General features: G+C 43.2%; 4 protein-coding genes, 1 non-coding gene and 1 pseudogene across 11 annotated transcripts; 1 reads left to right on the top strand and 5 right to left on the bottom strand.

Annotated features, from left to right (window-relative positions):
* Positions 1–43710: 43710 nt before the first annotated feature.
* Positions 43711–85746, bottom strand: DESI2 (desumoylating isopeptidase 2). 4 transcript variants are annotated; one of them, XR_004961436.1, is made up of 7 exons: positions 85471–85746; positions 53658–53730; positions 50256–50349; positions 48784–48925; positions 46736–47036; positions 45010–45162; positions 43711–43998 (listed from the first exon to the last, which is right to left on the bottom strand). XR_004961436.1 is itself a non-coding variant. In XM_036277656.1 (5 exons), exons 1-5 carry the CDS (start codon positions 85510–85512, stop codon positions 46803–46805), a joined length of 585 nt encoding a protein of 194 aa, XP_036133549.1. In that variant the 5' UTR covers positions 85513–85746; the 3' UTR covers positions 46650–46802. The 4 variants fall into 4 exon arrangements, 1 of the variants encoding a protein (XP_036133549.1); XR_004961435.1 differs by having other exon boundaries at positions 43711–45162; XR_004961437.1 differs by lacking the exon at positions 45010–45162.
* A 7501-nt stretch (positions 85747–93247) lies between these two features.
* On the bottom strand, positions 93248–169436 carry CATSPERE (catsper channel auxiliary subunit epsilon). The gene is given in 21 exon segments (XM_036277762.1): positions 93248–93401; positions 94248–94301; positions 98842–98999; positions 100169–100255; positions 106183–106282; positions 115758–115837; positions 115906–115939; positions 116338–116388; positions 120179–120231; positions 124583–124658; positions 125879–125937; positions 132011–132453; positions 135537–136002; positions 145107–145599; positions 150620–150726; positions 158714–158812; positions 165400–165474; positions 166605–166674; positions 166966–167039; positions 167601–167649; positions 169372–169436. Coding segments are annotated over 21 exon segments (2847 nt in total).
* Positions 95885–96316, bottom strand: LOC118640644 (annotated as a pseudogene).
* Positions 169437–170942: 1506 nt separating the features above from the next.
* LOC118640799 lies at positions 170943–171076 on the bottom strand. The gene has a single exon (XR_004961454.1). It is a non-coding gene; the product is annotated as a small nucleolar RNA SNORA42/SNORA80 family (small nucleolar RNA).
* A 470-nt stretch (positions 171077–171546) lies between these two features.
* ADSS2 (adenylosuccinate synthase 2) lies at positions 171547–207454 on the top strand. Of its 4 annotated transcripts, XR_004961404.1 has the most exons (14): positions 171615–171825; positions 184406–184508; positions 185324–185392; positions 187667–187717; positions 192935–193001; positions 193254–193361; positions 194626–194707; positions 197521–197647; positions 199081–199235; positions 200638–200762; positions 201215–201312; positions 204886–205035; positions 206335–206544; positions 207193–207413. XR_004961404.1 is itself a non-coding variant. In XM_036277378.1 (13 exons), the coding sequence occupies exons 1-13, from the start codon at positions 171643–171645 to the stop codon at positions 206385–206387; spliced, it is 1371 nt and encodes a 456-aa protein (XP_036133271.1). In that variant the 5' UTR covers positions 171547–171642; the 3' UTR covers positions 206388–207454. The 4 variants fall into 4 exon arrangements, 3 of the variants coding, with proteins under 3 accessions (XP_036133271.1, XP_036133272.1, XP_036133273.1); XM_036277378.1 differs by having other exon boundaries at positions 171547–171825; positions 206335–207454; XM_036277379.1 differs by lacking the exons at positions 171615–171825; positions 207193–207413 and adding an exon at positions 178318–178358 and having other exon boundaries at positions 206335–207110.
* Positions 207455–210876: 3422 nt separating this feature from the next.
* CUNH1orf100 (chromosome unknown C1orf100 homolog) lies at positions 210877–227771 on the bottom strand. Its single transcript, XM_036277761.1, has 4 exons — positions 227713–227771; positions 220663–220758; positions 217752–217924; positions 210877–210968 (listed from the first exon to the last, which is right to left on the bottom strand). Exons 1-4 carry the CDS (start codon positions 227769–227771, stop codon positions 210877–210879), a joined length of 420 nt encoding a protein of 139 aa, XP_036133654.1.
* Positions 227772–285330: the final 57559 nt, after the last annotated feature.

The raw sequence follows: 285330 nt of genomic DNA, 5'->3' as shown, positions 1-285330 counted from the left end.
GGCAGTTATTTTTTTTAAATGACTAATGTGTGGGGAAATTGGACAGCTGCAGACGGATTACATACTGCTCTAATACTGGGAAATAGAAATAAAAGTCACCCCACCCGTGGTATCTTGCCAGTTTGGGGTTCTCAGCTGAAATTCCTGAGCTAACTGTTTTGAACTCTTGGTCTGGAAGGTAATATTTAAGGTAGTGATATTCCATAAAGGAGTAAGGAATTCTTTTGAAGTAATTCCTAATTATGCTGTAAATGAAGGAGAACGGGAAAACTACCAGGTAAAACACCGTAAAGCCACCCTATTTTATTTTTTATTGTGACTTTGAAAATTGCTAGGGTAAACTTAGTTGAGGTCCATTTCATTTGTCTTTGAAAATATTCTCATGTAATTTTTTTTATATTAATTTTAATTTCACAAAAATTGCAAAATATTTGCATGGTTGGTTTCTTCCCATTTTTACAGTTTATAGAGTGAAACATAGAAATCTCTTTCAGTTACAATCTTTCCCCCCTTTAAAGTAAACACAACTAACAGTTTGATGTGTCTCTTTCTAAATGGTTTTTTTCTTTTTCTTAATTAAAACACTGGAATATAGGGTAAAAGTGAAAATCTCTATGCCATGCCTGCCCCCATATATATGTACACATGTATCTGTATATGATACACACATATCAAAATGGCTGCACTATGTAATTTACATTCAGTAATTTACTTTTTCTCATGTAACACTATATCTTGGAAATTTTTTCATGTAAGTACTTAAAGATTTGCTCCTTCATTTAAAGCTGCTCAGCAATCCTTTAATCATTTTTCTTTCTGACTGACAAAGTTTCAGTGTTTTCATTAATGTGCCCCCCCCAAAGCTTCAGTGAGCATCTTGATGCATATATCTTTGTGTGCATGTGCAAGTATTTCTTCTGTAAGATTTCTGGAAGTGACCTGATTCAAAGGAGTATGAAATTTAAAATTTTATTCTATATTGCTAAATTGTCCTGCAAAAATACTACCAATTTACCTTCCATTAATAATGGATGAGAGTGCCTGTTTCCTCACAACCCTTTATTAATATTATTATTATTATTTCAATCCTCACTGAAGCATGTTTTTATGTTTATCTTCAGATAGAGTGGGAGGGAGGGAGAGAGACATCAATGTGAGAGGGACACATCGACTGGTTGCCTCCTGCACAACCTCAACCAGGGCCAGGGATGAACCACAACCGAGGTATGTGCCCTTGACCAGAATCAAACCTGAAACTCATTAGTCCGTGGGCCGTTGCTCTAACCGCTGAGCCAAACCTGCCAGGATGCCTCACAACCCTTTAAACACTGCATATTATCATGTTTTAAAATTTTTTGCTTATCTGATGGGTGAAAAATAGTCTTACTGCTTTAAACTTTCCTGATTACTTACAGGGTTGAGCATTCATTCAGATGTCTATTAGTCATTTTTTTCTAAGAATTACCTTGTATAGCTTTTGTTCATTCAAAAATTTGTGTGATTTTTCTTATTAGTTTATAGCAGCTCTTTATAATGATGACTTTTTAAAAAATATGTTTTTATTGATTTTTTTAGAGGAAGGGAGAGAGAGAGAGAGAGAGAAACATTTATGTGAGAGAGAAACATTAATCAGCTGCCTCCTGCATGCTTCCAACCAGGGATCAAGACTGAAACCTGGGCCTGTACCCTGACCAGGAATTGAACTGGGACCTTTCAGTTCATGGGATACAATTAAGACATTTTTTAACAGTTTTTTTTTTATTATTAATTGATTTAGGAAGGGAGAAGTAGAAACCGATCAGCCGCCTCCTGCACGCCCCCAACTGGGAATTGAGCCTGCAACACGGGGATGTTCCCTGACCCAGAATCAAACCCAGAAATCTCAGTCCATGGCTTGATGCTCAGTCCACTGAGCCACACTGACCGGTTACAATTATGACTTTTAACTCTTATTTTTGTGACATATTGTCTTCTAGTTTGCTTATTTGTTAATTTTGTTCATGGAGTTGTTGACATTAAACAAAGAGCCAGATATTTCTCCAGCAAGATGATTTTTTTTCCCCCAGGAACAACAAAGAATTGCAATTCGAGGCATGCAGTCTAATGGCCAAGGAACCAGGCACTACTCCAGAGACACTAGGAGAAGGCTCTTTTATGGAATTGAGAAGGGCTGTTGTAAACAAGGAGCCCACTGGAGGAAGCTGAAAGAGCAAAGTATAGTGACTTTTCATTGGCTGTGTTATGGCATTCTGCCATTGGCTGAGCTACTACTGGACAAGGAGGAATCTTTTTTCTTCTGATGAGCAGAGGACCTGAACAGACACTTTCCCCAAGAAGACATACAAACGACCAACAGATATATGAAAGGTGCTCGACTTCACTAGCTATAAGGGAAATATAAATCAAAATGCAAAACAGATACCACCTCATACCTGTTAGAATGGCAACTATCAACAAGATAAGAAATAACAAGTGTTGCAGAGGTTGTGGTGAAAAAGGAACCCTCATGCAGTGTTGGTGGGGATGTAAATTGGTACAGCTACTATTGAAAACAGTATGGAGATTCCTCAAAAAATTAAGAATAGAGCTACATATGACCTAACAACCCTCATGTGTATCTACCTGAAAAACTTGAAAACATTTATTCACAAAGACATATATATATGTTCATTGCAGCATTATTTACAGTAGCTAAGACATGGAAACAATGTAAGTGTCCTTTGATGCATGATTGGATAAAGATGATGTGGTACAGATATACAATGGAATACTACTCAGCCATAGGAAAAGATGAAATGCTGCCATTTATGACAACATGGATGGATCTTGAGAGTATCATGCTAAATAAAATAAGTCAGATGGAAAAGGACACGGGCCATATGATTTCACTCACGTGGGATATAAAACCGAAAACGAACCTATAAAAACTCACAGACACAGACAACAGTATGGCAGTCATCACAGGGGAAGGGGTGGGGTGGGATGGGAGGAGGTTGAAGAGGGTAAAGGGAATCAAATATATGGTGATAGAAGGAGACTAGACTTTGGGGGGTGAGCACACAATGCAGTATGTAAATGATGTATTATAGAATTGTTCACGTGAAACTTGCACTGTTAACCTATGTCACCCAATAAATCTAATTTTAAAAAAATACTTCCTAGGCCCTGGCCGATTTGGCTCAGCAGTTAGAGTGTCAACCCACTGACCGATGAGTTGCAGGTTTGATTCTGGTCAACTGTACAAACCTCGGTTGCAGTTTGTCCCCAGCCCTGGTTGGGTCGTGCCAGAGGTGACCAGTCAGTGTGGTTCTATTACATTGATGTTTCCCTCTGTCTCTCTCTCTCTCCCTCCTTCTAACTCTATCTAATGACAAATGGAAAAATATCATTGGGTGAGGAATAAAAAAAAAAAAAAACGCTTCCTAGGACAGAAGCTCATTCGAATGGCTTTCTGTGGGTGCATGCATGGGCCCACCTGGTTTTAAGTATATCCTTCTAAAATACTCCATGAGTTCTGAGATGTTGTAGGATTTTACCAGTTTGGGAGTCTTTTCTCTCTTACAAAAAAAAGAATGCATAACTCTTTTAAAACTAGTCAATTAACCTTATACCATAGTCTCTTCTACAGTAAGTAATATAAGGATATCCCAGATCATAACTCTAATAATGTATTTGTTTAGTGCTTTGTATTATTTTTCAATCTTATTGTAAAATAGGACTAGAATCTCATTGTTGAAACAAGAAACTTATATTTTATTTAGAACACATTGCTTATCTACTACACAACCTTGAAGACTAAACATTGTGCATATTTTTTTTTTTTATCCTCACCCGAGGATATTTTTCCATTTTTCGTACGGATAGAGTGGGAGGGAGAGAGAGAGAGAAACATCGATGTGAAGGGACACATCGAGCGGCTGCCACCCGCACGACCAACCAGGGCCGGGGACAAACTGCAACCGAAGTACGTGCCCTTAGCGGGAACCGAACCCGGGTCTCTCCGGACCGCAGGCCGACGCTCTAACCGCTGAGCCAAACTGGCCAGGGCAACATTGTGCATATTTTAAAATACAGGTGAATGGAGCATATTTGAAAAACCAAGAAAATAGAATGGGGTAGTTGTTTTGAGCAACAGAAGGGACATATACTTTTTGCATATATCCATATTCCAATGGTTGAGCCTTATTGTTGGAGGTAATCCCAGCAATATAATAATTATAAGTCAGACATAATTATAAATCAGAATAAAGATAAACCTATGAGAAGATTATGCATTAGAAAGACTTACTACTGGAAACTGAATTTCCCCCACGTTGGATTTGGCTGATTGATTTCTGCTTTGTCATTTAACTTGTTCCTCTGCCCTTCTATCTTCTGTAGACTGGTAGGTAGCTCTAGAAGCTTGATTAGAATCAGATATTCTGGAAGAAATAACTCATAGTGGTGCCATGTACTTCCTATTTCTCACTTTCGAAGATTGGACAAGCTGCTGAGGTGGTGTCAGCCTGATCCCCCCAGTTTAAAGTTCCTAACAGTTTCTGTAACTATTGACAATTGTGGACTAGATCTGTTACTTCATTAGTGGCTACCATTCTTTCTGGTTTTATTCACTGGACTTCTGTAAAGAACTGTCCTTCACTGCCTGGCTTGGCCCTTGTGGCTCAGTGGTTGAGCATCGACTCATGCACCAAGAGGCCGCTGGTTCTATTCCCGGTCAGGGCACATGCCCAGGTTGTGGGCCAAATCCCCAGTGAGGGGCATGCAGGAGGCGGCCAATTGATGTTCTCTCTCATTGATGTTTCTAGCTCTCTCCCACTCCCTCTCCCTTCTCTCTCTCAAAATCAATAAAGAAAAAAATAAATAAAAAAGAACTTTCCTTCATCAATTATTTGGTTATCTTGAAATACTAGGAAGGCAGGATAAATGCTTGACCTTTTTCCTTCACTTGTTAATTTTCATAAAAATATGTTGGTATATAATAATCTCCAAAGATAAGCAATGAGGGTTCTGTATTGGGGGGGGGGGTGTAATTTGTGTCATTATGAACACTTGATTTTTATAATTTGTTGTTTTTTAAGCCATTGTAGCCCTATTCTTTAGGACACTCAAAATTGTTCTATTTTTGGCTTATCACGTTGGTTCCTGTATCTTTGATAAAATCCCAGGGGTCATTGATAGTTTCCTTACTTTCTGACACAAAAGATGTCCCTGGAACATGTGGTACATTTTCTGACATGGACCTGGACTCAACCATTGCCCCAAAGAGCCATTTTCTCTTTCCTTATCTCCTTTCTTCTTTCCTTCCTTTCTTTCTCTCTTCCTCCCTCCCTCCCTCCCTTCCTACCTCCCCTCATCCCTGTCTCTCTTTTCTTTGTGGGTGGAATATTTGGAAATCAAGAACTGGTCACCAGGGTGCCGCTGCTCCTATGTTCCTTCACTGGGCAGAGGTGTTAAGAAAATATTTGTTAAAACATGAATTTATGTTGATATTTAAATTAGAACATTTGCAGTCTGGGCACTAGTAATGCCCATTGCCATTAGGTGCCACTGCTTCTTGACCTTTTCAGTAAACAGTTGCTGCCTACTATACAATAGTATGTATTAACGGGTTACAGGATTTTTACTTTTCTGGATTTTATGCTAAAAATCTTGGTTCCTAAGATATTAATCTGATTTGCTCTATCTATCATCTATCTATCTATCTATCTATCTATCTATCTATCTATCTATCTATCATCTATCTATCATCCCTCTATCTGCTTTTTGTCCTAGAGCACACCTACCGGGAGCATGCAGTCAGGCTTGTGTTTCAGTCTTTCTGTGTGAACATCCCACCAGCTGGATATGCAGTTAGAAGAATTTGTTTCAGTTGGTTAGAGCATTTTGAAAATATAAAAATTTCTCTGCCCTTTGTTAAATTTGTAATACAAATATTTCCAGGAGATATGTTTAAATAATATGTTGAGCAAATGCACCTAGAAGAGAAAGGATCCCCCCCTTTAAACCTGCTCTCCTCCTGCCCCTGAAATGTGGTGAGGGATGTGCAAACTCACCTTTATGTGCCCTAGGCACCCTGCCAGGGCCTCTGCAGACACCGTCTCCAGTGACCGTCTCTACCGCCAAACGAGAGAGATATTTTTATTATGATTTTGCAGATGAAGAAATTGACTCTCAAATAGGTCAAGTAGCTGCCCAAGTCACACTATTAGGAGTGGAAAGTTCAGAATTCAATTATAAATGTGTCTTGATTATTTTCCATTCCGCCATGTCAGTAACAACTCTATGCCGTGTGTAATCTCTAAGTCTAGAACTTAGTATCTAAGTTCAGGATAGATTTAGCATGTTTATTTTTTATGCCTAATACGACATCCGGCATGTCCCTGACAGCTGTCTTGGTAACAGCCCTAATTGGAAGTGACCCGCGTGCTCAACCAGAGCGTGAGAACGAAAGGATCACTGCTGACCTGGCCACGGGGGTGGGTTTCAGAAATAGAAGGCTGAGCGGAGAAACCAGATGTGGAAGTATCTGCTGCATGTTACCATTTACATGGAGCTCAATACCATGAAAGGCAGCTATGATCTCCACGTCGGAGTGGGGTCAGTGAGTGGAGGCAGCGGCCTGCCGGGTGCCGGCTGTTCTACTTCTTTATTTAGGTGTTGGTTATGGGGGAGTGTTAGCTTTGTAACACTCACTATCGGGTTAGTATTATTGTCCTCACCATCCTCATTTAATAGAAAAGGAAACCGAGGCGTAGAGAGGCTGAATCACGTGTCCGAGGTCACGTAAAAGTGGCTGAACTGGGATTCTAACTCGCTTCTCTCCAAGGCCAGAGCCCATTTCTTAACCACTGCATTATACCTAAGAGCAGCGAGGAGGGGGTGTTCTGGGTGTGGGGGGCCAGCTAGGGCGTGAGCCTGGCAGGGGCGGGTGGGACACCCAAACCAGGGGCAAGCCCAGAATTGAGTGTGTTCCTGAGACACCTGGGAATGTCCTAGAACAGTGGTTCTCAACCCTCCTAATGCCACGACCCTTTAATACAGTTTCTCATGTTGTGGTGACTCCCAACCATAAAATTATTTTCGTTGCTACTTCAGAACTGTAATTTTGCTAATGTTATGAATCGCCATTGGAAATATGCGTTTTCCGATGGTCTTAGGCGACCCCTGTGAAAGGGTCATTTGAGAACCGCTGTCCTAGACTGCGAGAGGCTGGATTTTGGCTCTGGAGTGAGGCATGGGATCCTTACAAAGCACTAGGGATAAGGGCAAAGCCATGGTGTCCACCTAAGTGGGAACTCTTCAGCTGTCACTATCAATCAGCATCCCAGCTCTCTACCACCCAGATACTGTCATCACAGTGGGTAGGACATCTGACCCCAAGGTATCTCTAATGAACTAACATGAAATTCAAAAAGTAACCAGAATGAGTCATTCTTATTATACATGTATACATTATAAATGTATACACATATATACCCATGGACATTGTATCACACTGTTGAGATGGCTGGAAAGGCATGGCAAAATGACATAACAATTAGGGTCAAAGGTTACGGCATACTATCTATTGGAGCCTTGAAGAAAAACGCTAAAACTAACCCTCGCTGGTTTTGCTCAGTGGTTAGAGCATCAGCCCGCAGACCAGAGAGGCCCCGGTTTGGTTCCCACTAAGGGCGTGTACCTCAGTTGCAGTTTGTCCCCGGCCCTGGTTGGGGTTGTGTGGGCAGCCACTTGAGACACATCGATGTTTCTCTCTCTCTCTTCCTCTCTCCCTCCCTTCCTCTCTATCTGAGGATAAATGCAAAAATGTCTTAGGGTGAGGATTAAAAAAAAAACAACGCTAAAACTCAAAAGTATCCTTTTTGCTCAGCCTGTGAAAAATTCATAAACTTTTTTTTTTTTTAATCCTCCCTTGAGGAGGTTTATTGATTTTAGAGGGCGAGGAAGGGAGAGGGAGAGAGAAAGGGGGGGGGGGTGAGAGAGAGAGAGACATCAGTGCACAGGACTATGTTCCAACCAACCGAGCCACTGGCCAGGCCTCAGCCCGTGAACTATTCATAAGCTTTTTATTTCCTTAGCAACACAAAGCATCTGAGGCCCTGATTTATTCACAGAAGGAGGTTGTATCCCCTGTTCTTCCCGTGTGAGAGAAGATAAGGAGCTATTACAGGCCAGCCAGTCTCAAAGCTGAGCTGCGGGCCGTCAAGCTTAGCCTGAGCTCATGTGGACACAAGTTTGTGAACAGCAGCGTTTTTCATGTGGCATAAGGAAGGAGGCTCTGGGGTTAGAGTCACCCGGCCTCACCCTGCTCCAAAGCCTTGGCCCTTCCAGGACCACCTCTCCGGCCTCACTGGGCTGTAGGCTGTACCCTGTTGTTTCTGCGGAGGTGTGAGCAGCTCCCACGTGTTCCTCTCTCCAGTGGGCTAGCATCTCTTTCTAGAAAACTTTTCCCCTTTCATTGTCCACATTAACATGTGGTCTTAATGTTTTGTTATGATGGTTTATGAGGTTTTATCATCGTAACTTATTCAATAAATTAAGATTTTAAAGGAGGAGACAGCTAGGTACTGTCTGTATGTCTACTGTGTTTACGTGGGGGATCTAACTTTCCAAATAAAAACTGCCAGCACCGACAATCACTTATGTAGATTGTGATCAGAGGACAATGAACAATCGCTTGTTTTATCCTAATACTCATGTGACACTGCATAAACATTTAAAATCCCGCTTTTACCGGTGAAGCACAGATCCTGTGGCAACTAAGAGCGCACCCTAGTGGCCAGTTCGAGTAATTATCATTACATTACCAACTAGAAAAGTTAGTGTAAAACTGTTATACAAAAGCTCACTGTGCATTTGCGTTGCTGTGAAGATTCTACAAATCTCTGCCATCCATTTTATTTATATTATGTTAAACTTTTGGTTGGAAGGCAAAACGCAGATACAGAAATCACACCAAAACAAATAACAATGAATTATAAGGCATATATTAACAGCTGATATTAAATCACTGTTAAAATTTGATTTAATATTGATATAGTAGTATGTTAATTTATTAATATTTAATTATAAGGCATATGTTAATGAATCATTATAACACTCTTGTCACTACCACCCAGGTCAAGAAACAGAATTTTCCTGCCGCCGAGAGGAACCTCCATGTTTCATTTCAATCACATCCTTCCTGCCAATGACCATTAAGATAACCAGTTGCATGTGTTGCTTTGTAGTTTTTTCACCCAAGCAAATACCCTGGGACTCTGTAGGTGTCCATTTAAATTTTTTGAAATGCTTTTAAGTCTCTAAATCTTCAAGTTTCTCCCTGATCTCTTCCTCAGCCTTACAATTTCTCTTGAAAAACCTGAGTCCTTTGACTGGTGAAGTTTCCTGCCTTCTGGATGTCGCCGAGAACGTGCTCTTGCTGCAGATGAACACGTCTGCATTTCCTTCCCTTTGGCAGCCGGGTCAAGCTGAAGCTTGGGGAGGCAGGATCAATCCCTTTGGCAAGACCATAGGTGGTGATGTGATCTTGAATCAGGAGGCACAAACGCCTGGTTGACTCCCTTGTGTTATGTAAGAAACCACTGATGCTTAATACCTAAATCCATTAATTCATGGGGAGTTGCAAAATGGTACTATCTTAATTCTATCACTTCTTTTTCATTTACTAGTTGTAATATTTTCCTAAAGGGATGCCTCCCGTTATCAGCCGGTTTCCTCGTGGTACAGTTGATGTAGGAAAGGCGAGAAAAATGCTGATTCCTTCACTCTATGTTCCAGTTTCCCAAGTTGCTTCCTTACATCCTCCAAATGTGATGAGTTAAGTTTTAAAAAATATATAATTATGAACCTATGGATTTAAAGAATTTCAACCCCTTGGACTCACGCAGAAGTTGCCCCATCTTTGGCAAGAGGATATCTCTTGCAGTTGGCTCCTGCCTCCTTTTTACAGGACCTAGTGGTTTCCAGAGCTCCACTGCGATCTGATGTGACGAGATGCTATGCAAGGGTCAATGTGTATGTTTCCTCTCCCAAACCAGGAATCACCCAATTCTTCAAGAAGCCTTGGTTTCTTTCAGTGAGAAATGGTATTTCAAAATAATAATAATTTGTAGTTAAGATGCTGATTACTACTGTGGTGGTCATTGTTTCACTGACGGGCTTTTTCAGTTAATATAATATAATGTAATATGATATGATATATGATATAATATAATAAAGTATAGTATAAATACCCCGTGAGTTTATACTGATACTTCACATTAAAATTTAGGCCTACATGTTTTTACTTAACCTCTTCTACCTTATACTTGTATAATTACTTTTCCAAATAGAAAATATTATTTGCAAAAACAAAATGGGTAATAAATTTAATTTCTTTTAAAATTTTATTTGTTGACTTTAGAGAGGGAGGAAGGGGGAAGAGAGCAAGAGAGAGGAAGAGAGAAAGAAACATCAAACCCACAACTTTGGTGTATTGGGACAAGGCTCTAACCGACTGAGCTACCCAGCCAAGGATAAAAACAGTTTTTCAAAACCCCCTTTTTTTGTATGCTCCCTCCCCCTGGGACCCTACTGTTGTTGCATTTTAAAGAACAGCTATACTGTATCGACATTGTCAAAGCATATGGCCATTACAAACAATGTTCACAAGGACCTGTGCACGTAGGGAGTGCACCAGCCTGTCTCAGTGTCTCTCCACCAACAGCGTTATTCCCTTCCGGTTCACTTTCCCTATAAAAAGAAGAGAATGCCTACTTAATAAAATTCAACCTGCAAACTCTGTGAACTTACTTGCACATATGTGTTGGAGAATTTCTCACTTATAACCCTCCATCCAATCCTTGCATTGATGGCAGTGGCGATTAGGATAGTAGGAGGGGAAGAGTGGGCCAGACTTACTACCTTCCATTCCCCTGGACCAGGATTTCTCAGCCTCAGTACTATCAACATTTCGGGCCCGTAATTCTTTGTTGTGGGGGCGTCCCGTGCCTTGTAGGATGTTTAGCCGCATCCTGGCCTCTACCCAGCACATGCCAGTAACACCATCCCACCCCCAGCCCCAAGCATTGTGACAACCTAAAATGCCTCGAGACGTTGCCAAACGTGCCCTGGAGGACACACTCACTGGTTGAGAATCCCTGCCCTAGAATTGCTGTTTTGACCCTCATGAATTGGTACATTGTAATTTTAAGCAGTTAGCCCCTGAGTGAAATGGACTAATGCTCTCTCAACTTTAAGCAATATTAAAATCCCTTGAAAGGAAAATCTGTGGCTGAAAGCTAACTTTGTAATAATTACCTCTATTATAATAACAGCTAACATTTGTATATAGCATAATATTCATACAACATACAAAACAATTTTCACTTAGGGACACGGTTTACTGAGCTTAGAGGGATTATTAAATCTCCCAATTTTATGGATGAGAAGGCCAGGCCTAAAGTGGCTGAGTATCTCGTACTAGGTGAGAATCAAGAAGCAGCAGCATAAATGATACATTCCTGATCAAGCACCCATCTGACTGTGCTATGGATCATTTATGTCTTTGATGCACAAAAAGAAATGCACACACGCACACCTGTTCACACGTTAACCTCCTCTTGACCCTAACCCTATGGAATGGTTCTTAAAGTTTCTATTTTATTTAATTTTCTTCAGGAATACCAGGATTCCGCCATTAAAGAAGGCTCACAATGTTATTGCATATTTCACCACCAGGTGTCGCCATAGCACACCTACACTTGTTTTCTTTCATTGGTGAATTCATAATTTACTAATTCTCCAAGGATTGATATTTCAGCTCATTGCAAATAAGTATATCATGGAACTCGAAAGAGCCAAAGAAGAATAATGAGGATTTAAAAAGTGAATAGGAACCATGGTAAAAGGGATTTTATTCTACTTTGCAGTTAACTTTATATGCAATAGTAAGGCAGATATTTGACCTTCACTGTTATTCTTTTTAGAAAAAGAGTTGTGTGGACTGGATATTTGTGTCATCCCCCACCCTCCAACACACACACACACACACACACACACATTTATTTGCTGAATCCCTAATCCTCAATGATGGTATTTAGAGGTAGGGTCTTGGGAGGTAATTAAGATTAAATGAGTTCATAAGGGTGGGACCCTCACAATGGGGTTAATATCCTTATAAAATGAGGAAGACACACGAGATCTCTCTATTGTGAAGATACAGCAAGAAGTCAGCCATCTGTAAGAGAACTCTGCCAGGAACCTAATTGGCTTGCATCTTGACCTTGGACTTCCCAGAGTGTGAGAAATAAATGTCTCTTGTGTAAGCCACCCAGTCTCTGGTATTTTGTTATATCAGCCTGAGCAGACTAACACGAATGTCCTAGCTGATAGGGGCAGGCATGTAATGGTTTCCAAAGGAGCAGTGTTGCAACAGAGAGGGTCGACGTGTTCCCAGCCCAGGCACGCAGACTGCAGCAGGAATGGGGAGCAGGGGCGATGGGATGAACTGGGTAAGTGGAGGTTAGTTACCAGCGTGTCTATTACAGTTGCATAAAAATGTAAACTATGCATTTTAAAAATAATAGTTGAAAAATGTTTAACTATCTCAAAGCACTGTCCTTGATTCGGAAATAAATAAAAAAGACATTAATATTTAAAGAAATGGAAAACCTAAATTAAGTGCATCATCTTGGTTTTTTATCAATTACTAGCTCACTTTAGATTTCATTTCCTGAGTCTGAAGTCTTTTACTGCCTCTTAAACTTCAGTGTGCTTATGAATCACCTGGGATGTTTGAATATGCAGATTTATAGGTTGATTGGATTTAATAGGTCCGGGATGCCTGAGATGCTGCAGATCCAACCTCCACCCTTTTGTCCTAGTTGTTGCTGACAGTCATCCAACACACACAGGTGTGGCCTCACCAGATTTGTTTTGTTTTTTAACAGTTTTATTGAGATATAAGTGCAGACCATGCAATTCGTCCAATGAAAGTGCACAACTCAGTGGCATCAGTGTGTGCACAGAGCCGTGCAACCATCACCGTGGTCACCTGTAGAATACTTTCGTCACCCCAGAGAACTTGCTACATAAATTAGCAGCCACGTTCCTCCTTCACTCCCCAAACCTGCCACGCAAGGGTTCACACAGGACCCAGCCCCTTTTCTCTGATGGGTCAACACACATTCGAACAGCTTTAAAGTTGACGGTAGGGGAATGTGGGTGTATTCCCACGGTTAACCACAGGAAGCTGGATGCTGACACACCAAGGCTTCACAATGCGCACATGCACACGGAACCGGACCTTCTGTCCGTCCGACAGAGGGTGGGAACTCCGTGCGTGGGGTGGGAGGGGTAGGGAGCGTCATCTTCTCCCATTTTGCGTCTGTGTGGGCGGCAGGCCACCCAGGGAAAGGACTGGCCCCCTGGAAGCCCGCCCTCTGGGCCCCCCGAGAGCAGGCAGGCCCAGGGCTGTGCTGCCAACGTGAGGCCAACTAAGCGCAGACCCTGTGCGCGTGGGACGCTGCCGCAGCGGAGCAGTGAGGGGCGAAGAAGGGGTCCGCTCTTACTCGCACTTTCGCTGTTTGTGGTTTGTCACCTGCGGGCAACTGTGGTCTGAAACTATCACATGAAAAACTCCAGAAATAAACAATTCCTAGATTTAAATTGTGCGCCCTTTGAAAGTGATGAAATCTCGCGAGTCCTGCTCTGTCCCGCCCCACACGTGAACCCCCTTGTCCTCCACGCTGTAGTGCACCCCACCCCTTAGTCACTTAGTAGCGGTCTTGGAGATCTGATGGGCTGTTCAGGTACCACAGTGCCTGCGTTCAAGTCACCCTATTTTACTTACCAGTGGCCCCAAAGCACAAGCGGGGTGATGCTAGGAATTGGAATATGCCACAGAGAAACCAAAAAGTACTTTCAGCGAGAAGGTGAGTCCACTACAGTAAGATATTTTGAGAGGGAGAGAAATAGAACAATTTGTTATAATTGCTCTATTTTATTATTAGTTATTGTTGTTAATCTCTTTACTGTGCCCATTTTATAAATTTAACTCTATTACAGGTATGCCTGTATCAGAAAAACAAAAAACAAACAGTATGTAGAGAATTTGGTGCTATTTGTGGTTTCAGGAATGCACTGGGGCCTTGGACTGTATTCCCTGTGGATGAGGGGGCGTCTATGAAGTGCCCACGCGGCGCACAGAGGTCACGTTTCAGCTCGGCGCGTGCGCCACGCCAGGTCCTCCTTCGCTGGGACCAGCGACATTCACTTACTTACAGGGAGGAAGAGCGAGGGCTCAGCTGTGTGTGTTTCCCTCATCAGTCTCTGCCGCTGAATTGATCACGTTGCAATTTATAGTTTGACAGAGTGATAAGCTTTTCATCCAGTTTGCACATATACATGGTAATATTACTGGCACTTAGGAAGGACTTCATTTCCATCGGAGTCTCACTGACTCCTCAGGCCCCGAGAGGCTGGCTGTCTCCCAGCTGGTAACTGGAGAAGGCAGCTGGTGAACTAGGTCCTTCCTCCTGAAGGCCCAGGGACCTCACCGGCCCTTCCCTGTCTCTGCGGATCCTCCACAGGTAGGGATGGTGAGCCTCTGTTTTCCATTCAAGCCCAGGAGTAAGACCATACGTGGTTGTACAGATTAGGTCATGCTCCTGAATCCTGCCATGATGGGAATAGTCTCTGTCCACACAATTTAACTCTGCCTGTGGCCACCAGCCATGTGTGGCTACTGAGCATTAAAAAGGTGGCTAGTCCTACTGAGGAGCTGAATTTCAAATCGGAACGAATTTAAATTAATTTACATTTAAAGAGCCGCATGTGGCCATTGGCTACAGAATCACTGCAGCTCCGTGTAGAAAACATGCACAGACACCTCTGTTTCTGGGACAGAGATGCAATTTTAAAAAAGGTATCACCTTGAAAAGTTTGAGAAATCTGAAGTGAGTCATTTTGATAATGAGAAGAAAGAGGGTCAATTACCATTACCATGTTTCACCACCAGGCAAAGGGCTCATTGCAAAGAAAATCATTGGAGTGTTTAAGAGAGAAGTCCGGCCCTGGCCGGTGTGGCTCAGCGGTTAGCGCATCGGCCTGTGGACCAGAGAGTCCTGGGTTCGGTTCCTGCTAGAGGCACGTACCTCAGTTGCAGTTTGTCCCCGGCTCGGGGGCCGTGTGGGTGGTAACCATTCGATGTCTCTCTCATATCGATGTTTCTCTCTCTTCACCCCTCTCTCCCTCCCATTCTATCTGAAGATAAATGCAAAAAAAAAAAAAAATGTCCTCAGGTGAGGATAAAAAATATTAAAAAAACAAAAGAGAAGTTGGAAGTTTTGTCCCCCCCACCCAAAAAAAGGATTTTATTAAACCTAAAACATTAGAACAGTGTTATTGCCGCAGGTGTGGCCAGGTGGGACTCATAGTGTAAATGGCAAGAATCGGATTGACCTCAGTGTCCTTCCTGCTAATGGAGCCCTGGGAGTCGGGAAGACCCTGACACATGAGGTGCTGTAACTTCCAATAACTAGGATATGTGAGGTTGACGTACCAGTGGCTCTCAACCCTGGCGGCACTAGATCAGCTGGGTAGCATTTAGTACAACACAGGTGCCTGTGCCCCACCTCCAGAGATTCTGATTTAATTCTCACTGGCCCAGGCTGGGGCCAGACCAAACTTCCTGGGCGATTTACTCACTACTCACTACCCCAGCTAATCACGGTGTGAGTGCTTCTAACTGCAGGCAGGACTGAGCGCCACCTGCCTACAGGTGAAGCCGAGACCCTACAAGCTCACCTGGATCCGCTGATGCTGTTAATTCAGGTGAGATACTGGCTCTCAAACTCGTTGTTTAAATACAAATTCAAGGGAGTTTTGCGTTTTATTTGACCTCCCTGCATGTGGGAGGGGAGGGACTCTCATTCTCTTCTTGCTGAAAACAAGAAAACTCAGTGTTTAGGAAACAGATGTCCATTTTAATCCAGTTTCTACTACCAAGCAGCAAATCATTACTTTGAGATACTTTGATTGTAGATATTTGATTGTGAGATACTTTGGATTGTAGATATTTACAGGTTAAAGGTCACTTTCAAGCAGTCTGGAAACCCCCAGATCTTACCGTGACTTGCTCACAGGGATGTTTGCAAGGATGGGTCGTGGCGCAGGAGCACAGGTGTTCTCAGGAAGGAGCAGGCTTTTCTCATCTTGATTGGACGTCTCTCACCAGCCGTTAGCGAAGCCTGTGGTTTTCCAGGCTAAATGCTTTGATTCCATCAGTAAGCACCGAGAGAAGAAGAAATGCAAACTGGGAGGAGGAAAACGTAAAATACGAATCGAACGAAAGGGCGGAGCCGCCGAGTGACACGCGGAGCGAGGCGCTTGCGTGTTTCCGAAGGCGGTGCAGGCCCGGTGGCTGCGGGTCAGCTGGGGGTTCGCAGCATTTCTCAGGGATGGCTCTTCTCCGATCCCAGACTCCTCAGCAGGAAGGTCCAGGGAGGCTGACCAGATAAACGGAATAACTAGTCTTTTAAGGATCTATACCAATGAGATACCACAACTTCTCTAGACGAGCCTGTTCCCATGGTTACTTCCCCTTAAAACTGGGCGCATCTTCCATAGATTGACCTTGACCTTCCCTGTTGTAGCTAAAGCATATTTCTTCTGTGATGACAGTGATCTACCCCTCTGGGTCCTTTTGAGAATAGGACAAGCCCCTCCCCCTTTAAAATATGTTTTTATTGATTTTTTTAGAGAGAGAGGAAGAGAAAGAGAGAAACATCTATGTGCGAGAGAAACATGGATCGGCTGCCTCCTGCACGCCCCCTACTGGGGATCAAGCCCTCAACCTGGGCATGTGCCCTGACTGGGAATGGAACTGGGACCTCTCAGTCCAGGGGACGATGCTCAATCCACTGAGCCACACTGGCTGGGCTAGACGAGCCCCGTTTAAATCACCAGTGAAATTCTTCCAGGCCAAAGTACCTGCAACTCCTGTAACTTTTCTCACTAATAAAAGTAATTTCCACCCTCCAAGTAACTAGTTTGTATCAGGCGCTGTAGTGAGTACTTTACACAAACTTTCATTTACTCCTCCAATAGGCCTATGAAGTAGGAACCTTTATTCCCATTTTACTTATTAGAAAACTAAGGTTTAGAAAGGTAATGTGTTTTTTGTTTTTTTTTATCCTCACCGAGGACATTTTTTTTGCATTTATCTTCCGATAGAGTGGGAGGGAGAAAGGGGGGAAGAGAGAGAGAGAAACATCGATGTGAGAGGGACACATCGACTGATTGCCACCCACACGTCCCCATCTTGGGCTGGGGACAAACTGCAACCAAGGTACGTGCCCCTAGCGGGAACCGAACCCAGTACTCTCCGGTCCGCAGGCCGATGCTCTAACCGCTGAGCCAAACCGGCCAGGGCGGTAATGTGTTTTTTACAAGATCAAATGACTAAGTGTCAGGCTGAAATCAGCCCAGGCCCCCGGCTCCACAGACAATTATCTTAGCTGCCATGTGGGTCTCCAGGGGGTCCCTGGAAGGGAGGTCAGCCCAGGCCCCACTGCGTCATGTCTCTGCTGTCCTCAGGGGTGCAGGCTCAGGCCGTCCCATCTATGAGGGCACGGATCTGTGAGCCCCTGCCTGCAGCCGCCCGGGACGCCTCTGGCTTTGGCAGTGACTCGGGCAGAACCCCGCCCAGGCCATTTTGGAGGGCAGACCGTGAGCAGGGGCAGTCCGTATACACACAGAATGTCAGGCGGCGGTCAGTGCTAAGGAGGAAGAATGCCTGGCGGTGGTCAAGGGGGCTGTGTGGCTGGCGCAGAGCGAGGGGAGCAGGAGGGTCCGAGGGCCGAGAGAGAAGGGGCGAGGTCAGGGGGACCCAGGTCCGTGCTCAGGCCCCCCGTTTTCTCTGTATGAAGTGAAAGTACCGGAGTTTTGAACAGTGGGGTGATGGCATTTCACCGGATCATTCTGGAAGCTGTTGAGAATAGACTACAGGGGCGAGACAGGAGCAGTGAGATGTGTTCAGTCATCCAGGTGGGGGGTGGCACTGGTTTGACCAGGGTGCTGGCTGTGGGGCGGATGGAAAGTGGTTGGACTCTGGATGTGCTCGGAAGGTATAGCCAAGGGGACCTGCCAACAAACAGACTGTTGGGGGACAGGAAGGAAACAATCAAGAATTGCAGCAATGTCACCCTGACCAGGTGGCTCGTTTAGTTGGAGTGTCATCCCATACACCAAAAGGTTGCAGGTTCAATTCCCAGGCAGGGCACATACCTAGGTTGCAGGTTCAATCCCTGGTCAGGGAGCGTATGGGAGGTGTTTCTCTCTCACATTGATGTTTCTCTCTCTCTCTTTCTCTAAATAAAAAACATATCCTTGTGGTCCAGTGGGGGGGGGGGGTGTCTTTAGTCTGAGCAACCAGAGGAGTACAGTTGTCTTCGGGGAAGACTGCCCAAAGGGCTGGTGGGCGGAGAAGCAGGAACTCAGTGCGGGGCCTGTTAAGATGCCTCCAGAGCCCTGGCCGGTTTGGCTCAGCAGTTGGAGCGTCAGCCTGCGGACCAGAGAGTCTCAGGTTTGGTTCCCGCTAGGAGCATGTACCAAAAAAAAAAAAAAAAGAAAAGATGCCTGCAGAACATCCAAGTGAGTGTCAAGTTGCAGTCGGATGTGCAGGGTGGAGCTCACGTGGAAGGGTCTTGCTGAAGATAGAAATTTGAGAATCCTCATCACATAGATACATAATATTTAAAGTCATTAGACAAGACGAGATTTCCTTAGAATGGATTATAGGTACAAGAGCGATCATAGGTACAAGACGATAGTCCTGAGACTGAGCCCTGGAGCACACGGACCTTTAGGGACCACAGGTGTGGAGGAGGCCAGGAGAGGGCGGTGCCCTGGACACCGAGAGCGGACAGAGCTTCGAGAAGGGGAACAGCAGCTGTGGGAAGTGCCGGCGGTGGGCCCCGCAGGAGGAGGGCTGAGAGGTGACCAGCACTTTCCCTGGGGACCTGGGGGACTGCTCAGTGGAGTGGTGGGGTACAGGCCTGGATGCAGTGGATTCAGGGGAGAAACGAGGAGAGAATGAGGGTGGGAGAAGGACGGTGTACTCGATTCTTTCAGGGAGTTTGGTTGTAAAGGAAGAAAGAAATGGGTAGTAGCTGGAGGGGGTTGAGGGGAAGAGATTTTTCTTTTTAAGGTGGGAGAAATCGAGTGTGTTTCATGCTGATGGACTTGGCGGAGAAGACAGACGTGCTGAGGTCACATCCTTGAGTGGGTGAAAGGGTGGGATCCCCTGATGGCGGGCCGTGGCCAGGGCAGGGCCACTCACCCTCAGAGATGGGGAGAAGGTGGAGCACAGAGGCAGGTGCAGGCGCGGTGGGAATGGTGGGCGGGTGTGGCAGCCCTTTTCTGATGGCCTCGATTTTCTCGTGAAGCGGGGAGCAAGGTTGCTGAGAGGCAGGATGGGGAGGAGCGGGTGAAGGCTTGGAGAGAGAAGAGAAGGTAAGAAATGACCACCTGGTGAGTGGGAGAGGGGAGGGACTAGATAAATGTAATGTGTCTGTGTGTCATCACGCAGGTTCCACTTGACAACTGTCAGGAATTGAAAGGCTGAGGGGAGTGTGACTTTTCGTCCCCAGCCGCTGGGCCCGAGCACAGGGCCAGAGTCGGGGACAGTGAGGTTTAGCCAGGGTTATAGTTTCATCAGAGGGCCTCCAGTCGAGAGGGGCAGGGGAGGGAGAGCACAGGCCAGGGATGGGACGTTAGTGATTAGTTAGGGACAGGCGAGGGGGGCAGAGGAGGGTGTGAGACGGCAGTGAGGTCCTAGATCATGACCATAGGTCGCAGTGGAGTCAGAGAGTTGCTGGAGCTGGGGTACTGAGGGACTTAGCTGGACACTTGGAGGAGGTGGTCTGAGAGTGAGCTGCAGAGGGGCTGCAGGTGTTGGTAATGACAAGATGAGGGTGTGACTGGGGACGTGGGTGGCTGAGGCAGGAGGAGAGCTGATCAGGGCCAGGGAGGCTGGGGTTGCCCACGCCAAGCTGATCAGTGCTCCATAGGCCAGTCAGACCCCTTCGTCCCCACAGAGGGTCTCTAGCATGTAGTGGGGAAGAGGCTGACAGCTTTGCTTGTGGAAGGGACCCCAAAAGTGACCATCAGAGTAGGAGAGGAGAGCAGAACACAGTGACTGCTTTTGCACTGAGTACCTGTTAATGACTGAACAGCATAATGTCATCTCCCACTGTGTCCGTATAACATCATCTCCTGCTGTGTACACATAACGTCATCTCCCACTGTGTCCGCATAACATCATCTCCCACTGTGTCCGCATAACGTCGTCACCCACTGTGTACGCATAACTTCATCTCCCACTGTCCACGCCGATTTCATCTCCCACTGTCCACACATAACATCATCTCCCATTGTGTCCGCATAACATCATCTCCCACTGTGTACGCATAACTTCATCTCCCACTGTCCACGCAAATTTCATCTCCCACTGTCCACGCATAACGTCATCTCCCGCTGTGTCCGCATAACATCATCTCCCACTGTGTCCGCATAACGTCATCTCCCGCTGTGTATGCAAACTTCATCTCCCACTGTACACGCATAACATCATCTCCCATTGTGTCCGCATAACTTCATCTCCCACTGTCCACGCAAATTTCATCTCCCACTGTCCACGCATAACGTCATCTTCTGCTGTATACACATAACGTCATCTCCCGCTGTATACACATAACGTCATCTCCCGCTGTATACACATAACGTCATCTCCCGCTATGTCTGCATAGCTTCATCTCCCGCTGTGTACACATAACGTCATCTCCCGCTGTATACACATAACGTCATCTCCCGCTGTGTCCGTATAACTTCATCTCCCGCTGTACACGCATAACGTCATCTCCCACCGTGTACGCATAAGGTCATCTCCCACTGTACACACATAGACAGCAGATGAATGGTCCTTGACTGAATGGCTGATCAACTCAATATTATGTCTGAGTGCAGCCTCGAAGCCAGGCCTGCCGAAGGGCACTCTGCCTGGGAAACTGGCTTTCATTTTATCCGGCCTCGGAGGAGCTGGTTTTGCACTAGTAACTTACAGCTGGGGAGCGGTAGGGGGTACATGTACATGTGTGTTTTGGGGGGACATGATAGATAGGTAGAGCTCTCCCCACCCTGCCCAGTGAGCGCCTGTGTCCACTGGATCCTCACTTCGCGTGGGTGTCCATGGCTGCTGCCCCCCGGGGACCTTGGACCTGGGCAGCTCCCCGTCTGCCGGAGGGGGCGCTGCATTGCCTTCCGCACCAGGCAGCGCCCCTGGAACTGTCCCTGCGCTTTGCCATGTAAGGACCTCCCCGAGCGCTCACTGTGTCTGTTAGCATTTCATTGGTCATCGGCTCCAGCGTCCTGCGGTGACAATTATGCAGGCTGGTGCCCACCGAGCTGATGAGGGATTTGATCGACCCGACCTGGTTCAATGGGGCACTGCACCTTGGGAAGTCGCTTAGCCTCTCTCATGGCCAAGTTTCCTGGTCTGGAGAAATGGGTCACAGCTTACAGTTCCCTGTAAGGTTGTTAAGATGCTCAAATGAGATCATTATGAAAGTGCTTTGAAAACTGTAAAAATTGCCAGTTAGTGTTTCGTTATCTTTGTGGAAATAACAGCCAATGTGAAAGGGAGGGAGAGTAGGGAGTGAGGGAGAATTACATCCACATGGAAGAAAACCCTAACTCAGTTAGAGGAGCCAGCCACCCCTGACCAGATTCCCAGGAAAATCAAACTGAGAAGAAAGAAACGAAGTTCAAGTCCATTGCTGAAAACCCATGTTTTTCTTTTAGCCTCTGTGGGAGTGAAGGTTTTTCTTTTCGTGTGGGAACAGGAATATAATTCAGTTTTCCTCAAGCAAAGCCTTTTGGTGAGTTACCATGAGTCCCAGGCTGACCCACATACTCAAGTTCTCAGTAGTTATACTGACAGTTTGTAGTCCTTAAAAAGGAGGTGAGAGGAAGCAGGGGGATTATATAATTGCTTCCTCTTCAGTTTATACCTTGGATTTATCTGACCTGATAATTTCAGGAAGGAAAACGTTCTCTCCCCCAAGGGGAAAAAAAAAAAAAAATCTCCACATTGTCTTCGGTAATGACATTTGGAAATGCTTGTTACCATCCACTTCAGGGCTGTGACAGTCACACTTTGTAAACTACTGTGGAATCTTGGTTACGTGAGAATTGCCGGGAGGCCGCCCTCTTAGCCTGGAGGAGCTTGTCTCTTCCAAACACCTGCAGTGCTTTCCCAGGGAGATGGAACAAAATAAAAGTCTCCTCATCTTGTGACACCCTGACCAGTGACATGAGCTTCCTGTAGGCGCAGCATTAGTCTGGGCCCAGGGAGAAACAGAGGGGATTATGAGATAGGATTCCCTAGCCTCGTGGCATGTAGAGACCGGCTGGAGAGACAATGTACATGCAGTAGTCAGGCATCCATCACTGCCAAGTCCGATCAGTGCAACTCGGGGGGTGGAAAAGGATCGGGTGGGTCTTGTCTGGATGGGCAGGTTTCAGTGGGACTAAGTGGTGGGAGGAGAGGGGTCCGGAGAATGGACACGGCATCAACACAGCTGTGTGTGTGTGTGTGTGCCAGGGGGAGATTGGGCATTGTTGAATACTGATGAGCAATAAACGTGGCTGGGAGGATGGGGTGAAATTATGAAGGGCCTCGAAAGCCAGGAACAGATGTGGACCTTGGGACCGGGGATCACGGAGATGCCAGCGGACTTCCCTGGGCAGAGAGGAAACCACATGAAGATGTCTAGTGCGACAGCAGTGAACGGGGCACTCTGGAGGGGAGGGCGAGACCCTGCACCACCCGAGTGTTGAATGTTTGGGTCAGTGGGAAGGGAGGTGAAAAGGCAAATCTGGGCGTGAAGAAGCCTCATCAGACTTGCTCGCCAATGGACTGCGGGAATGAAGGATGGGGTGTGACCTTCCCTGAGTACCCTGCTTGGAATCGGGGTGAGGTGGGCCCTGGGGTGGTTATAGGCAGGACGGTTATCTCTCCCTCTGCAGCCCTGTCTTCCTGTCTCATTGTTTTCCCTCATCGGCTGTGTTAATTCTTGCTGTGACACCCCACACCCCGAAGCACCCTGACCGCCCACCACTGTTACGGCCTCCTGGGCTCTGCTTAGACAAGGCTCCCGATGGCCCAGGGACAAGCCATAAGTGAGGTGATCCCATGTCATGCAGGGAGAGAAACCCTCTCTACGTTATTGAGAACCTTGAATTGTTGGCTCTACGGAAGGGATTCTTAACCTGGGAACTATGAATAGATTTCGGAAGGTGCACGGACTTGGATGGGACGTGTACTAACATCTGACTGGAGCCCAGCGGTTTCTTCATTTATTCAAATCCAGTCAACAAAGCACGGTGGCCTTAGCAGTCCCTGTGACGCACCAGCAGAACTCACGCTGTTATGTCGCGTTACTGCTGTTTCAGATATCGGGAATTACTGTCTGCACGCATCACTTTCACGGTTCTGGTAGTGTATTACACCTGCTGCTCAATCTTGTCGCTCAGTATGCTTCTAATGAAACAAATAGATGATCGCAAAATTGTAAAATATTTGATTTGTTTCCTTTATAATCTTATGTGTTTTACGTTTACTACACATAGAAACCTTATTCTTAGGGGAGGTCCATAGACGTCACCAGACTGCCAAACGGGTCCATGGCACAAAAACAAGGTTAAGAAATCCCCCTAAATTCTCATCAGCTTGGGTCCTAGCTGAGTTCCCTTGCGTGGAGTTGCCGAAGTTCAGCTATAAGATGACTCACACGTCACAGAACTGCCACAAGGGACCCGATGGGACGTGTACTAAGACCCGATTAGATTTATACTTTTTTTTTTTAAGGAAAAATATATCCAGTGACTATAGAAGGCTGACATATGGGCCCCTTACTTCCGCGTATCTCAAAAGACAACCCCAGGAATCCCCAGCCGCCCCAGAGGTCAGAGGGCACCCTTCCCACCCCTGCCCTGCATGACTTTCATTTTCTTTCACTTGTGGTCTGCTGCAGGGAGGGGTGGGGGGTGGGGAGCAGCGTACTTGGAAATAATCATAATCCTCCTGTCCTCAAACATGTATTAAGTACTTTCTGTGTAAAGGACCGTGTGCTGGGTGCTCACATGACGGTGAGCCTCGTTTCTCACGGATTCAGGTTTTCCTGCACTTGATAGAGCACTTTCGTACCTTCCCACTCAGTTCTCACCTTTCAAAGGTGATGTTATGGTAATCTCCACCTTACAGCTTCAGAAGAGGGAGGAGCTTCCCCTGGGTAGGGGCAGGGCCAGGTGCGTTCGGTTGAAGAGTCCAACCCCCCCCCCCTAGGCCCTACCAGCCGGCAAATATCCTGCAGCCCCCGGTGTCGTGGCTCCTCCCTTAGCCTCCGAATGGCGGTTTCGTTTCCCTGAATCTTGACTCCTAAAGGGCTGGTTTCTGAAGATGGATTATCTCCAGCAATTCGGCGTTGATGTTGCTGGAGTAGAAGGAGACATGTAGCCTTGTTGAGTATAAGGAGACCCCAGATGACTTGCCGGCTTGTGAGATGGTCCTGTCACTTGGCATGGAGATGCCGACGAGGCGCTTCCTTGGAGAAATCAAACCACCAGCTCAGGCCCTGGCCAGTTTGGCTCAGCGGTTAGAGCGTCGGCCTGCGGTCCGGAGAGACCCGGGTTCGGTTCCCGCTAGGGGCACGTACTTCGGTTGCAGTTTGTCCCCGGCCCTGGTTGGTCGTGCGGGTGGCAGCCACTCGATGTGTCCCTTCACGTCGATGTTTCTCTCTCCTTCCTCTCTCTCCCTCCCACTCTATCTGTACAAAAAATGGAAAATATCCTCGGGTGAGGATAAAAAAGAAAAAAAAAAAAAAAAAAAAAAAAAAAAAAAACCACCAGCTCAGATTTTGTTGTGAATGCCCTTCTGACCAGTTTTATTTTATTTTATTTTATTTTATTTTATTTTATTTTATTTTATTTTATTTTATTTTATTTTATTTTATTTATTTTTATCCTTACCTGAGGACACTTTTTCATTTATGTTCAGATAGAGCAGGAGGGAGAAAGGGAGGGAGAGAGAGAAAGAAGCATCAATGCGAGAGAGACACATCAACTGGTTGCCACCCGCACGACCCAACCAGGGCCGGGGACCAACTGCAACCGAGGTACGTGCCCTTAGCGGGAACCGAACTCGGGTCTCTCTGGTCTGCAGGCCGATGCTCTAACCGCTGAGCCAAACCAGCCAGGGCTGGCCATAGTTTTTAAATGTGGCTATCCAGGAAAACCAAATCCTGGTTTTTCAGACTTCTCCACAACTTCATGCCTGAAAAAGACTCTGTTAATTATTTCATTGACAAAGTGTTAGGTATTCTACTAAGAAGAAGTAAAAACCTATTTGTATTACCTTCCACACACAAAAAAAGTACAACCTGAGAAATTGTAGTGTTTCTGCCTCAGAGATACTAGGTGAGCAGTTCACGCTTAACAGAGCCAGTCACAGGGATGTTTTCTGTCTTTACAAACGCGTTTACAGAATGGGAAGCTGAAAACAGAGCTGAAGATAACATTCATCGCAGCAATATACATAATTTGGAAGGTCCGCTGGGTACAGTGATTTCGGGGTCCGGCGATTTGCTGCTGGATGTAGCTGTTTTGATAATCCCCCTGGATTTTCAGCTTGACTGTCGGACATTTGAAATTCACATGAGCTGGGTCATCGGAACCGTGTGTGTAGCACTCTGAGGGAGATCACAGTTCTCGTTCATAGGGTAGAAGCTGACGTTGGATTTCAGAAATCCTGATTCTAGCCTGACTTTCTAGCGAGTCATTGAATGACCTTGAGACATTGCGTCATGTGTTCTGAAAAAAACCTTCGTCCGTCCTGTCCCACAGACTGAACATTTCCTGCTTGAGAGGTTTTGAGTGCAGGAAGGGCTGGACCCCCCTCACCCCTGAATCCACATGGCTTTCCAGGTCCTACACCCACACACCTACTCAGAAACCCTTTCTCAATTGCAGCTCCTGGGCGAGACATTTTCTCTGATGCGTTTGGGTGCTAGCCTGTGTGGCCTGGGAGGGTGAGGTCGGTTCATACGGGTGGGGGCTGGAGCTTTTAGAGAAGGGCGAGTGCGTGGGGCAGGCACCCATACCAGCCGCCCGGAGCCTGGCCCTGGGAGAGCATCCGGCCTGAGCGAGGCGCTCGGACAGGGGACAACATCGGAACCCGCTTCTCCCCGAGCTGGGAGCACACAGCTCCGCGTGCAAAGGAAACGACCCCTCTATCTCCCATCTCTCGGCACCTCCGCAGGGAGGGAGAGGGTCAAAAATACGTCTGGCCCGAGCATTTTAGTGGCCACCGTCTAAAGCACAGAAATCTCAGCCTATGATTCTTTTCAGAAACAACATAAACTACCCACCCAAACATTTTATTTTTGAGGCTGCATTGGCGATTGGTTGTTAAATACGGAATCTGTTCACCGAAACAAATGTTTCGAGTTTCCTTAAAAAAGAACAAAATTGCCAAAATAAATGCAACCCTAGGGCAGCTCTCGTGCACGGAGCAGAGACTGGACTGCAGCCGTCTGTCCCAGACTTTTGGTGCCCAGCCCAGCTGCGTGGAGTCGCCTGGCTGTCCCCCCCACCCCACCCCGCTTCAGGGGTTTCTGATGGTCATGCAGCAGAGCCCCACAGGCCTGCACCTGACATTGGCAGCAAAGGCTTTGGTGCCAGGGGCCAAGGCGGGAGGCACCTGGGGAGCTGGGGGCGTAGTGACTGTCCAGTCGGCCACTTTGTAGTGGCGGCTGCCTTGGAGAGCCCTTCAGCTGGCCTGGGAGGGAGCAAATGTGGTTGTTCCCATCTTAACTATTTCACATGTGGAATGTCCCCCCCAGATGTGGAAACGGACACCACGAGAAAGCAAGTTGACTTTATGATCGTCGTTTTGTTTGTGATTTAGAACCTCCAAGTGGGATGAGAAAGGTGTTCCCTGGGTTTCTGGGGTATTTACAATAGGCTGGCTTGGCCTCCATGGCTGGTGGCCCTTCTGCGGTGGAATGTGGGGGCACACCCCACCCCTGGGCTGCACACCATGCCAAATTAGGTGGAAATCTTGGCCAATTACTTAGGCCAGCAATTTTAAACCCTTTTTATCTCATGGTACACACAAACTAATTACTGAAATTCTGCAGCACACCAAAACAAATATTTTTGGCCTATCTAATTAAAAAAACAAAACAAAAACCGGGCCCAGCCGGTGTGGTTCAGTGGATTGGGCACCGACTCATGCACCAAGAGGTCGCTGGTTTGATTCCCAGTCAGGGCACATGCCCAGGTTGTGGGCCCGATCCCCAGTGGGGGGCATGCAGGAGGCGGCCAATTAATGTTCTCTCTCATTGATGTTTCTCTCCCTCTACCTCTCTAACATCAATAAAAAGAAGAAAAAAAGTTTTAGGGGGTGGTGTTGGGAGGAGAGTGTCAATGGGGAAAAAGGAAAAACATCTGTAACAAAAACAAAACAAAACAAAAAAATCCCCTCAAAACATATCATTTTGGTTCATTCACACCAGATGGCTATTGTTGTGGCTGTTGTGATTTTTTTTTTTTTAATTTGACAATCTAAGAGAAAAGAGGTCAGTGTCCCTAACGAAATAGTCAGGTATCACATGTTTTAAAAATTCTTGTGGCACGCTGGTTGAAAATCGCGGACCTAGGCAAATCGCACTTGCTCCTTGAAGTGGCTAAAACTGAGGTCAGTAGTTTCTAACTTCAGTTCAAACCACCTGGACAAGTGTATCTCTTTTCCCCTTCACACTGCACTTGGGGGCCACGGTGACAAACTCCTCACAGTTTTTCTTTGAAAATTCCTAAATATGCATAGCAATAGGGAATGTAACAGCCCCCCCACCCCCATCCAGTACCCCAGCTTTAACAAGCATCAGCATTTACCAGGCTTGTTTCATCTTTTCATCCGCTCTCATTCTTTCCTAGATATTTTCAAGTAAATTTCAGACATTACCATGTGTTCCTTGAATTCCTCAGTGTGTACCTCAAAGTTTCCTTATTTGGAAAATTGTAATGCCACTGTTACACCTAATAACATTAACCAGAATTCCTTAGTGTCATCCAATGCCAAGTCCGTGTCACATGTCCCCTTTCACAGCTGATTTAGTTAAATAGGAGTTTTTTTGTTTGTTTGTTTTTTTTAATCCTCACCCGAGGACATTTTTCCTTTTTTTGTTGTTGTTGTTCAGATAGAGTGGGAGGGAGAGAGAGAAACATCGATGTGAAGGGACACATCTAGTGGCTGCCACCCACACCACCAACAGGGCCAAGGACAAACTGCAACCGAAGTACGTGCCCTTAGTGGGAACCGAACCCGGGTCTCTCTGGACCACAGGCCGACGCTCCAACTGCTGAGCCAAACCGGCCAGGGCTAAATAGGAGTTTTGAGTGGGGAACTCAGGGCAGAGAGTGGAGCGTGGCTGTGTCCGTGGCTGTGTCCGTGTCCTGGACCCCTCCCTCTGCGTCTCACTTTTCCTTTGGAAACTCTCTCGGATTCCCTCAGCCATGACCTTACGTGGATATGAGTCGTACACAGTTCCCATCCTAAACTCTGTCTAGGGACTATTAAAATACTAACGTATCCTCCTTATCACAAATCAAGTACACTGGCATCGTGTAAAAAAAAAAATGACAAAGACAGCAAAAGGAAAATGGAAATTAAGAAGACATGGAAAGAACTCAAAGACTAAGCACAATTATATTTAGAAACTGGAGGTCACTGGCCTTGCACTAGCTCGTGTGAGTATCAGGCAAGCGGAGCTGTTCCTTCGCACACCCAGCTTTGAGATAACTGCAGTCCGTCCCAGAAGCCCTCGCAGCTTGTCTTGGTCCCTTTCCTTCCAGCTCCCTATCTCCACGGAGCCAGGCCCTTCCTATTTCCCAGCATGAGACATCCAACTGTGTGTCTTGTTCTTTCCCAAGAACAATGTAAAAGCTTCTTTTCTTATAAAATCCCATGTTTGCCTGGTCCAAACCTCCTGGTCCCCCTCTACCCTTCCCTGATTTTCCATCGGGGAGGGCAAGTCAAATTCCCAGTAGATTCACAAGGCAGGGGCGATGTCCGAGAGCCTTCCCTGGCTTAGCCTGTGGTCTCTGCTTGGCCATGAAGCCTTCAACAGCAATTCACACCAGTGTCCTCACCTGTGAAATGAAATGCTGTGTCTCTCAACGTCACAGGCCTGTTGTGAGGCAGAAATGAGATCATGAATAAAATGGAGCCAATGAATGAATGTGATGAAGGTGAAGATACTGACGATGTGGATTCAGGAGTATTTCCTCCTTCCTCACTCACCCCCGCCTCTCCGAGCTCACAGGGGAGTCACCCTGCAAGGTCTACATTATAGCAACAGAATCACACAGCGGTCTTCCCTCTTATCTGCAGTTTCAGTGTTTTAAATTGCACGCCAGTCTGAGCACCTCAGTTCATCTCAAGTAGGCACTGTGTCATCTCACGTCATCCCGGGAAGACTGAGCACGGGACAGGGAGGTGTTTTGAGAGACCACATTCACATAACTTTGAAGACAGTGTATTGTTATCATTGTCCTCTTTTATTATTGTTGTTGTTAATCTTTTACTGTGCCTAACTCAGAAGTTAAACTTTATCATGTGTACATATAGAAAGAGGAATTGGAACAAAGGATTTGCAGAAGTCCTGGGGAAACTGCTTGAGGTCTCCACAGGCCATGGTTTGGGGGGTTTCTGAGCGAGGCCCTGTCTGCAAGCAGGGTTGCACCAACATTTCAGTAGCCCTGACATGCTGCTAAGATCTTCCCGCTCGGCTAAAGGGGAGAGAATCTGTTTCCCTCCGAGTCTCCAGGACAGCATACAACCATTTGAGGGTGTAATTACCCAATGTCCTTGGTACAGAATTTACTTTGCTCATATGGGAACCAGGCCTTTCCCCTGATACATTTATTCAATCAAAATCTTATCTCAAAATGTCTGGAGAAAACATGTGGTTCTTACAATAAAGGATCCTTTTGGAACGGTTACCTTGCAAAGTTTATATGCTAGAATGAGGGCAGTCTGCACAAAGAGAAGAGACAAAATCTGTTTTATTTTATTCGAATTCCATACCCCACTTCTGGCCCAGTTAATCTGGGTAGTGGCAGGTGTGGCCCTGGGCGAGCTCACGCTCACACATATGTCCCCTCTCACATGTAGCGATGCTGTCACGGACTCAGCCTGGCTGGAACTGGCCTGATCTTCTATCCTAGGGCTTGGCTGGCACTGCTCCCCTTGTACCTGGTTGCAGGGCCAGCAGGTGTCTGGGGTGGGAGGCTTACACTGTAGAGGTGACAAGACTGTCTTGTGTGCAGGGTCCCTCTGGCACTGTGCTCTCTCCTACAGAGCTAACTGACCTTCACTGTTCCTACTACAAGAATCCAGCCATCTGTTTTCTCCTATGCCATATCTCTGCATCAAAAAAAGTGTCCTGGGAAAGTGTCCAGACGTTTGAGCTCACAGAGCTTGTCATTGGCGCTAGGACTTCAGAAACAAAGGTACTGCTGGGGCTCGTGTTAGGAGAACGCACATGCGCTGTGGAGTTTCTGGGGCAGGAGACGCGAGCAGGCAGAAATCAGAGGGTCCCACAGCAGCGGACGTGTTTCATTGAGCACTTCGTGTCAGGCCCTGCATCAAGGCCCTACGTGTCGCATTTGCTCCTCATGATGGCGCTCTAAGATGTGGGAGCAGCTCCCCTGTGCTGTGATAAGACAGTCCCTAACTTAGTCAAGGCCGTATTGCTAATTCTGAATCAGGTCTGTGTGACCCCCACCCAAGCAAAGGCTTGTCATTATGTTCCTTCTCTTTTCCTAGATATTGAGGGTACCAAGGGCTATGTCCTAATCTGCGGTCACTTCTTTAAAATCCTGGTGGGGAGAAACCGCGTCTCCACACCCCTACTATCTTATAATGTGAGTGCTTGTTAACTTTGGAGACTCCAAGTCTTTGGTGCTCTTCCTGGTACCTGGGTAAGGACAGGTGGGCCTGAGAAGTCTGCTTCTGCTGGGACTGGGGGTGTGGACAGCGCTCCAGCCTCTGGCCAGCTTTTGGCGCAAGAGATCTCGGGAGACCTGGAGGAGTGCTCTCCAAAGTTCTTGTGTTGTTTTTTTTTTTTAATCCTCACCCGAGGATATTTTTCCATTTTTTGTACAGATAGAGTGGGAGGGAGAGAGAGGAAGGGAGAGAGAGAGAGAAACATCGACGTGAAAGGGACACATCGAGTGGCTGCCACCCGCACGACCAACCAGGGCCGGGGACAAACTGCAACCGAGGTACGTGCCCTTAGCGGGAACTGAACCCGGGTCTCTCTGGACCGCAGGCCGACGCTCTAACCGCTGAGCCAAACTGGCCAGGGCTCTCCAAAGTTCTTTACGGAGGGTGCCCTGGACTCTCCCCATGACCCTGGTAGGGTAGCAAATAAAAATATAGGATACCCTTGCCCTGGCCAGTGTGGCTTAGTTGGTTGAGCATTGTCCCATGCATCGAAAGTTGCCAGTTTGATTCCTGGTCAGGGCATGTGCCCAGGTTGTGGGTTCGATCCCCGGTTAGGGTGTGGGAAGCAACCAATGGATGTTTCTCTTTCTCTCCTCCTCTCCCTTCCTCTCTCTCTAAAAAATAAATTAAAAAACACACACATATACACACATATATGATGTCCAGTTAAATTAGAATTTCTGGTAAACAAATAATTTTTCAGTATACCTATGCAATATTTGGGATATATTCACCCTAAAAAAATCATTTGCTATTTATCTGAAGTTCAGATTTAACTGGGTATCCTGTATTTTATCTGGCAACCCTAGATTCAGGGTCCTCTAGGACTGAACAGCTGTCTGGTGACAGGTATCTGAAAACTCCAGTCTCTCAGCCAGGCCTGAGGTGTGCCTGGGGTTGCCCAGACCTTCGCTGCTGGCCTGGGGGCGCGGTGGCCTGAGGGCAGTTACGCATTAAGGAAACCTTTGCACAGAGGAGTCTGAGCACCGGGAGGCCAAGGAGGTGCCTCCTGGCATCTTGAGACTGGAGTGACCTAGGAATAGAGAAGGGTTTGGGGGCAATGAGACGGAGGCAGAGCCAGTCGGCCACTGTGTTGGTTTTCTCGGGCTGCCATGATAAAATACCAGGCTGGGCGGCTCAGACACGAGAAATCCATTTTCTTACAGTTCTGGAGGCTGGAAGTCCAAGGTCAAGGTGTCGGCAGCTTTGGTTTCTTCCGAGGCTTCTCTTTGGCTTGTAGATGGAAGCTTCCTACCTGTATCTTTCTGTGACTTCTCTCTCTGTGTCCTAATCTCTTATCAGGACACCAGTCATATTGGATTAGGGCCCACCCTTGTGACCTCATTGTAACTTAATCACTTGTTTTTTTTAATTTTTATTTATTTATTTTTTATCCTCACCCGAGGACATTTTTCAATATTTTGTTCAGATAGAGTGGGAGGGGGAGAGAGAGAGAAAGAGAAACATCGACGTGAAAGGGATACATCGAGTGGCTGCCACCCGCATGACCCAACCAGGGCCGGGGACAAACTGCAACCGAGGTACATGCCCTTAGCGGGAACCGAACCCGGGTCTCTCTGGACCACAGGCCGACGGTCTAACCACTGATCCAAACCGGCCAGGGCTTAATTACTTGTTTGGACCCTATTTTCAAAAATAGTCCCATTCTGAGTTTCTAGGGGTTAGATCTTTACATTAGGAACTTTGGGGGTGTGGGGGGTGGGACACAATTCAGCTCTAAACAGCCAGAGAAAGATTCAGGCAGCATGTGAATTGGTTTGTGCAGGGAAATGGTTCTGTCAGGATGCCCTGGGGACCTTGTCCATATTCACACAGGCCGCGTGGGCCAGGACTGAACTGTAGCTGAATCTAAACCCTGGAAGAGCACCCTGTAATCCTCCCGGAACATGAGGCCCTAGGAGACTTGCAGGAAGCTCATGATCATTTCCATTGGCCTCCTCCTATCATCCTGGCAGCCTGTGGTGACATGGTTTCTCATCATCTGTCAGGTTCTGATGATGCAAGAGGCTTTCTGCTTTGTCCTCCCTCCCCGTGGAGGGCACAGGTGCAGGTGGTCACCTAGCTGCATTAGCTCCTCAGCAACGGGGTGTCCCACCACTCGGTGCAGTCACCTGGCCCCGTTTGTCTCGGTGTTGCCCAGAGCACAGGCTGCAGGGAGCTGGCATCTCTGGCTGCTCTTCCTTGCACGGTCCATGTGAATAACGTCCCATTCGGGGCTTGCTGCCCCTTTCCCAGCCGAATCTGTCAGTTGGGATTTACTGGGCTCTTTGGCTCAGGAAGCAGGAAGAGCAGCCTGAATCCAGGGAGGAGGCACCTGTGGAGAAATGGAAAAGGAGCAAATATAACAGAAAGCCTTGTTAAAGGGGATGGCTTGTGGGTTGGCTCCGTGAAGTCACGCCAAGGTGAGGGGCAAACAAAGGACACTTAGGGTGCGCTCAGCGGTGATGAAGACTGAGAGGCTCCGCCCAGATTATTAGAAATTTAAATATTGCCTGCTGACCCCTAACTATTGACTGTGGGCATTTTGGAGGCTAGGTCGACTAGAAGAAGGCTGAATAGTTGAAAGCTTAACATCAGCATAGTCATTTACTATCCTGGGGTTCAAAGATTTGGGTTCAAATCATGTCTCCTGAACCTACAAGCTATGCCATCTCAGGGAGATGCGTGTACCTTGTTAGGCTTCAGTTTTCTCAGTCTACAAAATGGGAAGTTTTCTTCATTTGCGTTGTGAGGCTTGTGTAATAATTTACTCACTGTATAGTACTATGTGCCCAGCATGTGCTAAATGTTTTATATGTATTATCTCATTTAATTCTTAAAACAAACCCCCACCCCAAGGTAGGATTGTTATATCTCAGTTTCACAGATGAATAAACAGAGGCCCCGAGAGGTAGAGTAACTTCCCACAGTTAAAGGGGGTAAGTGTTAGAGCCAGAATCCAAACGCAGGTGGACATACCCCAGAGCCTGCTTACTTGCCCGTGGGCTGGCTACGAATTAGCAAAATGTTAGGTCAAGTGTCGAATAAGCATGGTAGCTATTGTGATTTTTAACTTTTCCTTACTTGGATTTGAGAACATTGACAAGCGCCAAAAAGTATATAAAGCAGCAGGACAAAAGATGCTCGCTTGCTTTTTTGTATTAAAAAAGATGTTTCCACAAAAATCATGTTTGTGATCAGAAAAAAAATGATTGGGGTGGGAGGGTAGTCGATCATAATCCTACAAGGAAGAGTTTTTGGGGTGATGCTCAAGGAGGAGACTCATTGAGATCTTTCCTGAAACTCGGGTTCCCAGTCGGTAGAAAAATACGGAACAGCCGAAACCATGCACCGTTGAAGGCTCCGGGGCCCACAACCTGGACCTGACACCAGGCCTGGATCCCGTGCAGGGAGGTCCGTGGGTAGATGCTCAGTGTAAGAGTGAAGGAGAGTTGGACCTGCGGCACCTCCTAGGTACTTTGTCACCTGCTTGAGGTCATGTCCGAATTTGACTCAATAGGAACTTGGCTGATTTGTGGTCAGGAATTACTTGGGACTCTGGGTTGGGTGTCTCCCGAGTTGCTGAGGTTGGGTCTCAACACTCCGAACCCGAGGGGTGGACGCCCTGCTGGGCATTGTGAGGTCACAGTTCGTGTTCCTGGCAACCTAAACCTGCGGCTAGGGTGCGGGGCGCATCCCAGCTCCCGGGAGGTGGCAGAAAGGGACGCGCGGCGTGCAGGGAGCGACTTCGTGAGCTGTGCGCTGGAGGCCTTCGGGAATCGCCGGACCGTCAGACCCCGAGGCTCCGGAGAGCCTGGGCCGCCCATGGCGGACACGTGGCCCTGCGGTGCCCTGCGCGGCGGCCGCCAGCTCGAGCTGCTGCAGACGGTGGCGCGCCTGCAGCGGGGCGGCCCGAGGCGCGGGGAGCCCGAGGCGGCGGGGCTGCGCGCGCCCCCCAGCGACGGCCCGTGCCCTGGCTGCTGGTTCTGGTGGCGGCTGTTCCGGCGCGGCCCGGCCCGGCGCGCTCGCAGGAAGAAGGCCCAGCAGGCGCCCGAGGCGGCCCCGGGGCGCGGCCTGTCGGGCCCGCCGGGCCTGCAGAGGCTGCTGCGGAGACTGGCCGCGTGGCGGCGCTGCCTGCGGCGGTGCGGAGAGGCGCCCGAGCGGGAGGAGATCCCGCTGCTGGTGCTGGAGCGGGGCGCCGCCTAGGCCGAGGTCCCGGCCGGCCGACCTGCTCCCCAGCCCCGGTTTGCTTTTGTCTCACAAAGGCAAGAAATGGAAATAAACAAGCGCTGTATGAATGAAAGGACATGGCTTTGAACCCCTGGGCTCCGGGTTGTTTTTAGCGAACTAAACAGGCTCTGTCCTGTGCGCTTCTCTTGGGACTCATGCAACCTGCCCGGCCAGGCCCCGGGGCGTGGAGGGGCCGATCGTCTCTCCCTAAACACCCCAGGAAGAGCGTGGGGGCCGCAGCGGTTTTCAATCCCAATCTGCGCAATGACCTAGGGAATAAATTATATATTTATTTATTTATTTATTTAAGTGGGATGCTGAGCTGCTCACAGTGTGAGCAAATTCTACTGTTTTTTTTTTTTCCTATTTTTTAACTCATCTTTATTATTGAATATATTACAGATGTCCCCCCTTTTTTTTCCCCCTTGACCCCCTCCTCCTCAATCCTGCCCCGCTGCTGTCTTCCCCACACAACTGTGTCCATTGGTTATGCATATATGCATAGAAGTTCTTTGGTTTATCTAAACCTACCCTTCCTGCCCCCTTCCCTTTGAGGTTCATCAGTCTAACAACCAATTTGTACTTTTTAATTCCTTCATCTTTTTCACCTATCCCCCCCCCCCACCCCCCCACCTGGCAAGCAACAAAAAGTTCTCTGTGGTCTAGGAGTCTGTTTCTGTTCTGCTTGCTCATTTTGTTTGTAGATTCAATTGTTGATAGATATGTATTAATTGCCATTTTATTGTTCATATTTTTGTTGTTCTCCTTCAGGAAGACCCTTCAACATTTCATATAATACTGGTTTGGTGGTGATGAACTCCTTTAGCTTTTTCTTGTTTGGGAAACTCTTGGTATGTCCATCGATTCTAAATGACAGCTTTGCAGGATGGCCTGCAAAGTTTCTTTTGAGAAATCAGCTGACAGTCTTATGGGAGCGCCTTTGTAGGTAACTAACTGCTTTTCTCTTGCTACTTTTAAGATTCTCTCTTTGTATTTAACCTTTGGCATTTTGATGATGATGTGTCTTGGTGTGGACCTCTTTGGGTTTATCTTGTTTGGGACTCTCTGTGCTTCTTGGACTTGTGTGTCTGTTTCCTTCACCAAGTTAGGGAAGTTTTATGACATTATTGTTTCAAATAGGTTTTCAATTTCTTAGTCTCTCTCTTCTCCTTCTGGCACCCCTATGATGCCAATGTTGGCACGCTTGAAATTGTCCCAGAGGCTCCTTGCACTATCCTCATTTTTGTGGATTCTTTTTTCTTTTTGCTGTTCTGATTGGGTGTTTTTTGCTTCCTTATGTTCCAAATTGATGGTTTGCTTCTTGGCTTTACCTACTCTACTATTGATTCTCTGTAGATTATTCTTTATTTCAGTTAGTGTATCCTTCATTTCTGACTACTCCTTGTATCCTTCATTTCTTTTTATTTTTTTTTATTGATTAATTTTTGTTACAGATGATTCTCCTTTTTTCCCCCACTGATTCCCCCCTCCCCTCCCTGCCCCTTCCCCAGATTGTTGTCCATGTCCACTGTTCATGCATACATGTGTATAAGTTCTGTTATCCTTCATTTCTGACTAGTCCTTTTTTATGTTGTTGGTATTCTCACTAAGTTCCTTGGAGGTCTCCTTAAGTTCCTTGAAGATCTCACCAAGTTCCTTGAATGTCTCACCAAGTTCCTTGAGCAACCTTATAACCAGTGTTTTGAACTCTGCATCTGATTGATTGCTTATTTCCATTTTGTTTAAGTCTTTTCCTGGAGTTTTGTTCTTTTCTTTCATTTGGGACATGTTTCTTTGTCTCCTCATTTTGGCTGCTTCCCTGTGATTGTTTCTATGTATTAGGCAGAGTTGCTATGTCTCCTAGGCTTCGTAGGGTGGCCTGTTATTGTAGGTGTCCCATAGGCTCCAGTGGCACAGCCTCCCTGATCTCCCAGCTGGGCCCTCGAGGTGTAGCCCTTGTGTGAACTGTACACCCTTCTGTTGTAATTGAGTTTTGATTGCTGTTGGCACATCAATGGGAGGAATTTACTCAGGCTGATCAGCTGCAAGGACTGGCTGTGCCCACTGACCACTGACTTCTGACTACCTTGGAGGATCAGCTGTCTAGGGGCCCACCACACACATCAGGGCTCTGGTACCCACTGAGTCACTTGTGGAGGTAGTTGGTTGGGTTGGCGGTGTTTCAATGTGGCCTGAAGCTGTCCACTGGATGTGCTGGCTCTGGGGCAAGATCGGCCACTACCTGTGTTCTACCCGGGGCCACCAGCATAAGCTACAAAGCGATCTGCAGATGGCTGCTTCTTGTGCTGGGCTTGGAGGTGTCCAGGAAAAGCCAAGTTGTGAACGAAGGCTGGCTGCTTCTAATGCCAGGCTTGGGGCCACTTAGGAGAGGTATGGGGCTCACTGAGACCAGATGCTGCTTATTTGAGAGATTTCAGGAAACTCTGAAGCAGGATTCAAGACAGGCCAATCCTATAGTAAAGCCTTTGGAAACAGATTGGGTGGGCCCGAAAGTTGGGTTGGGCAGGGCCTCAGGGAGTCACTGGGGTGCAAACAGTGTGAGCCAGGTTGCTGGAGTCCCAGATGTGGCGGCCGTCTACTGCCCCAAAGGAACATCAGCCTCCGTCAGCACATCTAACCAGTAGAAAGCCGCCTCTCCAGCCCTCGTCCCGAGGCTAAACAGCTCAGTTCTCCCCTGTATGTCTCTGGCACCCCTCAAACTGCCTCCCTTCTGAGCTTAGAGGGAGTGAGTCTGAGTAAGTCTGTGCGCAGGCCCTTTAAGAGGAGCTGCCTGGGGCTCCAGCCACCTCAGCTTCCCTGAGCCTCAGTTCCCGCTGGTTTTTCCAGCCAGAAGTTATGGGGATTCTCTTCCTGGCACTGGAACCCTGAGCGTGGTGTCTGGTGTGGGACGGGGACCCCTCAGTCCTCAGGGAGGCCCTTCCCAGCCGAGGTGTCCTCCTGATTTTTATCCGCAACACGTGGATGTGGGACCAGCCCGTCCGCCTCCGCCCCTCCTACCAGTCTGGTTGTGGCTGCTGCTTTAATTTTCTAGTTGTAGGACTTCCATTCAGCCTGATGTCAGGCGGTTCTGAATGATGATTGTGTTGTAATTTAGTTGTAACTTTGATGTGGTTGTGGGAGGAGGTGATACCGCGTTTACCTACCCACCATCCTGTCTGGAAGTCCGCAACCTCTTTGTTTTTTTCTCACCCGAGGACCTTTTTGCATTTATCTTCAGATAGAGCAGGAGGGAGAGAGGGAGGAAGAGAGAGAGAGAAACATCGATGTGAGAGAGACACATTGAGTGGCTGCCACCCACACGACCCAACCAGGGCCGGGGACAAACTGCAACCGAGGTACATGCCCTTAGCGGGAACTGAACCCTCTGGTCCGCGGGCTGACGCTCTAACCGCTGAGCCAAACCGGCCAGGGCTCTACTGTTGTCTTCTGTGTAAAGCAACGTTAGGACCGAGGCTTGTGGGTGGGATACGGGAGCTGGAGAAAGTAGATCTATAGTCGTCCCGGCCACTGTCACTCTATGGCAGTGTTACTCTCTCGAGGTATATATAATATAGTATCGTATTTGAAAAACCGCCATCGTCCGGCCGGTGTGGCTCAGTGCTTGAGCATCGACCCTGCACTAAGAGGTCACCGGTTCGATTCCCGGTCAGGGCACATGCCCAGGTTGTGGGCCGATCCCCAGTGGGGGGCATGCAGGAGGCGGCCAATCGATGTTCTCTCTCATGGATGTTTCTATTTCTCTCTCCCTCTCACTTTCTCTCTCTCTAAAATCAATAAAAGAAAAAACCGCCCTAGAGTGAAGCCGGGAAAGTCGGAGCTCGGAGCGGCGAGGGACCACTGTGTACAAAGAGAATCCTACTTGGCAGAAACTCATTTATGGCTGCAGAGTCTGGAACTGATTAAGGGCGAGAAACCAGGGCCGACTGTGGAGGGAAAGAGTGAAGGGGGAGGATCCTGGAGACTCCTGGCTGGGTCCTCAGCTTCCTTTCCCTCGTCAGCGGTAGCCTGCTAATGACGCTCTCGCCTCTTCAGGCTTCCGAGGATGAAAGTAAAATATTAGACGTGCAAGTGCTCGAAGTAGCCGAAAGAGCTAGACTTGTCTGTCCTCCGGTTTGCTCAGACCCCTGTTCACACCTTCCTCCCTCTCCCGCCCCAGCTATCCAAACTTCTCTTTCAACTAGCAAGCCAGAGACACTGCGCAGCAGGCCTAGAAGTTCTCCAGCTGTGGCTGTTGCCCAAGGGGCTGGGGAGCTCCCCAAGCCTTGGGGGTCTCTCCTTGCCCTTGACCTGGAGTGTCACTCTCTTGGGAAGAGGGGTGTGGAAGATCGAAGCTGCTTAGTTAATTGCAGTAGGGCGGGAACCTCGGAAACAAAAAAGCAATAAACAGGGAGTAGGCCAGAAAGCTGGCACCAGGAAGGGAGGCCCCGCAGGGCAGAGTTCTCTGTGGCTGAAGTTAGATGTGTTTTGTACTTTTACTAACCTCTTTATTCCTGCCATTGCCCAAACAGCTTACATTATTCCATAAGGTTGTGATAGGGAATGCATTTCCCCCAGAAGGCACTAAGCCTCATAGCCAGCCCCTATTCTTATAAGGAAACCAGCCCCATCTGGCATATGGCTGGTTGGACCAGGGAACCCCAGACGCCTGAAGGAAAAGCTATTCTTTAGGAGCAGCCCCATGGAATCCTCTCTGCTTGGAGAGGTTGAAGCAAAGAAGCTGTAAAAAGGAAACACCACTAGAAGAATAGCAAATTGCTGAATTCTCCAATACCAGAACAGAGGTGTTATTGAATAATATGTAAGAAATTCCAACTATTTAATGTTTCCTGGGTTTATTTTCCTAAGAATGTAAAGAGCCAAACTAAAAGAGACTAAATTCTCTGTGACCCTTAATTTGAATGTAACTGGCTTTTAGTTTTCACTGCCGTCTGTGTTTCCAACTGTGAGGTTCTTGGGGTGCTGTGGAGAACATAATTTCTTGAGGCACCCCCCCATGAGAGGATGAGGTATCATTGGAAGCTTTACTGATGATGTAAAATTAAGGGGTTTCCTTCCAAGGTCCCATCTCCTTCCAAAATGGAAAAAATCCCATTTTGTCTTCAGCAGGACTAGGATTAAAGCCACTGCCCAGAGTCTCCACTCAATACTGAAGCATAGTCCAGTCCAGCATCTAGCTAGTTCAGCTTGTGTTCCCAGCTGCAGTCCTTTTCATGTGGAGTCCACATGGGCTGCTTAAGGCTACATGGCAGGCCAGCATGTGTGGGTGAGTGCAGGTCATGCAGCAAGAGAGTGCAAAGGAGCAGAAGCAAAGAAAGAGAGAGAGAACCCTTTGGGGATTCTAATTAGGAGCTTAACCAACTAACCCTTCAGGATTTTGCATGCCTGCAGTGGCTCTACCCCTCTAGCCAGGTATCTTTGTCCCAGGTTAGGCTGACAGGCAAGCACCTTCCCTACATCACCCCAACTTCACTGTGCATGTGCCTGTTTCCCCTTTGTTGGATCCCTTCCCCCAGTGATTTGCAGGGAAAGGACTGGTGGTTCCCTGTGGAGTATGAAGTTGCAGCTTCCTGGGAAAGCTGCCCAGATGAGTTTTAACGTCTGACCTCTTTGCTTTCTTCTTCTTATTAATATTAACAACTAATTATGAAAATGACACTTATGTTCTGTTTTTGTTTTTCTGTAGTAGCCATCCTAAAGGGTGTGAGGTGGTATCTTATTGTGGTTGTGATTTACATTTCCCTAGTGACTACTGAAGTTGAGTATATTTTCATGTACTTATTGGCCATTTGTATATCTTTTTTATTTATTGTTTTATCCTTACCTGAGGACATTTTTGCATTCGTCTTCAGATAGGGAGAGAGGGAGGAAGAGAGAGAGAGAAACATTGATGTGAGAGAGACACATTGACTGGCTGCCACCCACACGACCCCAACCGAGGCCGGGGACAAACTGCAAATGAGGTACATGCCCTTAGTGGAACTGAAGCTGGATCTCTCTGGACTGTGGGCTGACGCTCTAACTGCTGAGACATATTGGCCAGGGCTGTATATCTTTTTGGAGAAATATCTACTCAAGTCCTTTGCTCATTTTTTTCCTTGAGCTATAGAAGTTCTTTATATTCTGGAAATTAACTCCTTATCAGATATATGATTTGCAAATATTTTCTCCCATTCTGTAGATTCCTTTTTCACTCTGTCAATTGTGTCTTTTGATGGACAGTTTTAAATTTTGATGTAGTCCAGTTTATCCATTTTTTATCGTTTGTCGTCTGTGCTCTTTGTGTCATACCCAAGAAATCATAGCCAAATGCCAAGTCATGAGACTTTCCGCCTATGCTTTTTTTCCTAAGGATTTCATAATTTTAGCTCTTATGTTTAGGTCTTTGATGCATTGAGTTAATTTTTGTATAGGGTGAGAATTGCAATAACTCTGAGCACAAACACTCCATTCAAACCATTGCACAAGGGACCTGACTAAACTTTAACTTGGTTTCTAGCAGCTTAAGGCTTTTGCTATCCTGTCTGGAAAAGCTCAGGGCTGTCAAAGGAATTTTGTTTGTTTTAGCTAACACCTGAAGATAGGCCCCTGACTTCCCTCTCTTGGGGCTTCTACTAAAAAGGACTTAACATTGTAAATGGTTCCTTTGTCCCTTTGAGATGTATCTGTATCTGTATCTCCTACAACTCAGGAGTATCTTTCTCAAGGGCCTGAGAACTACTCCTTTGAAATGTAATCCGCAGGAAGGGTGGGGCTCTGTCTCCCAGTCTGTGGGAGGAAGGACTCCTGACTTTGATAAGCCGGCAAGCAGACACAGCTGGCCTAACACCGCCACACTGACCAACCCTTTGTAAATTGGCACTTTGAGCTCCCCCTGTCCCCGCACCTCTTTGAAACACTGGGTCACCTCTGTGTTAAGCCAAACGGAGCTCAGTTCTTTCCCTTACTGTCAGTAGGTATTGAATAAAATCTGATGTCTGGCTTTGTTTTTCTTTGACAAGGGTCCAACTTCGTGCTGGGCACATACTAGAGTCCAAACAGGGAGATATAAACAGGTCTGGGATTCTTCCTGTGTCTGCTGATGAAACCCTTCTCTCTACATCCCTCCTTAGGCCAGTGTGCCTTTTAGTAGGTTGACAGACGCCCCTGGCGTGTTTATTAGAAATGCATATCCCTGGGCTCCATCTAGGTCTGTTGACTGAACGGTTAGGAGGTGATGCCTGTGAGAATCAGGTGTCAGGGAGATGGCTCTGGTCCCCAGCATGAGTGGGACATTTTCAAGTGGGACCTTGAAGCCCTCCCAGCCAGGGCAGGGCTACAGAGCACGGGTGTGCCTGCCGACCGTGGGAAGTGAACAGGAGGCTCTGAACCTTTCCCTTTCCCCTTGGCCTTGACAAGGACACTATTCACACTGCCCAGTGGAGGCTCGAGGCACGATGATCTCTGGGAAGATGTTCCTTTTGGGAAAAGGATCAGGACGGGTTTGAGAGGGCTCCACAGGGCTCTGGGTTCAGAACCCATAGTATGTAGCTGCCTGCCACTAGTGTACCTCTTGAAAAGGAACGCATGAAGCCACTCATCTTTGTTAGCACAGACTTCTGCAAACTTCAAAGGCCAGTATCTGGACACGGTGAACTTCGGGGGCAGATAATAATAGGGGGTCGGGGGGAGACTACTGTCCCTCAGTATATTTGGGATGCTTTCTGCAAGACCAGTTGCTTTACCAGAGCTGAGCCTGTGACCTACTTATTAGAATCTATTAGGGACTATTTAGAATGGGGGGAAATTCCCCCTTTGATTCCCGTCCTTGAGGTGAGATCATTCCTACTTAGCAGAGAGTGGACAGGCACTGACAAACCACAAAAGACCACTATTTATTTAGCAATACTTAATTCAAGAGCAGCTTTTGAATTAGCAAAAAGGCCAGTGGGGGAGAAAGGGGAAGGGTCAGGTGGGAGGTGCTAAGCAGAACAGGTGTGTAAGAAACGAGGGGCCCAGTCCCCCAGGCTCCTGCGAGCTCGGCCCTTCGGTATGGGGGGGTGTGCGTGTGTGTGCGTGCGGTGGGGGCTGGGGGGTTATTCCTGTAGGTCTCTCCCCAGCATTGCCGGTGTAGACAAGGCATCTTCTCCCCCTCCAGCCCCGCTCTTCCCCAGAAGCCACCACCTGGGGTGTGGCGATGGTCTCCTTGGCAGCCAAGGAGTTGGCCCACAAACCCGAGCTCAGGAGGAATGCATGAGAAAACACGTGACTACAAAACCAACCTCCACCCCAACACGCACACATAACAGAGGTGAGGAAGCACTATAAACGTTTCTTATAAAAGTATTTTTTAATAAATTGATGTATTTCAATGTTGTTAACATGATAGCCCAATGCTATATCAAGGTAGCAAAAGTGAAGATTCCTGGTATTTTTATATAAACACTATGAATGACAGTACGTTTGCATTCAACTTCACGAGATTATCTTCGGTTCATGAGGAGTAACAGCTGTAACACCTTTCGAACAGCGCAGATGTGGTATGAGGACAGACAGGGACGCGCAGTCCAGGACGGAGCCGCCCTCTAACACCACACCGGAGGGTACAATGGCAGCATGCCAGCGTGCTGAACAAAACCCAAGTCTTTTGAACTTAACCACTGAAAGAAAACAGAGCATGTATCAGATCACAGTGTCTTACAGAGACGGAGCCGTAAGACACGGTCAGAACCCTGAAGCAGTGGATGTGCTTCTACCCGTTTCGCGGTGGAAAGCAGCCCTGGGTCTCCGCGCGGAGCCGCCGGCGCGACGCGGCCACTGGCTGGACCCAGCCGCCTGCTCTGTACAAGTGCTGGTGAAGGTGACGCGCTGCTGGGCCAGCGCGGGTCGGCGGGTTCAGGCACCTGGAGGCTACAACCGCCGCGCCCTCCAGGCTCCACAGGCCCCTCCCCAATGCTCGCGTCCCCTTCGTAGGGTTGAAAACACCAGGAGCATTTAAAACAGTAGAACCCAGCAGCTTCTAACCCTCTAACACTAAATTACTGTCCAACCCACCACGACAAATATGCTTCACTTGGTTACAACTACAAAGAAAATAATCTGACTCCATCGTATTGCATGTATCTCAATGTCTGGAGTTTTCCTAACAGAGATCAGGTTGACAGCAAGATTCTTTTCCTCCAAGGGCAAGGAAAGGCTGGTCAAGTGCTAATTAATTAAATCCATTCTAAATTCTGAGCTGTGGAGAAGAAACTGACTTGCACAAGATTTCCCAAAATAAAGATATTTATTTCTCAACCTTGAGTACGATTAGATTGTAATCAATCTCACGTCCAGAATTTTATCTGCTGATTGTTACTATAACTGGCCTTGGGCCATGATGTAGTTCTGAAACTAGGTCCCTTTACACTATTTAAAAACTCAGAGTGCTGCAGATGAGAGTAAATACAACAGAATAACGCTGAAGTCACGTGTGCGCAAGGTGCTGGGTTCTGGACGAGCAGGGACGGGATGACCCCGCTTTTCACCAAGCGGGCTCTAGTGCGTGGCCACTCCTCCACGGGTGTCACAGCGGATTCAAACCACGGATATCTCAGTGAATGAGAAAAACTGTAATCTAGCACATATTAAAAACAGTCCGAAGCAAACTGCATCACATACTCCTCCCTAACCTGGGTTCTGGTGGTAGGACCCGTCTGAGTGAACAAATCCACGGCTCAACTCTTAGTGTTTTCTTCTCGTCTCACATCAGACCTTTCTTCCTCCCGCCGCATCTCAGAACCAGTGCTCTGCCCCGCAGCACTGAGGGCACTCGCAAAGGCTTCCTCTCCGAAACACAACAGTCAAAAGCACAAATTAGGTTAAGTGGCTTCATTTTCCTCAGGTCAACACTTAAAACTCAAGGCTTATTTTCCCTATGAACAGGGTGTGCTTAAGTTGATAAAATGAATCAAAATCAGCTTATGAAAAAGTTAAAAAATGTCCTTTACTGAAAGATGTATCTTTACAGAGAGCAGCAGCACTGACAGTCTAGTCTAGAAGTTCGAGTGAAAGGAGATGACTTGGAAACTAACAACACATATAAAGCTGAAGTCACTGCCTCGGGTAGTTTACACACTGCACCAGTATTTTACGTCGGACATTCATACTTAAGGCAGAAAAATTGAATTTGACATGTAATGACTTGGCTCTTAGATCCAGGGGTCAAACTGGGAGTAGACTTGAGCAGACAGATTCCTTGCTAATGGACTCCTCTGTGGTGACAATTCCATCCTCAGAGCATGTTGTGTGAGAGACAGACATTTCAGAGAACAGAAAAAAATGAATGTTAAGATATACAAGTGTGATTCTTAAACAAGAGGTCAATGGGACGAAACTACTCCCATAACCAACTAACAAACTCAACATACTCTTTCTGATATGGAACATAAAATGTATGAAATATCAAAGAATTACTTTTTGGAGTGTGTTACTTTAGACCAGTTTTCAAGGTCTAGTATAAAAGGCAGCCTGAATAGTTAAAAGCAGTTGAATGTCAACTTATCCTGCTACTCAGAAGGCTACCATTTAGGATATTTCTACCCCATCAACAAAGTCCTGTGCAGGGAGGATGTCAATATGTATTAAAATAAAAATGAAGCCCCACCCCCACCCCCAACACATGTGCAAAACCACTTGTCAGTTACTAGGAAGAAGATCTTTAACAAGAAACATCTTAATTACAGAATCAGAGGCACCAAAACCAGACGGACACAGAAATGTACCACCTGCCGGGTGGATGGTTATTTGGGATGACAGCACCCGCTGGTGGGGCCTCGGGCTCTGCCGCTCAGAAGGGAGGGCGTGGAGGGCTAAGGGACAGGCCGGCCCGCCTCTCCCAGACCAAGGTCCTCCCAGACCAAGGTCCTCCCAGACCAAGGTCCCAAGCCCTCGGGGCTGTGTGTGCTCCTTCGGCCTCTGCAACCTGGTACCAAAATCTTGATGAAAACCCACACACACCTGAAAGACAATTCTTAAGCAGGTGACGAGGACTATAACCGCCTCAGTACCTTTCTGTGTGCCTATTATTATGCCATGGCTCTGGCAACTGTCGGAAGTGTGCAGAGATTACCTGCCTAATGTCTGAAGACACAAGACTTTCTTCTTTCACGGTGGCAGGAGTCCATGCGAGATTTGTAAACAGCGATACAAAATACTGTAAACATAACTTAACAGAGCTTGTATAAAACAGAAGGAGTAAATCTGAATTTACAAGTGGGTAAAAAAACCAGAGGGCAGCTTCACACAAAGTTCTCCCTCCTGCGCCAAGTGATTTGATTACAAATATAATCCTGAGCTGTGAAACTGGGATTTGGGGGAGAGCCATCTTTGCATACAAAATATCCAAAGGACGCTTACTCTTTTACTTTTCGCTAGTGATATTCAACTGCCACAGACAGTTCTGAATGTGTGACTTTGGAGACATTTATAGTTTAGTGTGGCGCCCAGGCCGGGAGCCTGCGGCGGTGCTGGCCATGGCAGCCGACGCGACCGCGTCCTCCGCCTCCTCCAGCTCCTCCTGGAGCTCCTGGCTCACGCTGGACTGCAGGGCTGCAGGGGTGAGCCACTCCTTCGGCAGGCAGCTCTGCAGGAAGGGGATGCAGGAGCTGAAGTAGGCAAGTCGATTGATCCAGCGAGGAATCTCTTTCCCACAAAGAATCTAGAGGAGGAAGAGTGTTGTATTAGGTGAGGGGTTGAAGTGATCCGGTCCACTGCCAAGGAGTGCGGTGGGGTGGGCGGGGGGCTGTTCAGAAGACCACTGCGCACCAGCCTTTGGTGGTGTGACTTCAGGCCTCTGAGAACAAGCAGCTCCCTAACCTGGGAGCCCGGGGTCCCTGCTGTCAGCGCCACCTCTTCCTTTCTGGAAAACCTGGTCCAGTTGTCACCTCTCACATCTGCACAAATGAGCTGACTCCACTGCACTGCTCTGAGGCAGACGTGGAAGGACCTGAACACGCGGAGGACAGGCCTATAACACGTGGTGGTACTGGAGTGACAGGCTCCAAGCAGTAGGAGCAGTCAGTCTCGGGTATTTTCCTCTGCGAACTCTCCTCTGTCAGATTCTTTCTGCTTCCCTCTGGTCCCCAGCGCTCCGCCCCTCCCGGCCTCACCACCCCAGTGCTTCTGCGCTTCCCCGGTTGCCCAGGGACCTCACCCTGGTCCACAGGCATCACCTCCCCGAGGAAGACCCGCTCTGACTCCGCCGAAGTCTCTACTAAGGACAAGAGACAGGCGGGTCAGGAGGAATCCCTCCCAGCTGATCCCTTTTCTTGTTTCCAACAGTGAGAACTGGGTCTTTTCTAGAACTAACTCCACTGTTTCCTGCCCTCTTGCCTTCTGCAGACAACAGTGGGCTTAACTGGTCTGTGTCCCACGGTCCCTTTGATGTTTGCCTCCAGTCATGTCAAAGATTATGATCATGTGATCTAGAAGTACCATCTACATCTTCTTTGTTGATGACTTAGGAAAGGGATTTCAAAATAGCTTATGTTTCAAAATGAGCAAATATGTAAATAAGCCAACACCTGTAATTGAGCAATGTAACTTTTCTCCTTAAAGATTTAGCCTTATGCTAAACAGTTACTGGCCTTATATGATAGCCCTGCCATCTGTCCACTCTAAAAACACAGAAAGGCAAGTATTACCTTACATGTTACACCCCGACATAGTGAGGGACACCTGCAGAGCGGACGGTTAACCACAGAGGTGGTGACTACGAATATGCAGGCTGATGTACCAGGCACCGCTGCCTACTGGCGGGCATTCCTTCTCTCTACCTCCTCAGTCCTGGCTTTAGTCAGGAATTTACCTTCCTCCGCACAGCGCCGTGCTTCCCGGGAAGCTGACTTCGTTTCAACTCCTGGGGCGGTAACTGGATTAGCCTGGAACAGTTGTGAAAACCAGAAGCCCTGTTCTTGCACCCTTATCAATGCACTGGCTAGGTTCCCGAAGGCTCGGAGCCACCTTCCTTCTTCTCTGAAAATCAACCAGTTACCTCTGTGGTGTCAATGCAGCTACAAGACCACAGGTGCTTCTCCAACTTCCCTGTTCCCGGGACACATTTGGGGACCTGTCACAGTGAGGACCTGACTGCACATGTCCGCATGGGGCAGGGATGATGCGCATCTCACAGGCCCCGCCTGGTGCTCAGGCCCTGGAAACACTTGGCAAGCACAGCACAGCCGCTCCAGGCCTCCAGGCCGTTGAAAGCTGCGCCTGAAGCCGTGGGCGGAGGACGGCCAGGTGGCTGAGCACCCTGCGGGGAGGTCAGTGGGGCAGCCGCTCCTTCCCTCCTTCCACCCCGTCATTTCTGTAGCATTTGCTGCCGCCACCGTGTTCAGTGGGACAGCAAGAACACTAGCAAATGTTGTTTATTTGAAGAACTTTCAGGATAACATTTAATTTACCTCTGATAATGCTGAAGAAAAGTGATTGCAGTTTTTGTGCATTAAATGATAGGCATTGCCTTTGTATTCTTTCCCCAGTTCTTCTATGATTTTTTCTACATCATCTTCTAGGAAGTCGGTGCTTCCTAAAACAACAGCTTCTCTTAAAGAAAAGAAAGAGAAAACAGCTGTGTGAGGTTTAGGTATTTATAAAAAGCATGTTTAAAGACTTGCTTATTTCCAGGAGTATCATGACTGACACTGTAGGGTTCTGTAATAAGACTGAAGTAAAACAAGACATTTAAAAAATGTCAATTATTTTAGTTTCTACTTTTCTGCAATAAACTCTTAAGCACTACTTCTGAATAATTCAAATACCAAGGAAGTCATTTTCTTTATAAAACAGTATGCCTTTACATTAAACATGCAACATCACAGTTATTTGTACAACTACTGCATCAGCAGTTACACGATCAGAGGACCACCTCCATGCTGCCAATACTCCTGCTGAATTACACCTGCCCTCAATGCTGGTCATAACCAACTCCCTCACCCAGCTACTACCCTTCAAATGTAATAGACATTATTCAGTAGCATGTAGAATTTTAGTCAGATCAAGTAAGGCATCCAAGAAAGCTGAAAATATTAGAAAACCTTTTATCTAGTAGTCTCACTTAAAGGGAGACCCAAGGAATAGATTCAGGATGGCCTCAAACAGCGCTCCTGGGGGTAAATGTCCCCATCAGTGATAGGCGAAGGGAACCATGGACACAGTAGTGAGACATGTGCAGCCCGATGATGAATCTCAATGCTATCACCTCATTTCACTATTTTTGGCAAGTTAACTATTATAGGCCTAAAAGTTTCTTTGAATCTCCTTGAAACTAAGGTTCTAAACATCTCTTTAAATGCAAACATTGGCATTCAGATTTTCAGTGCTGTTTACTACTCATAAGGCTCCAGAATACACTCATAGGCATACATTTTAGGGTTATCAATACACGTAATACATGTACCTTAAGAATAGTTTTCTAGCTAATCAACTGTTTAATTATTTGAAATTTATAAAGTGTCCCTTTCACTGGGGAAATGAAGAGATTTTTAATACTGTTAGGTATGTTACGATAAAACTTTCCTCCATCTGCTCCCAAACAGGAGATTGAGGGGAAACAGTAATTAGACAGGAACATTTTCTAAAGCAGAACCTGAGTTATACTAAGGTAGAAAAAAGCTTTCAAGTACACAGAACAGCTCATATTGGACCTGAATGAAAAGCGAGTGTCTAGGTTATTTCAGGTACTTAATTTGGCCAACTCCTATCTTTACACAACTACTAAGATACATTTGATTTTAAAATAAAATGTTAGCAACTAAAGCCACATTAAAGAAACATTTTAACGTCCTAGACTTTAACCTACAAAATGAGTTCTGTCTGCCTAAAAACAAGCTTTGGCACCTAAAACAGTGTAATAAAAATTAGCCTCCCTACTTACTTAAATTTAAATGTTTCTCCTAGTTCTGAAGCATTTCCTGGGGAAATCTCAAATATTCCAGAAAAAGGGTAAGGATGGCCACCATAAGCAAATTCTGAAAAGAGAAAACTCATGATGTTTAGTATGTATCACACAAAACATAACCAGAATGCTTAATTAGCCTGAATAAGTGACAAAGCTAATAACGATACCATCTAAATACAGTTTACTAACGCTTTCACAAACAGCTCATTTAGCTATTATTGTACAGAACAGTTTACGCAAAAGGCCTACAATCCCAGTGAAAGACACTCAAAGGCAATGCTGACTCTTTTTACTGGCAAGAGGAGAGTGACTAACACTCAGATGTAAAATAGTTTCTCTGCTGCCCTATCCTGCTAAACTAGGTGGTCAGTCCGGTGTTTGGCAATTTTCTAAACTGATCAAAATTCAAAATTGCACTTTACTGAAAAATCTGTCCAATAACAAAAAATTTTCATGGTTCCTGGGCTGAAGACTCTTGGTTTATCTTTGAAAACATTAACAAACCTGAATTCAAGTCCCCCATTCAAGAGAAAATAACTGCCAAATTAATATATACACCCACAGACACCTGCTCTGCACAGCACTGCCTTCAGCAGGAGGTCAGCCGCCTGTACTACAGCCGCCTGTCCATCTGGGCTCAGCAGATACCAAACTCCTCCAGACGGGAATGGAGAACGGTTTTGAATGAGGAAGGAACTCAGGTTTACGTCTACCATCCTGATGTGAGATACTTAGATAGGTGGCAAATCTTAGTGGGCTTATTTAAAGAATTTCAAACAAATGTTTAATCTCATCACTTAAAGTTTATTAAATACAACCTTAAAAGGTCATAGAACTAAGCATGGAAAGAACGAGCAGATACTACTAAGTTTACTTTTGATTCAGACCTTTTAAAAAAAAAGCAATGATGCTGATAACAAAAACGTGTTTAATATTCAATTTTGTAACATACATTAAAACATTTTTAATGATAGAATTTTATAAAATGTAGGTAATCAGATTGAACAAGAAAAGACTGTATCTAGATTTTTTATTATTTTTTTCTTCTACTGATTTTATTTTATTTTATTTTTTTTAATCCTCATCCGAGGACATTTTTTCCATTTTTTGTACAGACAGAGTGGGAGGGAGAGAGAGGAAGAGAGAGAGAGGGAAACATCGATGTGAAAGGGACACATCGAGTGGCTGCCACCCGCACCACCAACCAGGGCCGGGGACAAACTGCAACCGAGGTACATGCCCTTAGCAGGAACCGAACCCGGGCCTCTCCGGACCGCAGGCGGACGCTCTAACCGCTGAGCCAAACCGGCCAGGGCTCTTCTACTGATTTTAGAGAGAGAGGAAGTAAGAGGGAGAGAGAGAGAGACAGAAACATCGATGAGAGAGAACATCGATTGGCCACCTCCTGCATGCTCCCCACTGGGGATTTGGCCCACAACCTGGGCATGTGCCCTGACCGGGAACCATATTGGTGACCTCTTGGTGCATGGGTTGACACAACCACTGAGCCACACCGGCTGGGCTATATTTAGATTTTGAACTTTCTCAATAACCGTAAGAAAAGTCACAAAGCCATTTATTTTTCTATTTAAGAAGCATTCATTCAGCCCTGGCCAGTGTGGCTCAGTTGGCTGGAGCATTGTCCTGTGCACCAAAAAGTCACCAGTTCAATTCCTGGTCAGGGCACATACACAGGTTGCAGGTTCAATCCGCAGTCAGGGCACATTCAGGAGGCAACCCAATCGATTTTTGTTTTTCCCTCTCCCCCTGCCCCCTCAAATCAATAAAAAACAAAACAAACAAAAACTATTTTAAAAAAAGCATTCATTTTCAGGAATATACAGGGTGGGACAAAAGTAGGTTTACAGTTGTGAGTACGTGAAACACAGTTTATCCTTGTATTATTATTTACTAATTATTGTATTCTTCTCCATACAAACTGCAAACCTACTTTTGCCCACCCTGCATTTGCCCTGGCTTTGCTAAGCTTATACGGACATGTTTTGAATCATGTTTCTAATTATTCCTGTCATTTTATGGAAGGGAGCAATGGTGAGCAGATAAAAGAGCAATGAGTTAGTATGTAAGAACACTTGGGTTCAACTCCTAATTCTCTTCACTATTAGCAGGATGACATTCAGCAGGTATGAGCTTTGGTTTCTTCATCTGAAAAGTGTAGAAAATGCCACGTGCTCGTATTTACCTCCCAAGAGCACAATCATGTGGTTCAAAATGTGCTGGCATTTTACATCTTTAAGACACCGCACACATTCAGCTGAAAAGGAACACAACTTTGCCAAACCCAAGTCAAAGCAGGGAGCAAGCCCCACCCCACCACCCCACCCCTGCAATACGCCAACCTCTGACACTTTCAGCAGGGGCCTCCCTGCTGTTTGGGGAGTACTGGGTAGATGCAGCCTTTCCAGTAAATGGAGCTTCAACAGCAGATCTTTCCAGCCCACATTGAATACGCTGCTCCACACCTGGAAGCAGCTACCGATGTGCAATACAGAAGGAACGTTGCAAACACCACACTGACACTTGAAGTAAACAAGCCTTTTCTCTGTAAAGCTAAGGCTGGTGTGCAGTCTTCAGGGGTAACTGAGTACATGGCAGTAATGTATTCTAGGAGGTCATAAAGCCTGCTTAGCTGAAGCAAAGGCATTTCTGCTATAGGGTGAGTTTATGATTCAAACAAATATAGTATTACAACCCTGATGAAACTGGCAATGTGATATGTCTGACGGATAACATTACTGCTTACAACTTGATCAGGAGTAAATTCTCTTCAATGAGAGGGAATTAGCACAAAGGGAAAACTGCTGAAGGCAGCTGCTAGGTGTGGGTGCTCCCTCCTGCTCATCCTGACACAGGGCATCAAGCAGTACAAAGAGCTGGGTTAATCAATGACAGAGGCCACCGTTCTCCAGCAACAAAACTAGATGGAATCAAAGGAGGGTTTGCTCAGTGTTATTTTTAAGCTTTATAACTATACACTTGTAGGTCTACCAAAACAAACTACTGAAATTCTCTCAGGAAATTGGTATTTCAAGTTTGACACTCTCTAGACCCAACCCTTCTCCAACCAAAATGATTGTTTTTATCATACTGTTTTTCAAAGTGCAAGTTTCTTAGAAACTCCTATATATATATGTTAGAGCAAAATTGTAATGGTATAACAATCTCAAAAGAAAAATGTTTTTTCAGACACAGTATTTAGGATAAAAGCTAGCTCAACGAATGTACATTCCTGTACTTGGGCACATTCTCCCCCATAACATTCAACTTTGGGCATTTATTGAAAATAAGCTATAAGTACATATGGGGAAATGGCCTTCTACTTTTCAGAAAGTGTATTGAGACACTGTGTACACATACCTCTGCCATATACTTCAATTCCTGAATGAAACACTCCAATTCCGATGGATGAGGTGTACTCGTTCATCCAGTACTAAGGAAAAAAAAAAAGATTCAGAACTTCTGTTCACTTATGACTCAACTCCACATTGCGGGAAGCTACTGCTCTCCATGCTACTTCTACTGGCTGGTGTTTCTCCGTACAGCTCCGAAACTCCCCGGTAACAACCCTGCAGTCCTATCTCTGGGCCTTTGCTTGGGCCACATCCCATGCAGGATTCCTTCCTGGATCCAAGTGAATGTCTCCATTTGCATACAAGCACATTATCTAAGGCTTAAAGCATAAAATCTAACCCTGGCCAAGTTGGAAAAAAAAAATAGACATAAAAGTTCTGTTAGTGACTTAAAAAATTCACCTAACATGCTTTCATATCTATCTTTCTTCTATCTTAAGCTTTCCCTTTCATTCTCTGGTGAGCTCCCTGAAGACAGGGACATTATATTCTTTATAAAAAAATGTTTGAAAAAGACATAATGGCATCGATGTCCTGATTCAGCTCAAAGTTTGATAATACAGGAACAAATAATACAAGGCACAAAGGTTGGACCAATCTTCTTATCACCGGCATGAAAAAGAGAACTTCCCAGAAGAGGTAATATCTAAACAGGGTTTTTAAGGAACAAGATTTCCCCAGACAGAACATTTTGGGGGTGGTGTGGGGTGAGGGGAACGGGAAGCAACGCCAGAAGAGGGAAGAAGTACACAGGCATGTAGGTGAACTTATTGGATGACTGAAAGGGATCACACAGGCAGACTGCAAAGGGTGACACCTGGAAGAGTCGACTTAAAAGCTCATTAATCCAACACCTGGGGAACATTTAACAGTGTTACAAACCTATCAGATTTCTCCCAGGTCAGAAGATAATTTGTCTTTAATTTTTCTAGGCTTATTCAAGTTTTAACATTGGCTCCATACCCCTCGTCAGTTTTCTCCCAGACCTAGGAAAATGCACATTTTCATACATTGTTGGGAAAACATAAGTAGATAAAGTTGACCACCCCCCCCACCAATATATACCTAGAAGAAAAATTAAGCAATAATAGACAAAAAGTATTTGAAAAAGAACAAGGACTTTCTCATCTAGATATCAAAATATTCATTAAAACAGTATGGTACTGTCACAGGAACAGAGCCTTGTATATACAAGAATCTGGTTATAATAATGACAAAACTGATTATGCATAAAAATACACATATCTAAAAATTCTAGTGTGTCCAAAAATAATCACAGAAAAACTTAGACGGGAAGAGTCAATTTGAGTAAGGCAAAACCTAGAATTTTAGAGGAAAACAACAGATCTTCAACATAAATATTTACAACTTTTTGTGTAAAGCCATATAAAAAGATCAAAAGATAAACATGAAGAAAAAAATTGTAACACATATAGCAAAGATTAGTATGAGAATACTATCTCCTCCATCTCATTCTTTTTCTTCTTCTTTTTCTTTACTGATGTTAGAGAGGAAGGGAGAGAAAGAGAGATAGAAACATCGATGAGGGAGAACATCAACCGGCCGCTTCCTGCATGCCCTCCATTGGGGATTGGGCCCATAACCTAGACATGAGCCCTGACCAGGAATTGAACTGGCAGTCTCTTGGTATATGGGTCGATGTTCAACCACTGAGCCACACGGGCTAGGCTTTTAAAATGTTTATAAACTAATTTTTAGAGAGAGAGAATCACTGACAAAAGAGCTAAACATCAGCTGCCTCCTGCACGCCCCCCACCAGGGATCAAGCCCACAACCAGGGTATGTGCCTGGCCGGGAACCGAACCAGCAACCCTTCGATGCACAGGACGATGCCCAACCGAGCCACACTGGCCAGGGCTCCATCTCATTCTCTTTGGCTCCTGCATTTGAGCAGCCTGAATTTGGATGGCAAATTAAGAAAGTAAGGGATACTTTTTTATCTGAATCAATTTGTGCGTGGGGAGTAGTGAGGGTACATTATAGCAAGGGATTTCTCAAAACATTTATCTAAATCTATTAATTACAGACTTTGGGCAATAAACGTTCAGACAACAAGAAACATTATATCCTAAAGCTCCATTAAAAGCAAAACGAAACAGCCCTGGCCGGTTTGGCTCAGCGGTTAGAGTGTCGGCCTGTGGTCCTGAGAGACCAGGATTCAGTTCTTGGCATGTGCCTGGGTTGTAGTTTGTCCCCAGCCCTGGTTGGCGACCACTCAATGTGTCCCTTTCATGTCGATGTTTCTCTCTCTCTCTCTCTTTCTCTCTCTCCCCCCTTCTCTCCTTCCCTCCCTCCCTTCCACTCTATCTGAACAAAATATTGAGAGGAAAAAAAAAAGCAAAACGAAACAAAAAAAACCAACCCCACAGACAACTGAGCAATTATAGAAGGAAAGAGAAGCCAACAAACATGGACTAACAATCTCACTAGTGAACAGAAAAACAGTAATTGCAACAACAAGCTACGTTCTTTTTTTACACATCAGACAGCAAATACAAAATATATTGCTATTACTTGGTAAGAATGTGAAGGAGATACTGCAGAAGAACTAGCTTCTCAATGACAGCTAATCAACCACTCCATCTCTTGGAATCTATTCTACAGAAATACCTAAGCATACGCAAAGACATATTCCAGGTTATTAACTGCCATTGTCATAATAGTGAAAAAAATTATGGTGAATCTGTGTTATGAACTATCATACAACTACTACAAAGAATGAGGTAACTCAATACATATGGACATAAAAAAGTATCTAAGACACACAAAGTAGAAACCCCATTCATAATACATTATAGCATGATCATACTTTTATAAAATAAACATGTCACATGTATATGAAAAAATAAAGCAAAACCACCATTAACTATAACAAAAGAAAGTATGAAGCAGACAGAACAAACTGTTAACAGTTTGGGGAAGGGGAGCAGATATCGGGTGTGTGTGTGTGTGGGGGGGAGTATAAAGGGATACTTCCACTTTTAACTCCATATTTCCAGACTGTTTCTCTGAATTTTATGAAGAATGTGTATTACTATTTTTATTTTAAAAAATGTTATCTTAAAGTAAAATACTATACTCTTTTAGCTTGACAGGTTTTATTTGAATCTTTATACTATCATAAGGGAATAGGCTGTGTGTGTGTATATATATAAATACACACACACACACACACACACACACACACACACACACAAATTACAAGCAGCAGCATCACTTGTATCAGCAAAATACTGATAACAACTTCAATGTGACTTTCCAGGGTACTGGCTGAATAAACTATGACATATTCACAAAATATCTGGAATATGATGCAGCCATAAGAAGAAGGGGATGCTTTCAGGACGGACAGGAAGTCATTCCAGGACGTATTTGTTAGGGAGCAAGAGCAGAAGAAGGATGGAGACACAGCAAAATTACTGAGAAACTGGTTTGAAGGTGCTTCCATGGGAAAAACAGGACTTATGAAGAGAATACTGACAATAATGGACTACCACATACTGAAGAAAAAGCATCTGAGCCCATAGCAATACAAAAGAGAAAGGAGGGAAATCTCTCCTTTACAGAGTAACTGTAGATGTGAAAGCAGAATTAGGTAAGCGGCATTTTGCGGCCCCAGCCGATACAAGGATCATGAGTGCTAAAACCACTGGGAGAAGGCTGGTGAGGAACAATGTTCACATAGTCTGAAAGTACCAACCCTGCATTTTCCTAAATTGTAAGGAAAAAAGATACCTTTGCAATGGAAAAATATGGTGACTATCATCTTATCCAAGTGATTAAACTGAGTATTGTCAATAGTTGGACAGACTGATGTTAGGTGCATCCTGATGTGACAAGACAGAAAGGCCACAACATTTCCTGTCAATTTTCTTGCCAAATGTTAATGAGAACATAACCATAAGGAAAAATCAGCTAAGTCTGGACAGTGGGACATTCAATAAGAAAAATGGCCTGGTCTTTAAAAAAAAAAAAAAAAAAATGACATGAAAATTTAAAAAGGGCAGCTATTCTTTTTGTTGTTGTTAATCCTGCACATCCCCTACCTGGGCCCTGACCAGGAATCAAACCAGCAACCTTTCGGTGCACGAGACGATGCCCAGCCAATTGAGCCACACCGGCCAGAGCAGTCTGCCGTACCTTCCATGTGAGTGTGGAACTGGGGAGGGCAAGGGAAAGCAGACACGGTTTTTACTGGTGAATCTAGGGAAACGCATACAGATTGTACTCTTCTTACAACTTCTTTTTGAAGGTTTAAACTTTTCAAAATAAAAGTTAGGGGAACTAAGGAGAATGATCTAGTCCTTGCCTCCTTTCACCAGAAGTGATGCCTTTCCCAGTTTCTTGCTATCCTCCTCCTTTCTCCCTCTTTTCAGAGAACAGAAAAGACAAGGTGATCCTGTTGGTCCCCATAAACATTCTGCCGGTCTTTTCCCAGTAAGTGGTGTCCTTGGCAGTCAGATTCTAGGACTTAAATTGCCCTTTCCATGAGACATTCCATTGTTTGGAGTGTTTGCAACCAATAATTTGGCATGTACGCTGCCGATTTCCTGAACAGCGGCACCAGCAGGCTTCTGTTGTTGTTCTGGATGCTGACAGCTCTATTTTAGAGACCTTTTTTCTTTTTACACATGAGCTTCTCTTTAAAAAGACAGAATATTTTCCAAAAGGATATATACATAATAGTTTGTCTACAATAAAACACTGTCTACAATGTTTTAAATTATTAGTAAATTGAACATTTATTTCCATTTAATGTCTCATATCACTTAATTTTAACAATTCATCTTTTAGTTGAGTAGTAAATAGCCTTCCCACAGTGCTTTTATAATAAGTGTCTATAATGGAAATCTAAGTGTTTTATTAAGAGACAAAGGTTTTCATGAAAAAGAAAAATTATACACAAAGAATGACTTTTGGCCAAAGGGTACAAACAGTGTTAGGACAGGAAAGCACTTGTCAGAGTGGGGATCCTGAACTCAGAAATCTTTTATTCTCTGCACTTTCACAAATGAAAATAATCTCTTCCATGCTTAGAACTCCTCCTGCATGTTGCCTGGGTACATACTATACTATTTTAGTTTGAAACTTCCCTGAAGTCAAGACTACACTCTAAAAAATAAGAGGGTATGTTTTGACACATTTTATAAATTGGGAAATCTATAAAATGAGACAAACGTAAAAACGAGGGGAAAATGTACCATTCAAAAATTTGGCCAGCCCTTTGGAGTTCAGTATAATGGGATCTGACCTATATAATGTTTCTAAATAATTGCTGAGACACCACAATGAAAAATGAATACCTGCTAGTTTTGCGCATGGTAGTGTTATCCACTCTCAGAGGAAAGTTGGACAATTAGATCAAGTGTTTTTGTTCAAGATTATACAAGTCCACAAGTTGTGAGGAAAAGTATTTCTTAAAATGCAGAAATATTTCTTTGGACAGTATTAAATACCAGAAGGCTATTCATTCCTAACACCATTTTTTTTTCCAAGGCTTAAGTTTCTGTGCCAGGCAGAAACTAATGTTGATGTTGCTTACTCACCATTCGCAATAACAATAAGGGACTCAATAATTTTTTGCTTTTCTGTTTGTTTGCATTCTTATTCCCCAAAGTTAAGGGTTAGTTTCTTTGCGAGATTAAAGTAACTATATACTAGTTAGAAATCTATGAATAGATATCTCTACTATCTTATAGAAATAAAAGAACTTTAAGTAACACTATGGACAACTGTATACCAACAAGTTAGATTAACTGAGATGAAATGGACAAATTCTTCAAAAGACACAAACTACCAAAACTGACTCAAGAAGAAATGTAAAAATCTAAATAGATTTAAATTGAATGAGAATGAGAGAAGAGAGAATGAATTAGTAATTTAAAAACTACCCACAAAGAAAAAAGGCTATGACCAGAGGATTTTTTATTTTTTTATTTTTCTATTTTTTGTTCAGGTAGAGTGGGAGGGAGAGAGAGGAACAGAGAGAGAGAGAGAAACATCGACGTGAAAGGGACACATCGAGTGGCTGCCACCCGCACAACCGACCAGGGCTGGGGACAAACTACAGCCGAGGTACGCGCCCTTAGCGGGAACCGAACCTGGGTCTCTCAGGACCGCAGACCGACGCTCCAACCGCTGAGCCAAACCGGCCAGGGCTGACCAGAGGATTTTGGTGAATTCTAGCAAATATTTAAACAAGAATCAATACCAATTCTTTGCAAACTGTTCTAGAAGATAGAAGAAAAGGGAATACTTCCTAGCTCATTCTGTGGCCAGAATTAACTTGACATCAAAAACAAAGAAACCACAAGAAAACTACAGATTAATCTCTCTTACGAATATAGACCTAAAATCCTCAAAATACTAGCAAACTGAACACAGCAACATATAAAAAACATTACACACCGTGAACAAGTGGGCTTTATTCCAGGAATGAAAGGCAGGTTTAACATCTGAAAAATTAATATATCATATCAATAGAATAAAGGACAAAATCATTTCTTTTTTTTTTTTTTTAATCCTCATCCGAGGACATTTTTCCATTTTTTGTACAGACAGAGTAGGAGGGAGAGAGAGGAAGAGAGAGAGAGGGAAACATCGACGTGAAAGGGACACATCGAGTGGCTGCCAGCACGACCAACCAGGGCCGGGGACAAACTGCAACCGAGGTACATGCCCTTAGCGGGAATCGAACCCTGGTCTCTCCGGACCGCAGGCGGACGCTCTAACCGCTGAGCCAAACCGGCCAGGGCCAAAATCATTTCTTTAGATGTAGAAAAGCATCTGACAAAATCCAGCACTCTTTCATGATAAAATGACTTAACAAACGAGGAATATAAGGAAACTTCCCAATATAAGAAAAATTCCATAAAGGGCATCTATGAAAAACCCACAGCTAACATCATATTCATGGTGAAAGATTTAATGCTTTCCTTGTAAGATCAGGAACAAAACAAGGATGCCTGTTCCTACTACTTACATGAAACATTGCTGAAGAGTCTAGCCAGTGCAATTAGAGAAAAATAAAATAAAATAAAATACACCTAGAGTAGAAAAGAAGTAAAATTATCTCTCTGTAGATGACATGATCTTATATATAGAAAATGATGAGACTTCACCAAAAAAAACAAAACAAAACACTAAAACAATAAAATTTAGCAAGGTACAGGTAAAAGATTAATGTACAAACATCAATTGCATATATTTCTATATACTAACAATGAACAATACAAAAATGAAATTAAGAAAATTCCACTTACAGTTGCATCAAAAAATATTTAGGAGTAAATTTAACAAAAGAACTACATAACTTTGCCCTGGCCAGTTTTGCTCAGTGATTGGAGCATCGGCCTGTGGACCAGACAGTCCTGGGTTCGGTTCCCGCTAGGGGCATGCATGCATGCATACACACACATGGAACTACCTAACTTTGTATCTGAAAACCAGAAAACATTATTGAAAAAAATTAAAGACTAAAAATAAAATGAACGACATTCCATGCTAACAGATTAGAAGACTTAATATTGTTAGGATGACAATACTCCTGAAATTGACCTGCAGAGTCACTACTATAAGGACAGAAAAAAAATTTTTCACCCAAGGATACTCTTCCATTTATCATCAGATAGAGTAGGGAGTGGGGGGAAAGAGAGAGGCAGAGAGAAACATCAATGTGATAGAGCCACACCAACTCGTTGCCTCTCGCACGACCCGACCAGGGCCAGGGACACCACAACCGAGGTATGTGCCCGTGGCCGGAATTGAACCCGCAACTCATTGGTCCATGGGGCCGACACTCCAACTGCTGAGCCAAATTGGCCAGGGCGGTTTTTCTTCTTTTATGATTTTTTCCATAATTTATGAGAAGTACATAATTAACATAAAGCTGGCTAGTGTCTGCAACTTCAAACCGGCTTTCTACCCATCTAAAAGGGGCAGGAAAGAATATTAGAATTAATAGTAAATATCAGAAGAGTAAGAAAACTAATAATCACAGTGGGGCACTAGTCATTACAATGTTGTGACTGCTTTGTTCTCATTAAAGAAAAGCCCACTCTGTCCAGCTGGTGTAGCTCAGTGGTTGAGCGTTGACCCATGCACCAGGTGGTCACCAGTTCAATTCCCGGTCAGGACACATACCCAGGTTGTGGGCCCGATCCCCAGTGGGGGGCATGGAGGAGGCGACTAGTCGATGTTCTCTCAAGTCGATGTTTTTATTTCTCTCTCCCTCTCTTTTCCCCTCTCTAAAATCAGTAAAGAAAAAAAAACTAAAAAAAAAAGAAAAGCCCACTCTGACCTGGTCAAGAGGTGTTCGTCTCAGGAGTTTACCTCAGGAATACTGTCCATTCTCCTAATCTGGGGACAAGGGGGACTGACAACGTGACATCACGGAAAGATGAACAACCAGATTATCAGAATACTGGACTCATCACTGCACTCACTGGCGACCAGCCCCTGCAGCCCCTCGCCCACATTCCTCCCTCACTGCCTGCTAAAGAAGATATAAGACCCCCACCCCGCAACGCACGGCTGTACTGTCTCCTAAAGAACCAACGAACTGCAGCTCCTCAAGGCAACCCCCCCATCTGTTTGACTTCAAACACATCTCCCAGCCCCAACTGCCCTTTACTCCCAAAAGCCCCCAATAAAAGAGCAACTGGCTCTTTCTTCCCTACCCTTGTGTAGCCCATCAGTGCGCGGGGCCTTTCCCTGTCTATGGGACAGACAGACATTTCCTCCCCTTTCTCTCCTCTCTCTGTTGTGCATTCTTTCACAAGTCCAAGTCATGGCCCCAAAACAAAACCCTAACAACTATAATCTTCATCAAAACCCCAGCTGCCCTTTTTGCAGAAACTGACAGGTTAATGCTGGAAATTCAAGAGACTCGTAAATGCCAAAAAATCTTGAAAAAATTAAAAAAGTCACACTTCCTGATTTCAAAACTTAGTACAGAGCTACAGTTATCAAGACTGTATCTGGCTTTCAGACGTACAGGTGAATAGAACACAATTCAGTTCAGAATAAATCTTTATATGTATTGATCTTTGATAAGACAATTCAGTGGAGGAAAGAAACAGACTTTAAAAAAATTTTTTTTATCCTCATCCGAGGACATTTTTCCATTTTTTGTACAGACAGAGTGGGAGGGAGAGAGAGGAAGAGAGAGAGAGGGAAACATCGATGTGAAAGGGACACATCGAGTGGTTGCCACCCGCACGACCAACCAGGGCCGGGGACAAACTGCAACCGAGGTACATGCCCTTAGTGGGAACCGAACCCGGGTCTCTCCGGACCGCAGGCGGACGCTCTAACCGCAGAGCCAAACCGGCCAGGGCAAGAAACAGACTTTTTAAGAAATGGAACTGGGACAACAGAACATCCATGTGAATGAATGAAGTAAGACTCCTACTTCACATCACATATAAAAATCAACTCAAGCTGGGTCAAAGTCTTACATGTGAGATCCGAAACTATAAAATTCTTAGAAGAAAACAAAAGTACATCTTCATGATCTTATATTAGGCAGTGGTTTCTTAGTTGTGACACCAAAAGCACAACAAAAGAAAAACTAGATAAACTACACCCAGAGCAGGAAAAAAACAACCCACAAATTTAAAAAAAGAAAAAAAATATATATGTATATATATGCGTGTGTGTGTATGGATTTTATGGATTTTTTAGAGGGAGAGGAGCAGAGAGGGAAAGACACAAACACCGATTGGCTGCCTCCTGCACTCCCCCTACTGGGAATCGAGCCTGCAACCCCAGCATGCGCCCTGACCAAGAATTGAATCAGCGACTTCCTGGTCCATGGGTCAAAGGTGAACCACTGGGCCACACCGGCTGGGTCCCACAACTCTTAATATATGTATTCTGGTCAGCCATCTCTTCACACATGAGCAGCAGCACATTATTGATGACATTTTTAGAATTTATGTTATAAAGTGAATTAGATGTTTTTCTTTGGTGTGATTTTTTTTCTGAATGGATTCAGAAGAAAAGAGAGTAAGCTTTCCATGGAGAGCTGGTCAGAGAGAAGATGCCCTCCAAATGTTCCTGCTCCTATTAGGGCTTCCTAGCTCTATATTTAGCGAACACGCCTGGAAGGCTCAATCTTTAAAAACTGGGCAAGCTGCCTGTGGAAGACGCGTTTGATTCAAGGTCAGCATGCCTTATCCAGTCCTCTGCCTCAAAGCCTTGCCAAGGCTATGCAGACAATACAGATGATGCCTATTTTAAGTGGGGACTTAATGAGATACCTGAAAGCAAAACAAAACAAAAAAGAGTATGAGGACTAAGCCTTTTATGGAATGATTCCAGTTGTGAAACTCCTCTACAATGATCTGCTGTTGCTATTCATGCTGAAGTAACTGCTACCTTATCACAGTTTAAGATTTTAGAAATTAATAGTGTTTCTCAATGCTTCTCTATCATGTTTCCCATTCCTTGTCGTTACTTTAAAATATTACTGCTGTCAAAACCTTGTACATGGCATCTCTGGAGATAAAATCCTCTGCACAAAGCTCAAGAGAACTTCTCAAACTTGCTATGTGGAAATTCATGCTTTTGTAGAATACCATGAAACCGTTTCTAACGGAAAACGTATCATAAATATGCAACATGAAGTTACAGCCAAGAACATATAACCAAGAAAAACGAACAAACCAAGCTGTTAAACTGGACATGACTGGATGTTAGCATGATCTCTATTAACTTATGTTGGGTATGTCTTCATTGATTTTGTTGTCAGATGCCAAAAATTTAAAATTACATAACTGGGAAAATGGAAAATCCGGGACAAGTTTAACTGAAAGCTTAGCTTTTTATTTGAACTGGGAAAAGAGCACTTTTATTCCCAGAGCTTGGTCCGCACGTAAGAGTACCACTAGTATCAGGAGGCTAGCTTAAGGACTCCGCTCCGAGAGAATGCAGAAGCTGGGCTGAAGAGCTGTATGGAATGACCCTGGGGCCAGCCCTCTGTGCGCTGATCACACAAAGGCCATGCTGGGTGCACGACAATCAGGCAGGTCCACTAACGAAGGCTGTGTATCAAGGTTGTCCAGTGTTGACAACTAGATAGTCCTTCAGGGATTCTATGAGAAATCAGACGTTTTCATTTCATTTAGTTTATGGTTCTTAAACCACTCCTAACATACCCCCCCAAAAAGCAGTCAACCAGCCAGTTGATACCACAAAATAGCATCCCTCAAACCATGAAGCAACAGTAGAGTTACCACAGCATCTCCATGTCGACCACCTATGTAAACATCTGCACTGAGGACATCATTTGGTCAGTTTAAGGCTCTTTCCCTTAGGGCATGGGAAGGCCCACAATGTCCCTCTACTTCAGTTTAGATCGCAAGGACACTGCTTCTATTATATTTGAATTTGCTTCAGAGATTATTGCTTGGATTAAAAAAGGTTGAGCAAAGTATTACAACCAACACATGTGGAAGCATTTAAACAATAGTGAAAAGACACTGGGCTGTGTCAGGAATCTGAGGCTCTTTGCCTTGTTTCATAAATATTTGATAACTTTTTAAAATTTTTTATCCTTACCCAAGGACATTTCTCCATTTTTTGCTCACATAGAGTGGGAGGGAGAGAGAGGGGGAGAGAGAGAGAGAAACATCGACGTGAAAGGGACACACCGAGTGGCTGCCACCCGCACGACCAACCAGGGCCGGGGACAAACTGCAACTGAGGTACGTGCCCTTAGCGGGAACCGAACCCGGGTCTCTCTGGACCACAGGCTGACGCTCAAACTGCTGAGCCAAACTGGCCAGGGCAATATTTGATAACTTTTTAAGGTACCCAATCCATCTCAAAAGTTTGATTCCAATTCAGATCTTGGAGCCAGAACACCTTGGTTAAATTGTGGCTTCATTATTTACTAGTGTGTGACCCAGGGAAGAATACTTATCCTCTCAGCATTTATAAAATGGAGATACACAGTACCTACTGCAGAGGGCTATTGTGTGGATTAAATGAATTAATGATGTATAAACTAGTTGAAGAGTGCCTGACCCACAGTAAACATTAAGTGTTAGCAGTAGCAAACACACATATTTATTGACAATATGATCCTCCAATAATATTTTTGTTCTAGCAGATCAGTTCTGGCTTTCTGTTAATTCTCAGAATTTTCAAGAAACTTTGGGAGTGGATGTCAAACAACCAGGAGCAGTGACTCACTAAACTGAATAGTGAACAATGGCAGGGTTAATTTGACTACTTTTAAGACTCCTACAAGCAATTATTCCTATTTTTGAGAAGTTCAGATATTAATAAAAGGTCTCTGTAAGAAAGGCAGGTTTCATAAAATGCTCATACATTCATGAGGGACATGAGCAGAGGCCTGGAGAACCACATCGCACTTTGGTGCTGCGACCTTCTGGCCTTGCACTTCTAAGACCATGGAGACGGTCACCATACAGAAGAGGGCCAAGGAAGGACCACTAACACGCACTGTTTATGGAAGAGTATTATAGTCACATACTATTAAAATGTTAAATTATTCTTCTGACAGAGAACTTTCATTACACTTCATTTTAGTCAGTGATTTGCCTTATTAATAAAATTTTATGTTTCCTGTTTGCAAGCAACAAAACGATAAATGCTATCTCCCCAGCCTGGAACTTAAAACACTTAATATAACCCTTGGGGTCTGCGCCTGACTTCCTTAAAAGGTAATATTAAATGATCTGACTAAGTATAGAGTATAACTATTTCCTCTAAAGAACCAGAACCAGTGTTCATGTGGATTAAAGCAAGTGTTTTACTTAATTTCCATAAAAAGGTGCTTAGGGACTAGAGAAGGTGTTCTGATTATTGAGTTAAAAATCCAAAATAAACTATGACTAGTGGAGATTGTGGGATAAGATAATTACTATAGTTCCATCTTATATAAAACTGTCCTTGATGTTCACACTGTTAAACTACTCTGTCAGGTCTTCTTGGTACCACTGGGTTGGGTCCCAGATACTCCTTCAGCAAATGCTGTCAAATATTAAAATGCTATCTACGGTGCCTTAGCATAGGGCTAGTCATAAAGCAGAGTCAAAAAACCTCACTGAATCAACTGACTGATATTCTAGTACCTTTTTTACATGAAATCATGAATACTTAGGGCTGTCTGTTAACTTGTTTTACACTATAAAACAGATTCTATTCCATTATTATTATATCTAAGAAAATGTTTAATCTTTTCACTACTAGAGATTATTATCTAAAATAAGCACATCATTCATTTTCTAGATCTTAGAAAAAAATTTATAGGACAAAAACATTTTTATCACAATGTTATTTGTTAACTGTTGATTACTTTCAATCTAGTAATCTCTCCTGATTACAAAAAATCTGCCAGTAATTTTTCAGTTAATAGTGTTTCAAGTTTTGTAAATGTTCTATAAAGTTTCTTTTTTAAAAAAAATTTATCTTTACTGTTGAAAATATTACAGCCCCCCTCCCCCACTCCTGTCCCCTGTAAAGTTCCTTTTTATTTCTTTTTTGGACAGTGGCGCCAACATTAACATATGCACTAAAGCTAGGATAGTCATACTTGCTAGTTCACTGGGACAAGTCCCTATTTACATGTTTCAGCATAACTATTCAGCTTGCACCCTCTTTTCTGCTCAAGTCCCAGTTTTGATGATAAATGTTAAGGTAAGCCTAATGCTGGCTTAATTAAGGACTATAAGTCTTAAACGTGCCTAAGCACTGTCTTAAACTTGTGAGTGCTGAGTACACAAAACTAGGTTCTTTCAAGATAACCGAAAACCAAAGAAAATGCGGTGCTATGTATTTTGTATAAAGCTAAAGCTTCCTCTTCTCTATTGACCAGGCCAACTAATTTTCAAAAACAAATTAATATGCTTGCCGGAAGACCTAAATTTTAGGACGCACAACAAGCTACACACAGAATCACTGTGCTTTAACTTATTTAAGAGAACAGATTCTTAACAGAAAAATTGACAGTAAACCAAATGTCCCTTGCATATTTTATTTTAGAGAGAGAGAGATAGAAACATTGACATAAGAGAGAACATCAATCGGTTGCCTCCTGTACACCCCCTTTTAGGGATGGAGCCCACAACCCGGGCATGGTGCCCTGACCAGGAATTGACCCAGGACCTCTCAGTCCATGGGAGGATGCTCAATCCACTAAACCACACCGGCCAGGTTCCCTTGGATATTTTTAAGACTACATCTATTTTATATAATCCACACTTTGACTCTACTAGTGATGAGAAATAGATGAGGCAGGGTACTGTCACCAATTCTTGGTCCTATTACCACATCTATACTAGAAAATCTCTCCTATCAGCACACTTAACTTTAGTTGTGTCTACGGCTGGTGTCAAATATTTTGGTAAAATCTTTAAACTTCTTTTAACGCCTACTTGTATTTATTTGACTGTTCCCTTGCACTAGGCTCTAAACTTCATGAGATCTGAGACAGCCTGGGCCTTAATTCTGCATCCTCCATGATGCGTAGTGTACCATATTATTCCTAGTAGACCACTCAAATACTTGATGAGTTGAAATGCAGTAAGGAGTTTGTAATGCTTTTCCTTTGTATTGTTCATAAGTGTGACCTATGGAAAAAAGCCTCTCCATTCTTCCACTCGTTCCAAAAATATCTACTGAACACCTACTATGTGCTAAGTACTAGCAATACAGATGTGAACACGATGAAGTTCCTCTTCTCACGGAGCTTGCATTCTTGATAGGTGTCTTTTAAACTGCAAGTTGCAACCCCTTAGGAAATCCTTAAATTATTTCAGTGGGTTGAACTAGCATTATCTTAAATGAATGAAAAATAATGAAATTGAACTAATCAGAGGACATCACACAAAGCAAGGTGTTTCCCTAACATTTGGTTTCAGTACCATGTGTCTATAACAGGTATGATGTAAAAATGTATTTCTCGGTTGGTCCAAGATAAAACTGAGAAACACTGTTCTAGAAGGGTCCCCATGTTTCAGTTTAAATCTCATTTTATTTTTTTAATTAAAAAAAAAGTGTTTTTCAATTATAGTTTATATTCAATATCATTTTGAATTAGTTTCAGGTGTACAGCATACTGGTTAGACAATAAATCTCATTTTAAATGTTTACTTACCAGCAAAGCTATAAACAAGTCAGACAACTTTGGTTCAATACAATGTAAACATACCTCCTATATGTCAGGGACTCTGCTAGACACAAAGATGATTAATTCACAGTCCTTATGCATAGAAACTCATTAAGAATGTGAACAATCACAGTTTGATAGGTGTTAAAACAGAAACATGTACATATACAGTAAATTAATAACTAATTTTTTTGGATGCCACTCTAAAATAAAATGTACTTTCACTTATTTTGTTTTTCATAATGAGAACAGTCCACGTAAAATATGTAAGTCACACTAGGAATGTTCAGGCAAATAATGCCCAACATCACATAATAAGCAGCTAAGCTATAAATGGAACCCAGGTTTCTTAGCCTTCACCTACTCTGTTTTCTATCATACAACTCTGTTTTCTCATATGGACTCGATTTTCTTTACACAATCTCGAAGTATTCTGAACAACTTCAGAGTAAGATGATCATTACTATTAACTCAGCATTTTTTACGTAAGTGTGAAATTATTGCGACCCCTCACGTACCAAGACAAGTAAAAGGGAACAGCCATCATCTACCATTTGCCTAAATTCCATATAACATCCCCACCTGATCACTAATTACTACCTCCTAATAGGGAACCATAACTAACTCTCATATCTGAAGGAGAGAGAAAAATCCAGGGTATGTGTTCCTTTTGGAAACTAAAATTTCAACTGTACTTTCAACCAAACAATTCTTTTCAGACTATTCCGTATAAACTATTCAGTATACACTAGCATACACATAATAGAATATACTGAGAACTGCTGGAGACAACTATCATTTTAAATTCCTTATCTGGTGGTTCTTTTAACTTACTGTTGGACAATGGGCTAGAAATTACAATTACATTATAGTATGCAAACCAATCTCATGTTTATTTTCATGATTTCCACAAATGTTTAAAGGCTTATAAATTAGTTCCATTGAGTTCATCTGGCCGAAAGGCTAAAGACCAGCTGTCAACTCTAACACAAGGGGCAACAAAAGGTGACACAATTAAGCCCAATGCTATCCGTACACTACGGCCAAGACTTCAGAGCTCGTGTCAAACATACAGCAGCCTGCTTTTAGTGCTTCCATTTGGGCAGCACTTTGTTCTCTGTAGTAAACACTCCAGATAAAGTGAAGAGACTCCGAAGATCAATTGACTAAGTGTTGCAACTGCTAAAAGTATACAAATGGGAGCTCCTTAGCCTCTATAAACCTGCAAATAACAAAATTAGCAATAACAGCAGCTAACACTTTCTAGTGCTTACCATGTGCCAGGTACCAGCCTATGAATTTTACATAAATTCATTCATATGATCCTTACAATAACCCTATGAGTTTGATATATTACTATTCCCATTTTAGAAAGGGTCAGAGGCACAGAGAAGTAAAGTAATTCTCCCAAGGTCACATAGCTAAAATGCAGAAGGTAGAATACAAATCCATGAGATCTGATTCCAGGCTATCCCACATAGAGAAATAACTGCATTACATTACAGTTGACCCTTGAACAACACAGGTTTGAATTGCATGGGGTCCACATCCATGTAGATTTTTTTCAATGAACACACAGGAAAATTTTTTGGAGATTTGCGACAATTTAAAAAACTCAGACAAACCACATAGCCTAGAAATATTGAAAAAATTTAAGAAAAAGGTGTGCCATGAATGCATAAAATATATGTATGTTTTCCTTTACATTTTTTTATTTTTATTCTATCCTCACCCGAGGACATTTTTCCATTTTTTGTTCAGATAGAGTGGGAGAAAGAGAGAGAGAGAAACATCGACGTTAAGGGACACATCGAGTGGCTGCCACCTGCACGACCCACCCTGGGCCGGGGACAAACTGCAACTGAGGTACATGCCCTTAGCAGGAACTGAACCCGGGTCTCTCTGGACTGCAGGCTGATGTTCCAACCACTGAGCAAAACCACCCAGGGCTGCTTTCCTTTAATTTTTAAAAACTATTTTAAGTTGATTTTTTACAGAGAGTAAGGGAGAGGGGGAAACACAGAGAGAAACATGGATCGACTGTGTCCTGCATGCCTCCTACAGGGGACTGAGACAGAAATCGGGGCATGAGCCCTGACTGGGCATCAAACCCATGACATCTTGGTGCATGGGTCGAAGCTCAACCAGAGTCACACCAACCGGGCTGTTTTCCTTACAACTTTAACATTTCTTTTCTCTAGCTTACCTGATTGTAAGAATACAGTTTATTATACATATAAAATACAAAATGTGTTAATCAACTGTTTATATTATTGGTAAGGGTCCTGGTCAACAGTAGGCTACTAATAGTTAAGTTTTCGAGGAATCAAAGTTATATAGATTTTAAACTGCATAGGTGGGCAGTGCCCCTCACTCTTGTCCGAGGGCAGCTGTACTTACGACCGATTCCAGACAGCAGCCTCGACGAGGAGGAGGGCCAGGACAGCTTCTTGCTGCCTATGTCGCGGCCGTAATTCTTTCTCATCGCTCCTCCTGCTCTGAGGCAGTGCAGATGGCTGGGGGCTCTCACTGGCCACCTGACACGCCAGGGCGATCCCTCAGGATGGCAGAGAGAAGCAGGCTCGACAGGTAAGCAGGCAGCCAGAGGGAGGCTGAAACACCCCAGCCACTGCTGGTGCCAGCGGCATGCACGGCACCCTGCTGCCAACAGCAGCCGTGAGCAGGATGGCACAGGGAGAAAGGAACTGCTTCAGGGTGACAAGTGCTAGGGGACTTCAGCTGAGTCCAACAAACCTTTAGAAAGTAATTACTGCCCTGGCCGGTTTGGCCAGTGGTAGAGGGTCGGCCTGTGGACCAATGAGTTGCAGGTTCAATTCTGGTCATGAGCACGTACCTTGGTTGCGGTTTGTCCACGGCCCTGGTCGGGGTCATGTGGGAGGCAACCAGTCGATGTATCCCTCTCATGTTAATGTCTCTTCTCTCTCTCTCTCCCCCACTCTATCTGAAGATAAAAAAGAAAAATATCCTGAAGTGAGGATTAAAAAAAATAATAATAATAATAATAAAAAGTAGTTACTATGCCTGGCCGGTGTGGCTCAGTGGTTGAGTGTCAACCCATGCACCAAGAGGTCTGGGTTTGATTTCCGGTCAGACACATGCCCAGGTTGTGGTCCCGGTTCCTAGTGGGGGGCATGCAGGAGATGCCCAGTTGATGTTCTCTCTCATCGAAGTTTCTCTCTTCCTCTCCCTCTCTTTAAAATCAATTTAAAAAATTGTTTTAAAGTAATTACTATGTATCTTGCTTGCTTATTTGTTAGTCTTTTAAAAGTAATACAGTACATTTCTGAAAAAGTTGATTAAAAAGGACACAGACCTCTAGTTTGAGAGCATGCCACATTACGATGGATGGTACATCGAGTTCACATTGAAGTATCCCACTAACTTTCTTCAGTTCAAATGGATGAGGACTGGACATTCATACACTGACTGGGATGACAGCAGAGGGGGAAACTGACCAGGCAGAACAGAGCTGTGAGAATTCAGAGAGAAGTTCCTGCACAGGAGAGAGGGTGGGCTCCAGCACAGAGTGGGCGGCTTGACCTCAGCTGAGGACATGGTGACTCAGGCCATTCCACGTAAGACTACAGCGGGACAGTGGTGGTGGAAGAATGGGAAGATTCTCCTCAACTGCCCTCCCGCCCAAGGCCTTTAAGAAAATAAGCGGTGAGGGCATCAGCTGAGACTAAGGAACGGGGAAGAGTATGAAATAGGTAGTTGTCTCGGAGAGTGGGAAAGTCAGCTGACTGGAGAAATAAGGAAGCATGGCCAGAGAGCATTTTGGGTCCCCTTGGGGTTTGTAGTCACGATATTTTCAAGTGAGCTTAGTACGTCTTTTTCTCTGGCTGCATTTAGCTTCTGAGACGTAGAGTACAGGGAAATTCACTTTACTAGGGTTCCCAGACAAGTGCCACACGGGAATGATTCTAACGGCAGATCTGAGAGGAGGGGAAGTAAGGGAGTGTTTAAGGAAATCAGCTCACGTGACTGTGGGGACTGGCAGGCTGGAGACCCAGGGAAGAGTGGAAGTTGCACCTCATCTGGAGGCAGAATTCCTTCTTCCTTACGGGACCTCAGTCTTTTCTCATAAGGTGTTCAACTGATTGAATGAGGCCCACATTATGAAGGATAATTTGCTTTACTCAAAGTCTACTGATTTAAAAGTTAATTACATCGAAAAATACCTTGACAGCAACATCTGGACTAGTGTTTGACTAAAAGCTGGGTACTAGCTTAGTTTAGCCAAGTTGACACATTAAAATTAACCATCACAGAAATATACACGGCTGGCCAGGCTGGTGTGGCTCAGTGGACTGAGCATCCTCCCATGGACTGAGAGGTCCTGGTTTGATTTCCAGTCAGGGCACAGGCCCGAGTTGTAGGCTTGATCCCCTGTAGGGGGCGTGTAGCAGGCAGCCAATTGCATAATGTTTCTCTCTCACATTGATGTTTATCTCTCTCTCTCCCTTCCTCTCTCTCTAAAAAAAAATCAATAAAAACATACTAAAATACACACACACACACACACACACACACACACACACACACAGCTGTAGGGGATTGTTTTGGTCATGCCCATTCATGAGTTCCAGAGAGCACAGAGTGGAATTGAGTTGAGGGAGGGGTGTAAGATTAGGAAAGACAGAGAAACAGCACTTTCCAGGGAGGAGGAGGAGGAGAAATACGATGTGGTGGCACAGGTTTTAGTGTCGGAGCTCCACCACTATGGCATGATTCTCAGCATGTTCTTCAACTAAGCTTGTTTCATCACTTTAAAAAGGAACAATATAAAGTAATGGCTTAGCCCAATGGCTGGCATAAAGAAACATTCAAAAATGGTAGCTCTCATTATGATGGAAAGATTTGATATTGTAAATTTATCACTTCTCCCTCAAAATTATTCATAAATTTAATGTCATTACACTTAAAATTGCAGAGCTTTTTGACAAATTGATTCTATATTTGATTTGAAAAATGAATGTGAAAGAAAATTCTGAAAGAGAATTAAGAGAAACCTCCATCACCAGATAACAAAACACACTAGAATACTGTAATTAAACATCTGATAAAGGTGCAGGAAGAAGCAACTAAATAGACAAGTAGCAAAAAAAAGTCAAGAAATACATAGTCATGATAATTTGGTAAGGGATAAATGTGGCACGTACCTCCAATCAAGGGGAGCCATGATCATTCAATAAACAGTGTTGAGATAACTGGCTTCCCACTCGGGAACAAACATGTGGATTATTTCTATAATTTTAGACAAGGGAAAGCCTTTCTAGAGACAGCATGAAGTTGAAAGGTCATAAACAGCAGTTTTGACCACATGTAACTTAAAATTTCTGTAAGGCAGAGGACTATAAACATACTTAAGTTTAATAGGGGATTTTAATTTATTTACTGTCATTTGATAATTTATATGCTTAGTCCTATTTGTCTTCATTTTACACCTGTCTCTTTGTTTTCTCTCTTAACACCATATGGACTATGTTTTCTCTGCTGTTTCCCCTCTAGATCTGACTTTATCCCAACAATACTTACATTTACATGAAGAAAGTTGCACACACACTCCAATACCATTTTCCAACAAGAATCAATTGTATCTACTGGCTGATCTCTTATGTAGGGCTGCTGGATGCTCCTGCCTCCTCCCTCACCCAAGGTTTGGTCAATATAATCTGAGACTTAATTTTTTTTAACATCATGTTCATTGTCTTTGAGGAGTAATTCTGGATGCCGGCATTGTTCTTAACCACATATACATTAGAATTTATCTATGGTAAACAAGTATGGATGCTCATAGCTTTTTCTTTTATACTGTCACCACCTCCTTCCTAAGTTCTTGAATTATGTTACCTCCCTAAAGGTACCTGACACTGTGTTCTTTTGCACATGAATGACAACTTGAGAAGCTATGGCATTCACACGAAACAGTTTCAACATTCTGTCGATAATGCTGTTTTATTTAGGCTTTGGTGTCATGAATGAGAAGTCTGAAGCCAGGTTGATTTTGTTGCCTTCTTGTAATTTTTTTGCCTGGGTGTATTTGTGGATTTTTGCTTTATCCTTGAAATTTGAAAGTGAAACCAGGCTTTGGTGGAAGGTTCCTAACTTAAAAAAATTCTGCCCAGCACTTGATCCTTTTGGATACCGACAATGACCCTTCTACTTGAGGTTCGGAAAGACTTCCTAAATCTTGCTATATTTTCTTTAGTTTTCAACCTGTTGCTCAGTAACTACCTCCAGCTGTAGTTTTAAATTTGACAATGGTGCTTTTCGCCTTTGTGGGATGTATCCTAATCTCAGATTGTTCTTTTTTGGTACTGCCTGCTCTATTTTCAACAATCCTCATTAATCTACTTGAAAATATAATTGAGAAATTCCCGAGAACTTCGTTTCTTGCTGTAGCTTCGCCTGAGACGAGGCAAGTGGCCCGATTAATCCGTTGTACTTCTGAAACATTCTTTCCCTAGACATCCACGTGGCGTACCCCTTTCACCTTCAGGAATGCCCCTTCTCAGTGAGGCCTTTCTTGACCACTCTGCTTGAAACTGCAGTAGAAGCTGCAGCACACCATCCTGACCTACACGGCCCTCCCCTTTCCCTGCTCCATCTTCCTCTTTAGCCCCACTGTCACTCAATATATTTTACTTATTTATTAAGCTTATTCTGTTAATAGAAGGCTCAGGTATATGAGCTAGGCATTAACTTATTTAACTTCGCATGTATTTTCTGGATAAAAATTTCAAAAAGCAAAAAAAAATAAAAAATGAATAAAAAATAAATTTAAAAATCCCACTTTTATCACTGGGGGAAAAAGAATATTCTAGAAAAGATGCCAATTCTTTCCAAGTTAACTTATAGGTTTAGTGTAATTCCAATTTAAAAATAAGTTATGAAGTACAGGGTATATACCCAAAAGAACTGAAAGCAGGGACTTGAACAGATATGTAGTACATTTATGTTCATAGTAGTAGTCTTCATAATAGCCAAAAGGTGCAAGCAGCCCGGATGTACATCAATAAATAAATGGCTAAACAAAATGTGGCATATGCATATAATAGAATAAATATTATTCAGCCTTAAAAAGGAAAGAAAGTGACACATGCTACCACATGGATGAGCCTCGAGGATACTATGCAAAGTGAAGTAAGTTATAAAAGACAAGTACTATGTCATTCCACTTATATGAGACATCTCCTCAAATTCAGAGACAAAGCAGAATGGAGATAACAGGTTGATGAAGACGGGAAAGTGGAAGTTGTTTAACAGATACAGAGTTTCAATTTTGCAAGATGAAAGAGTTCTGGCAATGGTGGCACAACAATGTAAATGTACACTACTGAGCTATACAACTAAAAATGGTAGGATGGTAAATTTTACGTGGTTTTGAACACAATTTAAAAAACAAAAAGATAAAAATATGTATTTTTCGGAGACTCTTATAAAGTATTCATAGACAAGGAAGTGAAATAAGAGTGCAGAAAACTTGGGAATAATAATCAAAGGACTGGCTCAACCACATACTAAGATATGTTGGAAAATTATAACAATTAAAACAGTCTAGTGATGAGTAGACACAGCAATTCTGTATGGGCAAGAATTTAATATTATGATAAGGATGACATCACAATTTAGTGCAGAAAGACTTTTATTTCAAATAATGTGGGATCAATTAATTAATTTGTAAATTGATGTTTTGGGGTTAGGGGACCATCACAGTCATATACCAATATACAATCTAGATAAATTAAAACAAAATTATTTTCATGTATCTCATTTTCCTGTATTATTTTTATGCCTTTCTTATACTTCGGCAGTCTTCCCTATAAATTCTATTAACCAACTGGATGATAGACAATAATGATGCCTTAAAATTTAATCTTGTAGAAAATCTGACAGTCAACAAATGTATAGTATAAGTATATCCTGTCTTAAGAAAAATCCATTTAACAACAGAAATCACTTAAAATAGTAGGCTCTTCTTGGTATTTAAACGTGTTTAACTTACAAGTTTCATTAAGTTCTATTTTAACTTTCTCCATCATCTTAAGTGTGACCTTGGAACTGATATACACTATGCTACTGCAGTCTGAAGGGACTGTAGTCACCAACATGCTTAGACCCTTAACATCAGCATATTTGCCAATCATAAAAGGTTTTCATACTGTATTTTTTTGAATACTTTGTATTTTCTACTTTAAGTTAATATTTATTTCATGCCAAGTCAAGGGACTGCTAAAAGGGTACATTGAACATATCTGAGTTTACAAAATGCCTTTCATAGATGGTGTGGTAGGCAGAATGACTCCCTAAGATGTCTATATTCTAGTCTCCAGAACCTGTGAATATGTTACATGATGTGCAAAGGGACTTTGCAGATGTAATTAAAGTTAGAGACCTTAAGGTAGCGAGATTATCCTGGAATATCCTCATGGGTCCCATCTAATTACACGAGCCATTAAAAGAGAACTTGCTCTGGATGGAGGTAGAACAGATGCAGCAGAAGGGGAGGGCAGACATAGTTGAAGAGTGAGAAGGACTCAATGCACATTTGCTGGTTTGAAGATGAAGAACGCAGGCCCTGGCCTCTCATCCGCTGACCCCAGGCCACCCAGGTGGCCTCTGCCTACTCTCCTCCCATTAGGGCTGGATCTCCAGCCCCCACAGGCCCCGAGGAGACTCCAAAGCTGTTTCTGTTCTAGCAGCCAATGCAGCGTGGGAAAGGCAGACTCACGCCCACAACCCTGGAGGCCCATTGCCCTGGTGGGGCCCCATGGCTGAACTATAAATGGGAATGCAGAATGGGCTGGTGGCCCCAGCTGAGCCTGGCAGAAGGCAGGTGTCAGGAAATGCTCACCTCTCAAGCAAGGGGGGCTGAGGACCAGATCTCAGCCCCCAAAGCTGGACCTTGGACCTGCAGACATTGCATTGCCAGGCCCTCTACTTTGAAGTCCCTGCATGCACCCCAATTTCACTTCCCCCCACTGGGGCCAGCCTGACAATAACCGTCCCTGGAGGCCCCCAGCCGCAGGCAGTGACTGCTTCACCTACACCACTGTGGCCCTGGGAACTGGGAAGAGAAACAGGAGAATGAGGAAACTAAAGAAATGAAGCAGGACAGCCCTGGCCGGTTTGGCTCAGCGGTTAGAGCGTCGGCCTGTGGTCCGGAGAGACCCGGGTTCGGTTCCCGCTAAAGGCACGTACCTCGGTTGCAGTTTGTCCCCTGGCCCTGGTTGGGTCGTGTGGGTGGCGACCACTCGATGTGTCCCTTTCACATCGATGTTTCTCTCTCTCTCTCTCTCTCTCTCTCTCTCTCTCTCTCTCTCTCTCTCCCCCTCTCCCACTTTATCTGAACAAAAGTGGAAAAATGTCCTCGGGTGAGGATAAAAAAAAAAAAAAGAAGCAGGACAGGCAAATGCAGTTCCTCAAATGCAATCCCCATCCTTCCAAAAGGGCCGGCAGCCAAAGCGAGGATGGGGATTTCTTCACCAGGCCTCTGAAATACCCTCCCAGCTCTGCTGACCTATCAGTCCAATGTACCCCACCCCACCCCCCTTTTTTGGTGGATTTCTCTGGAGCCCCAGGTTTTTGTTTTTGTTTTTTTTAAAGATGAATGCAGATGAGAAATGCAAGAGACCTGAAGCAGCTGGGAGAGGCTTTCAGCTGACAGCCAGCAAAGGAATGAGACCTCCACCTTATAACCACAAGCGACAGAACAATCTGAATGGCCCTGGGGGCAAATCTGCCCCCTAGAGCCTAGGAGGGCTGACACTGTCATTTCAGCCAGTGAGACGGGGCAGAGTAAAAAGCCCAGCTCACCTGGGTTTCTGACTTATAGAACTGTGAGATAATAAATGGGCTAAGTTCCTGGCAATCTGTTATTGCAGGAATGAAAAACAAATACTCACAGAAACCGAATTCTTTTTTCATGAAAACTAAACAAAAAAATAAAAATAAAAACGATACTGTCATGGATAATGTAGGAGAGCAGATTTAGGACTGTCCTCTCTCTTTTACCTGGACTCCTGGGTCACTGTTTCTACATCAAGTGGTGTAAGTGGCACTGGCCCAAGATGCATACTTGGTACAAGAAGATTAAGACTAGTTCCTATTAACTAGTTAATCCAGGTTAAAATTCAGGAACTGACAATGTTTTTGGAAAGATCATGTTCCAAATAATGACTAAGATCCAACTTCAAAAAAATTAACAGATTAAAAACATTTCCCCAGCCTAGTCCCATGGTGCTTAAAAAGACAAAAACTATGACAAAGAAGAACATTTGATATTTTTCTATCTCATTCCCATGATCCCCTCCCCCTTTCATTTGGTCACCCTATTCCAGCAATGAAAGCTAAAATCCAGCAGTGCACTAAGTAAAAGTACGAAGAAGAAAAAATACAGAAATAGATATCTGGCACAAACAGAAGGGGATCAGAGGACCTTTTCATGCTATTTAAGTAGTGACAACATTCCTTATAAAACTGCCTGATTAAAATCCCATTCAATGGTGAATATTTACTTCCAGAACACCTTATAGGGACAGGCCCTGTTGTAGACACTGGTGACAGTATGAGCTATCAAGGAACTCAGTCTAGTGGGATGCACAGAATTATAATACATGCAGTGACTGAGGCACATAAAAATACAACTAGGGCACAGAAGGTCACCCAAGCTCGATGAAGAAAGGCTAAGCTATAGCCAGAAGGAACAGGAGGTTGCAGCTGATCAGTTTTGAAGTAGGGTATTTCAGACATAAGGACTAGCATGTGCAAAGATACTGAGGTGTGCACTAGTATAATAAAGCCTGCCTGGATAACTAAAAAATGTTAATGTGTGAGCATAAAGTGTGTGGGCAGTAGTGGGGGATTTGCAGGAGATGGGCCTTTAACAGTCAGGTAGGGGTTACATCATAAAGAGCATTAAACACGTATGTGCCACTAGGGTCATGTACCTCGGTGGCGGTTTGTCCCGGGCCCCGGTTGGGGTCGTGTGGGTGGCAGCCACTCGATGTGTCTCTCTCATGTCGATGTGTCTCTCTCCCTCTCTCCCTCCTGCTCTATCTGAGGATAAATGCAAAAATGTCCTTGGGTGAGGATTAAAAAAATAAAAAGAATGGCACAATCATGCCCTGGCTGGTTTGCTCAGTGGTTAGAGCATCGGCCCACAGACCAATGAGTCATGGGTTCGTGCCCTTAGTGGGAACCGAACCCAGGTCTCTTGTACCTCAGTTGCGGTTTGTCCCTGGCCCTGGTCGGGTGGTATGGGAGGTAACCAGTTGATGTGGCTCTATCACATCGATGTTTCTCTCTGTCTCTCTCTCTCCCCTTCCCTCCCACTCTATCTGATGATAAACAGAAAAATATCCTTGGGTAAGGAATAAAAAATACATACATACATACATACATACATACATACATAAAAGAATGGCACAATCATTTATGGTTCAGAAAGAGTCCTTTGGTAACAGAGGGGAGAATGGATTAAAATGAAGTAATACCAAAAAATGACACCAGTAAGAAGGCTATTATACAAACAGGGATAATGAGGACATGAACTTGAGAAGCAACAGTGGAAATGAGGGTCAAGTACTCACTTGAAAGAATACTCCGAAAATAAAATATGTGTGGACATCACAGGTCCCCAGCGGACTGCCATTCCGACTCCCTGCCTTCCTTACCCATCACTCACCAGAGAGCTCCCAGAGCCAGACACCCTTTCTCAGCTTCTCCCCAGTCACGCGTGAGACAGTTCTGGACCATCTCCTGGGAAAGGGGGTGGCTCTGGAAAAGCCTTTTCTACTGAAAGGAGAGGGGTGCTTGTAGAGCAGCGGTTCTCAACCTGTGGGTCACGACCACTTTGGGGGGGGGTCGAATGACCCTTTCACAGGGGTCACCTAAGACATAACAGTAGTAAAATTACAGTTATGAAGTAGCAACAAAAATAATTTTATGGTTGGGGGTCAGCACAACATGAGGAACTGTATTAAAGGGTCAGGGCATCAGGAAGGCTGAGAACCATGATGTAGAGGAAGGCCTGACTCACCTCTACCTTCCTTCACATCCCGCTGAATGAGGGCACTATATTTGGTGCTATGATAGTCACTTTACAGCTCTGAGGGGACAACCAAGAACAAAAACCAACATGCTGAGGACAGCAGAGTAGAGGATGGAAGTCTTGGTCCTTGATGACCCAGCTGAGTTGCTGACCTAACCCAAGGTCTGTTTATCTGTGGACTTAAGATAAGTCTCCTTCCGGTTTAAGCCATTGATTGTCAAGCTGTTACTTTCACACAGAATAAACCAAACCAAAACAAGAGACAGGGCCTGGAAACTTAACTGATTATGAAGGGTTTGCAATAAAGAGGAATTTAGTTTTACTCTCAGGGTTCTGGCTTGGACAACTGAATAGAAGGTGATAGTTATTAAAATTATAGCAGAGAGGTTTGGAGGGGATGTTGGATGGAGTAAAGGGGAAGGGTCTAAGGTGGGGATAAAGAGGGGAAAAGTTTGTTACTGGACATATTGCTTTAGAAATATTATGGAATCATTTAGGTGAACAGTATGCTCAGATGAGTTTGGAACACATTAAAAAAGTCTGACTTAAAAAAACAAATCAAATCGAAACAAAAAAGGGAAAAAGAAAGAAAAAGAACAAAAGACAAAAAGGAAAACAACAGCAAAAAAAGTCTGACAGATTTGCTGCCGTGTGGGAAGTCAGATCCTATCACACCTGCATGACCCTGCACTCTCGGAAGAGTTGAAGGGAGAGCAGAGCAATGTTTCCTTACTTGAAGAGTTCTGGAAAGTGTCTTTTCTCCTAAGGCTTGGAAGATGTACAGATACTATTTCAAAACAGGAAGAAAATTGTTTATAGAATGAATCTACACACATTATCACACTACTGCATATTTTTACCTTATAAAAATTCATTAGTAGCCAAAATAATCTGAAAAGCACATAATCTGGAATTATGACAAATGAAAATCTTGTGCCTGACTACATCGGAGATTGTCCCAGCAACTGAAATGAATCTGAATTACCTGCTTTACTATGCAGGCCAGTCAATTAGGAATACGTGAATAACCTCATTCCCAAGACTCAGAAAATACTCCAGGGCATGTTTTATTGGTGGCAGATTATCCCAAGGTACAAAGAGAAACATAATCACTGAGAAGGTGGCAAGCAATAATTTAGCAGCGCTGTATAAGATTAGGTAGCCTTATGAAGATTACATGATTCTCCCACGAGAAGGAAGTTAATACAGGTGACCCCGATACGATGATTTTGTACATATGGCAGTTACAGGAGAAAATAAATGATCACCAGCTCCCGATCTAGTGAATAGGAGCAGGTGACAGTCTCACAGACAAGAGGCGCAAGGATACATGGCAACAGGTCCCTATAAACAATGATTATTAGTGCATGTTTACAAAGTTTGGACTGGAGAGACAGCTGATACGCTAGGTGGTACAACGACAGCAATCCTCATCAAAGGCATCTATGTTGAACATGAAGTACTACCAAAGATAAAAGGAACATGCCCCTGCCCTGGCTGGTTTGGCTCGGCAGTCAGAGCATCAGCCCCGTAGACCGAAGGGTCTTGGGTTTGATTCCTGGTCAAGGGCATGTACCTGGGTTGCAGGTTTGACCCCTGCCCCAGCTCACACAGATGTTTCTCTCTTTCTCTCTCTCTCCCTCCCTCCCTCCCACTCTATCACTCTATCTAAAAGAATCAATGGAAAAATATCCTTGGGTAAGGATTATGTTTTTTTGGGTGAGAATTAACCAAAAATAGGAATATGCCCTTGATATCAAGCAAAAATATTTAAAAACCAATACTGACTTGAGCGAAATGAATATTAACAGATACAAATTTGTACCTCAACTGGTCTTAATTCCAAAATGCAATTCTGATCATGCTGCTCTGGATCACAAAACTTTTAAGTTGGTCCCCTGGCTCACAGACCCCCAAAGCCCTTCAGTCCAGCCCCAAACTAAGAAAAGTTCTAATCAAACTTTCAGTTTGACTCCTTTCATGTATCCTGCACTTTGGTTATTCTGGACCAGCTAGTATTTCCCACATTCAGCCTGTGCTTTCCCATTAGGCTGACAGTTATGTGTCTGTGGAGTTCCTGCCCGTCTTCCAAGCTTCCCTCTTTATCTTTCAATGTTTCCTGATCCTACAACCTCATGTAATCCCTCCCTAACATCTTGTTCTGCTCTTACGCAAACCATGCTATTACTGTTGTACCTTCCCTATGATATTCTAAACTCCTTAAAGAAGAAAGGATAATTAATTCATTTTTGTGACTTCTATAGGATCATAACTAAATAACTGTAGGTTGCTGAATTAGTGACATAAATCACAAACGGAAGCCCTCAAAAGAACATACAAAGGCAAGTTTATTATAAATCTAATGATTCAACTATTTACCATTCTGATAAACAGTTACATGCTGCTTCTCCTGTTGACAGGAAAAAGCAATGTATAAGTAATAAAAAATGGCCCTCGTCGGTTGGGCTCAGCAGTTAGAGTGTCGGCCTGCAGACCAATGAGTCTCAGGTTCGATTCTGGTCAAGGGCATGTACCTTGGTTGCAGTTTGTCCCCAGCCCTGGTCGGGGTCATGCAGGAGGCAGCTAGTGATGTGTCTCTGTCACATGGATATTTCTCTCTCTCTCCCTTCCACTCTATCTGAAGATAAATAGAAAAATATCCTCGGGTGAAGATTAAAAACAAAACAAAACAAATTAAAAAAAAGAAATAAAAAAATGAGAATTACTCAGTAAAGAAGATAATGAATCAGACTATGGTCTGGAAATTCCAGACCCTCCCTATTTTGAGTCATCTAGACAGGTTCAACTTATCCTTTCCTCTACCTACTTGCTCTGTAACTACCTCTTTACAAAAGTGATGTGAGGAACAAGATCTTTGTTAATTAGTGAATATTGTTAACATCTTTTGGAACACTCTTCCCTTTAAAATGTGGTTTCAGTGTCTCTAGTTTTTCCTACATTAACCACAATTAGCAATGATTTCTGTGATTCACAGAATAACTAAAGTGTAAAAAGTTTATGCCAAAAAATGTATTTTCAGTTTTATTGAAAAAGCAAAACGACTCTTCCTATTTTCACAGATTTCTTTTAGGCTAAGAAATTGTGGCCTCCTAGTCACTGCATAATACTAATTTAGAGAGGGGTTTAACAATCTAGAAGACGAGATATGCTCAAGAGCAGAATATATTTTGAGGGACGATTTATAATCGTTACGAATAAACAAGAAGCCAAGTTCAGATCACTGGAGTGGGTAAAAAAAAAAAACAGTAAAAGGGCAATTTAAAGTCTTGAAAAATAAAGGTAGCCATCTGACCACAAAAAGTTTAAATCTAGAGAATTATTTCTTAACCAATGACAAAGGCCAAAGACCTTACAAAGGACCATATTTTTCTAGGATCTCTATGATTATTCTTCATTGTAACTGTTTCATATTTCACTTCTCTCAGTATGTTAACCTCCAAGCTCTTATGGGAACTCAACTGAGAACTCACCTCAAACCCTAAGCAGTCTCTACACCCTCCTGATGTAATTCCCAGATTAAGGTAGGGACATTTTTTTCTCCCCTAGATGTTACACTGTGAATTTGGAAACGTATTAACAATGCAAGGGAAGAAAAAGTTTAGATCTGTGAATGAGAACCAAGACTTCTGACCTCCAGTATCTGTTCTTCTTCATCTTTAAGCCAACAAAAAACAATGAGGGATACTTTTTCATTTGCCCATCCACTTACAAGAAATTTTAGGAAAGATGAAGAAACCTACAAAACAAAAACTAATCACCAAAAGCAAACAGACCCGAGCACGCCTCGACAATGCTCCACCGGGTATTTCGAGTGCAATTACAAGGCAAGCCAATCCTTGGACTGGATACTCCAAAGTTAGGTGACATAACAAACAAGTTCTTCCCTTCCCTCTCCTGTGGTCACGTCAGATACCTGTTGCATCACCTGGAAAGTGGTCTTCAGGGTCTAGGAAAGGAGCACCACCATGATCTCCAAACAATTCAGTTGGGCTGTTTTCTTGATACATTTGAGCCTCACTGATTGTCCTGAGGTTGCCTTGGCGACAAGGGTGCGCTGGCTCCCGTGCACCTCTGTGGAGGGATTCTAGCACCGACATGGACAGCGGTGACTTTCTGGACTTTAAGAGGGGTGGAGAGTTTTGAAGACTTGGGCATGAAGAGAGATGTACGGTTCGGGAGGCGCGGGGGGGAGCCGGCCACCGCGCGGCGGGGAAGTGGGGCAGCCCCGGACTCCCTGTCGTGGGAGCGGGAGGTCAGACCTGCGACCGAAGCTTGGCGGAAAGGACACTGCTCGTCGGCCAAGGTGCCGGGCCCAGGGCCGGGGTCCGAGCCCAGCTGGGGTCACGGGAGACTCGGGCGGATCCGAGCCCTGGCCCAAGCCCAAGCCCTCGGGCACCGTGGGCAGCACGAACACGCTCAAGGACTAGAAAATCACAGTACTCCCCTCCCCCACCCCCGGAGAACTAGCTGGAGGCGGAGAAGCGAGGCAGGAAGCGATGGGGCCGGGGTCCGAGCCCAGCCGGCGAGAGGACGCCGGGCCGCGCCGCCAGGGGCCGCACTCACCATGTCGTACACGTTGAGCACCACTAACTGGTTAGCCCCCATCCTCCTCCCCGCGGCCGCCGCCTCGTCCTCCAGCCGCTCGGTCTCCGCGGGGCCGAGGCCGCTCCCGCCCCCGCGGACGCCTCACGGGGCCAGAGCCGGCTCTACGCGCACAGCCCGGCCCGCGGCAGCCGGCGCAGGAGCATCGGGAGGCCGGGCCGCTCCAGGGCGCCGCCGACAGGAGCCTCTGCGCCGCCGGGGCCGACTGCTGGCGGGCCCGCTCGGGCTCAGGAACCTCCCCTCGGCGGCAGACACGTGGGGAAAGGCGGGGCCTGAGCGAGGGGCGGGCGCCGGGAGTCCCGGGGGCGGAGCCAGCCCGGCGCCCCGCGGAGCCCGCCTGCGCTCTGGCTCTCCGCGGCCGCACCGCGGGACCTAAAATGGCGCCGCTCGCGTCACCCCACCTCGCAGGCGCGGGGTTCCAGGGGAACTGCAGTTCCCAGCGTGCAGTGGGGTCGGCCCGCGGGCCCCTGAAGCGCAGAGGCGGAGTCTCAGCAACCGAGGTCCTTCGTCGCGGCGGTGTTTCCAGCCCTTGACTACAACTCCCAGCATGCTGCGCGGCAAGGCTTGACGAGCGACTGTCAAGTGAAGAAATGGAGACTATGGCAGCTTGTGGCAATGATAGGGCAGAGCTGTGTGGTCCATGGAGGGCATTTTAAACATGGGAATATTACGGTATATTGTTTGTAAAGAGAGAAATTGGTGATGTAGGAGAGAGGGCGAGATTTCCAAGGGCAAGGTAAGGAGGGGAAGAGATCCATCCAGTGCACAAGTGCAGGGGTTGACCATTGGTAGTAGGAGAGATGCTTCATCCACAGTGACAGCATGTAAGGTAGATGCAGGTGCATAGTGACGGCATAGAAGATACAGGGACAAATGAAAGCAGGTTAGAAATTTGGGGGTGGGGAAATGAGGATTTATGATTTGCTTTGATTTTTCTTAATGAATAAGACACAAGATGATCATTGGAGAGTCAGGAGAGGTGGAATGGAAGGTATTTGAAGAGAGAAGAAGGTGTAAAATAGGGAGAATATGCTAGGAAAAGAGGGTTGAGCTGCCAGGCAGTGTTAAGAGACAGTAAGTGCGGTGTGCATGACTGTTAGTTTACTGTCCGCAGACAGGTTGTGGTCAAAGTTTTAAAATTTATTTTTGGTGTACCCAGCTGGCCTTCCTTTCCACTTAACCTCGTTGAACAAGCTACAGGTGTGAGGAAAGGCACCATCCATTGACACCATTTAGTTCTAGCTGCACTGCTAGGCCCAAACCACTGGTTCACTTCATCTCTTACTCCACACTCTCCCTTTGCCCTTTGTGAGCTCATCTACTCTCTCAGTGAAACTATCAGTGTATGCGGAAAAGTCTGATGCCCCCATCTCCAACCCCCTTCTTTCCTGTGCACTAGGCCACTATAATCTGCAGCCTATTGGATTTCTCTACCAGATGTATTAGTTTCCTACTGTTGCTGTAACAAATGACCACAAACTTAGTGGTTTAAAAACCACCCGCCACAAATTATCCTGCAATTCTGGAGGTCTGAAACTCAAAATGGGTCTCCTTGGGCTAAAATCAAGGACTGTGTTTCTTCTGGAGGCTCTAGGCTAGAATCTGCTCCCTTGTCTTTTCAGGTTCTAGAGGCTGCTCTCGTTCCTTGGCTCGTGGCCACATTGCCCAGACCTGTTTCCATCATAATATCTTCTCTGCTCTCTGTCTCCCTTTTATTTATAAGGACCCCTATGATTACATTGGGTCCACCTGGATAATCCAGGGTGATGTCATTTTAAAATCCTTAACTAATCACATCTGCACAGTCTTTTTTCCCCATGTAAGGTAAGATAAGGTAATACAGTATATTTACAGGTTCTGGGGCATTGGATGTGGACATCTCTGAGGAGCTGATGTTCTGCCCACCAGACAGGATGTCCTGTGGTCACTGCAAATTCATCAGGTACAAAACTAAATTCACTGTCTGACGATGCAATGAATTGTATTGCTTATATAATTTAGGTTATTGATCCAATAGCCGAAATTACTCATCATTCATTCATCGGACAAGTATTAAATGAGTACCTTTTATGTATCAGCCACTGTGTATTACTAGTACATCTCCTGCCCATATGAAGCCCAAAAACCAATGGGAGACAGGAAAAATGTGTATATTTATTCATTAAAATAAGGAGAGTTCTTTGTGGGTGGTTGCCAGGAGACAGAAAGCACACCAATAATGTCGACAATGAAAATGTCATATAAAATATTATAAATTGGGTATAAGAGGCCTAAAAAGACAAAAAGGGCATCAGAGAGGTAGTAAGCACCAGAAGCAGCTATCACCCCTAGGCCCCGGGGCAGGGGGAACAAAGAGGTTGGGATTTAAATATTTCTAAAGCTTGGAGGAGAACCCTATTGAGCTACAGTCCAAAACTCTGAAGAGAGACGTTTGGCAAGCTGGTGCTGCTGGTGTCTGAGAGGCACAATGACGCTGGTCCTGGGTAGTTTTTAAGACTTCAAGCTAGAAATCAAGCATCGCTTCTGATAAGTGCTGCCATTGCGGGGATGGAGGAGCATGACTAAGTTCATGCTGGTGGGAAAGGTGGGAAACAGGAAGCCATCACCCTCTCGCCTTTGTTTCCCAACAGCACCTAGCGTGAGAGACCCTGACCAGGGAGCCAGGTGCAGAGCAGAAGTGTGGTTTGCAGAGGCTGGGCCTCAGCAATTAGAAAGGCAGATTTGAAACTGAGAGAGAGTAGCCTTGATGCAACTTCCCACAAACAATTTCTCAGGCACCCTGGAGAGAGATGTAAGTTGTCCAAAGCATTCTAAAGGAAAAATATTTTAAAGCTTATTGCTGCCCAGCTGGTGTGGCTCAGTGGATTAAGCGTCATCCCATGGACTGAGAGGACCCGGTTTGATTCTGGGTTGGGGCATATACCCGGATTTCGGGCTCCTTTCCCGGTGGGGGGCATGCAGGAGGCAGCTGATTGATGTTTCTCTCTCTCACATCAATACTTCTATCTCTCTCTAAAAAATCAATAGAAACATTAAAAAAAATGTATTGCTACCTGAGCTGTGTTGGAGAGATGAACTGAGTCTGACTATGTCTTATTTATTGTTGTATACCAAATTACTTCAAAACACAGCAGTTCAAAACAAACATTTTACAGTTTCTAAAGTCAGGTATCTGAGAGCAGGTGATTCATGTTTGGGTGAATGTTTCTGGCTGAAGGTCTCTCATGGAGTTGGAGACATCTGAAGGCTTGACCAGGACTGGAGGATCTACTTCCAAGCTCACCCATGTTGATCACCACATGGGCCTCTCTGTAGGGTTGCTCATGACCTGGTGGCTACTTCTCCTAGAGACAGTGATCCAGAAGCGAGTAGGAGAGTGACAAAGAAGGAAACTTCAGTGTTTTATTACCTAATCTTGGAAGTAGTGTGGGAGGAGACTACCAGGGTGTGGATACCAGGAGGTGGATCACTGGGGGCTATCCTGAAGGATGGCTACCACATGGCTACATGAAACTGTCACCTCCATTGAGGTTGCTCTCAGAGTGAAGAATGGCTGTGTGTCCCAGAATCCCACGGGTCTTCTCTCTATTATATTATGAGAAATATTTGGGAGGTAATCCTCAGTTCCTTCCTGCACCCCTTGCCCCATCACCCTGCTAGATGAATTGTAATTGGTTGACTACACTGACTGCTTCAGTTGGATAAGTAGTCTGGTGTTAAAAGGTGGGCATGTGGATTCTACAGTAGATCTTGAAACAGTCCACTTCCCAAATCAAAATTGCCAGCTAGCGGAAGAAAAAACATAGCTGGGAAATTCAGAGCGATGGTGCTTTTTGTCTCAGATGTCTCTGGTCATGAAGTAACTTTTTAAGTCTTTGGTAATTGTACCAGGTTGTTGATATGGCAGTGGAATGTGGTTGATCTTTGGTCAATCTTTGATTGTAGTGGTTGCAGTAATTGCTCAGGTAGGCATTGCTACCCTATATCTGGAATGGTAACCATCTTAGGAGAGGCATATAATTTTCCCTGGTTAGGTGGTAGGAGTCCAACGTAGCTCACCTGTCAACCCTGTGCTTTCATGTCTGCAGGAGAATTATCACATATTGGTGCTAAGGTACAGATCATCTTTGTTGAAATTTGGGCAATCAGCTGCCCTATTGGCTTTTTTATTCTTAATTGGTACAGTGTGAGCTGGGGCCCAGGCATGATGACCAGACCAGACAGGAACTTTCTTTGCTGTTTTGTTATCTGTATGAGGATGTTTACTGAGGACTTCCTTAGGATGGGCAGGTAATTGCATGTGGTTGACCATGTGAATGTGAACTGTTTCTGATCTTTTCTGATGGGACAGTCTTGTTCATGATCATTGAACAAATGGTAGCAAATAAAACTCATCAATATATTAAAAAAATAATATATCTAATCCTGGTCAGTTTGGCTCAGCAGTTAGAGCGTTGGCCCAAGGACCAAAGAGTCACAGGTTCGATTCCGGTCAAGGGCACATACCTTGGTTGCAGTTCGGTCCCTGGTCCTGGTCCGGGTGCGAGAGGCAACCAGTCGATGTGTCTTTCTCACATCGATGTTTTTTTCTTGCTCTCTCTCTCTCCCCACCTACTTTCCACTCTGTCTGAAGATAAATGGAAAAAATTCTTCGAGTGAGAATTAAAAAAATATATATATAGACTAAGTTTTGAGGTAGTCCCTTTTTTTTTTTATCCTCACCCGAGGATATTTTTCCATTTTTTGTACAGATAGAGTGGGAGGGAGAGAGAGGAAGGGAGAGAGAGAGAGAAACATCGATGTGAAGGGACACATCGAGTGGCTGCCACCTGCACGACCAACCAGGGCCGGGAACAAACTGCAACCGAAGTACGTGCCCTTAGTGGGAACCGAACCCGGGTCTCTCCGGACTGCAGGCTGACGCTTTAACCGCTGAGCCAAACTGGCCAGGGCGAGGTAGTCCCTTTTTATTTATACCTGAGATAACTTAGCTCCAGAGAAACTAAGCAGCCTTGACTTTTTGCTCAGGGGCCATGCAAACAGGCCAAATTCCTTTGTGGCAACGACTTCCTGTGAAAAATATCTTCAGAGTCTACAATGACCCTCTTATATTGAGCAATGTTTGCTAATAAATTCTGTGTCAAGAAGGAAATACCAGTTGTTTATTTTTTATTTTGTTTTCCTTGCCTTTGGAATTCAAATGTATGAAAACATCTCTGAGATAAAGTTTAGTGCCTAAGTTTTCTTCTATGTATTTTATTGTTTCAGTCTTACATTCAGTCTTTAGTCCATTTTGAATTAATTTTTGTGTGTGGTGTAAGATAGTGGTCTGGGTTCATTCTTTTGCATATGGCTGTCCAGTTTTCCCAACACCATTTATTGAAGAAACTTTTTTCTCCCCTGTATTTCTTGGCTCTCGTGTTGTAAATTGGTTGTGCATATATGTATGGGTTTATTTTTGAGCTCTCAATCTATGCCATAGGTCTGTGTGTTTATTTTTCTGCCAATACCATATTATATTGATTGCTATAGCTTTGTTGTGTAGTTTGAAATCAGAGAGTGTGATACCAGTGGCTGTGTCTTTTTTCCTCAGAATTGCTTTGGCTATTCGAGTCTTTTGTACTATAAATTTTAGGATTTTTTGTTCTATTTCTGTGAAAAATACCATTGGAATTTTGACTGGAATTGTATTGAATCTATATCAATTTCTACCCAGCAAAGGAAACTATGGACAAAAAGTACAACCAACCGAATGGGAGAAAATATTTGCAAATGATATTTCCACTAGGGGTTAATATAAAAATATATAAAGGACGCATACAACTCAACAACAACAAAACCCAATTAAAGAGGGGGCAGAGGATCTAAGAGACTAGATCTTAGTTGTTCCCACCACAAAAGAATTATGTTATGTGATAGAGGTGTTAGTTAATGCCATGGTGGTAATCACATCGCAATATATAAATGTATCAAATCAACACGTGTACATCTTAAACTTATAGAGTGTTGTATGCCAGTTGTATTTCAGTTAAAAACATATATGTAAAGGCTTAGCAGTAACCAGCAAACTTCACTGCCTTTGTTAGCCCCATGTTTTCAAATGCCTGCACCTTTGCTTCTGCCATAACATTGCCCTCCACAAGTACATTTCCCCATGTCATTACGAGGGAAAACTTTGGCTACTAACTGCCACTTTGAGTCAGGAGCTATTGATGCCCCACATATCCTTCAGGTGCCCTCTTTGCCTGCTGGGTGCTGGGTGCGCCAGACCCGAATCCCCTCTGACTGCTTGTTTTCTCAGACCACTGCTATTACCACTTGGGTTAGTTCAGGTCCTCTGAGAAACAACTACCAACATAGGATTAAATGTGCAAGGATTTTGTTAGGGGAAGTTCTTCTATGAAAGGAAATAGGAAGTTAAGGAAGGTTGAGAGAGTCATCAGATGCAGAGAGAGATTGGGTGGAGGTGTCCTCAACTGCCATGTAATAAAAGAAAGGTTTGGCAAAGCCTTCAGGAGTCCTGGAGGCCAGCCACCAGGAATCCCATGTCTAGCTAGGATCCAGTCTGCCTAAATATTTCCATTGTACCAGGTCACAGGACACAGAGCAGCCTTGGGGGTGTGTGAGACCTTGGTGCAAATATGGCGGTGGGTTTAAGAGGGAAGCAGCTAATGCCCTGGTCAGTTACACAGAGCTTTGTTTTGATTATGTGATGGCATTGAACTGGAAATACTTCTCTGTAGCTTGCTCTTCTCATCTAATAAAACCTTGTGGGAAATCTTTTAAATTACTAGTACAGATTGATCTATGTGGTCAATGTACAATCATTTAGTCAACCATTTACTTATTGATAGGCATTGTTTTTCTAGAGTTTTGCCATGACAACCAATGATAACTACACATACACACTTCCTGTTGGCTCTGCTTCTCTGGTTAGACTCTGAGTGTTACAAATACTAATTGTTTAGAAAGCTGTTATAATATCTGGACAAATTAAGAAACCTATTTTGCCTGACCGGTGTGGCTCAGTGTTTGAGCGTCAACCCACGCACCAGAAGGCCATCGGTTTGATTCCCGGTCAGGGCACATGCCCAGTGGGGGGCATGCAGGAGGCAGCCAATCAATGTTCTCTCTCATCGATGTTTGTATCTCTCTCTCTCCTTTTCTCTCTCTCTAAAACCAATAAAAAAATTTTTTTAAAAGCCTATTTTGAGCATTAAATTTAAAACAATTAAAAATTAGAGCATCACCTTCTTATTTTTGGTATCATAAGTTGTACATTTCATGTGTGACTGCCATTAGAAAAACTTCTGAAATATATTTGACAGATTATTTAAATCCACACACATTTGTTATAGATAAATTAACTACAGTCATCTAAAATTGCATGCAAAAAATATTTGACACATTTATACATTTTCACAATTTACTGTAATTGTTAGGAAGGATGGCAATAACCAAATTTAGTTTTAAATATTTTTATTTAAAAAAAAGCCATATGAGTTTATAGACTGCCTTTTAAGATAAATGCAAATACATTAAGAATTAACTTTATAATATGAAATATATATGAAAATATTTGTTTTGGATAATTTAAGAACATTTTTTAGATCTTGAATTTAATGATACTATGAACTTTTATTCTAAGTATTTCTTGGTCAAACATGTTCTCAATATAAACAAATATATATATATTCCTACATATACATATCTGTAGTAAACAACCATTCATTTTTTCCTAATAATTCTTTTGTTTTCTTTCAGTTTTGTAAATTGGTTCATAAATATATTGTTTGTAAATCCTCATATAATGGAAGTAGCTAAAAATTAGAATACTGAAGAACAGTAGCATCAGGAGAAAGAGGAAAGAAAAAACCAGGTAGCCATTTGGACTGGAAAAAAAAAAAAAAGTCATTAGAAGGTATTGTTCACTTTGGTTGTTAATTTATTTGTCAAACAGTTTCTGAATAGCTAGCTACTATTCCACTGACAGAGAACAAAGATTAATAAGACATCCTGTCCACCCTCAAAATGTTTACCTTTTAGTGTTTGAGGCTGACCAGGCAGGAAAATAGACAGTGTGATCAATATCATGAGAAGTTGCTGCAAAAAGGCTATTTGTGTTTCCCAAAGTTACTTAGAAACAACACATGGCTTATCTCATTTGCAGATTATTCGCACCATTAACCTCCCATTAGCACAACACATTGAGGAGTCAGTAATATTTAAAGAGGGACATAAAAAATGGTTTGTCTTACGCATTTGTTTAACATTTTATAAAAAAACAAAAACAAAAACCAGGCCCAGGACAGAGAAGCAAAGTCATTTGCGGTTCCAACTTCACTATTAAGAGTTTTTATTCTGCTCTCCAAAGAAACTGTCCTGGAGTCCAGGGAAATGCTTTTCTAACCAGTTTCCTGGATGTCTTGGGACGATGGCCATTGTTCTATGGCTAACTCAGGGTCCGTGCAGGCACAGCCACTGTCCCCTCCCAGTCCCACTGCCAGTCTGCCCACTGCCCCTTCGGTGGAGTTGAAGGACGTTTGATGGAAAGACAGAAGGGGACCCAGCTGCAGTAACACTTCTCAGGAGTTCCCTCCTGCTGCATCCCTGGTATGATAGATACATACACTTTCTAGGACATCACATACAGAGCAGAGATTTTAGGGTCCTTTTTAGCAGCCACCTGTGTCTTTTGCAACTTCTCTCTTTAAAGCCTGATTAGGTACAATTATTACCTGGGAATCAATCCATAGATCTCTATTGCAAAGATAGCTGTTAGATTACAGAAACTGCAAATTAGAAAAATAATATTAAAGATTAAATTAAGTACAATATATTAAGGCTCCCTCCACATCTCTGTGATAATGATCAAATTATATATAATCTTAGTTAAGGTGTCATTTTCTTGACAAGGGAGAGAATAGATACATTTACATAACAGCGGTGATGACTCTTCCATGTGTGTGATGGGTTGCTTGCTACAAAATTACTAGAGCTGGTCACTGTAACCTCACTGTCCTCCTAACAGCTTTGTACCATTTTGATAGTGGTTCCCAAGACAACAGCAATAATATTATTAATAAAAATTAATAATAATAGTATTATTAACTACGACATTGTAGTACTTAGATGCTTGTACATATAGGTAGACTCACCATAAATATGGCAGTTGTAATACAGATGTTTTGAAAAAATAAGTATTGATAAAAATAATGATAAGTTAACATTTTTTGACCATTAATACTTAACTGCAAATAATACTAATTGAGTGTTTGCTATCTACCAGGTAGTGTACCTAATACTCTACTTATAGCAACTGTTCCTTTAGATAAGGAAAATGGAGACTCAGATAGGTTAAGCTTCTTACAAATGTTTACACAGTTGTAAGTAGCAGAGCTGGGATTTGAATTCAGGGTTTTCTGATCAAAGTGCATGTGATGTTCACCTGATGTAGGCTGACTCCAGGAAGCTGAGAATGTTAGGAAGTTGATATATGAAACTGTGTTATTATTTCTAAAGTTACTGAGTATCTCATAACTTAGTATATTATGTGGAATGAGGCAGGATATAGCTAAGTAAACATTAATGATATGATTTCACTTACCTTCATGTGGGAGGAAGAGGAAAGAAGAAACTTAATTTTATTGAGTGTTTGCCAAGCGCCCAGCAAAGATAGGGATTTTTACCCAGGTTCATTTAATCCTCAGAGTACTATAAGGTAGGTATTATTGACTCATTTTTCAGACAAAGAAATAAGCTCAAAGAGACAAAGCAATTTCCTTAAGACTGCATATCTGCTAGTGGCAAAATTAAGATTCAAAGCAAAGTAAATTTTCTAGCACAATGCCCTCAAGATCCATCCATGTTGTTGAAATGGAAAGATTTTCTTCTTTTTTATGGCTGAGTAATATTCCATTGTATATATGTACCACATCTTATTTATCCATTCATCCATCGACGGACACTTAGGTTGTTTTCATATCATGGCTATTGTAAATAATGCTGCAATAAACATGGAGGTACAGGTATCTTTTTGAAACAGAGTTTTGTGGAACTCTTCTGTTAATGGTGACTCCAGACTATGACATTTTTTATTCTTTTTCTTTTGAGTCAGAAAATTATTTTAATAGTTACAAAACATCTTTTTTTTTTTTTTTTTTAAACAAACAAACAAACAATCAGCATAAAATAGCAGTTGATTTTTCCATAATTATCAGAATTATTTACACTTGAGGTCTTGGCTAAGTGGGCCTGAAATCAACAAAAGGTCTTGGACTGCTGGCTCAGAAATCATCCTACGAAGCCTGCCTTGTTGATGTCTGTCATCCTTAGCCTTTATGAGATGACCTGGTCCTTTTAACGAAGTATTTTTTTATTCATTTTTTGGATGCTTGAAGTGAATTCAGCAGCGTGTATCAAACACCTTCCAGTTCCTGTCATTTACTACTTCTTCAACATTCAGTTTTGACTACATCTGTTTCAACTTTGTCTATTGTTTTCTAAGTTGCCTTAGTAACATTAAATCATCCAAATTCTTTTCTCTCTCTCCTTGGAGGTGTTTTAATACTGATGAAGTTAGAGCTGTACACTTTTTTATGACTCTGTCCCTACTGGCAAGAGCCTCATCAAACTCATAAAGTTGTTTACAGGTTTGGCTGGCATCAATTTTCCCTGCAAAGGAAGCTGTTGGAACACTAGTGTTTAACTCATGTATTATTCTGTCATCTGTCAGCCTCATCACCTTAAATAATTCCTGGAACTAGGTGAACTCCTCACAGTTTGTACAGCCACTGGGTGCGGTCATGTTGGACCGACATTTTTAATTCTTCCAGGAATTTCCTTCCCTCTTAACTTAGTGATGCTGACATATCTTAGTGTAACTCATTTATTGGACTTTGCAGAGTGAAATAGAAAGTTTATTCTATCTTATTATTCCTTTAAAAAATTCTCTGTGGAATTGTTCTTCCCTGCCCCTGGATAAAATACTGGACATAATATTTCCAGGTAATAAAGAGCCTTGACCAATGTACTTATAAAACTTTAGTCTCTCAAACATTAAAAAACTTCCTTGCCCACAGTTGGGCCTGAATCATGCTTAAGAGGTAGCATTGAGAAGAAGGGATGGTTATTCATTACCTTTTCTTCACTCAGCTTTGTCTTCTGCTTGCAAGCTGCTGTTTCAGAGCTTTCCAGAGCTGGGCACATGTAGAAGATCAAAATCTTATGTGGCTGAGACTTCATGTATTGGTTACCCAACATTAGCTTTTCCCCTTGAGGGGAGAGAGCTAGCATTCCCACATGCCGCATGCACAATGGGTTCGTCATACACTCCTATCTTTTTTTTTTTTTAATTAAAAAAATTTGTTGATTTTTTGAGAGGGTGGGAGGAGAGGGAGAGAAACATCAAATTTGTTGTTCCACTTGTTTATGCATTCATTGCTTGCTTCTTGGCACGTCAGGACGATGCTGTAATCAACTGGGCTATCCAGCCAGGGCCCATACACTCCCTTCTCATAAATGGGAATTTTCGCCTGATATTCTAGGACTTAGGTGATGCTTTCTCTGTCTGGCCATTTGTCAGCCACCCCTTAGCTCCTGGCTTCCCATGGTTTTCCCCATACATTTTTCTCTCTTTGGAATCACCTTACTCTTGAGGTGAACAGGGATGGTCTCTTTCATGATAACGCAAGTTCAGTTTCCCTTCATGGAGTCCATATGTGAACCCCAAATGCACACATTGCCTCCCACCATTGGTGAAAGCCCATTTCCATCCACTAGATCACTCTTGAGCCTTCCTCGTGCCAGTGTACCTGTAAGCAGCTTCTTACCTTCAAACATTTCAGATGAGCTTTAAGAATAGTCTTTGTTCCTCCATCTCCAAACCTAGAGACCCATGCTAGTTTCCTCTGAAGCTCTTTTGTTCTCTCTATGGAAATCAGTAAACTTATGTGTGCTCATAGAATCATTATAGAAGAGACCCCCATATATATTTTCAACTCTTTATTATCAGCTATTCCTCTCAACACAAGGCCCATATTAGAATTTTTAACTGTCTGTAGAACATCTTCACTCAGATATTACATTATTCCCTCAAATGCAAAGTCAGGACTCTGACCTCAATACTTCTCCCAGAGAAAAACCATCCCATTAGCTATTTTGGTCAAAGGAAAGAACATGAATTTTAATTACTTAGTCTAGAAAACTGGAAACCATACCAATTCCTTCTTTTCTTTCATTTGCCACATTAAGTCAATAGAATCTCTCATTTTGGACACATATTTATTAGACGTTTTCCTTTCTTTCCATTCTTACTGCCACCAGGCCGTCCTCTGACCTCTTGCCTTGTTCACTTCAGTCTTCTCATTTATCTGTGTATAGTTTCCTTTCCTCTTATACCATTCCTTATGCTCTTCTCAGGCTAATTTTCAGGAATGATACTTTCATCATAACACTCCCCTTGGAAAGATGCTGAGGAAGCTCTCTAGGACATGATTTGAAATTGACTTCAACATTATGCCTCAAATTAGTCTGCCTCCTTTGTTTTCTACCTTCCTCATTCAGTGTATTTTCCACCTTCCTCCATGACTCCACAAGCCGTAGACATTCATTATTACTGTGATTTCTTTCATTTGAAGGGTGTATTCTAGTCCTTGGGCAATGTAAATTCTACCAGTGTTCTTATTCTCCAGGAAGTTTTCTTCTGATGCTCAAAATAGCATTGATCTTTCCCATCTTTGAATTATTATTCTGCCCAACAATAATACAAATGATTGTATTTGAAAAATATCTCAACATATGCCCGGATTTAACTTCCCTTGGTTTTTGTTTAATTCCCCAACCTGTTTAATTATAAGCATCTTGAAGACTGAGATTATGCTTATGTTATATTTGCATCTGTCACAGCCAAGAAACATAGTAATTGTGAATTGATTAATTAATGTTTAACATGAAAGGTTATCTTTTACTCCCACAGAATGTTTAATGTGATTGCTACAAAAATGAAAAAGCAAATATGTAAATAATAACAAAAATTGAATATCAGGGTGATATCAAATTAACACAGACAACATCATGATTATCAGAGAGGAATGGGGCGAGGGAGGTAGAAGAAGGTATATGGGGAATAAATGGTGATGGAAGAAGACTTGACTTGCAGTGGTGAACACCCAATACAATATACAGATGATGTATTATAGAACTGTACACCTGAAGCCCATATACTTTTATTAACCAAAGTCACCCCAATAAATTAAATTAAAAATTCAATTAAAAAGTTGTAACTTTGAGGAACTAATGCTGAAATTATTATAGTAAAACATTTATATTCACCTGTAGTTTGGGTCCAGGATCTTCACTCGAAACACATACATTCCAGTATGACGCAAAGGCCAAATTAAATGGTTGTAGTTAGACTTGTTTATAATCTCATATGGTTGATTCAAGTCTCCTGGTTTTCCAATAGCATAAGAAAAACAGTGCTTATAGTTCTGAACAGAAAACAAAGACAAAAACCCACTTCATCAAGCCATCTAGTCTCAGAAAAGAAATCTTCCCTTGCTCCCGAACGGTATAGTTACTAACCATGGAATTTAAGCTGGATAAAGAGGGAAAAGGTAACCTGGGAGTGGGGGGAGGGTAGGATCAATAGATTGAAAGATGTATTGGGGTTGAAGGATTGTTCAAAGGGTTGTTAGAGTGAAGCTCCTAGGGTTACGTTGCTGTAAAGCTAGGGAGTGGTGGATAGAAAGTGGAATGTTTGGAGGGGAATACAGAGGACAATACACAAAATTTGTATATATCTCCATTTTGATATGCATAGATTCTGATGTAGAAGCAAAGTAACATTATTTTTTTTTTTTTAGAATAGTTTATTCTTTAGAAGGAAGAAGAGAGAAACATTGATGTAAGATTATAACATCCATCTGTTGCCTCCTGCACGCCTCCTACAGGGGATCAAGCCTGCAACCCAGGCAGGTGAGCCAGCAGGACGCCCAACTAACTGAGCCACACCGCCAGGGCCAAAGTAACATTCTTATTGTAAGGTGAACGTTACAGACTGAGGGACCTTATCTGTCACTTTTTATTCATGAGCTATGATTTGATTTTCCAAATAACAAACATTAATTTCAATTTAAGAAAGTTCAGTTGCAAAAAATTGAAAGCAGTGTAGAATTGATAATTGGCATTAAGAAATGATCTATTAGTTGTACAAAAATTGAATGAAAGACTCATTGTCAATGTTTTAACATGTTTGTCAGATATTTTAACAATCTGTAAAAACAGATTTTCAGCAGATAAAATTATACAAAATTGTTAGTAACAAAAACAATTTAAAAAATTGTTAGTAATAGCAGCAACAGAAGATCAAACAGAAATTAAGATGAGGCATATTTGAGATCACAGTATAATCCAACAGAATAATTAGATTTGATTTACAAAAACAAATTTATTTTTTAAAGTGTTTTCATTGCCCTGACCAGTTTGGCTCAGCAGTTGGAGCGTTGGCCTGCGGACCAGAAAGTCCTGGGTTCAGTTCCCGCTAAGGGCATGTACCAAAAAACAAACAAAAAACATGTTTCCATCAAGCTTTATTAATACTGAAATGCCAAATTACTTATAAATAAATGAGCAATTTGCAAGGTAATGTTTTTCTTACCTCAGGTCCCCAAACTGCTTCTAATGGGAGGTCCTTGTTAAGCTTGGTCATTGACTTCCACGTCTGGGCTTCATTTAAACAACCACTCTGTCAAAAGATACATAGTATATCAATTTATTCTTAAGTACTTCATGTATTTTAATGCCACTGAAAATTATATATTTAAAAAAATGTTTATTTAAATTTTTGTTGATTTACAGAGAAACAATTGACTTTTGTATATTGACCCTGTGTGGAGGTAACTTAAATTCTTTTTTCTTAATTTGAACTGAATAATATGACAGTTTAATTTATTATTTTCCAATCCCTATACTTTTTATTGTTATTGTTTGCTTTGTTACAAAGATCAGGAACAATGTTGTACCAAAGTAGTGGTAACCAGAACTCATTTCATTCCTGATTTCAGGTTTTCAAATTTTCACCCAAAGTATGATGTTTTTATAGTTTTTTTGGTCTCTGCATTTTATTAAATTAAGGAAGTTCCTATCTATTTATAATTTTCTAAGATTTATTTTAAAATACTGTTGTATATGGACGATTATTTTTTAATCAAATGATGTTTCATCAACTATTATAATACTTTTATATCTTATCTTCTTTATTCTGTTAATATAGTGGATTACTTTGATTTTTCAAATGATATCCCAATTCTTTGTGAAATAAACAAAACTGGTCTGGATATATTTTTTAATATATTGAGTTTTATTTGCTACTATATTGTTTCAGTGTTTTGAATCAATGGTCATGAGCGAGATTGTCTCATAATTCTGTTTTGTTTTAAGGTTCTTCTGGAGTCACAATAAGTTGAAACATGCTCCCTTTACCCTAATAATCTGGGAGAGTTTTTGTGAGGTGGAAGTAAAAATGTTTATAGACTTCATCAGCAAAGCCATATGGGATTAGAGATTTCTACTCTTTTCTGGGAATATAAGAAACTTTGTTAAATTACATTTTTTTGAAGCGTTTGTTCATTTTTTCCATTTGTCCATTGTCAAATTGGTTGAGATAAATTTATTTATAATAACCTCTATTATTTGGGTTGTAAAATAATTATATTCCAATTCTTTTTTTTTTTCATTTGTGAACTGGAATAATTTTATAAAGAGATACTTCCTCTTGTCTACTATTTTCTTACTGGTATAGTTTATTTGAGGAAGGTAGGATAAATATTTGTTTCTTTGTCTTTGCTTGTCAGTTTTCAAAATAAGGAGTTGATTTCTTATCATTTTCCAAAAGTAAACTTAAAAAAATTATTATGAACTCATAGATTTAACACATTTGATGGGTTTAACCCATTGCAATCACTCTCCTAATGTAGCTCAATTTGTCCCATCTTTGGCCTGTAGGAATTTTTTCATGTTGACTTCTGATTACTGTTGACATGACCCTAGCAGGCTTTGAAAACCTCCTTGCTATTGGGTATGTCAAACTACTGCAAGTTCATCTTGCACATTTCCTCCTTCAGGCTTGGAATCAGCCAGTCATCTAAGAACCTCCAGTTACTATTAGTAGGAAATGCTATTTCAACACAACAATGTGGGTACTAAGGATACTTATTACTACTGATTAGTTACGTTTCCAGGGAAAAGTTTATCTATTTTTCTCTCTATCTCTTTCTATAAACATTATATTTATATACTTATATCCAGATCAATATCTAACACCTCATGAGTTAATATTGAGTCCTATACAAATTCAGGAATTTTGTCTAACTTTTTCTTTCTTACTAAATGTATCTTAGTGAAGAATGATAGTGTTAGACTATCCCATCATTACACATTTGCTTTATCTCACATTATACAACTCACAGCTTCAGAATAACAATACAAATATTACCACCACCATCATGATTACTGAAAAGAGTTGTATTTTTCTTTTGCATATGCCATTCACATTCTTCTACCTCATTTATAATTGTACTATATCTACATTGTCAGAAAATGCATTCATTGTATGCTATACTCTTTTCCTTTTCATCCTCATTTTGTTTTAGTTTTAAGTAACTATACTATATTATAATGCTCCCTCTAATTCTTTTTTTTTATTAATTTATTTTTGTTACAGATGTTTCTTCTTTTTCTACCTCTAATTCTTATGTTATCTCTTTAGTAATTTTGGTTGTCTGAAGCTTATTATATTTAGTGAAGTACTCAGGAAAGTCTCATGGGAATAGTATTATCTGAGTTTTTACATGTTGATGGCAGTTTGTACCTTTTATAGTGTAATCAGTTTTGCTGGGTATAAAAATTCTTGTCTTACATTTAGTATCTTAAATATTTTACTCCATTTTCTCCTGACATAACGTATTGCTATAAAAATGTCTACTTATAATTTAATTTAATTTTCCTTATAAAACACTTACTTTTTGCCTAGATGCCCACTTGGATTGGCTGTTCTAAATTTATATTCTCAAGTATATAGTACGCTCTTTCTATATGAGGCTTCAAATCCTTTTTCTCAGGGGAGAGATCTTTGTTCATTATTAGTGTTAGTTTTGTTCCTTTCTTTTGGTTTTCTTTTGCCTATCTCTAATATTTGTAATTTTCAAATCTTTTTTATTCCATTCTTTATTTCTTTTATACTTAAATTTTTTCCTCTTTTAATTTCATGTATCTTGTAAAGTATTGTTTATTCACTTTCATTTTTTAACATCTATTTTAATTGCATATAGAATTTTAGGTTTAGAAATTATTTTCTTTCAGTAATTTAAAGATATTTTTGTTCAGAGTTCTCTGGTTTTTATTATTTCTATTGAGAAATCATATTATAACTCTTTTGAAGATATTATCTTTTTTGCTCTGGCTACTTTAAAGATTTTTCTCTTTGTTTTTGATTTTAGAAATTTTACAGTGGTGTTTCTGGATACAGATTACTTTTTCTGTGTCTTGATGCTTCTGGCTAAGACTCTCTTCTCCCTTTTTTAGGACTCCAGTTCTTAGATCCTAGCACCCAATCTCCTTTATGTTCTTTTCTGTATTTTATTTTATTTATTTATTTATTTTTTTATCCTCACCCGAGGACATCCTTCCATTTTTTGTACAGATAGAGTGGGAGGGAGAGAGAGGAAGGGAGAGAGAGAGAAACATCGACGTGAAGGGACACATCGAGTGGCTGCCACCCGCACGACCAACCAGGGCCGGGGACAAACTGCAACCGAAGTACGTGCCCTTAGCGGGAACTGAACCCGGGTCTCTCCGGACCGCAGGCCGACGCTTTAACCGCTGAGCCAAACTGGCCAGGGCTCTTTTCTGTATTTTAAATGATTTTATCTCTCAATGTGTACTTCTGTATATTTCATGGTGACCTCTCTTCCGGTTGACTAATCCTCCTTTTAGCCATCACTCCCAATAGTTGAATTCCTAATTCCAGTTATAGCAATTTTAATTTTTTTCTGGAAGTGATTAGCAGCTCAGGTATAAGCATGGATAAGGCAGAAAGATGGATGGTTTTAAAGTTGCCCATAATAGTGAACAGGAACAAAACTGGGGAAAGTGACATATTGGCAAAACTGTGGCTGAAGAACTGAACTATGGAGCTCAAGTTAGATTGGAAAAGAAGAAAAATGGGAGGGGTAGAGAGGGAGAAAGCAGAGGGCTGAATATAATGGATACCTAGGTTGTGCAAGAAAAAGTAAGAGGCAGAGAAGTAGTGGAAGTAACAATGAGAGAACTAAAGAATCGGGGGTTGAGATCAGAGATGAAAATGTTTGAATGTAAATATAATTTTATTTATTGATTGATTGATTGGTTTATATTCTCACCAGAGTACACCTTTGCATTTATCTTCAGATAGAGCAGGAGAGAAGGGGGGAAGAGAGAGAGAAACATTGATTTGAGAGAGACACATCGAATGGTTGCCACCCATATGACCCCAATCGGGGTGGGGACAAACTGCAACTGAGGTACGTGCCCTTAGCAGGAACGAACCTGGGACTCTCTGGTCTGCAGGCCGATGCTCTAACCACTGAGAAAAACTGGCCAGGGCTATTTTTGTTTTTTGCAATCCTCACCTGAGGATATTTTTTCTATTTTTGTTCAGATAAAGTGGAAGGAAGAGAGAGGGAGAGAGAGAGAAACATCGATGTGAGAGAGACACATTGACTGGTTGCCTCCCGCATGACCCCAACCAGGGCTGGGGACGAACCGCAACCGAGGTTCATTCCCTTGACCAGAATCGAACCCATGACTCATTGGTATGTGGGCTGATATTCTAACCACTGAGCAACTGGCCAGTGCAAATTTAAATGTAATTTTAATAGGGGGAGCTATATTAGCTGAGATTGTCTCTGCTCTGACGCAGTAACAAACCCCAACTCTCAGAGGTTTAACGCATTAAAAATTTAATTCTGGATCACACATAATTCAATGCAGATGCCCCTGGTTAGATGGTTCTTATGGATGACTGTCCTCAGAGAAGTGAATTAGGAACGCAGGCTTTTCCTGTCTAGCGGCTCCTTGAAGTCCCCTGCACGGGACCCTTTTTACCCAGCTCTCATCTACCCCGTCTTCCACTGTTGCTGTAATATATTGACATGTAAGGAAGACAGGAAGCACGGAGGTGCGTGCGGTCCCTCCTTAAGCACTTCCTCCTAAAAATGACATATTATAATTTCTGCTCACACTCCAGTGGTGAGAACCAGTTACATGGCCCCAGCTAGGTACAAACAGGGCTCAAAGTGTAGTCCCTGTTCAGAAAGCTTTTTTTCCCAGAAATAACCCTGCATGATGGCTGGCAGAGTTCAGGGGTCAACTGTCATTGTTCTCAGGGCAGGAGGAGCAATCGTTGAGTTCCGAGTATATATATGACAGTAACAAGTAGGGATGAGTTCGATGATAACTGGATGACAAATGATGTTTTACTTAGGGTCAAGAGATACTTTGAAAATAATACTGTGGATTAGGGAGAACATGAATTCCACAGCTCAGCCTTAAGTGAGAGAAAAATAGGATTGGTAGAAAAACAGGGAACATGATCATCTCTGAGAAATGCTTATTGAAGAAGGACTTAAGGTCATTTAGTCCTAAGCGACACTGGAAAAGTTTGGGATGGTGGAGAGTGATGGGAAACTGGGCCAAGGTGTGGAAGGATAGAATAGTTCAGGGATGAGATGGGGTTGGGAAAGTAGGGCAGAAGAACTCACATGTTGGGGGTTGATCAGGTATAGGAGGAATGCGTGTTGGGATGGATTTGCTTGGTAATGTAATGAAAGGACAAGTCATTCTTGCAATACTCTTGAGGGGATAGCAGGCAGGGCTCAGGTCTCGCAGCTGCCATCTGGGTGGGTTGTCCTTGGAGAATTAAGGTCTCTGATAGATGAGAAAGCACTTTGGAAGGAGAAAGTTACTTTGGCTTTGTTTGAGCACGAGATCTGGGGGGAATCTCAGGAACCAAAGCTGGCAACGTCGGGAGAGCTTCCATCACGGTGCCCCCTCCAGGGCAGGGAGCCTCACACGGAGGTGGCTGGGAGTGAAGTGTGGGAGTGGGAGTGGGGAGTCCTCTGTGCTGTGGCCTGCAAAGTGAAAGGCAGAATAAGGGGGTTCGCTGTGCAGGCCAAGCTCGGCCAGGCACAGAAGGCGGAGGGAAACTGGAAGAGCGTGGGGACGGTGAAGCCAAGGTCAGTGGGTCAAATGATGCAAAGAAGTCAAGTGAGGTGGAGCCTAGAGAATGTCTGTTTGATTTAGCACAAATATGACCAATGTCTGAAAGGCAACAGCAGACCCATAAATAATCTAACATTAAATACAGTGTGGAGAGAAAAGAAAGTATTTATCGATAACTGCATCATGCTACTATAAATAGTATTTTTTCTGACTGCTTTAATTCTGTTTTATATGACAATGACATCTTTTTCATAAATTAATTTTAGTAATCATGGGATGCAGAGGTAAAATGTTATTTTTCCCTACCCACAGTGGACTGGTTTTATTTTTCTTAGATAAGTTATATATAGATTTAAAATAGAAAGACAAGTCTAATTGCATGCTAAATTCTATTTAATTTTAGGGATGTCTTACCTTCTTCATAGTGTTATTAAAGCTATAGTCATTCCTGCCGTGTATTTCCCACACAATGAAATTTACTTCAACATCTTCAATAAAGCCACTGTCATCGTATCTGAAAGAAAAAACAAACACAAAAAATAACTGCATCATGCTCCTATAAATATGATTTTATTTTTTTCTGACCCCTTTAAGTCTGTTTTGTATTACAGTGACTCCTTTTTCATATATTAATTTCAGTGGTCATAGGATATAGAGGCAATATTTTTTTTCCCTACCCACAGCAGGCTGGTTTTATTTTCCAGTAGAATAGAGGGATCAAGAACTCCGGCTTTCAAATCAGATGGGTTTAGGTTTGTTTTTTTTTTAAGATTATTTTTTCTTTATTAATTTTAGAGAGAGAGGAAGGGAGAGGGAGAGGGAGAGATAGAAACATTGATGAGAGAACTTCGACTAGTCACCTCCTGCATGACCCCTACTGGGGATTTGGCCCACAACCTGGGCATGTGCCCTGACTGGGAATCGAACTGGCGACCTCTTGGTGCGTGGGTCGACACTCATCCACTGAGCCACACCAGCGGGGCAGATGGGCTTAGGTTTAAATTCTGTTTTTCTCACTTCACAGCTTTGTGACCCTGGGGATGTTACTTAAACTGTTTTTAAAAAATTTTAAATACATTGTGTGTGTTTTTTTTTAATCCTCACCTGAGGATATGTTTTTATTGATTTCAGAGAGAGAGAAAAAGGGAGAGAGAGAGAACCGTCGATGTGAAAAACATTAATCAGTTGCCTCCCGTGTGTGCCCAACCAGGGATCAAACCTGCAGCCTTTTGGTGTACAGGAAGATGCGCTAACAAACTGAACCACCGGCCGGGGTGTTTCTTTAACTCTGAAGCCTTGACGTTCCTGTCTGTGAAATCGTCACAGTACCCACTGTACAGCTTTCCTTCTGCTGTCAGAATAAATCTAACAGTAATGAAGCAGGATTTCTTCTTCTTTTTTTAATAGTTGGAGTCATAACTTCTCTTTGCTTGATAGGAACTACACACACACACACACACACACACACAATGTCTTTTGACCCCAGAAATCAATGATACTTTTATGCTTACATTAAGGAGAGGGGAAAAGCAAAAACTCTCAAAAACACAAAACTCTTACTTGATCACTTTTAATCAATACTGCAAGACAAGTAGGCCTCAATTTACTTACTTTTTAGGCATTTTCTTTTTTTAATTTTTTGTATTGGTTTCAAAGAAAGGAAGGGAGAGGGAGAGAGAAACATCGATTGGCTGCCTCCTGCACACTTCATACTGGGGGTCCAGCCTGAAACTGAGGCATGTGCCCTGACTGGGAATTGAGCCGGTGACCTTTTGGTGCATGAGATGATGCTCAACCACTGAGCTGGGCTGCATGAAGGATTTTACAAAGTGAGAGTGGGAACAAAATTCACTACATTTGTGGGCTTTCTAAAGACTAAGTTTGAGTGAGATATGTAGTACGTTTTGAAACATCCAACGATGTTTCTAACGTATCTCTCTTCAATTTAGCTCCTTACTTCCAACGGCCACTGCTTTAGGTCATCTTTCTATAACTTCTTGCCTGGCTTTCTGTAGCCTCTCAAAGCTTCGTTCCTGGAGGCTGAGAGAGAGTGTTCTAAGATATCTCCCGAGCATGTCACTCCTCTGCTTAAAAACTCTTGAAAGACCCCTCACAACTTTAGAACAAAGCTCAGACACCCCAGTTTGGCTCCAGGTCTTTTCATCACCCGGCTCTTGCCTACCTCTAGTGTCATCTCTCCCCAGACCCTATGCCCAACATCTCGGGAGCCATATGCAGATAAGGCGAGGGTAGCCGAGGCCTTGTCGCCGCAGCTGGTGGCAGGGAGAGACAAGTGAGCGATGGATGAAGGGAAGGCAAAGCGAGATCCCCTGGAAGATGAGGCAGGCTGCAGAGGGTCCGCAGCTCCCATGAGAATGGGGGCGTCTGAGAAGCAGAAGTCATCAGAAGCTCCTGGGGCCATGGTCACACAGCCCATGCCCAGGGGACAGGCGACACTCCTGCCAGCAGCCATCCCGCATGGACAGGCTGCCCACTCCCCTGACGCAGGCACCAGAGACACAAGCCCCACTGAGTGTATTAGAGCATTTACGCCAAACCCAGTGAGTTTTAAAAGAGATGTGTTATTTTAAATTGTTAAGGTTATTTTTTCCTGCTATAAAAAAGTGGGGGCTTGAGACCAAAGCTCTATTTCAGATACTGATAAAGACATCCGTTTGCTAACCAGTGCTTGTGACTGTTTTAAAAATGGTTACACGTCTTCCTTCTCTGTGAGTTACTGCCCATTATTCTAAATGGAATTGTCCCCTGCATTCTTTGGATGGAAATTTCACTTAGGACCTTGGTCTCAGGCAGGTTGCCTCAGTGTCTGGCGTATTTTCTGCGTCCCATCTCTGTGTCCGTTCGTAAAAAATAACATCCTTGATAGTGTCTCCTTGTTCACTGCCCGGATCTCTGCCCGACTGTGCAGTTACTCCGCCTGTCTTCCCAGGTCAGCTACAGATTGTTACCGTCCACCCCTAGATAGTAGCTGCTTTATAAAAAGTTATCCCATTCTCACAAATTGGCAGAACAATTCTAAGCGTCAGAAAGTGGTATCTGAGAAGCTGATTCCATTTCCATCTGAATTTTTTTAGAATCGTGAAGAGAGGACCTCAGGTGTGAGCAACCAGGGGTTGGAGTAGTGGCCCCTGGCTTCTTTCTTGGGGTGAGAGGAGACTCAGAGAACTAAACTCGAATGAGAGCTCAGGACCCTCCCCGTAGAAAATGCACTCTTGTGTGGGGACACAATTTTGTACACAATTTTGGAGATTTGGGTCAGGCTTTAGCAAAGCTCATTCTAGGAACTTCGGAAGGTGCAGCATGCTTGATTGCATCTTCTAGAAGCCATCAGATTTTCTAAATGCCTAAGACTAGCGGCAAAGCCGTATGTTTTATTTAAATAGAAAAGATCTTTCTTGAACTCTGAGCTGGCATCTTTTTGCTCACAAAAAGCAATAGGCTACAGTGTCATCTAGTGGTAATAAGAATGAATTGCATGACCCTTACTTAATGGGTTTAGAATTATCTTGGGTAATGTATTATTTATTTAATTGAGATTATGGGACAAAAATACTTGCCTAGGTAAGCATGGCTTATTTTCATGAATGTTCCTTAATGTAAAATATAACATTAAACCTGAGATAAGAAATGTCACTAGTTGGAACTAACTTCCCTATGTTTGGAAATTCACTACAGCAGCTCCACTTTGGGGAAGGAGAGACCTCTCTGCTGATCCCTCAGACACAAGATTTCACTCCTGTGTGACTACTCCAGACACCCCATTGCTGACCTTAGAGGGGCTGACCCTCCCAGGGTTGATTAATTTGCAGAGATAGTAAATAATTGGCCTTTGAGCATGCCTTTCATACGAATCAACCAATCCAGAGCTCTCACTCCCAACCACCTGCTTCATGGGCTCTCATACTCTGAGCCACTAGCCAATTGCCCTAATCACCCAGGGCCAAGTGTCAGACAACTAAGGACAGCACTTAGGCCCAGAGCCTGCTCACACTTGTCAAAAGAGACAGTCTGCTTTACCCTGCCTTATCCAGTCCTCCACAGAAAACTCAGTAATGGCTCTTACCCCCAGCCCACCCCCCTTTCCTCCTGATTGCTTTCTCCGTGTGGCCCTATATGACCTTCTGTGCCTTCTGTTTCTTGGGATCAGTATGTATAATAAATGTCTTCCTTCATGAGTCATTTCCATGTCTGTGTGTCTTACCATATCTGATTAAAACAAATCCTGAGTGCCCTTAAAATACCCCTAACACTTGTTCCTGAACTCCCTGCCTCACAGTAGAGCAATTATGTCCCAATGCCTCTTCCCCCCCCCCCCCCCCCCCCCCCGGGTTTGCTCCTGTGGCACCACGTTTGTTTGGGATGGATCACCATGGAAGCTGAGAAAGCACAGAGGCAGCTGGGATGGCCTGCACTGCCGGCTGGATCGCAGTCCCAGGACCGCTTCATTCCCACTAGTGGTTGATGGTGCATCTGTTGTCATCTTGTCTGTAAAATTCTGCCCAACCTTGGTCCTGAGCCGCTCTCTATCAGGGGAAGGCATGCATTGTAGTCTGGGGTCCCAGACCACAGACCAGTTTCCCAGGGACCACCCGTCTGCCTGTTTCTCAAAGCTTCATTAATAAGCACCCACATTTCCCACATTTGCACTGACAACTACCTAACTAATACTTAGTTATTGTATTGCTATAATTCAGCTGAACTGGACACTAGCCTGATCATCCTGACCCTCCCTCTGTAGTTAGCCTCTGACATTTGATGGATTACCCTAAAGAACTGGAGGCAGCAAGCTTATGTCAAGTGATTGTTGGGAGCAGAGATACAAACACATTCTCTTCAGAAAAAGGTGCTGCCACTGTGCTACAATTTGGATAATGCCACTAATCCTTTCATCTGCTTTGCCCAATTGGCTGTTAAACCATCCTATTAATTTTATTTTTAAATTTCAGATGCTGTATTTTTACATTTTAGCATTCCAGTTTGTTATTTTATTTTTTAATTTTTTAATAGCATTACAAAACACTGGCTTAGCCATTCTCTACACTTTCCCTGAGAATTTTAAAATATATTTATACTTGCTGTATTAGTAGTCCATTTTCACTAATGCCAGCCAGAGTCTGGGTCATCTGTAGTCTGCTACTGTCAGTGCCTTTTATTGTTTATGCGTCCTTTTCCTGCTTCTTTGGATGTCTAGCAATTTTTAATCTCGTAGCGAATATTTAAAATTATACATTGTTGAGACTCTAGATTTTGTTATTTTTCTCTAAAGAAGGATATTTTTCTCTCTTGTTCTAAAAGGAAGATAAATAACTAATGGATCTCCCTGATCCTGCTGAGGCTTAGTTTTGAGACTCATAGGGCTTTTAAAATGTTTAGTTTGCCCTTAAATCCTAGGGCATAGCATTGTGTCTTTAGCTTACTTATTAGAGGCCACCCTTGCAGGCTCAATGGAATACATCAGGTGTTCTCCAATACCCTCTAATTAAACTCCAAAATTTCCCTCTTAGCATCAGGTAGCTGTTGAAATCTCTGCTTCCTCTCTTTGTACAAGCGCAGTTTAAAAATTAGCCAAGAATTTGAGGAATGAGTTTTCGTATTTCTATTGCTCCTCCCTATGTGACTGTGTCCTTTTTAGGATGTTAAAAATCTAAATTTATAGCTGTTTTACAGTCCTAAACTGCAACGTCTGTCTCTAAATCCAGGAGGACTGTCACTTTCTGTTAAAGTCCTGTTCCCTCATACCCTGCCCCAAACTGGCAAGTGACCTCAGAGGACAGTCTTATTTAGAAATCTTCCCTTCTTTCAAGGATCATGTGGTTTTGCTCTCTATGCATCTAAACAATTATTTGTTACATTTTGTTAAGAGCATAGATAATTGTTATTGGGCAGAGCGTATATCAAATAAAAGTTACTTTGACATTTCTTGAAATTCAATTCTGGAAGATATTTTTATGACAATTCTTGGCCCGCACTGTTTCCTGTATAACTTTTAGGACCTGCTGGTCACATTCTGCTGAAAACCCTAGTGGAATTTACATTGAAATTGCATCGAATTTGTGGATAGATTAGAGGAGAAATGATACTAGAAGGATGGAGTCACTATCAGTTGAAATGGGAAGGCTATTGATGGAGTAGGTTTTGAGGGAGAGATCAGGAGTTCAGTTTTGGTCAGGGTAAGTTTGCTTTATCTACTCACTAAGTGGACAAATGATGTATCTGTTCAGCATCTTAGCGAATTGATGGGCCTAGAGTTTGGGAGTTTTGCAGACACCGTTAGAGTTTACCCAATATCCTTGTGCCTGTTTACATTTTCTAGCCCTCCTTGGAGTTAGGCTGGGGCCATGGCATTGGTGCAGATAACAGGGTGGAAGTGGTGTGAACCACATTTGGCCGACCGCTTAAGACAGCTCACAGAGGCCTCCGGTCTTCTTTTCCCCAGTTTTCTTTTTTCATGGTGGTAACATAAGAGGCCATGTCCAGATGTGTGGCTGTGATATATGTCAGACTGTGACATGAGAAGAATTAAACACTGAGATGCTAGGGTGTATTTGTTACCTCAGCATAGCTTGGCCATATTTGACTAATACAAGGGGAGATATTCAGATTGGAGATAGAGTTTTGGGGTTTATCAGTATATTGAGACATTCACGTCCATGAGACCGGATGATACCACTAAAAGAGCAAATTGAGATAGAGAAAAGAAAAGAAAGCCCTGAGCCTTGGGCATTCCAACATTAAGACGTCATGAGAAAAAGAAAAAGAAAGAAACTAAGGAGGAGTAGCTACCAGTGAGGTAGCAGGAAAAGCAGAAGAATGCAATATCCTGGGAGCCAGATGAAAAAAATATTTCAAGCTCTTGTTACTGAGATCAAGCAAGGTTAGACCAGAGAATGGAGCCTTGGGTTTGGCAGTTTGGAGGCCATTGGTCACACTGGCTAGCCGTGCCAATGGAGCGGTGAGGGTAACGTCTGACTGAGAGGGATTTGGGAGAGAATAGGAGAAGAATTGTGCCAGTTATTATGGTAACTAAAGGGGTAGTGGGGTCAGGAGCAGGTTTTTGTAGTTGATGAGGGAAAGAACTACATGCTTGTATGATGAACCAGCAGAGAGGGTAAAGTTGATGCAAGAGAAAGAGGGGACAATTTCTAGAACAATGTTCTTTATTAGGAAAGGGGTGGGAATACAGTTCACAAGTGGAGGGACAGACCTGAGATACATATAGTTCATCTGTGGTGATGGGAAGACAGAGTTCATGGGTACAGAAGCTTGAAGATGGATAGATAAGGTGGCGGAAGTTTGTGGAAGATCTCTTCCAATTGATGCCACCTTTGACTCATTCTCTCTTTCCCTTACCACTCACATCTATCAGTTATCAAGCCCTACCTATTATAGTCACTAATTTTTCTCATAAATGATTCTTCTTCTTTGTACTTGTTGCTATTTCAGTAATTCGGTTATTTCCTCCCTGGACTTCCAACACAGTTTTACTACCTGGACTCCTTACTTGGACTTGTTTCCCTGAAATTCATCTGCTACACTTCTCCCACTAGCTAGAGCAAGTATTTTATTTTAATTTTTGGGGGGGGAGAGGAAGGGAGAGAGAGAGAGAAACATCAGTGTGAGAGAGATACATCAATGGGCTGCCTCCTGCACGGCCCCCCACTGGGGACCGAGCCCACAACCCAGGCCTGTGCCCTGACCAGGAATGGAACCGGAACCTCTCAGTCCATGGGATGATGCTCGATCCCCTGAGCCGCACTGGCTGGGCAACTAGAGCAAGTATTTGATCATGCTGCTCTGCACAAGGATGGATAGAAAGACTTCCATGACCTGGAATCCATCCAGCTCATCTTCTGACACCTCATTTCTCACTGTATGCCCATCAACATTACACTGTTGAAACGACACATTTCCTCCCTCAAACTATCACTGTTGCCGAAAAGGCTTACCCACTGGAATTCATGACCTTCCCCACTTCTCTCCTTCCCCCTCTCCCTCCAGCTAAATGTTCGTTATCCTTCAAGATTCAGTGACTCAGCTCAAACACTTGTCTGCTGGCAGCATTTCCCAGAGCCCCTCTTCCTTCCATAGCTACGCTGAATACTTTCCTTTTGAGTTTTAATGCCAACCACCCACACCTTTTCTTTCTATCATTCCACTTAGCTTACCAGCTCCTGTGTTTATCTAATTTATCACACTCTTGAGCCCTTGAGCACAGAAATTCTGTCTTATTCATCTTTGAATTCCCAGTGCCTAGCCCAGTCAGTAATGCCGAGTAGCTGTTTCAAAAGGATGAATTGAACCGAGTGCACTTCCCTGGGAGAGAACATTAAGATAGTTACCCCCGGGCGCTGAGGCCCCTATAGAGTGAAGGAAGAATACTGGGCGCAGTGAGAGGAGGAGCGCCCAGGGAGGCCAGGAAAAGGTGTGGCATGTTTGGATGCACAGATCAAAACAGCAAGACAGCGACTAGCTGGAAGGCCCAGAGAACCGTGCAGAGGATTGTGGGAGGTGATGTAGGAGGACCGGAGAAGAGCCCGCAGTCGTAGAACTGCGTGGGGTCTCACAACGGCCGCGTGAGCAGTGCGGGGAGCTGGCCGAGGCCTTCTGGGTCCTCACAGAGAACCCTGATGGCAACACGAAACCGGAGCCCCTGGTTCACTACTGCACACCCGCCCGCCCTGAGATCCCAGGACTTGTTTTCAGCCTCAGAGGGCCCAGAAAGCTGAACCTCGTGACTAAAATTTTGATGTTTTACTCCCAGAAATTTCACTTCCAGTAATTTATCCTAATGGCATATCTGGACTAGTGTCCAAACATGTGCATAAATGGATAGTCACTACAATTTTATTTATAACAGCAAAAAAAAAAAAAAAAAAATTAGAAACACAGCTTATTTATCTGTTATTTTTTATATTTTAAATTTTATAGCAAGATAAGTAACTTCTATAATCATAAATCAAGAAAAAGTCAGAGCCCTGGCCGGTTTGGCTCAGCGGTTGGAGCGTCGGCCTGCGGTCCAGAGAGACCCGGGTTCAGTTCCCGCTAAGGGCACGTACCTCGGATGCAGTTTGTCCCTGGCCCTGGTTGGGTCGTGCGGGTGGCAGCCACTCGATGTGTCCCTTTCACATCGATGTTTCTCTCTTTCTCTTTCTCCCTCCCACTCTATCTGAACAAAAAATGGAAAAAATGTCCTCGGGTGAAGAAGAAAAAATAAATAAAGTTAGAGAAGCAAGCAAATGAATACAAAATTACTTGGAAAAATGTTCCTCATAGCATTTCTTTAAAAATTTTTTTTCTTTATTGATTTTAGAGAGAGAGGAATGGAGAGGGAGAGAGAGATAGAAACATCGGTGAGAAAGAACATTGGCCACCTCCTGCATGTCCCCCTCTGGGCATCAGACCCACAACCTGGGCATGTGCCCTGACCAGGAATTGAACCAGCAACCTCCTGGTGCATGGGTCGACGCTCAGCCACTGAGCTACACCAGCCAGGTCCTCATAGCATTTTTATTCATATTTTCATCATGAAATATTGTTTATAAGAATTAAGTTAGAGATAATATTTTTGAAATTTCCTCAATTCCTTATTAGTAATATAGTTTCTTTCCTTATAAGCTTTTAGTTATTATTGGCCCATGGAAAGAAGTCACATGTCACCTGGGAAAGGTAGGTTCACCTTTAGGGTTGCTGGTAGGAACTTGGGGAGAGATTTAAGAGGGTAGAGCAAGGGTTTAGAGACTGCCTGCACCCCTGAGAAGAGTCCCCACTCATATCCCAGCTGCTAAGTTGTAACCTCCCCTCAGCATGCCAAGACCATGCGTTGTCCAACTTTCGTTAACTAGTACTGAAAACCTAGTGTTGGGTGCTCAAAAATATTTATTACTAAATGCATGATTAATTAACCTTATTTTCATCTTTTGTTTTGAAACTTTCAAAGTAAGTTCAAATTTTAGTGAGAATATACTTACAATTGAATCAAAGGCTGAAACTTTTCTCTGAAATCAAGTCTCAATGGGCAGCCATATTTTTTCCAACTATATTTTACTCTCTAGAAAAGGAAAAATGCTTTGGTTATTTTCTGTATTAGGCCACATAATAAAATTATAGTTTTCTTACCAAGTTTTCAGATGGTTGATTCCTCAGAAATGACCTAAAAAAGACAGTTTTCATTACTTATCTTTCCTCTCTTCAAACTTAGACATTAAAACTATTACTTTGGATAGGGAGATATCACAGAAGTCAAATAGATAACCATAATTACAAAATACTCCCAAAATATGTGGAGATTAAACAACATCCTTTTAAGTAACACATGAGTAAAAGAAGAAATCTTAAGAGAAATTTAAAAATATTTCAAACTAAATGAAAATGAAAATGCAACTTTTCAAAATTTGTGAGATGCAGTGAAAGCATTGCCTAGAGGTAAATTTATAGCAATAAATGCATATATTATAAAGATTGATGCTAATAGGAATAAATAGTAAGAGACTCTAAATTATTGACACTACATTAATAAAAACTCAGTGCTTATGTTAAAATATTTCTTACTTTTCGATAATGTAAAAGAAGTCATGTGGAAGACATTCTTTATTATTAAATCTAAAAAAATAAAACAATGAAGTTGTAATATCATAATTTCTTATATACTTGCACAAACATTTAATCATTTAATTCAGTTATTTTCAAACTTGAGAGTATCACAGAATTATCACTTATTGGATTATAATCTCTGTGTTGGTATGTTGCCCTAGCATTTCTATTTTTTTTTAACTTTTTTTTCTTTATTGACTTTATTTTTTTAATTTATTTTATTTTATTTTTTATCCTCACCAGAGGACATTTTTCCATTTTTTGTTCAGGTAGAGTGGGAGGGAGAGAGAGGAACAGAGAGAGAGAGAGAAACATCGATGTGAAAGGAACACATCGAGTGGCTGCCACCCGCACGACCAACCAGGGCCGGGGACAAACTGCAGCCGAAGTCCGCGCCCTTAGCGGGAACCGAACCCGGGTCTCTCAGGACCACAGGCCGACGCTCTAACCGCTGAGCCAAACCGGCCAGGGCTCTTTATTGACTTTAGAGAAAGAGGAAGGGAGAGGGAGAGAGAGAGATAGAAACATCGATGAGAGAGAACATCGATTGGCCGCCTCCTGCATGCTTCCCACTGGGGATTTGGCCCACAACCTGGGCATGTGTCCTGACAGGGAATCGAACTGGTGACCTTTTGGTGCATGGGTCGATGCTCAACCACTGAGCCACACCAGCCAGGCTAGCATTTCTATTTTGTTTTATCCTCACCCAGGAACATTTTTGCATTTATCTGCAGATAGAGCAGGAGGGAGAGAGAGGGAAAGAGAGAGAGAGAAACATCAATGTGAGAGAGACACATCGACTGGTTGTCACCCACACGACCCCAACCAGAGCAGGACAAACTGCAACCAAAGTATGTGCCCATAGTGGGAACTGAACCCGGGACTCTCTGGTCCGCAGGCCTATGCTCTAACCGCTGAGCAAAAGTGGCCATTTCTATTTTTAAAAGTCAGTTTCATAAATGTTTCTGAAGATACCAGAATTTGAAATCTTCTGATTTACTTCTTATATTTGATACATGTGAAAAATTGATAGAAAAATCTATCAAAATGAGGACCAATTTCTGTGGATGGTTTTATTCTACATATATTTATTATTTTTATTATTAAAAAACAAACAAACATATATATGCCCAGCTGGTGTGGCTCAGTGGATTGAGTGTCCTCCCATTGACTGGGAAGTCCTGGTTCAATTACAGGTCAGGGCACATGCCTGGGTTGCTGGCTCGATCCCCAGTAGGGTGCATGTAGGAGGCAGCCAATTGATGTTTCTCTTTCACATCAATGTTTCTTTATCTCTCTCCCTTCCTCTCACTCTAAAAAAATAAATAAAATCAATAAAAAACATTAAAAAATGTGTATATATTTTAAATTTTTTTTTTTATTGATTTTTAGAGAGAGAGGGCAAGAGGGATAGAAACATCAGTGAGAGAGAACATCAGTTTGGCTGCCTCCTGCAGGCCCCCCATTGGGGATTGGGCCCACAACCTGGGCATGTGCCCCGGACCAGGAATCAAACTGGCAACCTCTTGCCCTGGCCGGTTTGGCTTAGCAGTTAGAGCATTGGCCTACGGACCAGAGAGTCCTGGGTTCAGTTCCACTAAGGGCACGCACCTCGGTTGCAGTTTGTCCCTGGCCCTGGCCGGGATTGTGTGGGTGGCAACCACTCAATGTGTCTCACATCGATGTCCCCCCACTTCCTGCTCTATCTGAAGATAAATGCAAAAATGTCCTCAGGTGAGGATTTATTTTTTTAAAATTTTTAATTTTTTATCCTCACCCGAGGACATTTTTCCATTTTTTTTGTTTAGATAGAGTGGGAGGGAGAGAGAGGAAGATAGAGAGAAAGAGAAACATTGATGTGAAAGGGACACATCGAGTGGCTGCCTCCTGCATAACCCAACCTGGGCCAGGACAAACTGCAACTGAGGTACGTGCCCTTAGCGGGAACCGAACCCGGGTCTCTCTGGACTGCAGGCCAACGCTCTAACTGCTGAGCCAAACCAGCCAGGGCCTCAGGAGAGGATTAAAAAAAAAAACCAAAAAACTGGCAACCTCTTGGTGCATAGGTTGATGCTCAACCACTGAGCCACACTGGCCAGGCTCCTCATATTATTTTTTAAAACACAGATTTCTAATTTATACCATAGACTCAGTTGTGCAGGTAAGGAGCTACTTTAAGGATTCACATAATTTCTAGTTAAGGTGCATGCCGACATAAGGCTATTATGGTGTATGAAATGGTAGCATTTTTAGTAAGTTAAATGATCTATTTGACCACTTTTGTTGGCTACTTCCAGTGTAGTTCATAAGGAACCTTATCACTACTGTGTTTAGATAGATATTGGAAGTCTAGACCATCTCCCACCACAAACCCAGATTAGACCCCAAGAGATGCCCTCCTTCATTGGCAAGTCTCCTGTCAGAAGTACCTTGGGCCCCACAGGTCTGCTTTGGTAATAATGAAACCTTAAGCCTACCACAACCACAATCTGAATCCAAGATATCAGGGTTGTTTTTTAGGGTTCCAGAGCAATGGGTCATTGACTAAGAGGTCTGGACCCTAGTCTTGAAACTGTGTTTTGTAAACATGCTCTCCAAGTGATTCTGATGAGTAACCAAGCTTGATGATCGTTATCTAGACCCTCCCAGAAACAGATCGATTCAAGCTGCTTTGTATCTCACTGCAGCAGGAACTCTGCATTCAGTGGTACTGGGAACTGATTTTGGTAACATGTTGCTTAGAGCAGCTGTTCTCAAATTTTAATGCCCCTACTAAACTATTAGAAATGTTCTTAAAAATAGAGATTCTGACTCAGCAGCAGTGGGATGAGGCCTGACATTCTGCATTTCTAATAAGTTCCCAAGTGATACCTGGCCCATAGACCATACTCTAACGAGCAAGGATGTAGACCATCCCAGAAATAAGATGCTGTAGGCTGTATCAACCAATTAGCCTGTGTGTTTCCTGGAAAGGGAATTTCTGAAAATGCAAAGTCCTGGCTGAATGAGATGGGAATACTTAAGTATCAATCCAGCAACTGATTATTACAATTCAGTCCTCAAAAGATTATTAGAATAACAGATGAGCAGACCTTTGTTTTGCACGAGAGCAAATAATTTCATAAACAGACTCAGATAAGAGTCAATGTCCCCCCACTCCCACCCCCACTTCTAACCACAGGAAAGGAATCACAGTATATTGCTTTCTCCGTTATACATTCAACCTCAGTATGTTGACCTTGATTTTCCCATGTAGAAGAAAGAGCTGTGGCAAATGATGACACCCAGTGTGCGTCACTGTGAACCGCAGGTCACTGAAAGTCACAGCTCTGGAGGGAACACTGACTTCTGTTGCTCTAAAAAAATTTTCCATCAAAAGTGATGTGGATGTAAGCAGTCCTCCGATGGAAATGAAAGTATTACTGGGTTAAGTAGGATGGAAAACAGGCAGTATTTCTCCCTCTCATTTCTCTGGGAATGAGCTGTAGGCTGAAGAGCGGAGAGAGATAAAGGCGAAAGATGGAAACTGGCTTATTAAAGGGTGAAGGTGGAGAAAATGCTGGCGATAGAGAAACATGTTCATTATTTTCCCCTTTTAGTAATGATCAAATGTAATATTGGACTTGGCAAAAAGTTTAAACAAATTTGATTTGGACAAATTGAATTTGTCAATTCAATTTTTGATTTCATTATGGACATGTCAGCCATTAGGCTAAAATTATCACTAATAATTACCATTTAGTTTACCATTTGTTTTAAAACATAAAGAGTAAGACAGGTCAAATGCAAATATACTTGCCCTTTAACCACGATATATTTACTGTTATCACAGCCTACAGCTATTTGGAACACCTAGAATGAAGAAATTTAGGTGGAGACTTCAGTGGTTCTGATTCACATGTTTATAAAATATTTCTATAGCTAAAAGCAATTACATTTTAGGTTAGACATCACCTTTGAAATATGCTGTTTTTCTACTTCTTTGATCACTTTTTTTCCCTCTTTCTTTGCTTCATTTCTTCCTTACTGTTCATGAGGCCCAAAGGTAGGTTCTCTGCTTTCTTTCTTTTTTTAATTTTAATTTTAATTTTTTTATTTTGGGTACGTGCCCTTAGTGTGAACCGAACCCGGGACTCTCTGGTCTGCAAGCTGATGCTCCAATTGCTGAGCCAAACTGGCCAGGGCTTTCTTTTTAAAGTTTTTTTTTTTCCTTATTGATTTAGAGAGAGAGGAAGGGAGAGAGGAAGAGGAGGAGGAGGAGGAGGAGAGAGAGAGAGAAACATGGATGAGAGAGAACATCGATTGGCTGCGAGAGAACATCGATTGGCCGCCTCCTGCATGCCCTCCCACTGGGCATTTGGCCTACAACCTGGGCATGTGCCCTGACCAGGAATCGAACTGGCGACCTCTTGGTGCATGGGTTGATGCTCAACCACTGAGCCACACCGGCCGGGTGGTTCTCTGCTTTCTTACATCAGTATCTCAGAGAACGGACCCAGTCTCATTTTTCAGCAGTACCTCTACAACCGTGACCATCAGCTCTGTACTTCCAGCTTGTGCCTGACTCAGCTGTCAGGTTTCTCTAATATATCTAGTATTAACTCGACTTCTTTTTAACCAGAGTCCTGGTTCTTCCTTGACTGTGATGACTGCTTCTGTGTGTTTCTACCTGGCTCCGGGATACCTTACTCACTGCTGTCTATCCTGTCCCCACCTCCACCCCCTAGGCTTTCTGAGCTGATCTAGACACTTGCATTCTGTCTTAAACATGTACTGGATGTTGCCTATTCCATAAGGCAAACATGGAAAATGCCTAATACTTCCTACCGTGGGTGATTAGGAGGGTGGGGTAGAGAATGATGCCCAGCCAAGCTTGATGGATTCAAATAGTTGACCTGGTAAACCAAGACCATTGGGCTTCGTTTGAAATGCAGGTATGATAACAGAAGCTCATAGATTTTATTTTCTGACCTCACCTACAGGACCTGATATGTTCTCTCAACAGCTCTACCCACAGTGCTTGCTCTCCATCACCATTACATCTTTATTTTCCTATCACATACATTCAGAAACATGGGCCTGCCCTTTTTCATTGCTGAATTATCCACAGAACATACATCATGGCTGAAGTCCTCCAGTCTTTCTTAGTCAGGACCTATCATCACTTGATGCTCTTATTCGTAACATTCTTTTTCTTTTGGGGCGTAGTTTATACAAATTACCCGTAGCTTCAGAATCAACCACCACGAGTAGGATTAAAAATATGAGTTGACCTTCAGGTGGGTCTTGAGCAGAAACATGGGTACAGAGTGTGGAAAGCAAGAGTAAGCCTGCTTTCTTGGGTATGTCCTGCTGTAGGGTTGACACGTTCCCCAGGACTGCATACCCAGTTAGAGAAATTCTGACAACTCAAGTGAAAAGAGAGTGCATTGGTTTTATTTAATATTACCCTCTTAAGTGCAGACAGAGGGCAGGACTGCTCCTTCTTTAGCTCAGAATTAGACAGCATATTCCCTCTAACTGGACAGAGCAACTGAACCGAGACAGGAATTCGGAAGTCCCTCAAGACAGAAATGTTGGTAGATAATGCGTTAGACAGAGTGTAGTCTTCTGTCTCTGGGAAAATTCATCTTGGAAGGATTTGCTGAGGCCCTCTGGGGCCTGGTTTACTCGGTGACCTCCTTGCATCCCGGACCTTGGTGGGTGGACGGAGCCCTGTGGAAGCTGCCAGTTCTATTTGCGGGCCTGTTGCCGGATATGAACACTAAGTGACGGAGGCAGCAGGTGCCTGTTCAGACGCTCAGTCCGTGGTCCCTTTGGTCCAGCAGATTTAGCCAGGGCCTAACTTCATCCAACGAGGTAAGTCGTGAGCCGAGGGTCTGTGTACCTGCAGGGCTGGGCCCTGCATCTCTATAAGATTCGTCTGCGAGGCTGGTGACCTGTCCACTGGTTGGTAAAGGAGCATAAAGGGTCCTGGGGTTGAGAGCATCCCTTGTAGTTGTACAGGTTTTGATTTTCTTGGCTATTTGGAGGACCTACCTCTACAAGGCCACATTTTCATGTTGCTTAAAGGGGTATTGCATAATTCTTCATTGTATTTCAGTGGGCAGGTCAATACAATTTACCTGGGGCACAGAGGGTAGCTGGATTTGAACTGTCCATGTCTCAGGGTGTGCCAAGGAGGAAAGGAACCAGTAATATTAGATAATTATTCTGTAACAGGCACTATTCTGGGCACTTCACATGAATCATCTTATTTAATACTCTCCACAGAGTAGATATATACTGTGAGATAGATGTTACATTTCCCCCTTTACAAACGAGGCAGCTGAGCCCAAGCCAGTAGAGGGCAGAACTTAGATCTGAACTCAGGGCAGATTAACCTGCTTTATAATGCTTGGGCCAGGCAGGATAGGGTGAATAGGGATCTCTGAGAAATCTACTGATTAAACAAGGAGAGGGATGGAGGAAACCAAGGTGCTTCAAGGATGTGTCTTGAATGGAATAGGGTGGGGCTGTCAAGCAGCTGAAGATGGAGAACACAGACCTAGGCTGGGGCCGAGCTGGAAAGGTTGCTGTTTCTTGCTGCTTCTACAGATTGAGCTGGATAGTAGCGTGGTAGGCAGAGGGGAATGGTTGGCCTGTACCTACAGGCAGTTTCCGGCAGAAGCAGTGTGTCAGCAGTGCTCAAGGATGGGCCGTGTGCCTCCGTTCAGGGCGCCTCTGAGGTCATGGACCCTTCCCGGTAGGAACTGTTTTCTTGTACTGGGGGCTTGAAGAGAAGGGACTATTCTCATTTAACTTTGAATTCTTCATGTAGATATTCCTTATTGTGTTATGCGTAATATATAGTAGGTGCTCAATATATACTTATTATTAGTTAGGCTGAGAAGGAATAAAGAGAGGAGGCATCCCTGAGTGTGGGGCGGACTCAAAGGAGGGGGCATCCCTGATGTGGGGCGGACTCAAAGGAGGGGGCATCCCTGAGTGTGGGGCGGACTCAAAGGAGGGGGCATCCCTGAGTGTGGGGCGGACTCAAAGGAGGGGGCATCCCTCCGTGTGGGACAGACTCAAAGGAGGGGGCATCCCTGATGTGGGGCGGACTCAAAGGAGGGGGCATCCCTGAGTGTGGGGTGGACTCAAAGGAGGGGGCATCCCTGAGTGTGGGGCGGACTCAGAGGAGGGGGCATCCCTGAGTGTGGGGCGGACTCAAAGGAGGGGGCATCCCTGATGTGGGGCGGACTCAGAGGAGGAGGTGGTGAAGAAGATGTGTTTGATTTCACATCACCGGCGGTTGGTTACCTGAGCACCATGGCTGTTCGCGTCGCTGTGCTTTGATTCAGTACATGCCTCTCCGGAAGTCACTGGCATCTGCCTGCTCAACTCCTCTTTATTCTAACAGTCACTTTATGCATCATCTTCTTTGCACCTTTCTCCTCTCAACGAAGATCTCTCACTCTTTCATGGGGCTAGTTGATGACCGTGTCCCACATTCTCCTACACTAGCCTCTGCTTACCCCGGGAGGGCACTACTGTCTCTCCCGTCTGTACCTGCCGTTGCCCAGCGCAGACTGGGACCTGGAAACTAAGGCGCACGCAGTGACTCTTGTTTGGAATAAAGAAATGGTTAAATTTTAAATGAACAATTGCAGGGTAAACACAATGGTAGTCTTCTCTGACAAACTATATCCAACTTTAAATGTTCCCATTAACCAGTTTTCCTTTACACAGCTTTATTTATTTCAAAAAAACCAAATAACTTTACATTTCTTGGTATATGTTTGTAATCATCACTCTAGATGGCAAACTCGTGGAAGGCAGAAATCTGATTTTTTGTTTCCAAAGTAAACTAATGCTGTTTCAACAGTGAAAAACATTTCAAAGCATTGTTAAGTGTTGGGGGGTGGTATTATATTGAGGTAATATGTATTCTTTAGTTTACCACCTATGCATTATTTTTTAAAATGTAGTTTTCAATTATAGTCGACATACAATATTGTATTAGTTTCAGGTGTACAACATAGTGATTAGACATTTATATACCTTACAAAGTTATCCCCCTGGTAAGTCTAGTGCCCATCTGACACCATGCACAGTCATAACAGTCTTATTGACTATGCTGCACTTTACATGACTCTAACTAGACATTTGTCTCTATGCATTATTGAAGTAAGTTTTTTAACATTCTACCCATGTCACTTACCTTTGGGGGTATTGGACATGTTTTTCCATATTGACTAGGCCTAACCTGAAGAAGCAGAAGACCCGTGTTCTGGTATCTAGGAGAAACAACACATACAAGTGGGTACAGACTCACAGGCAGAGCAGATGAGAGCCCCGTGGACCCGATGCGATTGTCCCGCGTGAGGAACGCTGGAGGCCTGCTCCGCCCGGTGCACTGTGATCAGACCTGACAGTCCCGCCCCTTACGGGATTCCACAGTTTGGCCGGCACAGGGCGCACATAGTGGGAAACAGAAGTGAGCGTCTAGCGGCATTTCCATCCCCGTTTCACTGGGACTGTCAGTCCCCAGAGGGACATGACATGACAGTATGACAGGGCCATAGCCACTGCGGTGGCTCCTCTAGCCTCTGTGCCTTTCCCTCCTGTTTATCACACCTTTGGAACAATGAAGAGTAGGTTATGAAATTAGTTTCCTGACCCACATTATGCTGCATAGTATCTCCCTGGAATAGAAAGGGAGATCAGACATGACGCCTTTCTAGCTTAGGGAGTGCATGTAAGTCATCTGTGCTCAGGAGAACAGAACTCACACTCCCAGGAGACACGTGGAAGGCTGCGCTCACACCCCCGCCCCTGCTAAGGTTTTTACTTTTGGAAAAAACGGGAAAAGCAAATGCAAACAAACTAACCACAAACAAAGGTTTTTTTCTTCCAGTGTTTATTACATTTTAATATTTATTTAGTTATATATCAGATATAAAATGTAATAAATAAATGAGGCTACAAATATCTCATTTTCATATTTTTAACATCACTATACCATAGTTCATCAATTCTAAGACACATGTTTTTTTTTCTCATTTAACACCTTTGAAATCAGGAAGCATCTTATAATTAATTATAACTATGCCAATTATGGCCTTTTTTAGTTTGATGGCATCTTTGATTTGATAAATTTAGTAATATAGTATAGATCTGTAAAGGACACTAAAATAAATATTTCATCTTCAATTTTCTACACAGTTTTTCTTATAGACACATTATTTTCCTACCATGGGTTGATTTCAAAGCCTTGGTATTTTTTCTCAAGTCTCAGACTAACCTAAAGTATCCTGGACAATTTGATATGTATGTTTCCATTGAACCACAAAGAATGTTCTACATTTTCATACATAATACTAATTTCACATATATCCAGACACTTCATGGAATTTCAAGTCTGGATATTTAAAAGGATATGAAGCCATTTAAATGAAAGGATATCATATTACCTGAATAGCATATTTAACATGAGTACTTTAAAAATCATACTTACTGTAAGTTGAAGTAATCTTCTACTGCCTCATAATTTATATTCTGAAAAAATGTTAAGGTCTGAAAAAGAAAATAAAAAAGTTCACATAAAGCAGGAAAATTGGGAATGAGGAAAATAGACACTTTCAAGATAGATTTAAATCTTTAGGTAAGAAAAATTATATATTTAGCATTTTTTTCCAATTTATTTTCTTTTCTATCTTAGAAAACTCTAATTATGTACATATTAGATTTACTTTGTTACATTTACCTTTTAATTTTATATTATGATAGTCCTTTTATTTCTATTGCTTCTGTCTCCCTTCTCATTTGACTTTTGTCATTATGATATTCTTATTTTTTGTTTATATCCCGAGCATAGAAGACTTTTCACTTTCTTCTGTTTTCTAATAACCTTGTCTCTGACCCTTTTTATTTCTTCTTTGAGGGTTTTAAATGATTACAGATATCATATTGTCTATAGTTTTTGAGACTAAGGAATTATTTGCCTGAACCTTTTCTTTGTAGTTTTTGAGTAATTAAAAAAAAAATGTCCATTTGCCTTTTGCATATGTTCCTGTTATTTTATTCCATCTGGGGCTTGTTTCATCTCAATTTTCCATATTTCATAAGGTTGCTATATTCTCAGGGCACAGTTTTTTACAGGACATATATTAGAGGCAGAAAACTATAAGCTGCACATTTTTAAAGTATGCTAATTATATCCCTGGATCCTTAAAATTTTTATGTAGTGCTTTGTTTTATATATATATTTTTTATAGATATATATAGTTCTTTGTTTTATATATGTGTGTGTGTGTATATATATATATATATATTTTTTTTTTTTTAAAGTTTTTGAGGAACTTCCATACTGTTATCCAAAATGCATATATGTTAGTTTCTTTCCTTGAACATGGAGCTAGATTTATTTTTAATGTAATGACCTTCACAACCTTCAACTTTATCACAAAAGATCACATATTTTGTGTGATACCACTTAGCATCCAGTGTACCTGAACCTTGTCTCAGAAATAAGATTTTTGGCTAAGATTTTTCAGAGGCAGAGAATCTCTGTTATTTTTTTTAAAAAAATCTATGTTTTTATTGATTTTTTTAGAGAGAGAGGAAGGGAGAGAGAGATAGAAACCTCGATGTGAGAGAGAGACATTGATTGGCTGCCTCCTGCACACCCCCAACTGGGGATCGAGCCTGCAACCCCGGCATGTGCCCTGACCAGGAATCGAACCAGGACGTCTCAGCCCATGGGACAATGCTCAATCCACTGAGCCACACTGGCCTGGCAGAATCTCTGTTCTTATTACAATGTATTAGCCAGAACCAAATTGATCTCTCTCTAAACACACACACACACACACACACACACACACACACACAGAGTTTTATATATCTCAAGATAAATATGTATGAAGAAATACTAAGTCAGCTCAAAATGAGATTAGTTTCTTGAATGGAAGACCTGAAACCATTTAAAACTCCTAAAAGAAAATATAGCTGTAAGGGTTAATAGCCATACTATATAAGGAACTCTTAAAAAAAATTTTTTTTTCTTTATTGATGTTAGAGAGAGAGGAAGAGAGATAGAAATGTCAATGAGAGAGAACATTCATTGGCCGCCTCCTGCATGCCCCCCAGTGAGGATCAAGCCCACAACCTGGGCATGTGCCCTGACTGGGAATTGAACTGTTGACCTCTTGGTGCAGGGTCAATGCTCAACCACTGAGCCACACCGGCCAGGCGGGAATATATAAGGAACTCTAACTCAGCAGCAAGAAAGGAAATAATTTGATTAAAAAATGGGTAGAGGATCTGAATAGATATATTTCCAAAGAAGAAATACAGATGACCAAAGGACATGAAAAGGTGCTTAACATCACAAGTCATCAGGGAAATGCAAATCAAAACCACAATGGTCATCATCTCACACCTGCTGGAATGGCTGTAATAAAAAAGTCAAGAGGTGACAAGTGTTGGAGAAAATGTGGAAAAAAGGGAATCTTTGTGCACTGCAGGTGGGAATGTAAATTGGTGCATTTTGGATAACAGTATGGAGGTTCCTCAAAAATTAAAAATAGAACTACCATGTGATCCATCAATTCCACTTCTAGGTATTTATCCAGAGGAAACAATAACACTGTCTTAAAAAGATATATGCATGTCCCCCACCCCCTGTGTTTACTGCGGTATTATTTGCAGTAGCTAAGACATGGAAGCAACCTAAGTGTCATTCAATGGATGAATGGATAAAAAAAATAGTATAATAATATATGCATACAAAGGAATTTAAAAAAATCCTCATCTGAGGATATTTCCATTGACTTTATAGAGGAAGGAGAGAGAGAGAAAGATCTATTGGTTGCCTTCCACATGCACCTGACCAGGGATCAAACCCACAACCTGGGTATGTGCCCTGACTGGGAATCAAACCTGCAACTCTCTTTGTGCAGGGGACAATGTTCAACCAACTGAGCCGCCAGGCTGGGCAATGAAATATTATTTAGCCATGAAAAAGAAATTCTGCCATTTGCAACAACATGGGTAGAACTTGAGAGCATTATTATTTTATTTATATGTGGAATCTAAATAAAACAAACAAACTATAGAAACCTCCAAAATAACCCTATGAATTCATAGATACAGAGAAAAGATTGTTGCCAGAGGTGAGGTTGGGGGGCCGTGGTGGGCAAGAGGGGTGAAGGTGGTCAAAAGGTAAAAACTTCTGGTTATCAATCACATAAATAAGTCAGGGGATGTAATGGACAGCATGGTGACTATAGTTAATAATATGGTATTGTATGTTTTAAAGTTGCTAAAAGAGTAGATCTTAAATGTTCTCATCACAAGGAAAAAAATTGTAACTATGTGGGTTGATGGATGTTAACTAGACTTATTGTGATCATTTCACAATATATACAAATATTGAATCATTACATTATATGCCTGAAACTAATATTATGTGATATGTCCATTATATCTCAATTAGAAAAAAGGAATTATATCAATTAAGATACTCAAAAATAATTTTTATAATTTCAAAACTAACTTTTGGTGTAAATATCACTATGAAACTAGGTAATAGCATTGAGAACTTTCCAAATTAAAGTTATCCACTTTTCTATATGGTTGTTCTCTCTCTCGCTTTTTTTTTTTTTTTATCCTCACCCGGGGACATTTTTCCATTTTTTGTTCAGATAGAGCGGGAGGGAGAGAGAGGAAGAGAGAGAGAGAAACATCGATGTGAAGGGACACATCGAGTGGCTGCCACCCTCACGACCAACCAGGGCCGGGGACAATCTGCAACCGAGGTACATGCCCTTAGCGGGAACCGAACCCGGGTCTCTCTGGACCGCAGGCCGACGCTCCAACCGCTGAGCCAAACCGGCCAGGGCTCTCTCTCTTTTTTTAATGAATGATTAGCACTAGCCTCTTTAAAAAAATTTATTTTTATTTTTATTTTTTATCCTCACCCAAGGACATTTTTTTTTTGGCATTTATCTTCAGATAGAGCGGGAGGGAGAAAAGGAGGAAGAGAGAGAAACATCAGTGTGAGAGAGACACATCGACTGGTTGCCACCCACATAACCCCAACCGGGGCTGGGGACAAACTGCAACCGAGGTACGTGCCCTTAGCGGGAACCAAACCCAGGACTCTCTGGTCTGTGGACTGACGCTCTAACGACTGAGCCAAACCAGCCAGGGTAGTACTAGCCTCTTTTTAAAAAACACTTTTTCTTTATTGATTTTAGAGAGAGAGGAAGAGAGATAGAAACATTGATAGAGAACATCGATTGGCCACTTTTTGCATGCCCCCACTGGGGATCAAGCCCACAACCTGGGCATATGCCCTGATCAGGAATTGAACCAGTGACATCTTGGTGCATGAGTCGATGCTCAACCACTGAGCCACACTGGCTGGGCATACTCCTTGTTTCTTGAAACACAATCAATTCAGTCTCATTTATTACATTTTACTTTTCCCCTGAATCATCTTCTCCCATTCCCTCCCCAATAATAGGCACCCATAACATATATCAAACAAATATTATTCATATTACAGGCATACAAAGATACCCAAGGACATATATTATACAAGTATAATATATCTCAGTTTCTTACTCACTCAGCACTATATTTTAAGATCTATCCATGTAATTGTATTCAAATCTAAACCTGCTTTGTTTCCAAACCTGTTTATGTCAGATTGCATTACTATTGTAGTGATGAAATTAAACTAAATACTATGGACTGATGAAATAGGAGTGTAAAAAAAGTAGTTACTGTTTCCCCGAGAACTAAATTGATTGCTTTGGAAAGTTTTGATAAAGCAAGTCACTGAAGAAACTGCTGAATCAGGTATGAGGAAGATAACAGTAAAAGACTGAAAGAACTTGCCTGGCTGGTGTGGCTCAGTGGTTGAGCATTGACCCATGCACCAAGAGGTCACTGTTCGAATCCCAGTCAAGGAACATCCCCGGGTTGTGGGCTTGATCCCCAGTGGGGTATGTGCAGGAAGCAGCCAATCAAATTCTCTCTCATCAATGTTTCTATCTATCCCTCTCCCTTTTTCTCTCTCTAAAAAATCAATAAAATATATTTTAAAAATGTTTAAAAGACTGAAAAAAACGTATTAAAATCTAGAACTTTGGTTGTCTTAAGTGTCTTAAAGACCCCCCACCCCCCATCTTAAAGAAGCTGAAATGGAAACTCGGAGATGATGCATTATGCATAAGGTTAAGCAAGAAAGGAGATGAGGACTCCAGTAAGGATTTATTTCAAAGATATTCATTCACTGCCCTGGCCGGTTTGGCTCAGTGGTTAGAGCGTCGGCCTGCGGTACAGAGAGACCCGGGTTCGGTTCCTGCTAAGGGCACGTACCTCGGTTGCAGTTTGTCCCCGGCCCTGGTTGGTCGTGCGCGTGGCAGCCACTCGATGTGTCCCTTCACATCGATGTTTCTCTCTCTCTCTCTTCCTCTCTCTCCCTCCCGCTCTGTCTGAACAAAAATGCAAAAATGTCCTCGGGTGAGGATTAAAAAAAAAAAGATATTCATTCACTTATTTAAGTTAAAGTAAAATGTTTTGCATAGGTCAGTTTCCTTTTAGTTTCCTTTTATTTCTGATTTTCTGTTTTAACTGACTCTGGGATGAACTGAACACTTCCATTCCACTGTATCAGTTAGGAGGCCCCCTACTGTGTAAGCTCAAGGAAGCTGGGCCTAGAAGAGGAAGTGGGGGATGGAATGCACAGTATTTGGGAAGACATGGCAGTAACATGTAAAATGCTTATGCTATAATATTAATTGGAACAGTAGCACACGAAACAATGTATTCCGGATATTCACACCAACTGGGATAGAACATTTGCAAAGAGACTGCAGTGATTCCTCTCGTTCATGCAGGCTCCTCCCTTTACAGTGTATTTTTGCTGTTCTATTAAGAGGCCGAGCTATTTCCCCACACTATTAATCAGGGCTGGCCTTGTGAATTGCTTTGATGAAGAGAATGAGGCCAAACCTAGGTCTCGAGAGGCCTCGTTGCTTCTGCTCTCACCGTCCTAGAACACTGTCCTGAGACTGCCGTGCAGAGAAGCCAGGTCTAGTGTAGGATGGAAGCCACATGGAGCAGGGACAAGCACTCCAGCCGAAGCCCCTTATCCTGACAAGCCAGCGCCTGCATCAGCCACTTGGCATGTGAATGAGACCATTGTAGACCATCCTATCCCAGACAAGCCACCAGATGACCACAGCTTCATGAATGAACCCAGGTGAAGGCAGCTGAATGCCCAGCTACCCACAACCCAAATTGTTGACTCACAGAACTGGTTGTTGTTTGAACTCATTAGGAGAAACCGGTCACTACATAAATAAAAAAATAAAAGGAAACAACAATACAACTGACAGTCAGATACTTCTGCAGGAATGTAGTTTAAGGGGCAAAGAGGCCTTAAACGTTCAAAATGACAATTGTGGCTAAGGAATTAATAATGGCTAATCATAGTATAATTTATTAAAAATGTGTATATTTCTCAACATTTTCCAAAGTAAACCTAGAAGGGAAATTTGTTTTTAAAAAATATTAACATTCTACTTTTACATTTATTAAAATCAAATTAAGAAGTTTTAAAATATTAACTTACCATGGTTTTAGTGCAGTATCCTAAAGTAATTTCATATTGAACTTGTTCTCTCATTTCTAATATCTTTGGACCATATAATTCCACAATAATATACAGAACCATATTTTCTGGGTAGACTATTCGAGACCAAATTGACAGGTTCTGTCCCTTGTCCAAAATGTAAAAAACTTTAAAAATATTATAATGAAATGCCACGAAAGGGCATTTTTCTTTTGTTTTGAAAGTTATACTTTGTAATTCCAGAGTTAAGGGATAGTCCTGTGGATATATTGTGCCATTTTTAAAAACATGTAAGAGATACATGTAACCAGATATATTCAATAAAATGAATGATTTTGTTGTGTTATTTGTCCATAAATGTAGCTTTACTGCATCTCTAATATTAATCTTGAAATAAAACATTACATTATTTTCCATTTTTACCACAATATTTCCATAGTAATCTGGAAAAAAGAGAAAAAAGTTTGAGTTATTCTAAATAACCATAAATCCATGCTATTTTATTTCAGTGGATACTTAACCAAAATATTTTCTTTTGTAATGACTGAGTATTCATGTCCTGTGAGAAAGTTGAGTGTGTAGGCACAAACCTGCAACTTTGCACAACACTGGATAACTTCTCTTCCACTTCACAATAGAGTTTTTTTTTTTTTCCTGGACACCTTTCCCCTGTAATTACTATATCACATCATTTGCAGAGAAAAAAGAAGCTAGAATCGGTGTGTTAAATAATAATGAGAATGAGCATGACAGGATGGAATTATTAGGAAGCAGTGTGTTATGGACTAAATTATGTCTTCCTCTCGAATGCATATGTTGAAGCCCTATCTCCTGTTGTGACTGTATTTGGAGATAGAGTCTTTAAGGAAGTGATTTAGATTAAATGAGGTCATGAGGTCATAAGGTCACACCCTAATCCAGTATGCCTGGTGTCCTCATAAAAGGAGGAAAGGCACCAGATCTCTCTCTCCCTCGCCCCTCCCCCCTCTCTTTGCATGCACACGGAGGAAGGGACATAGCGAGAAGGTGACTGCCGTCTCCAACAAGAGAGTCCTCATCGGAAACCAACCTCGATGACACCTTGATCTTGGACTTCCAGCCTCCAGGACCATGAGAAAATAGATTTATTTTTAAGCCACCTAGTCTGTGGTATATGGCACTCCTAGCAGAATACGTTTGGGATGAAGAAGTGGGGGTGGGGCTCAGTGGTTGAGTGTTGACCCATGCACCAAGTGGTCGCTGGTTCAATTCCTGGTCAGGGCACATGCTGGGGTAGTGGGCTCAACCCCCAGTGAGGGGGATGCAAGAGACAGCTGATGCTCTTCCTATCTCCCCCTCTCTCTAAGATCAATAAAAAAACATATTAAAAAAAAGCATTGGGGTTGGGATTGGAACCTCTTCAGGTTCACTCTGTAAATAATACATTTTCTTTCCTCAGTAGGGTATTATGCTTCAGTCATAGAGGTTCGTAGATAATAAGTCTCTTAACCTCTTTGGTTCTACAGCCGTATCTGTAAAATCAACAGTGAGTTGATTTCATAGCTTCCTTTTCAGATACAGAATCGTCTGCGGACCACTTCTAGGACTACACTTTAATTTTCATCAACTACACTCGGAGAGGATGGCTGAAAGGAGGAAGGGGAATTCAGAGCATGTTGTGCTTCTGTGTCTTACATTTGGAATCGGAATAAATAAGTGATCTTTTCACAAATTACCATGAATTATATTCTAGTTAAACCCCTAAGTTAGAAATGCCAGGTTTTTTTTTTTATCCTCACCCGAGGACATTTTTCTATTTTCTATTCAGATAGAGTGGGAGGGAGAGAGAGGAAGAGAGAGAGAGAGAAACATCGATGTGAAAGGGACACATCGAGTGGCTGCCACCCACACGACCCAACCAGGCCCGGGGACAAACTGCAACCGAGGTACGTGCCCTTAGCGGAAACCGAACCCGGGTCTCTCTGGACCGCAGGCCGACGCTCTAACCGCTGAGCCAAACCAGCCAGGGCAGAAATGCCAGGGTTTTTTTTTTTTTTTTTAAAGGATCAGATACTTTAATATCGGTATCAACATACATTTCCTTTTAAAGTTAAGCTCCCATATATAGGGTGTCCCAAAAAAATGTATACACACAAAAAAAGTGTAATTCTAAAGCCAGTGTTTATTAAAATACATTTCATTTTCAAAATGTAACAGAATCTACGGATACCCTGTATACATTCTTCTGGAATACCCTGTAGTAATGATGTTGTCAGTAGGAGTTCAACAATATAATAATGTTCCTAAAATCGTTACACAGACAGGTGAGGTTGATATGAAGCTTGGAATATTTTTTAGGGTTTTAGTGAAACTGCAAGGATAAAATGCTCTTAAAGCTGAGGCAATGGCACAGGAATCAAACACCGGTGTTTTCGTGGTTCTGCCGCTGTGTACGGGGGACAAAGCTGCGGTGCCAAAGTGTTTGGGGCCATAGTGTGACTGGGTCATTCTTCCCATGTAACTTCAATTTCTTTACGCATTTAATTTTGTTTTGCTTGCTTTTGGCAATAAATCCATCCAGACTTACCAAATTATTGGCCTGTTGTGCTTTGTGTGTTTCTAGAAACTTCCCAAGGTGGAAGTCAAGAAAGATGTGGGTGATGACATAATAACATATATCTCTGTTGAATGAAAAAAGTAATTGCAGGCTGTACAGTATGATGATATTTGAAATAGAAAAATCTCACAAAAATATGTTGTTTTTGGGTTTTATGAAATAGTTATGGGGATGTAACTATTTTATACAGCAAAAAGGTCTACTTAAACGCTACAATACCTGTTGTAACTTGAACTTGTGTTCCCCCCACAAAAGATATGTTGAAGTTCTAACTCTCAGTACTACTTCAGAATGTGATTTTTTTGGGAAATAGGGTCATTACAGATGCGATCGGTTAAGATGAGGTCACACTGGAGTAGCGTGGGCCCTGTTGTCCTTGTAACAAGAGGGCCTATGAAGACAGGGAGAATGCTTTGTGATGATGAAGGCAGAGATCTGACCGGCGTGGCTGCAAGCTAAGGAATGGCAAGGTTTGCCAGAAGCCAGAAGCTAGGAAGAAGGAAAGGTTCCCTTCAAGTTTCAAAGAGAGCATGGCTTGCCCACACCTTGAAAGCAGACTTCTAGCCTCCAGAACTGTGAGACAACACATTTTGGTTGTATTAAAACACCCAGTTTGTGTACTTTGTTACACGAGCCCAGGAAACGGATGCAACACCGCGCCACCTCCTGCACTGAAAATGCACATGGAAGTTGCTTAGTTAGTATCTGCTGACTGACCAAAATGAACCTCTGCAAAAAAAAGTTGTTTACCATTGTGTTATATAAGATCGTAGTTAATGTTGAATTTGATATCCATTTTTAGGTGGTAAAAAGTGTACCTTTACCTACCAAAAGTACCATACATTAGTGCATTTAAAATTGCTACATATTCATAAGAGAGACATCTGTGATGAAATCTAGAATATATTTTGCAAAATGAGAATGCCTCACCTATATAAACATCATGAATATTACTGTTACGTGATACAATCCCAAATTCTGCAGGCATTTGTAAAACTCCAGTATCAGTGAAATTGTGATAACAATAGTAGATCTTCTTTTTGTCCCATAGTATTAATTCTGGCATCGCTGAATATAGAAAATGCAAACTTATAAAGCTGTCAACTGTGACATCTAATGCAAAGTCTTGATATGTCCAATCTTGTTTATCTTCATTATATATCACTAGGTAAATTTTTTTAATGACATTACATTGGACACAGTAATTTAATAACAAGGCAAGTTCCAAAGGGTGTCCTGTATACTCAACATTGTGTATAGTCAGAGTAGCAGCTGAGGATATATTTAGAATTTTTTGCAGTTTATTAGTACTTGTTATTTTGGAAAATTTAAGAGAAGTATATCCAAGATAAAGTTCTTGTTTTGTCCAGATTGCCATGCTGCTTCTTCTTTTAGCCTGTGACAAAATTGAAAAGAATGAGGAAATCTTCAATTTTAGGGATAGTCCTAACAATTCCTGTCTTCTAACTTGCTATATTTAAAAGTAAAACACAGTAACTAGTAAGGTTTAATTTTTAGTGTATTTCTGAAAATACTTCAGGCGTAGTAGAATATGTGACATAGAAATATGTCATATTACATTATAACCACACAAATAAATTATTCCAGTAATTTAATTTTATATGTTGTTATATCAGTAGAAATAATTAATCTTAATTCCCTTTTAATTCCTCAAAGAGTATTAAGCTTCTCTTTCTTATGTACTTATTTACTCTGGCCAGAAGTGCTCCTTTGACCTTGCTTTTTACTAAGATCAATCTATAAGGACACTTCACACATTAAATTATTTTTGGAATTGTAGCTTCTTTAGGTATCGGATAAAGGGAAGAGAGAACTTAAAACTTTATAAACAGTATGGTGTTTCCTCAAAAAAATTAAAAATTGATCTGCCATTTGACCCAGTGATCTCACTTCTAGGAATATACCCTAAGAAGCCCGAAACAGAAAGAACATATGCACCCCTATGTTCATAGCAGCACTATTTACAATAGCTAAGATCTGGAAACAGCCCAAGTGTCCATCAATAGATTAGTGGATAAAAAAGCTGTGGTACATATATATAATAGAATACTATGCAGCTGTCTCTTATCCTTTGAGATGACACGGAGGGACCTGGAGAGTATCATGCTAAGCAAAATAAGCCAATCAGAGAAAGACAAATACCACATGGTCTCACTTATGTGTGGAATATAATGAACAAGGTGGGCTGATGAATGAAATAGACCCAAAGACATAGAAAAGAGTATGGTTCAGACTGACAAACCTCAGAGGAGGGGGGCGAGGGGGATGAATGAGATGAACCAAAGAACTGATATATATGTATGCATAACCAGTGAACATGGACAACAATCTGGGGGGCTATGAGGGGACAGGAAGGGGAGGAGGGTGTCTAAGGGGGAAAAAGGAGAAACATCTGTAACAAAAATAAATTAATAAAAGTTGGAAAAAACTTTATAAACAAATAAATACTCCCCTTTCATGGACAGTCTGTTAGAGAAAAAGGCCATTCAAGAGACTATGTCTGGCCCTGGCCAGTTTGGCTCAGTGGTTAGAGCGTCGGCCTGCGGTCCGGAGAGACCCGGGTTCGGTTCCCGCTAAGGGCACGTACTTCGGTTGCAGTTTGTCCCTGGCCCTGGTTGGTCGTGCGGGTGGCAGCCACTCGATGTGTCCCTTTCACGTCGATGTTTCTCTCTCTCTCCCTTCCTCTCTCTCCCTCCCACTCTATCTGTAAAAAAAAAAAAAAAAAAAAAAGGAAAAATATCCTCTGGTGAGGATTAAAAAAAAAAAAGAGACTATGTCTGAAATTCAGTAGGCCTAATTTCATTTAGAGAGTCTAGGCTCCCCCTCCCCTTCTCCAGCTGTTTCTAATTATTAGAGATTTTTATTTAAAATGTAGCTTCTATGTTCATGACCACCAAAAGGAGTCTTCTGAGCCCATCTTGTCTCCCTTACTTTAATTAATTTACAAATATTTAGTCTATACTCAAATAGGATGTACAGATACCAAACTGCTAACCAAAGAAAGAGACTATTTGGGGTAAAAAGTATTTTTATCAAATGAAGATTTAACTTTAAGTCTAGAGCTCATGTTGCTGGAAAAGAGTGTGAAACAGTCCTCAAAGAGGAAACAGATAAGAAACAAAATGATGAGTCCTTCATAGAAACGACTCACAGCTATTCTCGTTCTTGGCAGAGGGATGGGAAGAGGAACACGCCGAAAGTACCACAGACGGGAATTCCAGGGAGCCCCAGCCCCAGAATGAGCTTTCACTTACCCACAGTTTCCCTGAACCTTCACTTAGTGCTTACCTATAGTACACCAAAGTCTCGGGCAGGGTATTTTTATATGAAACATCTTCCTTATCTCTACTGTACATGCTCATTTCGTAGCCTTTGAATATGTGAAATATAGTTATAATAACTTGTTTAATGCTCTTGTCTGGTAACTCTAGCATCTGTGCCACTTTGGGTTCAGTTTTATCTATCTATCTATCTATCTATCTATCTATCTATCTATCTATCTATCTATCTATCTATCCATCCTCACCCAAGGACATTTTTCCAATTTTGTTCAGATAAAGTGGGAGGGAGAGAGAGGAAGAGAGAAAAACATTGACATGAAAGGGACACATCGAGTGGCTGCCTCCCACACGACCCTGTTGGGATTGGGATGAATCCAAGCGAGGTACGTGCCCTTGACCGGAACTGAACCCGAGACTCCTTGGTCCGCAGGCCGACACTCTAACCGCTGAGCCAAACCAGCCAGGGTGGTTTGGGTTCAATTTTAATTGGTTAAGTTTTCCCCTCATTATGAGTCATATTTTCCTGTTCTTTGTATGCTTGGTTTTTTTGATTAGATGACAGAAATTGATCCTTTTGTTTTAAATCCTCACCTGAGGATATTTTTCTATTTATCTTCAGGAAGAATGAGAAGGAGGGAGGGAGGGTGGGACAGACATCTATGTGAAAGACACACATCAACTGGCTGCCTCCTGCAGGACCCCTACCAGGACCGGGGCAAACTGCAACTGAGGTACTTGCCCTTGACCAGAATCGAACCAAGACTCATTGGTCAGCAGGCCAGTGCTCCAGCCACTGAGCCAAACCAGCCAGGGCTCAATGACAGAAATTGTAACTATTACCTCGTTGAGTGTTGAGTATTTTAAATAGATTTTCTGGATTTTTGTTCTGATATGTAATTCAGTTACATGGAAACAGCTGAGCCCTCGGGTCTGGTTTTTAAGATTTGTTAGATGGGACCAGAGAAGCGTTTAGTACAGTGATGATTATTCCTCAGTGCTGAGAAAAGACCCTTCTGAGCACTCTACCCAATCCCCCATCATTATTAGCATTTTCAGTCTGAATGGTTCGAACAGGATCTATTCCCATCCTGTGTGAGCTATGAATTCTATTCCCTCGTCTTTTCAGACTTGGGTTCTTTCCAGACTTGGATAGCTTCCTCACATACGTGACCTTGTTAGTGCTCTGCTGAACACATGAGGTGGACCCTCTGCAGATCTCTGGATTCGGTGTGCAGCCCTCTCATCTCTGATATTCTGGTTTGCCCACTCCAGCCACCGTGGCCTCTCCTGACGGACAGCTTCACTTCCTCGGCTCAGGGATCTGCTGGCTCTGCCTGGGCTTCCCACGTCACTGTTCCACGGCCTGGGAACTTCTTCAGGGGCAGTTGCAGGGCTCATCTTGATTTCCAATGTCTTGAGAAGCATCGTTTCATATATTTTGTTCAGTTTCTTTGTTGTTGTTGGACGCAGGCAGGTAAATATGTAGTCCCTGTTTCTGTGTTTGTTTTATCCTCACCCGAGGACACTTTTCCATATTTTGTTCAGATAGAGTGGGAGGGAGAGAGAGAGAGAGAAATAGAGTGGGAGGGAGAGAGAGAGAGAAATAGAGTGGGAGGGAGAGAGAGAGAGAAACATCAATGTGAAAGGGACACATCGAGTGGCTGCTACCCACATGACCCAACCAGGACCGGGGACAAACTGCAACCGAGGTACGTGCCCCTTGTAGGAACCGAACCCAGGTCTCTCTGGACCGCAGGCTGACGTTCCAACCACTGAGCCCAACCAGCCAGGGCTGTAGTCCTTGTTTTTTATTCCATCTTGACCAGAAGTGGAAGTTTCTAAGATAAGCATGTAATACTATAAATTTTCCTCCAAGCATTGCTTTAGCAGAATTCTATAAAATTTGATATCATATATTCTCATTTCACTCAATTAAAAGATTTCCTAATTTCCCTTGAGATGTCCTATTTAACACATGAATTTTTTTAGAAGAGTGTTGTTTTTCTAAGAATTTCCAGATATCCTTCTGTTTTTTTTTTTTTTTTTTCATCCTTACCCGAGGATCCTTTTCCATTTATCTCCAGATAGAGTGGAAGGAAAGGAGGGAGGGAGGGAGGAGAGAGAGAGAGAGAGAGAGAGAGAGAGAGAGAGAGAGAGAGAGAAACATCAATCTGAGGGAGACACATTGATGGATTGCTTCCCACACAATCCTGACCAGGGCCGGAGACTGAACCGCAACAAAGGTACGTGCCCTTGACAGGAATCAAACATGCAACTATTTGGTCCACCGATTGATGCTCTGACTGCTGAGCCAAACCAGCCAGGGCTATATTTCTGTATTGGCTTCTAGTTTAATTCCATTGTGGTTAGAGGACATACTTTATATGATTTACATTGTTTGAAATTAATTGAGGTTCATTTTATGACTTAGTATATGGCCTATCTTGGTAAATGTTCTATGAACACTTGCCAAGAACATGTAATCTCTTGTTGTTGGGTAGAAAGTCTATAAATACCAATTAAATTCAGTGGCTAATTCAGTTCTTCTATACCCTTGCCTATTTTTTGCTATTCTATATTCAACTATAATTATGGAGTTTTCCATTTCGTCTTTCAATTTTATCATTTTTAATATATATTTTAAATATGTTGTATTTTTATTTTCATTAAGTTAAAAATGATTTCTAATTTCTCTTAAAACTGTCTTTGTCCAAAGGGTATTTATTTGTGTATTTGTACATTTTGAAATACTGATGGCATTAGCTTTAACAAATTTCTAGTTTAATCTGTTAGGATCAGAGAACATACTTTGATTTCTATTCTTTTAAATTTATTAAATTTTGTTTTATATTCCAAAATATAGTCTATCTTGGTTAATGTTCCATTTCCACTTGAAAAGAATGTATTTTCTGTTATTATTGGGTAGAGTATATTTTACAAATGTCTGTTAGGTCAAGGTGGTTGATAGTATTATTCAGGAGTCAGCAAACTTTTTCTGGAAAAAACCAGATAGTAAATATTTTAGGTTTTGGGCTATGTAGTCTCTGTTGCAAATTCTTATCATTGCTGTTATAGTGCAAAAGCATCTAGAGATAACATACATAAACAAATGAGCACGGTTGTTTTCCAATAAAGCTATTTACAGAAAAGGTGGTAGGCTGGTTTAGGCTGTTGGGCCATAGTTTTCTGACCCATGATGTTTATTTTTGTATATCCTTGCTGAGCTCTGTCTACTCGTTTTATCTATTACTGAAACAGGAGTGTGGAAATCTTCCAATACATTTTTTGATTTATCTATTTTTTTCCATTTGGTTCATTTTGGTTCATGTATTTTGAAGCTCGGTTATTAAGTGAATACACATTTAGGATTATTACATCTTCTTGATGCATTGACCCTTTTATCATTATATAATGTCCTTCTATATCCCTGATTGTTTTCCTAGTGTGTCTGATATTAATAAAGTCACACCAGGTTTTTTTAATAAGTGCTTGTGTGGTATATCCTTTTCCAATGTATTACTTTTAATCCAACTACATTATGTATTTAAAGTGGGCTTACAATTTGTCTTTTTTAAAAAATCCAATTTGACAATATTTGCCTTTTAATTAGTGTTTTAGGCCATTTACATTTAATGAAATTATTGATTTTAATTTTTATTTATTTTTAATCCTCACCTGAGGATATTTTTCCATTGATTTTTTTTTTTTTAAACCACTGAGCTAAGCCATCCAGGGTAAAATGATTAATGTTTTTATACTTAGCACTGCTGTTTTATTTTTTCTGTTTGTATCCTCTGGATTTTGTCCTTATATTTCCCTCTTCTGCCTTCTTTTGGATTATTTGGAAAAAAATTTAATATTCCATTTTAATTTATCTATTGGTTTTTTTTTTTTTTTAACTCTATCTTGTATTTTTTTTTCCATTGGTTGTTCTTGGGGTTACAATATATGCACTTAACTTTTAAAAAAAAGTTTTTATTTCCTTTATTAATTGAGAGAGAGGAAGTGAGAGGGAGAGAGAGATAGAAACATTGATGAGCAAGGACATTGATTGGCCACCTTCTGCATGCCCCCAGCTGGGGATCGAGCCCACAACCTGGGCATGTGTCCTGACTGGGAATCGAACCAATGACCTCCCGGTGCATGGGCCAAAACTCAACTGCTGAGCCACACTGGCCAATCTATGCACCTAATTTTTAATAGCCTACTTAGAATTAACACTTTAACATTTTACGTGGAATAAAGAAATCTCATTACACCATAGCTTCCTTTACCTTGCCTCATTTATGTGGTAATTGTCATATCTATTACAGGGGTGGGGCAAAAGTAGGTTTACAGTCGTGAGTACACAAAACACAGTCTTGTATTATTGTATTATTTTCCATATGAACAAACTGTAAACCTACTCTTGCCCCACCCTGCATATACATATATATTAATCAGAAAATGTTATATATTTTAAGTTTTGCCTTTCATATATATTTTAAGGAATGTAAAGATATAGAAATCTATTCTATTTGCCTGTATATCCCATTCCTGCTGTTCTTTATTCATTGCTGAAGTTTTCAAAGTCCTATTTCCATTCCACCCAAACAGCTTCACTAGGCATTTACTTCTTTTAGGGCAGGTCTCCTGGTAACCAATTCTCTTAGTTTTCTTTTATCGAGAATGTCTTTATTTCTCCTTAATTTCTCAAAGACTATTTTGTCTGGAAATAGAATTCTAGATTGATCTTTTTTTTTTTTTCTTTTAGCACTTTAATAATATTGGTTTTGTCATCTTGGGCTCCTGATGAGAAATCTGCCATTATTTGAATAATTGTTCACCTATATATGATGTTTTGATGTCTCATTTTTCTCTTGCTGCTTTCAAGTTTATTACCTTATTTGGTTTTCAGTAGTTTGTTTTGAATTTCTTTGCAATTATCTTGTTTGGAGTTTGCTAAACTTTATGACTCGTAACTTTATACCTGCTGTCAAATATGTAAAGTGTCTAGCCATTATTTATTCTGATATTTTTCTACATTATACTCTTTATTTTCTCTTTCTTGGACTCCAGTGACATGAATGTTAGACCTTTTGGTATAATTCCAAGGTCTCTGAGTCTTGGTTCAATTTTGATAATTTTTCTACTGTTTAGATTGGAAAATCTGTATTGATGTAACTCCAGTGTTATTGACTGTTTCCTCTGTCATGTCATCTCAATTCTGCCATCGAGCACATCTAATAAATTCTTATTGCAACTATTCTGTTTATATTCTAAAATCTCTGGTTTTGATTCTCAAAAGTTTAAAAAATTCTTGTTCTTGAGAACAGATTCATTGAATCTACATAATTTTAGGCTGACATTAACTTTATCTCAATTATTTAAGTATTTCACTATCTCTGTCTTCCATTAATCCTGTCTAATTGTTGTATTGTTTATATTTATAATTTGTATTTTCTGTTTGAATACTTTTAATATCTCTTATTAGTCTTTGATAACCTGCAAAATCACTATTTTGTGTCTAAATGGGTTTTCTTTTTTCCTATATTAGTTGGAATTTATTAGTATTTCAGGATTGAGTATTAATATCTTTACTTAACTCTGAAAAATTCTCATCTCTTTCCCATTCTCTCTAATCTTTTATTTTGGAATTCTAGTTAGATATATATTGGATTTTCTCTTTTCCATTCATCTCTCTTTCTCTTTTACCCTCTTTTTCCCCCCAGTCTTTTTTTCTCTCACTTTTTCATTTTGTTTAATTTCTTATCTAATTTACAATTTACTTAGCTATTTTTGTTGTACCCAATCTTCTATTTAAGTTTTCCATTGAATTTTATATTTGTTATTATTAGTTTTATTTGTTATTCCATGAAATGTCATATTTTAACATATTAAAACTTTCTTGGAATATAATTCAGATATGGAAAATAGACCAAATGGAAATAGATGTAGCTAAAAGGTTTATCACAATGCAGAAGTCTATATAATGACTTCTGTTACTTCAGATTAAGTAACAGAATCTTGTCAGAACTCTGAAATGCCACTCATATTCTCTTCCAATCACTACATCTTCCCTTTCCAGGATAACCACTATCCTAAATTTGATGGTAATGAATTCCTTGCTTTTAGTTTTACTGATTGCCTTGCCATTTAATAGACTTTTAACAAATGTTTTCTATTTTCTTTTCAGTTTATTTAAATCCAGTAAAAATATTTTATATCTGTCAGTTGCAATATCTGATGTCCTTGTAGGAATGATTCTGCTCTGTTGTTTCTGCTGACTTCCTGTGACATCTTATTTCTTCATATATCTGCCATTTTCAAATGTGAGCTCAATTTTGTGAGAATATTATTCATGGAAAAATTTTAAAGCCTGACCTTATGGTTTATTCCTCCAGAAAAGATTTGTGTTTGCTTCTGCCTGGCACCAGGTTTAATGCTTTTTGGACCACCTAGGTACTATGAATTTGGACCCCAAAGTGCATGTGGGTTGGTTTCTGGTCACGGATTCTAAAGACAGACTTTCTCTTGTCTTCTAAGAGTTAAAGCGGAGATAGACTCAATTGTGTTGGGAGATGTTTGAAGGTTCTTATTTTGTGCAAGAAATGAACAGATGCCCTACCTTGCTTAGCTCTCAGGCTTAGTTTTTAAGTACTAGAGGTCTAAATAGCTGGGAGCAATAGCACATGGCCTTCAGGAGCAGAGATTTTGGATTTGCTTATGTTTCTGGATAAGTGCTCCATGACCTCTTAGAATTTTCCTTACTTCCATGTATGTGCTTAAAAGAAGGTTTAAAAATTTTATAGAGCATTTTAGGTGTTTTGTAATGCTACAGCTTAAGGATGTCTGTTCACTATATTGACAGAAATTAAAAAGTCAATTCATTTTTGAGAGCACATGGAGTTTTTGTTTGGGGAAAATAACTTTTTGATCTTTTGCCCATGTCAAAGTAAAACAAAATTCCCATGGTATGACTAAATAACTCTGCATAATAATATACAAGATTCATTTTATTCTCTGTTGTCAGAGGTGCATCTCTGTAAAGGGCTCTGAGTGGTTAGGTCAGGAAGGTAGAGCTTCTTAACAGCCATAAATAAAATAACTCTGCAAAAAACTGCATAGTATAAATCTCTAATATAGCACTGAATTAAACGGTATGGGAAATATATCTAAATGTGTAAGTGTAAATACATCTATGTAATGTTTTACTAACCTTCATCAAGTATTTGATCCAACACCATTTTCTTGTTGTAATGCCAATGATGTCACCTTCTGGAAGGTTTTCCTTCTTTCCCAGTCTTGTAAACGCAGTCAAACTTCTGACATAAAGGACACCATGTATTAAAAAAAAGATTCCATCCTCAGTTAGGGTCACATCAGACACACTGTGTCTTTCGTTGTCAGTCAGGCTCCCTGTAGGCACTCTGATTCTGGTCCACGTATGAAATGAATCATTTGTTTGAAAGGTCTCCACATCGGCCACCACCACTACTGATGCCGGAGCACAGGCATCCCAGTTTGATATTAACTGACTACCTTGTGGCGAAGAGATGGGTAAAAAGCCAGGAGTCTCAGGTATTGTAAACCAAGGTAAAATAAGCGGGAGCAGGGAATCTGCAATAAAGCAATCTTGAAAAGCCACGTTATTTCCTTTAATCTCTTGTAGCACGTCATCTGTTGTTATTGGTACTGCGATAACCCAGGCCCTGAGAAGAAGAAAACAGAGAATGTAAGAAAATGGTCTCTTTCTCTTCTCCCATCCACCTTGCACAGTGCTGGCATTGGTCATCTTTAAACATTTAAAAAATTTTTTTATCAACATAAACCCAGGTAAAGTAAATCAGATAGCACTAAAATGCTACCCAGTTCTCCTCATTCTTGACTCGTTCCCAAAGGAAAATGATCTTGACTCTTTTTTTTTCAAATCATCACCCGAGGATATTTTTCTATTTATCTTCAGATAGAGTGGGAGGGAGGGAGATGGAGATAGAGAGAGAGACACACACACACATTGATTGGTTGCCTCTCCCATGACACTGATCAGGGCTGGGGAGGAACCTCAACCAAGGTACGTGCCCTTGACATGCCCTTGACTGGAACCGAACCCGGGACTCATTAGTCCTGGGGCCCACACTCCAACCACTGAGCAAAACTGGCCAGGGCAGATCTTAACTCTTAGTACTCTTTCTTCTGCAATGTGTATTCATACTCTCAAATGTTCTCAAATAAATATTCTCACACTGCTCTCTTAATATATAATTTTTATACTTTATCTGTTGGCTTCTTACATGACAGATGAAGATGTATTTCTCATAGCATATACCTACCAACACATCTTCTTTTCAAATTAATGTCACAATGTTTAGCTAAATCTATAGTGTTCATATTATTAATATATACATATTGTTTTCTACCAAGCCAGTTATTGTACTGTGATTTATTTATTTACAATATTTTCCCTAGAGTTACTAAATACTTAGTTTGAAATTTTGTGTAGTTTTCTAACTTTTCAATAGGTAGCTGAAGAGGTGTTCCATAATCCTCTGCGGTCAATGCACAGGTAATCTAGTGCTTGCTTCCTGGGATTTCCTTTCATTCTCTGGGTGGAAGCCACTGTTTACTGGGTTTTTCTTGTTTTGCTAAAGCACATTCTTCAGTAAGTACCTCTCTGCCAAAGGGTATGTCAACATACATTTTTTGAGATCCTGAAATCCAAAAGCATCTTTAACATGCTTGATCATTTGGCTAGGTGGAGACGTCACAACTTGGATGGCATTTCTCCAGTCTTTTGTATTTAGGTTAATTAATGAGAATGACACATTGATTCTTGTTATTACTAAATGGGTTGCCTTTCCATAAGTTTTTAGGGTCTTCCTTCTTTTTCTTGTTATTCTAAAATTTGACAGGGCTGGGTCTTATCTTTTGAAGTGGACACACAGAGGAATTTGTGAAAACAAGCACTTAGCCGTAGCTTAGAAGTCAGAGAAAAGTTCTGGGGAGTGTTTCTTAGCAGGCCAATTCAGAGACATCAGCAGAATGGTCAGTAAATGTGTCTTTAGTTATGTCCTCAATGAATATATACTGGGGTATGTGGTGATGGCATTCTGCCCAGGACCCCAGAATGGGTTCCTGCCAGAGAAAGAAGACCCAGTGTTAGGGTAACTGTAGGGTTGTCACCAAACCTCTCTGCCCTCAGCCACGCCACCATGAAAATCAGTGACTCTAACATTGGTTTCAAGTAGTTTTTAAAAAAATCACCAGTACCATTTTGTTCCATTGTCCACTGGCTATAAAGTCTCACATATGGAGCCACATTACAGCTCAGTATAGTGACTGTTTTGTTTGAATGGATAATTGGTCATTTACAGGCCTAGGAAGGACCCAACACTCAAGGCCTGGCCAAGATGTACTGAGCTTTTCAATTTTCCATGTCTATTATTTTATTTTCAAACATTTGCTTTTTAAAATTATGACTGTAGCCCTGGCCGGTTTGGCTCAGAGGTTAGAGCATTGGCCCGCAGAGCAAAGAGTTGCGGGTTCGATTCTGGTCAAGGGCACATACCTTGGTCGCAGTTCGTCCCTGGCCCTGGTCAGGTTATGTGACACAGAGACAACCAGACGATGTGGCTCTATCACATCGATGTTTCTATCTCTCTAGCCCTCCCTCCCTTCCTCCCTCCCACTCTATCTGATGATAAATAGAAAAACCTCCTCAGGTGAGGAATAAAAATAAAAATTAAAATAAATAAAATAAAACAAAATTATGACTGTACATTTTTCAATTTTTCTTACTAGTTTCCCATTTTATAGCATCTTAGTCTCCTTTTATGTGTATATATTCTATTTCTGTGAAAACGGTATTTATATTGTTTGTGAAGTTTTTTGCTCCCTGCTGTGTACTGTTTCCTCTGAGTTCTGTGGTTCTTTTTATTGGTTTGGGTCTCTGCATTCATGTGGGAGGCTTTCTGTAACTGTCTGGTGGTCCTTGGCTGTCCATTAATATTTAAGAAAGAAGCAGTAACAAGCTGTAGAGTCATTTGTAAGGGGTACCTCTTACTCCCTGGTGCCCCACTGTGCTTCTTCCCTCCCACCTCCAAACTTAAGTTCTTTTAAGTAAGTCTGCTCAGTCAATCCAAAGAGCAGTTCCTTTCTGTCTTGCCAGGAGGCGATGTGCTAAGTTTCCATATTCATGGGATGGGGCTGGAGGCAGGGGCTGAAGATCACGCGGGGGTGCTGCCATCACATTCGACTTCCCTTCTGCAAGCTCCTGACAGAATGTCTGTGCTCTGCTGAGAGTCAGTTACCACTCTCTCTCCTTCCCATCCTCTGTTCTTGCTTTCCTTCCTGTTTGTCCTCATAGGCTTGCAACTTTAGAAACTTTCTCTGTTATTTTAGTGAGATTGTGGGAGAGAACAGAGAAAATAAATACATTCTATCAGCCACGTTTTAATTTACATCCTTCAAACTGAAGTCCATGAAGTCATGTTCTGCTTAGAAGCTTAAATGGTCCTTTATCGATATCCAGGGAAATATGAAAACTATCTCAATCAAATGATTTTCAGGGACTGTGCACTAGTTTCTTCCTATTTTGTTTTACCTGCCATGTTGTATTTCAGGTGTGTTCTTTCCTCTTGCCTTCCAGAACTTTATGCATCCCTCCCCTCTCAGGGAGCACTCATTCCCTTTCTTCATCTGTCTAGCTCTCCTTTGAGTCTTGCCCAAAGACTACATCTTCAACTTTGCTTCCTTGTGTTACTGTGAAGTATATCTTTCATAGGGATAATCTTTTCTAAACCAGATTGGTCAACCACGTGAATGATATTTCATGGTATCCAAGGCAACTTTTTAGAAACAGTCTTCTGATATTCTCTACATATGAGTATTTTCTTTATATATTTAAAAAATATTTAATAATTTTATTATGAATGTATGATATATACAAAAGAGTATATGGTACGCAGGCATGCAGGAGGTGGCCAATCAATGTTCTCTCTCATTGATGTTTCTATCTCTCTCGCCCTCTCCCTTCCTCTCTCTCAAAAAAGAGAAAGACAATCTACCAATCTATTAATATAATTAATAACCTTCCAAAACAAAAAGCACCAGGCCCAGATAGGTTTACTGGTGAATTCTAACATTTAAGGAACAAATTATGCCAATTCTCTACAATCTCTTCCATAAAATAGAAGCAGAAAGAATATTTCCCAACTCATTTTATGAGGCCAGTACTACCCTAATACCAAAATCAGACAAACGCATCACAGATAAAGCTACAGACCTTTTAAATCCAACAATGTGTACAAATAATTATGTATTGCCCTGGCCAGTGTTGCTTAGTGGTCAGAGTGTCAGCGTACACACTGAAGGGTCATGGGTTCAATTCCATTAAAGGCATATACCTGGGTTGCAGGTTTGCTCTCTAGCCTGGTCCAGGCTCGCGAGGGAGGCAACCAATTGATGTACCTCTCTCACATCGATGTTTCTCTCTCCCTCTCTGCCACCTCCCTCCCTTCTACTCTCTCTATAAAAAAAAATAAAAAAAATCAATGGAAAAATTATCCTTGGATGAGGAATAATAATAATAATAATAATAATAGTGCTGTGACCAAATGAAACTTATTCCAGTTATGCATATATGGCTCACATTTAAAAACCAATGAATTAATCCATCACATCAACAGGTTAAGGAAGAAAAAGCATATAATTATATCAATAAATGTGTGAAAAGCGTTTGATAAAAACCAACACTCATTCATGATAAAAACTGTCAGCAAACTAGCAACAGAGGAAAAATTCCTCAACCTGATAAAGAAGCATCTACAAAAAACATGCAAAAAAACGTAATGATGCCCTGGCCAGTTTGGCTCAGCGCTGGCCTGCGGTCCAGAAAGACCCGGGTTTGGCTCCCGCTAAGGGCATGTACCTCGGTTGCAGTTTGTCCCGGCCCTGGTTGGGTTGTGCGGGTGGTGGCCACTCGATGTGTCCCTTTCACGTCGATGTTTCTCTCTCTGTCTCTCTTCCTCTCTCTCCCTCCTGCTCTATCTGAACAAAAAATGTAACAAAAAAATGTCCTCGGGTGAGGATAAGAAAACCAAACCAAACAAACAAACAAAAAATGTAATGATGAGAAACTATATTCTTCCTCCTAGGAACAGGAACAAGGCCCCCCTATTCAACATCATGTTGGAAGCACATGTTGTATCTTTTAGTTATAAGCCCCTTGACCTATGCCTAGGTATTCAATAGAATAAGAAAGTCCGTCTACACCCCACGATAACTTACAGTAACAGATTTTACTTCTCTAGTAGAATTTGTGATAAGCAATTTGTGTGTGTGTGCGCATGCACCTGTGCGCTGTTGGTGGCAACGATTGTGACATTAGTCATACCACTGTGCCTCATTTTTATGAATCAGCAGGAAACATTTTAAGATATTGCCAGGATTTGCCACCATGCTGAAGGAGGTTCTTGGACTGAGGTTTAGCTATTAATACAGATTGTGAGACTATAATCAGGAGTGCAACTAGCATTTTCTGAGTTGGTAACTAGTTCTCATTATCACAATTTTTTTTTTTTTGGTATCATAAAAAAATCTACTTGGAAATTATACATAAGATAGTACATGAAATTCCACTAGGGTTTTAAAATCTTTTACTTTAAGTCTCTGATACTTATTTTACTGAATTTTAAAGATAAATTTTATATTTGAAATAAAAAAATTAAATACCCATTCTTGAGTCTGATAAATGGAAAATAAACTTTTCTCCTCAAAAACGTGTAGATGACTGGCCTCTGTCCCAAAGTGGCCATCTGTTTGCTAAGTATAGCGGAATTCTGTAAAAAAAAAAAAAAAAAAAAAATCTCTTTTTACTTTTTTTGTAGCCAGATTTATTTGGAAATTACATCATGTTATATTAAATTTATTATTTTAGTTAAGAGACTATATTAATAAATTTACTACATTTTTAAGATTCAGGTTTTTTTTCCTACCATTTAGCCCCCTCCCCCATTAGAATTTTATGAATTATAATTAAGTCATAATCCAACTTATACCATGTTGGATATACTATGCACAATCAGAATCCTGGACGAACTGAGACTGAGGACCCTTAAATAAATACCCTTAGTTTTTTGGGTTTTTATTCGCACCTGAGGACATTTTTGCATTTATCTTTAGATACAGTGTGAGGGAGAGAGGTAGGAAGAGAGAGAAAAACATTGATACTAGAGACACATCACGTGACTGCCACCCACATGACCCCAACCAGGGCTAGGGACAAACTGCAACTGAGGTACGAGCCCTTAGCGGGAACCGAACCCAGGACTCTCTGATCCACGGGCCGCTGCTCTAATAGCTGAGCCAAACCGGCCAGCGCCCTTAGTTTTAATATCAGTGAAATACATAATGGAACATCTAAGACTAATCTGTTAGAATTATTTCTAAATGAGCCTGCTTTCAAAGCAACATACTCTTTCAAGGCAGGTTTCAAATTGTATCTGGAGGCTTTGACAAAAATCCTCTTAGTAATAGACCAGTATGACATGCTCCTTCTTTTTCTCGTGAGATTTAAGGAGAAGTTGAATTGACTGGAATTATCCCTAATAAGGCATTTTTAGAATAGAAGCAACAGTTTTATTATGAGGAATCCCTGGAATTAAAAAAATCAGATAAAAAGGGTCAGTCTAGAATTCCATAGCTCCTTTCTGCCCTAATCCTCCCAAAATGCTCCTGTTTGATTTCCTAGAAATACATCAACCACCTACAAAGGAACCTTTGAGATTGCCACATGAGTGTCAGTAAGAGTGCAGCCACTGGGGCTATGGGGTTATGTGACAGATTTAACCCATTTCTGAGAGTGGGAATGGTGGTCAGGGAAGGCCTCCCTGAAAAATATACGTTAATGATTTTGATAGAGAAATATAGGTTTGCTTGGTAAATAATGAACAATATATATTTATTAATATGTTTTTATTGATTTTTTTAGAGAGAGAGGAAGGGAGAGAGAGAGAGAAAAACATCAATGTGAGAGAGAAACATCAATCAGCTGCCTCCTGCACGCCCCCTACTGGGGATTGAGCCCAAAACCCAGTCATATGCTCTAACTGGGAATCAAACTGGGACCTCGCAGTCCATGGGACAATGCACAATTCACTGAGCCACACCAACTGGGCAATAATATTTTTTTAAATTTTGTTTCTGAAAACCTTATTCACCATTCAGAATTTAAAATACAACTATTTTTCATATAACAGTAAAGGAAAAGAGTAGATGAAACATTCTTAATATAGTTTGCTTAAGATGGAAATAAAATATAATTAGCAACACATACAACAAGATGGTAGGAAAAAGGACAGGCCAAGAAAAAGTTAAGACAATCATTTAAAGAAACTTAATAAAAACATGTTTTTTCATTAAAAGGATAATTCATGGTTTTAAAGATAATTTTCTAAATATAGAAAAAATTACCACATAGAAATTATCAAAAATATTAAAAAAAAACATTTAGTATATTTTCTTGAGATTTACCAAATGTAGGCTACTGTTATATATCCATGTTATATAAATAGAAGTCTATATAAATGATAGCATGATATTCCACTGAGTGAATCATCATCATTGATTTAACAATCCCTTATTGGACATTTAGGTGGTTTTATTTTTCACTGTTGGTAATATTGTTGCCATAAACACCACCAGAAAAATAGTCTTTTCCACAGTTAGGACTATTTCTCTTTTGATTAGATTCTTAGAAGTGTGACCACCAGGTCAAAAATTATGAATACTTTAGCCCTGGCCGGTTTGGCTCAGCGATTAGAGTGTCAGCCTGCTTTCCAGAGGGACCCGGGTTCGGTTCCCGCTAAGGGCACGTACCTCGGTTGCAGTTTGTCCCTGGCCCTGGTTGGTCGTGCGGGTGGCAGCCACTCGATGTGTCCCTTTCACGTCGATGTTTCTCTCTCTCTCTCTCTGTTCCTCTCTCAACCTCCCACTCTACCTGAACAAAAAATGGAAAAATGTCTTCGGGTGAGGATAACAAAAAAAAAATTATGAATACTTTAAAAATTCTTGATACATATTACCAAAATAATTTCTGAAAGGACGAGGACCATGCACTTTATTACTACTAGCCTATAACAGAATACATTTCACTATGCTAGTCAAACTTCGCATTATTATTTTTTAGTTGTAATATATATGGTTGCACATTAAATTTAATAAACTTTTTTTTTTTTAATTTTACCTGATTTTTCAGCAGCATTTGATAAATTGGGCTAATCTCCCCCTTTGAAACACTTTCTTACTTGGCTCCCATGTCACCGCTCCCTCCTGCTCTACTGGACATCCGCAGAGCTGGGTCCTAGTACTTTCTCTTCTTAGGTGATCTGTCCAATCACGTGGCTCCAAGGAGCATCCAATTCCTATATAACTCCTCAAATTTATAGCCCAGATCCCAAATTTTATATCTAGTTCAAGATCCATGTATCTATTTAGATTCTTAACCTTGACTTTTGGTTGTCTTGCGAGCACTTCAAACCAATATGTCCACAACGGAACTGCTGCGAGACCGCCTCTAAAACCTGCGTTTATAAATATTCAATGAATGAATAAAGAAGAAAAAACCCACCCAGAGGAGCCATATACAGCTGTGAGAGGAGTGTTTCAGACAATGAACAACAGTACAAAGGCCCTGAGGTAGAAGAGGATTAAGACTGAGACACTGAAAGGAAGATCATGACTAGTGTGCTGTAAGTAAGGGGGAGACTAGTACAGGAAAAGTAGAGAAAAGATAGTCAGGGGCCACCTTGTGCTAAACACTGTAGATCTTGGAAAATAGTTTGGATTTTATTCTTAGTACAATGGGCAAATGTTGAAGTAATTTTAAAATATAATTTTAACCATATTATTTTGAAATAGTTTGACTCACAAGAAGTGAGTCAGCCTTCCTCAACAACAATAGCTTACATAATCTTAGTGCATTGTCAAAACCAAGAATTGATGTTGATACAACCCTATTAACTCAGGTACAGGCCTTATTAAGATTTCAACATTTTTTTTTACAGGCATTCCTCCTCCTCCTCCTCCTCCTCCTTCTCCTCTTTTCTTCTTCTTTTTTCTTCTCCTCCTCCTCCTCCTCCTCCTCCCCTTTCTCCTCTTTTCTTCTTTCTCCTTTTTTCTTCTCCTCCTTCTCTTCCCCTCCTCCTCCTTCTCTCCCTCCTCCTCCTTCTCCTTTCTTCTTCTTCATCTCCTCCTTCCTGTCTCCTCCTCCTCCTCTTCTTCTTCTTCTTCTTCTTCTTCTTCTTCTTCTTCTTCTTCTTCTTCTTCTCTCTTCCTCCTGCTCCTCCCCCTCCTCCTCCTCTTCCTCCTCTCCTCCACTTCTCCTCCTCCTCCTCTTCCTTTTCTCCCTCCTCCTCCTCCTCTTCCTCCTCCTCCTCCCCCTCCTCCTCCTCTTCTCCTCTCCTCCTCCTCCTTCTTGCATAATTCTGTGAAATTTCTATCAGATGTGTGTATTCATGTAACCATGACCACAATCATAGAACTGTTTCATCACTTTGTGTTAATCCTTAGTCAAAACGGCCCACCAACCCTAACTCCTGCAACCACTTATCTGTTTTCAGTTACTATAATTTTGTCATCTCCAAAATTTTATAGAAATGTAATCACACAGTATTTAACATTTTAAAATGACTTTCTAACTCAGCATCCATCCAAGTTGCTGGGTATATTAATAGTTCATTCGTTAAACATAAGACCTAAATTATAATATACTTAGAAGAAAACGGAATAAAACTTCATGACATTGAATTTGGCAATGAGTTCTTAGATATGACTCCACAGGCACAGGCGACAAAAGTAAAAATAGACAAATTAGGCTTCATCAAAATTAAAAGGTTTTGTTCATTAAAAGACACTATTGCCCCAACCAGGTAGCTCAGTTGGTGAAAGCATTGTCCTGATATGCCAAGGTTGGGGGTTTGATCCCCAGTCAAGTCACATATAAGAAGAAACTAATGAATGTATAAATAAGTGGGAAAATGACACTATCAACAAAATGAAAGAAAATCTTTGCAAATTACATATATTTAAGGGATTCATATACAGAATATATAGAGACCGCCTAAAATTCAACAACAACAAAACCCAATTAAACTAGGCAAAGGACTTGAATATCATGTCTCCAGAGATTATGCAAATAGCCAATACATAAGTACATGAAAAGATGCTCAACATCACTGATCATTAAGGAAATGCAGATCAAAACCACGATAGGTAGAGGGACCATTTTGCACTCATTAGAATATTATTAAAAAATAAAAAAAAGATGGCTTCGTGGGTGAATTTACCAAACATTTAAAGGAGAATGAATGCCAATTCTTCTCATAAGTCTTCTAAAAACTGAATTGAGGGAACACTCCCCAACTCATTTTATGAGGCCAGCATTACCCTGATACCAGTGCCAGAAAAGCAGACTACCAGGAAAGAAAACTACAGGCCAATATCCCTAATGAATATAGATATAAACATTGTCAACAACATATTAGCAAACCAAATTAAAAGAATCATACATAATGATCAAGTGCTATTTATCTCTGGGATGCATGTGTGGTACAACATACGCAAACCAATCAATGTGATACACATTAATAGAAAGACAGAAATCATCGGATGATCTCGATATAGTAAAAACATTTGACAAAATTCAACATTTGTAATAAAAACTCTTAGCGAATTAAGTATAGAAGGGACATACTACATCATAATAATGGCCATATATGACAAACCCACAGATAACATCATACTCAATAGTGAAAGATTGAAAACTTTTCCTGTAAGGTCAGGAACAAGACAAGATGCCCATTTTCACCACTCCTACTCAGCAATGAAAAAAAAAAAGGCATCCAAATAGAAAATGAAGAGTAAAATTGTCTCTGTAGATGACACGATTTTATATGTAGAAAATCCTAAAGACTCTACCAAAAAACTCATAGATCTGATAAATTCAGTAAAGTTGCTGGATACAAAATGTAACATACAAAAATCAGTAGTGTTTCTATACACTAACAAAGAATTATCTGAAAAAGAATTTCATTAACAATAGCATCAAAAACAATAAAATACTCAGGAATAAACCTAACTAAGGAGGTGAAAGGTCTCTACTCTAATAACTACAAGACATTGATGAAAGAAATTGAAGAAGATACAAATAAATGGAAAGGTATCCTGTGTGCATGGATTAGAAGATTTACTATTGTTAAAATGTCAATACTACCAAAAGCCATCTATAGATTCAATGCAATCATAATCAGTATGGCATTTTTTTTTTTTCAGTAGAAGAAACAATCCTAAAATGTATATGGAACCATAAACTACCCCAAATAGCCAAAGAAATAAGAGGAAAAAAGAGGCAGGCATCACTCTTTCTGATTTCAAGCTATAATGTAGGTAGGGTTGGGTGAAATGGAGACATGTTGGTCAAAGGGACAAACTTTTATTTATAAGATGAATAATAGTTCTGGGGATCTAATGTGTAGCATGGTTAGTATAGTTAACAATACTGTATTACCCAGTCAGGGCATGAATTAAACAATTGAAAGTTGCTAAGAAAGTAAATCTCAATTGATTTTACCACAAAAAAGAAGTAATTATGTAAGGTGATGGAGGTGTTAAAAGTGTTACTGTGGTAATCATTTCACAATATATAATCAAGTTATCACGTGAATACCTTAAACTTACACAATCACTTAGATATCAATAAAGCTGAAAAGAGAAACCAACATTTGTTCAAAACAAAACAAAAGTCATCAACAGGAGAATGGAGGAAAGTTTTGTGGAATGTTGAAACAATGGAATATCATATAGCAATGAAAATGAATGAACTATAGGTATATGTATACACAACATAGACAAATCTTATATCATGTTGACCCCTCTCCCAAGGCAATATGCATCATGTATATAAAACATGATTTTATTTATATAAAGTATAAAAACAAAACAAAACACAAAACCCACTAAATTGCACTGTTTAGGAATCATATGGTAAACTAAAAAGAAAAGCAGAGCAATTATCACCATAACATTCAGCAGAATGCTCACTTCTGTGGGAAGGGAAGGACAAATGTCCACACAAGCACCTCTAGAGTGGAGGGGAAAAGTGTGTTTACACAGGTGACACACAAGGAAACCTTTTGTACTATAGTTATTGTTATATTTCTTGATAGTGGCTATATGACCATTTACTTTTTTACTCATTAAACTGGATACTTAGTGGTTTTTGCTTTTTCTTTATCATATAATTCACAGTTAAAGTGGTAATTCAAGGGGAAAAAAACCTGAAATAAAATAAAACTCTGAACCTTTTAATATTTTTTGATCAAATTACAAATAAGTTTCATGTACCACATCCCTGAACTGTACCATACCTCTGGTCTTCTTTTTCAGGGGTGGGTGTTGGGAACAGAGTAAGGTTTAGAGGGGGAGTTATTTTGATGAGAGACAGAGGTGAGTTGAGGTTTAAAGATGAAATAAAATACAGAGATGTGTTAAAAATTAGGGATTATTTTGTTCAGTCAGGTATAGTTAAAGAAGAGAATGAAGAATGAAGAGTCAGGGAATAGAGTTAGGATCTGGGTGTCTGTTAGGTACATTACACGTTGGCGGATGAAAACCCAAACAGATAATTTACATTTTGCCAGAACTATTTTGTTGATGATTTATCAAAATTGTAGCATTAAAATAATTCCCTTGAACTACTCTTGTGAAAACATCCTGATTTGATCATGGCAGGCATCTTGAAGGCAATGATACCTGATCTGAGACCTAAAGCATGAGTAAAGAAGAGAGGGAACGAGCAATTGCTATAGAGGAAACACCATAAGCAAAGACACAAATGCACAGATCAACAGGGGCAGAGAAGAGTAGCCAAGAGAGAATATCCAGGGCTTCGTGTGCCATGTTAACAGTCTAAGAGTTGAGAGTTCATGCTGTTTGTCATAAGAGAGAGCCATGGAGAGATTTTAAGGAAATTACATGGTCATGAATAAACACGGAAATTTAAAAAAGCAGAAAAGCAAATTATTAGGTATGCATGGACCAAATACGGTTAAAATGTGCATATGTTCATTTAAGATTATAAATTACTTAACAGCCATGCTTAAAGTATTTAATTATCATTAATTAATTTTATTTCCTCTACAGTTGATTGCCAAATAAAACAGTCAATTTATTGTCATTCTGATTTATCAGTCCACCTCTTGTGAGTCTGATTACCGTGAGTTATGATAACATGCTGTTAAAAAATCAGACAGATCTTGACTCATTAATATGTAAACAGCCCCATAAGAAACTAAAATTGCTCATTTTATATTTTTCTTCAATTAATTTTACTTGTGGCTGAAGGCATAAAAATCTTAAAAGAGGTAAATTTGTAACAAAGAAAAGGCTTGTGTATTCACCGCGTTGCACTGTTAGGAAATTCATTAGTCTTGAAGTGGTAAAGGGTTCAATAAGGGACTGGACAGATTTTTGAAAGATGACTTCAAGACAGATGCTCAAGGAACACCTATAAAGCACTTTAAAGGTCAGCCTCTTTATGAATAATGAGGTTCATAGAAAATGCAAAAAATGCTCAGAAAAGGATTATAAAGAAAAATTTATAATTGTAGAACTTGAGCACAAATTCAAAACCACTATAATGACTAAACTCAACTTAATGGATAATCTAAATGTATGTAGTTAGTTCTAGGCCACTTAAAATAAATGATTCATAGCCCTTAAAAAAGAAGCATAGCATATTATTTTATCTATGCTAATGTTTCCACCTACTAGTGATGGTTTAGTTGTATTCCATAGCAACTCATTTGGGCTGGCATGTTCTGGATCATATATCCATATGATAACCTACAAAATAAAATGTTGGCATTTCTTTAAATTTTGCACAAATTTCATTTCTAGTTGTGGCAAAACATAACCATAAAAATGAAATCACACTACACAGGTTATTGGTAACTTGCTTTTGTCACATGATACACCATGGGCATTTCATTAGACATAGATCGAATCCTTTTCTTTCTTGTTTATTTTTTTTCTTGAATAGACAATTTATTCACATAGTTAAAACAAATATTAAAAATAATGAAAATTATCTCCCACCCTGTACTTCATCACTCATTTCCCATAAGTACACCCTACAAGTAACTACTCTTCCTCTCTCTCCCTCCCACTCTACCTGAACAAAAACTGGAAAAATGTCCTCAGGTGAGGATTAAAAAAAATATATAGACACATGGGCTCATTGATCCAATATAGGAAGTTTATTATTATTATTTAAAAATATATTTTATTGATTTTTTTAGAGAGAGAGGAAGAGAGAGAGAGATAGAAACATCGATGTAAGAGAGAAACATCAATTGGCTGCCTCCAGTGAGTGCCCTGACCAGGAGTTGAATCAGCAACCTCCTGGTCCATGGGACGATACTCAATCCACTGAGCCACACTGGCGGGCTATTTATTATTTTTTTTACTGCATCTTTTTCTAGTAAATTACTGCTTTTAGAAAATAATATCTATAGAGCTTTAATTTCCAAATAATATCACCTGATTTCAATTTTTAAAACTTTATATATCTCTCTCTATCATATTTCTGATCATCCTCTAATCCATATGTTAAAGACCTTGAAATTCAAGACCTGTTTATTGTCTTAAAAATTACTGAGTGTTCTGCCCAGCCTGTGTGGCTCAGTGGTTGAGCTTCGACCCATGCACCAAGAGGTCACCAGTTCGATTCCGGGTCAGGGCATATACCCAGGTTGTGGGCCCGATCCCCAGTGAGGGGCAGGCAGAGGCGGCCAATCGATGTTCTCTGTCATCATTTCTCTCTCTCTCCCTCCCCCTCCCTCTCTCTCTAACATCATAAAGAAAAAAAATTTTTCTAATTACTGAGAATTCCATAGAGCTTTTGTTTTATATGGGTTAGATCTATCAATATTTACCATATAACAAATTAAAATTGAGAACATTTAAAGATCTTTATTAATTTATTTAAAAAACTACAATAAACCCATTACTTGCTAACATAGCCAACATATTTTTTATGAAAAAAAAATTATTTTCCAAACAAAAAAATAGAAGAATGGTTGTTTTACATTTTACATTACAAAATCTTTTAAATATCTGGATTAATAGGATAGCTGGATTATTACCTGTGTTCCTGCCTTCAAGGTGTTGGTGTATGTTGTTTGGTGGAAGTATAGAGGGAGAATCTACCCTCGCACAGATATGAGGGTGGAAAGGGTAGACCTCATGGACATCCTGAGAAGTCTGTGGAGGCCTGCTCTAAAAGTCCTCAAACCATTCATTGAACACCACTGCTCTGAACAAATTTTGTTGAAAAATTAGTTTGGAAAATTCCTCTTCTGGTAAGTATGGAAGATAAGAGGGAAATAATACAGTAGTGATCTATGAAGGATATACAAAACTTTAAAAACTGTTTTACCTGGATAAAATTTGGAGAGATATTTCTGTTGGGAAAAAGAAGAATCATATTTTAGTAAACATGTTAAATATTAGTTTGAATACTTCCAATATACATGTCTCTAAATCTTGTAATATCCCCTTTACATTCTATTAGAGATAAATTATTATATGCTAAATGTGAAGAAGCTACATATGGCGCTGGATGAGTAGCTCAGTTAGTTAGAGCGTTGTCCCAATATGCCAAGGTCGTATCCCTGATCAGGGCACACACAAGAAACAGCCCAAAGACACAGACAATAGTGTGGTGATGGCCAGAGGGAAGGAGGGCGCTAAGTAAAGGTGGGCAAAGGGTAAAATAGGGGCATCTGTAATAGTGTCAACAATAAAAATAAAGTAAAAAAAATAAAGAACCAATGAATGCATAAATAAATGGAACAACAAATTGAAGTTTCTCTCTTTCTCTAAAAAAAGCTACATATTGCCCTGGCCGGTTTGGCTCAGCAGTTAGAGTGTCGGCCTGCGGTCCGAGAGACCCGGGTTCGGTTCCCACTAAGGGGATGTACCTCGGTTGCAGTTTGTCCCCGGCCCTGGTTGGGTTGTGTGGGTGTCAGCCACTCGATGTGTCCCTTTCATGTTGATGTTTCTCTCTCTCTCTCTCTCTCTCTCTCTCTTTCTCTCTCTCCCTCCCACTCTATCTGAACAAAAAATAGGAAAATGTCCTCAGGTGAGGATAAAAAAAAAAAGCTACATATGTATATAATTAAATATAATGATGCTCATGCGTCATCACAGAAGGCCGAGGGGCTTGGATCTTCATACTTCCTTAACAACACTAGGTTCACATAGCCAAAGATGCATGAAGATAGCCAAAGATGCATGATTAATCTTCTTTAAAAATATGACATCATAATTCCACACCCACAACAATAGGAAAGTTCAACAAAGCTGAAAGATGGTTCTCTGAAAAGACTAATAAGATGAAAACACCCTCAGGAAGAAGAACAGGAAACAGAAGGGAGACACAAATAAAAATGTTAGAAAAGGTAAAACAGGCATACCTACAACTACCTCAGAAATTAAACAAATATAAGAAGACATTATAGACAACCTTACGACACTGAAATTTATACTAAAGTCGCTAACTGAAGACCTGGATAAATTCCCAGAAAAATACTATTGACGAAAGTGGATTTTATAAGAATTCGAATTCCAAACTAGCACAATAACCATTAAATAAATTAAGTTAGGAACTCTTCCTGACCCTTCCCCCCCACAAAACAATCCAGATTCAAGTGGATTTCTATGCAAGTTTCCATCAAATACTTAAGGAATATATATTTCCAATATTACACAAAATCTCTCAGAGGAAAGAAGAAAAATGACTATTAACTTACATGATGAGTCTAGAATAGTCTAGAAAAGATGGTATAAGAGGAGTAAAATCACAGGCCAATCCCACTCATGAATATTCACACACACACACACACACACACACACACTACTAAACAAAATATTAGCAAATAAAATCCATCAACGTACATGAAAGATAATTCATCAACACCACGTTGGATTTTCTAGAGATACAAGGTCAATTTAAAATAGAAATATTGATGACTCTTACTCACCAGATTAACATAGTAAAGGAGAAAAGCCATATGAACTTTTAAGTGGAAGCAGAAAAAAACTTTAAATAAATTTCAATTCATAAGAAAAATTCACCGCCAACTTGGAATAAAGGGAAACTTCCTTAACTGGGTAAAAGTTAACTTGTAACCTGTAACAAGTATTAGGCAAAATAGCGATTGATGACAGCCTCCCTTTAAGATCAGAAAGAAGCCTGGCCGGTGTGGCTCCGTGGTTGAGCATTGACCCATGCACCAAGAGGTCGCCGGTTCCACCCTTGGTCAGGGCACATGCCCAGGTCATTAGCCAAATCCTCAGGGGCGCATGCAGGAGGGGGCCGATCGATGTTTTCTCTCATCAATGTTTCTCTCTTCCTCTCCCTTTCTCTCTCTGGAATCAATAAAGAAAAAAATTTTTTTTTAAAGATCAGAAAGAAGACAAGGAGGCCCGCTATAATCGTTCTGGGAAACACTGTGTTCCCATGCAGTAAGAATAAAAGGAATCAAAGGCATACTTCCTGGAAAAAAATAAACATTATTTTCAGGTGATATGATTTGTAAAAATTCTAAGAGAATATATAAATAAATTATTAGAATTAATATAAGAATTTTGCAAGGTTGTGCAATATAAAAATCAATGTTCAAAAGTAAACTGGATTATATACAATAGGAAGTTCTGGTTAGAAACTATAATCTTAACAATTTGACTATTTAAAAAAAGATGTTTCTATTAATTAGAGAGAGAGGAAGGGAGAGTAGAAACATCAATCGGCTACCTCCTGCACGCCCCCCAATGCGGACTGAGCCAGCGACTGAGGCATGTGCTCTGACCAGGAATTGAATGGAGACCTCTTAGTCCATGGGACAATGCTCAATCCACTGAGCCACACTGGCTGGGCAAAATTTGACTATTTATAATACCAACAAAAATATAAAGTACCTATAAATAAGTCTAATAAAAATGTCCAGGCACCTGTATGAAAAATTACAAAATTTTATTGGAAGACATGTTAAAGGACCTAAATAATGGAGGATTGTGTACTATTCTTGAGTAGAAAGACTCTCCAAATTGATTACAATATTTAGAGAGATTATATAAATCCCTGCCATGGTTTTTGTGGAATTTAACAAACCAATTCCAAAAATTCACAGGGAAGAAAAATAGGCCCAAGACATAGGCAAGAGAATCTTGAAGAAGGATAAGAGCTGGGGTCAGAATGTGATGGGTGCTTCAACTACCACTTATCGAGATTTTAAAATAGATCAGCTGAACTGAATAGCCAGCTTGGAAGGAAACAAACCCTTGCAGAAATGGAAAACTGACCTATGATAGAACAGGCATTGCAGGTAAATAGATTATTCAATAAATGGATATAAAAAATCAATTATTCATCTAGAAAAAATAAAATTGGATCCCTAGAAGCATGTACAAAAACTAATTCCAGTAGATTGAGGACTTAATTGTGGAAGGCAAAACTGTATTGAACTTTTAGAAAAAAATAGGAGACAATTTTTATAAACTTGCAGGTAGGGGAAGTTTCATTAAATAGATTTAAAAAGGCATAAACCCATAAAGGAAAGGGTTTATAAATGCATCTACCACAGTAAGGACCTCTTTTATCAATAGAGATAATAAAAAGTGAAAAGCTGCACAGAGTGGGATAAAATACTTTCAAAAATACATATGGTAATGTCCTAGTGATTAAAATATAATACAACGATTTTATTTATAAAAATAACCAAAATGGGTAAAATGCTCATTTAATAGAGAGCGAAGAAACATTCCTCATGATACATGAAAATATACTCACTAGTAATCAGGGAAATGTAAATAAAAAGCACAATGACATAATTTCACACCTACTCAACTGGAAAAATTAAAAAGTCAGATAATACTAAGTGTTCATTAAGATGGAGCACAGTGGGGACTTTTGTTCATTTCTAGTGTTAGATGTAAAATTTGGATAATCTTTTCAAAAATCACTGAGGCGTTACCTAATAAAGTTGAACAAGTACATATCCTAATTTTAGGCAATTCTACTTTTAGGTGTATATCTTAGAGAAACTTTCATTTCTGTGCATTAGATCAGTGCTTCCTAAACAGTTATGTACATACAAATAACTTGAGGATCTTATTAAAATGCAGGTTAGGATCCAGTAGGTCTGGAATGAAGCCTGAGATTCTGTATTTTTAACTAGTTCCCAGGAGGTGCAAATGCTGCTGGCCCTTGGACCACACTTTGAGTAGCAACGGCTCCAAGTCGCCAATAAATGCTTTGGCAGCAGAATGAGCAAAACACTCATACAATGGAGTACCACTGAGCATTCACAATGCAAGAACTAACGATTCCTGTTTGAACATGGATGCGTCTCAAAAGCATAATGTTTAGAGAAAGAAGCAAGTCACAGATAAATACATGATTCTATTTAAATAACATTCAAAAACTGAGAATACAAATCAATTTCTTGCAGTCAGATATTGTTAAACTATAAAAAAGCAAGGAACCACTTATTATACGATATTCAGGGTAGTGGTTAACTCTTGGGGGATGAATAGGATGTGATCAGTATGAACATAAAGCATAGTCTTAAGGTACTGGTAATGGATTGGATTACCGGTGTGATGGATTCATGGGTATTAGTTTCATTCTTATTCTAAATGGTGTTTATATAGGTGATAGATTGTGGAATTAGTTTCATTCTTATTCTAAATGGTGTTTTTATAGGTGATAGATTGTGGACATTTTATAACCTATGTAACAGAAAACACTTAGCTCCCCATGGGTTCTCTCTTTTGGGCTAGTCTGTCCCCCTTGGCAGGTGCTTCTTCTGTTTTCCCTTCTAAGTTATATTCATTCACCCTCATGTTACAATGAGTTTGAAGAGCTATCCAAGACAGAGTCCTTTTGGAATATAATGTATATAACAGAAATAAAGATTCTAAAGTTAAAAATAAGCTGATTAGAATATAAAATAAATAAAATTTTAAAATGTCAATAAAATATAAAGTATCTAAAGCAAAAAAAAAAGGAGTCTGAAAAAAACAGAATCAAATCCCAATGCTATCTTTTAGTGGCTGTGTATTTCTGTCCAAATTATTTATATCCAAGCTTACATTTCCACATTTATAAAGATAATAATACTTATATTTGTGAGGTTATTGTGACAAATTGAGGGAGATAATTTACATAAAGTGGAAACAGTATATGTTCAACTAGTGGTTGCTATAGTTATTTTTATTTTTTATTCTTCAATATAAGTTTGGCAGTATATTTGAGGCTATCTTGATTGGTGAATGAAAGCTTATATGGAAACTATAATTTAGATAACCCATTTGTTAATTTTGATAATTAAAACTTAAAGCTAAATATTCTTAAAAAGTATTTATAACCTTTGTATTCAAGATTGGATTACTTACATAATTTTATAATACCACATAAAGCAAATATTAGAACTGGCCACATATAAATAGCGTTCTTCTTCTAAATCCTAAAAGACAGTGCAAAAGAAACTATGATATATAAAGTTAACTTTAAACTAAATACAAATTTAGATAAAGGTATCTAAGTCAGAGAGGAATTAAGTTAATTATCTAAGATTAGAGAAAGTATGAATACATTTCAGAATAGGACTAATAAATATTCATATAATACTAATTCAATTCTTTAGTTACTCTCTGTAATTAAGAATTTACTATCATAGGTGACAAATTTAGATGGCTTATTGTTTCTATTATATTTGACTTTGTGAAATAATAAGAAATATATGTCTTTGCTCCCAGTTCCTGAGACTTTGACCATGATTCCTGACACAGAGCTCCTAAAACTCTTGTAAGTTCCTGAGTGACAGGAGAGTCTGACATAGAGCTCCTACCATTTTCCTTACTGAAATACAATTCAGTTAACTTTCTAATCTAATGGTTATCAACCAGAGGTGATTTTGCTCACCAGGGGACATTTGGCAATGCCTGGAGATGTTTTTGATTGTCATAACTGAGTGCTTTTGAGTGAATTTCAAAAGCCACATTCCCTTCTTAAAGATTGTAAGATCTGATGATACTACATAAATGACAGGTAATCCTGTATATGCATGTACTTGCGTGTTCTTATTTTTTTTACATAACATGTGTTGTAATGTTTCTGTGGGCGTCCAACATACCATAAAAGGGGAAGGAATCCTTTACTTTCTCAGGAATTGTGTTCATGAAACTTCAAACATTCATAAACTCAAAACGCCAAATTCAAATATTTTTAATAGGGGTTAAAAATGAATTAATATCCATCTGACCTCTCCCACGTCACTCTATCTACTTGATTCCTGAAAATAAAGATTATTAATTTAAAAGAAGGCATAAGCCCCAAAGTAAAGGCAGGATTTGTCACCCAGAGTCTCTGTAGCAGTAGCTTTACATAACTGTGTGGAAACTTCAGCTGTGAGGTGTGGAGCCAATACTTTGTTATTGACAGTAATTTATCAATACCTCTTATGTATAGTTACAACTTATACTATTTAAAACAGGTTAAATTAGGTTGAAAGCTAAAAAAAAAAAAAAAAGGCAAAATAAAGTGTAGCATGGATGATTATTCAAGTTTAATGAGTTATCATTAAAATCAACTTACTGGGCCTGTAACAATTGGTTTTATATTCTGAAAACCAGGAGAAGAACAATGCATTTCTGTCCTGGGCGATCTAGTATTTAAAGAGAACAAGAAAGGAGAAATAAGTAAAGATGCATATGAGATTAATAAAAATTGTCCTGCTAGTCTTTAAACCTAAAAACTTAAATTGTATGCTAATAATAAAAATTAAAATGTAGCAATTTGACTTCTATTTTCAAAGTGATTTTATTTTTCTTTTCACATCTATTTAATAGGAAAACATTTACATGAAATCACAGCCTTGAGTCTGAATGTCCACACTATATAAATGCTTTGTTATGTGTAAGCACACAGACATTGACATTCACGACAAACATGTTACCTTTTATTTTTCACAGAACAAGTTTTTGGCACCTTCCACTCAGAAAACAACGTTCCTTCATATTCTAACTTAATCTGAAAAATAAGATAAAATAGTTCAAACAAAAATTTTGCTCCAAAATTTTCATTTCATTGTTCAGATCTGGGTCCTTATTATTTAAAGAAAGAATAATTAAAATTTGACTTGTTTGAAATTATACAAAGTAATACAACAAAGGAAACTTTTCTGGGATACTACAGTAGTCTCCTCACAAAATTATAAGATCTAAAATTTTTTTTATTTCAAAAATAATATATTAAGTATCTAGGAGATGACTGGTACTCTAGTAGGCTCTGAGGATAAAAAAAAAAAGATAAATGAGAAATGGTCATCCTTTCTGTATCATGACATGATTTTTGAATATTAAATCACAAAATACTCAAACCAACACTACTGATTTTTGCTACTTATATATTTAAGGACTATTACTGGAGAGGGGGATATATATTAGGACAATAAATGAAAGGAAGAATATGAAATAAAAATAAAAGAATGACACTGTGCTATACAGCTGAGCATGATTAACTCTGCCCTCTGCCCTAAGGTTAAAAAAAAAATGAATACTGAAATATAGTTTTAAATAATTAAGTACTTACAGTACTTCTGGTACTAAAAATAAGGTAGTTTTTGGTGTTAGTGGAATATCTGTGGAGGAAAAGTTCAAATATGAATATTAAAGCTAATTTCTCCTACAAAGAAGAGTGATTCTATGCATGGTCAGAGCACATCTGGGCTGCCAAGAGATTTACATTTCTGCCCAAGCATCTTCCCGGAGAGCATAGTCAGAGCTAAAACCGAGGATTATCCCTGAACTATACTCACTACCCAAGGGGTGTTAGGGTTTGCTCAGTATCTGAAGACATTAGAATGAAAAGTACAGATGCTCCTAGATTTACGATGGGATTATGTCTCAATAAACCCACTGTATGTTGAAAATACTGTTAATTCACGCCCTGGCCAGTTTGGCTCAGCGGTTGGAGCGTCGGCCTGCGGTACAGAGAGACCCAGGTTCGGTTCCCGCTAAGGGCATGTACCTTGGTTGCAGTTTGTCCCGGGCCCTGGTTGGTCGTGCGGGTGGCAGCCACTCGATGTGTCCCTTTCACATCGATGTTTCTCTCTCTCTCTTCCTCTCTCTCCCTCCTGCTCTATCTGAACAAAAAATGGAAAAATGTCCTCAAGTGAGGATAAAAATAAATAAATAAATAAAATACTGTTAATTCAAAAATGCATTTAATGCACCTAACCTACTTATCATCACAGGTCAGCCTAGCCTACCTTAAACATGCTCAGCACACTGACATTAGCCTACCATTGGGCAAAATCATCTAACATAAAGCCCGTTTTATGATAAAGTATTGGACAACTCATGTAGTTTACTAGGCATATAGCTTTCGCAAGACCATGAAGTTGAAAAATTGTTAAGTGGAACCATGGTATGTCAGGGACTGTCTGTAAATACTTTTATATCTTGCCTTTGTTTTAGGATGGAAACTGTTGAAGAATATTGACTGTATTTCCTTCACTTATAAACTGAGTTTTAAAAAATTTATAAAGATTAGAAACTCATAAAAACAGTATTGCTTGCTTTTTTTTTCTTTGTTGATTTTAGAGAGAGAGAGAGAGAGAGAAAGGAAGAGGGAGAGAGAGATAGAAACATCAATGAGAGAGAACATCATCTGTCTGCTTCCTGCATGTCCCCCACTGGGGAACTGGCCCACAACCTGGGCACGTGCCCTGACCGGGAATGGAACCCCAACCTCTTAGTGCACGGGTCCATGCTCAACCACTGAGCTACACTGGCTGGGCAACAGTATTGCTTGTTTGAAACACTGAAGAGCAAATTTCTGTGAGCTCTTATTATCACTTTTCTCTATTATTAGGGTACTGAGACCCGACACAGAGACAAAGCTCCAACCAACTGAGCCACACCAGCCAGCGCTAAAAATATTTTGATACACTTCATTCAACCACCAACTACCTAGTTATCCTAGTGAAGTATCCCCAACCCTCCCAATCCCCAATCTCTGGTGCCAGTTTTTGGGTTCTCATTGGTCCTCTCCTCTCTGGCAAAAGCAGAGTGTAGTAGGAGGAAACGAGTTTAAGGAGTCAGAGGACAGCGATGTGAAATCACCAGGACTGGAGCAGCAAAGTCCTAACAGCGTGCCCTCATTTTCCGCCTTCATTCATTGAAAACTTTCGGAAGGGGACGGCGGGGTGCTGGGGCTGGGATGTTCCGGGAACTGGGGGGCGAGACAGTGGTCTGCACAGGCGGGTGGTCCGGGGACACTGAGGCCCTGGGATGGGGACCCCTGCTCGGCCCCAGGGGCGACCCTGCCCGGTGCCCCTGTCCACCACTGGCGTCTCTACCTCCACAGAGCCCAGCCGCAGCAGCTCAGCCAGGACAGCAGCACTGCCACTCCCTGGGCTGACATGGCGCCGGGACCCTCTGCTCAACCGCCCTGGCCTCGCGATCCCCCGGGGGAGGGGGCGGGGCCAGCGGAGCCCGAGGCGGGAGGTGCTGGGGGACTCAGCGCTACAGCCGGGAGTCAGGCACTTCAGCCAACCTGGGGAAGTGCGCGTGCGCCTGCCTGTCAACTCTCTGGGCGCCTGGAAGTGGGATGCTGGAGTCGAAAATCAACACCAGATTTTAGGAAAGGCAGAACCATGCTTTTTTGGAGTGGAATAGCAAAACCACTTAGGAAAATCCGAGTTGACTGAATGAAGGTAAAACTAACTTTTAGGTTAGTGTATCTTTTAGCCCGAATCTTCCTTGTGACTGTATATGACCACTGCAATAACAAATACGTATCTGGCAATGCATAACAGGCGCAGGCACTCCATAAATGACTTCAAAATTGAACAGAAATGAACAGCGACAGGTGCTTATTGAGCACCTACTTACTGTATGCCCAACTTACTGTATGTTTCGTGCATTTGAGTACAAAGAAAAAGGACAGCATTCTAGTTTACAAAGGGGTTTGTAATCTTGTGGTAAAGCCAAGATAAATACCAAAGTTATAACGTAGTATTATAATTTATCTCTTTACTTGTCGGTAGACTAAATAGTCTGAATCCTGAAGGGCTGCAATTGTACCTTTATTTATCCTTATGTCATCAGTGCCCAGCACAATCTTAGTTTGTAGTAGGTTCTCAGTGTTTACTGACAATGAATCATTGAATAAAAATAATAAAATATGCTCTCGGACCATTAGAGAACATCATGTATATATATGATTTGGGAGACACTAATAAAATATATTATATATTTCACTATTATTTTCTTTCTCTCTCTTTTTCTGGTTATTTGGAGACACTACATTTACTGCGATTCTATGGCCACTTTTTCCCCCTAAAGCAACTTTAAATCAGAATTATATGTTATAGTTAATTTGTGTTGCTGTTGGAAGAACATAGACCAGCATTAGGTATATTCCAGAATCTAGCCGTACTGAAACACTAACAGGAGTGGAATATACATACAAGGGCTAGGCTGTGGACTCAGACTGCCTAGATAGCAATTAAGCCCTTGCTAGAACAATTTAACTTTTAAATCCTGTAAAATAAAGATAAGATAACATTACTTATATTATTATAGGAATTAAAGGAGCTAAGTGCATCATAGTAGCTGGCATATACTGTTCGACATCGATAATACACTCCTCCTCGAGCCTCTCTTACTAAAGCGTAAAATGAGAAGAGTTAGGACTATACTTGATCTCCAGATTTTCAGGTCTAATATCCTCTGCCTTATTGCTTTACTTTTGAGTTAGCTCTTTTCAACCCCTATCCCCATCTCTATTCTTCTACTCCTTTACGTTCCAATTCGAAACCGGTACGTTCCGATTAGACCCCATTTGTATTATGAAATTCCATCCTTTGTATTTTGTGCACAATCTCATCCCTTAATAAAAACAAAGCAGTAAAAAATATTTTTTTCCCACTGTGCAACCAACTTGAGTGCCTGCAGCCTATGGGCAGAGGCCAGGCAAAGGTTCAAGGCCACAGTTTGCTCTGGCATGAGGCACTATGAGAAACCCCAGGGGATGGGCCTGCCATGAATCCAAACCCATGCATTAAAAAATAGTTTTTAATTGAACGCTTTCCGAGATTGAAACCTGCATATGCACACACCATCGTAGCAGATTACATGATTATAGTTTAGACCGTTGCATGCCGGGAGTTGTAGTCGGACGCTGGAACTCGCATCTCTGTGCCTCTCCAGTTTGAAAAGCAGGAGGAAGGAAGGATAGGCGGGGCGTGGAGCTGCAGCAGGCCCAAAGCCCCGCCCCTACCCCTTCCGCTCTCGGGGTTCGCCCTGGAGTGGCGCGCCAGGCCGCGGAAGGGGCGTGGCCTCGGCCTGGGGTGGCGGCGGTTGCGGCCGCCAGGGCCTCTTCCTGCGGGCGGTGCTGCCCAGGCCGGCCTGCGCGGGGCAGTCACGGTCCCGCCTTGAGCTGTGGCGGGGGCGGGGGCGGGGGCGGGGCGGGCCTGGCTGGAGGGCGGTGGCCCCGCGGGGGCGGGGGGCGGAGCCGGCTCTGGCTCCTTCTTTCTCTGCATGTGGCTATCGGCGGCAGAGCAGTTCCGTTCGCGCACTCCTCGCTGCCCGCGTCGCCTCCGGGTCCTCCTCGCGTCACTGGAGCCATGGCGCTGGCCGAGACCAACCCGGCGGCATCCTCCCTGCCCAACGGCGACTGCGGCCGCCCCAGGGCGCGGCCCGGAGGGAACCGGGTGACGGTGGTGCTCGGCGCGCAGTGGGGCGACGAAGGCAAGGGGAAGGTGGTGGATCTGCTCGCGCAGGACGCCGACATCGTGTGCCGCTGCCAGGTGAGGCGACCCGGCTCCGACGGAGGCCGGGCCCAGAACCCGGGTCCTCGGTCCAAAACGAGGTGTCACCTTGAGCTTCTCTCCTCTTGCTTGAGCTGCGGCGACGTGGAGAAATGGCGGGAGGTCAGAGACCCCTGACCCGGGCTCTTGGGTTGCGGGGCTGGGGAGGCTGTGGAGGGAAATGCGGGCTGACCCGGAGACTTGGAGAGATGCGCGATGCCTGGGGAGTCGCCGTTTTCCGTCTGGGGACCAGAGCTCAGCCCCAGGACTGGGGCCGGCGTGGGGATGGATGTGGTCTGAGTTTGAGGAGCTACCGCCCGAGGCCTGCTCCTGACTCCCGGCGGAGACCAAGCCGGCGGCATCCTCCTTCCCATCACCCACTCACCCACTCGGGAAGCAAGTGGGAGCGGATTGTTCCCCAACGCCCTGAAATCCAGACTCACCATTGCCCCCACCTGCAGGCCTGGAGCTCGCTGATCTTTGCCTCCTCCCGTCCACTTTGTTGACATGAGAACCCACCTCTGGGCTTTGGACTGTTTAATGGCCCCGTTGTTTTACTCCTTACCCTGTATATTAATATTAAGGGGAGATTATTTTTACTTGTTGGTCCCAGAGGACAGAATCCCAGTTCTTTTACCAGTGAGACACGTAAATACAAGGATGTCAAAACTGGTATTTAGAAATATTTACATTGTTACGCTAACATTGAAAGTGAACTTTCTGGAAATAGAATGGTAACGTACTTCCTACTGAGAGACACGTGGTTTTCAGTGTGAGCTTTCTTCCTATTTGTTTGCTTAGAAGCAGCCTAGAGGCTAGGCTTTTGTAAAGGCTCTTAGATAACTATACCACTTTCAAAATTCTAAAGAGTTGAGCAATAACCAGTTTCAAACCAAATTGTGATGTAATATTTGAAGTTAACTGCTGTCTCTTTAGTTTACAGACTGTTTCTTCTTTGTGAACATACATGGCACAATATGATTATGCCATGTTGTATGTGTTCTAACAAGTTAATAGGTCCACTTGATTGGGAGCTTTCTACCTAAAATTGAATAAATTCCATTTGAGCATGCAGAAACAAGGTAGTAAAAAGCTAAATATAATTATTCTAAATTATTTTGGGTTTTTTTGTTTGCTTGCCTTTTTTTTTTTTTTTTGCATGCAGAGAACTCCACCCTGCCCATTCCTTAGCTAAGATAGTTGTCCAATGGGCTCTTGGTATTACCACTGTCACCTCTTCCTTCATTCCAACCTTCTGTTCCTCCAGCCCTCTAGCAACACACCTATCTTACTTAATAACACTCCTAAAGGTTCTGGCATTGAACTGCTGCCCCACATTGCTTTGGAGCTGCTCCAGAAGCCCAGCCTTCACTTCCTTTTGTCTTCAAATCAGGATCTGGCTATGCTGTTGGGAAAGAAGTATGAGACTACATGATTTGCTGGGTAGGAGGGGAGAGAAGCTGAGGGCCTGAGGGCCTGTTTGTCTCCTTCACTCTCACCTCTGACCATCTTTCTTATCTGGAAATGGTAGTACTCAGGTTGAGCTACATTATGTAGCTTGTAAGAAGGTTTTAAAATGTTATCATGGTAACATTTATTAGAGAAGATCTTCAATTTTAACATCCCTTTGAAAAATAGCAGAATTAGTTTGTAGACTGGAGATAATTGCTGTTTCTGTGAAAACAGTCTTGAAGGAGGTCATGGACCAATCTGCTCTGATGCCCTTGGAAAATCTAGAGAGAAGTGATTGAGAAGGAGCCAAGTTTGGCTTTAAAATGTTAGCTGAAGATAGAGGAGAAGCAGATAAACGGATTTGTTAGGCAGGTTTTCCTCACTTGTAAACTTTTGACTTACTACTTTCCTTCTATAATTCTAAAATCTCTATTTTCCTTCAGTGTCTTTTAAGAGCTCATATTTTGAGCTTGAATTGCCTTGTTTGATGATTCAAGTTTTGTGTATTATTGAAAATATGTACTTTGTTAGAATTTAATATTTTTTGTGATAATCATCCCATAAACTCAACTTTTATACAGATTGTTTCTCCAGAAGTGATATGTATATAATGTATCCTTGTTACAACAATGCAATCATAAAATAAGACATTTCTTCCAATATAAAATATGTTTGTTAAAAAAAAAATGTATTTTTTTCTTTTTGGAAAGAATAAATGCAAAGCCATTTATGAAGGCATTTTCATCATCATAGCACTTAAGGCCTATATTTCAGATGCAGGATTTGTAGGGAATTATTTATAACTTGGTAGATACTCTAGATATATATGCACCCCTATGTTCATTGCAACATTGTTCACAGTGGCCAAGATGCGGAGACAACCAAAGTGTCCTTCGCTAGAGGGTTGGATGAAAAAGATGTGGTACATATTTACTGCGGAATACTACTCAGCCATAAGAAAGGATGAAATCCAGCCATTTGCAACAACATGGATGGACCTTGAGAACATTATGCTAAGTGAAATAAGGCCATCGAAAAACCTAAGAATCATATGATTTCACTCGTATGTGGGATATAAAACTTATAGACACAGACAAACAACAGCATGCTGGTTACCAAAGGGAAGGCTGTGGGGGAGGTAGCAAAGAGTCAAGGGGGCCAAATATTTGGTGACAGAAGATGATTTGACTTTGAGTGGTGGGGGGAAAAAACAGCTGAAAAGGGCAGGGATTGTCTCCACATAGAACATGTAGTCTAGTGGACAACTGTTAAGGAAGCAAGTATGACCAGGGTGGGGGAGGAGAAGGCTGCTGTTACGGGATTTTCAAAGGGTTCAAGTAAGGGAATAGGAAGGCCTCTTTCTGGCATCACAAAAGCAGTGCTGTTAGGAAGCCTATCACTGCCCTCCACCCCAGTCCTCCCAGTAAACCGTTAGACTCTGTTTCCTTCATTTTGTTGAGTAGAAACTACAGAGATTTTAACTATTGCAGTTTATACTAGGCCGTAAGCAAGGGCTTGTTTATTGTTCTTGGAGAAAGCAAGCTGCGTAGTCTTGGTTACAGTGACAGACATGAAGTTGCCTGTGATCAGGAATGGCTAGAACGTTATTCCCTTTCTTTGTGTGTCACCACCCCCCCCTCCGCCCATGGTTTTAAAGTTAATATAAAGAGGAAATGTTAACTAAAATTAATTATAAAGGGAAGTATATCCTGTCACTTGGTATACAAAAAAGCTTGTCATAAAAGTAAACTCAATGGAAAAAATGTTAATTTGTAGCTAGAGGCCAGTATCCGCTGAAGGCTCTGGAACCAGCTATTAATAGGTGATAAAGAAATATAAAAGACACACCAGCAGCAAACAGACTTTCTCCTTGAAATAATCAGAACAGTTGAAAAAGAGAACAACTTAAGTGTTATTTTAATGCCTTGACCTTATACAGTGAAAATGATGATTTCCCATTATTTTGGAGATGGTAGAGAATTTGCATTTAAGGAAAGCCATTCTTCCAGGTTTATAATAATTGCTATTTCTGTGTCTACTGACTATCAGGATTCCATTTTATACATACAGTTTATAGTATTTCCCAAGTATATAAGTATATATCACTTTTTTGTTTGTTTTTTTTTATATAGTTGGTTAAAACTTGCTTTCTTGGATTACTGTGCTTTCCCTACTAGTAAGTTTTTTTCAAAAAGAGGATCTTGTTTGTTTTCTTCCACAGGACCAAGTATTGTGTGAGGCAGAGAGGAAGTAAATACTTAACATTTGTCGAGATATTTCTTTGAAATCACTAATATAACCCTGTCCTGTAAATTATTTTAACACCCCCTGACAGTTTCATTGACTATTAGAATAAATTTAAGTTGGAATCCCCAGCATTTCTTGAATTAACTTAGTATTTGAACTAGTATTTTTAGATAGTACCATTATGTTCAAAGGCTTTAGTCGTTTATATTAAAGTCTTATCTCTTGTATCTATGAGAAAATAGATAACTGATATTACTTTTTGGTGTGTTTCCTCCCCATATATTAGTTGAATGCTATGCAATTCTATTAAATAGTTTTTCTCTGCTGAAGGCAGAAAATGTTCAAGTTTGGTCAGTGTGGTATCCCCACGTTGTTTGCTCTTTAAGCCCATTTTAATATACCATCACCTCTACTTTTAAGGCATACATTTTTAAGTTATATGGGATCATCTCAGTGGTATCTGACCAGTAGTATTTGTTTTTTATATTTTGGTGGGAATGGGTGGGTTGTCCCCTCAAGTATCTCTAGGAAACACTGTTGCCTAGAGCAAATCTAGAATGAACTGGTAAACTGATAAATACTTAATAGCTTACTTACTGTAACTGGATACAAATGTAACTGTATTACCCTTTGGGGACCATGTCAGATTTTGACACGGAATATTAGTGTGGATGAGCTATATACTAATAAGTGAAGACTGGTGATTGTTAGAGTACTATTATCAGTGGGAAAGGGATTGTGAGGTGTTCAGTATCGCCTAGTGAAAGCAATGGAAAAGAACAGCAAGTAGAGGACAGTGCCCATGGCTACTCAGGCTCTAAGATGGGATGGTTCTTCACTTTGAACCAACTTTTAATTATATTTAATTCAGTGTAATATAATTCTTCTTTCAAAACAGGAGTCCCATGAAATTTTTTTTTTTTTTTAATCCTCACCCGAGGATATTTTTCCATTTTTTGTACAGATAGAGTGGGAGGGAGAGAGGAAGGGAGAGAGAGAGAGAGAAACATCGACGTGAAGGGACACATCGAGTGGCTGCCACCCGCACGACCAACCAGGGCCGGGGACAAACTGCAACCGAAGTACGTGCCCTTAGCGGGAACCGAACCCCGGTCTCTCTGGACCGCAGGCCGACGCTCTAACCGCTGAGCCAAACTGGCCAGGGCATGAAATTTTTTTTAATGGTTTTTTTTTGTCTTTGTCAAACTGTTTAAAAGCTGTTTTAAAAAAATCTTCACCCAAGGATATTTTTGCATTGATTTTCAGATAGAGTGGGAAGGAGGGAGAGAGAGAGAAACATCAATGTGAGAGAGACACACCGATTGGTTGCCTCCTGCAGGACCCCAACTGGGGCTGGGGATCAAAATGGAACGGAGTTACATGCCTGCAGCCCTAAGGGCCGTCGCTGTAACTGCTGAGCCAGACTGGCCAGCGCTATTTAAAAGCTTTTTAAAGGAGTTATTTTATTTGTGGGGGAAGTTTTTTGACTTGACATCTGTGGTTCCATTTCAGTGTGTTTGTAAGAAAATATTCATAAATGTAATGATTAGGTGAGTTTTTATCAAGCATTTACAAAGAGTTTCATGGCACCATTGATTTATGCAATTTTTGGTTGCATGTCAGATCCTCCTACCCCCCTGGTCACCTCTGACCCTCGTTCAGTACATGTTGATAATACAGTTTGGTAACTAGAGTCTCATGCTTCTTAATTAGGAACCTAAGATGCATCTTTCCACTTGCATTGTGAGAAATTGTTTTATAATGGTAATTTAAGGTATAAGATACAGGTATCTGAGATTTCTATCACTGTGTGACATTTATCTGTGTATGTAACTGTTAGGTAAAAGGGATATCTTACGCCTTTAAAAGATAACTGAGCAGTGCACTTGGGTGTCTTTGCTAAGGAGAAATTCAGATACCCTGTGTATGTTTTCCTATCTAGTGTGTCTGGTTACTGTTGAATAGCTTCATTTGATCAACTTACTGGTAGTAACTTAACCTGCTGTACTTTGAAATCAAAAGCTAATTGGAATTATATGAATGTTTTCACAAAAGAGAAGTCATCCTTGTTTATAATTACTTAGTTTCTGTGGATTGACAAGTGTTTTAGTTTTGGCAACAGTGAAATGTTTCACCTGGAAAGGGGCACAGGTTTTACCGTTTTTACCAGGAAAGCTGTACAGGTGATAAGCATTGACTAGACAGAGTGTAAGGTTCCCTAGAAGCTTGAAGATTCGAGACAAGAAATAGGAACCACTTTTTGGTTGTTGGAATAGTTCAAAGGCACAGGGTTTGAGGTATTGCTATAGGATTTTTCCTATAAGTGTGTTATAGGAAAAACTGATTTCTTTTTCTTTCTGTGTCAAATATTGGATATATTTTATTGCCCTACTGGATTTTATGTTCCTTTTAAAAAATATTTCCTTCAATTTTATTTTGTATTGGTTTCAGGTATACAGCTTAGTGGTTAGGCAGTCATATACTTTACATAGCATTCCCCTTGATATTTCCAGTACCCCAACTGGCACTATACACAGTTACTGCAATATTATTGACTATATTTCCTATACTTGACTGACTTCCCCATGACTGTTTTGCAAGTACCAATTTTTTGTTACCTAATCCCTTCACCTTTTTTACCCATTTCCCCAATTCCCTCCCCCCTGGCAACCACCAGTTCCCTCTCTGTGTCTATGAGTCTGGTTCAGTTTTTGTTTGTTTATTTTGTTCTTTAGATTCCATATATAAGAGAAATCATATGGTGTTTGTCTTTCTCTGACTGAATTATTTCACTGAGCATAATACTGTCTAGGTCCATCTGTGCTTTCCACATGGTAAGATTTTATTATTATTATTATTTTTAATGACTGAGTAATATTCCATTGTATCTGTGTAACAAACTTTTTTATCCACTTGTCTGTTGATGGGCAGTTGGGTTGCTTTCATAGCTTTGCTATTGTAAATAATGCTGCAGTGAACATAGGGGTGCATATATTCTTTCAAATTAGTGTTTTGGGTTTCTTCGGACAAATCCCCAGAAGTGAAATTGCTGGGTCATAAGGCAGATCCATCTTTCATTTTTTGAGGAATCTCCACACTGTTTTCCACAGTGGCTGCACCAGTCAGAATTCCCCCAAACTGCAGGAGGGTGCCCTTGACATCCTCGCCAACACTTGGCTTTGTGGATTTATTGATGATAGCCATTGTGACAGGTGTGACATCTCACTGTGGTTTTCATTTGCATCTCTCTAACAGTTACTGAGGTTGAGTATCTTTTCATGTCTATTGGCCATCTGTATATCCTCTTTGGAGAAGTGTCTATTCAGGTCCTCAGACTATCTTTAAAGTGAATTGTTTGTTATTTCGGTGTTGAGTAGTATGAGTTTTTTATACCTTTTTGGATAGTAACCCCTTATCATATGTGTCATTGGCAAATATGTTCTCCCATTTAATAGGTTGTCTTTTCATTTTGTTGATGGTGTCCTTTGCTGTGCAAAAACTTTTAAATTTGATATAATCCCATTTGTTTACTTTTTCTTTTGTTTCCCTTGCCCAAGGAGATTTATCAGAAAAAATATTGCTAAGAGAAATACCAGAGATTTTACTGCTTATGTTTTCTTCTAGAAGTTTTATGGTTTCGAGACATACGTTTAAGTCTTTAGTCCATTTTGAGTCTATTCTTGTATACAGTGTAAGGAGGTGGTCTAGTTTCATTTTTTTTTTTTTTTGCAAGTATCTGTTCAATTTTACCAGCACCATTTATTGAATAGTGTCTTTACCCCATTGCATGTTCTTGCCTCCTTTGTCAAATATTAATTGACCATATAGACCTGGGTTTATTTCTGGGCTCTCTGTTCTGTTCCATTGATCTATGTGTCTGTTTTTATGCCAGTGTCAGGCTAAAACCGACTTCTTGATTGATGTTCACTTTGAGCTGTATGATTACAGTACAGTGCTCATGTATTCAGGGCAAAAAGGGAAAGAGAAGACACAGACTATTTCAGAGGCCTTGAGAATGCCTCTGGGCTAAGTGCATGGACGTGTTAGCTGTGGACACCGGAGCCTCCAGTGCTGCTGGAGAGGAGACCGGCTGTTTCAGGTTGACAGCAGTCACGGCAGGAACTCGCTGAGCTGGGGAGTGATTTGGGGAAGAGAAAGACCTAATAGCAAACTAAGGGTTAGGAGTCATGTTTGCAGACTGAGGTTAGTTATTCTCTTCCAAACATTTTTCTAAAATCCCCCCTTGGACCTTTGGAGCTTCTTAGTTAGAAACTTACACATTCAGTATCAACATTTCCCTATCCAAACTTTTATTCCACAGTTCGGCTTGACAACCTCTGGTTTTTTGGAGTCTTGGAAAAAAAAAATATTTAAAAACATTTGGCTCTGCCCTGGCCGGTTTGGCTCAGTGGTTGGAGCTGTGGCCTGTGGACCAGAGAGTCCCAGGTTCGGTGCCCGCTAGGGGCACGTATCAAAAAAATAAAAAGGACACAAACTGTGACACCCCACCACCTCTTGTTTAAAAACAACAACAACAATCACAAAACATTTTGCTCTGACTTTTGAAAGCTTCAATCAAATGGGAAAGCACGAGCATACATGGAAAAACCTAGAACAGTACAAAATAACCCAAAGTGGTCATACCATCCCTGAATCCTGCAGTACTGTGTTAGAGTTTTGTTCTTAATTTTTTTTTTTTTAATCCTCACCCGAGGACATTTTTCCATTTTTTTTGTTCAGATAGAGTGGGAGGGAGAGAGAGGAAGAGAGAGAGAAAGAGAAACATCGACGTGAAAGGGACACATCAAGTGGCTGCCTCCCGCACGACCCAACCAGGTCCAGGGACAAACTGCAATCGAGGTATGTGCCCTTAGCGGGAACCGAACCCGGGTCTCTCTGGACCACAGGCCGATGCTCTAACTGTTGAGCCAAACCGGCCAGAGTTTTGTTCTTGACTGCATAAATATTAACATTTAAAAGTTAATCATCTTTTACATTTATTTATCATTAGTGCAAGGTGTGCATTTAGAGAGCCAGCTGTATACATACTCCGACTCAGTGAGTTTATTTTGTTAGTCTTTTGGGTTCTTTGTTTGCCGGCAAGGGAAAGAGATGGTCTTAAGCGAAGTAGGGATTTGTTTGAAGAAGAGCAGACTGGCCAAGCCTCAGAGTGGCCCCAGACAAAGGTAGCTCAGGGGTCTCAACAGCCAGAACTGGCGGCCTTTCTCTTTGGGATGTGCCTTTAGGTGACAGGCGTCCCTAACTCTTAAATGCCTTCTTCTCTATTCAAAATCAAATGGCCCAGAGCAAGGAGCTTGATTGGCTCAGGCTTGGATCAGGTTTCCCTGCTGGATCAAATTACTGTGGCTAGAGGGGGTGATTATCATGATTTGCAAAATAAGGGGAAAGGTGGGGGAGAAGAGAGACCGAACCAAATAGAATAGCTATTCTGGGACCCTTTCTTTATATAACAATTAATTGTACGTATTCTGTTTTTATTATTAGTTAAATAATAAAACATACAGTTTTGCTAATACAAAGTAATGAGTAACTGGGATCATTGGGTTTTGGGAATTTAGCAAAGCAACAAGAGATAATTATGTGTAACTATTAATCTGAATATATGATTATAATGCTATATCTGGGGGGTTAATTTACCAAGTTTGGCTTGGGGAAATTTTGGAATGAGTAAAGAATAGTGCATCTCTGTTAAAAATAGAACAAAACATTTATCTCTCATCTATATTATACTGTCTGGCCCCCAGTGCTAACTAAGCAGAATCATTAAACATGATTAAATGAATACATCCTTGCTATGTATGCCGGTGCACACTACACAGAGGTGCCCATGAGAAGCAGTTCCATCACAACTATGGAAATGTACATACGGTTCACACTACCTGCTCATGGAAACGTCTTCGTTTTGCTCTCTGCTAATATATGTGGCTCTCCTTGGACCAGTATAATCTGTATCCTGAGCTCCCGAGGTGAATTTTGTATATTCTGCACAATTTATAAATATTTTAGGTTAGCATCCAAATAGGTACTTCAGATGTGAAACTTTATCCATTGCATTTTGTGAAATATGATACTGTACCAAAACTTATTTCATGTATAGATTACCTTGTCAAGAAAGTCCTTACAAGTAGCTCCTTCTTGGTTCAGCTGAAGAATCTTTTCTGCACAGGGCGTGTTTCATGATGATAAGCTATCATACCTCACCGTCCCCATAGGGCACTTGTGACCAAGTATACTGATAAGCACTTACATTTTCTCCCTGTGCTCCTTAGTAGATAAGCTAGGGTCATTCTGGGAATATGTAACCATATTTTCCTACTCAGTCAAACAGAAATTAAGATTTAAACTATGTAGTTGTCTTTAATAAGGCATGGGTTATTGAAAACGGTTGGTTAATGTTTGAGTGAGCTGTTCATTAAAATATGGTTTCAAGCCTTTTGCAGCTGAACTTTTCCAGCCTAAACCACCACCTGTAAACTTGGAAGAACTTGAAGAGTTAAACCAATTTATCCCCCTAAACTCAGGTCACACCAGTCACAACCCCCTCCCTTAAGGAAACACACATTTCTGCCATCATCTCTCCATTATGGTGACTGCTGTCCTGACTGTCTTTGTAAAGTGTCCCTAAGAGAGTAGGCTTTTGTTATATAACAAGGACCCTGTTGTGCACTTCCCAGTTAATAACTGATTATATTAGTACATCTATAAAAATGATTTTGTGTAAATTAAGTGGCTTGCTTTTAAGGTCTACTCCAAAAATTACAGAGTAGTTTGTTTTACATATTAAGCAAATGATGGACTTAAAACTAGTTTTGTTTAAATAATGCTATATTGGTTGTCTCAAAGTTGCTAATACTTTATAACAATTTAGTAAGCATTTATTAAATTTAGTGATTTATAGTAATTTAGAATTAAATAATTGTAATAGCAAATTAACATTTACCTAGGATCTAAAGAAATTTTTAAAAGACTAAGTTAAGACCAGTATGTTCTTTTGGTAAGTAATACACATTTTAGGATTCTTCTATCAGTATTGGTGATAAACTTACACAAGCATGAAATAATAAAGTATGTACCAGGAATTGTAACATTTTCAAAATGAAAAAAGATTGCAAACAACCTGGATACCTCTGTTATGAGACCAGTTTAAGAAATTGTCCACATAAAAAGGAATATGGTGCAGCTGTTAAAAGAATGAGATGGTTCTCTTTGCAAGGTTATGGAATGAGCTCTAAGATTTAAGTGAAAAAAGCAAGCTGCCCAGGTATATATAGTTTGCTAACATTTGCATGCATGGAATAAAACAGTATATAAATATGTGTTTGTATATACAAAATTATCTCTGAAAGGACACAAAAACCTGGTGGTACCGGGATGCCTGTCCAGGAAACAGGGACAGGGTCGGGGTGGAATCTGAGGAAGACTTCGCTTTTTACTGTGCATCCTCTGTGCCTTCCTGTCATGTGCAGATCTTTCCTATTACAAATGAATTGTAAGAATTAGTCACCTGTGCACTAATTGGTGGTATCGGGAAGGAGGTATTGCTGAACACACCTGGTTCTGTCTTCCTGTATCTTGGCATCCCCTGTCATCTTATACACCGTACACCATAGGTGTCACCACTGGCAAGCTGTTTGTATTTAAACATATATGACATACAGTAGCCTTCAAATGGAATGTTTTGCTTTGTGCAGTGCAAAACAGTGTAAATAGGCATTTGCTTTTTTGAAGGACTTACTTTCCGGCATTTTTGTGAATTCATAATTGGTAATGATTTGGTAAAATGTAAACAACATTCATTTTGACAAAAATTGTCTTGCTATCAAGTTAAACTAGTCATTCTCTGGAGACGCAGTTTTGATGGGTATTTGTTTAAATGTCCCACGAAGATGTCAAACTTTTTGTTGCTGTTAAACTTTTTGTTGGAAATATATTCCTAGTATGTGGTTTACTTAAAAATTTTGGTTAATATTGTATAGAAGTTTAAACCTATAATTAATTGATTTGTGTTTGCTCCCATTCTTTTTAAACTTAGAAATTAGAAAAATTAACCGGTCACTTAATATTGTCTGCTTTGTACCTAATTTTTATCATTTGACTTCAAAATTTGCTTTTATTGACTGTGTAGGCGTGAGCTTTTCCCAGAGTGGAAGTTTCACCATGGGTCAATAGTATGATTCTCAGTTTTAGAGGTTCTGTGACCCAGTGTATTACTTTATCCAGAGATGCGTAAACTTAAGGGATCTGTAACAAACCAAACTCAAAAGATTGATTTATACATTTAAAAATTTGAGTCTCAGGATAACCTGTATTTGAGGGAGTTTGTTGGGAGATTTCCAAGTTGATAAGTCCACGTAAGAATACACATTTCAGGTCGAAGTTGCTTGACACTCTCTTAGGACAATGGGAATTATATGAATATTTACATCAAGTTAGGGTAACTGGGTAGATGACTCTTTCTATTTTAGGGACTTTTTTGTTTTGTTTAGAATTCATGGATAATTAGTTACATTTCTGCATGTCCTACATAGTGACAAAAAGAGAATAACAAACTAATTGTTCCCTGTGCTTTTTCACTTTTTTCCCTCTTTTTAGCGGGCATATGTCTTCCTATCACCCAGAAGCCTGGATTCTCTAGTTCTCAGGTCCTGTCAGGAGTGATCACTCAAGTGTACTCCCGTGAGAAAAGGGGAGGGGACAGAAACTATTGTGAAGCCCCCGAAGAATAAGAATTCATGGCAGATGCTTGGGTTTCCTTAAGTTATATTGACATTTTAGCAGGAAATCATTAATTCACTTCGGAAGGAGACATATTACTTCTCATATTTATCGTCAGGTTCAATTTTCCCATCTTATATTTCAGGGAGGAAATAATGCTGGCCATACAGTTGTGGTAGATTCCGTGGAATATGATTTTCATCTTTTACCCAGTGGAATAATTAATCCAAATGTTACTGCATTCATTGGTAAGTAGAGAATGAACCACTTGGGAATTTTCCCTCCTAATTGATAATAGTGTTCATTTTTCATCATCAAACCGATTTCATTTTACTAATCAAATGATTAATCTTGACCTTGGTACCTTCTGGAATATACCTAAATTTGGCTATTTTACAACTCTTTTAAATCTTTCAGCACTAATACTTTCTAGAATGATTGCTTTGCATTTATCTGTGGTCATTGGCAATCTTAATTCTATCTATAAAGAGCTATTAGGTCATCAAATCAGTTTTTCAAACATTGTGATGCACAGTAAGAAAACAAGAAGTCTATGTTTCATAAATTAATTCTGAACCCTTATAACATATGACGCAATCTGATGTGTTATATTCTAATTTTTTATTTTTAAAAATGCTAGTCACAACCCACTAAATTGATTTTATTATCAGTAATAGGGTGTGATTCTCAGTTTGAAAGACATTGATCTAGAGTCTACTGTGACCTGGTTTAATTTGCATAAAACTACATAGCTAGTTTCTTTCAAAATAGTTATTTCACTTTGTTTCAAAGAAATTTTAGATTATATTGAGTGTGATTTTAGTGTTTTTATATTCTGTATGTTATGTTCTATTGTGTATTTACATTATACTACTGTTTAAAACTTGGAATACTTTCTGTGGTAACTCCTTGATAAATCAGAATGTCCTATAAATCAAAGTCCCTCAATCTTCTTTTCTAAATAAAGGATAATTGTAGATGTCTACATTTTAATATATGTGTATTGTCTATATTATAAGTATAGATGTTTAAGGTTGGGATTAATTTGTTTGTTTTGCTTTAGGAAATGGTGTGGTCATTCACCTACCAGGATTATTTGAGGAAGCAGAAAAAAATGTTAAGAAAGGAAAAGGTATGAAAAAATGAGACTACTTTGCCTGGTAACCAGTTATTTTTTGTGTGAAGTGTGTGTGTGTGTGTGTGTGTGTGTGTGTGTGTGTGTATTAAAAACTTTAATGTTGAAAGTATTACAGATGTCCCCCCTTTTCTCTCACATTGACACCCTTTATAAAGTTTTATCAGATCTCATGCCAGCCACTTAACATTTTTGTCTTATACTTTAAAATTCTAGGTTATTGTAGTACAGGTTTTTAAAATGTCAGTTGTTAAATTTTATTAATTCTAATCAGTATTTAAACAAAAGATAAACATAAAAAGGTTATTGTATAAGTCTTGATTACTTTACACATTGGTCATCTGTAAACTTTATCTTTAGGGAGCTAAAATTACTTACTAATTATTTACTGGCAAAACTCTAGGAAATTTGTGAGTTCATCTTGTCCTTTTTACTCAGGCTAGCGTACTCTTCTGCCCAAACCAGAAGGGAGCTTCGGGCAGCCAGGAAGCCACAGGAGCCCTTGCACACGGCCGGTCTTGTTCCCAGAGGCCTGCAGGGCCTTGGTGGCCACCACCCCGGGATACAAGAGGGTTGTTAGTCCCCTCCCTCCAACCGAGAGAAATGCTCCTTCTGTGATACGCATCTGTCCCATCTCCTTGAAGGACAATCTTGATTTCCTGCCTTTCCTAATCCCTTTTGGAGTTTTGGAAATCTGTTTACATTCAACTTGGCTACCTTGCTAGGGTTTGAGGAATTTGGCAATGCAAATAATACACAATCGAGGGAAATGTTAGTGTAGTTTCCCTTAGCTTAGCTCGCAGTTCTGTTATGTCATTCAGGTTTAAAAGTAGCAATCTGTCCTCAAGTGTTTCTGACAACTCAGTCTGACTTCACAGAACCCTGTCTTGCTACCATCTCTCTTGCCCCCTGCATGTTTGACCGGAGTATTGGTGCCCACTTTTTAAATTGGTCCGCTTGAGGTTCCCAGGCTGCTCTCTGCTTCCCTTCATTCTCTAAAACAACTTCCCTTTTCCTTCTGGCCTAACTAATCCAGCTGAATCCACTTTACTGAGTTTCGTTATAATGGTTTCTTTACAATATTGCCTAAGCTAACCTCAGAGTACATATTTACACGTCAAGCCAGCTGTAGAGGGGGAGGCTTCCTATTCTGGTTTATCTTTTCGCACATTACCAAGGAGATCCTCCTCTCTAATCTGCAAGGAATAACTTTAAAATAAATCTTTGGATATTAATCAAAATTGACAATTCAGCCCTGGCCAGTTTGGCTCAGCGGTTAGAGCATCGACCTGCGGTCCAGAGAGACCCCGGGTTGGTTCGCGCTAAGGGCACGTACCTCGGTTGCAGTTTGTCCCCGACCCTGGTTGGGTCTTGTGGGTGGCAGCCACTCAATCTGTCCCTTTCACATTGATGTTTCTCTCTCTCTCTCTCTTCTTCTTCTCTCTCCCTCCCACTTTATTTGAACAAAAAATGGAAGAAATGTCCTCGGGTGAGGATTAAAAAAAAATTGACAATTCATTTTTAATATCTAAAATTAGTTTTGAAAATGTTTGGAGTTTGGTGGCTTATCCTTAGAATGCAGATAGCCTGCAAAGGTGTACTGTCTTTAAAACTATATTTATTTAGCTTCATTTACATACTCATTCAACAGTTTTTTTGAACATTTATTGGATGACTGGCCCATGCTGTGAAACTTCACGGCCTGCTGTCAGGCATTCACCGTTAAATGGGGAGATCGATCGATCGATCTATCATCTATCTGTCTCTCTATCTTGTTACAGTTCAGTGTGCTCAGTGCAGTAATTGATAATACTTTGAAGCAATTAGTGAGGACATTTTATTATTTTGTTTAATCACACTTTTTATAATTGTCTTTTGGGAAAGGGTGCCATTCCCAAAGTTAGCAACTCCCTTTTCTCGGAATTCTCCCTCCGCTCCACACCTAACTCCTCTTCCCCCAGCTTCTGCAAGAACGTTATTGTATTCCATTTGCCGTTTGGGTTCCTAGAAGTATTTTATGTGGACAGAGCTGGCTGTGTTTGGAGTTTTTTAGAGCAAAACATGTAGAAAGAACGTGTGAATGGGTTTGTGTATATAATGAATGACAGGTGAGAAAATTCTTATTAAACATATTTCCTGTGCAGAAGAAAATATACGAAAGTGATTACTTTAGTGAAAAACACTTTAAACACTATATTTCTAAAGAAATTAAGATGAAAGAATTATTATATAAAATGTTCAATTAAATGTATTTTTTCTCCTTCCCTCTAGGTCTGGAAGGTTGGGAAAAAAGACTTATCATATCTGACAGAGCTCATATTGGTAAGGGGGACATAATGCCTTTATTTATAACTATCATTTTATCAGAACTTATCACATGAAAGCATTCTGCAACCAATTTTGTCTTTAATTTTAGTGAAAACTAAGTAGGGTGGATTATAGTAATTGGATTCCAAATACATAAAACCTTATTAATTTGTGTGTGTATTTTTGACAAGGGTTAGGCTAAAATTTGCCTTTTTCTCAAGGAAGAATTAGCTAGTCAAATGAATAACATAAGCAGTATTTCATGAGAATCTCTAATTCTGTTAAAAAAATTAGCTATATCAAAATGCAGAGAGCATTTATTTCCACACATTAATACTCATGTAAAAGTAGGTCTACCATCTGCAAATCTTTCGAGTAACTCTCTGTGTCTCAAATGTAATAATACTGCTTTTTAGATGATTCAGACATTATTCAGACTAGCTTTCTCTTCCATTATTTAGAACAAACTGGGTTCTAAGGTTAATTCAGCCACGACCAATAAATTTGAGGTTTGTTTCCCTATTATCCTATTGCTGAAGTGATTAAATCATTTATTAACAGTGGCATGATTAAGAGACAATAACTAGGAAAGAGAAAGAACTATAAACCTTGTAAGAAACTTATATGAGTCACAGAACTCTTACATTCGGCTTAAATACGAGTTTCTCCTGAGGCAGTTGCTGCTCTAGTTTTAACAGTGACCTCCGTTTAAGAGGCGGCCCTGTCAAAGTTCTTCAGGTAGCAGCCAAGTAAGCAAATTGAAACCCTTTGGGAAGAAAGCAAGGAAATTGTAAATCTTTCACTTTTGTTGGCTATTTTAAGCTTCTGATTTAAAAAAAATCAGCCCTGGCCGGTTTGGCTCAGTGGTTGAAGCGTTGGCCCACAGACCGAAGAGTCGAGGGTTTGAGTCTGGTCAAGGGCAGGTACCTTGGCTGCGGTTTGGTCCCTGACCCTGGTTGGGTTGTGTGGGAGGCAATCAATCAATGTGACTCTTTAACATGATGTTTCTCTCTCTCCGCCCCCCCCCCCCCTTTTCCCTCCTTCCCACTCTGTCTGAAAGTAAATGAAAAAATAACCTTGGTTGAGGATTTTTAAAAAAATCATCTCAGCCTGTCACCTATATAAAACATATTTTTTGCCCTGGCCGGTTTGGCTCAGCGGTTAGAGCATCAGCCTGCGGTCCTGAGAGACCCTGGTTCGGTTCCCGCTAAGGGCATGTACCTCGGTTGCAGTTTGTCCCCGGCCCTGGTCGGTCGTGCGGGTGGCAGCCACTCGATGTGTCCCTTTCACATCGATGTTTCTCTCTCTCTCTCTCTTCCTCTCTCTCCCTCCCACTCTACCTGAACAAAAAATGTCCTCGGGTGAGGATAAAAAATAAATAAATAAATAAAACTATTTTTTAGTTATTAACTTATCTTAGTAATTTAATTTTAAACTTTTATATGTCATCCCTATAGTGCTATAATATAGAAAGCAATACAGTGTTACTATTTTTTTCGTATTGACAGTCTCTTAGGTATGTCATGAAAAATGTATTTTTGTTCACTACTGTTACAGTATTTTTATCTGCTTACACTCACTAATGATTAACCTTGTACGTATTCTGTTACCATGAATATTGGGTTACCATCATCTTTAACGTCTTTTCCCTTCATGGGTCTCATATATGGCCTTTGGGTGCTCATTGCCCCTGTCTTGCGGCTCAGGTAGGTTCTGTGATACACGATGAAAGCCACGCTTGGCGTCAGAGCTTTCTCATGGCCCTCAGCATCTGCTGGGTGAACTTCAGGATCTTAACCTGAGCGCCACAATTTAGGGTTGCACAACAGGGTAATACCTAGTACATGCCCTTTGAGTGAATTACAGCCTTGACGTGCATAATCAGGTAGTTCGGCTATGGGTAGCTAGGTAACCATGCTGGTGATGTCAGCTTGTTGGAAAGAACATAGTAGTAAGAGTGACTTGTGTTCCTGTCTGGATTTTCCACCTTTCTTCCTCATTACAAGTGTTTTGGGTCTGTCACATGACAGGTTACATCCTTGGTGTATCACAGTGGTTAAGCAAGTTACGTAACTACTTTAGACTACAAACCAAAGAAAGCAGTAATGCAAAGGGATCAAAGGACCAAACTAATCGGACAGTAATGTGGTTTAAATCATAGCAAATGTGAATTAATTTTATAATTTTATTATATTTCTTTAATAATGATTTTTTCTTTTTTATACATTTATGTCCTTAAAGGAAAATTTCTCTGGTGGAGGAGGACTGAGTCCAGAGAGCAAAGCCCAGATTAATGTTATATGTTAGGCCCTGGCAGGTTTGGCTCAGCAGCTGGAGTGTCAGCCCACGGACTGGAGAGTCCCGGGTTCGGTTCCGCTAAGGGCACGTACCTCGGTTGCAGTTGGTCCCCAGCCCTAGTTGGAGTCATGTGGGTGGCAACCACTGGATGTGTCTCTCTCACATCGATCTTTCTCTCTCTCTTCCACCCTCTCTCCCTCCCACTCTATCTGAAGATAAATGCCAAAATGTCCTTGGGTGAGGATTTAAAAAAAAATCTGTGATAAAGGTGGATCTCATGTTATGTGGGCACAATAAAAAAAATACCTGAAAAAAATAAAGACCTGGGAAGGTATGAGAAACAAGCAAAGTGGATATTATATATACTGAGGCTCACACTGGACAGCATATAGCACAACATGAGTAGTATTAATAAAACTTAACTATAATAATAAAAAATAAATAATAAGGTGGTGTTGATAAGACTTAACATTGAAAGTGAACAATTACATTTAATTTTAAAAATTAGACCAAATCCTCGTGGTGGCATATTTTTGTTTTCAATATCCAGGCTATAGAAAACGGAGGGATATTCAGAACAACTTCAAAGACTGTTCTTTCAAAACCAGTAATAGTGGAGATCTTAAGGCTCTGTGCCACAGTGATGCTTTGTGAAAATAATTATTCTGATTATATTAATAGCTTGCTGGGGCCTAGAAAAACCTAACAAAAACATTAGCTCTCTGGCAAGGTACTAAATTACTTTCTGAAAAATATGCTTTCCATCAACCATTTATTTGTTGTTTGCCAGTTGCCTTTGTAACTTCTTTGAACATAGAAAATAAAAGATATTGAAATGTAAACACTCTTTTATTTAAAAGAAATGGCTTGCTCTAAGATCTCAATCCTGTCATTTGCAAAGTGATTTGCAAAGTCCAAGTTTGATGAAACAGCTCTTAAGAACTATTCTGGTCCTTAAAAAGTAGATAAGAAAGGCTATAGGCTGGACACCAAAAGAGGAACATGATAGTAAACTGATCCCGGTAGTATATACGATAGCTATGTATTGGCTGAGGCCTCGCATCCACACCTTAGAAATGAGTGAACATTTTAACATACCATGCAGTGAAGCAAGGTGTACAAAAAGATACACAGTTTGACCCCTTTAATCATTATCTACCTTATTATATGGAGCCTGCCTTGTGCCCTGAAAAGATTCTCTGTGAACCAAGGATGTGAGAAACCTGTGCAATGGAAAACCGTAAGATATTAATGAAGGAAATTAAAGAAGACACAAAAAAATGGAAAGCTATGTGTGCTCATGGACTGGAAGAATTAATATTAAACTGTCTATACTCTCAGTGCAATCCCTATCAAAACTCAAATGGCATTTTTTTTACAGAAATAGAACAAATAGTACTAAAATTCATATGGAATCATGAAAGACCTTGAACATCCAAAGGAATCTTGAGAAAGAAAAATAAAGCTGGAGGCATTACAGTCCCTGATTTCAGACTTTGTTACAAAGCTTCAGTAATGAAAACTATGGTATTGGCATAAAAACAGATGCACAGACCAATGGAATGGAATAGAGAGCTTTGGAATAAATCCATGCATATATTATAGTCAATGAATTTATGACCAAGGAGCCAAGAATATACATGGGTAAAAGACAGCGTGCTTAATAAATGGTGTTGGGAAAACTGGACAGCCACATACAAAGAATAAACTGGACCACGGTCTTACACTAGACCCAAAAATTAACTCAATGAGATTAAAGACTTGAGCGTAAGACCTGAAACCATCAAACTCCTAGAATAAAGCATAGTTCCTTCATATCTGTCTTGAGGCTGGAGTTAATCAGAGGGTAGTTTTAGGTCAGGTTTCCTAGAATTTTTCTAGTTTTACCATTTGTAACTACAATATTACAAATTTCAACTTATTTGGAAACAATCATTAGTGGAAAAAAGCCATGGTTAAATATACAAAAATGATTAAGTTGCACACTTTATTTTTTTGCTTTGTTCTGTAGATTTTTTTTATTGTAGTTGACATAAAATATTGTTTCAGGTGTGCACTTAGTGATTCAGCATCTATATAACCTCTGAAGTGATCACCATGACAGCTCTAGTAACCTATCACCGTACAGTTATTACAATATTGCTGACTATATTCCTTATGTTGTACATTACATGTGACTTACTTATTTTATAACTGGCAATTTGTACCTCGGAATCTCCTTCACCTTCCCAGCTATCCCCTCCTGCCCTTGACAGGAATTGAACCTGCAACTTACTGGTCCTCGGGCTGATGCTCTAACCGCTGAGCCAAACTGACCAGGGCTAATTTTATTCTTTATACATTTTAGATATTAACCCTTTGTCAGATATATCTTATTTTTTCTTTAGCAACAGAAAGCCATTGAGTTTTTAAAGCACAGGAGTGGTGACACCATATTTGTGTCTATGAAAGATGGCTTTGGCTACATTAAAAATTATGAATTAGAGGTGTCCAAGAGTGAAAATGGGCACACTCATTAGGAGGCTACAGTTTTAGTGAAAGATGATGGAGGGACTAGTGAGGGAAAAGAAGATGTCAAAATAATTCCTCATTTTCTGAAGTCCAGAACTTGAAAAAAAGAAGATATCTTCGTAAACAGAGCTTTATAGAATTGTTGGGTAGGGTGTTCCAAAACTACTGTCTTCGTGATTCATTTTTAAAATAGTGTAGATTGCAATAAATAGGAATGAATGCTCATATTTTTCTGTTAATATACCAGTTGACATCGTAACCTTTACTCCTACCATATTTGTGGCTTCTTAAAATGTATCTAATTTGTCATAATGAAGTTAGACTGAAGGGATTTATAACTTCAGTAATTTAAAATACAGTATGTTTTGCTTTCCTGTATTATATTTGTGTCAATAAAAACTGATCTTGTTTGTTTCCCTGCAGTGTTTGATTTCCATCAAGCAGCTGACGGTATCCAGGAGCAACAGAGACAAGAACAAGCAGGAAAGAAGTATGGTTTTTTTTTCTTCGTTTGTTTTTTGTTTTTGATGCAGTTGAAGCATATCTAGACCCTTATGCTTAAATTCTAGGCCAGAGGTTGAAGAAAAATAAGTATGAAAATATCTAGTTTAGATTTCAGAGAAAATCAATAGGATCGTGAAAAGAAACTTACAGGAAACAGCATAAACAGAAACTAGTCAGTCTGACCACAAGAATTGCATTTTTCTTGTCTAACTTAAAGCTTGTCTGATTTATTTTTAAGTTTGGGGACCACAAAGAAGGGCATTGGCCCAGTTTATTCTTCCAAAGCTGCTCGGAGTGGACTCAGGATGTGCGATCTTGTTTCTGATTTTGATGGCTTCTCTGAGAGGTAACTAACTTGTGTTTCTTTTTTTTTATCCTCACCCGAGGACATTTTTCCATTTTTTGTTCAGATAGAGTGGGAGGGAGAGAGAGAGAGAGAGAGAAACATCAACGTGAAAGGGACACACCAAGTGGTTGCCACCCATACAACCCAACCAGGGCCGGGGACAAACTGCAGCCGAGGTACGTGCTCTTAGCAGGAACCAAACCCGGGTCTCTCTGGACTACAAGGCCGATGCTCTAACTGCTGAGCCAAACCGGTCAGGGCTAACTTTTGTTTCAAAGTGGAAAGAGCAAATGGAACTTTAGAATTTTTGAAACTTAGGTTGCAGACTAGTAAGATCAGTGTTCTTGTTCATTAGCAGTGTTTGGCATTTTTGTTTTATTTAAAAATGTTAAAATTATTTTTGTTACATCTTAATTTCAGATGAAAAGTAGCATGATGATATCATAGCAGCACTCCTAGGAAGACAAAACACAAATTATGTTTAAAGAAACCTGTATAATGACTCAGTGATGGGGAGTTAGTTGGTTGCATTTAGTAACAGGTATCGTGTATCCTATCCACGTCCAGTCAGCGGTTTGTCCACACTGTCAGTGCGCCCGCCAGTGGGGCCATTAGAGACCGATTGCTAATGTCTGCCTCTGTCTCTTATTTATTTATTTTTAATCCTCACCCGAGGACATTTTTCTATTTATCTTCAGATAGAATGGGAGGGAAGGAGAGAGAGGAAGAGAGAGAGAAACATTGATGTGAGAGAAACACATCGACTGGTTGCCTCCTGCATGACCCCGACTAGAGCTGGGGACAAACTGCAACCTAGGTACGTGCCCTTGACTGGAATTGAACCTGCAACTCTGGTCTGCGGGGCCCACGCCCTAACTCCTGAGCCAAACCGTCCAGGGCTGCCTCTGTCTCTTTTAAAAGCATCATGTACACCAGTAGAATATAATTAATTCAGATACAAGTCTCATGGTTATAGATTTCAGTTATTTTCCTCCTACACACATATAACCTTAATTTTATGACTGATATTCCTAAACTTCAGTAAAAAATATTTTGAGTGTATCATTTATTCATATGACAGATCTCCTTTATTAGATTTTATTTTTCTGAATGTAACTTCATTCTGGGATTAATTTGTTAGATCACTCATCTACAGAAACTATTTGAATCATGATATTATTCAGAATATTTTAAAGAGAGCTAATGTCTTGATTTATCCATATTTTTCAGAGCTAATGTCTTGATTTTTTTTTGTATTTCTCAGGTTCAAAGTTCTGGCAAATCAATACAAATCTATATACCCCACTTTGGAAATAGACATTGAAGGTGAATTACAAAAACTCAAGGTAATGCTTTCGAACTGTTTTAATGTCCTTTTAAAAACATGTTTGCCAAATTGACAGCTAGAGCTTTCGTTCATTCAGGCTTTGTGTTAGGAGTTGAAAATATAGGAATGAAGAATAAATGGCCCTGGCTGGTTTGGCTCAGTGGTAGAGCGTCGGCCTGCGGTCCAGAGAGACCCGGGTTCGGTTCCCGCTAAGGGCATGTACTTCGGTTGCAGTTTGTCCCCATCCCTGGTTGGGTCGTGCAGGTGGCAGCCACTCGATGTGTCCCTTTGCCCTTTTTAAATCTAAAAGCATATGGTATGTTTGAGTAACCTCACATGACATGGTTTAAACAAAATATTGAGTGGGGAGCAGGGAACAGGAATAAAGTACTTGAGAACAAAGTTAGACAAGTAGGGGCCAAATCATAGATCTTATATTGGTCTTACGTGCCAGTAGCCAAGGACTTAAATGGGAATTTAGCTTTTATCCTGGAGATAATGAAAAAACTATTGAATAATTTTGAGCAGAATAAAGACTAGATTGGTATTATATTAAAATATCACTCATAGCAGTGTGGAGGATAATCAGCAAAGGGACAAGTGAGACAGAACTCTGCGAGCCAACCAGCCCATGGAGGGATACCCGATAGAATCAGTCCCTTAAGAGACAAATAAGGTAATTGGCCAAAGATTAGGCCCAAGGTGGCAACTGTGAGGTGACAGTGGTTCCTGAGTTAGTCAGTAGTCAAGTCTCCTCTGTTCCACCTCTCCATTCCTCCATTCCTGGTGAGCTTTAAACTGCTTCCTGTGTATCTGATTGTTCCTCCTCCTCGTCTATAAATAAGTATAAATATCAATTCCAGAACTGAATAGAAGTTTCCAAACCTCATATGCTATTCTAAAACGGTTGCAGACCTTAGGTCTGTCCACTTATTAAATTCCTAAATAAAAAAAGAAAGACTTCCAAGAAACAGTCTAAATTGGATTTCAGTGTATTGATTGTTGCTTAGAATAGATTGCCATTTTCTTTTCATTCTGTCATGCAGCATTTATTTTAAATTTATTATTAGCCTTGGAAATATTTACAGTGTTGTTGTTTTTTTTAATTGATTTTTAAGGGAGAGGGAGAGAGAGATCGAAACATCGATGAGAGAAAGAAGCATCAACATTGATTAGCTGCCTCCTGCATGACCCCTACTGGGGATCGAGCCTACAACTTGGACATGTGCCCTAACTGGGAATCGAACCAGCGACCTCTCGGTGCATGGTAGGATGCTCAATCCACTGAGCCACACCAGCCAGGCGGAAATATTTATGTACTAAAGTATGGATATGGCTTTTCAGTTCCATTTTATACATGTTCCATGCGAATGTAAAGTGAATGAATAATAATGAACAAAATTGGGTAAAAAGATTATTGATAGGTGATATATGTTGAACCAGATCTTTAAGGGACAGGGATATGATGATGAGTTGGTCATTTAGGTATACACAATGGACTAAAACAGGAGTGAGCATGAAATTGGAGACCAGAGCCAAGAGGGGACCATAGTTTCATCAGGGGGTAGAACACACTTTGGTAAATTCGTGAGTAGAGCTTGGAATTTCTATTCTAGTCTGGCTAAATACTTAAACATAGTTGAAACTAGCTTTTATTGGAGTTATACTGTAGGCATTGGGGCAACTCTTTTTTATAGTACATATTTATTTATCCTCACCCGAGGATTTTTTTCTATTTATCTTCAGGTAGGAAGAGAAAGAGAGGGAGAGAGAAACATTGATGTGAGAGGGACACATCAACTGGTTGCCTCCTGCACGACTTCGACCAGGGCCAGGGACGAACCACCATCTAGGTACGTGCCCTTGGCTGGAATCAAACCTGGGACTCATTGGTCTGCGGGCCAACGTTCTACTGCTGAGCCAAACTGGCCAGGGCTATATTATATTTTTTTTTTTTTATCCTCACCAGAGGACATTTTTTTGTTCAGATAGAGTGGGAGGGAGAGAGAGGAAGAGAAAGAGAGAAACATTGATGTGAAAGGGACACATCGAGTGGCTACCTCCCACATGCACGACCCAACCAGGGCCGGGGACAAACTGCAACTGAGGTACATGCCCTTAGCAGGAACCGAACCCGGGTCTCTCTGGACTGCAGGCTGACGCTCTAACTACTGAGCCAAACTGGCCAGGGCTATATTATATTTTTAGTTGAAGTGTACAATTAAGCAGTATTATTAACTTAAATATGTTTTGAGAAAGTTTTATATTGCTCATTTGCAAAATAGTACTGGGTATTGTTTACTAGTACTACTGAGATATTTTCTATAATGCAGTATAATGGAAGAAGAATATTAGCAATTGATTATTGATATTTTCACACTTGACCCTCACCACATTTTGAGAAACTTATTTTGAGATGCAAACTTCAAAACTCATGGTTACATGGATTATAAATGCAGCTTTTTAAATACTTCACAAAATATAAAGTTGTAATAAGATCAGGTCTTTTAATTTTCTTGCGCCGATTCATGAAGTATGAGTACTTGGCTATTCGGAAGACTGTCATCTTATTTGCAGTGGGGTTAATGCAGAACCTTTGAATTTTATTGTATCTCTACTTTTCTCGAGCTAGTGTGTCTTTTCTGGTGCTGGAGAGTCATCACGAGAGACCAGAGGTGGTCCCTGTGCTGCAGCAGGGTGGCACCGCCACCTGTCCCTTTCTGCCTTGCATCTGTCACTTCTCACGTCAATAGTCAGGGAACTTTTACTCATGCTGGTTACACTATATATTTATTAGCATATATTGACATTGGTTTTTGTCTTTGCATATAGGGCTATATGGAAAGGATTAAACCCATGGTGAGAGATGGAGTCTATTTCCTGTATGAGGCCCTACACGGTCCACCAAAGAAAATCTTGGTAGAAGGTGCAAATGCAGCACTTCTAGACATTGATTTTGGTGAGTGAGATACGACTTGGGGGGGCTTGACTGAGCCCTAAAGTACTTAAGATATAAATAATTCATGTTGGCATTAGGGGTTTAAAACAAGGCTTTTAGCTTGTATACATATTCAGGAGTTGGGGAAGTTTGTCATCTTATACTGATGTTTTTTGTTTGTTTTGTTTTTTTAAGGTAAACACAATACATACATTAAGTTTTGTTGTCCATTAGAAAAGTCAAATTAATATTTGGTTCATTGAGTTTGAAATTCTATAAATTGTGATTTTTATTGTTTGGTTCACAGTTCAATTCCAGACCTCATTTCCTTAAGAAGACTAGATAAATTCTGTGGAAGGACCTTTGTCTTTAATTCAGGCTTTAGAAAAAATATCAGGGACTAATATACATTGTTATTAAACGTGTATTCTAAGACCTGTGGAAGTCTGTTTAATTAACTATCTGAGCATGAAATTCTGAGTGGATTTAGAGCATTTCCTCAATCTTCAAAAAGTTAACACTTAACATCTTCAAACTATTGCCTCATCAGTTTATTGGCCTTCGCATCTAAACATGATCACTCAGGATAAGTCTGATTGTTCTCAGCTCTCATTGATATTTCATTGGCTTTTGACTCCAAGTAAACCAGTTAAAGAAGGTGTATTTCTATGTAGTAATACATAGAATGTATCATGTAGATATGTATATATATTTTTTACTCCTCACCGAGGACGTGCACTGATTTGAGAGAGAGAGAAGTGTCAATCGGCTGCCTCCTGCACGGGCCCCACCAGGGATTGAGCCTTACTCTGGGCATGTGCCCTGGCCGAGAATTGAACCAGCGGCATTTTTGTGATAGGAGGACGCCCCACCAATTGAGCCACACCGGCCAGGGCTAGATACATGTATATACTTTTGGATACCATAATATGTCCATCCAATCTGTGAAGAAAGAGTTTGTGATTAGCACAGTGAATGATTTTAAGTATGAGGAGGATCTTGGGTCGGGGACCACTCTTAGTTTACTCTTGTCATTGCTGGGATGATTCTTGGAACAGACATGAAAAGGCTGGAAAATGCTCAAGTACCATGAGACTTCTAGCATACTGTTGTCACTGCGGGTTGCTGCTGTACCCTACTTTACTACTTGTATCAATAAATTTGTTTTAAACTAACAGGAGAGTGTTAGAATACGCAGATTCCAAACCTACACGGTAGAGTAACAACACGGAATCCCTAGCGGTACACTAGGTGTCCCTGCCGCGCAGGGTGAGGACGTGCATGCACTCGCGGAGCTCACGCCAGGGTAAGCCCTGCAGGTGCAGCTCTGACCACCATCCCATCCACGTCTGTTGGAGACCGAGCATGTACTCACATGGGAAGTTACATAGTAATTCTGTTTTAAAATAAACTCTATCTTTGTGTGTATATTTAATACGTGTTTCTCTTTTTAGGAACTTACCCTTTTGTAACCTCCTCAAACTGCACTGTTGGAGGTGTTTGCACTGGGTTGGGTATGCCCCCTCAGAATGTTGGAGAAGTGTATGGAGTTGTGAAAGCTTACACAACTAGAGTTGGTATTGGTGCCTTTCCTACGGAGCAAGATAACGTAAGCTTCTTTCTCAGTGAATCTAATTCAGAAGTTTTAAAAATTTTTTTTTTTTTTCCTTAATGAGTTCATGTCTTCTGTGCATTTCACTTAAGTTGCAAGACTGATCAGAGCAACATTTAAAAAAATGTCTGCACACCTTTATCGGCAGTGGCAGCAGATGGGCAACGAAAGAGGAGGGATTAGAGGGTACTTGGAGGTCATTGTCATTGCAAGCTAAAGGAAGGTGGGTTTATGAAAGGGGTTGAGATAGTGCAGGTGGAAGAAATGACAGCTGCCTTTCACTAAGAGCTTACTAGGAGACAAGGGCGAGGAAAGTGATCTCCTGACATTGTCTAATCATGGCCAACACTTCATGGTGGTGACCCGGGCCTGGTGCTGTTTAAGGGCTGTATACGGAGAAGCCCTTTGGATCCTCACAACAGCTCAGGGAGCTGGGTAGTGACACTCTCTGTCCCCATTGGACACATGAGGAAACTAAGGCACAGAGAACTGCAGTAACCTGCCCCAGGTCACACAACTAGGGCTGGGAATCAAACATGGCAAAGCAAAAATTTAAAAAATACATAATTATAACAATGTCAGAAAATAAGAGGTAAGGAAATGATGGCTTTCCTTAGGAAGGTGTAAATTATGGAATAGATTAGATAGGAAAGTTAGGTTGTAGAAAGTGGCCGTAGCTTAGGTCTTTGGGCATTGTTTTCAACCTTGTTCTCTTCAAAAGGTCATTATGATATCAACAAGCACTTACTAGATGAAAGTTTGCCTTATGGTTTTCAGGAAATCATCAAACTACACTTGCTCTTCAAACAGTTGGCTTAAGTTGTCTGTTTTAATAAATACTGACAATTTAGTTTTTAATGTGCAGTATTTATATTTTGTATATATTAACATAAATTTTAGAATTGATCTCTATGACCTCATAAAAAAATATTGGTTTTAAAATCGGTTAAAATTGAAGCCAAAAGTAGATCTATCCCAAATAATGCCTCCTTCACATAAAATCTATCATCTCTATAGAATTCTATCTTCAACTGAGTTATTTTCTGAAAGATATATATATATTTTTTATCTTCATTTGAGGATATTTTTCCATTTATCTTCAGATGGGGCGGGGTAGAGAGAGAAACATTGACATAGGGGACACATTGACTCGTTGCCTCCTGCATGACCCCTTCCAGGGCCGGGGACGAACTGCAACCAAGGTACATGCCCATAGCGGGAACCGAACTTGTGACTCATTAGTCCTCAGGCCGACGCTTTAACCACTGAGCCATACTGGCCAGGGCAAGATATTTATCTCAAAGAGACTCTGACTTGCTGTTATACAATCATAAGTATAATTTTACTAGATTGATAGCATTAGTATTCTAATTCTAAAGTTCTATTTTCTGTTCCCTAGGAAATTGGAAACTTATTACAAACAAGGGGTGGAGAGTTTGGTGTAACTACTGGAAGGAAAAGAAGATGTGGCTGGTTGGACCTCGTTTTGCTTAAATATGCTCATATGATTAATGGATTTACTGCGTGAGTATTCGTAGAAACATTTATTTCAGGAAATTATAGGACCATGACCACAGGTTAAATTTTGCAAAATGCACACTCGAGGCCGGACCCCAACAGAAAAATTTCTCTCTCTAACCTCTAATTTCAGTGTCCTTTACTCAGGCAGCTGTCTCACAAATCTGTGTTGATCATAAGAAGTTACGCAAGAGGGTGTAGATCAGTGAAAATCTGTTACTAGAAAAGTAACTTACTAGTAGATTAGTTGTCATTGTTTATTATGAGGGAAATTCAGCAGTATATTGGGTGATTGTGGTTTATATGTGGCATGCTTTAAAATAAAATCCTAACCAGTTTTTAGAATTGCTTTGGGACCTTTTAGCTTTGTATGAATTTTCCTTTACTCCCTCATCAAGTTAGATGATAGAACCTTTAAGAGTTTGCTGTTTTAATGTTGTCTTTTCTTCCAAAATTAGGTTGGCACTTACCAAATTGGATATTTTGGACATGTTTACAGAAATCAAAGTTGGAGTTGCTTACAAGTTAGATGGTGAAATTATACCTCATTTTCCAGGTATTTTTTTTCTTTTAGGCTATGTATAAAGAATATTCTTAGGTGAATATATTAGAGGAATTTCATAAAACTCTTATGTCTAATTTATGATAAATAGCCACCTGGTTGTTATGTCCTTTGTGAATAGTGCACGTGTATTCACCTATTATTGACGTTTGTTTCATAACTGCCCTGCCTGTGGGTGCTGGGTTGCGGCAAGTGAACCGAAAAGAGGAAAGAAGAACTGGAATCTCTGAGCCCAGTTATGCTGCTCCTGAATCTCACCTTCCTCAGTTTGTACGGCATTCCTCCTCCCTGGGGCAGCGTAGGAGAGAAGAGTCCTGCTTGTCAGGGTGCGCAGGTCCCAACACACCAGCCCGCCCTGTCCTTCGAGCCGCCGAAGTGGTTTTCTCCAGCCTCTAACCTGTGTCTAAAGTGGATGGATGTAGGGAGACTTCCTGCTTGAGGAAGTGGTATTTTTGTTTGTTTTTTTCCCACACATATCTTTAGTTAAATGATTTCAGTTACTCAGGAAGTTCTGTAAATGTTTCCAGCTTCCAGAAATAGGAACTGTTCATTTGTTTAGCGATCTTATAAGACTGGGAGTATGCAAATAAAGGAATATTGACTAGCTTCATGAAGCTTGGTAGGCTGGTAGCTTTGTGACTTGCTAATGACAACCAGTCAGTGGGAATTGAGGATAACTGCAAGTTCTTAGAAATGTGTAAAGTCATTGTCTGTTAGTCTGACCTCTGGGCCATCTCCAGTTTGGTTTCTCTTTGGCTACTCTTTTCCTTGATTCTGAATCACTGTTTCTGTGTCTGATGACATTGTTTGAATATTGGACATTGTGGATAATATGTTGTAGGGACTCAGATTCTGTTATCTTCCTCTGGAGAGTATTGGTTCTTGTGTTAGGGGACAATTAAATTCCTGGATGATCATCTTGAACTTATATAGCCTCGTTTTATGCTTTGTTAGTATAGTTATGTGGAAGCCCAAGGTGTTTCCCAAACTTCTCCAACCTAGTGTGAACCAGTTTCCAAATTGTCTCCTCTGTGAATCTTGGCAGAGCTTAGTTTTTGGACTCCATTATGGTGTCTGTAGTAAATTTTACTCTAGAGTGTGGCTTTTACTTTTAATGAGCACCTTTGTTGGTGGCTCAGCTGGATGTCTGGAGAGTTAACGAGGTGTAAAGAGATTTCTAGTCTGGCAGTGCTGTGCTGCAGTGTCCCCTGTCCCTTCCCTCTACCAGCACCTCTGGAATCTTTGTCCCACGCACCTATCCTGTAACCCTCCAGTGGTCCCATTCTTTGCATGTAAAGTTGAAATTGAGCCATGGGACATTCACACGGCCTTCTGGGGTGGGGGCTGGGGTCCCTCTAAATATAGCTCCCTCCCCTCTGACACTTGACCTTGATAATTCTAGCTGTTTCAGCTTACTTAAAATCTGACACCTGCCTTCTCAGGTCGGTGGGGCCACTTCTCTGCCGACTCCAGTGACTTGACTTCCATGGTCAGGAACTTGTCCCTAGGCAGAGAGTAGAGTAGTTTCAAGTCTCGCTTGTGAGTTTGCTTTCTCTCAGAAACCACGGTTTTGTGCTGCTGTTGTCCATCACCTGGAAAGAGTTGTCATATATCTTGGCCAGTTTCACAGTTTATGATGGGAGTTACTCCATCATGACTGGAAATAGAAGCCCCACTGAGTTTCTTGATTCCTTCTATCATCTACTACGAGCAGTTCCGGCATTTTACTTACTGTGGCTCATCACTTTCCCTAAGCTTCGAAGAACATTCCTAGCAGTGTGTTCTCATCATGAGTCATGGGAGAGCACTCCCATAGCAGTCTCCTCTCTTATTTGACTTTGTCTTCCACCACACACTGCGCCCATGATCCAGCAGCACGCTCCTTGGTGCCTAGTGGTAGATGTTGGCTCAGTCCTACGGATCGTTCAGCAGGTAGTCCCTTTGCTTCCTTGGCAGGCCCAGCGCTTCCTTGACCACGTTATGTTGTGACTTGACCCTAGATGTTGTTTGCTGGTCAGGAGGGGAGGTAACGGTAGGTCCCGAGAGGCGCGTGCTGCCTTGTGAGGCCGAGGGCTCAAGTGCATGGCAGCTGACCATTGTATGTGCACTGTTCTCAAAGGGCGTAATGACCATGTGGCTGTGTATCATGAACTATACAGAGCTTTATGAAATCGCGTCATTCCCAAGCAAGGGGAAGCCTTAGCCTTCCACGGGAAGTAGTAGGTCGTTCTGCAGGCCTTCAGAAAATCTAGGGATTCAGGATTTTTCAGTGCATCAGCCCAGATGTCTCATCCAAAGGCTCAGGGTTCCACTTTTCCCAAACAGGGTTCTGATCTTGTCATAGCAGATTTGCCAGATTTGAGAATACAACTTTCTCTGGTGCTCTGCTCTTTGTATGACAGTCCTGAACCCGAGCCTCAGCTTCTCTTGCTCTCTCATGTAGGCGATGAGATGCTCTTGAGAAGTGCAGCCAACGAGGTCCTGACTTTCACACTTACTTAAACTGATGAAAGAGTCTGAGTCTTCCATTGGCTCTCCCCGGGTCATGAATGGCCTCCATCTAGAGCCATCCGATTCATTGTTTCCTTGTGCTTTTCTCAATGCTTCAGATGTTGCCAGCGCTGTATCTCCACCAGCGGGGCATCCCAGGTCACCTCCCATGAAAGTTTTAACAGCTGCGCTCCTACAACATGCCAGAGACTATCCATGCTCTGCCTACCACCACTGATGGTCCTCACTGCCGGCCAGCTGGCCGCGTCCGGCCTCAAGGCCCCATTCTAGAGCCTTCTTCCTCACACCCTCCTGGCACCAACTGGCAGGCTCTGCTAGAGGTTCCGTGCAGGTGTTTTGTTCAGTGCTCTGAGCAACAGTGTCTGGGAGTGAGAAGCAGGATTAGGCAGAGGGAGAAGTTCAACTGCAAAGTAGTTACATAAAAAGCCCTTAGCTGGTCCCATGGGGAGCCTCCCACAGCTGAGGGAATGCATATCTCAGTCCTGAAGAGGAAATGTGCACATAGTGCAGTGTCCACCATACTGTCTCGGCAGAGGAACTGGCCTGATTTTAGAACATTTTCAGCTTCCATTAGGGGATACAGAGAAAATGGTTTTAGGTGAGAGTCATGAAGGAAGGTTCCATCTAAGCTTTTGTACAGTCACAAAAAACAATAGATTTCCCAGATGAGAGCAAGTCTGCAGGCCTTCTTTCTGTGAGATTGCTACATTATACCGATCCATGGTGTAGACATTGGAAAAGCTCTAAGAATCAAAAGTTTTAAGTTTGGCACTGAAACTCATTTGACAGCAAAACCTGACTTGAACTGATGTTGAAACGAATAATCTACCTGCTTAAAGTGAATAATCCTGTGTTGCTGTAGAAATATGTTTGATTATAAAATACCACCCCAGCGGTACTGTTTTATGTTTCTAAACTCTGAAAACTTCTAAATTCCTAAATGCATCTGGCTTCAAAGATTTTTATAAGAGATTGTGAACCTGTGAGATACCAGAAAATTGTTTGGCAATAGGCAGTGTACCCCACGAACTGATACACTTACTCTTTAACTTTCAGCAAACCAGGAAGTCTTAAATAAGGTTGAAGTTCAGTATAAGACTCTTCCAGGATGGAACGTAGACATATCGAATGCAAGGGCATTTAAAGAGCTACCCGTTAATGCACAAAATTATGTTCGGTTTATTGAAGATGAGCTTCAAATTCCAGGTGAATATAAATACTTTATGAACAACTATCTTTCCTTTGTCTACCTTTGAAATAGAACAAAAGATTATTATTCATATAGTACTTGTGATTTTCATAGATGCCCAGGAAGAGTAAAATACTTTTATTCCTTAGAGTAAATATAGTCATCTTTCTTTAATCCTTCATATGCCTGAAGACAATAGATTACCTCTCACCATTTTTGACCCTGTCTTAATTCTCTGCTAGTCTGTTTTTTACCCTGACATTGATTCTTGTTTCTTTCGCCCTCTTAATAACAAATCTTTTTGTGTCTTCATCACCACCAAAAATAGTTTGTGGTTTTTTCATTTGGGGTTAAACCACCCTTGGGAGTTGGGGGAGTTTCCTGAATAGACTTTAGAAAATAATAGGTACAGAAAATAGGAACTGTAATTTGAAAAAAATATAAGAGAAGAATAAAAAGTAAAACTTCTTTATTAAAAAACAAACGTCAGCTGGCCAGGGAATTAGGCATGCCGTGTCATGGCTGTGACTAGTGTGGAGCCTTCCTTTAACACATTGTGTTTTCCCTGTTACGTGCACTGATGGGGATTTGAGACACAAAGGGGAGTGGGTGGGAGGCACCCTCCACACATCTATTATCCTGATTTTACACTGTGGTTCATCTCAAACATGAATCTTCTTTTCCATATTGCTAGCTGCCCCTTCTAGCTTGATGTCAAATTCAGTAAACTCACTCCTGTTAGTCAACATCTTTTGAAATATAAACAACAGTGAATTTAACAATGAAGTCTATAAAATACCATAAGATTTACCCATGAGGTGCAGATAGTTAGAGAGGTCCATAGGTTGATACAGTAGGCAATTCCTAAGGCTGTGCAAGTTAAAACAGTATTCTCTTCCAGATATTTCTACTTTCATGAGATATAAAAGTTACCCTGACACTTCGGTATTATCTTAGCATCCTCCACTCATCAAAGGTGCTTGTCTTTTGTCGTTATTAGGAACTTAATCAAAGGTTCTTTAGGTCTCTGCTGGTTTGGGCCAGTATTTTCATCCTAATTATTAGGAATTGAGGAAGTGTAAATATCGTGCAATTGAAACAGGAAATAGTAAGGCAAACTACTCTGTGCTGGATCTCAACTGCACATTTTAATGCTTTAGAAATTGGCACAATCTGCTAATAGAACAAAAGGTAACCAAAGACACATAGGGTAAAGTTAAATGGTAACAATGAGAAAAGTGGGGGGTCTGTTAATCGCAAAGATTCAATGTTATAAATGAATTAATACAGTTATACTTTTTCTCTTCCATTCGCAGTTAAATGGATTGGTGTAGGGAAATCCAGAGAGTCTATGATTCAACTCTTCTAAGGATTTCCAGTTACGCAAGAAACACTCCTTAAGAGGGGGGGCAAGGACTTTCTTAAATATGTCATTTCTGAGCTGCACATTTCAAGAGTAAAGACATTGACGTGTGTTGTAAGCCCCGCGGGTGTTCCAGGCTTGAAGATGGCTGACTGGTGTGGAGGTAAGCTCGGCGAATTCCAGTGTCAGTTTCCTTGGCTGGCATAATTGCCGAAATCATCTGTTGCTCCTGCTGCTCATGGTGCCACATTTTCTTTAATGTTTAGTAATAGTATAATCCATGTTGTTTGAAACCTATAGTAGAATTCTTTCTATGTAGTTCTTCATTATTGTCATTGTGTTCATAGGTTTTACCTCTATTAAATGGTAAGAACAATTAATGCAGTTTTGCACAAATATTTTTACATTCTGGTCATTCAGTTCTGTCATTATAATCTTTGCTGTTAGAAAATTGATGAGAGGAGTTCTGTAAACTTTTGTAATGCTATCAATTCTGTTTAAATTGTGAACTGTTTATTTTCTGCTGAGGCCATTGCAAATTCAAGCTTTGGTGGGGGGAGGGTGATATATTCATGGGTCCTTTAATTTGTACAGAACACAAAACTTATTTCTCTCTATAAATTATTTAATACATTGAACATTTAATTAAATGTTCAAAGAGAAAAGGTGTTCCCTAAAACAGTACTCTTAATATTAAAAAAGTCATTAAAAGATCTATTGTGATATTCAGTGAATATTTTTTTTTAATTTCCCATGTTAACTCTGAAATGTATCACTTTCCTGTTTTATCTTACATTATTTCTAAATCTAGTGGATTGCTTCTTCAACATTGTGCCTGCTGGTATGCCTATAAAATCATTCTGTAAGTGTCCAAATGAACTCAAATTGTTGGTCATGCCTTTATTTCTCTTTTCTTGGGGGGAAAAAAGGTGTCATTTTAACAGTTAGGCTTCACATATTGTGTTGTAGATTATCCTTCAGTGAACTATTTAAAATGTTTAAATTAGGTGCCACTTAAATTTATTTTATTATACCATCAATAGCTGATTAAAAAGAACCAGATATTTCTAGTACATTCTGTGCACTGTGTTCTGTGCTGCCAAGAGCGTGACGGTGAACTGGTCTACCCGAGCAGGGGCTGCGCTCCTGCAGTGTGGGCGAGGCGGCGAGAGGGCAGACACAGGGCCTTTGAAATCCTCCACGTGTCTTATCTTCCCTAGATGTATGTTAGTAATACTTAGTTCAAGAAAAATTTTAAAATAAGAACTATGTTGGCGTCAATAAATAAAAAGGATAATACAGATGATCTTACAAGCCCACTACTGATCAATAATGATCTTTATATTAGAAGATAATTTATATTTAATATATAATAAATAATTTTTATTCTAATGGTTAAGTTGAATCGGCTTTTATTTAGTTAATTCTCACCTGAGGATATTTTTTCCATTGATTTTTTTTTTTTAGAGAGAGTGGAAGGAAAGGGAGGGAAGGGAGGAGAGAGAGAAACATTGATGTGAGAGAGACGCATCATTTGGTTGCCACCTGCATGCGCCCCAACTGGGGCCAGGGATTGAACCTGTGACCCTGTGGTGCTCAGGCCGACGCTCTAACCACTGGCCAGGGCTTGAATCGGCTTTTATTTCTCCTTACTCTTTCTTTCTACTTGGACTTTAAATTAGATTAGCTACCCAGAGATGAAAGCTCTATTAGCATGTTGAAGTCCACATTCTTATCTGGCTGTAAGCATTGCCTTATGAAACATTTTTATCAATGGTCCAGAGGCAGATATAAAGAACCCATTCTCTGAGTCAGGAATGCTCTTGTTTTTTTTTGTAACCAAAAAAATGTAACTCTCATATTGATGTTGATATTTACTTATTTTTGGAGTGATTCTCTTTCATATCTCTTTAAAAATGAGCTGTTTGCTAATTAAATTGGTTAAGAGAGAGGATCTGTTTTTCAGATATCATTTAGTCTTTAAAATAATAGATAACTGAATTAAAATAATAAATCTTTACTGACTGAGTATATACAGTAGTCCCTCCTTTATCCATAGGAGAAATGTTCTGAGACCCCTAGTGGGTCACTGAAACCACAGATAGTACCAAACCTTATACATACTAAGTTTTTTCTTATACGTACATACCTATGATAAAATTTAATTTATATATTAGGAACAGTAAGAAATCAACAAAACTAATAATAAAATAGAACAATCATAACAACATACTGTAATAAACTATTACAAGAGCCCTGGCTGGGTTGCTCAATCAGTTAGAGTGTTGTCCCATAAGCCAAAGTTGTGGGTTTGATCCATGGAGTAAGGGCACATACAAGAAGCAACCAATGATTGCATAAATAAGTGGAGCAACAAATCGATGTCTCTCTCTCTCTCTCTCTCTCTCTCTCTCTCTCTCTCTCTATCTCTGCCTTCCTTTAAAATCAATAAACAGCCTTGGCCAGTTGCTCAGTGGTTAGAGTGTCAGCCCATGGACCAGAGTCCCACGGTTCCCGCTAAGGGCACGTACCTCAGTTGTAGTTTGTCCCCGGCCCTGGTTGGGGTCCTGTGGGTGGTAGCCTCTCGATGTGTCTCTCTCACATCAGTGTTTCTCTCTCTCTCTTTTTCCCTTTATCCCTCCCACTTTATCTGAAGATAAATGCAAAAAAAAAAAAAAAAGTCCTTGGGTGAGGATAAAAAATAATAACAAAATAAATAAATAAATAAAATCAAACAAAAATTTAAAAATACTACAAGAGACAAAGGACATTTTGTATTGATAAAAGGGTCAATTCTTCCAAGAAGGTGTAACAATTATAAGCATATATTCACCAAAGCTCCCAAATATATGAAGCAAATATTGACAGATTTGAAGGTAGAAATAGTTCTACAGTAACAGTTGGAGATGTCAATTCCAAACTTTCAATGAGTCAGAACATTTAGAGAAGATTAATAAGGATATAGAAGACTTGAACAATACTATACAGCAACCAGACTTAACATATTAATACAACACTCCACCAAAAAAATAGCAGAATATACATTCTTCCCAAGTTTACATGGAACTCCTCCAGGATAGATCACTTATTAGGTCACAAAACAAGTCTCAGGTTTAAAAATATTGATGTCCTACAAAGTGTCTTCTTAGATCACAAGGGCAGGATGCTAGAAATCTAACAGAAAGAAAACTGGGAGGCTTCTGGTTTTAAGCTCTGAAAATGTTTTCTTGATAATTTCCTTTACTGTACTCGTCATTTTCTCTGTTCTGTTTGTAGAAGCATGTTTATTAGTCAGAGGATGGACTTCCTGATTTGCTCTACATCTCTTCCTTTAAAACAATCTTTTCATTTGCCATCCTATTCTATGAGTTCTTCAGAATTTTTTCCCAATCCTGTCAAAGTTTTAATTTTAGGAATCAAATATTTACTTCCAAAAGTTTTGTTAGAAAAGATTGCTTTTTTATGTTTATGGATGTAATTATTTTGAAACATTCCTTGTCACATGATCAAGTTATTTTGTTAGCTTTTTTTAGATTCTTTGTTGTTCCCTAAATTCTATTTCTTCTGGGATCATTTTCTTTTGTTTAATTTGGTCTTTTTTTTTTGGTACGTACCCCTAGCGGGAACCGAACCGAGGAGACTCTGCTCCGCAGGCTGACACTCAACTGCTGAGCCAAACCGGCCAGGGTTAACTTGGTCTTTTTTTAATGTTGCATTTTTTTTTTTCCAACTCTGGTGGCCCTTGGTTAGCTCTTTACAACTAAGACTGAGACAATGAAAAGCTATATGAAACTATGTTCTTGGGGGAGGTTTGTCGACTGGTAGCCTTCACTCTGGTGTTGAGTGGGGAGCCAGTTAGTATGATGGGGGTTCCCAGTGGCCAGAATGTAGGATTCTTTTCTTGGTTATCATTTCATTTCTTTAGAGAAGACCCTCTAGCTTTTGACCTAGAGAGTTGATACCTAGTTGACAGGCTTTCTTCTTGCCAAGATAGCAGTGGTAACCTTTTTGTATACACACTTTCAATAAATTCTTTTTTTTTAACCAGTCTCACATATCACTCTAGTCCTACCCGATGTCTGGGTTTCTGCATCCAGAGCACCTTCAGGGTCTTCCTCCTTGGCCACATCCCCAGGTTCTCTTTTTCCCCTCTCAACAGTGTTGCAGTTATTGAGCAGATACAATTATATTCTCATCTGGTTCCATGTATAACCACTGGACTAAATTAAGATGGCTTAGCAGCACCAGCAACAAGACTGGTAGTGGGGCTGAGGACAGATAAGTCCTCCTAAGGCTGGGTCTTGATTCCAGCCCTAGGCTGACCAACTTAATCTGAAAAGAATTTGCAACGTTTAAATAGTTTAGGATTGTAGCCATCTGGATACACACTTAAATTAAAAGTAGTTCTGTTATCATTATTTTAGTCTAAAAGAGTCACCTAAGAATGCCAAATCTTTTATTCAAACATTATCGTTATTAGTTGAAAGCTTTTATTTCAACGCCACCTTTCTTCACAACAGTGGAACTCAGGCACTGAATTGATTGGTCTAGGATTCGATGAAACTGTGGCTAATTTCTGGTCCCAATCTGGAATTTAAAACAAATTAATGATTTATTTTAAGACTACTGACTCCTAAATTTTTATAATTCATTATCATTTCAACAGCAATTGTGTATAATAAAAACATTTACGGGATTTAAGACAAAGGAATATGTTTAAAAGATATGTAAAGAAGGACTTAGTCAAAGGGCTATTTATGTGGCTCAATCTCTGATCCATATCACTGAATATGTAAAAATGTAATTAAAATAAATCACGTAAATTTGCATTTTGACATCCTAATTCTAGACTCCCCCCCAAAACCCTTTAAGGCTTAAATTATAAATGGGTCACTTTATATCCTCTTTGTATCAAATTGCATTTGTTAACCATCCCTAAATTCATACCCATTGGAGATCCCGCATATCCCATAACCTCTTATCTATAATCACTAACAGTTTTGCTTATTAAAGCTAAGGGTTCAAGGACGGCTTATTGCATCTATGCTTAATGAGCCAAAGACCAGAGTGTTCCAATGACAGTGTTGTAGCAAGACTTTATATGTATAGCACTGGGCATTGTATTAGGCGTTTCATTTACATTAACATTCATAGTAACCCTCAAAGGCCCACTGATATCATCACCATCTCAAAGAGATTAATTAATTTGCCCAAATTTACAGGACTTGGAAAAGGAGGAGCCCACATTTGACCCAGGATGGTCAGGCCCCTAAATCCTTAATCTTTTCACACTTCCACCTCCCACAGCACGTCAACAGCGTTTAAAGAAACAGACTTTTTTTTTAATATTAAGAATGGATAACATTTCATTAGCCCGGGAGTATGACAAGAAATGCCATCCCTGGAGGATTTTTAAAATCTAATTTAATTAGTTATGATCCTGTATTCTTAATCCTTAATTCTCCAGGCTTGTTAAATAGCACCTCTGACCTTCTTGAGGATTACAAAGTATCCCAGGGAAATATATTAAAGTAGTTTAGAAGTGTGAGGAATCCTACCCAATAACCTAAATGATCCTTGTTGTAGGAGTTACAATGGAGTTCAGTTATATACATATTTAACCAGGTAAATTCAACAACGAATATTCTTAGAACACATGGAAAACTTTGGAGGGTTTCCTTACATCTTCCATTTAGTGAGTATGTGTGCCCACGGACAGTGGATGCTGTCAAGCCTGAGATCTGAGATACAGATTTGGGGGTGGAAAGAACATGGGAAATAATTTTTTTAAATTTCCATACTACTTGACAAAGTGAAATCACTGTTCAGGTGGATTTGTGGTGGTGTTTCTTAGAAAGTCATTGAAAAATAAAATGAAGACTTAATTGAGAACCGCAGAGAAAACTGTACCCACTTTCTGAAGAACCCCATGTATTACAAAGATGTTAATAATTTAGTATCATTTAATATCACTTTGAACAGTTTAAGAGATTTTTAAGGATAACTGATTATACATGATAATTACCTTATACATTGGTTTTAGAACTTAATCTCAGTATAAAATGCAATTCTGTTGTTTTAGGTTTTTAAAAAATATTTATTATGACATGTTTATTCTTGATCAAGAATAATAGCAAACATTTTTGAAAGCTTAGTAATGTAAACAGTAGTTCTAAATTATTTATATAGATATCTCAATTCTAGGCAGATAACTTTTTATCCTTTTTGCAAATAAAAAAACAAGGTCAGAGAGTATAAGGGTCACACTGCTGCAAAACATGTATTTAGTTTGGAAGAATGAGCTGTTTGAATTACTTGGCACCAGGATGAGTAATACAAGGGCAACTTCCATCCGAGGGACCATCTCATCCTCCCAGGATGTAAGTTCTCGGAGAACAGTTCATATCTTCCACAGTGTCTCACACATAGGAAGGCTTACACAATGTTTCCTAAGAAACAAATGAACCTCTAGGTGCTGAGAAAGGATTTTTCCCGAGCAAGAATTTCTTAAGTAATCACCGTACTCTTAGGATCTATAGTTAATCTGTTCTTCAACAATTCCCAAGTAAGAACTGAAAATGAAAAGCAAATCATTGCTAATCTAGACACGCTTTGCCCTTCAAACCTGCTCACAAGGACTGGTCAAATATAAAACACGTATACCTTCATCAACTGAATATTTCTTTATCTGATTCTGTGAAGAGCCCTTCCCCAAAGACTCCTTTAAGGAGTCAGCTTCTTGATTTAAACAAATGCTTAATTCAGGGCCTGCCCTTTCCTCCATCCACGCCCAGATTTGCAACATTTCTCTGATAGGTCTCTTGGGCCCCTGCTACCACCCAGTGGTCGCTACACTGGGCTGCACAGTGGAATTATCTGGGGAGTTCTAACAATGACTGGTGCCTGGATCCGCCCTCCAGGAGATTCTCTTCATTGGTGTTGGGTGTGTCCTGGGCATGTGGATTTTTAAAAGTGATGCTGAGGTCGAGAACCTTTAGCCTAACCACTGCCATGACCTCCCGACTTGACTCTGCATTCAGTCTTTGTGTCACTCCACTCCCCGCTGTTCCCTTTTTGTCTCCAGAGTCATCTTTGCACAAGGCAGTTTTAATCGTCACCTCCACCCTCATGAAAACCTTTCAGGAGTTTCCCATTAACCTCAGAAGAGAGGCTCGAACCTGCAAATGGCCGGTGAAGCCCTCACCTGTTCCGACCTTGCCAGCTCTAGCCACGCCCTGCCTCGCCCATGCTGATTCTGCGCCAGCACACTCCTATTTCTCAGTTCCTCAAAGGTCACGGGGCCTTTGCACATGCTGTGCTCTCTGGGGAGCTGTCCCCCACCCTTGCCTGCTCTTCCCCGGGGAAACCTCAGACCTATTGTGTGCTCCTGTAGCAACACTTAAACTGCTTCGTGGCTTTTGCGGCAGGTGGAATTTGATGCTTGTTTCTATGCTGGTCCCCCCCCCCTTCCCCGCCCCTGAAGCTCCCTGAATGCAGACATTTCGTGTCTGTTGCTTCACATTGTGTCGCCAAAGCCTTGCACACAGACTGGCGCAGCAGTAGCCTTTTGTTCCTTACTGGAGGGATCAAAGTGCACTTGACGTCACCCCTGTCATCGAAGCCAAATGCTGTCACCTCCAGAGTATCTCTAGAATCCTATTCCTGTTCACCTTCCCTGCGGGGCCAGGCCACCGTCACCCGTGGTCTAAATGACAAACTGGCTTCCTCACTGGTGTGCGTGGCCTCCCCTCCTGTTCCTCTCCGAACAGTGCTAACAGGCAGCCAGCCATCTTTTAAAGGGCAAGTGATATGTCATTTCTCTGTTCAAAACCCTTCCCATTGATCACGGAACAGAATCCAAGCATCTTACCCTCACACCTCACTGGCCACCCACCAAACGACACCAGCCTCCTTTCTTTTCCTCAAACATGCCAAGCCCTCCTGGTCACTCAGCTAAAACTGGGGAGGTCCTCTGGACAGCACTGTGGAAAGTCACCCCCCTCAGCTGTGCTGGTCACCTGCTCACTTCCCACACAGCACTGCTACATTCTCTAATTTTTAAAAAATGTGCTTGGTTATATTCAGTATCCTCCACCAGAATGTCAGCTCCAGGACAGCAGGGGTCCTATCTGTCCTGGTCCCTGCACCCTCAGCAGGCAACCCAGTGTCTGGGTCATCACGGGTGCTCTATCCATGACTGAATATTGCAGTTGCCAGTTTCCAAGATGGACCCCGATGACTCTTGCCCCTGGTGTCATGCCTTGTGTACACCCTTTCCACACTGCTTCGGGGCTGGCTGTGTGTGACTAATGGGAATCATCAGAAGTGACAGTGTGTGACTTTGGAGCCTAGGTCATAAAAAGCAGCGTGGTTTCCATCTTCATCTCGGACTGCTCACTCTAGGGGACCGCCCACTTCAGGCCCACCTAAAAGGCACCCTGGTCCCCAGCCAGCATGTGAGCGACAACATGTGAGTTGTCATTCCTGACGACTGTGCGAGTGAGCCACCTCGGAGGTGGGTCCCCCGGTCCCACTCGAGCCTTCAGATGATGTGATCCTCACTGACATCAGTCCGATCCCCGAGGCCCTGAGCCGGGCCTGCCCCAGGGAGGAGCAGTCCTCGAATTCCTAACGCACAGAAGCCATGAGATAAAAATCATCATCACTGGTGTTTTAAGTCACTGGTTTTGGGAATGATTTCTTACTCGGCAATAGCTAACTAATACACACTGCATCTCTGAGTCAGCGAGTGGAGCAATGACTGTTTCAACATGGATTCTCTCTTGAATTGGTCAGGCTTCAAACACACTGAGTAGGGGACTGGCCAACCCCGTCCCCCCTCTTACGTTGCGGAGCCCACACTTTCCAGTCCCATATTTTCAACTGTCTACACATCCCAACCTGACACCTCTTCTGCCTGGGTTAATCCAAATCCACCCACCCTGCAGCAGAAGCAAGGCTGTGAGCAGCTCTGATTGCTGGGAGTTGTCTGCATGCTGTCCCTTCTCCAGATGCTGTGCCGGCTCCTTCCTGGTTCCCGAGAGGACTCAGTTCAATGGAAGAGCCAGGGTTGGGAGAGTGACGTATCTGGATATGACCTCGACTCTAGGTTCCTTCAAGTCTCAGCCTCCATTTCTTCTGCTAAGTGGAGTTAATAATGATACTTCATGGTGGCCGTTAAGACTCATGGCGATTACGAGTGGTGTACACACGTTTGAGTATGTCCCTCGGCACAGTTCTGGGCACACGACATATTTCAAACCCTAACAAGTGTAGACTTTGTCCACTTTACAGAGGCACAGAAAGCTTTGGAGACGCCAAGTGTCTCGCCCAACGCCATAGCCCTTGAGAACTGAATCCTGTCCGCCGCTTCCCACCGCCACGCTGCGTCCTTCCTGAGCCGGCTCCCACGCTAGCATCCCTGGGAGGTGACTGGGTCACCCCTACACTCTGACCCTACACCAGCTGTGATTGTCCAAATTCGACTTTCCAAACCCTTCTGCCATTCCAGTCACTTCCTACTCGGCCGGTCCTCACGTTATTTCCCACTTCCCCCTCCCACCTACCCCATCAGGCCATTGTCCCCATTGCTAGGACCCGCCTGGCTCCCCATCTCCCCCGCCTCGCCATGCTTGTTCCCAGCCTCTGCCCCTAGTTGCAGTGGCCCCGGCCGTGCTGTTCCCTGTTTCTTCATCATGCACATGGTGTCCATCAAGACCCAGCTTGGTCCCCCTGAAACCCGCTGCATTCCTGGCTGCTGTAGGCCCAGTGATCTCAGCTCTCAACCTGTGCTCCTCTACTGGGTACTTAATCGTCTGATGAGTTGATTGTTGCCTCATCTTCTCAATGACATCGTGAGCTCCCTGTGGCTGACATCATAGCCTGGACTGACTCTCACCCCCTCCCGTGACACCTGGCCCAATGCTAGGGACATACCAGATGGCAAATATTTAACTGCTTTGCTAAACATTCACCTGGCTCTATAGGTGTGGAAAGAATCAGAAAGTGTCCTCTACAGTAACAAGGGAGAACAACTTTTGTATCTGTCTTTTGAACAAGATTTCCTCATAGCAGAGGAGTTGTAAGAAAGGTCCTGTTCGCTGTCACTTTGGAAACCCGGGCCCCACCTCGATTCTTTTATTTAAAGAAAACAGTTGACACTCGGTCAGTGTTGAAAGGACAGACTGCCGAGCCCGTTCTGTGGGGCAGGAGCTCCGCTGACTTCCCGGTCACCTCTCCTTTCCAAGTCCTCCCAGCACCTCTTAGGACCCGGCCTTGCCCTGCTTGTAAACTCTTGTCCCAAACTCCACCTGCCAATCTCTGGTGCCAACGCAGCTTCATCTATCGCCACGCCCACCCCTGGCTCAGTTCCCACGAGACCTGCCTGGTCCTGTTCAGTTCCCTGTTCCTGGTTGCTGTTGTTTGCTGTTCCTTTGGGCCCCGAGTCCCAGCCCTGCGCTGCCATTCATCAGGGCCGAGACCTTTCTCACGGCAGAAAAGAAGGAAGAGCAGCTCCTTCCCAACACCCCCACCACCTTCTACAAGTTTTTTTTTAAGTGAATAAAAAGTGATTCACTTTGAAGAAAACTACTAAGTAGTACAAGTGACACTCAGGTGTGACTGAGAGTACAGCTTCAAGGTCAAGTGCAGAACTTGGCCTGGGTCTGGAATGTTCTGGGTCTGCATTCTCTCCTCCTGCCCACTGCAGTGGGATTCGGGGCCAGAGAGTTCACTGGTTCTGCACCTTGCTCCCTCGCTGGAAAATGGGAACAATAGCACGCACCCCGGAGACTGTGATGAGGACAAATTATGTACCTGCCTCTCAGTGTGAGAGCCCCAGAATCGGCAGGGCCATTCACTTAGAGAGCCTGTCAGTAAACGGATTCATTCTACTCACTGAAGTCCAAAGCATCCATGGCTACAGGGATGCAGGGCTGTTGAACTCGGTGTCCCGTGTCTTGGGGGTCACATCCGTGGGCGAGCCTGGCCCCTCGGCACTGGCACGTTCTGCCACGTGGAGAAATGCTACGCAGGGAATTTAGCGTTTTTGAAAGATGCCCCCAAATGGTCATAAAGTCATTTAAAATAGGAGGAGGAAAACGTTTCCTCAACAGTCTGCGAGGAGTGCTCAGACTCGAGCTGCTTCCTCTCAAGGACGTTTAAGCATCTTCATTCCTGAAGTCTAGACAGGGAGCGGGGGAAGGAGGACGCATCCCTGGGCCAGCCTTCTACGTTCTTCCTGCACCTGGACACCCCCAGCCCCCCCGCAACTTGACTGGTCCCAGACGCACCGACGCAAGCCCTTGGGGGTTGCCTCTCTGCAGCCCAGGCAGGGTTGATCTCAGAATAAGAGCAGTTGACCCGACTCACCAATCGTGTAAAATGGCAGAGAATAGTCTCTTTGGTAAGTGGTTTCTTTATACCACGGTTCGGCAGGTTTTGCGTATCTTCGAAAATGAATGTATCGAACGAGAGTTTGTTGGTCTAATTGAGGCTGACATTGACGTTTTCTCTCGGATGGAATTGCCAAGTCTATGAGAGGTCTAAATGAAAACAAACAAACAAAAATCACAGCTTGCTGAACATCCCACTGAAGAAAAGCAGTTCATTTTCTCATCAACTGAATCCATTCCCTAGACGTGGCCAGGAGGCCACCGAGGTAGTGTTGGCCAGACCCCCTAGATCCAAGGCCAGCCCTCACCCGGTTGTCAGTGGATAGCTCAGGGATTCCAGTCCCGTTCCTCCCTTTGCAGCCCTCCTCTCCCAGCCACAGGTCACAGAGGGCAACCTGCATAAAATATCCAGAGGGTCAGCTTCCTGTGCCCCCGTCTTCCCGGTGCCCTTGCCCATTGGAACTTTTCCTTGGATGTTTGGTTCCTCAAGGAACCAGTGCTTTCTTTTGACCAGACTAACCATTACGGTGCATTTTGGTGTTTGATGAACCTGGAATCACTGGTACCCTTCCTGGCTCTCCATTTAGAATAGTACTCTTGAAGGGAAATGTGAAGAAGAAATGAAATGTAACGGTGAAATGTCTTCAAACACTCGTGGGAGTAGACACTCACTGTGCAGCTTGTTTGGGAATAGTTTGGTGATGGGTGTTAATACCTTTGAAATGTACGTATATTTCATCCGAGCATCTCCAGAAATTAAGGATGTCAGCACAGACTTAGCCCTAAGAATGCTCATCACATATTTTCATGACAATAAAAAGAGTGCAACTAGCATTCATGTGAAAAAACAAACAAACCATTATTTAGACAATGACATAGACATACACGGGGATATTGTGCCAACATTAAAAGTGATGCTGTAGAATGTATACGTAGTACATCTTTATCCATCCATCTATCAATGGACATGTGTATATGGAGTACCATCCAGCCATACAAAGGAGAAAATTCTGCTACTTGTGACAACATGGATGGGCCTTGAGGGCATTATGCTAAGTAAAATAAGTCAGAAGGAGAAAGAAAAATACTGTATGATCTCAATTATGTGGAATCTAAAAAAAAAAGAACTAATGGGAACAGAGAACAGAATGGTGGTGGCTAGAGGTGGGGTTGGGGGTGAAGGGGCTGCTAAAAGAGTCGATCTTAAGAATTCTTATGACAAGAAAGAACATTTGTAACTATATGAGGTGATGGATTTTTTTTTAATCCTTACCAGAGGATATTTTTCCATTGACTTTTTTTTTTTTAATCCTCACCTGAGGATATTTTTCCATTTATCTTCAGACAGTAGGAGGGAAGAAGAGAGAGGGAGAGAGAGAAAGAAGCATTGATGTGAGAGAGACACATCGATTGGCCACCTCCCGCATGACCCCACCAGGGCCGGGGACCGAACTGCAGCCAAGGTACCTGCCCTTGCCCGGAATCAAACCCATGACTCATCGGTCTGTAGGCTGACACTCTAACCACTAGGCAAAACCAGCCAGGGACCATTGCTTTTTTAGATAGAGTGGGAGAGAGAGGCGGGGGAGAGGGAGAGACAGAAACATTGATGTGAGAGAGACACATCGATTGTCTCCAGCATGTTTCTGCGGAACCAGAATATTCTCCATTTTCAAGTAAAACATCAGTGTCCTTCTGAAGACAAGACTTTCACTCAAAGGAAGGACTCTAATACTGAAAATATTACGTTGGTAGAGGAATATATCCAGAGAGGGTAAGCCATTAGAGACTCATCAAGTTATACTGTGACTACAAAAACTGAAGTTAGGCTAGGTCCAGAGAAGTGCACTATATTCTGGTTTGGTTTTTCTTTTTTCTTCTTCTTCTTAACTAGAAGCTTAATACAGTCATTGATTGACATTTGCACTGAATTTTCCCCTGAGGCTAATCTTGGGCAGGCACAAGTCTTCAGAGTCAAGCATGTGTGTATCTGAGTTGGAGGAAAAGGGCTTTGGGCTGGGAATCAGAACATGCGGATAGATTCCAGTCTCGACTTTCACGCCCACCAGCTGGACCTCAGGCAAGACTTGCCTCTCCGGGCTGCATCCTCCTCATCCAATCAGATCAGACTGGCCTCTACAACTATCCCAGTGTGGTCGTCTATCCAGTGTAGACTCTGGGCTGCGTACGGATGCCGCTGCTCCCTTCTCTTTGCATGGAGGGAGCTGACCATATCCAAGGCGATTAAGAGAAAAAGGGAAATTTGTAAAACATTCCAGAGGAACTCAAAGGACTAGCAAGCATATTCTTCGTGCCTACTTCGCTCTGGAATTTTATATCAATTATTTAGTTTAACCGATAAGAAAACTGAGACTCAGGGAATGAAAGTTACCCGAGATCAAACATTTCATAAGTTACTCAAAGTGCTTGGTTTCCATTCTCTGCAAACTAGAATACAATGTCAAAGTATCTTTGTGCTGCTGCTGTTGTTAAAGTTATATCCACAGAGGCAGAAACCTGTTAGGCCAGTCATTTTACTGAGAAGGAAACAGAGACTCAGGTTTAATTGTGTGGCTAAGCTGAAACTCTAAACTCATACATTTCGTAGATAATTTAATACCATTCCATATTTATTGCTGATTATAAAAGTAACATATGTTCATTAGAGAAAATCTGAAAAATAAAAAATAAAATATAAATACCAGTAATTTCACCGCTCACAAATAACTGTAGTTAACAGTTTGGTGTAGTCTCCAAACCTTTTCTATCCATTAAATAATAATAATAATTATTATTGTTCTCATTACAAAATGTGACTCCCATTTAAAAAAGTTATCTTCTAACTTTAGTGCAATTTTTGCTGATTATGATTGAGTCAGGTGTCTCACCTGGCAGATCTCTTTACATTGTAATCAAAATGGACTCTTGCCAGCTGCCCAGGGTAGTAGCCCTGGAGGTCCTTTCCCTGATGAACAATGAATGTCCTGTGAAGAAAGGAGCAAGGAAAAAGCAATGGTTACAATGAGAGCAGAACACCAGCTGTGATATGTTGGAAAAAGATATTTGGGTTTTGTTTCCATTTCCTGGCACAGAACTCTGTGCCCCCTGCCTTTAAATTAATTAATTAATTAATCAATCCATGTTTATTTCAAGATGATTTTATTTATCTATTTCAATTACAGTTGACATTAAATATTATAGTAGTTGCAGGTGTGCAGCATAGTGATTAGTCATTTATATAATTTATAAAGTGATCCCCCCAATAAGTCTAGTACTCACCTAGCACCATGTGTAGCTATTACAATATTATTGACTATATTCCCTATGTTGTACACCCTTGGACTTAAAATATATATTATTATTGATTTGAGAGAGAGAGAGAGAGAGAGAGAGAGAGAGAGAGAGAGAGAGAGAGAAACATCAATCAGTTGCCTCCAGTACATGTCCGGACTGGGAATCAAACCCAAGACCCTCCAGTGCCTGGGACGACACCCAACCAAACTAACCACACTGTTTGGGGCCCCTTGGACTTTCTTGATAGGAATGTCTTTAATCCATTTGTGCAGGAATCATAAGAAAATATTTGACGAGTTAGGCATTAGTTTCAAAATATTAGGAAAACGATATGATATTTAAAACCAGTGGGGCAAATGTTGATAATTGTTGAAAAGTGGAAATTGGAAAATGGGGGTTTCTTTTACTATTTTTTTTCTACTTTTGATATATTAACACACTGTCATAAGAAGTTGAAAAAAACAAACACCTGATAAGTGTCTAAGGGGCTAAACCCGAGGAAGCACTGTGCTGGCTGTGTGGGCTGGGGGCTGGGCGACCGGAAGGTGTGAAGCACCGGCAAAAATGAATGAGGTGGAGGAGGCCGGAAGCGCTTCTGGGCGTGAAGGTGAGACGGGTGTGTGCCGCTGAAACGCAGCCGTGCGGGGTGGGGGTGGGGGGGCGAGGCTAGTGGGTAGTGGTGCCCCGCCCTTTCATTTTGAAGTCCCTCTCATTTTAGAATGAATTCCTTCCCTTTTAGATTATAGCTGAGCAGTCTATGGATATTTTTCAATGATGTGTAGTTGGCTTTCTCATTCACAGATTTTATTTCTAAGAATAGTAGAGACATGACAAAACATTTGTTCTGAAAGGTTGAGAACCACCCATGTAGGTGATACGGCATCTTTGTAGGATGTTTTAAAAGTTGAGTGCATGAGACCGTTTTTCTTTTGGAAAGATTTTTGCTGGTGGTGGTGGAACACAAATTTGAGGGCCATCTGACTAGAAGCAGAAGGACTGACGGGCTCGGAGGCAATTATAGTGATTTACGTGGGACCCGGAGAAGCTCTGAGCTACGCGTTGGAAAGGTGGGTGGAGAGGAGAGGACCGAGCGCTGGCATGTTAGGAGAGAGGGCTGAGGTCAAGGACAGACAGCTGTCCAACACCAGCCTTAGGCTTCAGGCACTGGGGAGAAGGCTGCCATCCCCCAGGAGACCCTGGGCACAGGAAGATAACCATTGTTGGGAGGATGACTTTATAGCTCTTTTGGGACCTTCCCCAGATTCTGAGCACTCAGTAGGTACCATAAGAATTCTAGGGGAAGAGTCAGCACAAAGTAGTACATAGTTTTGCATGAAGTAGCTGGCTGATGTGATGAATGGAAACTTAATCTGTACTCCCAGTCCCGACGTCATTTATTGACTGAATAAGACCTCTGTGCGCCCAGCTAGGTTCTAGCGGACTCAGAAGCAGTTCTTGTCCTCAAAATGCTCTTCATGTGCTGAAACGGTGACCTGGATAAAGGCAGTGGACCGAGAAGAGGGAGGGGTGTCGGGTTTGGGCAGGCAAATAGGGTGGGGACGAGATTCCGGGTGAGGGCAATTTCAGGGGTCTAGACGTGGACAGAGTTGGGATCAGAGTGGAGCATGGGGGGACCAGGGGGGTCCTCGCTCTCTGACTAGTAGGAAAGGCCAGCCCCGTGAGCAGGGCGGATCTGTCTGTCTATGGTCTGTGGTCTGCAAACAGGACCTCAGGGAGCTCTGATTTTCAGAAAAACCACAGGCTGTCTGGGCCTGCCCACTGGCTAGGATAATATGACTGAGCTCTGGAGAGCAAATAACAGCGGGGGAATTAAGTCATAAGAAGAGGCAGGAATTGGCACAGTAATAGGAACAAATGACAGTCCTGAGTCGTGGGAGTGGGAGACCTAGCTTCCCCAGGCGCCAGCCAGGGTCTGAAGAGCTACCTAGGGAGTGGCGACCCAGGGCCCTGCTGGTTTCTTAGACTCCCGCTGGGCTCCACACGGCCCTGGCTTCTCGCGTTGCCACGTGCCTGCAGGAGGCTGTGGTTTGACCGCGGACTCTTCGCTGGCGCACACGACAAATACCTGCCGAGCACAGGTAGGAACCTAACACGGCTCCTCGGGCACTGTTGCAGGAGGAGGAGCCCCTCACCCGCACCAGGGGCCATGCTGGCCCCACTCCCTGGGAGTGTCTCTGGGCAGATTTCAGCCCAGGACCTGAGAGTGGGGGCGTGTGTAAGCAGGTGGATGTCGGAGGGTGGGGGGCTGGGTGGAGAAGCAGGTTCGGGGGATGAAGATGGCCCACTTCCCGCCAACTCCTTGGGTAGACTTTTCAGTCTCCCCTATGTGGCCTTCTCCTCAAACAGGAGAACTCCCCAATAAAGAGGTTAAACATCCGTTTTTGGAAGACAGTTTTTACCTCCTGAGGGGAAATGCCTCGCCTGGCATGTCAGTCAGTACCTCGCCTCTCCCGAGGTGTGGTGGGCGTGGGGCAAAACTGCTGAATGACTGGGAAGGCACATGCCAGCTCCCCAGCCTGGCCCCGGAGCCCTGCCTGGGCCCCGCTCACACCCACTCGATTGCTGAGTCACCGTACAAAGGCCTGTTCTCTTCGGACGGGAGCAGGACTCCACCTGTGTCTGATTCCACCAGACATATTGACCCGCCCGGGACAGCTTGGCCCTTTGGGATGACATGCTCAGTTCACACCAGAGCAAACCTGTCCCCTGGGAGGGTGCATGTCACTGGAGCAGGATCTGTGCTCGGCCGCAGACAGAAGTCAGTATGAACAGGGCAGGGCAGGAGTGTTGTCCCTCAAGAGCCTGACCCCACGGCCCGAGGTCGCTGTGTTACTGTGACCGTGCAATTCTCGGTTATGTCTATGCCTCCTGCTCCACCAAGTGTCTGTACAGGGATGGTCTTATCTAATTCTCACGTCCCCTTGCCAGGTAAGTATTAACATCTGGTTATAAAAGAGGAGGCTGAAGTTCAGAGAGGTCGAGAGGACTTTCTAAGCATTACTCAGCTAGTAAACGCCAGACATCAATCAGACCCAGTTCTCCGAACTCCGTGTTGCAGCCAGAATCATCCACATGTACGTGAGATCACCTCTTTCAGAAGAGTTCAGCGCCTTTTTTGTACAAACTCCGTGGTCCCCTGACTTGAGGGCAGACAGGAAGTAGACGTAACGGACCAAAGGGGAAGAAAGGCGGTGTTAGCTGGAAGCCGCTTTCAAGTCAACGAAACAACACATGCATTTGTTTAATTCAGTAAGACACACACTCTGATGTGTTTGCAGCGTGCTGGGGACATAGTGATGATAAATATTGTCTTTCTATGTACGAGTTTAAAATCTGGTAAGAAAAGCCATGTTCAGCCCTGGCCGGTTTGGCTCAGCGGTTAGAGCGTCGGCCTGCGGTCCGGAGAGACCCGGGTTCGGTTCCCGCTAAGGGCACGTACCTCGGTTGCAGTTTGTCCCTGGCCCTGGTTGGTCGTGTGCGTGTCAGCCACTCGATGTGTCCCTTTCACATCGATGTTTCCCCCTCTCTCTCTTCCTCTCTCTCCCTCCCACTCTATCTGTACAAAAAAATGGAAAAATGTCCTCGGGTGAGAATAAAAAAATAATAATAATAAATAAAAAAAAATCATTAAAAAAAAAAAGAAAAGCCATGTTCAGGCAACTAACCAGTCAAGAAACGAGCCAAGGGGGAGTAAGTAACTCAGTGGGGACTGGAGCTGATAAGGACAGAAGACACAGGCCACCACGCTGGGGGCCTCGTCCCCTAGTCAGCTGTCACCACGGTGTAGTCTCAAGGAAGAGGGAGCTTCAGTTTCCTCATTGGTAAAGTGGGGGTGATACTCTCACCTCCATTAAAGATCACATGAGTCAAGGAGACATTGGTGGGTGTCGTCACTGACTAAGACATCCCGTCGTGCTAGGTGCTGGGCCTAGAGCTACCTCTTGACCTCAGACACAGCTTCCAAGTCAGTGTGTTAAAAATCCTTTTGCGTCTGACACCGATCCTGTTTCCTTTGATCTTCCACACCATCCTGAGTGCCTTCCACCTGCGTGACCTTTCCGGGAGCATCCTGGGCTCTACAAACCAGTACAAGACTCAGCCCTGCCCGAGAGACTGGCTTGTAGCTTGGGGTTCGCACCAGATAACACCTGCATCTAAGATCATTCTTTTTTTTCATCATCCCGAGGAGATTTTCCATTTTTTGTTCAGGTAGGGTGGGAGGGAGAGAGAGAGGAACAGAGAAAGAGAGAAACATCGACGTGAAAGGGACACATCGAGTGGTTGCCACCTGCACAACCAACCAGGGGCGGGACAAACTGCAACTGAGGTACATGCCCTTAGCGGGAACTGAACCTGGGTCTCTCCGGACCGCAGGCCGACGCTCTAACCGCTGAGCCAAACCGGCCAGGGCTAAGATCATTCTTATTATGAAAATTCTGTGTGGTCACGACTACTTGTACTAGTTCATTTTATTAGGTGCCCCTACTGGTTTATCACTCCGTTCTCCCTAGTAGAGGCCCCAGGGTTGGGCATGTAAGGATGGAGGATAAATGCTTGTGCAGAAAGATCAACAGAAGGGCAGGGCTTCTCCACGTACTGTCTGTCCATCAGGAAACCAAAGCAATAGTGAATGACAATACTTTTTTCTCATTGATCTACTCATTTTCATTTTTTTCAACAAATGTGCAGAGTCATCCAGGCCGGGGTCATGGTGGCGGGTTGTAGAGAGGCCAGTAAGTCCCCCTGAGGGGTAAAGTGCAGGGATTAAGAGCACAGGTGTCGGAGCCAGGCCGGTGGGTTCGAATCCAACCTCTGCTAACTGCTCACTAGCTGTGGGATCTGGGCCGTCACTGAACCACTCTGAGCCCAGGTGTACTTCCTCATCTGTACCTCACAACTGTTGGGAAGACTGAGTAAGCGAACACAGTGCTCCCACAGGGTAAGAGCTGCGTGAGTGTGAACGATTTTTCCAGTGGGTGAGACCAACAAGGACAAAATCAGTTGTCAGAGGGGCCACAGGGCCCCGTTTCTAAAGAGGGTGAGAGATGGAGAATAACAGCTGTGGAGAGGTGGATGAAGACCTTCTCCAGCCAGGGTGGTCCAGGACTAGCTCTCTGAGCCCCTGACAAACGCGGAGCAGGGTGGTGGCTCCGGGTAGTTAGACGGGGCAGGCCAGGGTGGTGGAGGAAGCGGTCCAGGGAGAAGGAGCAGATCCCAAGGCCCTGAGGCACGAAGGAGTGTGGCCCACCAAAGGGCTGGAAGGAGACAACGGGCGTGAGGCCGTTCAGAAGGCTTTGTAGGCGGGTTTGAATTGTATGCAAAATGCAATGGCTGCAGGGTCTTACGCAGGGGAGTGGTTTTGGTCCAATGTAGTTCCTGAAGCTTGCTCCGGGTTGTAGAACAAGAGGGGTAGTAGGTGTAGATGGGGGAGAGGCCACGGTGGTCTGGACCACGTGTTGGCAGTGGACATGGTGAAGATCTTTCCCTGGGAGACCTCTCTGGAGGCGGGATCGAGGAACGCGCTGGTGGTTGGACCACTATTGAAGCCAAGGCAGGAAGGCAGAGAGCAGACAGAGCCCGGCTCCACAGTGGGTGATGAAGGTGTAGCTCAGACGGCGTGCCTCCCAGTGGGGCTCTGATGGGTGAACACAGAACTGAATCCAGCCCAGCCCTGGGACTTCAGTGTGTCACACCATGTCCCACCCAAATCCTCAGGGGCCACGCCGGACGGACTCGGTTCCACTGAGCCCCAGCCAGCAGCCGCAAAGGGACGTTTGTTTCCATTTTCCCCAGGAGGTGAGACCACAGTTAAATACAGCCAACTGTGGACAAAACAGATCTCAGACACACACACAAAGACCAAACACCTGGGCGGGGGGGCAGAAATCAGGGGCACTGGAACCACCTGCTTCCTCCCCGCGTGGGTTCTGGGGAGGGAAGGTGGGTTCTGTATTTTCTCCGAAAGAGGGCTCTTGAGATGTCTAGGAACCCAAATTCTTCCCCTCCCCCCTTTCTCCTCCAGTGATTTTTGTATGCAAAAGAATTTATCTTTGTTGACTAAATATTGCTCCACGACGTGAATGGGGGTGCAGGAGGCTGACCCGAGAGTCACTTGCTGTGGGAGGGTCCCTGCCCCAGTTTCAGAGCCTGTAGATCTCTGCTGATCCCTTGGCAGGCGGTGAAGAGAGGAGGGGTTAGGATTCCATTGTTATACAGTCTCTCTCAGCAAGATGAATTTAGCCCAATAAAACATGTCTAGGACTTGTTATTCCTGGGCCACAGATGAACTTGGAGAAAGAGTGGAAGCCGTCCTTGATTTCCTTCTGTGTGGTCACCTCCCACAGGGCAGAAGCGTAGGAGTGGTTTGTTTGAGTCTAAGCAGAGTACAGGGGTCCCTCATTCTTCTTGCTAAAGCCTTTCCCAAGCAAAAATGAATGTCTTTCAATCTTTTAGGAATTTGGAGTTGCCCATTTGCTTGGATTCTGCCATGAGTGTGGGATTTTTTGTTGTTGTTTTACAACCAGACCCAAGGAAACTTCCCTGGGCCCTGTGGCAGCAGCTGTCTGTCTATCACAGAGCTGCAGGGCGAGCAGGTGCCCCTCTGGCTCCGGGAAGAACGTTACCTGGGTGGGATCACTGGGCGGCGGTCAACAAATTCTCGTAGCCGGATGGCTGCAGTCATGATGACTGGGATTCTGGGGGGAAGAAAGTGAAGGTTCACATGGTTACAAAGTTTATACCCCTTTCCAGATGAGAGCTATCCAGTACTACAAAGTCCTTCTTGAAAGTAGAGGTCTGTCCATAGCTTCTGCTAGACTATTCAGAGAAGAAAATAGACAATAAAGGAGCAAAAAGAAATGGCAAGTGTAAACTATTGCACACTGATAGGCTTTTCTTCAAAAATAAAGAATACTGTGCCAGTTGGGCACCTAGCCCCCTTCACACCCTTCTCAGGGTGCCACCCTGTGCCCAAGCTTCCGGGCTGAGCACCACATTTCCCAGCCTCCCTTGCAGCTAAGTTCTGAGATGGATTCGATTCCTCCAGTCAGACCTGCTGAGAGACCTGGAAGGTGGAGCTGAGATCGAGGCTGTCTCCTGCTGCTCTGGCTCTCCTACCGGCAGGCCAGGCTGTGAGGCTGCAGCTTGTGTTTCTCTGCAGCAGAACCTCATCGCCTGTTCTCCAGCTTTGGGGGTGTCAAGGAATAATTGCGTTGAAGACCGCAGCTGAGCCCTGCGAGTGTGCAGAGAGCGGCCGAGGCGGTGCTGGTGGCCTGAGGGGAGGTTCTTGTATTCGGTTGTTCCGGGCCCAGCTTCCTGATTAGGGCACAAGCAGCTGCTTCCACAATGGGGCAGTTTTGTGGAGATGTTCTAGAACCTTCCTGGAGGCCTTCCCCAGAGCCTGCCCCTCCAGCCCTCCCAGTGATTTTGTAAGCATCTCATTATCTATATCAGACCCCTCTGTTTCCTGTACTGACCCTGGACTTACATATGTGTTGTTTCTGGTACACATTTTCATATTGCTATGATTATCTACTGGAGAAGACTTACCACAGAAAACCACCACCTCTAGATACTCACTGAAGAAAGTCAACAATGAGGAGGGAAACTGAGTCCTGGGCCGGAGGGGGAGAAAGCCTTACTTTTCTACAGTTCACCTTGGTGCTCCTCAGGAAGGTTGTACCGTGTGTGTATGTTGTGTATGTGCAGTTACACACAGCGGACCATCAGGGACGCAGGAGAAACGGTGGTTAGGTGGTTCTGTCGTGCCCACTCGGAGACTGTACTTGCACAGACCTGGGTGGTACAGCCGAACTGTAGTTGTACGTACCAGGCCTTTCTACCACTGGCAGTGCAGAGGGTTGGTTTCCACCGGCGTCACCACAAATACGTGGCTAATGTGTTGTGCTACAATGTTACAATGTCTACAATGTCATCAGCTCCATTGTAATCTTATGGGACCACCGTCGTGTATGTGGCCTGAAATCGACAGCTGGGCCTCTGATTTGCGTGATCACGGCCAACAGTAGCAGAACATCGGACTGAAATCCACGTGACCCAAGGCAAGCCATTTCCCTGCTGAATGTTTACGTCCCCTCTGAAATTCGTATGTTGAAACGCGACCCCAAAGTGATGGCACTGGGACGTGGGCCCGGAGGGAGGTGATTAGCTCACGAGTGTGGGGCTCTCATGAATGGGATCAGTGCCCTTATGAGAGAGACCGAGGGAGCTCCCTGGCTCTATGTCTACCACGTGGGGGTTGGCAGCCTGCAGCCCAGAAGGCAGTCCTCCCCAGGACCGGGCCACGCCGGCACTCTGATCTCGGCCTTCCACCCTCCGGGACTGTGACAAACACATTTCTGTGGTTTGTAAACTACCAGTCTCCAGCAATTCGTTACAACAGCCCGAACGGACTGTGGCCCCTGCTCTGTGTATTGATGATCACAGCATCTCTCTGGACAGGTAAGTGAGGCAGTGATGTGTGTGTGAGTGTTCTGTAACCTAAAAGCACCTTTGAGAGAAGAGAAATGGGCGTTACTCTGTGTGAGCTGTATTATATATTAGGTGACACGTGTCAGTACATATTAGCTCCTAGAAACCTTATGAAGTATTACCACTATTTTGCCAAAAGAGGTGCTGAGAAGTAACTTGTACTGGAAAACCGGGATTGGAACCCATTTGGTCCCAGCAACATTTACCTTTACGATTGTCATCGTGAAGAGCACCCCGACCACTAGCCAAAATAAAACTGGAACAACCCAACAGGAGCCGCAACCAGGAGGGAGAGAGGATGGGAATAAAGTGAGATGCCTCCCTCTCTCCCTTTTATAGTCAAAACTCAACTTACTGTCCACAGGCCAGTTCGCGGCTGTATTTCACCTCTGAGCATGTTTTTGAAGCAACTAAAAAACTTTCAAACACGATTACATGATAACAGAATAGATTGGCAACCCCAAAGAGCCTGATCATTATGCAATGTGTTTTTGCTTTGTGCACTGGTGCGATTATAAAACAAAAAGAAAGGGAGAGAGAGCGAAAGAGAAAATCTGCGTGGACACAATGGAGCCCTGTGCGCTGGGCCTCAGCTCACTAGCAGCAACACGCCGGAGAGAAGAATGCAGGATACTCGGGGCACTTTGCTCCCAACAAAGACAACACCAAGTGCGCCTTTGATGATGGACTGATTGCTCAGTGCCCAGAAATTCTGAATCAGCACCACAGGGAATTGACCAGGCCCGGGTTGCCATGCTTTGGCCATGCCATAAAAACATTGGCAGAGGAACACAGAACAGCCCACGTGAGTCTAAGCCGAAGTTCCCAGAAGAATCAGAAGACTGGGCGTGGCCACAGGCGTGTCCATGTGCATGTTTACAGAATTCCCCCACCGTGTATACAAAGGATGTCAGATCTCATGTCTGTGATTAGTTACCATCTCTTGAACACACAAGGAAATGTAGTTTGCAATAAGATACATCGGCATTTTATTTTAGTCAATCTGAAATAATAGATTTACAAGCAACAGGAAGAGCCAGCTTTTATTAACCAGTGTCACCCCAATACATTGAATTTAAAAATAAAAAAGAACAGATTCACATACCAGTTCTGAACGCGAGAACTGTGAACTCATGTAAAACTTGCCACCATCGCCACACTCCTAGCCAACGCTGCTTTGTCCCCTACGCCACGAGCCATACCTTCATCTCTTTTAAAATACATCATTTGTGTTGCCTTACTAGAAGACTCTGCCTCAGAAATGCCCCAAGTAAAATTCTTCTAGAGAAAACGTGAGTTGTATCTGCGTCCTCGCCCTCTCTTTCACTCAATGTTGAATTAGACCAGGAAATCTTAAACATTTTTCTTTTTGAAAACTGAAAACATAATATGACTAGAGCAAATAGAAAAATAATATTAGTCCAGCCGGTGTGGCTCTGTGGTTGAACATCGACCCATGTACCAAGAGGTCACCGGTTCGATTCCCGGTCAGGGCACATGCCCAGGTTGTGGGCCTGAACCCCAGTGGGGGGCGTGCAGGAGGCGACCAGTCGATGTTCTCTCTCATTGATGTTTCTCTCTCTCCCTCTCACTTCTCCTCTCTCTAAGATCAATAAAGGAAAAGAATATATAAAAAAAATTAAAACCATCAATTGATTTATTGGATTCTGAATTCATTTATTAATTCTATCATTTAAGAAACCAGTTACTGAGTGACAACTTTGCCCCGGGTTGGACAAGGCTCTAGAGATTCTTCAAAGAGGAAAATGTGAGTTTCATACAGTGTTTGCCTCTCCGGCTGCAACGTAAACTCCTAGATGTTGGAACCATATTGCATTGGTGGCCACTACCTCACTGTCGCGAGAACTGTTTCTCATCCAGGAAGTGCTCTGTGCATCCTTTGGAATGAATGGATCAATGGGAAAATCTATCAGTCAACTCAGTAATCTAGTAATCTAGTTAACAGTTTGTTTTTAATTCCATTTCTAATTTTTTTTTTTTATTACTTTTTTAGAGGGAGAAGGGAGAGAGATAGAAGCATCGATGTGAAAGAAAAAAATGGATCGGCTGCCCCCTGCAAGCCCCCTACTGGGGATTGAACCGGGTCCCCTCAGTCCATGCGATGAAGCTCAGCCCACTGAGTTGCACCGGCTGGGCTAGTGAACAGTTCTTAAGCTTTGTTCTTGTATCATAGAGAGCCAGATACCTTAATTAGTAGCTATACTTCATTTCTAAAAAAAAAAAAAAACTGAACTAAAACCATTCAAATAAATCAAAGTTGAGTATGAATATTCACTTTGTAAAAGAATTCTTGGCTGTAGAAAAGGTTTGCCCCCAAATTTCTATAAATCGTGAACTCCAGTCTCTAGAACACTCAAAATGCAATTGGCTATTTAGTAATGCAGCTACAAAGTGAAGGAGAGAGAGGTAGGGGCAGTAACAGCCATATGGTGTTACCTGTTTGGGCTGCAGTGGGTGGGGAGACCTTCTTGCTTTAGCAAACGGTCCTCTGAGGACAGCAGTTATTTTGGCTGCCTCCTGGTGTTGCATGCCTAGCAGAAGCACCCTGCAGAGTTATGGGACTTGATCCCTTTACATCACTCAAAGGCTATTGTGATGCACTCTGGGTTGGAAAGTTTCGCTAGGTAACACTTTTAAGGTTTGGAGCTTAAAAAAAACATAGGGGTCCTTTGGTCTCTATGAAAGCCCAGCTGCACATGAAAAGAAAGGGTGAAAATTAGTGTGAAAAGGAAAACCATGTGGGCAAATAATCCAGATTATTTCATCACTAGTACGTTCTTTTCTATCAAGATTATTCCAAGGACCACATGAGCTCAGGCTCTGGGTGGTGCTGTATTGGCCAGTTCTTCCCTTTGCCGGTGGGAATGGAGGAAGCTGGGGGGGCGAAGAGTCCAGCTCTGCTCAGTCCAAACCTGGGTCGGGCTTCCTCCTGCCGCTACAGAAGCCATCACAGGAGGCTTTTAATTGTTTGCAAATACAATGGAAACTAATCCATGGAGCATCACAGTTGCGCTACTATATAGAATAGCAAGTCATGACTTTGGAGACCAGAATGGCAAGTATGTGGATTTAGACCACCCTTCATCAAAAACAAAAGCAAAATAAAACATCGGTATTATCTCAAGGATAAACATATAGATTAATGGAGTAGAATTGAGATTCTACAAATAAACATTTACATTTATGGTCGAAAACAAACAAACAGAAAACAAACAAGAAAACCAAAACCCATCAGCCTTATGCAACAGCAGGCCGGCCTGGATGCAGAAACTCCTCGCAGTTAAACAGTGTTTGCAACTATGAAGTACAGTATTTCCATGAAGTTTCAGGCAGTATTTAGGACAGACCGGGGGCTGGGCTGGGGTTCCCACTGGGAGACTAACCTATAAGGAACAGACACAAAATAGTTTAGTATCAGAGTCTTGGTGACAGCATTTTGTTGAAAGTAGACAGGTAGGGAAAATTTAAATATAAGAACAGAGCCCTGGCCGGTTTGGCTCAGCGGTTAGAGCGTAGTAGGCCTGCGGTCCAGAGAGACCCGGGTTCGGTTCCCGCTAAGGGCACGTACCTCGGTTGCAGTTTGTCCCCGGCCCTGGTTGGTCGTGTGGGTGGCAGCCACTCGATGTGTCCCTTTCACGTTGATGTTTCTCTCTCCACCGCCCCCCCCCCCCCATCTACTCTATCTGAACAAAAAATGGAAAAATGTCCTCGGGTGAGGATTAAAAAAAAAAAAAAAGAACAGAAGCCTCCTGGCCCCAGTTTGGGACATCTCCAAAGTTCCACCCTGGCCTCGGAGCCCTCCATGGCCTGGCCAAGGCCTCCGATGCACGTGGCTCACAGCTGAGCTCGCCCCTTTGCAGGTCCTGTTCCCTTTACTCCCTCGTAAGTGTTGCTACACGAGCACACCCCAGTGGTCCTCCCCTGTGCAAACGTCTGTCTCTGAGTGTGTTTCCCAGGGAACTATCTGTGGGATCAACCTGAAGCCCAAACTCCCCTCCCTTGGAAAGAACCACAGCCCTGCCTGCACTCTCCACCTGCCTCGGGTCGATCGCTGGCGAAAGATTCCGTGAAAAGAAGGCTTCAAGGAAGATGCAGGGACCAAGACGAAGTTCCTTCCCAGCGACAGAAAAATCGACTCTCAAGTTTTTGGCGTCCTGACGTTATATGTAAAAAGTCCGAAGTTTTCAGCACCATCTAACAGAATTCTCCTCAATAACAATGCAAATATTTCTCCTTATGAGACGGATGCTACAGAAATGTTCAAGGAGAACCTGCCAGGTGCGTTACCTGCACTGGCCGCTGGGAGCGAGGGGAACCTGGGAGGCGCGGGGTCCAGCACTGGCCAGAATCCTGACTCTGCCCCTTGGCTGCAGCCGGGCACTTAAACCTTCCGCGGAAGGGGCATTCGCATCAGGGTTGTAAGAGATCATGCCTCTGACAGCACTTTGTTAGCTTGCAAGATTATAATTATCCAGGACGGTACAGACCTCGAATACCAACCATATAGACTAAGATGTCTCACTCTGACTCATGGACAGGAATCTGCCTACAGGGCAGTTGCATAAGGAACACTTTGCCCAGACATTTTATTTAGAAAAATGTCAGACTTACAGAAATGTTGAAAGAATAAAGCAATGAACATCCATGTACCTTTTGCCTAGTTCTACCAGTTTTTAACATTTTGCCATGTTGTATACATGTTTTTTCTGAGTTGTTTGAAAATTGACATCATGACATTTAACCCTAAACATTTCAACAGGTGTCTCCTAAGAATAAGGGTATTTTTCTACTAAGTCCAGCTTGTTGTCTCACCTAAGAAAGTAAGAGTAATTCTACAATACCATATTGCATACAGTCCAAGCTCACCCAAAGTATTTTTTTAAAGCTCATCTATTTTTTTTCTTTGTAATCCAAGGGCCAATCAAAATTTTCACACTACATTTAATAATTGCATTTGGTCTCTTCGAACCTATAACCGGTTCTTCCTGTGATTTCCTTGCTTTCTTCAGTTCATAGCTGTGATGGAAACTACTATTAGTCCCTCAATAACTATGATGTCCTTCATCCTCCATAACAGAGTTCTTGATTTTTAGCTGAATATATAAAAACTAAGAGACCACAGAGTGGGAAAGTTATACTCAATCTAGCAGAGATTTGAGGTTCACGGAGGGTGGAGGTTAGGTTTGGGAGAAGGAAAATATGGTGTTTTAGAGCCAAAAGACCAGCAGCTGCTTTTGTCTGATATTAGACAATCATTGTGTGAGGTTGCTGATTGGCTGGCGACATCTAGGTTTGTTGGTTATGAAACTGAGTGTGCTTATAACTTTGATTAAATTTAGATTTAAATCCTAGCTCTAGAAATAATTTTTCTCTCATACCCGTGGCGACACCCCTTCTAACCCCCCTCCGCAGGCGCCAGACTCCTCGGCTGCCATCCTGCCCCTCTGTCACGTTGCTCCACCACCGGGTAGAGCCCTTCATGGTCTGTGTCCCTTCTCGACTAGCGATCTGTATAATTGGAAACAACAGAACCCCTCCTTCTCTGATAAACCGCAGGGCTTAATCTCTCTCCTAGAGACGGTCTTCCACCCCCATCAGCCCACTTGGGACGACTGTCAGCAATTGTTGCAGGTCCTGCTCCCCTCCGAAGAGAGGGACAGGATCCACAGGGAGGCAGTGAAATCTGTCCTCGGGTCAGACGGTCACAGATCCGGCCCAACTAGAGGCCCACCTCCCTACCCTCCGACCCGACTGGGACCCGAACACCGATCAAGGTAAGGAGGCTTTAGCCCAGTACTGCCGCTCTCTGCTTCGGGGCCTCCGCAGAGCTGCTAGAAAGCCAACAACTCTGTCTAAGGTGAGCGAGACTGTTCAGAACGCGGAGAGTCCCCAGCGACCTTTCGTGAACGTCTCATGGAGGCTTATCGCCTCTTTACTCCCATAGACCGGAGGCCCCTGAGAACAGACGGACAATTAATATAGCCTTTGTCACCCAGTCGGCCCCAAACATTAGGGAGAAACTGCAGAGATTAGAGGGTTTTGAAGGAAAGAATCTCAGTGAGTTAGTGACAATAGCTCAGAGAGTATTTAACACCAGGGACGACCCAGAAGCGGCCAATACCAAGAGTCACAAAGGGAGTCATGGCCTCTTCAGGAGAAACAAAAAGAACAACGAGGAAATAGGCCTAAAAACACAGGACAAGCCCCACGGAAACCTCGGCCACCTCCTGAGCCTAACCGATGTGCCTACTGCAAATATGGCCATTGGAAGAAAGACTGCCCTAAGAGGGGGGCCAACAGGAACCTAAGGACCTCATCCTCCTGGAAGACACTGAATGAGGGGTCGGGGCTCTTACAGATTAGGCCCCAGGAGCCCAAGTTAACATTACAAGTTGGGGGCCGTCCTGTTGAATTTCTAGTTGATACTGGAGCTCCCTAAAGGAGACCACAGGGCCACTCTCATCTGAAAACGCCAATTGTAGGGGCCACAGGGGAGTCCAAATCCTACCCTCGGACTACAGCGAGAATAGCTGACCTAGGCAAAGGGACTATCACTCATTCCTTCCTAGTCATGCCGGACGGTCCCTACCCCCTCCAGAAATCGCAGGCCACTATCTCCTTCAAACAGGGGGGCTCCACCTTGACCCCGGGGAAAAGAGGCGGTTTCTCTCCTGCTCTCTGTGCCTTTATCTGAGGAGTACCTTCTGTTAGGAGAGCCCACCAGAGAAACCCCAAACGCTCTCCTCGAGAGATGGGAAAAGGAGATACCGGGGGTTTGGGCAGAGACTAGCCCCCTGGCCTAGCTGAGCATCAGGCTCCAGTTATAGTACAACTAAGCAGCAATGCCTCCCCATTCGGGACCGCCAGTACCCGATCTCCATAAAGGCCAAGCTAGGAATAACTACGCATGTTAATAGACTCAGAGAAGCTGGCATTTTAAAACCCTGCCAGTCGGCCTGGAACACTCCCCTCTTGCCAGTTAAGAAGCCTGGGACTGAGGATTTTAGGCCAGTCCAAGACTTACGGGAAGTAAACACTCAGGTGGAAACCATCTGATAAAGTGGCCATTATCCACTGCCGGGGCCACCAGAACTCCGACACCCCTGAAGCTAAGGGGAACGCGTTTGCCGATCAGACAGCCAAGGAGGCTGCCCCAAGACCAGTGGGGCCACTAGAGATCCTTCCTGTCCTTCCGGGAAAAGCCTCCCCAAGGAGCCCTCCTGTACCCAAGAGGAGGAAGAACTTGGATGGAGGCTCAACTGCAACCAGGGGCCTTGAGGTTGGAGGCTTCTCCCTGACGGGAGGACCCTCTTACCTGCGGCCCTAGGCCGAGAGCTGATCTCTCAGCTGCATCAGGGCACCCACCTGGGCAAGACTAAACTCTCCAGTCGCATCGCCCGGGACTTTTATGTCCCGAACCTCAACAGATGGATAGAATCTGAAATAAGGAGATGCCCTGCCGGTGCCCAAGTCGACTCTCACCCTTGGGAAACAACAGACCTCGGGACCCGAGAACGAGGCACAGCTCCTGGTGACCACTGGGAATTGACTTTACTGAGGTCGCCCCTGGCCAATACGGCTGTAAATATCTGCTTGTTTTCACAGATACTACTCCGGCTGGACTGAGGCTTTTCCTACCAAGACTGAAACTGCAACCACGGTAGCCCGGTTACTGCTCTCTGAGATAGTCCCCCGATTTGGCATCCCTCTAGCTCTGGGGTCTGACAATGGTCCAGCATTCATTGCTCAAACCACAAAATTGTTAGCTAAAGCTTTAGGGATTACTTGGAAATTGCATTGTGCCTACAGGCCTCAGAGTTCAGGACAGGTAGAGAGAATGAATAGGACATTAAAGGAAACTTTAACTAAGCTCCACCTTGAGACGGGCGATAACTGGGTAAGGCTCCTTCCTTTTGCCCTCCTTCGTGTGCACTGTACCCCTTATCTTAAGGGTTTCACCCCATTTGAAATCATGTCTGGCCGACCTCCCCCTATTCTACCCAAAATCGGGGACAAGGTCTTAGCCAACCTGGGTAACCATAACCTCCTCAGCTCTTTGCAGGAAATCCAGAGGCTGAGAGAACAGATCCGACAGCTAATCAAGGACACCAGACCCCAACCGGGGACACCCCAGATACCACCACACAACTTCACCCCCGGTGACTGGGTCTGGGTCAAGAAACATCAGCCTGCTTCCCTCGAGCCTCGCTGGACTGGCCCTTTTCCTGTTATCCTGACTGCGCCCACCGCTCTCAAGGTAGCAGGACAGAAATTTCGGATTCACCACGCTCAGGTAAAGAAAGCACACCCTGAGCAAATACCTGAACAATGGGCCTTACAGCGGACTGAGGGATCCCCTGAAGGTAAAGCTCTCCAGGGTTCCCTCCTAGTCTCTTTCCCGACTCTGATCGCTGGTAAGGCACCTACCCAATTTACATGCCCTCAAGGGCGGCCACTGCTATGAAGGTACGGGCCCCCGCCTGACCCTCGGAGACCTACAAGGACAGGGGACATGCTTCATCATTGGCAACTACGACCTAAGCTCTTCCCCTTATGCAGACTCATTCGGGGACACTACCACCCTAACCCCATTAAGCCCCTCATCACAAGAGACTTGGGTCCTAACTGCACCCCCCGCCAACGGGACTTGGTTTTCTTGCGCCTCAGGACTGACTCCTTGTGTCTTTCCCGTTGAAACCAAAGACTTATGTATTCTTGCTAACATTATCCCACAGGTTTATTTCTTCTCTGGGGAAGCTGGAAGGGAACATCTCAAACCCACAACCTCGGGCATCACCTTTACAAGAGAGCCCCGATCCTAATCCCCCTCTTAGTTGGATTAGGCAGTGCAGGGTCGACAGCGGTAGGGTCAGCAGCTCTCTTAAAAGGCCATTGTGACCTAGGCAGACTGTCAGCTCAGGTTACCCAAGATATAAATGACCTGGGGGACCAGTTATCTCACTTAGAGAAGTCTCTTGACTCCCTTGCCGAGGCGGTCCTTCAGAACCGCGAGGACTGGACTTACTGTTCCTTAAGCAAGGAGGTCTCTGTTCAGCCTTAGGAGAAACCTGTTCTTTCATGCTAACCACTCTGGTGTTACTAGGGAAAGCTTAAGCCCGGTCAGAAAGCGGCTGAGCGAACGAGAAAAAGCTGTCAGCCTCCAAGAATTGGTATGAGGACTTATTTGGCCGGTCCCCATGGCTCATTGCCCTTATCACTGCCCTCTCGGGCCCCTTAATTCTCCTCCTGTTAATGTTAACCTGTGGCCCAATCCTGATCAATCGCTTAATGCAATTTATCAGGGAAAGAATACAGACTCTTCAGCTCATGGTCCTGAGCACTCCTAACCAGAGACCAGCCACGGCAGAAGAGACTGAAGACACTTATCTGGATTCAAGGATCTGAATTAGGCCTAAGACCAGTGGGGAATGTGAAGGACAGACAATAGGGCAATAAAACAAAAGAACATACAGCTAAAGTACTGTGAAAACTTGTAGTTAAAATTTCCCACTTGGTAGACCTTGCCCTGGACCCTAAGGGGATTACAGGAACCAGGTAGGAGGGCAGGAGACAGGCATCGGCCGGAGCTGACCACTACATTGTGCAATAGAACTGCTCACCCCTCAGACACAATGGCTAACCGCAGATATCTGCTTCTGTACGTGCTTGCTCGCTCGCAGACCCTTAGCCCAATTCTTAACAGGGGCTAAGACAACTATATAAGCAGCCCACCCCCTGAGCTCGGAGCTGCTCTCTCCTCTGTGTAGGATGGGACAGTCACTGCGTGGCTAATAAAGCTCTCTTCATTTGAACCCAGTTTGAAGTCTGAGTCTGGTCTGTCTCATTGATCTACAACAGTAGGACCTCTGTAGGCTAAAGATAACATCTTGACCTAAGCTAGGTTTCAGCTCCTGAGCCCTAAGGTGGCTTGGCCCTCTGGCTACTTTCCCATGAAACCAGACAGAGGGACACTGGAACAAACCTGAGAGCTGTCCTCAGACCTGAAGAACAGATTCATACCTACCTCACCTCCGACCAATCAGCTCCCAGCATGACCTTGAATTCTCACCCACGGCGTCTTGTGATTTTGCCCCCTATAGTCTGTAACCTGCATGCCAGGGGGCGGCCCGGGCTTTTGAGCAATAGCTCCTGTTCTCCTAGATGGCATCATTCATCAGTAAAACAGCCAACAACTCTCCACTGCGATTCTCCGTGCCTAGTGTCTGGCTCTGCCACTAGGGTGGACGGACTCCTGTTCTGCCATAGTTGGGTGAGCCCTGAGCTGGCGGAAAGCTGTGTGGTCTGTGTGGGGTTCCTGCCTGGGGTCCCGGCCTCCAGGGGGTGAGGATTATGCGCTCAGTGAGGTCTGCATGATTGGCAGCAGGCTGATGTTTGTCACATCTGCCTGTGGCCATGTATCTAATTCTGGCCAAACAAACGCAACTGCAGGAGTTCCGAGCTGTCTCTGGGAAATATCATTGAGGAAAGCGGCATGCACTTCTCCTTCCTGCGGGGTGAAAATGCGGAGAAAACCCTGGATCTGCGCAGCTCTGGGACCATGCGATGGACGCCATGCACCAGGGCGGCGGCACTGTGAGCTTGCAGAGGCCGGCACCTTCGATTGTGGAGCCACCAAGCAACGCGAGACTGCTGCCCTGTGGACTCTGTTTCAGGGAAAGTGCAGTGAGCTCGTGTCTTGTGCAAGACGCCTCTGCAGAGCCAGACCCACAGAGGTGCTGAGCGGGACGAGATCTACCATGCTAACCGGCAAGCTTGCTCCTAAATAGGACTTTCCCACCCAATCACTCCCCTTCATCCATTCCTTTGTTGAAAAAAATGTTAAGCAAAGCAACATACCTTCACTTTTTACTTAGGGAAGGACAGGAATTTGAGTACAAAAACAGTGGTACTGAGAAAGAGTCAGATGTCATTGTACTAACGTCCTTTTGAAATTCCCAAGCCCAGTGTGGCCTGTGGGAGGCAAGGATTGACTAACGTCATTGTCACAACGCAGAGTTGACAGTCATGCTTTTAGCACAAATAGTAACCACGGCAGGATATGAGCATTTGTAGCATTTTATTTCTCTTCCCTTGCTTTGCAGCATATAAGGGAAGGCAGGCAAGGCACACATTCCTCCTTGCTCCCTAGGAGGCTTTGAAAACCAGGTCCAGTTTTTCTGGTGGACTCTGATGGAGACAGAGTCTCGTTTTCACGTGGACTTTGGCTCCTTGATACAGTGTCATTGGAAAGTGCAAGAACCCAGAGAACATTGCCTGAGATGGGAACCTAGCATGGGTACCAAAATAAAAATTCAGTTTCTGGAAAATAAAGAAATGCGAAACCGCCCTGGCTGGTTTGGCTCAGCGGTTAGAGCGTCGGCCCTCAGACCAATGAGTCGCGGGTTCGAGTCCAGCCAAGGGCTCATACCTTGGTTGAGGTTCGTCCCCGGTCCTGGTTGGGGTCGTGCAGGAGGCAGCCAGTTGATGTATCCCTTTCACATCGATGTTTCTCTCTCTCTCTCCCTCCCTCCCACTCTATCTGAACAAAAATGGAAAAATGTCCTCGGGTGAGTATAGGAAAAAAAGAAATGCAAAACCAATTATTTATGTAAGTTTGGGAAGGAGAGTCATATTTGCTAAGACCCGAGCTCTTCCCAGTGGCCTGCCATGTTGCTGAAGTACTTTATAAGATTATTTTTCCTAATTCTCACAGTCTTATGGGGTGGGAACTGCAGAATCCATTTTGCAACGGAAGCAAATGAGGTCTGAAAACAGTCGGTAACTTGCCTATTGTTACAAAATTGAGCAAAAAAGGCAAAGGGAGGCTCCGAGCCCAGGTCTGTGTGGCCCCAAAGGTCTTGCTTTGGACCATCGTTTCTCCTGGCCTCTGGGGAGGATCCTTCGAGCACGGGGCGGCTGTGGTGCAGACCCGGCTGGCGCTCAGTGAGCAGCTCCCTGACTTGGGGCGCGTTTGCACTGGGGCTTCTGAGTCCTTGTCTGACAGCACGATGCCCCTGTGCCCATCCGCAGCAGAAACCATTGCCCCAGGACCAGCCTCCTGCTTCTGTGCCTTCCCACTTTGTCATCTCATGCGGTGGCTGATTAATGTGGAGAAGCTCCAGGGAGTTTATTGGGCAACAGAGTAGGTGATGTTGGGGAGGTCCCTGCAGAAGGAGAGGGGACTGCAGGTAACTCACGATTCCTCTCCCTCCCATCTCCCAGGACAGCCCTTTGTCCCGGCATCCGGCATCCGGTGACTCAGCACTTGTGAGGGGAGCCGAGGCTGAACTTGCCAGAGGAAACCAAACAATTCTTATTTACCAAACTGTCAAAATCCTATCATTGCAATTAAGGAGATAGGCAATTAACTGTGTCTTAATTACAGCAGCTGCCACTTCATCTGAATGCTGTAATTTACAGAGAGAATGGGAGGAGACTTTAAATTAATGTGTCTTTAAACAAGGAAAAACAGCGATGGAGCCTAAAGAAAATGGTCAGCAGTGGTGGCCCGGGCGCCCCCTCCCCCGGAAAGAGGCACTGAGCTGAGATCTGCTTGCAAACACCAGGGTTTCCTTCCCCTTTGCTGCCGACTGGCTGACATTACTACAGCCTATTTTGTCCACAGTGCAACTGAGTGATTTCAACAGCAGTATCATCTGTGAAGCCCTCTGCGAGGGCCATCTCAGCTTATTTTTTATTTATTTTTTATTCTCACCTTGCATTTATCTTCAGATAGAGCTGGAGGGAAAGAGGGATGGAGAGAGAGAGAAACATCAATGTGAAAGGGACACATTGAGTGGCTGCCACACACATGACCCCAACCGGGGCCGGGGACAAACTGCAACCGAGGTACATGCCCTTAGCGGGAACCGAACCCGGGCCTCTCTGGTCCACGGGCTGATGCTCTAACCGCTGAGCCAAACCGGCCAGGGCCATCTCAGCTTTTTAAAAAACTTCTCTTTAAAACAAAGATATTGAAGCCATCAGTCCAGACTCATGGACAAAGGAACAAGCTTTACAGTCAGGATTTCAAAGGCAGTCAGGTTTGCATCTGTACAACCACTCTGAGACGCGAGGCCCAGGGAGGGGGTTAAGAACATAGAACTTTCTCCTGGCCCATGTGGCTCAGTGGTTGAGCATCGACCCATGCACGAAGAGGTCTCTGGTTCAATTCCCGGTCAGGGCACATGCCCAGGTTGTAGGTCTAGTCCCCAGTGGAGGGCGTGCAGGAGGCAGCCAATCAATGTTCTCTCTCATCGATGTTTCTATCTTTCTCTCCATCTCCCTTCCTCTCTCTCTAAAAGAATAAAGAAAAAGTATTTATTTATTTATTAAAAAAATTTTTTTTCTTATTGACTTTAGAGAGAGAGGAAAGGAGAGGGAGAGAGAGATGGAAACATTGATGAGAGAGAACATCGATTGGCTGCCTCCTGCGTGTCCCCCACTGGGGATCCGACCCACAACCTGGGCATGAGCCCTGACCGGGAATCGAACTGGCAACCTCTTAGTGCATGGGTCGATGCTCAACCACTGAGCCACACTGGCCAGGCAAGAAAAAGTATTTTTAAAAATGTGAAGAACAGAGAGCTTTTAAACCAGGTCACCACGCTTCAAACCTCCACTTCTCCACGTGCTAGCCAGGCCCTGGGAAATGCCTGTATTGTCTCTGGGCTTCAGTAGCTCCATTGTTGTTCACCTGTGAACTGGGGACTAGATCAGCCTCGTGCGATTGCTGTGAGGACATAAGGGGATGGCGTAAGTCATCGGTCTGGAGGAGTGGCTGGCGTGTTCAGGCCCACCAGGAAATGTTAGCTCCTCCCTCCTCTTCCCTGGAAGGGACTGGGCAGGGCCAGGAGGCATGGGGGTGGGAACATTTCTGGGAAAAAGAAATCCAGGGGCCTGTGGTAGGAACTGGACCACATGTTGGAGGAAGGCAAGTCAAGCTTAGGAACCACGCAGACGCCCAGTCAGCATCGCCAGGATCCAGACCAATGCTGGATAACAAGTACCGCAGACTTTGGGTTGAGTCCCAGGGAGCAGGGTTTGAGGCTGATAAAGATCAGAATAAATGGCTCGGCTGACAGGTGGGAGGCTGAGCTGTGGGGCTGGGTGGGCAGCAATATCAGGAAGCCAGCATGTGGTCCTGGGTCCAGGCTTTCCCTCGCAGTTCTGCCCTTAGTCCGTGCGCTCCGTTCCGGCAGACTGCAGAGAGGTTACGACTGCTGTGGACCAGAGGACTAAGCGAAGGGTGTGGCTCCGGGCCTGCAAGACACCCCACCTTAGGTTGGTTCATTTGGGACAATCTCTTCTCGTGTGTGATTGAACTTTGAGCTCTCTTCTGGAAAGACATCAGCGTTTCCAATACAATATAACAACTTAGAGATAAAATCACATAAAAGTAAAGCTGATGCCTGTAAGCACCTCCGCGGGAGAGTTGAGAAGAGGCTGTTACCCGCTGACCTGTGATACATGCAGGAACCTCTCCGACCTTGCTGGCTCTGGGCCCCGAGGCCGTGCTGCCTTCCCTTGCCCCTCTTGTCTCCTGGGACCGAAGTCTGCATCCAGGAGGTCAAATACCAGGATCCTAATGTAATCTGGGGTCCGGGTGGCCTCCCGCAGAGGAGTGGGCATTTTAAGCTTCTCTGTTTGTAACAATGTAATTCTAGAGGCTCCTCTCATCTGACCACCAGGAAGTGCTTGGCCAGGAAACCCGATGCTCTGCCTGGAGAGTTGCTAGAAGTTTCCCAGAAGGGGAGGTCAGAAGACAGAAGAGCACGAGGTGGTGGAGAATGCAAGACAGAAGCCTGGGCCTGAGGGATCATCTTGGTGACCCCCACTGTCTTAATAACCGATTTTCTTACTCATCAGTTGCAGGAAATCGCCAGCACAGGGAAGGGAGATGCTGCGTCTTGTTAATCTCCGTGTATACGGACTGAACACGGAAGTAACAAAGGTTCACAGGCTCAGCCAACTGGGATGACCCTTGGGTCCCTGCTCATTACCCTGTCACTCAGCCATCTGAACCCACCAGGAACTCCCCCTTGCTCTTACGGGATCACAGAAAGTAGAGCTGCATGAATCTTGGAGACCATCTGGTTAAAGGAGGAAGCTGCGTAAGACCAAGCAGGTTGGTTCACCCGCTCAGAACATCCTCCTGGCACACCCACGGCGTGCGTGGCGCTGGCTGCTGAGTACCCGGAGGCTGAGAGACAGGCTACAGGCAGGTCAGAGCAGAACTTCCGTTCTCTCCCTTTTCAAACCTCATGGCAAGGTTGGTGACGCTTGTCAAGTCCTATCTGAGGTGTTCTATAGGAATGATTCAATGAGAGTCTCAGGACAGAAAAACCACGTTTGTTTATTCTCAATGAGGAGGCTGGAGAGAGACTAAGAGTGGAAGGAGAAGGAGGTTTGAAAAGAATAAAGGACTCTTCAAACCCCATCAGCCATCGCTCTTGCCCCTGTGGGATTCAAAATGAAAAGATGACTTAGAAAAGCAGACGGCTGCCTCCCCGCGTCCGCAATCCCATCCTGCCTCTCCTGCAGAGAGGTTCTTTGCTTTCAGAAAGGCCCCTGAGTTAATTATTCACAGGGATGTAATGGAAAATCTTAAATTAGTGGTAGAATTCCATTAGCAGAATCCATTCCAGGGAGACTTTCCAAGAACTGAAGCGATGCCGAGGAAAGCCCACCCGGCTGGCTCACAGTCGTGTGAGTAGCTTTGCCCTTTCCTGCTCGTTCCTCCTGGGGCTTCTACATTGTCTCCAGGGGAATGAGAAAGTACCCAAGACAATTATACCTTTTCATAGGAAAGGAAACACCAGCTGATTCAGATCTCTCTCTCAGCCTCTGCAGAGGGGCCCTCCCAGCCAATCCCCAGGGTTCCTGGGCTGGGGTGTGGTAGAAGGTTCCTTCGCCCTGGGAGATGCGATCCTAGGGAACAGGGGTGGCCCTCATCGCTCAAGCAGAAGAACATAGTAAAAGAACAGCAGGAAGTGGGTTAATTCAGATTGCAGATATCTGAGCAGGCAAATGTGGTATTTGAAATATAGACGGATTTTCCACCGCAGTGATGGGGAGGTTTATCCAGTTCAAGGTTATGGCAGAGACACGGAGGCGAGACAAAACCAAGCCTTGCACCAGCGCAATGTGTTTGGTAGCGTTGGTGCAATAGAGCACCACACACCGAGTGGCTTATTTATTATTATTATTATTATTAATCCTCACCTGAGGACATTTTTGCATTTATCTTCAGATAGCACAGAAGGGAGAGAGGGAGGAAGAGAGAGAGAGAAACATCAATGTGAAAGAGACACAGCGACTGGTTGCCATCCGCACAACTCCAACCAGGGCCGGGGACGAACCGCAACGGAGGTACGTGCCCTTAGCGGGAACCGAACCCAGGACTCTGGTCTGCGGGCTGATGCTCTAACCGCTGAGCCACACTGGCCAAGGCACACACTGAATGACCTAAACAACAGACAGTTATTGGTCCACGGTGCTGGAGGCTGGAAGTCCAAGATCACGGTGTGTGAGGGTGGTTCTGATGCTGTGATGGAGAATCCGTTCCACGCCTCTCTTCTCTCTGCTGTGGTTCACTGGACTCTGGGATTCTTCAGCCTGAAGACGCATCAGCCCATCTCTGTCTTCATCTTACACCGTGTCCTCCCGGGTCTCTCCAGTGTCTTCTCTCTGTGCCCGTGTCCTTGTGTCCAATTTCCCTTTTTATTTTATTGATAGGAACACCAGTCATATGGATTAGGGGTTCACCCTGCTGACCTCTCCTCAATTTAAATAGTGACATCTATAATGACTCCATTGCAAATATAGCTACAAGCTGAACTGCTGGGGGTAAGCACTTAACACACAGTGGGGGGTGGGGGACACACTTTAACCCGTAGCAGTCAGGGCGCAGGTCATGCAGTGTGACATGTGAGTGGAGGGTAGAGGGAAGGAAGTGGGGCCAGAGAGAGGCTCTGGGCAAGATGGTCAATACGGTACTAATAACGAAGCGTCACGACCCACATCGGTTAAACAGTTGTTTATCCCAGGCCCTGTTGTCAGTGCCCCTTAGGATGTTTCAGCCTTACCGTTTTATAGATGGGGAAACCGAGGCACAGGGAACATGCTTCTCTCAACTTCGAAACCTAAAACTCCTCCAACATGGATTTATTTTTTAAAAAAGGAAATGGTAATATTGAATGTAAAATGTAATTGGAAAAAAAGGACAAAGAGAAAAAGAGGAGCCCGGCTGGTGTAGCTCAGTGATCGCCGGTTCGATTCCCGGTCAGGGCACATGCCCAGGTTGTGGGCATGATCCCCAGTGAGGGGCGTGCAGGAGGCGGCCAGTCAATGTTCTCTCTCATCGGTGTTTCTGTCTCTCTCTCTCTCTCCCTTCCTCTCTCTGTAAAATCAATAAAGAAAACAAATAAAAACAACGAAGAGGAAATGAGGAAGGGAAGTCGCATTTTCTGCGGCGCAGGAATGCTGTTTCATCCAAGTTTCTGGAAGCTCAGTGCAATGTGACTCCTCCTTAACCGGCCTGAATTGGTTTTTCCCTCCTGAAAGCCGACTGGTCAGGGAGCTCTGAGTCAGGACTGAGTCATCGCTGAGTCATCGCTGTGGCATGTTTTCCAACCAGGAGACAAACTTGGGTGTTTAAGCCACCAGGGAACGGCTGGATGAAGGAGGCCACTCTGCAGCTCTGTGTCATCTCTGATTCACGGTTTTACTGGCCCACAGCAGAGCCTGCCCACCGCATGTTCTCTGCACCGAAGGTTCCTCTACCGTCTTTTGCAGGCTGTCCTGGCTCCGCTGTTTAACAGCCTTCTTAAAAACCAATACATAATTGATAATAATTGCAAAGCTGAGCAAACCAGCTCCATGGGCCTCCGTGCAAGAGGAAAAAAAGAAGTTTGAGTGGGACATTATCCTTTTCTGATTATTGCTGTAAAATCTGTGGCCTTGTGCAAATACTGCTTCTGGTCTTTCTGAATGACTCCTGAAAAACAAAAAGTCCCACCAGGTCTGGGGACAGAAATCCAGAGAAGGAGGAGAGAGGATTAAAGTCATTTTTCTCAAGGTTTGTGTCTGTTTCCCCAGACCCGGGAACACTACCCAGAGACGTTAACGACAGGGGCACTGTTTTAAATCAAGAGATCGCGCAGCCTCGCCTGTCTGTGGACGGGCCATCCGACAGCCATCCCGGTGACCACAGAATCCCCGACTCAGACGACTCAAACGTCAGCACGGCCTCAGAGCCCTGGTGCCGCCCCCGTGTCAGGAGACACAGGAGCCAGGAAAACAGCAGTCACTTGCCAAGGTTACAGACCTTGAGCTTCTGACTCAGATCCCCAGCTCTTAGGTGCTGGGTGCCTGTGGTTAAACGTGGCAGTGGGTGCAGACGCGCAGATAATAAACACTGAGGTGCAAAGGATGTTTCTAAAACAAATAATACTTTGATATCTCACTTTCTCATTACAAATGTGTCAAGTCACATGTAGAGCTAGGGGTACCTTCAAGTCTTTTCAGGGACTTAGAAATCAGGGAACCCCTTGCTTGCTATGTTTGAATATACATTAGTTTGTATCCCTATGCAGGAAGGCAAGTTTAAGTTTTCTGAGAAATGTAGGCTGCTATTTCTTTTCTTTTTATTCCTCATCTGAGCATATTCTTCTATTTATCATCAGATAGAGTAGGAGGGAGGGAGGAAGGAAGAGAGAGAGAGAAAGAGAGAGAGAGAGAGAGAGAGAGAGAGAGAGAGACATCGATGTGAAAGGGACACATTGAGTGGTTGCCTCCCGCACAACCCCAATCAGGGCTGGGGACGAATCGTAACGGAGGTACGTGCCCTTGACTAGAATCGAGCCCACGACTCATTGGTCCGCGGGCCGATGCTCTAACCGCTGAGCCAAACCAGCCAGGGCTGCAGGCTGCTATTTCTACATATTTCTTCTATAGCCTCTTCTTCATCTACCCTCTTAATCACCGCCCTGGTCCTGAAGCATCAGATACGGAGGTGGCCCTGGATCTAGTTAGAAAGGATGGGGACAGCAGACCTCCTAGAAATCACTTCCAGGACCCAAATGGCAGTTTGGGGCTTACTTTTTAGCGCCTAGCTGCTCTGACTGTTCAGATGACCAAGTGAAGATAGTCATATTACTCCTCCCAAGGGACAGACTTTGCTTTTTTCTCCACATGGTGAGCTGATTGTCCCACTATCATCGATTGAACACGTTAGGTTTTACTTTTTTGGGGGTATAATTATATCACAGGAAGCGAGAGTGACTTTTAATATTATTTCTTTGATTTGTCAATCCCCAAACTGTGGCACACTGGTTTAACGATTGTAGTTTTATAGGACAAAGCCTCCTCATGACCTGGATGGGCAAGGTAGAGGCAGAACTGATTGTCCCAGAGACCTGGGAGCACTTGCCCCTTGGCACCGATCCATGGTACACAGGGGCCACAAAAGGTCACTGGGAAATTTTGTTGCTCTGGTTGGACCATGGCCAGTGGATCTTTCTACCAACCTCCGTCATGGAGAGTCAGTTAATCTCAATGTAGGCTTGCCCTACCTTTTAACATCCTAAAGCCACAGGTCAATATTAACATTATCCATTTCTCACTGGAAGAAAACATGGCAACCCCATCACACTGCGTCTGACTTCTTGGCCTGAAAATCAGGACGTGTTCAGTGTCTCAGTTATTTGCACTTGGTCTCAGTGGTCCGTCCAGCCAAATCGATTGGTCTCTTTGGGCATGTGAGCCCCATTTCCCATTCATTTCTGTGTAACTGGGCAGTTCAATTTCGTCTGGCTGTCCAACCCAGTTTTACTTTCCTCTCTGTCCCTTCTTCTCGGGCTCCTTACCCTTATTCTTTTCTGTTGTTGTTTGTTTTTTGTTTTTTTTTTAATCCTCACTTGAGGACATTTTTTCATTTATCTTCAGATAGAGTGGAAGGGAGAGAGAGAACCATCAACATGAGAGAGACACATCGACTGGTTGCCTCCTATATGACCCCACCCAGGGCTGGGGACTGAACTGCAAACCGATGTACGTGCCCTTCAGCAGAATTGAACCCGAGACTCCTTGGTCCGTGGGCCAACACTCTAACTGCTGAGCCAAACAGGCCAGGGCTATTGCCCTTATTCATATTGTCATCAGCAGCCACACTGTTGATTCCCCTCACCTTGCAAATCCCTTGGCTTAATCCAACAGTTCTCACTCCGAAATACAATCAAGTTGCCAGGTACAATACAGAATATCATGCCTATTCTATCCACACTTTATAGGATGCCATGTAATATTTGGGATATACTAAAAACTATTCACTGTTTAGCTGAAATTCAAATTTAACTGGGCATCTGTCATTTTATTTGAGCTATCTCGTCACCCTAAAATGCAATGGCCTCTGTGCCTGAGAGGTACAATAATGCACAAATGGGACCCGTGCCCAGCTCATGACCTGGGTTTCCTGGGTTCTCTATCTTCAAAAATCAATGTCCTTTTACTGTTAAGAGCACTGGGATGGGGGTGGGGGTGGGGGGGCAAGAGAAACCCAAACATTTTCTTATTACACTGATATTTATAATAAAATTTAATTGAAGAGTTGATTCATCTTTCTTCTGACTTAAAAGCAAGCACCTATGGAACATGGACCGAACTATGCACTGGAATTCCTGCGGACCACAAACACACCTTGGCTACCATACCCACGTCACATCAGTTTAGCCTTAGAGTCATATCACCTCTGCTGATCTCCCAGCCTGTGGATTTAGGCTGAGCTGCAGACAGTCCCCTTTCATCCCTACCTGAGATGATGGAGCTCCAGGGACATCAAGCAACCTGATACGCAGTGGCCATGAAAACACAGGTCAAACTCTTTTGTGGCAGAACTTCTCGTGGGAAATACCTTCAGGGCTTCAATACCCTTGTATTGAGCAAGGGTTTCTCATAAATTCTCTCTGTTTCAAGAAGGAAATGCCAGTTGTTTATTTTTTGGATTTTGTTCCCCTTGCCTTTGGAAATCAAATTCACCAAAACGCCGCTGAGATCTAGGTCCATAAGTTTAGTGTTTCTGTTCCAGCTCATGACAGAACCTTGATGGGTAGGGTTGTCCAACAATCTCTCTTAAGTACTTAAAAGCAAAATAATTAGTTTATATATTCTGCGCTTCTAGATTCTGTGTGAAAAATATTCCATTTAGGTTAGTATATCTGTCTCCACAAAATTATCCGTGGGAAAATGATACTCCCATTCTATTCATTGCCCTTTGGACCCATCACAAATCGTGGTATTTAAGGTCCCAAAGCTTAATAATTCTGTCATGGAGCATGCAATAGAAATACAAGTTAAATAACTGGAAGAGAAACCATATGCTCAGGCGGACAGAATGCACCTTGATGCGGGAATGAGCACGTTCAGATAAACCACGTCCAGATTGCAAGGTGCAGGATGGAATGGTCTCGTCCAGACCCCCCTGCAGATCTGAAAGACTCTGGGAGCGCCGCTGGTTGGAGTCCTTCAGCTATCAGTCCTCTCCAGAAATTGCCCTTGGCTGCAGAGGACCGCCATGCCCAAGGTCATGTCATTTTCAGGGGGCAGCTGGTATCCAATAACTTCTTTGCAGGGGTATAAAGGCTCAAATTATGACAACTCTGAAGGGCCATCCCCGTATCCGAGTTACCCATGTGGGTCAGCTGAGGCTTTTGTAGAGACCACAGCACAGCCCAACTTCTCCCAATCATTTCTTTCCTTTTCTCGAGGGGTGTTAATCCCAAGAACAGCCCTAAGAAGCCTCCTGAATGCTAACCTTCATCTCAGAGTTTGTTCGCCAGGGAATCACCCTGTTCCTGCTGCTGTCAGGAATAGTCCGAGATGCAGACACGGAGACGGGATGCTGCAGCTGAACCACCCGCATTGCTGTCTGGCTAGCAACGTCGACCTCATAGTGCTGGCGGTTGGGGCAGAGTCTAGCCCTGCTAAAAGGCAGCAGTGCAATTGTTAAAACTTTGGCTAGCAGTGAACTTGGACGGTGTGCCAGTGGAAGGAGTTATACTACTAGACAAATGCATTAGGTATTGGAGAAAGATGGTAGGACCAGAAATTAGGAACATGGAATTGGATAGCTGTTGCAGGAGGTAATTTTGAAAAATGAAAGGCTGACAGCAATTGCACAAATTACAAGGTAATTATGAGAGTCAGAGGCTTTCTTGACAGCATGTGAAGGAATCCCAGCTCCTATAGCTGGAGGGCGGAAAAGGCTGAGGATCCTCCCAGGATTGAATCGTACGAGTAGCAGAGCTCCGAGTGGCTTGAACTGCCAACCTAGGAGTTCTGCTCTCCCCAGGCCAGGGCTCCGATCGGTGAAGAACGGAATCTGGAGACATGAGGTGGGGACACTTGGGTTGATGCACTTGAAAGTCCCCATAGCTGGAACATCTGAGCCTGCGGGATGGGCTGCCTCCCCTACATGCAGGGCTAGTATTCACCTCCCTGGCTTGAAGACTCGGCCGGCACCCTCTTCGGGGTCTATGCTCACCTGCCCCTTGGCCATGAAGCCAGGGATTAGCACGACGTCACACTATAACACAGCTTGGGAGGTGCTGGGCCTGCTGAGAGGAACTACACACGGAAGGAGCTGGACAGCATCTACTGGAGGGAGCCCGGAGAGGACATGGGGGCTGGCTTCTGAGTGTGCTGACTCCGAGACTAGGGGATGGGGCAGGAGACTGGGGCTCGTAGTGACTGTATTTTCTTATTTTCTGTGTCCTCGATGCTCTGGCATTGGGTCTTGCTCCTGAAGAGCCTGCTACTCCCAGGGCTAGCTGATTCCTAGAGACAGCAAATGACTCCCCTGCAAGTGTGCCTTTCTATGCAAGCCAGCCCAGCCCAAGTCCATATGGTCCAACTGTGTCCTTTATCAAAGTCTCATGCACTAAGCCAGTATTCCCCCAGGGCCAGACACGAGACAACTGCGGACGTTCCTACAGTCCAGAGCCTGATGAAAGTGTTCAAACCAGCCAGTCGTGGGCTTGCTCAGTGTGCCTACCCTACCTTCCTCCCTTGCCCATTCCACCCACAAAACCCAATAAAGACTCTGGGCCATGCTCTCCCTCTCCGATATCTGACTCCTGGCCATCCCGGCCCCTCCCCTTGCTGCCCCGCATGGTGAGCCATGCCTTGTCCATTTTCTGAACCTGAGACAGTTGTCAGACCTAGAACCCATTGATGGGAGCAGAGGCTGGATCTTTATGAGAAAAAGCCTGTACCATCACAATTGTACGTAATATGTCTGTCTCGGTCCTTCTCCGATGATCCTTGTAGTTATTTTCTTGGAACCTGCACTGATCGTCCTCAGAGCCATGAAGCGTGATTGGGCACCGCAGTGACAATGGAGGCACGTGCGACCAGGCAGTAAGTGGAAGTCCGGCCTACCTCTGACTTACAATGAGTCCACCGGGCCCACTGACCCATCTGGTAGTCACTTCTCCAAAGCCTGAATATACAATCTCAGTAGACATGTTCGACGTGGGCTTTGCCTCCACCCTGATTCCTGACCTCTAGAGTTAAGAAACGAGACAGGAAGTCTTTGAAACTCTCCCTTCCTTCCCCTCATCAGCCAAGATAGTAAAGCAAAACCAATATTGCATCCTGGGGGAAACTGCAAAGGTGGGTGACCCCCTGTGGGTTTGGGGGCTCTGTAGAGGGGAGTCAGCGGTGAGAGAGGGTGAGAGAGATTTAGAAGCAGAGAATAGAAGAAGCCTCGTGATCTGGAGAGGAAACAGACCTCCTAACCTTCTCTTTCTGTGGTCTTCCAGGTGCATCTGGGGGTACAGAGAAAGGATCCTAAAAATAGAGGTTCACCCTGGAGAGAAACAATTGTTGTTTATAAATCCATTCAGAATAGTCTGCATATTGGCCATTGTTCCTGGGCTGTCCTGGGGAAGGGACGGAGCCTGGGAACCTTTATAGCTGGTCCAGAAGGGGGGTGGCACCTGGAAATAGGCAGATTGGCAACAGATAGGAAACCTAGTCTCGCCTGGAGCCTGGCAACTGTGCCTTTACCGAGTGTTTATCCAAGGCTCGGGGCTAAACGGGTCAACCAAGCCTGGCTGAGACCTCCTTGACCACATCCTCTGGCCTGTGACACGTGACATGTGACACATCAGCTAGAAACTGAAGACCGATGATTGTAAAGCACAAAGGATTGGATTATGTGAGATACAAACAAGATTTCTGAGAGAATTATATGCCTGGAACAGGTGAAATTTTTGAATGCTGAGCAAGGGTTCTGGGCGGGCATCCTTCAGCGGCTGGGCGGGCATCCTTCAGCGGCTGGGCGGGCACCCTTCAGCGGCTGGGCGGGCACCCTTCAGCGGCTGGGCGGGCAACCTTCAGCGGCTGGGCGGGCACCCTTCAGCGGCTGGGCGGGCACCCTTCAGCGGCTGGGCGGGCACCCTTCAGCGGCTGGGCGGGCACCCTTCAGCGGCTGGGCGGGCACCCTTCAGCGGCTGGGCGGGCATCCTTCAGCGGCTGGGAGGGCACCCTTCAGCGGCTGGGCGGGCACCCTTCAGCGGCTGGGCGGGCATCCTTCAGCGGCTGGGCGGGCATCCTTCAGCGGCTGGGCGGGCATCCTTCAGCGGCTGGGCGGGCACCCTTCAGCGGCTGGGCGGGCACCCTTCAGCGGCTGGGCGGGCACCCTTCAGCGGCTGGGCGGGCACCCTTCAGCGGCTGGGCGGGCATCCCTCAGCGGCTGGGCGGGCATCCTTCAGCGGCTGGGCGGGCATCCCTCAGCGGCTGGGCGGGCATCCTTCAGCGGCTGGGCGGGCATCCTTCAGCGGCTGGGCGGGCACCCTTCAGCGGCTGGGCGGGCATCCTTCAGCGGCTGGGCGGGCATCCTTCAGCGGTGGGCGGCATCCTTCAGCGGCTGGGAGGGCATCCCTTCAGCGGCTGGGCGGGCATCCTTCAGCGGCTGGGCGGGCATCCCTCAGCGGCTGGGAGGGCATCCTTCAGCGGCTGGGCGGGCATCCTTCAGCGGCTGGGAGAGCTGTGTGGGAGCCAGGCTGGAGGTTTGGAGACAGCCAGAGACAATAACCACCTCTGTCATCTGCTCTGGACTCCTCCCACTTCTGGGACAACCATTCTTGACAGTCATTGTCAAAGCCAATCATCGTGTAAGGAGGAAGAGAAAAGGAAGAGAAAGGGAATTAGGGTAGGTTAATAAAGGGACATCAGGAACTTGAGAGGTTGACAGTAAAAATTAAACATAAGAAAAATAAAACAAAAATGGAGTGAAATTTATAAAATACATAGATAATCCACTAAATCTGAAAGGTAACAAAAACAATAAAAATAAAAAGGTCTGAGGTTTAAGTAGAAGAATAAAAGGTGAAAACCTTTTATTAGCTACATCAAAAGATGAAAAGCATGGGAGATAGATTTGAGATGGAAAGTAGAAATATGCGTAATGGACAAAAAGGAATTGCATTTCTCTTTCTTTGATGGAAATAACAAGAAAACCAGGAAAGACAAGTAAGAATGAAAAGGCGGAACATAAGTCTGAAGTCAAGTTTAAAAATAAAAACTGGAGGCATGTAGCACAAGGAAACTAACACGAACCCTCCAAGCAAGGCAATCCACGTGGGCACCCCACGGAAGACCCCATTCCGTTTCCCGCGCTTAGCCAATCCCATCTCTTCCTTTCTGATCCAGGATACAATTAATCCAGGAGCACCTATTGCATTTACTTGCCATGTCTCTGGTTTCCTTCAACACGAAATCATTTCTCTATTTTTCATGTCCTTTAGTTTTAAAGAGTACAGGACTTTTATTCTGCAGGACGACCCTAGACCTGGCTCAATCTGATCATTCCTTTTGATCAGAACTTGCCACGCACGCATTCTTGACGGTAACCCCACCCACAGGATGCTGGGCTCTTCACATCACAGCACATGACGTCATTCTGTCCCAAAGGGTGACGTTCATCTCGAGCGCTTGGTTATGTTGGGGTCATCTGGATTTCTCCCCATCAAATCACCACTTTCTATGTTATGATAAGCATTTTCTGGGGAGATTTTTCTGAGATGTTACCAACAACCCCCACTCATCAGCCTTAGCATTCAGTGATGACTTCTATCTGAACAAATCATTACCATGATGGTGGCATGTGGTGGTAGTTTATTTCCATCATTCCTTCTTCATTTATTACTTGGCTGTCCACTGAAAGGAAGAACTTACAGCCCTGGCCGGTTTGGCTCAGTGGTTAGAGCGTCGGCCTACGGGACCAGAGAGTCCCGAGTTCGGTTTCCGCTAAGGGCATGTACCTCGGTTGTAGTTTGTCCCAGGTCCCCGTTGGGGTCGTGTGGGTGGCAACCAGTCAATGTGTCTCTCTCACATTGATGTTTCTCTCTCTCTCTTCCACCTTCTCTCCCTCCTGCTCTATCTGAAGATAAATGCAAAAAATGTCCTTGGGTGAGGATAAAAAAAAAGAACTTACACACGCACATACACTAACTTATTTATTTATCAATATAAATTCCTTATTTGATAAGTCAAAATCGGATACTATTATATTAATTTTGATGTTTAAATCTAAACAATTGGCTTCGAAGAAGGTTGAGCCAACTTGACACTATTCTTTCTATTGTTTTTCCAGATAATCTCAGATTTAGATCTCCTTCAACTGGCTTCTGTGTCCTTTTAACATGTCCCCATCATGTTATAAACATCTCTTTGCTTTCTGGTGTAAGAAGATATCTCAGGCTCACCTTGTTCCTGTTCTATTCCTGGAATCAGTTTTTTCTCGTTTTCTTTTAGAGGAGAATGGTATTTAGAAAACAAGGTTAGATGTCCCAAGTGCTCATTGCTTCTGGGGTGTTATTGTTTCCAGGCCCCCAAAGCCGATAGAGCTAGAATTTGTGTGTGTGTGTGTGTGTGTGTGTGTGTGTGTATAATATGTATATATATTTTATATACACATATATAATATGCATACATATTTTATATACACATATATAATATGTATACATATTTTATATACATATATTCTATGTATATATATTTTATATACATATATAGAATATGTATATATTATAAAATATATAATATATATATATGCAGTAAGTCCTCACTTAACATTATCGATAGGTTCCTGGAACTGTGACAAAATGATACATAATGAAACCAATTTTACAATAAGTTGATAGAAATAAGTGAAGCTTCTATACCAAGTCATCAACTTTATAAGGAAATGACATTGAACCAAAGAAATGATGTTATTCAAGGACCTTTACACAGATACATAATGACATCTCTGTGTGTAATGTATGCATATTTATAGTTTTATTGTTTTGCATTTAAAAATGATGAGTTCATACTATATTTCCAAGTATAATCTAGTATCTCAAAGTTCTTTCTATTCCTCCTCCTACTTCCTGGTACTTGTTTGCTCAAGTCACTTGTTTGCGATGTCACCGGTCTCCAAGCCCCGCACTGCCGCGTGGGGACACCTCCCACAGGGGCGACTCTGCGACTCTGCGTAGCTCTGCCCCTAGACGCCCATGCCCCTGGGAGGGGAGGAGAAAACTAACAAGCAGTTTACAAGAAAAACTTGGAAAAGACGGTGTCTTTGTTGGCTCCGCGCTCTGGGGAGCCGGTGGCGGAACGTGAACTCTGATTGTATGGCTCGGACTTTGCTCCCAGGGAAGGAAGAGGGGAGAGGCACGTCGGATTGTTCGGTCAGAAGACAGGCCTGAACTCCCCCTCCCCCGCTCTGCCACGGTGTCTGCAACCCAGTGACGCCAAACAGGAAAACTGGCAGACTGGCGGGCAGAGGGGAAGAGGGGGACAGAGGAGGGTGTCAGGGACTCAGGAGCTGCAGTAGCAGAGAGAAGGCTTTTCAGAACGTCCCGGAGGCAGATTCCTGCCCAGCTTCCTCCTTTCCCTCTGGGGCCTGTGCCTTGCCCACCCCGAATATGACCCGGTCCCTCCCGGGCTCCGCTTTCCTTTTCCCTGTCACTTTCCCTTTGGTCCCTGCCCAACTCTGGGGGTGCCCTCAACATAGCCCTGCCCCAGCCTGAGACCCAGCCCACCTTCCTGTGTCCTCAGGGCTCCCAGGGCCATTCTAACCCCTTGCAGGCTTCTCTTTCTAAATTCTTAAACAAAATTAAATTAAATGTATTCAGGTGACATTGGTTAATAAAATTATATAGGTCGCAGGTGTACAATTCTACGATACATCACCTGTGTATTGCATTGTGTGCCCACCACCCAAAGTCAAGTCTCCTTCTGTCCTCTTCCTAAGTTCTTTAAAAACATTTTTTTTTCTTTCTTTATTGATTTTAGAGAGAGAGGAAGTGAGGAGAGAGAGGTAGAAACATCAGTGAGAGAGAACATCAGTTGGCCACCTCCTGCACGCCTTCCACTGGGGATCAGGCCCACAACCTGGGCATGTGCCCTGACCTGAATCGAACTGGCGACCTCTTGGTGCATGGGGCGACGCTCCACCACTGAGCCACACTGGCTGGCAACCCTAGGATTTTAAATCCTCCTCCTTCCACTTTTTAGAGTTATGCGCCTGGGCAAAGTGTCCTCTGAGCACCTACTTCATCACCTTAAAAATGTGCTTAACAATAGAAAGCACCCGGGGCTGCCTGAGCCTGGAGGGACGAAACGACTTTTCCTTTCTTCTGTGCAAGCCAGGAGGGCTGCGTGGGCTGCTGGTACGTCCTGTCCACCCAGAAGCAAAGTCCAGTGCAGTCCAGGCGAAGACTCAGAGAAAGGACGGTTTGTCTACACTCACACACTTTCTCAAGAAAACTTAGACTCGAAGAAGGAGCTAGAGTTAACGGCGAAGAGAAATTTCGCCGTGATAAGCGTCCCGTGACCGGCCGACGTGCAGAAAACGGGTAAGAAGCGTCGACTCCCGTTTGGAAGAAGGCAGAGACAAACTGTGCAGCTACAGGAGTCATATCCTGAAGTGTGTCCTTCCCTGGACTCTGGCCCTGGGATTCAAAGACTCCGTCTGGTCTGGTCCTGATTCTCAAAACCCCTTCGTTTGAATTTCGACTATTTCCAAGGTGCTACTCTCTTCCTTGGCCGTGTTGTGGATCACAGGGCCATTAGGGGAAAGAAGTCACCAGAAAAAACCTGCCCAGATTAGCAGGGCATCTTCGCTGTGACAGCCTCTCTCTGCTGTCTCTGTCCAGGGGACACTTCCTCTTTCCAGGGTGGGCGAGGCCGTCTACAGGAAGCGAGACCAGTCACCTGGGCCATGCCACTTGAAGCAAGCCCAGGTCCCCTTCCTTCCCCTGAGCAAGGACTACCCTTTGTTTGGGCAAAGATGCTGATTTGCAAATCTGTTGTGGGGCAGGTTTCAGCCAGGAGTGGGGGCGTCTCTCCAGCCCGAAGGGGCAGATCTTGGTACTGGAGGAACTTCAGAATCTCCTTTTAGATTAGCCACCAGGTGGAGGGCATGGCGGCCAGGCCGCCCCTAGCGTCTCCGGCACAGCCAGCTCCCGGAAGCTTGGTTCTTTCTGGCCTAGTCCAAACAAACAGGCCGCTTTTCCGGTAGAACTAAAAACTCCCCCTGTAACTTTCGGATTTGCAGACTGGGTTTCAGGAGGGAAGCCGAGGCTCTGGTGAGCTGCTTCTGTGATTGACCCAGGATGTCTCCAGGTGGCGCCAGTGTGCCATGTCCCCGACAGCATCGCCCCGGGATAGAGGCAGGACGGGCTCCTCTCCCATGCATTCCCTTTGAGGAGCTATTGCCAAGACCCATCTTCCTAATGACAAGCTTTCTCTTCTGCTCGAAGCCTGTCGGAGGCTCCCAGTCGTCTGCTGGAAAAAGCCAGACGATCAGCTGTCTGGGCCTGAGATCAAGCTGAGATGCGTCTTGTCTGAGGAAAGCAGGAAGGGAGCTTGGGGTTTGGGGCGGAGCAGAGGGAGGAGGTGGCTGGGTCTGGGGAACAGAGCTGTGTTAAAGAACAAGACCAACCAAGTAAATCTAGAGATCGAATTGGCTTTACTGGGCGATTCATGAATCAGGGAGCATCCCATCTAGCAAGGAGAAGGGCACTCGGTGAGTTGTACAAAATGAATGGTTTTATAGGTAGAAAGAGGGTGGGACTAAGAAGTTAAAACAGTGAATTATTTCAGGCAAGGACACCGTTCCTTAGGGGAAGTCGGGGGTCTTACCAGGCAGATTACCTCATTTGTATTGGTCAGGAAATTCCAGACTCATTGGTTTAAATTGCACTCCCAGGAGAGGAGAAACTGCCATCAGATTAGTTATTAAGTTTTGGTTTCGTGACATGGCTTAGCAAAAGTGACTCCATGTTGGCCTATTGTTTCAACTGAAACAAAAAGACAAGGAGCCTGAGGAGCACCCCCTGATGTCCACCTCTGCTTCTCTGCAGAGAGACACGGCAGGGTCTGGGGACTCGTGCCTTGGTGCTCACTACCAGGCGACAAAGTGTGACACAGGGGGAAGGAGGGAGAGGGGCTGTGTCCTCTAGCTCTATGTGGAGCACAGATGGCTCCAGGCATGTTGAAGCAGCTGCCACAGCAGCGGGTGGCAGCCCTTAATGGCTTCATGGGCCACAACAAAGGGGCTAGGGCCACAGACCACGAGACCACTCTGTGAACATACAGAACAAGACCCCACAAACACTTGAGAGGATTTTGCAAAGTCAGATAACCTCCAATTAAGAGTGTCAGGGCAGGAGCCAATGAAACAGGGTTGCTGGGATGCTGCTAGCACCTGGGAGCTGAGGGACGGAGTGGCTGTCCAAGTTTGCTCCTTACCACGGGCCAGGCGGCTTGTAGACAGAAGCAGGGTATTGATCGCAGTTTCTGGAGGCCGGAAGTCCAAGACCCTGCAGTTGAGCTCTGCAGGGTGAGTGTGTAGTGTGTGTGTATATCTGGTGAAGGCCTGCTCTAGTTCCTAGCTGATGCTTTCTTGCTGTGTGCACAGGGTGGAAGGGTGAGGAGCTGCCTTGGTTCTGTTTCCTAAGGGCACCGATCTCATTTGCGAGGGCCCCACCCTCATGACCCAATCCCCTCCCCCAGGCCCCACCTCCTACGCGGTTTTATTTCTGAATAACTCAAGAACCTTTTTCTTGTAAACTAGTCTATTCTGGATACTTGCTTTTTGTGATTAGAAAAAAACTCTTTTTTTCTATCACAGATATATTTGGCCAGATATTCTTTCTCTACTCCTGGACAGGACCTTACAAAAGTTCCAAGTTTTCAGGTACGGGGATGGTCTCCCTCTTGAATGGAGAGTCAGAACTTCAGTTTTTTAGCTGATCCACAGCACTCTGAGCAGCAGCAGCAGGTCAGCAGTTCCTGGTCCAGGTCCTCGGCTCACTCTGCTACTTCCAGGTTTTCCAGTGTTGGGTAGGGGAAGGGATGAACGCAAGCTATGACACTCTTGAGAGTGAAAGGGACACTGGTGATAATTATGCTGGCATAACCAGAACACTGTCCACCAGATTGGTGCAAAGCCGCCAGTCTTATTTTGCAGCCTTTATTTGTCATCACTGATGTTCCAGTGTTTGGACCCAGTTGGACTCTTTCTCCCCACCCCCTCCCACTCCCCCAGGCTTCCTTGCGTCCTTGGAAAACTGGGGGATAAAATGTGATGACACAAGACTAGGACATTGTTTATCTAGGGCATGCAGTCTTAGCTCTATCTCATCTACTGTGTGATTGTGGGCAAATCCTAAGTCCTCCCTGAGTCCTTCCTTCTTTACCTGTAGGAGGGGAATAATGCCATTGGGTGAATGGAATCAGGATGTGGTCCTTTGTGACTGGCTTCTTTCCCTTAGTGTAACAGTTTCAAGGTTCATCCATGTTGCAGCATGTGTTAGTACTTCATTCTTTTTTATGGCTGAATAATAGTCCATTGTATGGATATACCATTTATTAAGAATGGATAGTTTTTTTAAAATAGACTATTTTTTTTAGATCAGTTATAGGTTCGCAGCAAAACTGAGAGGCTGGTACACAGATTTCCCATCTACCCCCTGCACACCCTCCCCCACCATCCTCCTCCTCACCAGATGGTATATTTGTTGCAGTCAGTGGACCTACACTGATACATCGTGATCACCCAGTGTCTGGTTTACATTAGGGTTTGCTCTTGGTGCTGTACATTCTCTGGGTTTGGACAAAATTATAATGACAGGTATTCATCATTATAGTATCACTCAGGGTTATTTCACCCTAAAAATCTTTCTGGCTACACTTATTCGTTCCCCGCCTCGTGAACCACTGACAACCACTGGTCTTTTTACTGGTCCCACAGTTTTGCCTTTTACAGAATGTCACATGAATAATCTGAAAGCCCTATTGTGCAGCCACGATTAAGAACTGCCAGGCTCCATGGTCACATGGGTGGGACAGGAGAGCCAACCAGAGCCTCTGTCTGCCAACGGCAGTCTCCAACAGAACTGACTATGTGTCCTGGCTTCCTGGCGCGAGAGAGGTTGCGTCTCCAGGTTGTACCCCTTGTTTACAGGGGGTCGGCTGGTGTACCCGAGGAACTGGTATGGCTGCGGGTGACTCGTGAGAGAAGGAAGGCTGGGAAGGTGGGGGAACAGCATGTCAGAGCCCAGGCTAAAGTGACACCTAGTTCTCAGTCTCTTTGGTGAAGAGGCCAGAAGGTCACAGGTCAGCCCTGAAGAAGGGTAAAAAAGTAGCTTCTATAACCTGAAGGCAATTCCTGGAGTTGGAGCGGCTCCCTTGTGTCAACAGGTTGAGCTAGGAGGTGTCAGAATAGATTCACTGGCTGAGTGCACCCGAGCTGTGCCAATCTCTTCTCCTAGGGCCTTCGTGTGGCCCTTTGGCCTGGTGTCCGTTCATCAGGAGACGCCAACCCAGCTCTTGACAGTTAGATGGTTGGTGTCAACCCCCTGAAATCACCGTTCACTGGGTCAGAAAGATGTCGCACCTGTTCCCACCCTGCTCAGAATCTTGATGGCACCCAGAGGTGTTCCAGCATCTGTTCAGACCAGGGACCTGCGTTATACTTCTGTCCCTGCTTTTACTTTTTGAAACCTGGGTAAGAACTGAGTAGTTTTCAACACGATTGTATAGATGAAGACAGATGAAGGCACGGAACTCACCTGCACAGCTGTAAGACAGCTCCCATTGCTCTGGGCTCAGGGAGGGACCCAGCCTCCCTCCTTCCGCAGCCCCGTGCTCTTTGCAAAATACAGATGAGGTGAGGTTTCTCCTTGCCTTTTCCTCCCCTTAGCACAAAATACGAGACACTTAAGCTGGTCTTAATCAGCCTATGGATCTGGCCCTTGCACTTGATTTTCTCTCTGCTCCCCCCTCCAACGTGGACATAACTTTTTGCCTCTGTCAATTTCTCTTTCTCCTCCATCCACCGCATAAATGAAACCTTTTCGACTTTTCCTCCTGCATCCTCTGATTACCTCGCACAGCTCGTCACCACTTGTGATTCTCTGTTTCTCGTGTTTGTCTCTTCTTGCAAGGACACTAATCCTATTCACGAGGGCTCCATCCTCATGACCCCGTCACCTCCTAAAGTTCACCTCCTCATGCCCCCACACTGGGGTTAGCGTTTCAACATACAAATTTTGGGGATCACAAACATTCAGCCCCTAGCAACTTGCAACTTGTCCGTAAATTTGTTTTTTTATTTTACTTACTTTATTTTTAATTGTTGAAAGTATTATAGATGTCCCCCCTTTTCCCCCACATTGATTGTCTGTAAATTTGTCACGGTTTGAAAATTTTTTAATAATTGTTAAAAATTCAGATGGTTGACTCCTAATTAAATGTTGGTTTAATTGGTATGAGGTGCAACCTGGTCTCCAGGATTTAAACTCTCCCTGATGGGCAGCCAAGTTTGGAAACCACTGGGTTAGATCATTTCTGCAAGATACTCAGTCAGCGTTCCGTGATGGCTTGTTTCCCGTCATTTGAAACGCCTGCACTAGGCGGTGTTCAGAGGGTAGGGGATCGCTGTCCCTCTCTGTAAGCTCAGAGAAAGGCCAGCCTGTGTGAGATGGACCAGGGTGAGCTTCCCTTTTGGGTATTGAGGTACCAAGAGCTGGCGGGGGCTGCCTCATCTAGACCAGCAACCCCTTGACAGCTGCCGCTGACCCCCCATCATGGAGCGGACCACATGGACAGCTGGCAGCCACTTGTCAGGGATGACCAGGTCTCAAGTCCTGGCTTCGCGACTCACTGGCTGGGTGGTTCACTCCAGTTCCCGAACCTCCGAGTCATCTGTTTCTGTCCTTATGGGGTTATGTGAGGCCTGCAGGAGGTCACAAGTGCCTAAGCTCCACCTGTGCAGTGTCCAGATGGGGTAGACCTCAGTTTGTGCTAGCTAGGGTGTTATGTGAGGGGATACGGCATGTCCTAACAATGTCACTGTCATTGAACAGTTTTCAGTGTGTGTGTGAGACATAGTGAGAGACAGTGTGAGAATGTGAGACTGTGTACAGTATATGTGTGTTTAAGAGACAGATAGTGAGTGTATGAGAGTGTGTGAGAGTGTGTATGAGTATGTATAGTATGTGTATTTGAGAGATAATGAGTGTGTGTGAGAAAGTGTGTGAGTTGTACGTATGTGAGTGTATAGTATGTATGGAGTGTGTGTGATTGTATAGTATATGTGTGAGTGTAAAGTATATGTGTGAGAGTGTACATGAGTGTGTGTGCATATATAGTATATGTGTGTGTAAGTGCATAGTATATGTATGAGAGAGTATATATGAGTGAGTGTATGTGAATGTATAGTATATGTTTGAGAGAGAGTGTGTGTGAGTGTATAGTATATGTGAGTGTGTGTATAGTATATGTGTGAGTGGGTGTGCGTGTATAATATATAAAAGAGAGTAGGTGTGTGTGAGTGTGTGTGCGAGTGTATAGTATATGTGTAAGAGTGTGAGTGTTGTATGAGTGTATGTATAGTATATAAATGAGAGTGTGTGTGAGTATATAGTATATGTGTGAGTGTGTGTGCGAGTGGGTGTGCATGTACAGTATATGAATGAGAGTGGGTGTGTGTGAGTGTGTGAATGTGTGTGCATATGAGGGGATGTGAGTGTATATTATATGAGTGAGTGTGTATGAGTGTGTGGGTATGGGTGTACAGTATATGTGTGAGTGTGTGTGTGTATAATATGTGAGTGAGAGTGGGTGTGCATGTGAATGGGTGTGTATGTGAGTGGGTGTGAGTATATTATATGAGAGTGTGTATGAGTGTGTGTGCGTGAGTGTACAGTATATGTGTGAGTATGTAAGTGTGTGTGTATAGTATATGAGTGTGAGAGTGGGTGTGTGTGTTGTGTATAGTATATGAGTGAGAGAGTGGGTGTGTGTAGTGTGTGTGAGTGGGTGTGCGTGTATAGTATATGAGTGTGAGTGGGTGTGTGTGAGTGTTGTGGGAGTGGGTGTGTGTGTATAGTATATGAGTGTGAGAGTGGGTGTGTTTAGTTGTGTGAGTGGGTGTGCGTGTATAGTATATGAGAGAGTGTGTGTGTATAGTATATGAGTGAGAGAGTGGGTGTGTGTGTTGTGGGAGTGGTGTGCGTGTATAGTATATGAGTGTGAGAGTGTGTGTGTAGTGTGTGTGAGTGGGTGTGTGTATAGTATATGAGTGTGAGAGTGGGTGTGTGTGAGTGTGTGTGTGAGTGGGTGTGCGTGTATAGTATATGAGTGTGTGTGTGTATAGTATATGAGTGTGAGAGTGTGTGTGTGTAGTGTGTGTGTGAGTGTGTGCGTGTATAGTATATGAGTGTGAGAGTGGGTGTGTGTAGTGTGTGTGTGAGTGGATGTGTGCATAGTATATGAGTGAGAGAGTGGGTGTGTGTAGTGTGTGTGTATAATATGAGTGTGTGTAGTGTGTGTGTGAGTGTTGTGTGTATAGTATATGAGTGTGAGAGTGGGTGTGTGTAGTGTGTGTGTGAGTGGATGTGTGTATAGTATATGAGTGTGAGAGTGGGTGTGTGTAGTGTGTGTGTGAGTGGATGTGTGTATAGTATATGAGTGTGAGAGTGGGTGTGTGTAGTGTGTGTGTGAGTGGATGTGTGTATAGTATATGAGTGTGAGAGTGGGTGTGTGTAGTGTGTGTGTGAGTGGATGTGTGTATAGTATATGAGTGTGAGTGGGTGTGTGTAGTATGTGTGTGAGTGGGTGTGTGTAGTGGGTGTGTGAGTGGATGTGTGTATAGTATATGAGTGTGAGAGTGGGTGTGTGTAGTGTGTGTGTGAGTGGATGTGTGTATAGTATATGAGTGTGAGAGTGGGTGTGTGTAGTGTGTGTGTGAGTGGATGTGTGTATAGTATATGAGTGTGAGAGTGGGTGTGTGTAGTGTGTGTGTGAGTGGATGTGTGTATAGTATATGAGTGTGAGTGGGTGTGTGTAGTATGTGTGTGAGTGGGTGTGTGTAGTGGGTGTGTGAGTGGATGTGTGTATAGTATATGAGTGTGAGAGTGGGTGTGTGTAGTGTGTGTGTGAGTGGATGTGTGTATAGTATATGAGTGTGAGAGTGGGTGTGTGTAGTGTGTGTGTGAGTGGATGTGTGTATAGTATATGAGTGTGAGAGTGGGTGTGTGTGAGTGTGTGTGTGAGTGGGTGTGCGTGTATAGTATATGAGTGTGTGTGTGTATAGTATATGAGTGTGAGAGTGTGTGTGTGTAGTGTGTGTGTGAGTGTGTGCGTGTATAGTATATGAGTGTGAGAGTGGGTGTGTGTAGTGTGTGTGTGAGTGGATGTGTGCATAGTATATGAGTGAGAGAGTGGGTGTGTGTAGTGTGTGTGTATAATATATGAGTGTGTGTAGTGTGTGTGTGAGTGTTGTGTGTATAGTATATGAGTGTGAGAGTGTGTGTGTGTAGTGTGTGTGTGAGTGGATGTGTGTATAGTATATGAGTGTGAGAGTGTGTGGGTGTGTGAGTGTGTGTGCGTGTATAGTATATGAGTGTGAGAGTGGGTGTGTGAGTGGGTGCGTGTATAGTATATGAGTGTGAGAGTGTGTGTGTGTAGTGTGTGTGTGAGTGTGCGTGTATAGTATATGAGTGTGTGTGTGTGAGTGTGTGTGTGTCCTGGGAGGGGCAGCAGGCTGAGAGGGGACACGCTGCCGGCGGCATGGTTGAGGGAGAGAACACCAGCGCCGGGAATAACACCCAGGGCCGTGTCCTCCCCTCCCTGCCCAGCACCCGGGCAAACCGCAGGGGGCAGTGCCGGCCCTGTGGGAGGGCCTGGCTGTGGCCACGCCCCTAGGCCCGCTGCTGACCTCGCAGTAGAAACAGTCGGAGCGTCCAGTGCCGAGCGGGCAGTGGGGGGTGGAGAGGCAGCCGGGCAGAAGGGCGGCCAAGGGCAGCCCGAGGGCCGTTCGCCTGCAGGCCGTGCAGGGTGAGCCAGTCCACTTAGACCGGTGCCTTCCGAGAGCAGTTGTTTGAAGGGGAAAGGAGGTTAATTGTTTCAACTTGAGCAGAGCAAACTTGGAAAGTGAGAAACCCTCCCTATTCCAATAGTTCTCCGGTCCAAAACCACACCTGGCCTCGCATCCCGCTAATGATAGTCCCCACAGAGCTCCAGGTGTTAGCCGGTGACTGATGGCTGCCCTGCGGCGTTCGGGGACGGGGTGGCGGCTGTGCATAAATCCGCACGTTTCAAAAGGCACAGCCCGCGTGACCGATGGCGAAGCTGCGCGCTCGGGGGTGGGGGGCTGGAGCTGCGGGTTCTGCCCTGGCTGAGACCTCGCCTTTGTTCCTGTGGCCACAGCTCCCGTCTGTGAAATGGGGTGAGATCAGCCACCCTGTGGGAGCTCGTCTGTGCGAGGCGCCCCCGAGGGCCCCAGGGTGCAGCTCCGCGGGCGGAGGAGTTGGTGCCAGTATTCCCCATGGCACAGGCAGCAGGGCCAGCTGACGCTTCGGGTGGTGTCTGGGAGCCCGGGAGGCCCGTGGGGGGAGGGCTGGGGCTGGCAGCACCTGCCAGTCGTTGCTGAGGGATTGCCAGGGAGGACGGGGTGGCGGCAGCTGTGGGGACAGGTCAGCGGGCAGCCCCAGTGTCAGGCAAGGTGGAGCCCCTTGGCAGGGGGTGGCTGGCATGGGCTCCGCTCTGTCTCCGCTGCAGTCACTGAGCCACACTAGCGCCAGAAAGAGGCCAGCACATGGTGATGCAGGAGGAAGCAAACTCGGAAAAGTCAGAAAGGTGAACACAGTCACTCAGCAAAATGCAGTCTCTCGAATTAGGCTGCAGCCGGTTCAAGCCGACGCCTGGGGGAACCGTGGACTCTTCGATGGGAGAGGAACGAGAGAGCATGCTCCCTAATTCCTGGATTTTATAGAGGAGGGGACCCAGGTTCGAAGGGTGTGGCGGCTTCCCCAAATCTCACAGCTAACCAGCAGCAGAGCACCTAGTACTTTCCTGGTGGTCTACTCTTCTCAATATCACTTATCCTCTCTAAATGGTACAATGTATGTTGAACCTTTGGCATTTATTTTCCCCCAGTAAAAGTAGCGTAAAGAGGCAACGTGGCATGGAGGCTAGAACCAGGAAATGGGACTCTGGTCTTCGGGGTCCTCGCCCATATTCTGCTCTTCCACCAGAAGATGGCCTTAGCCATGGTAGCTGGTGCAGTAGAGAAATGCTTGGCTTTGTCACCAAGTCTTTCCTAACCCCTTGGGGTGGGAGGAGGGAGGTCGCCCCCGGGGAAGGAGAACTAGTCAGCTGTGGTGGGTCTGTGATTCCTACTGTCCCGTGATGGACTTTCATGAACTACCCTTCAGCCCAGTCTCTGCAACACATGTGTTACAAACAAAACAAGGTGACCGCCACAACAAAAACAATGGCCGCCGTGCAAATCTGGGGTGGAGGATGTTAACAAAACTTATTCTGGTCATCATTTTACAGAATGTACATATATCAAATCATTATGTTGTACACGTAAAGTGAATATGATATCATATAGCAATGATCTCGCAATTAATAATAAACTTCCAGTTCAAATGTAGTTTCTTCAAACAGCCTATCAGACTTCTCTTCTTAGCCCTTCCTTTCCTGTCCAGGGAAAGAACCCCACTTCGGTGTTGCTATTGGCTTTGGACTCTGTTATAAAGTGACACTAAGTTCGTTGGGCCCACATTGTGGGTGGAGACAAGGGAATTTGAGTGTGAAGGTGAACAGAGATAGACAGACAGACAGAGCACAAGTCCCCAGGACACTGCTAAGCTCCAGGGTGCAAATGACACCTCAGGGTGCAGGAGGGGATGAGGCTGATTTGGGGCATCAGGTGAGGGGTGACCCACACCCCAGGCGGGCACAGGGGTCAGTGAACGCCCTGTTGCATAATTGCTCCTTCATTCAGCCAGTGATGGGTGCCGTTACGGAGTGTGGGCGGAAAGGTGAGCCCGCGCACTGCCCCATCAGAATGCCCTCCAGGGATCCCCGGATGCTACATGTTAGTTTCACAGCGCAGAGCGGTCCTGACACCAATGACCCAGCTGGCCAATTTCACAGACAAGGCCACTCCTCCCAAAGCCCCCCCACCCCAAGCACCAGCAGCAGGCTTGGGGTTCCTAGCCCTGCATGTGTGACCAACTGGCTAAAAGGTGGGGTTCTAACCACCCCCCAGCTTCCACACTTTGCTAGAATGGCTCACAGAACTCAGGAAAGTACTGTACAGGTGTCAGTCTTACTGTAAGAACACACGTGAGGCCCAGCCCGGGGGGAGGTAGGTGCACAGGGAGCGGCTCTGGGTCTTCAGAAGGGTTACCAGGTGTGCTGACCAGCCGGGGAAACTCACCCAAGCTTGGGGTGCTCAGAGTTTTGGTTGGGGTTTAGTTATGGAAGCATGATTAATCGAATCATTGGCGGAAGTGACTGAATCCCATCTCCCTTCCTCAGAGGTTGGGCTGATATGACGTGGTTCAAAGCCCCAACTCTCTAAAATCAAGTGGTTGGTCTTTCCAGAAAGGCAAGCCCCTGTCCTGACCGCAGCTAGGAACCCACCATGGGTCACCTGGCTGGCAGGAACTCAGGTGTGGTTCAAGGGGCCCATGAATAACAAGACACTCCCATCACGCCAGAAATTCTCAGGGGTTCGAAGCTCCCTCCCAGCAACCAGGGACAAAGGTTAGTTAAAATCTTTGCTAACACAAACCATATTGCCAAGTTTTAATATGTTTCCTCTATTCCTTCTCCTTCAGCTTTGTGAGATCAGACATATAGGATACGTATTTAAACTACTGGGTTATATTAATAAATGAATCCTAAATACATCTAAAAAATCATCCTAAACATATGTCTTCATCCAAATAAATGAGTCACTGGTCTATATTTAAAGCTGGCTGTGCCCACCTTCCCTTGTGTCCACTTGCCAACCACAGTGGACTTTGGGGATGTGAAAGCATCCAGTCTGGCACCTCATCCTGAGACATGCTCCACCCTCCGACCTTCTGCACAGTCTGGGCCACACGGCTGGCACGCACACCCCGATGCTTGAATTTCCAAGGCCTGTCTTTGTCAACACATTCCAGAAAACGAGTGATTTCGTCACACTCTCATCGTGCCCACAATCCGCTTTGCCTCGTCAGATTGCGTGACTTCGGCCCAGAGAGCTGGGCCCCGTCCCTTTCGTTTCTCCTCCCACCGGCTAAGGTAAGAGTTCTAAGGTAGGGAAAAGCTCCTAAGGAAAACCTCACCCTCTTGCACCTTCCTGGAGAAAGCCCGGGACTCCTGGTTACCTTCTCCCGGGGACACGCAGAGGGCCGCCTACCTTCCGAGGCGGCCTGAGGAGGAGGAAGCCCCAGGGCCCATCCACAGGTTGGTCTTTCTGGAAGACTCTGGAGCAGCCCAATAAGAGTTGGGTGTGGGGCATGAGTGGCTTCCCTGATTCTGGAGTTCTGTCCAGGCCCTTGGGAGGGGCTGTTCAATCTGTAGGGCAGGGCAGGACTTTTCCCTTCCATCCCCTGACCTGCCTCCAGACCCTCAGGCACCTGGCCCGCTGCCCCTTCCGTTCCCCTCACCTGCTAGAACACACAGGTGGTACCAGGACCTTAAAGGAGCCGCCTTGGGAAGGCGCAGGTGAGGAAACTGGGAAACGTTGAGTGTGGAGGTAGCACAACCAGCCTCGGGGGACGCTGGCCTGGAGACAAGTGGCGCCTCCTCACCCCTCACCCGAGGATGTGCTGTCCCTTTGGCTGGTGGGCTGCCTTCTCTTTGCAAAGCTATTGATCCTACTTCCAAATACACCCTCAGCCTGCCTCATGCATGAGCGACGCGTAGCAAGCGGAGTGACAGGAGGACGCAGAGAGGGCCAGCCGTGAGTGGGAAGTGAGCTCAGACTAGTCCCTTGGGTGTTTTACCTGCAGACCCAGCTCTGGCTGGCTCGCCCACCCAGGCAGGATTGAAATTGAGCACGAGGTGAGGACTGCAACATTTGGGTTTGTTCACCAAGTCCAGAGCTTGGCACCGGCTTTTCTTGGCTTTCTCCAAACAGCTGCACGGAAGCAGTGGCCAGAGCCGTCTTGTGTTTGATGAGTCATCGCGAGTCAGCATTGTGCAGCACAAACATCTTCCAGCGCTTCTTTAGCTGCTGTGCCTGGCTCCGGCTTTTTCCAGGAGACGAGGGAGCCAAACACCCAAGTCCCAGCTCTAAGGGCACTTGGCGATTCTAGGCAAGCAAACGGAACCTCCACGAGCTCATCCACACCCCCACCATTCGGCCTGGGCGCACGGGCCGAAGAAGCTGGTTTTACTTAAATGTGAAAACGAAGAGAATTTGAGGGTCTGTGCATTTAGGAAAGGAGATGGCAGGGAAAGTCCTTGTTTCTTATCCTCAGGTCAGGGCTTTGCACTACAGTGAAACAGGTTTTGAGTCTGAAAAAATGTTTACCAAGTCCGATCAAAGAATCTACTTCTTTAGAGATTTTTAATATATTTACAGGTGCTGTGTATGAAGTTCTGAGGTCACTCTTCATATGCATGATGCTAGTTAAGCTTCACAAAACTCCAAGAATCAAACGTTTATTATGACCCCCATTTTACAGAAGACAGGTTCCTAAAATTGAATCGATTTGCTCAAACCTGACGTCACAAGTAGTTGACTGGCACTTAAATGTGGAGCCAGTATTCTTATTCCAAGTGCAGTCTATCTCCTTGAGCTATCTTAAGTGAAAGGCTGTCTCAATATTGTGAAGAATCCTTCAAACAACCTGTGTTTTATGATGCTTAGAAGTTGGCGATTTCAGCAAAGCCTGCACATCCCTCGCATGACCACCAGATGGCAGGGCAACCTCGGTGATGGAGACACTGGCTCCATCCCTCGCACCAGTAGAGGGCTGTCGCTCCTTGTTTCAAAAAAGTGAGAAATGAAAAAAAAAAGAAAAACAAAACAATAAAACTTCAGTGTCTACACTGATGAAATAGGAGGGTGGGAAGTTTGTTTTTCTTTTTGCTTTTTCTTTTTCAAATTAGGCACCGAAAGTTCAAACAAAACTCCCTTTCCCCCAGTGTTTGCCTTGGGAGGCAGGAGGTCAGGCCCTGGGCCAGCCGCCTAGCCTACATTATTCATCCGTCCAGCGCCAGCCCTGGACCCAGTGCGAAGAAATGAAGTAGCTCCAACCCAGGGGAAACAGTGTTGTTATTGTTACTGGTGACAGTTCTATTTGCCAACAAACATAAAAACATACTTTGGAACCCGGAATGGGCTTGTCAGAGGGGACTTTTGTTCCATGTTTGGGCTGGGACGCTTCCAGAGAGAAATCGGGCTGGCGTTTGAACGTCAGGAGGCAGGGAGCGAGCTGAGTGCAGCAGCCACTGACCCGAGAGGCCGGGCCATCAGCTGCAGCGCTCATCTGGGTGTTGTTTGACTGCCCTCCATGGGGCTGGGCGCTGCCAGCTGGGGGCGCTGCCCTGAGGGGTGTGACGGGGAGAGCGCCCGGCTGGCAGTCCGGGATGACGGGCTCTCCACAAAAGGGGATAAGCAGGCTTTGGAAGGTGGCCCTCACGCTGGGGCTTTGGGACAACGAGAGTGGCCCTGCTTTTGCAGCATTTATTTGCTGTCAGGTCCTAATTACTGCAGGACTGTTGGCAGCACCTTCGGGATCCCTGTGCAACTTGGATGAAGTACCCCAGGGACGAAGCTGCTCTCGCTGTATCTGCTGGTGAGGGCTGAAGGTAGTCAAGTCATGTTAACGCCAGTCTACGAGGCATCATTCAGAAGGCCGATCTGCATTTTCCCGCTACTGTTCCATAATTCAAGTTCAAGGGCAGGTCCAGAGCTGTCCGGGGGCTGCCTCGTCCCTCCGCAGATGGGAGACTCTCGCTTGATGGACTGGGCTTACACTAATACGGCACCTCCTGGGAAAGAAGAGCGCGAGATGAGTGACGGCCCTGGTGAACGTCATTAGCACGCAGCACGACTGACAGCCCCACGAACGTTACCTCGCTGCCCCTCGCGTGCCTCCCCCAGGCCACACATCGCCGAGCATTTAGATGGAGCCTTAAAGCTGGAAAAGGCATCTCAGAGGTTATCTGGTCCAAATTGCCTACGTCCGCCCGTTCCCCATAGGAGGAGTGCAAGGGATGTTTGGCGAGTGGAGGGACCCCTTAGTTTACAGATGAAGTAATAGCCCTCGGGAAGTGAAGTCTTGTCCCAGTCGGACATCTAACTGGTGGCCGGCCAGAGACGGGAACACAGCCGTTCACCCAGGTTAGCGCTGCTTCAACTCCGTCTTGCTGCTTTGCTTTTAAAAACACTCACATTTTGCCCAGCTGGTGTGGCTCAGTGGTTGAGCATTGACCCCTGCACTAAGAGGTCACCGGTTCAATTCCTGGTCAGGGCACATGCCCAGGTTGTGGGCCCGAGCCCCAGTGGGGGGCATGCAGGAGGCGGCCAGTTGATGTTCTCTCTCATCGATGTTTCCATCTCTCTTTCCTTCTCCCTTCCTCTCTCTCTAGAATCAATAAAGAAAAACAAAACAAAACAAAACAAAAACCTAAACACTCACATTTATTTTAAAGCCTTATTTTAATCTACAGTTTGCTTCAGGACTACCCAGCAATAAGACAGAGGCCACCGGAAGAGAGGCCTCTGATTTCTCACCTTCGGATTAATTTGTGTCTCTATTCCAACCATTGGGCCTTGTAAACCTCAGCGGACTCTAGGACTGAAAAGTTTAATTTCCAGCATTTGGCCTCAGATGCACAACTATTTGTGATGGAGGGATAGAAGGTGTTCAGTAGGGCAGAGGTTGACACACTTTCTTCTGTAAAGGGCTAGGAGGTAAACATTCTAGGCTGTGTGGGCCGTGCAGTCTGGGTCACGTGGCTCAGTTGTGTGGCTCTAGCATGAAAACAGACACAGAAACGTATAGGTGAATGAGCGTGTATAACCTGACTCCCAGAGATGGGCAGGAAGAGGATGCGATTTGGCCCTTGGGCCGAAGTTTGCTGATGTCTGCCATAGACTTGGTCTCTGATGTGTCCCTTCTGCAGCACATTCCTGATCTAAGCTGAGGGTGGAGTATATCGGGGTCCCGTTGTCTCCACTCACTGTAATAGACAGAGTTCTTTCAATCAGGGACTCGACAGTCCTAATACAGCAATGTCTTTGAGTGGTGCTCAGTGTGTGCATGTTATAAAGTCTGAGCCATCGTGATGACCAACCTTCCAGAGGAGGAAGCTCAAGGGGAGGAGAGGAGGCTGGACTTGAACATGCACTTGACTGTCTAGTGTGTCTGTGACAGTGTTAGCAGGCACTCTGCTATCTCATCCCATTTAATCCTCGCGAGATCCCGGGAGATTTTTATGCCAATTTTATAGATACTCAGAAAGATTAAGTAATGTGCTTGAGTCTTACCCTAGGGACCAGCAGCGTTTCCTCCAAACCACCCTGAGTGTTTGAGTCTCAGGAATAATCACCTGCTCCAGGGCAAGGAGGGCATATCAGTAACAGTACGTGCGTAACTCCTGCACACTGCTTAGTGCTCAACAAACCTTTGTTCAACGTTAAATGAGTATTTGATGGAATGACGAGATCTTTTCATTGTAACGTAATTGTAATTTTTTCTAATGTTTTCTTTAAAAATAACTGTCCGCTCCTGCCCCACGTTGGCTTGACCCCCGGATTTGAGCTATCAGGTGCAGGATGTCCCCTTTCTTCTGGATGACATCAGGAACACGCGGAGATGTCTTTGCACCTGCACTGCTTTGTGGAGCAGATCTCTGCTCAGCCTCGAAAGAGATCTCCCGTGGCAGGGAGAGCGAGTCTGGGTCCTGCCCAGATCCAGGGCGGATGCTCTGTGCTAGGATCTCTTGGGGAAGGTGATGAAGTGGTCGGGAAATGGCTGAGGCAACAGGAAGACTAGCTGATACCCGCCCTCCCCTCTTAGGAGGCCTTGCTGGGACCGGAGACACAGGCTTGGGGAGTGGGCCCCAGGACTCGCCATCTTCACGTCAGTCACTGCTCTGTAAAATAAGGACTTGGCGTGATCATTTCGAACGTATATTTAAAACCAAAGAGCTGGCGCTGAATACCTGGAGAGTTGGGGCCTTTTTGGGGGGGGGGGTTAGGGGTGATAGTGATCATAATTTTAAAAATCTTATAAAAAATGTTTTTCTTAATTGATTTTAGAGAGAGAGGAAGGGAGAGGGAGAGAGAGATAGAAACATTGATGAGAGAGAAATCAATGGGCTGCCTCCTGCGTGCCCCCCACTGGGGATCGGGCTCACAACCTGGGCATGTGCCCTGACTGGGAATTGAACTGGCGACCTCTTGGTGCCTGGGTCAATGCTCAACCACTGAGCTACACTGGTCAGGCTTAATTTAAAAATCTTAATTAGTTTTGAGCACTTTATAGTAGAAAGGATTAAGCCTTTATCATTATTGGTGCTAAATTATTAGTCAGTTTTTACTTATCTTTTTATTTTGTTTTTTTCCTTTTCATTGAATTTATTGGGGTGACACTGGTTCACAAAATTATATAGGTTTCAGGTGCACAATTCCACCACACATTATCTGTCCACTGTATTGTGTGTTCACCACCCCGAGTCAAGTATCTGCCCATCACTATTTATCTTCCCTCTACCCTCCCCACCTTATTTATTTTTCACATGTGGAGCATTTAATATAGTTCATTCTAGAAATACTTTCTTTTATAATTTTTTCCATTACGTTTATGCTTTAAAATTGTTTTCTTTCTTATTCAGAGACCAGGTATTCATCTATCATCTTAATGGTTTCACCTTTATATCCAACTTTTAAAATATTATTTTTTTGTTGTAGACAGTTGAAATAAATATCCACCCATTTAAAAGATTTGACTAGCATGTACATGTGAACTTTTCATGAAAGATTAAAACGCCGCATCCACACTCAGTCCCGGTACCTTCCCGGGAGGCAACCACCGTTAACAGTGGACGTGTGAGTTCTCCAGACTTTCCCTGAACTTGCAGCACAGGTGTATGCATGTAGGTGGCGTTTATTTCTGCAGAAGAGAAATGCACACACCTACCCACGTATACCTGTCATTCCACAGCGGGGCTGTTTTCTCATTAGCTCCCGAGATCTCCCCATGCCAGGCGCAAAGCCGTGCCCTACCCTTTCCAATCGCATGATGTTCCGTGTTATACATGTACCATAACTTGGCTTTTATATTCACCTAAAATCTGTGACTGGTGTGAGCATTGAGGGTCCACATGGATTTTCCTTCCCCAAACACCCAATTTGCCCAGCAGCAACCCTCCCCCATGTGTTGGGTGTCAGGAATGGGGGGGCTGGTATTTCGCAGTCTCCTTTCTAAGTCGGCACATGGGACAGCACGCTTCAGATCTGGGTGAAATGGGTACGCCACCCTCCCATTGGTGCGTTCCCGTGTGTGATCTCATTCGCCTCCCACCGTGACGCTGTGACGTGGGAAGTATTACTCTACACCTGAGCAGGTGAGGTGGAAGGTGTGACGTTCGAGGTCAAGGGGCCGCCTGAGGTCACACAGCTGAGGGTGGACTGGGGCAGGAGTTCAGGTCCCCTGACTTCTGGGCTTTCCTGTACCATGGCCATCACCCCAAAGAAGTTCAGCAATTAATTAAATTCAGCAAATCACCAGCCTCCCTGAGCATTTTGTTTAAAGTGGAGAATCCATGATCTAGTTTGAGAACTTCGTTGGATCCCAGCACTGGACGGATTCTGTACCATCATCGTCTGTCAGGACTTTCGCCTCAGACAGGTGATTGATACTTTTTTTTTTTTTATCCTCACCTGAGGACATTTTTCCATTTTTTGATCAGATAGAGCAGGAGGGAGAGAGAGGAAGAGAGAGAGAAACATCGATGTGAAGGGACACATTGAGTGGCTGCCACCCGCACGACAAACCAGGGCCGGGGACAAACTGCAACCGAGGTACGTGCCCTTAGTGGGAACCGAACCCGGGTCTCTCTGTACCGCAGGCTGAGGCTCCAACCGCTGAGCCAAACCGGCCAGGGCATGATTGATACTTTTTTCAGGAGAGTTGTCACCTACTCTTCCTGCTCCTTTATTTAAAGGGTTACGATTGCAAGCATTTATCAATTCCCAAATGTGGGCTGGGACTCTGCACACGACTTTGCCGGGTCCCTCTGGGCCAGGGTCTCTCACCAGGCTGCAGACAAGGGTGGGCTCAGGCCCCAGTCAATGTCAAAGCCCAGGGTGGTGGAGGCGGGGACCGCCGCTGAGCTCACTCACTTGGCAGGACTCGGTCCTCACTGGCTGGCGGCTAGAAACATTGTTTCCTTGCTCGGATGGCATTTCCACTCCGCAGCGCACAACATGGGAACTGACTTTCTCCCGAGCAGGCGAGCAAGAATAGATGTGAGAGACAGAAGCCGCTGTCCCTTTGCACCTCATCTTGGAGGTGAGATCCCATCACCCCTGCCACAGGAGGGGGGGGCGCCCTGGGGGCTGAGTTTGCTGTTCCTCAGCTGAGGCCTAGAGAGGATCACTACCTTGCTAAGGTTATGCAGATGCAGTGGGGAAGCTGGGTGACCTCCAGTAGCCTGGCGACAGGATCTGCTCTGGTTGCTACCCGGCTACACCGCCTCACGGTCAGACGTGGCGTGGACTGACTCCTGCATTTAGAGGACAAGGGGGTGGGTTATATTGTGAAAAGTCCAAGTAGGGCAGGAATCCTAACCTTGTCTTCGAAACGTGGTTAGAGGAAAAGTTAGTGCTTGGTTATAGGAGACTATCGGGGGCCTTCCCCTTGTCTTCAACTTTCAATACATGCAAATAATACTACTTAAAAAAGAAAGTGCAAAAGAATCCAGAGAAAGTGTCTCTCCCCACATCCTTTTCCCTGGTACTATCCTTTCTCTCTCCGATCTTGTGTCTCCTTCCAGAGATATTCTATGCATGTACAAACTCCTGAGTATAGCCTTTCTGGTGTTAAAAAAAATATACGCATGAGAGTAAAAAGCCAACACACAGAGTGGGCGAAGAGAAGGATTCCAGTATTTATTAAAAACAAACAAAAGATCTTACACATCAAGAATAGATAACCCAACAAGAAAATGGACCAAATATACCTTACCAGAGGCAGGCCACTTGGTCACTGGACACAGAGAGGTCCAGCGGACTTCCCCAGTCATCGGGGACATGTCCAGAACAACAGTGAGTCACCAGGGGAGCCGACCGGATGGGGCAACGCCAAGGGTGGCAGACAGGAGACCTGGTGCCCCCCCAGTTGTGGCTGAGTGCCCCAGTTTCTCCACAGCCCGGTCAGCTTGGGGGCTGTCACTCTTTTAGCTTGGCCACTGTCCTAGGTACAGTGCCCAGGGACATGCCACGTGGCCCCAACATACATTTCTGTAACGATGCTGAACATGCCTCCATTGTATCCTCTCCCAGTAAATGTCTTCACGTCCTTCCCCCAGTATTTAATTGGATCCCCTGCCCTTTTACTGTTGAGTTCTGAGCATTCTTTATACATTCTGGATTGTTCCTTTCAGAACATTTTTTACTCATGAAATTTTGGGAGGAAGCAATGACTGTATATCATGTGAAATTTCTGTTTATTTGTGAGAATAAGCAGATGTGGTCAGGGCACTTTGATTTCAACACTGACTTACGGTATGTCCTTCAAAAAAACGAAGTAGTTCAATATTCAGAAAGGTGCAAAGAAGACTATGTGGGCTAACATAGCAATTTATAAAATTTTAACATTTTCCATCTTTGTTTCAGATCTTTTTAAAAATCCTTACCCAAGGATATTTTTCCATTGATTTTTAGATAGAGTGGGAAGGAAGGAGGGAGGGAGGAAGGGAGAGAGAAAGAGAGAGAGAAAGAAAGAGGGGGGGGGGAGAGAGAGAGAGAGAGAGAGAGAGACATCAATGTGAGAGATACACATCAATTGTTTACCTCCCTTGGGGTTGGGGATAGAACCTGAAACCAAAGTATGTGCTCTTTACCGGGAATCGAACCCAAGACTCTTCGGTCCGTGGGCCAAGGCTCTACCCATTGAGCAAAACCAGCCAGGGCGGGCTCAGATCATTTTTTAAAGAAAAAAGCCAAAAAACAGGTGAAGCCCTCTGTGCATTCTTTTACGTGCTGTTTCTGCTGGCCCACAGGTGACTGCTATTCTGAATTTGTTGTTTATCATTTCCATGAACGTTTTAATGTTAGTTATTTATTGTTTTTAATCCTCACCCGAGGACATTTTTCCATTTTTTTGTTCAGATAGAGTGGGAGGGAGAGAGAGGAAGAGAGAGAGAGAGAAACATCGACATGAAAGGGACACATTGAGCGGTTGCCACCTGCACGACCCAACCAGGGCTGGGGACAAACTGCAACCGAGGTACATGCCCTTAGCGGGAACCGAACCCGGGTCTCTTCGGACCGCAGGCCGACGCTCTAACCGCTGAGCCAAACCAGCCAGGGCATGAACGTTTTACTGTTATTTTTATCCTTAACAATAATATTCGTAATAATAATTTCCCGTTTTGAGCTCTGTCTACATGTTATCATACTGTGTGCATCATCTGGCTGCATGTTCTTTTTTTCAGTTTGACCTAATGCGTTCAACAGTTCTCTGTGTTAACAGATGTAGCTCTGGCTTATTCCTTTTAACTACCGTGTAGTATTCTGTTATACCACATTTATCACTCACTGCTGGCTTTTATTCTGGCTTCACTGTACTCACTGTTAAAATAGCACCTCCCTGGGCGTCACTAGAGGGGGGTTTCTGAATCAGAGGGGAGTCCCGCGGACACTGGTCGTGCTGTTCACAGAGCCTGTACCAGTGCTCACCCCCCACCAAGGAGGTCCCCTGTCTCCCCTACCTCTGCCCCGCGCTCCGTATCACCAGCGTTCTTCTGTTCGCCTCTTCATCGGGTGGGAAGTGGCATTTCAGGGGCGATCCACCTGTGGTCTCCTGGTCACCAGCTCGGGTGAGCACCTCTTCACACGTGTACTAGCTGCTGAGTGGCCTTTCGTGAAAAATATCCATATTTTTACCCACTTTCTTAGTTGGGCCTTTTTTTTTTCCTTACTGATTTGTGAGAATTTTTCTCCTCCTTCATCAGTCATACATATTACAAATATTTTCCCTCCGTCTGCCCAGCCTGTGATTTGTCTTTTAGCTTTGCTTAAGCTGTCTTTTGGAATTAAAATAATTAAGAACAACCTAGTCAAATGTATCAGTCTTTTTCTTTATGATCTGTTCTTTATGTATCTAGCTTAAAATTCCTTCCCTACTCTGAAAATGTAAAAATACTCCCTTCTATTTTCTTCTAAAAGTTTCGAATTTACATTTGTTTTTCAGTTAGGTATTTAATTCATACTTTGTTTTGATGTATATTAAGGACATTGTTTTAATTTTGTTTAACATATGAGATAAACTATTGCCCCAGTCTTGTTCATTACATTTTTATTTCCCCCCCATAGATTCAAAATGCCATTGGTCTTTGGCCTTCTGTTCTTCTATGTGCATTTTTCTTTTCTTTTTTGATCAGTGTGTCAACTTTTATCTAAACCCAAGAGCTATGGAGAGCTGTGGAGAAGTTGTGAAAAATCAACATATTTATGCTATATAGAATGGTCTAATTCTTCATTTATTCAGGGTTTCTTTGGTGCCTTTTGATAATATTTAGTAACTTTCTTCAAAGGGACTTGAACATTATTAGGGGAACCTTATTCTTTGATCGTGGTTTCGATGGGAACGGATTTGCCAGAGCACAGGTTGCTCCTTCCTCCTCTTCACCCTGGGAGAGATGGAATGACGGACTCATCTGATGTCAAATTTGCAAAGACCAAGTCAGTGTGGTACCATCTTTTTTTCTTTTGGGTAATACGAAGCCTGAAACGAGCAGAAATTTTTCTTGTTTCTCTGGGGTAGGCTGCTGTGAGCTGAAAGTTCTGTTGCATGTAGATTGTGACTGTAGCATCCTTCACTCCTTGCTGACCTCAGTGAAGAACTTCCATTTTTTCCGTGAAATATGACATCTCCTGTAGGGTTTTTTGTAGACACATTTATCAGTGTAAAGTAGTGTCTATTTCCAGGTTGCCAAGACTTTGATCATGAATGGATAGTACATTTTGTCAAATTATTTTATGCACATTTAAAAATAACCATATGATTTTTCTCTTTTATTCTATTTACAGGCAAAGTATACTGATTTTTTTCTTGTAAATTTTAATGTAACTTAACAGTTATATAAAAATTGATTTGCATGAGGAACTCCCATAACCCTTTACCCACATTACCAGTTGTTTATATTTTGCCTCATTTGCTTTTTCATTTTTCTACATATCCATATACATGTGCATGTTACTTACTTCTTCTGAACCATTTTAGACTATATTGGGAATATTATGTTCTTTGACCCCTAACTACATCAGTGTGTATTTACTAAGAACAAGGATATTCTGTTATATAACCGGAGTTCACTGATTAAGTCAGGAAATCAAACACTGATCCATTACTATTCCTATGTGTGAATGTTGAACCAACCTTGCATTCTTAGAATAAATGCCATTATGATATGAGCCATTTCCAATCTGGAGCCATTTCTATGGGCTTTCCTCCCAGTAACATAGGGTATATCATATTCAGTCACCAAATGTGATTAGGTTTTTTCCTTGTCTTCCTGTCTCTCTAGCCAAAGCCTCAGACAGTATCTTGTCAAGAGCTTAATTTTTCAGATTCTTTTCATGAAGAAGACGCTGCCCAGCTCTTGCTTTTATCAATGAAAATGAGTCTAGATATATCTCACCAGAAGCACTAGCGATTTTCAACTGATGTACGGCAAGGATTTAAAAAACATGTAATACCTGACTAGTCAGGGGCACTGACCTCTTTTCCCTTAGCTTGTCAAATAAAAAATAACAGCCAACACAGCCCTAGCCATCTGATGTGAACAAATCAAAATTGTACCTATTTTTGGGGTCAGATCGGCAAAAAATATAATTTTTGGTGTGCCGCCGAATTTTAGTAATCAGTTTATGTGTGCCATGGATGAAAGGTTGAAAACAGCCATTCTAGACCATCCTGCTTGCAGGCCTGTGGCCTCAGCCACTGCACACCAGTTTTTGTTTCCATTGCAGAGGTGATCATTTTGAGCCCACTTATTTTGCTTTTGTTTTGTTTCTCACTTTTTATTGCTATGTCTTCGCAGCAAAAGGGTGTGGAATGTGGCATGAACTCGCTGGCTGGACCAGGGTGCCAGGCTCTTCTTAAGGAGCTCAGCCTCCCTCCTGCAGCGAATGTGCACCCTTATGGTCACATTCTGGATAGAGCGTGGATGCTGGGCCTGGGTGCAACTCCAGGGCTCCTTCTCTTAGCTGCCAAAGGATATCCTGAGTCGTATCTCAGGGGCCTTTGCTTAGAAAAGGAGCAGAGCTGTATAAATAGGTATCATCTGCAAAGGCCCGTAGTCTTCGCTGTACTGGAGGAAAGGAGCACACGGGCGGGACGGGTGGTTTATTCCGCCCCTACTCTCTTCCACCAAACTTTCAGGACAAAAACACATTTTTTCTTTTTACTTGTCAGAACATAGAAATGTTGATGGAACAAGAAATTATCGCCTTTTTTTTTTTTTACATTTCTTATGACACAAAAAACAATCTCAAAAATTTCCAAAAATATTGAAAATAAAAATGAAGAACAATTATGAACATTTTTGGTGTAATTGACTAGAATATGGAGTAGCATTGGCATCTAAAACTTATGCTGTAGATATTTTATATTACTTGTTTTCAATGAATTTCCTTAAGAAATATTTGAAAAAGAAAACTAGCATGTTTAAATGATCTAACGTGTATATGAATTAGTTCATGATATTTCTTAAATTAAAAATGTCTAGCGAGCTTGGATTGTGTAGAAGTCTTGAATTGGAGCAAACCTAGATGAGGTTTTTTTCTGGGACAAAGCTGAACATAACAGCTAGTTCACTGTACTTTTCTTTATAGCCTGTTAACACAGCACAGAGGTACATTCCACTTTGTGTTCCTGTGTATATGACTATAAGGGGTTAAAAATCTCAGGTTCTCTTAATTCTGAGAGCATGTGGTGGCCAGCCCAGAGCCAGATTGAGCCATGTTAATTTCCCAGAAGATTTCAAAGAATTATCTTTTGAAAGGGGAAGTTTGGGTTAATAAAAAACAGAATAACCTCAGGCAGTCACATGGAGAAGAATAGAACAAATTACTCCTGGCTTGTTCGACATCGTGGTGGGGGGGAGGGGGAGGAGAGGGATGGGTGGATGGGGCTTTCTCTGGCCCAACCGGACTGCTTTGTTTTTCTTTATTCCAAAGAGAGAAGTTATTTCAGTAACGTCCTGGGAAAGGTAAGAGCAGCAAAGTTGTGCCAAGTGCTCATCTGTGACCTCTTTCTTCGGTTCGGTTCTCTGGGAGGTGTAAGGGCTGCAAGGGCTTGGAGCCATCGGGTCTTGGATTTGATTCCAGTGTTGCCGCTGACATCCAGGGAATCAGGGACAGGTCTGTTTCCACTTGAGCCTCAGTATCTGCACCTTTTAGAGAAGATCGTGCCTACGTCTTGTCAGGGGGTGAAGACGTGGATACGAGGAGGGTGCAGTGCGCTTGGCCAGAGCAGACACTGAACTGCTCGGTGAGGCCAGAATTCCCCGTACTGGGGCGGCCCCTCTCTTCCTCTTTGCCAGTTCCTGGAACCTTGCCTCTTTTGTAAGTAGCTTCTTGAAGGTCGAGGCCAGATGATTGTTACAGGTTCTGTGTAAAAATTAAGAATTTAAAAAATGAAATATGAGTTATAATTGGATGTGTAACAAATTACCCAAAACTTAGCAGCTTGAAAAAGCCATTCTAGCCCGTCTACTGTGGCTCAGTGGTTGAACATTGATCCATGCACCAAGAGGTCGCTGGTTCGATTCCCGGTCAGGGCACATGCCCAGGTTGTGGACCCGATTCTCAGTGGGGGGCATGTGGGAGGCGGCCAATCAATGTTCTCACTCATCGCCTTTTCCATCGCTCGCTCTCTCCCTCCCTCTCTCTCTAAAATCAATAAAGAAAAAATATTAAAACACACACACACACGTAAACAACCAACCGTTCTACCGTGCTCACAGATGCCGTGGGTCAGGAATGCAGTAAGAGAACAGCGCCACCATGCTGTGGCCTCGACGCAGAACTCCAAGGCTGGGGTGACGGACCAGCTGGAGCAAGAAATCCTCCCACGTGTCTTCCTTACATTCCCAGCGGCCCTGTGGGCCTCACATCAGGAACACCAGCACTTCTAGCCTGGGTTGGGCTTACTCACAAAACAGCAGCCTCTACTTGTAACATAGTTACTAAGGGTCTGTAGGCAAATTCCTGAAAGGAACCCAGCAAAAACTATAACGCTTTATGGGTCCTACCTAACCTTGGGAGTCACATGACATCACTTTGACTGGGTCTCCAGCTCCTCTGAGTTCAAGGGAGGAGACAAGACCACCTCTTGATGGAGGAATCCCCAAATCACAATGTAAGGACACACGGACTGGGAGCTCTTGCCGCAGAATCTTTGGAAAATATAATTTGCCACTGGGGTGAGTCAATAGTAAGTCCTTGACCTTCCTGATGGATCTGGCCGAGTGTGAGAGACAGATCGGAGGAGAATGACTACAAAGCCGTTGCCACAGTGACTCGGGCGGAAACACCGAGGCTTGAGAGAAGCAGTGATGGAGAAATAAAGAGAAGGGAGTGCAGGGGAGGATCAAGCTCCTGAAGGCAAAGGGGAAAGAAAAGTTGAGGCCCTGAGGTTTTGAGCGTAGACGCTCACAAGGGTGGGGCTGCCATTCACCTGAAATGGGGAAGTCACAGGGAGAAGCAGGAACCCCCTCTTTCCACTTGACTCGCCGCAGACTTGCTGGTCTTCCAACAACTGACGTATGTACGGTCTCGATCTATTTTGCATGCATGCCCCTTGCTGTTCACAGATCTGCGTGTGAGCTTGGATCCTGGAGCCCCGGTAAGTCCCTAAGGGGCTGAGATGACGACTCTTTGAGAGATGATGTCAAGGGCTATAAGCGGAAATGAAGCCATTTGTGAATGTGATTTTGAGTCAAGATTCTGGGTTAACTAAGCTTACCCCAATAACTAAAAATCCAGGGAGAAACAGCGGCATGTGGAACCTCTACAAAATGTTTCAGTAAGTTTCCTTCTTTATGACATTATCTGCCATTAGATGGCAGGCCCTTGGGGCTCAGTATTCAATCACATTTTCATGAAGTGGTTTAAGTGCATGGCCTAACTTCCC

The sequence above is a fragment of the Molossus molossus genome, unplaced genomic scaffold (assembly GCF_014108415.1).
Source record: "Molossus molossus isolate mMolMol1 unplaced genomic scaffold, mMolMol1.p scaffold_m16_p_23, whole genome shotgun sequence".
NCBI lineage: Eukaryota > Metazoa > Chordata > Mammalia > Chiroptera > Molossidae > Molossus > Molossus molossus.
Note: the sequence above shows the minus strand (reverse complement) of the source record. Positions and strands in the feature narration are given on the sequence as shown.

Excerpts from the sequence above, each read along its gene's own strand:
- DESI2 (XM_036277656.1), bottom strand. The coding sequence starts at position 85,512 with ATGGGGGCTAACCAGTTAGTGGTGCTCAACGTGTACGACATG. Across the intron at positions 53,731-85,470 it reads TGCTCAACGTGTACGACATG|TACTGGATGAACGAGTACAC; the intron begins GTGAGTGCGGCC and ends TTTTTTCCTTAG. Across the intron at positions 48,926-50,255 it reads GGAGAAACATTTAAATTTAA|AGAAGCTGTTGTTTTAGGAA; the intron begins GTAAGTAGGGAG and ends CTTTTCTTTAAG.
- ADSS2 (XM_036277378.1), top strand. The coding sequence starts at position 171,643 with ATGGCGCTGGCCGAGACCAACCCGGCGGCATCCTCCCTGCCCAACGGC. Across the intron at positions 199,236-200,637 it reads TTCCTACGGAGCAAGATAAC|GAAATTGGAAACTTATTACA; the intron begins GTAAGCTTCTTT and ends TCTGTTCCCTAG. Across the intron at positions 200,763-201,214 it reads ATGATTAATGGATTTACTGC|GTTGGCACTTACCAAATTGG; the intron begins GTGAGTATTCGT and ends TTCCAAAATTAG.
- CUNH1orf100 (XM_036277761.1), bottom strand. The coding sequence starts at position 227,771 with ATGACTGCAGCCATCCGGCTACGAGAATTTGTTGACCGCCGCCCAGTG. Across the intron at positions 220,759-227,712 it reads CGCCCAGTGATCCCACCCAG|GACATTCATTGTTCATCAGG; the intron begins GTAACGTTCTTC and ends CTTTCTTCACAG. Across the intron at positions 210,969-217,751 it reads TCTGCCATTTTACACGATTG|ATTGGGACCAGAAATTAGCC; the intron begins GTGAGTCGGGTC and ends TTTAAATTCCAG.